This window comes from Sinohyriopsis cumingii, chromosome 7, assembly GCF_028554795.1.
Source record: "Sinohyriopsis cumingii isolate HCF-2022 chromosome 7, ASM2855479v2, whole genome shotgun sequence".
Lineage (NCBI taxonomy): Eukaryota > Metazoa > Mollusca > Bivalvia > Unionida > Unionidae > Sinohyriopsis > Sinohyriopsis cumingii.
The window spans coordinates 117,816,244-118,104,601 of NC_142967.1; the positions used below are offsets into that span (position 1 = coordinate 117,816,244).

The following is a 288,358-nucleotide window of genomic DNA, read 5'->3' on the forward strand; positions in this document are numbered from 1 at the left end:
CATACACACACACACACACATATCTAATATAACTGAGTATTTATTTTATTCCTTAAGTTATTATTATGATTTGATTAGTGACAATGGTTTATAACCTGATCCCTCTCATCAAATGTGTGACATCATTGTTGAAAATAGACACACAAAAGGACAGATGCAAACTGAGGCAAATGCTGATATAGAATGCTCCTTGTGGAAGAAGCTATGACTTTTTAACTCAGGGGTTCAAAACAGCAAGACAATTTAATTTGTTGAATTTTGTGTTTATTGTTTACACACTTTTCTAAGTATAGTGTAACAATAATTACAATACAGCAATATCACTATAAAAATGAAAAATTGTATGACACATTCATGTATTTACTACTTTGATATTTGTACTTGTATCTAACTATTTGTTATGCATTTTCTTAATTTGTCAATAATTATTCATTGAAAATTGCCATATAATAAAAACCAGGAGTTTTACATGATGTTTTTTAAATTATTATTCTAGCCTTGATAGTTGAGATGGGGCACTTAACTTGAAAATCATGTATTTCCTTAACTTGTTTGCACTTACTCGTTTTAGTTGGAACTAATCTGGAATGTGCAGTTATTGAAATGACAGGTTGATTGTGTAATGAAACCTGTCATAGAGTTCATTGTACTATGTGACAGTGCTTGTAGGTGATTTTGAGCAGATTCAGTGCTAACATTTACTTGATTTGTACTGCTAGAGTTTGTAGTGGTCATTTTAACATTTGCTTGCTTAGTACCGCTTGAGTTTGTAGGGGTCATTTGAACATTTACATTTGCATGAGATAGCATTGCTGAAGAGTCTTGAGCAGACAATGCTACATTTGAACATACATTGGAAGAATGTTGCTCATTTGTTGTTTATGTTGAGTGCTGGGCCTTTGTTATCTGTCATTGCATTCAAAGCTGTGGCACGAAGAGAGTGTGAGCAGTATATCTTGCAGATATTGGGCATTTTTGCATATGTCAGGCATAAAACAGCTAAATTGTCTCTTTCCAACACATCTTGTTGTGTACCATATTTGACACAATTTGGGATTTTCAAAAGCATTTTTATCAGTGTGACAAAATAATGATTCAGCTTTTTGATTAATGCGTGTGAGGTAGTATTTTACTGACCTGACTGGGCAGTTTTGACCACCAGTTGCATACATTCTCTTGTCAGAATTTTCCTCCTTAGCACTTAAGTCTCCCTGATGATTTTTTTGTATAGTTTGATGGGTCAGAATGACATATTCAGCCCCTGTTTCATCACACCTGATTTCAAGACTGTTGGGTGTTAATTGACTGTGAAATTCTAATCCACGAGTAACATAGTGGATGGACAGATATAACCAAATCCTGTATCTGAGTGTGATAGGGTTATCTTGCATCAGGTACTTATTGATTGCATACATGTCTGATGGAGGAATAATGGGTTTGTGTTGAGTTGATCTTGATAAACCATTCTTTGTGTTAAACTTTAATTTTCCATTTAACATGTCATTTGCTTTTCTAAACTCAGGGTCTGTAACAATATTGATTTGACGACCACATTCAACCTGCATGTAGCGATTAATGGCAGCACGGACATTTTTTAATGTGTTTTTATGGTATTCCTCAGCTTGGGCTTCAGGGAACATCCTCTTTCTTGTTTCGGTGACCTTGGGGGCTGCTTCGGCATAAAATATGGCTAACATTTGGGCCAAATGTGAAGACTCAGCTGACTTCAGATCAATCTCAATATTCTTCTCTTTGCACCATTCTGAAATTCATGTTTTTCAGCTTGGTAGTATCTAATTTTTTAACATTTAAAATATTTAGATCTTTGGGAAGAATCATTCATGCATATCTTCTCTTCATTTTTTATTATTAGTTACTATTATATAAAAGATTGGTTACATTTTTAGGCTGTCATAAGTATTACTTTAAAGATAAAGTACACCTTATTCACTGCAGAGAAAGTTAAGTCTCATTTTTATAAAAAAAATGGCATGAATGATTTATAATTATTTTTTGTTGTTTCCTTTTGCATAAAAATTAACAAAATAATGCCTTTTCATAACATAATTTAAGAAAATAATAAATAAGAGCAAATTAAGTATCAAGCAACGTTACTTTAAGCTTACATTGATGAACAGTCCAATATACTACTAATTATTATTATTATTATTATTATTATTGTTGTTGTTGTTGTTGTTAATTTATTATGATTATTAAATGAATGAATAAATCTACCTGCGAAAGTGTTGTAGCCCCATTGAGTATTTTTCTTCGTAGACTTTGAGTACCGCTGTTCAGATATGTTTAAGAGATCTTCCTCTTTAAGTGATTTGAAGCGTTTTGGTTTGTGGTCATCCTTGTTATCAAATGGGAACGTGACTGGTGTTGGTTCATTCAAACTAAATGGTAACTCAATTTGTGATTCTTCCACTTCAAAAGGCTCGTCAAATATGGATGGGTCAAAATTTTCAATATCTTCCTGCATATAATCTATCTGATAAGGGAAAGTTAGCGAAAAATCTCCAGATTCTGACATATCAGTTTCAGCGTTGGATAGCTATAAATACCGTATACTGGTGACCTTGACCTAGCGCACTTTCAAACATTTTTATCCATATTTTTAACAAATTTCCCCAAAGAAAGAATGATTTTATTCATAAAAGATGAGAAATATCGGTTGCTTTAGTCTTTAAGATTTAATTCGTTTTGTTTAAATTGTAAGAATGTTCTTTTCCTTTATTGCTTACTTCGTGTCTGCCTTCACTAGCAGTGTTTATATTATGCTGTACACGTGACTCTATTTATAGAAGTGGGTATTCTTAGAAAAGTAGTTCTCCTTACAGTTCATACAGAAATGAACGCAATTCATTTTGATCACGTGGTAAGAATCTGACCAATGGAAATGTTACTTTCCTGTACCAGCTACTGGCATTGCAATTATGTTTAAATCATGACTGTTACTTTCTTCATTTGAACCATCTTTCATGTTTAAATCATAACTGTTACTTTCTTCATTTGAACCATCTTTCATGTTTAAATCATAACTGTTACTTTCTTCATTTCAACCATCTTTCATGTTTAAATCATGACTGTTACTTTCTTCATTTCAACCATCTTTCATGTTTAAATCATAACTGTTACTTTCTTCATTTCAACCATCTTTCATGTTTAAATCATGACTGTTACTTTCTTCATTTGAACCATCTTTCATGTTTAAATCATAACTGTTACTTTCTTCATTTCAACCATCTTTCATGTTTAAATCATAACTGTTACTTTCTTCATTTGAACCATCTTTCATGTTTAAATCATGACTGTTACTTTCTTCATTTGAACCATCTTTCATGTTTAAATCATAACTGTTACTTTCTTCATTTCAACCATCTTTCATGTTTAAATCATAACTGTTACTTTCTTCATTTCAACCATCTTTCATGTTTAAATCATGACTGTTACTTTCTTCATTTCAACCATCTTTCATGTTTAAATCATAACTGTTACTTTCTTCATTTCAACCATCTTTCATGTTTAAATCATGACTGTTACTTTCTTCATTTCAACCATCTTTCATGTTTAAATCATGACTGTTACTTTCTTCATTTGAACCATCTTTCATGTTTAAATCATAACTGTTACTTTCTTCATTTCAACCATCTTTCATGTTTAAGTAAGAGTTTAATGTTGTTTTTTCTGAGTTCATCGTGGTATAAACTGTCAGTTGCCGACTCACACGGCAAATAACGCCCGAAGGGCGTTATGTAAGCTGTGTGAGTCGGCAACTGACAGTTTATACCACGATGAACTCAGAAAAAACGTTAAACTCTTATAATTGAAATTTTAATTATTTGTTATGTTATTTTGTTTGCATCATTAAAAAACAGAAATCTTAATTGAGCATAGTAATACATGTTTGTGGTTTTTCTGTTACGTAGCTATTTATAGCACTTGGGATCTCCAGCTTGATCGCAATAAGGTCATCATAATACCAGTCCTTCAACCAATGGAAGCCAATTTTTTCAATTATTTTTTTTGTTTGTTTGTTAGAATGTTGTTTTTCTTTAATGCTTACTTCATGTCTGCCTTAACTGGCTGGTGTTTATCTTATATTGTACACGTGACTCTATTTATAGAAGTGGAAAAGTAGTTCTCCTTACAGTTCATACAGAAATGAATGCAATTCGTTTTGATCACGTGGTAACATTCTGACCAATGGAAATGTTACTTTCCTGTACCAGCAACTGGCATTACAATTATGTCATAAATGTGTCTTATATTTATTTAATGAATATGAATGAAAATAGAAATTCAAAACTAAAAGAAGCAATTTATCATTTTGCAAAGGAGATTGCGATTATTCGCAAAGATTAAAGATCTCCATTTTGTACTGGACACACGGGAAGGGATTGTGCAGAGTTCATTCATTGCATTCATTCCGTCAATACACAGTTGCTTGCCGTCAATCTTGACTGCATTTGAAATGCAAGTATGTGCATTTGTATGCGATATAAATAGAATATATGTATAGTATGTATGTTGTATCTTTTATATACCACCTGTATAAATTTTTCATTAAAAGGAAACTTGGCAAGCATCGTTTCCATTTAATTAAATTTTTTATATATCTCATGGTATGTCAATGATACAATATACATACTATACATATATATAGACAGAAAGATGTTTTTCTGTCTTCTGGGGGTGGGGGGTGCTGGATGCAGAGGTAGCAGAGAAAGTTATCCTAATGTAATATGATTTGGTAGGTATTATCAGAGAAACATAATTTACTAAAAAATTTGCTTTCTTTTTTATTTTAAGGGCATCAACTTGAGTGGAGGTCAGAAACAGAGGGTCAGTCTGGCAAGAGCTGTGTTCAACAATGCTGAAATCTATCTTTTGGATGATCCTCTCAGTGCTGTGGACTCCCATGTTGGCAAGCACATTTTTGACAAAGTCATTGGTCACAAAGGACTGCTGAGAAACAAGGTAGAAACAGATTGTGATTTAGACTTGCTTTTTTTGTAAACAAATATTGAAACAATTTCAACTTTAAAAAATTTGCATTTATTGAATCAGTTCTAACATCTTAACTCTCAAAGGATCATTTGGTGGTAGAAGCTTGTTCAAGAGAAAGGAAAAACCAGAAGAAAAAAAAGAAACCACCAATCAAATGCATGCGACTTTCAGATACTTGTCAGGGGATCCAATTCAAGACAGCAAGGTGTAAAGTAGGTGTGTTGACTAGTGTTTGTCCTGGTTTAATTTTTTTTGTGAATTGTTGAAAAGCTTGTGTTAAACGTGGTTCATCATCAATTTCTGAAAATTTGATGATGCAAATATTCATCGTATACAGATATTGTGGTTGTTAAAAACTTTGAGTTTTTAAAGAACCAATGAAAAGACATCAACCTATAAAAAGGACGTATATATAAATGTTTAAATACCAGCATAAATGACATTTTCTACAAAACCATGAATAATAATACCTATGACAATAAATAAATTCACTTTATGATGGTTTATAATGATCATACTGATCAACATACATTGGCCAAAGATATGAATGGTGTCTGCAGTTTTATAGATTATATAGCCTATTTGTGGAAGAAGTATTTAGTCTTGCCTATTTTAGTTCTCACATTACTTCATGTCCTGATATGTCCTGGTTGTCAACAATTTCATTTCTGCTCAATATCTTTTGAAGGACCATAAAAATTGAAGTAAAAGTTGGTATAAGACTTTGTACTTTATGTTAAGAAAACTTAGATTAAATTTGATTGTTGACCACTCCTGTGGCTTAAGTGGTTAGAACATCTGCCTCGGATATGGGTGGTCGCCACTTTGAATCCCAGTCAAGTCATACCAAAGACTTATAAAACTAGTACTAGTAGCTGCCTTGCTAGGCGCTCAGCTTTAAAGGTTAGTGTTAGGACTGGTCAGCTTGATGTCATGATAATGTGACTGGGTGGGACATGATGCCACATGTCTGTCTCAGTGCTCAACATCAATATAAACTGCCACATTGCAGACATCATTGTGATATGACTCAGATTGTAAACTTTGTTAACAATCCAAAAACACACACACATACGCAAATTTGACTTTCACTGTTGTTTAGCAGGATTTTATGGAGTTATGGTCCCACTTTGGCAAGATTCTTTGGAGTTATGGTCTCTCTTTGACAAAATGTTAAGAATTTCATTGATTATCATGAAGTTTAATTTGAAACTTTGCATTTTAAAAAAGATATATGCAAAATATTTATCATGCAGAAGGAATATTTCATCTTGAACAGGACATACCAGTGATTTATATATTTCCCCCTGAGATGTCTTTCTACCTGTTGAGGGTACGTGTCAACTCATTATCTCAGAACCAGATAGTAGATAGTCTTATACAGCATACAGGTAGACGGATTATCTTGGGAACATGTAGCCTTTTAGTTTCCTGTCTCCTGCAGCATACAGGTAGAGGGATTATCTTGGGAACATGTAGCCTTTTAGTTTCCTGTCTCCTGCAGCATACAGGTAGAGGGATTATCTTGGGAGCATATAGCCTTTTAGTTTCCTGTCTCCTGCAGCATACAGGTAGAGGGATTATCTTGGGAACATGTAGCCTTTTAGTTTCCTGTCTCCTGCAGCATACAGGTAGAGGGATTATCTTGGGAACATGTAACCTTTTTATTTCTTATCTCCTACAGTATACAGGTAGAGGGATGATCTTGGGCACATGTATACTTTTCGTTTCCTGTCTCCTATAGCATACAAGTAGAGGGATGACCCTGGGCACTTGTAGCCTTTTTATTTCCTATCTCCTACAGTATACAGGTAGAGGGATTATCTTGGGCACATGTATACTTTTCGTTTTCTTTCTCCTACAGCATACAGGTAGAGGGATGACCCTGGGCACTTGTAGCCTTTTCATTTCCTATCTCCTACAGCATACAGGTAGAGGGATGACCCTGGGCACTTGTAGCCTCTTCTTTTCCTATCTCCTCCAGCATACAGGTAGAGGGATGTCCTTGGGTAGTTATAGCTTTATCACTGTTATAAGTATGATTTCATGCTCAGTGCCTGTATCAGATTCTAGCAGATTTTAATTGTTAGTAGTGACACCAGAACATTAATCCCAGCATTCTGGATATTTGATATCAGAGACTGTCAACAGATCCAGTGCTGTTATTTGTCTTCTCATGGCTAACTGAGCCTGGATAAGGCACAAATGTTAATTTAATTAAGATCCCTTATTTCTAACCCTTACTAAAACAAGAGCAGAGTGGTAGAGCAGGCAAGTTTTTTTTATAGTGAGCTTGGTACTGTAAGCAACACTGGTTTTCTAGTTTATGTGAAGATTTTAGATTAATTTTACATAAATTGTAGGACCCTTACTTGGTGTTTGTGTGTCCTTTGAACCCGAATGTAACAACCACTATCTCTATTCCTGAAACTCACTGACCTTATCTTGCTGCCTCATTTTTGAGAGGGAATATCTTAAAATAAACTGATTATTTTTTGCTCTGTGTTCCTTACATTAAGCTGAAATATAACTAAAGCTATTCTAAAAAGATTTATCTACATAATGATGTAAATTTCAGGCAATATTAAAAAAATAAAGCACATACAGGCTGGTAAAAAGAGTTATTGGTTTTCTTGTGATCAGTAATTCATGAATCCATATAGTGTATAATTCCATGAAATTGATTGAGAATTCCCACATAAGAAAATGCAATCTTCATGGTTGATGAAAAATGCTGGAAAAATCAAATTCATTTGCATTGGTTGGCCATGATGACTGTACTGTAAACAGCCTCATGTCGATGTGGGTTCTGTCACTAATAACCCATCAGTCCTTTCATTTATTTGTTCAATTTCTTCTTTCTTTAATCTTCATCACTTCTGTCTTCTTCATCAGATGATACATCAGTATCACTGTTGATCTCATCTGATAAAATCCCTGAAAATTCTCCATCAACCAAATTGTAAATCTTCTTATAGTGGCTGATTCTCCTTGTTTTCCATCACTTTAATCACATGCTATTTAAATACAAAGTTTCTTCCTGTTGTAGTGTCATGTTTCCTCTCTCTCTTTCTCTCTCTCTCTCTCTCTCTCTCTCTCTCTCTCTCTCTCTCTCTCTCTCTCTCTATATATATATATATATATATATATATATATATATATATATATATATATAGTTGGTTAAACTGCATGCACAATTAGCAAATGGTTGGAAATCAGCAAATGGTCTAGGTCATGGAAACACGTAAAGCAGGATACAGGCTGACAGTAATACAACCATTCAAATGCAGTACCCTTACACAAACAATGTAAACTGCATCCCATTGTCATGGCATGCTGAACCCTTACACAAACAATGTAAACTGTATCCCATTGTCATGGCATGCAGGACCCTTACACAAACAATGTAAACTGTATCCCATTGTCATGGCATGCTGAACCCTTACACAAACAATGTAAACTGTATCCCATTGTCATGGCATGCAGGACCCTTACACAAACAATGTAAACTGCATCCCATTGTCATGGCATGCAGGACCCTAGGTGCATGTAAATGTAGGAGTAATGAGTTAACCTGTAGTGTTTCTCAGTGTTTGGGGTAATGAGTTAACCTGTAGTGTTTCTCAATGTTTGGGGTAATGAGTTAACCTGTAGTGTTTCTCTGTGTTTGTGAGGGGAGTGTTGCCTTATTAATTGTATCATCAGGCATGGACTATAGTGGGAAAATTTTGGTATGATTCTTATTCCAGACTCGTGTACTTGTGACTCATGGTGTGCAGTGGCTTCCCATGGTGGATGAGATAATTGTACTGTCAAATGGACAGGTGTGTGAGCGAGGGACTTTTGAGGAACTGTTAAACCATAATGGTGCCTGTACACAGTTCATCCGTTCCTATTATACTGAACAGTCCAAGGGGGAGGAAGAGGATATTGATCCTGAAGGTGACATTGATTAAATAAGTATCAAATGAAAAAGCCAATCATTAAGTAAATTGATCTGTCAGTATATTGATTAATGCTAAATATTGTATGAATTTCTTTTTCTTCTTCTTGAACATGTATGTTTCTCTTTAGGGGAAATAAGCCTTCTACCTTCTGAATCCAGCCTTACAAAAAGACACAAAGTCATATTTTTGGTCTGTATTATGTTGACAAAATAGCTGCAGCCAAGATGACCACCAGACCTAATCAACACAGCCTCTTAGTTGCACTAGATATGCCAGTGAATTTGGATTGTAAGAATATTTCAGTGATCATCTTCTTAACCTGATAGAACAGTTGTGGGTAACGTAACCATAGACAATGTTGCTTTAAGCAGGAGAATGAATTATCGTTCACATGGTGAATTCAGTTTTTCTTCCTTAGAAGGATACCCACAGTATAGGTAGGAAGGTCAGCATTACCTCCTCCTGTTAACTATTTCCCTAATGTTGATGTAATCAGGGAATCAAAGGAGAAAGAAAATTGTATTGTGAATTATGTTTCTCCAATAATATTTTCATGATCTCATTACTTGAAGACCCTCCTAACCACTCCTCAGTGTGAGCATCCTTGCAAGCTCAGCTTAAAAACTGGCAATACTTAGCAGTGGCAAGGGGAGGTAATGGACAAGACTTATTGCCTTTGGCTATTGTTATGACTGTGGTCTTACACTATGTAACAGAAAGAAACAAAGCCAACAAGTTTAGTAAAATCAGCAAATAATTTATTTGCCTTGAATACAAAGTTAAAATTCAAAAGACACGGTATAGTGAATTAAATCCCAAATAATCCTAAATGCTATATCACAAATCCAGAAATATAGAATTTTCCTAATGAATTCCAATAGTCTTGAATATGCTGATATACTAATTGTCTTGAAAGTGCAAACATACCAAGAGTCTTTTATGTGCTGATGTACCAATATTTTTGAATGTGTTGATGTACCAGTATTTTTGAAAGTGTTGATGTACCAATAATTTTGATATATCACAATGATATAATCCAGAATGTCTTTGAATTAGTCCTCAGTAATCTCAAAGTAGTGTTTTAGTCGAAAAAGTCAATGAGCACTTTGTAATTTCAGTGAATAATTGAAAGAAATGATTCCTCTCAAGCTATATCTGAACACAAATAAAAATGATTCCACAGACTGATTTTAAGATAGGAATGAAGACTTATTTTCAAAGCCTCTTTATGTACATTTCAACTTGACCTATGTCACATTAGCATTTGATGAAAAACTATTGGTAAATTCCAAAATATTGTCAACAAGTTCACTTCCAGAACATAACCAAACTGATAAAAAGGTTAGGCCTTGAACTTGGTGTTTAGTAAATGTCTTTAAAATATGACAAAAGTCAGATTGGCAAAAACTCTACCTGAATCATGGACAAAGATCAGGCATGCAATATAAATTAAATATACATAACACCATATGATTTAGACAGAAAATGATGAATTTTCGTTTTTTTAGTGGGGCTGAATTCAGGAGGTATAAGGCTTACATCCCTAACATTAATAAGATTGGGTATGCATTCTTTGAGAAACATAATTTACTATAAAATTTGCTCTTTTCACACTGATCATTTGTATTTTGTGCTATATATAATGTAGTATATTCTGCAGCAGTAAGGAATAATACAACACTTGAGCTTCTTAAGCTTGCAGCCAGTTTACCCCACTGCAACAGAATGTTTCCTTAGATTTTAAGAATGTCAGAACCATATACTTGGCTGAAGATACAAATTAAAATTGGTCTGAAATGGATAAGTCTATTTCAGATATTTATATTACTGTTGATGCAGAAAATGTCTCATGATATATCTTCCATGGTACAATCGACTCAGGTCTATACACATTGAAGGGCATAGATGTTGGCATATAGTGGTCACTTCACCATAGCATGCATTAACATAAAAAAACAAATGATATTAAATAGTGTCACCAAAAAAAAAAAAAAATTAATAACCTATATTTGCATTATTATTTAATGCTACCACTGAATTAGCATCTGACGTGACACTTATAATAAGCTGGCAATGTTCTGATTAGAAATTTACAATAATGTACTGATTAGAAATTTATAATCCACATACAATAGGCTGACAATATAAAGATTATAAATTTACAGTATATTTATAATATTCTAACAATGAACTGATTAGAAATTAATGTGTGTGTGATTTAGATTTTTAATGTAGCTTTAACAGTTTGAGTCATATCACTATGATGTCTGCAGTGGGGCATTATGCCACAGACATGTAGCATCATGTCCCACCTAGTCACATTATCCTGACACTAGGTCGAAATGTCCTAACACTAACCTCTCAATGCTAAGTGTCAAGCTAGACAGTTGCTAGTACCATTTTTATAAGTCTAAGTACACTGGTTAGAAAATAGGTCTGGTAATAGCTGTTCGTTTCATTTCAGAGATGGCAATACACTGACATACACTGGCATTACCTTGACAGTATACGGGTCAGAAAATGGGTCTGGCGATAATTGTTTGTTTCGTTTCAGAGATGGCAATATACTGACATACACTGGCATTACCTTGACAGTATACCGGTTAGAAAATGGGTCTGGTAATAGCTGTTCGTTTCATTTCAGAGATGGCAATACACTGACATACACTGGCATTCCCTTGACAGTATACGGGTCAGAAAATGGGTCTGGTAATAGTTGTTAGCTTCATTTCAGAGATAGGAATACCCAGATAATGCACTCACAATGCACTGATGCACCAGTGACAACACACTGGCAGTAGATTTAATTTTGTAATGTTAATTTTTAAAAATTGTTTTCCAGTGCAGCAGATTCGAAATCGTGTGTTTAAAAGTATGGTGTCTGTCCTATCAGAGTCAGGAATTTCCGTGGAAGATGATGTGCCATCAAGCCTTCCTAGGTAGGCTACCTAATCATTGACATCTTTCATGTCTAACCTTTATTGGACTTGACTTGGGACTTTGGTTTGGATATCTCAAGTGTTTCTGTACTTGACTAGCATCAGGGTGGGTCCAGCTTTGATTTATGCTCACTCTAGTCTAGTCAGCAAGGATATTTGTTTGTTGTGTTTCAAGATTCCTTTGAATGTACTAAGGCAAAAAATAGAAATATATATGTTTCCAGCTGCACTCATTTTAGAATCAGGGTATGTAGGTGGTTTTTTTTGTGTGTTTTTAAAAAAAAGCATTATATGTATAATTATGTGATTTTATGTGTTTGTTTTTACCTTGGAGGAAAAAAGTGCTAGGGTAAGCAGTGAGAAACAGATATGTCAGCCAACCGGAAACACACATATTTTTTTACTAATCCATGCGAAATTGTTGATGTGTTCTGTAATAAATAGCAGATGATATCTCCCAGTTACAATACAAATATTACAATCTTTAATCAAACTATAAATATCACACCCAATTAACAGCTCATTAATGTGGATTTTTTATAATGATGTCAGCACTAACAATCAGTCTATTAAAAGAAATCAAAAGATAAGGCAATTATCTAATATATTTTGATAAAAAATACAAAAGAACTAAAATCCAATATGATCACACATCTGATGAAATCATGTGACACTGTTGTTGATTCATTATCATACACATTTCTGATCTCATGTTAGGACTCACTTTTAGACAGACACTCATGTAACGATCTGCTTCAAACGGTGGTCATATTGGAAAGATAGCACCAAATCTTTCATGATATAGAAGATTCAGTTAATTTTATTTGTTGGTAAGTTTGAAGATTCAGTTAATTTTATTTGTTGGTAAGTTTGAAGATTCAATTAATTTTATTTGTTGGTAAGTTTGAAGATTCAGTTAATTTTATTTGTTGGTAAGTTTGAAGATTCAATGAATTTTTTTGTTGGTAAGTTTGAAGATTCAATTAATTTTATTTGTTGGTAAGTGAAGGTTCAGTTAATTTTATTTGTTGGTAAGTTTGAAGATTCAATGATTTTTTTTGTTGGTAAGTTTGAAGATTCAGTTAATTTTATTTGTTGGTAAGTGAAGATTCAATTAATTTTATTTGTTGGTAAGTTTGAAGATTCAATGAATTTTTTTTGTTGATAAGTTTGAAGATTTAATTAATTTTATTTGTTGGTAAGTTTGAAGATTCAATTAATATTTTTTGTTGGTAAGTTTGTGATCACCTTAAATATTTTTGGCTAAGTAAGCACAAGTATTTCTTTAGACAGACTGGTACCCATTCATATTTGATTGAACTGATAACTGAATTTCATCTCTGTTTAATTACTGACAAACATATTGAGACTTTTCCTTGAAAATGAAACACTAGATTTCTTTAGATTGGGCTTGAAAACAAAAGTTCAGGCAAATGATTATTGTACAACATCCTCTGAAGATTACAATAAATGAAAAAAAGTTCGATGAATCATTTTTGGTATCCGAAAACAAATAGGTCCAATCAGATAAAGAAAATATGGGAAGCTGTGTACACAAATTTGAATTGTACTTGATTGAGTTGACTGTAAATATCAGTGATGTATACACTATTATTCATCTAGCCATTTTTACCTGCAATTCTTATGTTCAGTTGAGATTTTATTTGATAGGAAGAAACAGTTGGATGGACGACCTAAATTAATGAGAACAATCTCCTGTATTGAGGAACATCCTGGTGGTGATGAATTTGATCTTGGAGAGGTCAAGCAGGTTACAGAGGTCACAGATGCCGCAGGGGAGAAACTGATTGAAGCTGAGAAGATGGAACAGGGAGGGGTGAGTCAAGTGATTTCAGTCATCATTATTTTGAAGGAGGAAAAATCCATGAACAGCAAAACCCATAGAGCAGCAGTGGATGGATAATGTGTGGTCCCAGGTTTGATTCTTGGTTTTTTCATATGAAAGGACAAGTGGTCACTTATGCAAGGTCAGTGTTTTCATGAGTTCTCCATTCCCCTCAGCTTTAGAGATCACCTTCAGCTGTTTTCTGGAGAACTGTCACCGCTGATTTAAAAAGTATTCCAGAACTAAACTAACATCTTACTTGAAAGAGAGAAAGTGTTTACACAATGGAAGGGGTTTTTAAATTTAGATTTGTTTCAGAAAAGCAGAGCAAGAGAGTAAAATTTGAAAGGATATGGCAAATTATCATTATTGGAACTTTTTTATTTAGTAGATGCTAACCCCAAATGATGGTTGACTTGGTTGTGAATAATACCTGTACACTTGTCCCTCAACATAGGGTACTTCATTTAAAGAAAGTCCTTTTTATAAGGTGAGTATGATTATGGACCCCATTACATTTTAGTGACTGCTCCACTGGCCTAGTGGTTAGTGTGTCTGCCTCAGATGCAGGAGGTTGCAGGTTTGAGCCCGGTTGAGTCATACCATAGACTTATAAAAATGGTGCTAACAGCTGCTGCGCTTGGCATTTTCGTAAATACTATGTCCAAGGTAAGGCAGTCTTGTCAATAACACAATACAGCATTTTATAATATATATATTTTTAGAGCAGATGTACTAAGTTTAGATGTGAAGTGGAAAATACTGCTTGTCAGAAGTGGTAAAATCAAAAGTAAAAATACAAAATGTTTACAAATGATGAGTGGAATAGATGTACATTTTCTTTTTATTATATATTTTTAAAAGAAAAACTGTTGATTTGAATGGATTTTTGTCTCCCTTCTGTGCCAGTGTTATTAACAACTGCATTATTACATCAGCCTGTGATGAACAAAGAATCAAAATAAGCCATATATGGCTATTCATTGTGACCCATAAACTGAAACTTCACCTGTCTTTACAGAAAAATTTTGAATATTGAATGACCCTTGATCCTAATGAAAAGGATGTAACTTGTATCGTTTCTTATGATTAAACATTTTTTCATCAGAGATAGCTTTCAGTCACAGGCAAATAGATGAAAATGTCTAACTATACCTGTCACACTGGAATAAAAGGCAACTTTGGTTTCTACTGCAATAGCACAGCTACTAATTCCACCATTCAGGAAATGAATTGCTTCAATCCTGTCCTGTAAGGATCAAAGCTCCCTTTTTTTTAAGCTGACATGTTGACAACTTTGTACTTGACTAAAAGTGTGACTGGAGTATGGTAAGTACACAGTATAAACAGTGCCTTGCTCATGAAGCAAAGGAAGTATTGAATTTGCATACTTGGAGTGTTCACTGCTGATATGCTCCAGCAACCACTTAAGGCAGCGTGAAACCACTGTTTGGTTAGGAAACACCTGGATGCTAACTGCTGAAGGCAGGTGGCTATTAAATACAAGCATTTATGTACGAAATTTGCCAGGGGAAAATTAGAATGGCCATTGTTACCATGTGACCTCTTTATTCTGTTGATGTCTTCTTTATTCTAAATGAAACTGGTGCCAGTATGATGCCCAGTATGTCCACCACAGCAGTTGACATGAAAATCTAATTATCAAATTTGGAAATGTTATTATCTAAATACTATGTCCAATCTTGCTGTAACAAAAGAATGTCAAAGATGATTTCAATACTCAGCAGTTAAAAGAAAGAAATGATTTTATCTTGAATTCTTGGAAAAAATTTCTGCCCCTTAGAGTGAAAGTCCCTTCAAGGGACTCACGTTTTGTTTAAAGCAGTCATAGTATTTTAGGCAGGCACAGTTTCCATGTCAGCAGTGTTTGTCTCCATTTTTTCAAGACAGTCATTCATAGTTTGTTTGCAGACCCTCCTTAATGGTCATTGTTACAAAAAGGATTAAATCAAGGTCAGTGGTATTTATACTTTTGTGATGCAGTTATTCATAGCAGTTTGGAAAACACATATTTTGCCTAAAAATTATGATCGCTGGTGATGTTCTGCAGATGGTTGCTCATGACAGTGCATTTATGTTATGCAGTTGATCCATGCATTTAAGTAATGTAGTTGTAGGACTCACAGTACTAATTCAGTTCCCAAAGTAAGCCTATGCAAACACCATGATGTAAAAAATTAAATAACTTTAAAAAAATTTGAGTGCTGATGATCAAACCTATATTTATCAGTATAGATGAAACCTGACTATCAGCTTCTTTGTAGAGGAAAGGATATGAGCAGCAGCATTTTCTGGACCTGGATGTGTTTGAAACATGTGCTTTCAATTCCGTAGCAAAGAGTTAGATGCTAATTTTAGTATTGAGTGTTCCAAACTCAAGACTGTTAAAGGACTGAAATTTCATCATTTAAACAATGTCTCAATTTTTTTTACTTACAACTAGGATAAGCTCTCAAAAGATTCTTTTTCCTAAAACATAACTTACATTATTAACCAATCCTGGTCAGCCAAACCCATATAAACTCTATTTTATGTTTACCCATTTCCAGGCTGGTTCCCATTTTTCTGTATCATTAGTACTGTTTGTCCTGTAAATGACAGGTGCTTGGTCATAGCAGAGTTTGTATGAGCCAGGTTTTACATTGCTATAGCACTGCCTTATTGTAAGACCATTTATTACAATATGGTTCCTGTTATAAGGCAGACATGGTCATGGATTCTATTTCATTACTACTACTGCTGCTACTACTACTACTACTTCTACTAAATATAAATGAAGACTTAGTACAGTGCTTAATATTTAAAAGCTCTTAGTGCTTTATGATATCAGTTTACACATAAGGATGTATATATGTATGGACAAGAATACAAATACCATGAAATTATAAACAAAAGCATGTTGAAAATAATTAAGGGCAAGGATACAATATTAAGCTCAAATCTGTTCTTGCACTCGAGATTTTAGAATACTCTTGAATGAAATCACAGTGTCATTGTCTATGATTTCAAGAGGCAATTACTTCCAGGTAGATGGTCAAATGTACACAGAATTGTTGTAGTACAGTTGTAGTGCAATTATATATATTGTATACTTCATTATAAGGTGTATCACTGCAAACTAGCATACTCTGTGACTACCATGGCAGTTTTGTAATGAGGGACTAGTGTATCATGCACTTCATTATAAGGTAGTTTCACTAGGTGGCAGGATACTGTGTGACTGCCACCCAGTGTTGTAATGAGGGACTAGTGTATCATGCACTTCGTTATAAGGTAGTTCACTAGGTGGCAGGATACTGTGTGACTGCCACCCAGTGTTGTAATGAGGGACTAGTGTATCATGCACTTCGTTATAAGGTAGTTCACTAGGTGACGGGATACTGTGTGACTGCTACCCACAGTGTTGTAATGAGGGAATACTGTATATGTATTCCTTTTCAGCTTAAAGATGCAGCATTTTTTTCTGAAATGGATTGAACTAATTCTTACTTTACTACTCAACCCAAAATATATTTTATCATATATCATTCACATTTATTACATATATAATTCTTGGTGTGCAAATTCATAATGGTACAATTCTTACACATGCAAAGTCATTATAGTTATATGACAACTTTTGTTCTTCAGATTAAAAAGTTATAAATTTCTTTGATTATTAAAATATATATTACACTTGCTCCAATCAACTCATGGCATATAATGTTAAATTATTCTCATGGCATATAATGTTAAATTATTCTTATGACATAATGTTAAATTATTCTCATGGCATATAATGTTAAATTATTTTCATGGCATATAATGTTAAATTATTCTCATGGCATATAATGTTAAATTATTCTCATGGCATATAATGTTAAATTATTCTTATGACATAATGTTAAATTATTCTCATGGCATATAATGTTAAATTATTTTCATGGCATATAATGTTAAATTATTCTTATGACATAATGTTAAATTATTTTTATGGCATATAATATTACTGAACATGTTTTCTGATTCATATATCTCATGAAAACACGTTTATTCTCTATTTGCAGGTGAAAATTGCAGTGTACCTGAAGTACTTCAGAGCCATCGGAGGAATCTCCACCATCTTCATATTTTTTTTCTTCATCCTGTACAATGCAGCTAATGTGGGTTCAAGCGTCTGGCTCAGTGCATGGACTGATGACAAATACCTTAAAGAGAACACTGACATAGCTAATACGTCTGATTATCAGGCGAGGAATAATATGTATCTTGGTGTATATGCAGCCTTTGGACTGACACAAGGTGAAGTCTTTCATAAGATTTTCAAATTTTCTTGTATGCCTAAGTTGCAGAATTACTTTCCATATAAAAACCATGAAAACTAATCATTTTTTTTATATCACTTTTGTCATTTCAGAAGACTGATCTAAGCCATTGTAGAGAATATATACAGTATCTAACTTCCTTCCTTTATTAGTTAATTTAGCTGTAAGGAGGTATTATGAGTTTTGTTTTTCATTCCATCAAAGGATGAGATTTTTTTTTCCATTTCTGGCTGGCCTAGAGGAGTCCACAGGATGTTTATTTAAAAATTTGGAAGCCATGTAACAAAGTTTAAAATAATGTAATAGACTTAGTGTTTTTCAAAAGGTCATAGAGACAGAATGGGTTTAAAAAATAATCCTTTATCATATGAAAGAAATCAAGAATAATATACTTGAATACACAGTCATTATATTTAAGGAAGATAAAATTAAAGATGAAGATGACACTTGGCAAACATTTTAAAACTGGCTGGATAATTGAGATGTCAGTTTGGGAGGTTAGACATTTTAAAACTGGCTGGATAATTGAGATGACAGCTTGGAAGGTTAGACTCTATCGCCCTCTAAAATGAGTAAGTAAAAAATTATCTGAAAATGAAGTCAGATGCAGGATATAGGTGTGTCTGAAAAGAATGAAAAAATTCTGCATGTCTCCAGTACATACATGTGAACCTCCAGACCTTGATGGTTTCCCTCCAATCACTCACTGAAGTCTTCTGCATGCTCAGAATAGTTATTTACAAAATTCCAGAACAGACATTTTAAATTTTTTTAAACACCTTGCTCCAGTGTAGTACATTTTCAGCAATGACTTCCTGCGATCACGTGACTGTGAACTGGTAATCTTGACATTTATGAGAATTAATGACGTGAATGGATCATGGTTGGATTACTAAAGAGTTCAAGCAGCATTAACATTACTTTGATTATTTCAGCAGGGTCAGTTTGGTGTTTAATGTTTGTTGAGATGGATTATTCTTTGTGTTATCAAAAGTAATTTGGAAAGGATTACAGATGTGAATGAATTATAACTTGATTAGTAATTACTAAAGAGTTCAATGTGATAAAACCGGTCTATTTGTTGAGATATCTAAGTGTGCATCTTCCTATGCAAAAATGACAGAATCTAAACATCCGGAACATCACACAAAATTCAGTTATTGATGGAAACTTAAATTTCAGTGGTTAGAATTATGTTCAGATTGACATGAATATGCATTCTGTCTGTAAAATAGATTTTAAAAAGAGCTTCCCAAATTCTACACAGATGGAACCAATCTTGAACATTTCTGGGTTACAGTCAGCAACCCAAATCTGTCCACAGGCAGAAAACTGTGTAAACTTCTTGGTAGACTTGGTAGAGTAGTACTAACCAACATTGCCTCATTCCAATGCAGACACTGAAAGAACATTTCCTATTCTGAGGAAAATTCAGGCTGACTATAGAGGACGCCTGAATGCAATAATGAAACATCATCTCCTAAATGAAGATTGACACAAATTTAATTCAGGCAGTGATCTACTAAGAAAGGATACAGATCTTTGTTTACACATAACAACAGTATGGAAGTAAACAGTTTACTTTGAAAGACTGATACGATGACATGATGTGCATAATTTATTACAGAGGAAAGGAAATTTGTTAAGTAGTTGTCATTTTTGTCCATTGCATACTAAAAATTGGGTCAATTATATCACATCTTCGGTAAATTTTATTCTATTTTTTTCTCTTTTTTTTCCAGCTATTGTCATCCTAATATATGCGGTGCTGTATGCTGTTTGTGTTATCAAGGCTTCCATAATCCTCCATGAGGGCTTATTGTCAAACATCTTCCGTGCACCCATGACGTTTTTTGACACGACCCCGCTTGGTCGTATTGTTAATCGTTTCTCAAAAGACATCGAGACTGTGGATAACAATCTGCCACAGACTCTGAGGATGTGGATGAACACATTTTTCACGTCACTCAGCACTCTCATTGTTATCAGCTACAGCACCCCGATATTTCTGGCAGTCATTGTCCCACTAGGGATACTATACTACCTTATACAGGTGAGCATACCTACCAATTTTATAGACATTGTTGGAGGGGGACCCATTTGTGTGAAGGTGGAATGAGATTCTTTGCGTGCAACCTAAGTTCATGGAAATGTATATTGAACAAAAGTTTTAATTAATGTCATTATAGACCTAATGGCCACTTTTTTTTTCAGAAATTTTTAATTGAAATGAAAAAATAGTGATAGGTATAAATTATTAGTTAAACAAATCTAAATGGACTTTTTCTGGCCTTTACATGATAGCAAAAATGTCACAACAAACCAGTTAATTTAAAATGGTTATCTGCTTGATTTTTTTTATACTGTCTCTTTTAATTTCTGCTACTTTCTTTTATAAATATAGTTTATTTCAGTCATTTCATTTTTCAAAAACAGTGCCAAAATGTATTACAAAAATAATTTATTTCATAATTGAGTTTTTTCAGTCCTTTTTAAAAATGTTTTTAATTTCTTAGGGTCATTGATCCAAATTGCTCATTAAAAAATCTTCCAGTAATCATCCTGCTTTCCTAATTTGCCAACGGTCTATGGTTTATTCTGTTGGATAAATTATGAAATAAAATGTGTTCACTGCTTGTTTATGGGTTGCTTGAGGCATTAATAAACTTCAAATGATGTAAAATATTGGTATATTCCATCAAATGAGACAAGTGTTTAAGATTACCCCACCCCACCCCACCCGTTTCTGTAATTCATGTTTTCTCAAACCTGATCATGTTGGGCAGTTTGGTAGTTTATAGTTCTGTTGTGACTCACTTTGACTTGGCAAGTATGGGTAAGTCAAACAAATTTTACCATAGGATAAATAGAAGATTTTATAAAAGTGCTTGTTTTGCATGAGATTTGTGAAATGAATATTTTTTTATTTTGCAATCTTTTTAGAAATCAAAACATTTAAATTAGTCCTTGATTTTTTTGGGTAAGTTTAACATGAAATGAGAACAGTTAATACATATAAGATTTTTTTCTGACCAAATGTGTTGTATATTAATTATGTTCAATAATAAATCTTGGATAAAAATGTGACACCTGGATTGTGAGGTACATGAAGGATCAGTGATCCTCTGTTTTTACCTGTTATTATGATGGCTGTTTGTAATTTTAAGCATATTAGGATCTATTCTAAAAGTAAAATGTGTGTTTGGGAATTCACCTATTCCATTTGAAGAAAAGTGGAGAATTTTAAGAACAGAGGAGCAATTTTATAGAAAATATAAAGTTAAGGCTTGAAAATATGATGCATAATTTTTGTGCATTCAGTTTATTTTTAGGTGTGATTCATGAGAAATTAGTGTGAATCCTGAAATATTGCATCTTAACATAGACCCGGATAACTTGCATTCTGATATAGACAATGATATCTTGCATTCTAACATAGACCCTGATATCTTGCATTCTGACATAGACCCTGATATCTTGCATTCTAACATAGACCCTGATATCTTGCATTCTGACATAGACCCTGATATCTTGCATTCTAACATAGACCCTGATATATTGCATTCTGACATAGACTCTGATATATTGCATTCTGACATAGACCCTGATATCTTGCATTCTGACACAGACCCTGATATCTTGCATTCTGACATAGACCCTGATATCATGCATTCTGACATAGACCCTGATATCTTGCATTCTAACATTGACCCTGATATCTTGCATTCTAACATAGACCCTGATATCTTGCATTCTAACATAGACCCTGATATATTGCATTCTGACATAGACCCTGATATCTTGCATTCTAACATAAACCCTGATGTATAGAATTTGAAAGAAGATAATAGAAAGAATTGCCAATATATGTGATTATGAAATTATTTTGATGATATCATGCAGGAACTATTGATGCTTGCACATTTGAGAAATTAATTTTAAAGTCGAATTCATATAATAAATACATTAAACCATTTTAAGGATTGACCATTTATTTTTTTGGTTTATTGAAGTATGAACTGAAATATGCAGTACAGACTGTGTGATCCATGAAGCAGACCATGCTTATCTAATAAAGACAAAATAATGAAAATTATTCAAAAAAGTAGGTTAAATTGACCATTCTAAGCATATCTAGCCATATTTACAGCTTAGCATTTGGAATCCATAATTTGCACACAGCCAATCAAAAAACAACAGCCATTTCTCTAACAATAAGGCGCAGGCTTAATGTTGGTGATTAGATCATTATGTAAGCAGCCCCCATACAGTCTAAATACCCTATGTGAAATCCATCGTGGAAAAACTTCATACAGTATAAATACCCCTATGTGAAATCCATGGTGGATAAACCCCATACAGTCTAAATACCCAATGTGAAATCCATGGTGGATAAACCCCATACAGTCTAAATACCCAATGTGAAATCCATGGTGGATAAACCCCATACAGTCTAAATACCCAATGTGAAAACCATGGTGGATAAACCCCATACAGTCTAAATACCCAGTGTGAAATCCATGGTGGAAAAACTTCATACAGTCTAAATACCCAGTGTGAAATCCATGGTAGATAAACCCCATACAGTCTAAATACCCAATGTGAAATCGATGATGGGAAAACTTCATACAGTCTAAATACCCAGTGTGAAATCCATGGTGGAAAAACTTCATACAGTCTAAATACCCAGTGTGAAATCCATGGTGGATAAACCCCATACAGTCTAAATACCCAATGTGAAATCCATGATGGAAAAACTTCATACAGTCTAAATATCCAGTGTGAAATCCATGGTGGATAAACCCCATACAGTCTAAATACCCAATGTGAAATCCATGGTGAATAAACTTCATACAGTCTAAATACCCAGTGTGAAATCCATGGTGGATAAACCCCATACAGTCTAAATACCCTATGTGAAATCCGTGATGGAAAAACTTCATACAGTCTAAATACCCAATGTGAAATCCATGATGGATAAACCCCATACAGTCTAAATACCCAATGTGAAATCCATGGCAGAAAAACCCATACAGTCTAAATACCCAATGTGAAATCCATGGTGGAAATATATGCATACGATTAAAATGTTTGTGTATGTATGTGATTTAGATTTTTAACGAAGCTTTAACAATTTTTCAGTTATATCGCTATGATGTCTGCAATATGGCAGTTTATAGTGATGTCTAGCACTGGAGCATCATGCCGCAGACATGTAGCACGATGTTCCACCCAGTCACATTATCCTGACACCAGGCCAACCAGTCCTAACACTAACCTCTTAATGCTGAGCACCAAGTGAGGCAGCTGTTAGTACCATTTTTGTAAGTCTTTGGTATGACTCGGCTGGGGATCGAACCCACCACCTCCTGCATCTGAGGTGGATGCTCTAACCACTAGGCCACCGGACGATTAAAGTGTAACAATAATTTTGATTTGTTCAATTACTTTCTTCCTTATATCCCAACATTTGGAATTAGTGCTGACTTGTCTTGGCTAGTGTGCCACATCTATTAATGAAAAGAGGTTTTCTTCCATAGCTTTTGCAGTAGTGTCCATAGCTTACAGGAAATGACAAATATGTCTGTTTAATAGGATAATTTGAATGAGTAGAGTCATCATTGTTTATGGACCTTGTCATTCTTGTCAATGCTGGAAGTCAAAACAGCCAGAATGAAATCTGTTGAAAAAGATAGCATAACTCTTTTTTAAGATTAATTTGGGGGTGGGGGTGGGTTTAACAAGCTGCTTGTGATTATTATCAATGAAAGAATTGTTTCTTAAACAAAAAAATGAAGAGAGAGAGAGAGATTGTAAGGCTGCACACTAAAAAAGTGAACATGACTTTTTGAACATCTGGTCTAGAACTCATAGTTCAATTCTCCCAGTTTCTTTTATTTCTTTGCTGTATCAGGGTCTATCCATATGAAATACCTTAGAGAAACACCTTACCATCTCTATAAATCCCAAGACAGTCTTTCAGCTCCCTCTTTTTATGACTGTCAGGGATACTTCTACCTTTTCATGAGTGGGTATACTAAGTCCTAAGTATTAAAATCTACATTATTTATTTAAATTTGAATTACAGCTGAAGAGAATGTTAACTTCTTTCAGTTTTCCTTTCAGGCCCCAATTTCATTCAATTCCTAAAAATATTGGCTTTGATCCAAAGCTTGTCTAATCGTGAGATGAAATTAGCTATTCATTTGTGCCAGAGTAATTTTCTTCTCATGGCCTTCTAATATGTAACATTGTTACAATGTACTTGTCAGTATGCAGCAGGGCTCATGGCTGACTGTCTCTTTCCTTCACTTTATGAAGATTATGTACAATTTTGATTGATCCAATCTTCATCTTTATTCTGTCAGAGTCATATAAAGTAAAATTCTGTTGTTGTTTCATTCACAGTATTACTTACTATGCACTCTTAATTTAGATATGATTACATAGCCTCCATTGTTATTGTAAACCAACCTTACGTCGGTGTAGTTTACAAATATTTTATAAATAATACTTTGAATGTCAGAAGAAGTATTACTAGTGGGTGTGGCTAAATTAATTTATCTTTATTTCATACAGGTATAATCAAAATAAATTTGAAATGGCTTGGCCAATCAGATTGCTGGAAATTGTAATGAAGAATGAACAAGTTAATTGTTGTGTCAGAATGGTTTCAGAGTCCTCATTCCAGAGATTTTACATTCCAACTTCAAGGCATTGTATTGGTGATGTAGAGCTTTACCAAACAAGTCCTCATTTATAGATATTTTACATTCCAACTTCAAGGCATTGTATTGGACATGTAGAGTTCTACCAAACAAGTCCTCATTGATGAAGATTTTACATTCCAACTTCAAGGCATTGTACTGGACATGTAGAGTTCTACCAAACAAGTCCTCATTTGTAGAGATTTTGCATCCCATTTTCAAAGTATTGTATTGGACATGTAGAATTCTAACAAACAAGTCCTCATTGATAAAGATTTTACATTCCAACTTCAAGGTATTGTATTGAACATGTAGAGTTTTACCAAACAACTTATCATTTACAGAGATTTTACATCCCAACTTCAAGACAGTTGAAACGAATTGAATCTACTACTCGGTCTCCAGTGTACACCCACTTTGGAGAGATTTTGGTGGGAACCAGCACAGTTCGGGCATATGGACTGACTGATCGATTTATCACTGAAGCCAAAGAAAAAGTGGACCATAATCAAGTCTTCTACTTTGCTGGAATTGCCTCAAATAGGTCAAATATTACATTAGAATTACTTATAAAAAAACAACACCAATTGCAATGACTTTTATTGCACTAGAATTGCTTAATAAGAAAAGCACAAATTGGATTGACTTTTATTGCACTAGAATTACTTATAAAAACAACACACATTGGAATGGCTTTTATTACACTTAAAGTTCTTAAAAAAACAACACAAAATGGAATGACTTTTATTACATTTGCTTCACGAAAAAACTTATTGTCCTGAATACCCAAAAATTAAATATGAACAGTTATCAGAAATAATTAGGTCTCTAATCCCATTTTTCAGCACATGATAGGCTATACATGGCGGCCAGTATTAATGGTGGAGGAAGAACCCGGGAAAACCCCCAAAAAGAACCACCGACCCATGAGAAGCTACTGGCAAGCTTTCTCACATACCTACATTGGCTGAATCTGAAACTTGAACCCACACAGACAGGTGAGATGGCAATGATCCATAACGGAGAGTCCTTTAGACCACTCAGCCACTTGGGGCCTCTCATACTGTGATAAGAAATGTTTACTTTGTATAACATGCATATAGCTTGCTATCTTGAGTTACAACTAATTATTCTGATTTGTTTAAAATTAAATGTTTGAAAGGAAATGTTATGTTATTGTTTCCTCGTACCAACATAATGCAGTTCAGCAAAGTAAAGTTAGAATATTTATTGTCAATTAAAATGACTTTACATGCAAATTTATATGATTACTGTATACAGTAGTCAAACTTGTTTCTTGTGATTCATTTTGTGGTTTGGTGCATGATCGTATATCTGACTCAAATGTTTTGGGAGAGTCTTGAAATATCTTTTGAATTTAAAACAAATGCATGTTTTGTAAACTAAAATGTTCTTTAATTCCATTTAGCAATGGTTAATAGTGAATCTTAATAAAATATATTTCGTTCTGGAAATACTTTGGAAATGACCTTGAAATTTATCTTTAAAAATGCATGGGAACCATTAGACCAATATGACAGCCAAAATTTCATTTCCAGATCACTCTAATTTGTTAACAAGGTCAGGTCCTTTAACAGCCAACCAGTCAGAAATCAGGTTATCCACATTTTCCTTGGGGAAGACCAATGACTTGAACTCAAATCCCATCAAATTCATCAACAAGATTACTTCTACACCTTCCAAGGCCAAAAGGCCCCAAAAATGTTTACTCAAACAAAATGACCTCACCCCAGAGTACAAACCTACAATGGACAAAATTATCTCTTTAATATATTATCTACTAAAGAACCCTTACAATCTACAGTAAGGAATAAAAGTTGAATCACAAAATATGCATAGCAAAATATTAACTCGGATATTCTATGCCATTTATCTCAAGACCATCTCAGCTTTGAGTTGTCTCAAAATCAATGACATAAGCAAAAGGGTCTCAAAATTTATCATTTGAAAATAAACATATTTTTAAAAATTTTTTATGAAACCAAGTTAATTCTTTCATGAAATAATTCAGTGATCAATATTTTTGCACTCATCAAAACCTTCTTAAATGAACATTTTCATTATGATGAGCTTAAAATTCTTAAGTTTTCAAAGAAAGGATACTGGTGGACTTCTTATTTACATTAGGGAAGGATACTGCTGGGCTTCTCATTTACATTAAGAAAGGATACTGGCGGACTTCTCATTTACATTAAGAAAGGATACTGGTGGACTTCTCATTTACATTAGGAAAGGATACTGGTGGACTTCTCTATTACATTAAGAAAGGATACTGGTGGACTTATCATTTACATTAAGAAAGGATACTGGTGAACTTCTCATTTACATTAGGGATGGCATTTCTTTCAGTGTACCAAATGTCTTGATGTACCACAATAATATAATCCAGAATGTCTTTGAATGAATCCTTGATAGTCCCAAAGTACTGCTTTAGTCCAAAAGTTGATGAGCACTTTGTAATTCCAGTGAATAGTTTGAATAAATAATCTCTAATAAATTATAACTGAACACAACTAAAAGTGATTCCACAGAGTGATGTTAAAATATGAATTAATAATTATTTTTACCACAACCTTAGATAAAACCCCAGACACAATAAAATGACCAAGAAGTGGGTAACAAGTTCAATTCCAGAAAATTCTATGTTTGTAAATAAGGCTTGGCCATGAACTCAGATATAAGTAAAGGACTTATTTATAACTTACAAACATGACAAAACTGGGACACACACACACTCACAAACACACACACACACACACACACACACCCCCTCCTCTATCATCAATGGAGATAGATCAAGCACATAGTATGAATTAAATGTACGCAACATAACAGTGTATACTACCATAGTGCACAGTACTGCTTCAGTGTATATATGTATTCAATATATATATGTATTCAGTGTATATATGTATTTGATGTATATATGTATTCAATGTATATATGTATTCAATGTATATATGTATTCAGTGTATATATGTATTCGATGTATATATGTATTCAGTGTATATATGTATTCAATGTATATAAGTATTCAATGTATATATGTATTTGATGTATATATGTATGCTATGTATATATGTATTCAATGTATATATGTATTCGATGTATATAAGTGTTTGATGTATATAAGTATTCAGTGTATATATGTATTCAATGTATGTATGTATTCAATGTATATATGTATTCGATGTATATATGCATTCGATGTATATATGCATTCAAAATGCAGCATCTGTTGTAGTCTCTGATCACCTGTAATGTGATTTAGTGTTTTTGTTAAATGGGCATAAAGCAAATAGTCTGGGTAGGGGTCCTGAGTTATCAGTAACTACTACCATAGTACTGCTTCATTATATAAATGTAGGGGTCCTGAGTTATTAGTAACTACTACCATAGTACTGCTTCATTATATAAATGTAGGGGTCCTGAGTTATCAGTAACTACTACCATAGTACTGCTTCATTATATAAATGTGTCCAAAGTGTGCCTTGATTGTCTTCAATGCTGTATCTGCCATACTCTTTGATCACCTGTAATGCTGTATTTGCCATACTCTTTGATCACCTGTAATGCTGTATTTGCCATACTCTTTGATCACCTGTAATACTGTATTTGCCATACTCTTTGGTCACCTGTAATGCTGTATCTGCCATACTCTTTGATCAGCTGTAATGCTGTATCTGCCATACTCTTTGATCAGCTGTAGTGCTGTATTTGCCATACTCTCTGATCACCTGTAATGCTGTATCTGCCTTTTTGGTCACCTTTAATTCTGTATTTGCCATACTCTTTGATTACCTGTAATGATGTATTTGCCATACTCTTTGACCACCTGTAATGCTCTATTGCCATACTCTTTGATCACCTGTAATGCTGTATTTACCAACTCTTTGATCACATGTAATGCTGTATCTGCCATACTCTTTTATCACCTGTAATTCTGTATTTGTCATACTCTTTGATCACCTTTAATGTTGTATTTGCCATACTCTTTGATCACCTGTAATGATGTATTTGTCATACTCTTTGATCACCTGTATTGCTCTATTGCGCCATACTCTTTGATCACATATAATGTTGTATTCCTGTATTCTTTGATTACATGTAATGCTCTATTGCCAGACTCTTTGATCACATGTAATGCTGTATTTGCCATACTCTTTGATCACCTGTAATGCTTTATTGCCATACTCTTTGATCACCTGTAATGCTGTATTTGCTATACTCTTTGATCACCTGTAATGCTGTATCTGCCATACTCTTTGATCACCTGTAATGCTCTATTGCCATACTCTTTGATCACCTGTAATGCTGTATTTGCTATACTCTTTGATCACCAGTGATGCTGTATTTGCTATACTCTTTGATTACTTGTAATACTCTATTTCCATACTCTTTGATCACCAGTAATGCTGTATTTGCCATACCATTTGATCACCTGTAATGCTGTATTTGCCATACTCTTTGATCACCTGTAATTCTGTATTTGCCATACTCTTTGATCACATGTAATACTGTATTTGCCATACTATTTGATCACCTGTAATACTCTATTTGCCATACTCTTTGATCACCTGTAATGCTGTATTTGCCATACTCTTTGATCACCTATAATACTGTATTTGCCATACTCTTTGATGGCCTGTTAAGCTGTATTTGCCATACTCTTTTATCACCTTTAATGCTGTATTTTGCTGTACTCTTTTATCACCTTCAGTGCTGTATTTGCTGTACTCTTTGACCACCTGTAATACTCTATTGCCATACTCTTTGATCACCTGTAATACTGTATTTGCCATACTCTTTTATCACCTTTAATGCTGTATTTGCTGTGCTCTTTTATCACCTTCAGTGCTGTATTTGCTGTACTCTTTGATCACCTGTAATACTGTATTTGCTGTACTCTTTTATCACCTTCATTGCTGTATTTGCTGTACTCTTTGACAACCTGTAATACTCTATTGCCATACTCTTTGATCACCTGTAATACTGTATTTTCCATACTCTTTGATGGCCTGTTAAGCTGTATTTGCCATACTCTTTTATCACCTTTAATGCTGTATTTTTCTGTACTCTTTTATCACCTTCAGTGCTGTATTTGCTGTACTCTTTGACCACCTGTAATACTGTATTTGCCATACTCTTTGATCACCTGTAATGCTGTATTTGCCATACTCTTTGATGGCCTCTAATGGCTAAGTTATATTATTTTTTTTTCAGATGGCTAGGCTTAAGACTGGAATTCATAGGTAATCTGATTGTGTTTGCAGCAGCCATTTTTGCTGTTGTAAGTTCCTCTTCAACAGGAGGTATGGTGGGACTGTCCATCTCTTATGCGTTGCAGGTAGGTCTGAAATAATTACATTTTGGCTAAGTTAGCTGTTTGCTTGAGACATGTTTTAAACCCTGAAGTGTGTGCTTCATCATGCATTCAAAATCTTTCTGTTTGATCCAACATGAGAATTGTACATGATCCATATTTTTGGGAAACATTGCATTTCTGGAAGAGGAACTCAGCTACATCAAAACTAGCTACCTAATTTGCACACTTGAATGACCTGAGTATTTTCAGTTGTTCATTTGTTATACACTTAATGTCTTTTGGTTTCTCTTTCACTTACAAAAAAAAAAAATTGGTATATATGTACATCTCAATAAAAGTAGCTCAACCATACCCAAACTAGGTCAGTATTACCTGACTTGCATGCCCGAGTTGCTTTTGTATTTTCTACTGTACATTTGTTACACTTTCAGTATCTTAAATTCTTTTTCACCTATGCTCATGAAAATTGTCATGAATGTAAACCAGCCATGACTGGACAAGGTCACTATAATCTATTGGCACGCTCTAGTGACTTCTGTATTTTCAGCTGATCATTACACACTCAATATCTTGGACCTATTTCATGAACATAGGTATGTACATAAATCTTGAGAAAGTAACTCAACCATAACAATGAGACTATATATTCACACTTCAGTGACTTCTCTTGTTTCAGTTATAAGTTTTTTTTACATCTTAAGTATCTGACTATTTCACCAACACTCAGAATAATTGGTATGTGCTTGTGTCTCAAAGAAAGTAATTTAACCATACTCAGAATAATTGGTATGTGCTTGTGTCTCAAAGAAAGTAATTTAACCATACTCAGAATAATTGGTATGTGCTTGTTCCTCAAAGAAAGTAATTTAACTATACTCAGAATAATTGGTATGTGCTTGTGTCTCAAAGAAAGTAATTTAACCTTGCTCAATAATTGGTATGTGCTTGTGTCTCAAAGAAAGTAATTTAACCATACTCAATAATTGGTATGTGCTTGTGTCTCAAAGAAAGTAATTTAACCACACTCACGCAAATTGGTATGTGCTTGTACCTTAAAGAATGTAATTTAACCACACTCAGAAAAATTGGTATGTGCTTGTACCTCAAAGAAAGTAATTTAACCACACTCAGAAATATTGGTATGTGCTTGTATCTCAAAGAAAGTAATTTAACCACAGTCATGCAAATTGGTATGTGCTTGTACCTCAAAGAATGTAATTTAACCACACTCAGAATAATTGGTATGTGCTTGTACCTCAAAGAAAGTAATTTAACCATACTCAGAAAATTGGTACATGCTTGTATCTCAAAGAAAGTAATTTAACCACACTCATGCAAATTGGTTTGTGCTTGTACCTCAAAGAATGTAATTTAAAGACACTCAGAAAAATTGGTATGTGCTTATATCTCTTAGAAAGCAATTTAACCACACTCAGAAATATTGGTATGTGCTTGTATCAAAATTGGTATGTGCTTGTATCTCAAAGAAAGTAATTTAACCACAGTCATGCAAATTGTTATGTGCTTGTACTTCAAAGAATGTAATTTAACTACACTCAGAAAAATTGGTATGTGCTTGTATCTCAAAGAAAGTAATTTAACCATACCAAAAGTAGGTCAGTGTGAGATAATTTTCATATTTGGGTGATATGGATATTCAACAGTTCATTTGTTACTTATTATCTTTGTTCCTAATTTATCTACAGACTTGGAAATGTGTATTTGGATACTGCTTAATGAGAGTAACTGAACTATACAAACACTAGGTCATTGTAACCATGTATTCATGTTTTTTTAAAAATTAGAAGCTATTTGTTACATCATTTTTGTCTTAGACCATAATTCACCTGCAGTTATGAAAATTGCAAAGTTGATATATTATCAAGGAGATTAATTCTACCTTATAAATTCTAGGTCACTGTGACCTATTTTTCAGGCTTGAGTGACTTTGTGTTTTCACTTATGCATTTGTTACACAAGCAATATCTTGGAGACCTATTTCACCTCCACTCATAAAACATGGCATATGGAGGCATCTCAAGGAGGGTAACTCATCCATATCAAAATTAGATCACTGTGCCAAATTTTCTTGCTTGAATGACTTGCATGTTATCTGTCCATTACGCTCAGTATTTTGGACCTTATTTGACATATTCATTTGAAATATGTATCTCAAGAAGAGTCACTAAACCATACCAAACATTGGTCATGCTGACTTAATTTTCTTGCTTGAGTATACTTATTGCTTTCATTAGTGTGTGTATATATATATATATATATATATATATATATATATATATATATATTTTGTGTGGCTACTCCATATATTCCCTTGTAGGTGTGATGAATTATGATAATGAGTAAACACCTTATTTTTTCTTTTTTTAGGTGACAGGTGCTCTAAATTTCATGGTGCGGATGAGCAGTGACTTGGAGTCAAATGTTGTCTCAGTTGAGAGAGTGAAAGAGTACATGGAAATTGCAACTGAGGTAAGTAAGAATATATTAAAATGAACATAAAGCATAAAATTTTGAATGATATGATTATTAAGACTGATTATCATTTTAAAATTATCGACTGTGTCAACTGTATCAATCAAATTACTTATTTTTAAATGTTATAAGGCCTTTTATTGCTCCTGCAGCTGGTGTAGTTAGTTATGGTTCTACCTGGCAGTGCTTAGTAACTTAATGCATAAAGACTGGTCAGTGCATATTAAATTAGAGACCTATTGTACTACCTTGGCATTAGCATCAGCACATGTACATATACTAGTATAGACCTATTATACTACCTTGGCATTAGTGTCAGCACATGTACATATACTAGTATAGACCTATTATACTACCTTGGCATTAGCATCAGCACATGTACATATACTAGTATAGACCTATTGTACTACCTTGGCATTAGTGTCAGCACATGTACATATACTAGTATAGACCTATTATACTACCTTGGCATTAGTGTCAGCACATGTACATATACTAGTATAGACCTATTGTACTACCTTGACATTAGTGTCAGCACATGTACATATACTAGTATAGACCTATTATACTACCTTGGCATTAGTGTCAGCACATGTACATATACTAGTATAGACCTATTATACAACCTTGGCATTAGCATCAACACATGTACATATACTAGTATAGACCTATTGTACTACCTTGGCATTAGCATCAGCACATGTGTACATATACTAGTATAGACCTATTGTACTACCTTGGCATTAGTGTCAGCACATGTGCATATACTAGTATAGACCTATTATACTACTTTGGCATTAGCATCAGCACATGTACATATACTAGTATAGACCTATTATACTACCTTGGCATTAGCATCAGCACATGTACATATACTAGTATAGACCTATTATACTACCTTGGCATTAGCATCAGCACATGTAGATATACTAGTATAGACCTATTGTATTACCCTGGCATTAGCATCAGCACATGTACATATACTAGTATAGACCTATTGTATTACCTTGGCATTAGCATCAGCACATGTACATATACTAGTATAGACCTATTGTATTACCTTGGCATTAGTGTCAGCACATGTACATATACTAGTATAGACCTATTATACTACCTTGGCATTAGTGTCAGCACATGTACATATACTAGTATAGACCTATTGTACTACCTTGGCATTAGTGTCAGCACATGTACATATACTAGTATAGACCTGTTATACTACCTTGGCATTAGCATCAGCACATGTACATATACTAGTATAGACCTATTGTACTACCTTGGCATTAGTGTCAGCACATGTACATATACTAGTATAGACCTATTATACTACCTTGGCATTAGCATCAGCACATGTACATATACTAGTATAGACCTATTGTACTACCTTGGCATTAGTGTCAGCACATGCACATATACTAGTATAGACCTATTGTACTACCTTGGCATTAGTGTCAGCACATGTACATATACTAGTATAGACCTTTATACAACCTTGGCATTAGTGTCAGCACATGTACATATACTAGTATAGACCTATTGTACTACCTTGTCATTAGCATCAGCACATGTACATATACTAGTATAGACCTATTGTATTACCTTGGCATTAGCATCAGCACATGTACATATACTAGTATAGACCTATTGTACTACCTTGGCATTAGTGTCAGCACATGTACATATACTAGTATAGACCTATTATACTACCTTGGCATTAGCATCAGCACATGTACATATACTAGTATAGACCTATTGTACTACCTTGGCATTAGCATCAGCACATGTACATATACTAGTATAGACCTATTGTACTACCTTGGCATTAGTGTCAGCACATGTACATATACTAGTATAGACCTATTATACTACATTGGCATTAGCATCAACGTGTGTACATAAACTAGTATAGACCTTTATACAACCTTGGCATTAGCATCAGCACATGTACATATACTAGTATAGACCTATTGTACTACCTTGGCATTAGTGTCAGCACATGTACATATACTATTATAGACCTATTATACTACCTTGGCATAGCATCAACGTGTGTACATAAACTAGTATAGACCTTTATGCAACCTTGGCATTAGCATCAGCACATGTACGTATACTAGTATAGACCTATTGTATATACCTTGGCATTATTTGCATCAACACATGCACATATACTAGTATAGACCTATAGTACTACCTTGGCATTAGTATCAGCACATGTACATATACTAGTATAGACCTATTGTACTATCTTGGCATTAGTGTCAGCACATGTACATATACTAGTATAGACGTATTATACTACCTTGGCATTAGCATCAGCACATGCACATATACTAGTATAGACCTATTGTATTACCGTGGCATTAGCATCAGCACATGTACATATACTAGTGTAGACCTATTGTATTACCTTGGCATTAGCATCGACATGTGTACATATACTAGTATAGACCTATTGTACTACCTTGGCATTAGTGTCAGCACATGTACATATACTAGTATAGACCTACTGTACTACCATGGCATTAGCATCAGCACATGCACATATACTAGTATAGACCAATTGTACTACCTTGGCATTAGCATCAACATGTGTACATATACTAGTATAGACCTATTGTACTACTTTGGCATTAGTGTCAGCACATGTACATATACTAGTATAGACGTATTATACTACCTTGGCATTAGCATCAGCACATGCACATATACTAGTATAGACCTATTGTATTACCATGGCATTAGCATCAGCACATGTACATATACTAGTGTAGACCTATTGTATTACCTTGGCATTAGCATCAACATGTGTACATATACTAGTATAGACCTATTGTACTACCTTGGCATTAGTGTCAGCACATGTACATATACTAGTATAGACCTACTGTACTACCATGGCATTAGCATCAGCACATGCACATATACTAGTATAGACCTATTGTACTACCTTGGCATTAGCATCAACATGTGTACATATACAAGTATAGACCTATTGTACTACCTTGGCATTAGTGTCAGCACATGTACATATACTAGTATAGACCTATTGTACTACCTTGGCATTAGCATCAACATGTGTACATATACAAGTATAGACCTATTGTACTACCTTGGCATTAGTGTCAGCACATGTACATATACTAGTATAGACCTATTATACTCCCTTGGCATTAGTGTCAGCACATGTGTACATATACTAGTATAGACCTATTATACTACCTTGGCATTGGCATCAGCACATGTAGATATACTAGTATAGACATATTATACTACCTTGGCATTAGCATCAACATGTGTACATATACTAGTATAGACCTAATGTACTACCTTGGCATTAGTGTCAGCATCTGTTCATATACTAGTATAGACCTATCGTACTACCTGTGGTATTAGCAACAGCATCTGTATATATTAAATTAGAGACCTATCATACTACCTTGGCATTAGCATCAGCATAAATACATATATTAGTATCCTCTTGGCATCTGCCTGTCTTAGGGAGATGACAGTGTAGCTTCCGGTTGGGTGTCCTATCTGCATCTTGGCGAGTGGCTGAAGAGTCCACCCCTAGAGTGACAGTCTCTGTTGCACTTGCTGCAGGTGAACATCGATGCTTGTTGAGGCTGTTTTTGTTTTGTCTTCCTCCTGGCTCTCTTAGCAGCAAGTTTTGTGTTTCTCACTTCCTTGGCTTTCTGAACACTCTGTTTGACAGCTAGGTGCCAGGTGGAGCGGTCATCAGCACAGCTCTCCCAGTCATTGACGTTGATGTTGACCATCTTCATGTCCTTCTTGCAGACATTTTTGTAACGCAGACTGGCCATCCAATCAGTCATGCGCCTTTTGCTAGCTCACCATATAGCAGGTCCTTGGGAATGCTGCCTGGGTCCATTCTCTTGACGTGGCCAAGCCAGCAAAGGCGCCTTTCACTAAGAATGGAGAACATGTTGTTTATGTTGGCACGTTCCAGAACCTCTGTGTACTTTGTCCTGCCACTGGATATGCAGAATGCACTGCAGGCATCTCAGGTGGAAGCTGCTGAGTTTCCTCTTGTGGCTCCCATAGGTGGTCCATGCCTCGCTGCTGTAGAGGAGTGTGCTGAGCATGCAGGCCTGGTAGACGTACAGTTTAATCTTCTCAGTGAGGTTGGGCTTGTTCCAGACACTCTGGTTTAGTCTGGCCATAACTGCTGCTGCCTTGGCAATCCTGCCATTCACCTCAGAATCAATGGAAAGCAAGCTGGAGATGGTGGACCCGAGGTATGTGAAGTTCTCAACAACTTCCAGGTTGTACCCATTGATGGCAATGGTGGGAGGGGAGTCTGCATCCTGAACCATGACTTTTGGATTTTCTTCAGACTGATGGTCACTCCAAACTCCTTTCAGGTGTGGGAGAGGCAGCATATCAGCTGCTGCAGTCCATCTTCCGTGTGTGATGTCAAGGCTGCATTGTCGGTGAAGAGCAATTAACAGATGAAAACCTCCATGACTTTAGTCTTAGCACAGAGAAGGGCATTGTTGAACAGCTCGCCATCAGCCCTGGTATGGATGTACACTCCCTCACTGCAGTCCTGGAAGGCGTACTGGAGGAGCATGGAGAAGAAGATGTCAAAGAGTGTCGGCGCAAGGACACGGCCTTGCTTCACTCTGCTGCTGACTGAGAAGGCCACAGATGTTGCACCATTGAAGCACACTTTGCTGTGCATGTTCTCATGGAATGACATGATGACAGCAAGTAGTCGTGGGGAGCAGCCAATCTTCTGCAGGAGCCTGAAGAGTCCGCTCTGACTGACCAGGTCAAATGCCTTAATCAGGTCTATGAATGCGATGTAGAGGGGCATCTGCTACTCACAACACTTCTCCTGCAGCTGGTATAGTGAGAAGATCATGTCTACAGTTGCCCAGCTGGCTGAGAAGCCACACTGGGTCTCTGGGTAGACGTGGGAGGCTAGGGTCTGCAAGCGCACCAGGGTGACATGGATGAAAGCCTTTCTGATGATGCTGAGGAGGGAGATGCCCTTTGAGTTGTTGCAGTTGCTCTGGTCTCCTTTGTTCTTGTACGAAGTGATGATGTTGGCATCCCGCATGACCTGGGGGATGTGTCCCTGTTCCCAACAGAAGCAAAGGAGTACGTGCAGGGACTGGAACAGTGCTGATTTCCTGCTCTTGAGGACTTAAGGTGGGATGCTGTCACTCACAGGAGCCTTCCCACAAGCAAGGCAATCAATGGCTTTTCCGAGTTCTTCCAGGGTGGGCTGTGTGTCTAGTTCCTCCATGACTGGCAGGTCTGGAATGGCATCCAGGGTGGTCATGTTGATGATGTTTTGGGTTGCATACAGCTTGAGATAGTGGTCAACCCATCACTGCAACTGTTTCCCCATGTCTGTGATGACTTAGCCCATCTTGGACTTGAGGGGGGCAGTCTTGGAGTTGGGGGGGGGTCTGTTGCCTTCTTCATACCCTTGTATATGCCTCTTGCATCCCCGGTGTCAGCAGCTGTCTGTATACTCATGCAGAGGTTCAGCCAGTAGGTGTTGGTGCAGTGGAGGGCGGTCTGTTGGGCATTGTTCCTGGCAGTCCTGAGGGTTTGTAGTGTACTAGGTCTAGGTGCAGCCTTGTATGCCAGGAGGGCTTTCCTCTTTGCCTCAGTCACGGGCTCCATCTCCTCCCAGTTGGCCTCATACCAGTCAGCATTTTTGCACTCCTTCTTCCCATAGGCAGTGATAGCTAAATTGTACACAGCATCATGGAGGTGGGACCACTTGGAGTAGATGGTGTTATCAGGTGTCTCTTTGTTGAGAGTTTCCTGCAGTTTACTGATAAACTGTTGTGTCTTCTCAGGGTTGCTTGCACAGAAGGTGTTGATACCTGGGCGACCCTTCTTCTTGGTGTGGTGCAGCTTCTTGGGTATTATTTACACCTTGCTGGCCATGAGGGAGTGGTCTGTGTCACAGTCAGCACTATGGTAGCTGTGGGTGAGGAGGGCACTGGCCAGTTCCGCATGCCTGGTGATGACAAGGTCTAGCCGGTGCCATTGGTGGGAACATGGATGTCTCCATGACACCTGGTGGATCTCCTTGCGTTTGAAGAAGGTGTTGGTCACACATAGGCTGTGGGAGCAGCACATCTTCAGCAGTTGCTGACCATTCTCGTTGATCTTACCTTCCATGAGAGCTGAAACAGGTGGACCAGGCCTCATGGTCAGCTCCCAGTCTAGCATTTAACCCTGATAATAGATAGAGTCTTCATTGTTGGGGATACTGGATATTGCTTGATCTAGAGCCTCGTAGAACTTGTCCTTCTCCTTGTGGGTGGAGCAGAGGGTTGGGACATACATGCTGAAGATGTTGGCTGGGCCTGAGGATGTTGAGAGCTGGACGGCAAGGATCCTCTCAGTGCCTGATGATGGAGGCTCATTGAAGGCGACTAGCATGTTCTTTATAGCAAAGCTGACACTGTGCTGCCTAGGTTCATATGAGGGCTTCCCTTGCCAAAAGAAGGTGTCGTTGGTTTCCCTGATGGTGCTGCTGTTGGCCAGTTGGGTCTCCTGAAGGCAGGCAATGTTGACGTTTAGTTGGGAGAGTTCTCTGTCAATGATAGCAGTCTTCTGTGTGTTGTTGATCTACTGCAGGTCAGCGGTGAATCAAGGACACATGGTCCTGATGTTCCAGCTTGCTAAACCAAGAGCTGGAGTCTTCTTATCTCTTCTTTGAGTCTTGCCTGGTGCGGAGTTTGTAGCCCACTTGTTGAGATGGTTCTCTAAGCTCCACGTCCCAGTGAAGCTGGCAGGCCATGGCAGGGCAACACCTTACTGACTGGATCTGCCCAGCTTGAGGTGGGCGGTAGTTGTCCAATTAGACATGGTGATCTCTCCCACCATTGGAAGCAACTCCTGGCACCAAGCTCTATGCCAATCAAGCTTTGTCTTAGAACTGGTTAACTGCTGCTTCCCATGTTGTGCCGATGCCTTAAGACAATGCTGGAGTGTCCTCTCCAGTGGAGCTACAAAGCCTGGGCAGGGTGGTATGGAGAATCAGCTGTTGCCCATGCAGCAGATCCCTCCTCTCCACACAGCTGGTGGACCCAAGGGAACAACAAATACTAATACAGCTTGGCACCAACTGCATCACAGGAGTTGCCAGAATGTCAGACCACCTTAGGGACTCTGTCTCCAGATTTTCTGTCAGGGTTTACTCCCTTAGTCTTTCCCGTGAGTGGGTATAGCTGCAAGGCAGCAGCGGTTTGGAATCAGAGTTTTCCTTCTTCTAGATGAGCTACCATCCAAGGTTTATGAGTCCCATCTACCTGAAGCGACTGGTTTTAAGGTGCCAGTGGCCCACCTTCACCCCTTCTTATGTTAGTGGAACATGGTCTGATGAACTTAGAAGCTAAGCCACTCGCGAAGGCCAGGAGCTGGATTTTAGCTGACAGAGGCAATTAGACATGCAAGCTGTATGGGGCATTTCAGGAGGAGTGGGGCACTTGTCTCCCACTCCCACCCCGGCAATGTCAACCTTGGACCACATACTAGTATAGACCTATTGTATTACTGGTGGTATTAGCATCAGCATAAGTACATATACAAGTATAGACTTGTTGTACTACCCAGGGCATTAGTGTCAGCATCTGTACATATAAAAGCATATATGTGTGCAGATTCCATGCATCTCAACTATTCTTTCTTCTTTGATCCTAAAGGCAACAGTTTAGGGTAGGTTTCCTTGTAATATTCTCTGAAGAGAGGCTAAGGGGCTAGATTTGTTCTTATATCTAAATTAGTTGTACATTCTTGGTTAAGTTTTGCAGTTAACTCCAGTTGTTGCAACTTGCATGAATACTGTTATGCATGTGTATAAGTACAGGTATATAGCAATATATAAACAAAAGTACATGTAGCATAAAGATGCAAATACTTACCAGTCAAGCTTTAAATTACAATTGCACCATAAGATTTGACCCCAGTGTTGTGCTTAAGTGTTTACCACTAATTAAGTTTATTGCCAAAATTATTTTGCGATTTGCTCTTCTTTTAATAGATTGCTGCTTCCATTGTTTCTTATTAACAGCTGTACATGTTGCACACCAACCGATCTTGCTTTGTATTTACAGGCATGTGTACAATGTATGCATGGTGTAGCCATGCATTGTAGCATGTGTACAATATATGTTCACTGTTGCCATGCATGCATTGTAGCATGTGTATGATGTACATAGTGTGGTCATGCATACATTGTAGCATGTGTACATTGTAGCCATGCATGCATTGTGACCTGTACAGTGTACATACAGTGTGGCCAAGCATGCATTGTAGTATGTGTACATTGAAGCCAGCATGCACTGTAATGTGTACAATGTACATACAGTGTGGCCAAGGATGCATAGTGGCATGTGTACATTGTAGCCATGCATGCATTGTAGCAGAAACCGTATTACACATGCAGTATAATTTAGCATTAGAAGGATATAGTCATACAAATATTATAGGGGGAACATAATTAAAAATATTTGTTTTAAAAACTGTTCATTCTAATTCCATTTAATAGTACAGCATACTTTTATTTTTTTCTAATAATAACAAAAGTTCGTAACTTTTTGTCAACTAAAGAGAGTATTCAGAGGTTTCAAAGTTCGCCAGAAGAATATGTCGGTGCCCAACTAAGTACCAAGAAAAATATTATTAATAAAACTACGGACGCTAATGCTCATGAAAATAAGTGAATTCACATTATTCTGTAACCTTTATCTTTCAGACTGGGTTTTAGATCAGTTAACAAAGAACCAATAATTTTCTTAACAGGATTTGGAGCAAAATATCACTTTACAATTCATTTTTCAGGCTGACTGGGTTGTGGAGAATCATCGTCCCATACAGGGATGGCCAGAGAAGGGTAGAGTGCAGTTTGATGATTATTCATGTAGATACAGGGAGGGGCTGGACCTGGTCCTTAAGGGGATCACTGTTGACATTGAGGGGGGACAAATGGTAAGCTCATTTAATTGACATTGATCTTGTGCTATATTTTGAGGGTAAATGGAAGCTGGCTTGGAGAATTCTGTTGAGATGGAACCAACATATGTTTTTGTGCCATATTGTGGTTCACAAGCTGGAAGATTGCTGATTTCCATGGCAACTGAGCTTGCATTACATCCCTTAAATTACAGGCACCTGGCATCATGTTAACTTCCTAGTGGATGCTAGTGTCCATTTAGAGGTGTGTCAGGTGCATACATGTGAGAAAATAGATGGGTCTGGTCAGGACAGATCAGGAGATTTCCAAATTTGGATCAGTTTTGACCTCAAAGAAGGAAGGTTTTCATTGGCTTTTAGCATGCAAAATTGGACAAAAATGACAACTATTGAACTAATTTTGATTATTTTAATATTTAACATTGCATATGTTGCCAGTCATACTCTCCTTATATGTAAACTGCTCCGGTGGCCTAGTGGTTAGAGTGTCCGCCTTGGATGCGGGAGGTTGTGGGTTCTATCTCCAGCCGATTCACACCAAAGTCTTACAAAAATGGTACTAACAGCTGCCTCGCTTGGTGCTCAGCATTAAAAGGTTAATGTTAAGACTGGTCGGCCTGCTGTCAGGATAATGTGACTGGGTGGGGCATCATGCTACATGTCTATAACATGATGTCCCAGTGCTAGACATCACCATAAACTGCCACACTGCAGACATGGTAGCGATATTGCTGAAAAATTGTTAAAGCCACGTTAAAAATCCAAGTCACACACAAACACTCCTTAGGATCTGCATTAGAATGTGGCAACTCTACTGAGCCCACCAGGATGTTTAAATTGTTTCCTGCCTTTGAGCATATTTAGATTGCTGACTGCCTGCAAGAACTGCTCAAGATTGGTATTGTCTCTGTCAATTGTTTTAATGTCATTAAGATTCTCCACATGAAACAAATGCATACATTATACATTCACACCTTTCATGAGTTTCAACCAAATTTGCAGACGCCATGTCATTATCATCACTGTCACCACTGTAATAATAACAATGAAATCCAGCAATGACTATCACTTGCTAGTATTATAGATAAAGACAAAGACCTCAATCGTGCATTACGGATTACAGTGGTACTTAGTGACACGCACTTTTGGTTTTCAGTCATGTTTACAGTGTACTAAACAAGTTCAGTGGTGTTTATATCAGATTTTGTGATGCAATCATTCATAGAAGTGTCAAATGCATATTTTGCCAAAATATTGTGATCTCTGCTCATGTTCTGCAGGGAGTTTGTATAATAAATTATTCAAGTTATTATTATTATTATTATTATTATTATTATTATTATGTACAACAACTTTAAGCACCAAAGCAGAACATACTCTCAGGTGAGAATTAAGTGACATTGTTTTATTCTGATGGAGTTTTCTGTAACATTAACATCTTTAGTCCATTTGGAATTACTTCTATTCATAAAGCCCAGGGTTAGGTGGTTCTCATCGAATATCCTAGACACTTTCCTTTGTACAAAATTTTCAGTTTCTGTTTTCTAATATTTTTGTATTCTTCAATTTTTTGGTGGGACATGCCTTTTTATACATACTTTTATGTAAAGAAACGTGATAATTGCCATCATGTCCATGAGACAATACCAGACAAACATCATTGTAAGTTTATTAAACATCTTGTCTTAGTGAGAGGACAATAACTTAGTACTGCATATTGCTAACATATTGACTGAATAAATCTGAGAAGAAAAACAGCAAAATTTGTAAATAAATTTCATTATACAAACACAGGTGGGGATAGTTGGAAGGACAGGTGCTGGGAAGTCATCCCTGACTGTGGCATTATTCCGACTAATAGAGGCAGCAGGCGGAAGTATTACTATTGATGGTCAGAAAATATCAGAGATCGGGCTACATGATCTGAGGTCCAGGCTGACCATTTTACCACAGGTTTGAAGAGAGAGAGAGAGTGCAAATGATAAACTGTAGAGAAATTTAGAGAAGTACTGTATGTGTACAGCAGTAAGAATCACAGAATTAGCTTGCCTTAGTGGGAGTTCAGTATCGTGATTAGTTTAGCATCGGTGTGTGTGTATCTGTACACATGTCCATACAGCTTGCCTTAGTGGGAGTTCAGTATCACGATTAGTTTAGCATCGGTGTGCGTGTATCTGTACACATGTCCATACAGCTTGCCTTAGTGGGAGTTCAGTATCACGATTAGTTTAGCATCGGTGTGCGTGTATCTGTATACATGTCCATACAGCTTGCCTTAGTGGGAGTTCAGTATCGTGATTAGTTTAGCATCGGTGTGCGTGTATCTGTACACATGTCCATACAGCTTGCCTTAGTGGGAGTTCAGTATCGTGATTAGTTTAGCATCAGTGTGCGTGTATCTGTACACATGTCCATACAGCTTGCCTTAGTGGGAGTTCAGTATCGTGATTAGTTTAGCATCAGTGTGCGTGTATCTGTACACATGTCCATACAGCTTGCCTTAGTGGGAGTTCAGTATCGTGATTAGTTTAGCATCGGTGTGCGTGTATCTGTACACATGTCCATACCACTTGCCTTAGTGGGCGTTCAGTATAGTGATTAGTTTAGCATCAGTCTGTGTGTATCTGTACACATGTCCAAACAGATTTTCATATTTACGGTCATTATTTTAGGTCTTTACTTTCTAGTTAACCCTTTACCTCATAGAGCATAGTTACAAAGTGCAGCGTGCTATAAATAGAACACCTGTTACCTATTCAACTCCATATGCATAGGCCTGCCTGTTAATTATTAAGCAGTGTAGTGTATGTTACGTTTAACAGCAATTTTAACCATTTTACATTTTTGGTACACATCTATTATGTGTGGAAAAATTCAGGAGTAAAGTCCGACTGTTATAGCTGTGTAATTATTTTTCACGGAAGAGTTTTTTGTGTTTTAAAATCTTGAGACAGCTCGTTCACTGTCAAGTCAGTGAGACTGCATGACCGACCATAGCTGCCATTTCTCATATTCAAAATTTACAAGTTTTTTGTCAGTGTCTACATCACTAATTCATCTGAATTTGATAATTTATAAAAACTAATTGCTGCCTTTATTAATATCAGAGCCTTTACCTAAGTTATTGAAGCTTTCATAGTTGTGATTCTAATCGTGAAAACTTTGTAAGTACTGAATGAAATCCGCAGCCTCCATTTTGGAGAGTGGAGATTACAAACCAGTTACTTTAAATAGCAGATATCAACCAGAACATAAACAGTGACCACGTGATCTGACGCAATTGTCATTCGCAGAAATGAATTTAGTATTTAATAGGGGGTTTCCCCCGAAGGTGGTGCTACGAAAACCGGCTTAAAATGGCTTTACAGCAGATGTCAAAAGGCGATTCCATGTGAATGAAGTAGAGAGGTCAAAAGGCGCTTCCATGTGAATGGAGTAGGTGTCCAAAGGCGCTTGCATGAGGTAAAGGGTTAAATAAAAGTCAGGTTTGACAGAACTTGAGTGTCTTTTAATTTCTTTCTATCCAATATATGCATCACATTATAATGGCATAAATTAATCAAGAAGGTTATGTTTAGTGTTTTTGCTGCCATGTGTAACTCCAGGTTCAGTTGTAAAAGAAAACCCCTTTTCTTTGAAATGATAATGAAGGTTGGTATAAAGATGGTTGGCACTATTTCCAGATGAAATATGTTTTACTGTAACTGTTAACTACCTATACTGTGTAAATGATTCAATGTATTTTTAAAAATCAGGAACCAGTCCTCTTCTCTGGCAGTCTGAGGATGAATCTTGACCCCTTTGACCAATATTCTGATGACCAGATTTGGAAGGCGTTGGAGCAGGCTCATCTCAAAAACTTTGTGACTGACCTTCCTGATGGACTGCAGTATGACTGTGGGGAGGGAGGGCAAAACCTGAGGTGATTTTCATGCTTGTGCATTTGCATGTGTGTGTGGAGTGGGGGGATGGGAGGGAAGGTAAGTCTTTTGATGGATGACAGTACAATTATGAAGTACCAAATGAAGGTTGAGGAATAGGTAATCATCAGTTTTCTTAGTGCTTAAATGATTGTTTACCAAGTGGAGGTGGAGGGCAAGGTAGTCACAGATTCTCTTTATACATGTGTATTTATGGAGTACTGATTGAAGATTGTTGTGGACTACATCAGTTCTCTTTATGCATGTTTATGGAGTACCAAATGAAGGTTCAGGACTATGTGATAATTCTGCCAGTGCATATGTGGCTTTGGAGTACTGAATGAAGGTTCAGAACTAGGTAATCATCACTTATCACAGTGCATTCATATTAATGGAGTACCAAGTGAAGCTTCAGGACTAGGTAATTATTAGTTCTTTCTGTTTACATGTTTTTGGAGTACTAAATGACGCTGCCACAGCAGCCAACTTGAAAATCTTGTTATTGCTAAACCTCCTGAATGGAAAGTCGTCCACATGGATTTTCACCTGACGACTTCTTATAATATCCTGAATGAAATGATACTGATCTAACATCAAGTCTAGCCACAAGATTATTAATTTTTAAATCATTGTTATTGCTACACCTTCTGAATGGAAAATGATACCATCATCTTTTGCTGTTAGGCATCTGATATTGTCTAGATTGTATTCAGATTTAATTGGATACCTAGTATGTCCACAATGGCCATCTTTAAAATCTTATCACTACTTCTCCTAGATAGAAATTCATATTAATTAGGGGCATTTACCTTAAGAATAGCTATATTTTGTTGGTCCTGAATGAATATGGTACTGATCTGGCCTCAAAAATGATTGCCATAATGAACAAATTCGAAAATCTTGTGACACATTTTCCTGAATGGATGATCATATTAAAATGGGTTTTTACCAGAAGTCTTCTAAAGGTGTCTGGTTGGTTCTAAATTAAAATGTTGCTTATATTACACCCAGTATGGCTGCCTCAGTCCCTAATTTGAAAACTTATCACTCAAGAATATTGGAGATGGCTTCAACACTCAGCAGTTAAAAAGAAGAAATGGTTTCATATTGAATTCCTAGAAATTCTTTTTGGACAGTAGAGTGTTAGTCCTTTAAAAGGACTCTTGTTTTTATTAACACATTTTAAATTTATTGATATTATTCACTTTTTCTTTCTTTTTTTTTCACCAAAGAGGGCCTCATGGGAGTGTAGTTCTTGTAGTAGGTGAGCTACACTCTATAAAAAAAGTTTAGTAGTAGTAGTAATCTTCCAACATAGATACATACTTTCACAAGAAGATAGATGGACAGTGCAGTTTAACTGTTTGTTTTCTAGTGTTGGTCAGAGACAGCTGGTGTGCCTAGCTCGTACACTGCTCCACAAGACTAGTATCTTAGTGCTTGATGAAGCTACAGCAGCCGTTGACATGGAAACCGATGACCTCATCCAGAAAACAATACGTACCGAGTTCAGAGGGTGCACCATCCTTACAATTGCACACAGGCTTAACACCATCATGGACTATGACAAGTATGTACTGTAAAGTGGGATATTATCACTGTACCAAAGTCTCATAATTCTGATCTTAAGTTTTGGATAATTTAATTTTTTGCTGCTTTTGACTGAGCATTATTTTTTCTCAGCTTTAATTTATAATATTTATCATTTTAATAAATTTCTGTGTTTGTTTCATCTTGATGCCTGCTATATTGGTTGCATATTTAATGAAGTTTCTTATCGTTGGATAAATACCCTAGCACCGATAATAGCTAGATTACATGAAACCATTATGGAGTGCTTAGCTCGATTAGTCCATGTCTCTGACATCACTTAGCCAGTGAGTGATGTGAAAGACAATTGCCACATGAAAAATTTATGTACCGTAATGCCACTTCAAACAATGGAGAACACTTGCTGGCATATATTGTGTAAATCCAAGAATCATTGGAAATATGTGGCTTGCAGAAGGTTGAGAGCTTAATTATATATCTTCAAGCTAATTAAATCATTCCTAGGTATTATTGTGCTCATTTTGTCTCTGTTTAGTGATATTGATCCAATACTTTTGTCATTGCCAGTTTAATACTAGCTTTGAAATTTTAGAGAAGAGTGGTATAGGAAAAATGCTTTCCAAAGAGAGTAAACGGGTCAGGTGAGGGGTAATAATTTCTTGTATATAGACAAGTAATTAATGTGACAATCCCACCAATTAAGTCCCTCATTTTCAAGGACCCTTGATTAAGGCTGGCAGTGTTGGTAGGGAACAACATATGGACTTTTCAATAGAGACATTTAGCTTTGCTGTCACCTTTTTAATATAATTCAAATGTTGCCAGCAGAATGAATCAAACATGGTCAGCAAAGTAAATCAGGCTTCATCAGTAGATTGAATCAAGTTATCATGTAGTGAATCAAATGTCAGAAGAGTGAATCAAATGTAAGCACTGTAAATCATGTCATTATGGAGTGAATCAAATGTTGGCAGATTGAATCAAGTCATCATGGAATGAATCAGCAGTGTGAATCAAATACCAGCAGATTGAATCGTATCATGGAGTGAATCAAATGTCAGCAGAGTTAATCAGATGTCAGCATTGTGAATCAAACATCATCATCAGAGTAAATCTAACATATTTGCAGACTGACTCAAACATTGTCAGTTTAGTGAATAAAATGTTGTCAGCAGAGTGAATCAGACAATGTCAACAGAGTGAATCAGACAATGTCAACAGAATGAATCAGTGTCAGCAGAGTGAATCAGTGTCAGCAGAATGAATCAGGCCATGTCAGCGGAGTGAATCAGACAATGTCAGCAGATTGAATCAAATTCAGGACTTTGAGTCAAATCAGTGGCTCAAGCTACCATGAGATATAAAGTTTATAAATAGACTTAAATATAAAAGAACTTGACAAATCCAGATCATAAATAGACATAAAAATAAAAAACTGAAATTTAGACCTTACGTTGATTTAAATTATAAAAAAACTGACAAATTCAGACTATAGACTTCTCAATACAAAATAAATTGTTGAATCCAGACCATAGACTCTTCAGTAAAAAAAGAACCTGTTGAATCCAGACCATAGACCTTTCAATACAATAGAACCTGTTGAATACAGACCATAGACTCTTCAATACAAATGAACCTTTTGAATCCAGACCATAGACTCTTCAGTGAAAAATAAATAACAAATAATAATAATAATAATGAGGACTTTGTAAATTAGAAAACAGAAAGCATGCTGAAAATATTTAAGGCAAGGAAACATTATTATTTAAATCTGTTCTTGCAATAAAAATAGATGAGTTTTAAGAGCGCTCTTGAATGCAATCACTCTGTCTTTGTGTCTGAATTCATTGGGAAATTCGTTCCACATTGCTGGGCCCTGGTATGCAAAAGAACGTTGTCCATATGACTTCATTTTCATAGTGGTAATAATGAGGATACGAGCGTCAGAAGAGGAGCATAAGTATCTTGCTGGTGTGTACACATGGGTGAGGTCGGATAGGTATGTTGGACTGGAGCCCAGCAGTGAAATGTAGCACAGAGAACAAATTTTGTGTTTGATTCTGGATCTAATGGATAGCCAGTATAGGGTACAGAGCAGTGTGCTCTGATTGTAATACTCTAAGGATGGTCCAAGCAGCTGTGTTTTGAATATTTTGAAGTTTCTGGAGTAGATATTGAGATGAACCAAACAGTATTGAGATACAATAGTCCAGTCTTGATAGTACTAAGGAACACACAAGTTTTTTAGTGACATCAACTGAAAGATAATTGTGAATGGAGCTGATGCCTCTCAGCTCAAGATATACAGCCTTGCATATGTTCATGACATGTTGGTGCAATGAGAGAGAACTGTCGAGAGTAACACTTATGTTTCGTACTGTGTGAATTTAACATTGGTGTTGCTGATATTTATTGTTTGAGGTAAAGGATGTGAATGAGAAAGTCTTTGTGTTGTGATCAGAATGGCTTCAGTTGTATCATCATTCATCTGCAGCTTGTTACATGTCATCCATGATTTCACATCAGAAATGCACCTCTCTACACCTTGGAAGGTAGCATCGACTTCAGCTGGGTGGCTAGATTTGTATATTTGGGTGTCATCAGCATACAATTGGTGAGACACTGGATGATGCTTTATGACACTTGAGAGGGGCTGAGTCTATAGAATGAAGAGAACAGACCCCTGTGGAACATCACAAGATAAATCAACTGGGCTCGAGTGTATTTCATTTACAGACACAATTTGTGTCCTGTTGACCAAGTAGGACTTGAACCACAGTAAGGCTGTATCGTAAATGCCAAATACATGCTGGAGGCGGTGAAGTAATATATCGTGGTCTATTGTGTCAAATGTTGCAGACAAGTCAAGGAGGGTGAGGACTTTAATCTTTCCACTATCCAAAGCAGAGATAAGGTCATTAACTAGTTTCAGAAGAGTAGTTTCAGTACTGTGGCAAGGGCAATTTGCAGATTGTACATTGCTAAAAAAGACTGTTTGAACTCAGATGAGATACAAGTTGGGATAGAACAACTTTTTCTAAGATTTCTTACATGAATGGGAGATCAGAAACTGGATGGTAGTTCTTTAAATTGTTATGGTTGAGTGCTGGTTTCTTCAGCAGAGGCTTTACAATGGCAGTTTTGAAAAATAACATCAGTTAGTGAAGGCAATATTGGATCAAAGCACTCAAGCAGTAGTGATGTCGGAATCGGATCAAGTTTACATGACTTTGTTGCACTCTTTATCATGATTGTATGTACTAAATCCATAGAGACAGGTTCAAATGTTGCTAACAGTTGCTGCTGAAATTCTGTATCACAACTGTATGGTGATGATGAGTCAGTTGGAATTGTGTTGTTAAGCTTATCCCTAATGGTTTATTCAAAGGGCAAAACCAATGACCCTAATGACACTATAATGTAAGTAATGGGCAAAAGAACATATTGAATCATGACAATCTTGAGTACAAAATAAATTGTTCCATGAATAGATTTTTCAGTAAAACAAAGCCTGTTACATTCACGCCATAAATGGACTTAAAAAGAACATGTCAAACCCAGACCATAATGGACTTCAATACAAAAGAACCTGTCAAATCCACACCATACATGGACTTAAGTTCAAGAAACCCTGTCTTTTCCAGACAAGACACTTTAATCCTAAAGACCATGTCTAATCCAGACCATAAATAGACCTCATACAGTATAATCTGTGTAGTCCAGACCATTAATAAACTTGAATACAGTGCATTAGTCCAATCCTAAAAATACATATCCTAGTTCTGCCTCACATCTGTTATTAAATAATATTTACTGGTCCACCTATTCTATAATGTAGCAAGCAAACCACAGTAATAACTCAAACGACACTACAATAAATGTAATGGGCAAATCAATGACCCTAAAAACACTATAATACAAAAAAGGGCAAAATAATGACCCTAATGTAACTATAATACATGTAATGGGCAAATCAATGACCCTAATGACACTGTAATACAAGTAAAGGGCAAATCAATGACCCTAATGACACTGTAATACAAGTAAAGGGCAAATCAATGACCCTAATGACACTGTAATACAAGTAAAGGCAAATCAATGACCCTAATGACACTATAATAAATGTAATGGGCAAATCAATGACCCTAATGACACTGTAATACAAGTAAAGGCAAATCAATGACCCTAATGACACTATAATAAATGTAATGGGCAAATCAATGACCCTAATAACACTGTAATACAAAAAAGGGCAAATAAATGACCCTAATGATGCTATAATAAATGTAATGGGCAAGTCAATGACCCTAATGACACTGTAATACAAGTAAAGGGCAAATCAATGACACTGTAATACAAGTAAAGGACACATTAATGACCCTAATGACACTACAATACAAGGGCAAATCAATTACCCTAATGACACTGTAATACAAGTAAAGGGCAAATCAATGACCCTAATGACACTACAGTACAAGTAAAGGCAAATCAATGACCCTAATGACACTGTAATACAAGGAAAGGGCAAATCAGTTGCCCTAATGACACTACAATACAAGTAAAGGGCAAAACCAATGACACTGCAATATGAGCAAAGGGCAAAACCAATTAATTTAATGACACTGTAAAGGGCAAAATCAATTACCCTAATGACACTAATACAAGCAAAGGGCAAAACCAGTGACCCTAATGACTCTGTAATATAATTAAAGGGCAATACTAATGACACTATAATGCAAGTAAAGGGCAAAACCAATTTAATGACACTGTAATACAAGTAATGGGCAAACCAGTGACCCTAATGACACTATATTACAAGTAATAGGCAAAACCAGTGACCCTAATGAAACTATAATACAAGCAAAGGGCCAAACCAATTAAGCTGATGACACTGTAATACAAGTAAAAGGAAAAATTGATGACCCTAATGACTCTGTAATAAAAGTAATGGGCAAAACAATGACCCAAATAAAATGCAAAACCAATGTCCCTAATGACTCTGTAACACAAGTAAAGGGCAAAACAATGACCCTAATGACACTGTAATACAAAGAAAGGGCAAAGCATCTTAGTGCAGGGCTATGTGGGTCACAAGCCTATTTCCACCTCAAGCCCTTTGTTAGCCTTGTCATCAGTGTATTAAATACATGGCATAATCATGGTTCACTATCTGATCTAAGGTGGGTTGTTGCCAGAATTTTTGTATTGCATTTATTTTGTCTTTTTATTTGGCACCAGCCTAAGGAAGACTTGAGCTTTTTATGACCTGGAGGTCATATATATTTCTGATATAGTCTTGGAATATATGCTCATGTCATCAAGTTCTTGAACAAGTTTGATAATGAGCAATACAAACATGTAGTAGTGATGTGAATTTGCATTTGATTGGCTGAGCTTGGTACCACTTTGGAAGTCATAATTCTTATCTGATTATTATCAAACAAGGAATTTACAGGCTTACATATTCAAGATCTTGGATGACTTCAATAATGAGCAAGATCGATGCATGTTAATATGATCTTGTATCTGATTGGCCAAGTTTGTTATTTATCAGGAAATCATGTTTTTGATATGACTTTGATCAAACTTTGATATATAGGTTTCTCTCATGATGATTTCACATGTCTGATAATGTGTATGACCCGTGCATATTAATGATGTGATCTTGCATGTGATTGGCTGAGCTTGTTATCACTCTGAAAGCTATCTGTGATTTAATTTGGATCAGGCTTGGAAAATAGGCTTTTGTCATCAAGATATATAATATGATTTGTTATAATCAAGAGCTATGCATATTAATGAGGTGATCTTGCATGTGATAGGCTGAGCTTGTTATCACTCCAAAGGTTATGTGATTTAATCTGAATCAGACTTGTAGGCTTATGTCATCCAAATATATAACATGATTTATTATGATCAAGAGCTATGCATATTAATGAGATGATCTTGCATATAATTGACTGAGATTTTCACCGTTTGAGAAACTATTTCTGACCTGGTTCTAATCAACATTGGTAAGTAGTATAATATTGTCAAGATGTTGGGAGATTTTTATTTTGAGTGAGGCCTAAACATCAGATTGCAAGTTTTGTTACGGTATTCTTGAGATGTTGGGTAGAATTTTGATCAGAATTGGTAAATAGGTCTAGGGCATCAATATCTTGTTTGATAATGATTTTTATACACATTAATGATGTGAACATACATCTTATTGACTTGTCAAAATTGCATTGATCTTGAATTATCTGCAATGGAGTCAGCAAATCAAAAGTAAGTTTTCATTCAGGTATTCAGGAGATAAATTTTGAATAGATTTGAACACACTAATATATTAATTTATGATATGGCATATAAGAGTGCTGTTATACTGAGGAGCTTTATTGTGAGGGTTCACTGTATTGTTTTCATTACAATAATGTAACCCATATATGACATTTCCCTCACTTAGTGATTCTGTTTTGTATTTTTTTTTTCTACAGGATCATGGTGCTGGACAAGGGGCTGATAAAGGAGTTTGACTTTCCAGGGAATCTACTGAAAAATCCAGACTCAATTTTCTTCAGCATGGCACGTGATGCCAACTTAATCTAGGAGCATGTCAGTCCAATGCAGATGAATAGGAATTGAACAAATCATTATGTTCCTCAATATCACTGTAACAATTTGCTTAGTATTCCTTCTAGGATACAACCAGAGGACCAAACAAACAAATTTGTCAAAAAGTAAGGGATGAGGTTATTATGAAAGATATCATTAGCAAATATTTGCAAAACTTGTTAAATATGGGGTGAGTTTATCGTCAATCATGGACTTATCATGGGATTAATATAGTACAAACTTCAACCTTAATCATGGACTCTTTAATTAGATTAATACAGTACACACTTAACCTTAATCATGGACTTTTTAATTAGATTAATACAGTACACACTTCAACCTTAGTCATGGACTTTTTAATTAGATTAATACAGTACACACTTAACCTTAATCATGGACTTTTTAATTAGATTAATACAGTACACACTTCAACCTTTGGTTTATGCAGAAATATTTGATGCAACAGGGCACAAAATGTAAAGAAATACGATATGAATTTCTGCATGTTGTATAAAGAAATTTATCAAGGTGTCCAAAGTCCTTCCAGGTAGGGTTTTAGCTAAAAGCCACGATACTACAGGAAGTGTTTATGCAATAATCCACTTGTGGCTGACTGTGTTAGTGGTCAATAATTTAATATGTCACTGATAAGCATCTATAAGACTTTAATGTGTAATAGTTGTTGATATGTCAGTTATTAAAATCTACAAACCTGGATAAATGACATTTAATGAGATGGCATTATTTAACTTTGTACAGAGTTTAAATTTTTTTTTAAAGTTTACTATTCTCATGATTTTACTGCAGAATAATCAAAAATGATACTGCAAGAGAAGAACAGATGGTCAAAAATGATACTGCAAGAGAAGAACAGATGGTCAAAAATGATAGAGGAGCAACATAGTATAGTCAAAACTGTCATAGTTGTCACCTCTGGAAAGTGAGAAATGTGGTCTCTGAAGGCAGATGATTGCTTACTATGTTTTTCTTCACTGTCTTGGTCTTTGGGACTTTCCCAAACTGGATATTTATTATAAGTGATCGCTTAGTACAGGTGACCATTGAATTAGGTTTGACGGTATAATGAAATTTCTATGAATTTACATTATTAAATAAAGGGCATTTGTAGATAAATATTTCATCTCATGGGTCCTTTTTTTTAAAAGCATAACTGATTATTTTTGTTTTCCATAACTAATTTCATCATAGTAAATAAACCTTGATGTATAGACAGGTTTTCTGTTGAATACTAGAGAATATAATAAAATATAAATAAAACGTAAACAAATTCTATACATTAAAATTAATACGTGAATTAGTAAATATAATTAATTTATTTGGTACTTGGAATTCTTTTTTGTGTATATTTTTTTATTTATTTACATGAATGGGTATGTTTCTAATGTGGTTTTTACCATGTGAGACTTGCAGAACATTGATATCCCATTTTTAAAAGTAAAAACATTTAATTTAGTTTATGGTTTATTGGTTTTACCATTCAATAAGCAAGCTTTTTTAAAGTCAAAACATCATTTTACATTTTATACCGACATTAATTTGACTTGATTGTGCTCTAGTTACATAATTATAATAGTATGACCAGTAACTAGGCTACAGCTACTGTACCAACCAGGTCACCAAAACATTCAAGACTGAGACTTGAATTTACTCAAAACTTGATGATCATACATCTCCAAACTTGTTAATGATAATTACATTAATATTTTCAACTTCATTCCAGGACATAGAGTGAATTAATGAAAGGATCATTCCGTACAATAAAAGCAATAGTTATTAGTGAAGATAACAATATCACAGGTGTGGATTGTCCAGCACATAAAGTCACTATGGTTAAGATATTCCAGTTAGTCCATGCATGAATAATGTACTTCAACACAGGTGTTCTTCCAGAACAGTGGTCTTTCAAGACAGGTTTTGCTTTAATAATACAAGGGTATAACAATTTTTGTTTTATAATTGTGAATCAAGAGCAATATAGCGTTGCAGTATGGTATCACTGAATGTGGAGAGCAGGTATTACAATGCTCTCATTTTAATGACAAGGTTATTGCAATAGCTCTTGTTAACCTCATTGTATTTACCTTATTTTTTTCTTCTGCATTGTTATTATTATTATTATTATACTTTTCTGTGCAAAGTATTACACTATGTAAATTCAATCATATCACAACAGCATAGAATTGACACATTCATGAGTTTTTTGTTGTTGTGTTAAATATTTTTAGACTTAAAAAAGACTGCCAAGAATATCAGAATCACATGGACATTTGTTTACAAAGAATCTTATAATCACTTGGCTATAAGGTGTAATATTTTAACATATTTTTAAGGTCTGATTTGTAGCTTATTTCTGTTTTTATGTTTTTGTTAGAGAAAACAGGGTACCTTTTACTTTCATGTTAGTCAAATTGTTCAACCACAGTCAAAAGAAATGCAAGCTTTTTTTAAGGGTAAGATTGCATTGCACATAGACAGGGATTCATAGATGGAAAAATATCCCTTTCTGGCACATTTATGAATGTAATGTACATTCTGATTGGTCAAAAAGCAAGGATTTGCACTAGTAAAAAATGACAATATACCACTGAAAACTTTGAAGCAAATTCTTACATCATCACTCACCTGTGATGTAACATGACATAAATATCCATTTTCAGCAGTTTTAGGACACAGTAGTCCTAGGTGTTTTAGAGGGGATGATAGTAATGTTTGAGAACTGGAGATGTTAATGATGGCTTTGCTGATACCTTGTGGGTAAACCTCATATTTGTGACATTAACACCATCAGTAACAACCTCAAAACCACTTAAACAAAACATTTCTAATTGAGAACATTTTTGTATTGTGAAAAAGCAAGATATAATGGTAACTTTTTTTGTCTTGATAGTAACATTACATTAACATTTTTTGCTATAACCTAACTTTCTTTTTTGCAGATATATATTTGCACAGTATATCAGTGTATTTTTACCATTTCCAACTGAATCAAGTGTCTCCATCTTGTTCTTGACAATGAAGAACTTGGTGAGAATGTGTAAAATAAAACTCTGTCTAGTTTGTAAATCACATATTCTACCTCGAAACACTGACCATATAATAATTCATTAATGAGCTTTTTGCCTCTTACCAAAACATGGGCTGGGTCAGATACTTTTACAAAGGGGGTGGAGGATGGAACTAAAACTGCAGAAGGAAATCCTGGAAATCCATTTTTAAAACTTAGTTTTCTCAAAAGTATGTAGCCTTTTGAATTCTTGGAGAGACTGAATGCAAAATTAAAAATTGAAACTTTTTGTTTCTAAAAATTGAAATTGTACCATAATAAATCATAGCAATAAACTAAAAGAAAATGTTCAAGCAGTTATTACATACCACCTAATGAAATCACATCCATTCTGCATGTTGCTGTTCATTGCCAGAACTCCATTTTGTGTGTTGCTGTCCATTGACAGAACTCCTGTTCTGTTTATTTCTGATGTGATCTTAAGAAAAGTATCTTCGAGGAAATTATAACACATCAAGACACATTTTTTATGATTCACCTGTTAAGAAGATTCTGTAGTCATTAACAAATACAAAATGTATGAATTGCAAGGTACACATCTGGCAATTGATACTGGATACTCAATGATACTGTATCATTTTCGATACTTTTCTCTATTTTGATCCCCATTTGGGTACAAATACATACATGAATTTAGTGCAATACAAGCCTGCTTTTGTACACTTGAAAAATTATTGTTTTGTAAATTTATTGTTCTGACCCTTGGTTAATGTAAAAAGCTGTTTTTTTCAACACAAAATGTTTCACCGGGAAAGATTCATGATGAATTTTTGACGCGGGAAACTCTCTCATCTTGTTAGATGCTGTGTATACACATATTGCTCACTCAACTGAAGAGATCATACAGGTGAAAATGCCAGCACATCATGTCCCATAGACATGAAAATGCCAGCACATCATGCCCCATAGACATAAAAATGCCAGCACATCATACCCTATTGACATAAAAATGCCAGTACATCATGCCCCATAGAAATGGAAATGCCAGCACATCATGCCCATGCCCCATAGACATGAAAATGCCAGCACATCATGCCCCATAGATATGAAAATGCCAGTACTTCATGCCATATAGACATGAAAATGCCAGTATGTCATGCCCCATAGACATAAAAATGCCACTACATCATGCCCCATATACATGAAAATGCCAGCACATCATGCCTATGCCCCATATACATGAAAATGCCAGCACATCATGCCCATGCCCCACAGACATGAAAATGCCAGCACATCATGTGCCATAGACATGAAAATGCCAGTACATCATGCCATATAGACATGAAAATGCCAGTACATCATGCCATATAGACATGAAAATGCCAGTACATCATGCCATATAGACATGAAAATGCCAGTACATCATGACAAATAGGCATGAAAATGCCAGTACATCATGCCCCATAGAAATGAAAATGCCAGCACATCATGCCCATGCCCCATAGACATGAAATGCCAGCACATCATGCCCATACACATGAAAATGCCAGTACATCATGTCCACATAGACATGAAAATGCCAGTACATCATGCCCACAACGACATGAAAATGCCTGTACATCATGCCCCATAGACATAAAAATGTTGAGCATAAAAAATTAAACTTGGACTAAAAATCCTAAAATATGAAAAATGGAGCAGATTGTTTAGTAAACAACTTTAAAACACAGCTTGTATGTTAAGATACTTATAATAAGATAATCCCATATTTTTTGTGAAAGACATTGCCCAGAGAAAATTTACTGGAGATCAGAAACAAACAGAGTTCAGATGCCATGGTTTTTAAAAGGTAGTAACCTTTCAGGTTTGCTCAATCTCACCAAGTTCAGAAAGCCAGTGTTATAAAAAAAAATCTTTGATCATGTGTGCCATTTCAGTTATTAAGGCAGCAGTTAGGAACCATTTCATGCGTGCCTTTTTTTCGGTGTTTTGTACTGTATTATTTTTTTTTTTTACTATGGTCTTGGCTTTCATGGCCTTTTTATGCATTTGTAGTTTTAATAAAATAATATCTATTTTTTTACAACTGGATTGATCATTGTTCCGTTTTTATTTTCTCGGAGGAAGTCCATGAAATTCTTATGTAATTCCATTTATATGTTAGTGTCCTGACTGAGAATCCATGAAATGTTTATATAATCCTATTCAAATATTACTGGCCTGACTGAAAGCACATGAAATTCCATTCAAATGTTGTTGGCCTGAGATTCCCTCTCTCAGACCAACAACATTTGAATGGAATTTCATGTGCTCCCTGTCCATTAAATTCTTAAGTAATTCCATTCAAACAGAGGGAGTCTGTGAAATGTTTAATTCCATTCAAATATTACTTGCCTGACTGATGGAGTCCATGAAATGTACAAGTATTCAAATATTACTTGCCCGACTGATGGAGTCCATAAAATGTTTAAGTAAATCATTTTAAATGTTACTGGCATTATTATGAATCAGTAGCTGAAAATTTATGATAATGAAGAGAGAAATCCATACAATGGCAGTCCGAAAATGACTAATTTACTCCAACGATAAAACAGTGAACATTTTCCCTCGAAGACTGATTGAATATATACTATACACAATAAAGGATCTTTTGGGATTTTCCCACTAGCTACCTTTGGTCTACATCAAGATCCATGGATCCACAAGGTAAAAAATAATTTTTTTACAATCCCCTGGAAAGTCACTGATAATTTATTGACCATTAAAATCTTTTGGGACATTTTTCTCCAGCTACTCTACCTTTGTGGTCTAAATTAATATGATGTTGTATCCAAACCTGCTTTAACGTCTCTTTTTGTGGCAAATGGTAATTCGAGTTTTCATTGCTCACATGTACATACCATGGCTGATTGATGGCAAAAAGTTGTGAAATAAGGGAAGCTGGGGAATCAGACAGTCAGCTAAAATATGATGTTACATGTGTGTGTGTTTGATTTGGATTCTTATCATAACTTAAAAAAAATTCAGTCATATCGCTACAATGTCTGCAGTATGGCAGTTTATAGTGATGTCTAGCACTGAGCATCTTTTTATAAGTCTTTGGTGTGACTTGGCCCGTGTTCAAACCTGCGACCTGCATCAGAGGCAGACACTCTAACCACTAGGGCACTGGAGTAGTAGATGTTGCATGTGAATATGTATCTAAACTACAGATGCTGACAATTAAAAGCTAGAACTCTGCTAAATGATCTAAAGTGCTGTCAACTGAAATCACCTGAGATATCATCAAACTTGACTGCATACCAAATTTGGTTGAAATGCAAACCCAATTATGGGAGTTATTCTTTAGAAACAAAAGTGGGCGGCTCCGACAGTCTGGGGAATAGTTTAGCTAGATGATGAAAATGAGTTGACAATCGAAATCAAATAAGTATCAGGAATGATTCTAGTTGGGCCTGACAAGCATGGGGTGGAACTCGGATACATAATGTAGAACTCTGACAATCACACTTGACTATAATCTCATAAAATTCCAGTAGCATACCAACTTAAGATTAAATACAATAATAATTAGTGGCTTTATTGTGTAGGCTAATAATTCCCTCTAAATCATGATACAGAATGCTGAAAAGTGAACTCTGCAATGGTCTTCTCAATACCAAACCTTTAACCAAAAAATTTGGTTCAATATAATTAAGGGAGTTTTTGTGTACAAAATGAATTTTGGTGGGCCAGAAAATCATGGTTAATAACTCTGCTAACAATGACATAGGGCCTAAGGACTCATCTCAATAAAGATCAACACCAGAGTTTGTAGAAATTCAATAATAATTGAAGGAGTTATTGTGCCGAAACAAAAGTGAGCAGAGCTGACAAAATAAAAATTGAACTCAACTTAGGTATCGTAAAAATAAAGCTGCATGATAAATTTGGTTCAAATGCAAAAATAAATAGAGGGGTTATACTAGAGAAACTAAAGTGGGTAGGTCTGACAATCAAGGGATATAACTCTGAAATAATGAGGATACTGACAAGAACTCTTCAATGGTCTCAACAGTATCCACCCCCTTTCCATCGGGTAGAAATCCCAAAATTTATTGTCTGGAATCAAAAGTGAGCGTGTCCTGCAACAATTCTTGTAAACAACACCTTAAAAGGTTGACAATGAAACTTCAACACGGTCTAAACAACACTTCAAAAGGTTGACAATGAAACTTTAACACAGTCTAAACAACACCTTAAAAGGTTGACAATGAAACTTTAACAGTCTAAACAACACCTTAAAAGGTTGACAATGAAACTTTAACACAGTCTATACAACACCTTAAAAGGTTGACAATGAAACTTTAACACAGTCTAAAAAACACCTTAAAAGGTTGACAATGAAACTTAAACACAGTCTAAACAACACCTTAAAAGGTTGACAATGAAACTTTAACACAGTCTAAACAACACTTTAAAAGGTTGACAATGAAACTTTAACACAGTCTAAACAACACCTTAAAAGGTTGACGATGAAACTTTAACACAGTCTAAATAACACCTTAAAAGGTTGACAATGAAATTTTAACACAGTCTCATGAAATCAGTCTGATTACCAAATTCGGATGAAATCCAATAATAAGTAAGGGAGTTTATATACAGAAACAAAAGTGGATGTGTTTAAAAGCTAAGACTACAATGTTGCTAAACAATGACACAGTATACTGCCAATGAATTAAACCAAGGTCTTGTTAACATCTAGCCACATACTAAATTTGGTTGAAATTCCATAATAATTAAGGGAATTATTGTGCGGAAGTGAAAATGGGATGGAGTTGTGGATGATGATCAAGCCCAATTTAATATCATCCATTTTCTCCTCAATTAAGTGTCTTTTATGGAAATGAAAATGAGTGGAATTGATAATTAGGGGCTATAACTTCAACAAAACAAAAAAGGGGATGTCAGTGATCCAGACCACTCAGCCACTTGGTGCACCATCAAAAGTGGAAGACAAGAGATGTATTGTATGGAAATTAAAAGTGAGAGGGTGAGACAATTAATGTCCATATCAGCATAAATGGTGTAGAATACAAACATTCATACTCTGCCAATGTTTAATCTCTACCTAGCTATATACTAAAATTCCAAAAATAATTCAGGGAGTTATTGTGTGGAAGTTAAAGTGGGTAACAATTAAGGGATGATTAAGGGCTATAACGCTGCAAATGATGTAGAATATTAACAATCAAGCTCAGCCAAATGCCTCATGAAATTCAAGCTGCATACCAAACTGGCTGAAATCCAAAAGCAATAGGTGCAAGTCCTCCATGAACTTTGATCAAGATGTGTAGTCGAAAGTTCTACTGTTGAAATAAAAAATCAGTTGGGTATAAGTCAGTAATTATGATAAACATAAAGAATGCTAAGAATTGACAAATCCTGCCATGGCCACATCAGTATCAAACATTATACAATATATGGATGAAATCCAAAAATAATCAATGAATTGTGTGAAAAAGAAAGACAAGTCTGACTTTCAAGGGCAATAACTCTGCTGAAAAATGACTTGAAAAGCTAGCAATTAGACTCTCCAATATTTAATCAATATGAATCTGCATACCAAATATAGTTGCAATCAATTCATAAAGGGAATTGTCCTTTAGAAACAAAGTGGGATTGAAAGGTGTACAGATGGAAATGACCAATTTAAAATGCAGAAAAGGCAGGGGACAAAAAAACACCTGGTGCATTGCGTGAGAGCAGGAAAGAAAATAGTTTGTGGAATACATGACTGTAGTGGACATAAAAATAGCTGGTGCATTACATGACAGTAGATTTGAGTCTATGCTGTTCACACTTAAGTGATGAGACAGATGAATAACATCATAACCTAATATAGTAATGAGACATGGATGGATGACATCATAACCTAATATAGTAATGAGACATGGATGGATGACATCATAACCTAATATAGTAATGAGACATGGATGGATGACATCATAACATAATATAGTAATGAGACATGGATGGATGACATCATAACCTAATATAGTAATGAGACATGGATGGATGACATCATAACATAATATAGTAATGAGACATGGATGGATGACATCATAACCTAATATAGTAATGAGACATGGATGGATGACATCATAACCTAATATAGTAATGATACATGGATGGATGACATCATAACCTAATATAGCAATGAGACAGGGATGGATGACATCATAACCTAATATAGTAATGATACATGGATGGATCACATCATAACCTAATATAGTAATGATACATGGATGGATGACATCATAACCTAATATAGCAATGAGACAGGGATGGATGACATCATAACCTAATATAGTAATGAGACATGGATGGATGACATCATAACCCAATATAGTAACAAGACATGGATGGATCACATCATAACCTAATATAGTAAGGTGGCTCCCTACAGTTTCGTATTTTGCATTGGGTTAGAATTTTAAAGAAAAAGAATTTCCATGGCTTTCCTTACTGGTTATACTTGCTATTTAAAAACGACCTTGTACATCTTAGGTATAATTCAAAGAACCTTTAATTCCCTTTAGTTTGGTGTATCATTGATGGGTGTAATATGGGTTATAGAGTATACAGCTTGGCCTTACTCCAGATGTGCACCTTTCAAAAAAGTGCTAGCTCCACTTGGTCATTTTCACTTCCTGAACTTCAGAGGTAAATTGTATACAAAAAAGAGCTGATAACATTTTTTTTTTTACATTTTATATATTTGGTAATTCATTCATTGCCCTTTCAGAAGCTTGTATTGTCCAGTCTGGCAAAATTCATTTTCCCTATTTTAATAGCTGTTATGGACAGTGTACTTTAGACTAATTCAGGCTGATTATTTACCACAAGGGAGCAGTCATTTTAGTTAGCAGTGTGCTTAGATCATGTACAATTTCCAAAAGTACAATATCCAAAGAAATATCATCCACATTACATTAATGTAACACAGAGGTATGCCAACATTCTCTCCACTGTGCATATTTTAAATGCAAACAACTTCACCTTACATATGTCACTCTCTCAAAAGTACATAATAACTGGTGAGTGCCCCCCAATGAGACAGGGATAGATGGCATCATAACCCAATATATCACTGAGAGGGGGATGGATGACATCATAACCTAAAATAGTAATGACAGGGATGGATGATATCATAACATAATATAGCAATGAGACAGATGGATGACATCATAACTTAATTCAGCAATGAGACAGGGAGGGATGGATGTCATAACCTAATATAGCAATGAGACAGGGATGGATGACATCATAACCTAATATAGCAGTGAGACAGGGATAGATGACATCATAACCTGATATATCAATGAGACAGTAATGGATGACATCATAACCTAAAATAGTAATGAGACAGGGATGGATGACATGATAACATATAATATAGTAATGAGACATGGATGGATGACTTCATAAACTAATATTGCAACAAGACAGGGATGGATGACATCATAACTTAAAATAACAATGAGACTGGGATGGATGACATGATAACATATAATATAGTAATGAGACATGGATGGATGACATCATAACCTAATATAGCAATGAGACAGGGATGGATGACATCATAACCTAATACAGTAATGAGACAGGGATGACATCATAACCTATAGTAATGAGTCATGCATGGATGACATCATAACCTAATATAATATAGTAATGAGACATGGATGGATGACATCATAACCTAATATAGTAAAAAGACATGGATGGATAACATCGTAACTTAATATAGTAATGAGACAGGGATGGATGACATGATAACATATAATATAGTAATGAGACATGGATGGATGACATGATAACCTAATATAGCAATGAGACAGGAATGGACGGCATCATAACCTAATATAGCAACAAGACATGAATGGATGACATCATAACCTAATATAGTAATGAGACAGGGATGGACGACATCATAACCTATAGTAATGAGTCGTGCATGGATGACATTGTAACCTAATATAATATAGTAATGAGACATGGATGGATGACATCATAACCTAATATAGCAAAAAGACATGGATGGATGACATCATAACTTAATATAGTAATGAGACAGGGATGGATGACATGATAACATATAATATAGTAAAGAGACATGGATGGATGACATCATAATCTAATAGAGCAATGACACATGGATGAATGACATCATAACCTAATATAATAATGAGACAGGGATGGATGACTTCATAACCTAATATAGTAATGAATCATGGATGGATAACATCATAATCTAATATAATATAGTAATGAGACAGGGATGGATGATATCATAGCTTAATATAATATAGTAATGAGACATGGATGGATGACATCATAACCTAACATAGCAATGAGACATCATAACCTAATCTACTAATGAGACAGGGATGGATGATATCATAGCTTAATATAATATAGTAATGAGACAGGGATGGATGATATCATAACCTAATATAATATAGTAATGAGACAGGGATGGATGACATCATAACCTAATATGGCAATCAGACAGGGATGGATTACATCATAATCTAATATGGCAATGAGACAGGGATGGATGACATGGTAACCTAATATAGCAACAAGACAAGGATGGGTGACATCATAACCTAATATAGCAACAAGACAGGAATGGATGACATCATAACCTAATATAATAATGAGATAGGGATGGATGACATCATAACCTACTATAGTAATGAATCATGGACTAATATAATAACATATAGTAATGAGACAGGGATGGATGATATCATAACCTAATATAATATAGTAATGAGACATGGATGGATGACATCATAACCTAATATGGCAATGAGACAGGGATGGATTACATCATAATCTAATATAGCAATTAGATATGGGTGGATGACATGACCTAATATAACAATGAGGCAGGGATTTAAAACTTCAAGATAATACTAATTTTAACCCAAATAATTGTAGATGGTGGAAAACTTGAGTTATTGACAGAAATTTAACTGGCAACTGAGAATTTGATGTATGGGAAGAGAGACATTAGGCAAACAACATCAAGTGTCTAAAAACCTGAAGATAATAGTGAATTCATTATATTTTGTGATGTATCAATTATCAAAGATTTTGTGGTTGTTTCAAATCACAAATTCAACAACCCAGCAAACAATTATCCTTGAGCTGTATAAACAACTGGACCCCCTTTCCCACTTGACAAATTTAATGACCTTGCAATGAATGATCCTTTAGCTGCCAAAAAAACTGGACCCCCCTTTCTCACTCAACAAATTCAAAGACCCAGTGACCAACGATCATTTACCTGTGGCAACAATTGAACTCCCTTTTTTCAATCAACAAGTTCAAAGACCCAGCAAACAATGATTCTTTACCAATTTTAACTAGTAAAATATGTTTCTTTGAGAATACTTGTGCAATCATAATACCTTATAAAAACTACTACTACCTCGCAAATGCAGCCCTCCCAGATATTACACTTAGCTAAAGGCAGCTAAAAGTTATCTGCAGACCTATGTGATGGTCAGGCAGAGTGATTTCCCCTTAGGTAGATGACTAGGTGGCAAAGTCTAATAAACTCTCAGTTACTACTTGAGTGAAAAGCACGCTCTCTATGGATGCAACTACGGGAAGCATGGAGGGTGTATGTATATTATGACTGGGTAAGTATTCTTGAAAAAACATTTTACTAGGAAAAATTGGTTTATTAAATACATTACTCAAACATAATACCTTAGGAGAATAAGAGGTGGAGGAAGGTAATCCCCTTACTCTGGTGATACTATTTCCGGTCCCCTCAGGTATGTGAGACAGCTTCTAGGTAACCCAACTGGAGGGGACTCCATCTGAAGCGACACAGTTTCAAATAGGACCCCCCCAATGGAAGTCATGAAGCCACATCTTAAGAAACTGTCAGCTGAACTGGAAGGGAGACCTGTTGAGCTGCGGATATACATCCTACCAGATCAAACTGGACCCTTTGAGATGAAAGATCTCAGAGATAAAAGCTAGATAATGTGGACTCCAATCTCCATCCCACAGCCTGAATGATGTCGGTTAGCAAACAGTTTTGGATGAATGCTAGGCCAGTGGCAACTGTTGTAACCTCATGAGCCAAAATCTGTAAGAAGTTCATTTGAGCTGGGATTGTTCCCTATGTACTGAGCAAAGAACCCACTTAATCCAGGACAAGATACTGTATTGAATATCCTCCTGTCCTGTCTTGAGAGGTAGAAAGAGGCATGATCTCCGTTTACAACATGGCTGTTTTATTAAAGTACCACTTCAAAGCCCAAACTGGGTCTTGTAGGTGGCCTTCAGCTGATGTGTCCAGACAAGGCAGAGGTTTAATGAAGCTGGTTCATGGTGAAAGTAGGTGCCATTATGTGTAAAACTGACCCATGTTGTCAGAACTGCATGTAATTTGGGTCTGCTGATAGAGCATGTATTTTGCTAATTCTGCCAGCAGTCGCTAACACCATGAGGAAGCAGGTTTGGTATGAAAGGTGCACCAAAGATGCCCCTGAAATTGGTTAAAAAGGTGTCTTGTTCAGCCAGGTTAATACCCAAGATAGGTTCCACTTTGGGCACAGAGTTAGAGTTTTGGCCATGTATACTCAAAGAAGGTGAGTAGGTCAGACAAGTCCTTACTTTGTTTGATGTCCTCTCTTCCATGATGACGAAAGGTGTCATTGATCATGGATCAGAAAATTGTTATCATACTTGATGCTTACTTTCTCTCTAGGATGAGCCAGAGGAGGAAGTTAGCTATCTGCAATATAGATGCCTGAAGAGGCAGAACATTTTCTCTAGGATGAGCCAGAGGAGGAAGTTAGCTATCTGCAATATAGATGCCTGAAGAGGCAGAATATTTTCGTCAGAATATGTGTCATTTGCCTTTGTATCCTCTCAGAGTTGAAGGCCTTCCTGCCTGAGTGATTTGCCCCAAAACTGCTTGTGAAAATTATTTAATTCTGAGGGCCTGTTTAATATGATCCAGAGCAGCAGGGGGGGGGGGCGAATCCGACATTTTGTCCAATCGTTATTTTGCTTTATTAATACTTTCTGCACTCAGCGGATCCGGTGTCGTCAGCGCCCGGTAAAAAAAAACGACGTCGTCGTCGGGGGGTCGTCCAATCGTCATTTGGTTTAATTAATACTTTCTGCGCGCCGATCCCAGCGTCGTCAGCGTCCGGTAAAAAAGCGCGACGACCGCGTCGATGTCATTACCCCCCCCCCCCCCCCCCGCTGCTAAGGGGCTATTTACAATGAAAATTAGTTACAATTTAACCGAATATTTGGTCAAGTCCGATACGATATCGTGTCCGAGGATCATGTAAATTTATCGTTACAAATCCATGTGGGGTCGACTGAGCATGACTAAAAAAGTTTCGAAAACCATTAAAGTCCATGTCACCGCCGCACCATGTCTGCCAAATATTTCGTAGCGTGTGTGTATCAACGCCGTTGAATACAGCAAGAATATTACAGTTGTCTCTGATTACTTTTGGAATCTGAGTGTATCGTTGAGTGACATATATCACGTCGGTGTTTTTATGCCTGCCTCTGGAAAATATCCTAGCTGGGTTTTTTTGATTGTCTAACATAACATCATCGTACACGACTAGATTGTTAACGTCGCCATCAATATCATCAATACCTGGTGCATCATTGATATCTGTAATAAACTCAATAACATTTTTTTCAGCGATCGCTGATGCATTCTCGTTAAAATCTTTCAACACCTCGTAGCATCGTTGATCATCCACGCTAGGGGCGATTAAATACAACTTATCCCACTTCATCCATCTCATTATTAAATTGAGTAACAATTGCGTCTTGCCGGATCCAGATGGTCCGATGATAATCATCCGGATCGAGTTTGGTAACGCTGCAACATGCTTAACTGGTTCTCTTGTTTTAGTCGCCGAAAAATCAATTATATTCATATCTCTATACATAAATTATGGATTCATATTGTGTGAAGTGTAGAGTGCGTACTGGCACAAATGATATGACAACCGTTACAACAAGAAATAACAGATCGGCACTTACTGGTAAGTGTGCACGATGCGGTACAAAGAAATTTAGAGTTATTTCTATTAGACCCGGGGATGCTTTAAAAAAAGCGAGGAGGTGATATTGCAGCCAAGTTATCAAAACTCCCCGGAACACCGTGGGCAAAGTATCCAGGAGAAAAGCACCTCCCAGGATATAGCTACTGTGGCCCCGGAACAAGATTAGATATCAGACTCGATGATCAAAATCAGCCCAAACCCGGTGAGTATCCAATAAACGCTATCGATAAGGCGTGTCATGCTCATGATGTTGCTTACTACAAAAGTAGCGATCTGCAATAGCGTCATATCGCGGATGTAAAATTAATTCACGCGTTAAATGCCATTCCTGATAAATCCCTCAAAGAAAAGTTGGCTTCATGGTTGGTAAAATCGGCTATGAAAGGTAAATTAATGATTGGAAGCGGAGCTTCTCGCGCTGGTAATTGAAAACGCTAGCATTTATAATAACAACATGGAATCCATCTATTATTCTCCGAGAGGATACTGGAAGGGGAAGGCCGCAATTGGTAAACTCGCAAGCGCTGCAAAGGTAACAAAGGCCGTTGCGGCTAATTGGTTATCCAAACAGGCTATATGGCAAATCTATCTACCACCACCTAAACAAATCAACTTCTCACACTTTGATGTCAGCGTACCCAATGAAGTTCATCAGGCTGATATACTATTTCTGCCGCATGACAACGGTTACAAATACGCGCTAACCGTAGTTGATGTTGCGAGTCGATACAAACAAGCGGAGCCGTTAAAAACAAAGTCAGCAACTGAAGTAGCCGATGCGTTTGAGCGGATTTACCGAAGGGGTCCTCTGCGCTGGCCAAATCTATTACAAGTTGATCCTGGTAGTGAATTTCGCGGTGCTGTTTTATCAACGCTGAAACATCATAGCGTCGCGATACGACGAGGTCATACTGCGCTACATCGTGATCAGGCAATTGTTGAACGATTCAATCGGACTCTTGCTGAACGGTTATTTGGGTATCAATACGCGAAGGAATTCATCCAAGAAAAACGATCTCGTGAATGGGTCAAAAGGTTGCCAGGCGTAATTGCAGCGTTAAATAACGAGATTACCCGAGCAATCAACATGAAGCCCAGCGACGCGATTAAAAAAAAGTATATACCCGGAAGATCAAAAATAGATAGCGTTTCCAAGCCGATTCTCGGCGATGTCACTGTTAGATATCTGTATGAACCAGGAGAGCTTGAAGGCGGTAAAAAAAGAGCTACTGATCCTATTTGGAGTGTTACCACACATAACATATCAACGATAACACGATCAACTGGTAGACCACCGATCTATAGACTGGATTCAACTGCCCCACAGCGGGGGTTTACACGCGAGCAACTACAAGTGATACCTGACGATACTCAATTGCCCCCGCGTGGTCTTAACTAGCGCCGTTGCGTCTATTGCACTCAAGACAGGTCAACCTTACATTGTTTTTGACATGACCGAGACTGTTATCGATCCTGTCCACGGTAAATTGGCGAGCGTCTTTATCCGAATAACACCAGCGCATTACACAATTGCAACTCGCGCAGTGATTATTCTGTTGTTGTCGTAACGCAATTATTAATTCGGGATCAATATCAAAACTCCGCTGTTTTTTTTTATCCTGTTGGCGGTAACCCGAGAGTTTTCTATCAATGACGCTTGCATCGATGATGTCATCGTTGTCACTGGCTTCGTCAATAACAATTCTTCGAAGCTGATTTATCCTCCGTACTCGGGACACTGCAAGATAGACTAGATTTGACCATTCGATGCGATTATCAACCATCCAAACAATTGTGTCCGTGATGGTCAATCCCTGCGAGGAATGTATTGTCGTTGCGTATCCTAGCGTCCACGGGGATTTACCAGCACGTAGCGCGTCCTCGACGACGCTGATATCAACGAGCACAATATCATTCAGCACAAGAATTTGTTTTTTTGTTCCTGACGCTGTCGGGCCCGGGATTTCAACTTCAATGTTCTGCCGCCGTGTGTCAGCGGGTCTATAACACAACGGCACTGGACGCGTTGGAAACTTTTCCTTATGCAACGCAAACAACTTCCGCTGAAGTGTGTCTCTGACTATCTTTCTACTCGCTACAATCAAATCGTTTGGTCTCCATGTTTCCCAGAATTCATTTAACGGCGTTTCCGGAATCACCTCGCGGATTATTTCACATTGAACTCTATCCGGCTGTAATCTGATTAATTTTTTAACCTCGCGCAGTTGTTCATCAAGTGCTCGGTAATCAGTATCGGTTTCTTCATAATAGTCCACAAAACCCTTTAACCAATCATGTGGACCCTCGCCGACAAATGGTGGTGGTTGGCCATGATCTCCGCACATTATCACCGCTGTATTTGCGTGCAGCAACCACTCAAGAAACATTTGTAAAACATCTAACGAAACAGTACATATCTCATCCCAGATGATAACCTCAGGAATAAATTTTTCACCCATTCGATCAGGAGTCCACTCACCGCCGCTGTATCGAAAAAAGCTGTGATAAGTAACGGCGTCAACATTTCGTTGTTTTATCTCTCGCGCTAGTCTATGGGTCGGTGTAAGCACGATTATACTTGCCCGCGTTCGAAATAATTCAATTGCCCGAGTCGTCTTTCCTGACCCGCCACAGCCGCTTAAATAAACTGTTTTATATCTACAAATTGGATCAGAACACGGTGGTGCATTAGACCATTCTGATAGATTATCACCGCGTAAGTAATTATTTTCAACGGTGACATCTGCTGACGGGGAATAATCGCGTCGTATTTCATTTTTAATTCTCCATATACCACAACTCTCGTCCGGACTAGTAAACTCGGCTATGTTTCCCTTATACTTTACGTCTATATAAAATGAATCAACGGCTACTCTAACCGCGGTGTCGGGAAATCTATTTATCATCGAGAATAAATTGATAGCGGCGTAACCCAGCATAGATGCCCTCAAATGTGGATACGCGGGGCTGTCTCCATCGCTGTAGGTAACAACTGTACCCAACCTTGTTCCATTGGACAAGAAAGCTGTTTTGCAGTTCACGTATCTATTTTTTGCCACTGCGTCCTTGATTACGAAATCATATTTTGCGTCATCTATAATCAGCCGTGAGCAATATCGTTTGTAGTCGCAGTTTTTTCCACCTTGTGTGAACTTACCGATTATTCTTCTACCGAGATCTTTTGCCTCGCGATTTCGTTGGTTGAATATCTTTTTGGACCATTCGATGATATATTCCTCGTCGGCATCAATGTGTTTTCTGGATTCGTCAATTATGCTATCTAGACGCTCTGGTTCTGGTAACCAGACTTCAGTCTGCGCCCGATATGATATAATCGCGTCACTGACAATCAACGATACAAGCATGCTACAATCAATCATATACCGTAGCAGCGCTATTGGCAGCCACTTCTTTTCAGCCATGTGTCTACCGATCCAAATATAACAACAGCTATGAAGTCCTGCCGCGAATTCAAATGATACTATGCGAGCGAATCCGGTTAAATCAAAATCAGGCAGTGGTCCATTAATAGCAACACGAGTCATTTCATGTCTGGGGTGTCCAAATCGTTTAAAGTACTCAGCGGCGGATCCATACCCGAGAAAACTCGCTGGATAACAGGCAACCATATCAACCGAGATCATAGCGTCGCGGTTGTATTCAGTGTTCCATAGTCCACCGTGATAGTATTCCAAACAACTGGATTGTACATCCGGTAGAAATTCCTTGCGCGTTGGTCTCCACGCATTTTTCCTTGCTGCAACATGAGCCGCAACCGATGGAATCGTAAAACAATTTGTTAGCAGTTGTTCATCATGCTCTTCAAATTCCATGGCGGTTTTTTTCATCTTGTTGTGAAACGCTTCAGTGCGATATAATTCACCGTTTGGTCTTACAAACTGATCAAAGGTATCCATGTCGTTTTCAGCGCTGCGAAGTAACCACACTGACACAGGGTCGTTTTTACACAAACAAGCAATAGCATCAAATAGTTTCCTCTCCGCGAGAAAACCATCCTCTCCCAGGAATTCCCCCGGGATATACTTTACTGTTCTATCCCGTGGAAATATTGTGACCGCGGGCGTCCACGCGTGTTCGTTATGATCAATAATTTTGATTGGGGCTCCATTTGATTTATACTTTGATTCATATAATACTTCACCGGTTATCGTTGTAACGGTTATTGGAAATCTCAGCGACGTTTCTAATTTCGCTATGTCGCTGATGGTTGCTCCTCGCTCGCGCACTGTCTCCTCCCATTGGTTTATTTTGCTACGTCGTAAATCGGTCAGTTTATTTCCTCGACACGCATTTGTAAAATGCTCTATTACTCGTTCTGCTACACAATTTATCCCCGTTGACTGTTTCATCGGCGCTAGTTTTCCGATATCAGGTTTCTTATTTAACGGGTATATTCCATAGACAACTGCTGTTTCAGGATACGCTCGTTCATAGTATGGTCTGTCAACTCCGGTTAACAGCCCTGGCTTGGAGTCGCGGCTAACAATGACTGATTTCTTGTCGCTGAGAACCGGTTCAAATTTATCACGTATGATCCAATTACCTGATTCCACCCGGACAATGAATTTTACTCTGAAGAAATACTTTTTACCGTCAAGTTGTGATATTATCGTTGCTGCGCGGTTGTCGTTCATGGTAGCATCAACAACACCATCAATTCGAAATGTTGACCAACTATGAGATGCACCATCACGCTTGAATTCATTGATACAATCGCGTATTTTATTCAACAGGGTTCTATCGTTTATTAACGCTTTTGGTGCGTCCTTGAGGGCTCTATCGAGATTGAACTTAATATTTTTCCAGGGCTTAATTGCTGCTAATCTCTCGAACTCCTCCATATAATTAAAACAAGTATTTAAATGAAAGAATATAGTATAATGAATCACTGCAAATGGTTGATGATTGGGTCGACAACCCCGTGCAATAAATCATGTAGAGGTGAATTCTGCGGGTATCATTTACAAAGCGTTCGTAATGGTTCAAATGGCCCCCTCCCGTGCTTGGTTTGCCACGTTGGGGTGCGTGGTAAATCACAGTTGTGTATCAATTGTGGCGGAAAGCGATACAGAGAGTTAAAACGTTATTACGACAAGCGAATAAAAAACGCCGTCATTGACCCCACCGCTGACTCAGTCAAGGACAAAATCATTAAAACTCCTTAGGACTACATTGCAAGGTTTATAATTAAACCAAATAATGAATTAGACAAGTAGTATTATTATACAAATGAACCAAGAATTTCAGCCGCATCCTGTGCTCGTTAATTACGAGGTATCTCGCGACGGCGTTGTTAGAAATTGTAGACTAAAAAAACCAGTTGGATGGAAAAATAATCAGGGGTATTTGATGTTTGGTGCCGGAAAGAAGAAGTATCTTGTTCACAGGGTGGTATATGAAGCGTTTAACGGACCAATCGAGGACGGTCTCGTTATTGATCACATTGATGGATGCCCTCAAAATAACAGACTGTGTAATTTAAGAGCTGTTACACCGAGTCAAAATTCCAAATTTGGAAAAACAGGGAAACACGCAAAAAAAGCAAAAAGCGTCAAATCGTTTGATACATCAACGCACGAAGAAAAAATATTTCACTCTATGAATGCGGCTGGTAGGTACTTCGATATTTGTAGTAAATCAGTACGATTTGTTGCAGAACGAGTATATCAAACAGCGATCTCAAAAAAGACGGGTCACAGAATTCGATTTTCGTATATAAATAAATTGTCCGATTATAAGGTCACCGTGACGAAGTCGCCATGACGAATTGTCTGTTTCAACTTCATACTAGATAACACACCTCGGGATTGATACGCAGGGTTCATTTTGTAAAATAATTTTTTTTAAATTTAGAAATAAGATGTTTTATAAGAATATGAATATCGAAGACATCAATAATATATTAACCGAGATTTCAAAATTAAAAAATCAAGGAATTGAATTATCTGATAAGCTTGATAACCAAAAAATATTGTCCGATTATGAAATTATTAACGAGCAATCAAAGAAAGGTCGATATACCTTGCCACGTGAGTATTCTTTTATAAAGCGATTACAATATACGATCAATGAAAACCTGTATGGCAATGACGTAAATGCATTTATTGGACTATTTACTGCCGTTGAGACAGTACGAAAAAAACTCGGACAGGCTTTTGAACGGCGTCGAGAAATCTCTAATAAAATTAAAAACATTAGAAGGATTATAGACGAAAACTCCGTGGAGCCCCCAATTTAATGGCATGTAGCGTACGGAAGTGAATTTTTACGTTGTATACATTTTTTTTTCCCACGATAGGTCGTGGTAACGTGCGTCTGACGCTGCCACAGGGAAATTAGAAATTACGGAGCAATTTATAATAAATGGTAGGCGAATCACTTACTACTCGGCTAGCCAGAGAGCGGCTAGCAGCGCTTAAAAAGTTCATACCGTTACGAGACAGGGTCCGAAAACAACTTCAAACGCGGCAACAACTACAAACTGATTTTGCTGTTGGAAGTGAACAACTCTTTGCTCCGATAACGAGTGCAACTGTGCCCGTCCTCGGTGCGCTTGAAAAGATAGCGGCAGAGACCGAGCAAACAAAAGAGTCTCTGAAAACACTTCCTGCGAAAATAGCGGTTGCTACAACACACCAACGGAGGGAGAGGCCGCCACCACTCGCTATAACGGACCCACAAGAACCTTATGTTACAATGGCCGATGAAGAAGAACTAGGCGCCACCGCAAGAAAACCAGAAGAAGAAATACCGGAAGAAATACCGGAAGAAATACAGAAAGAGGGGAATATACCCCGTAATGTACTTAAAAAGAGCACAATAGACACAATCAGAAATCTTGACGATGAAGAATTAGTTAATTTTACTGCCATAAATTTTGATAAGGTCACACGAGATGAGCATATCAATAGCGGCTACGAGAAAAATGTAAATTCGGTGGAAAAATGGACAAGAATAGTGTATTTAGCAAGTAGATATAAGGATATAATACCACGTGGTGATACCGATTACAAAGCATTCCTCGATAAGGTTAAAAGTAGGAAACCAAAAAAAGGAAAAGGATACTCTGTTGGTAAAGACGTTACTTGTCCTGGTAATGTTCTCAGTGATATATCACGGTTAGAAGTACTAATCGGAGGAAAACGAGCCGGAAATAACTCTCCGGAAATAATCAATGAGGCCGCTGATATTTGCAGGCGGTTATTTGCCGGTGGTATCATGGACATAAATGTATATCGAACGCTCATAGACGAACTTGTGGACCACGGTCATTACAGCGATTGACCAATCACTGGTGATCAATCACTAATTGGAAAACACTGGTGTTTTTATAATAAAGATGATTATACACTACAACCATAATAAACCAGTCAGCGTCTACGTGGTAAACTCACGATTGCCTGTATACCGCGCGTGGTACGGAGACGGTCTCGGTAGCACCATTGCGGGGTTATTTACAAGAATGGCTCCAAAAGTGGCGCCGTTAGCCAAACAATTAGGAATGAAGGCTATTGATGTTATTCGTGATAGGGGTATTAGTGCTATTGGAGATGTTGCCGGAAGGGCGTTTTCTGCAGCACGAGATAAACTAATGTCGTTGGTGAGAAAAAGAAAACAGAAACCACCGGTGATGCCATCAACGACAGTGATGCCTGCAAATGTCAGTAAAGTAATAAATAACGCCGTGGAAGAAAAACTAGAGTCGTTGGCGGCTCTGGCAAAGCCATCCACCGATGCAACAACCAACGCGCTCATGAACGCGATAGCGGGAAGTGGCTTAAAGAATTTACGACGAAAACGACGTTGATGAATTGCAATTGAAAACATCAACATGATAAATAATAAAATGTTTGCGCGAACCGCTGGTCCCGCGTTTGATATGGACGCCCCAGTGCGCAGGGATGATTCTGTCCGTGATTATCAATTTTATTCCTATCAACCACCACAAGCCGACCTACGATCGCGAATTGAACTTCAAGTCCAAGATACCAGTAAATACTTTTTGCCGTGTGAAGCGTTTATCGAAATTGAGGGAGAACTTGTAACAAATGTTGCCGATAATGCACCATACGCAAATGACGGTCGTGTTCGAGTTGGCTTCGTCAACAACGGTATCATGGCGTTATTTGAGAGTGCCAGATATCTTATTGACGGGCGAGAAATTGAATCAATAGAACGCGAGGTTGATGTTGCAACGACGATAATCGGGCTAGCGAGATACTCAGATGATTATACAAGATCGGCGGGCCCATCTATGATGTTCGCAAAGGACACCACTAATAACGCTGATCATATTCAGTACATTAACGTGCTGACACCACAAGATACTTCAGTTGCTAATCAAGCTGAAGCAGCCAACCCAGACCGCAGGGCAAGACCAGGCGCTGATTTTACTATTATAAAAAGTACTAAAGATAATTTTAATCTAGGGTTTGCAACACGATTAGGGATGTTGCAAGGACAACGCCGACAGTTTTCATGCGCGATTCCACTCCATCACATATTCGGATTTTGTAGAAATGTCAGAAAAGTTATCTATGGGGCTAAGCATACAATTGCGCTATCGCGAAGGGGCGATGATAACAATGCAATATGGCGTGATGCTGGTGTCGCTGCCGGTAAAGTCGTTTTAACTAAAATAGCATTGTGGATGCCGGTGTTGACTCCATCAGTTACCACGGAAGCACGATTGTTATCATTTATGGAACAGGGGGGAAAATCGTTGTTGAGTTGGCTAGCGGTAACAACTGATGTCAAAGAGGATAATGTCGCTGATACATTTACATGGCACCTGGCATCAAAACAACGTTTCAGCCCCGCGTCATATATTTGTTGCGTTACAGGATATAAGACGATTGAATAATCAAGAACACAGTCATATGATATTTGATCGATTAGGAGTCAGGGAGGTTTCGCTGAGAATAAACGGACAACAGGAACCATCCGAGGATATACAGCTTAATTACGACAACAACCATATTGCTCGCGTGTACCATCGGATGCTGTCATATGTGGGTCGTGATCAAAACGTCGACACCGGTTTGCAAATATCACAACTTGATTTTAAAAACCTGTATCCGATTTATTACTTTTCGCTGGAACATCTTGATTTAACGAGACAGTCCGTCGTTGATATACACTTCCGAGCTCGTATAGCCCCGGGTGGTGTTGATTATAGAGCGGTTGCTGTCATTCTCAGCGATAAATCAATGCTGTTGGAAGGTGTTGGTGGACGAATGAGAATCGTTGATGCACCAGTGGAAAACATGTAATTGAAAACATAAACGCGTTTACAATAAAAATGTCGTATAGTGTTGTCGGTGTAGAGTTGACCGATGGTCAAGTCAAGAAATTACGATCAAAGTCGGCTAAACAATGTGGAACCACAATAACGTTAAAGCCGTCACAGATGGCAGGTGGTAATCATAAGATATCGTTGACGGCGCGTCAAATAAAACATTTCAATGATGCAATGAAGAATAAAAAGGGTGTTCAAATAGATTTTTCGGCCGCAGCGATTAAAAACATGGAAAAGACCGGTGGGATATTTCCGCTGTTAACTGCGATTCCAGCGTTGATTGCCGCGGCGGCCCCAGCAGTGGCGAAGGCGGCGGCGTTAGGAGCCGTTGGTACCGCGGCGGGGATGGCATTGAAGAAGGCAACCGGGAAAGGCTATAAAAAAAAGAAACGAGGACGACCCGTAGCCGGAAAGGGTCTAAGACTACCGGGAACCCCGTATTCATGGTACTCGGGGAAGGGTCTAAGACTACCGGGAACCGTTTAATGACTCCTATGTCTAATTTTGATTTAATAGATGCCGCAAACGCGTTAGCGATAAAAAACTTCAGAGGTGTTTTTATGAGGGATCAATTACCGACAAAACCAAGGAATATTGAAACCGGTATAATTAACCTCGATAAATCCTCCGGAGCGGGAACTCATTGGGTTGCATACGCAATTGATCCGCGTGCGATCGTCTATTTTGATTCATACGGGTTAGCCCCGCCGAACGAGTTCATGCGGTATATCCGGGCGTGTTCAGCCCCGGTTTTTTATTCCACGCTGCCAACACAACAATTAAGTGACCCACCGATATGCGGCCGTGAGGTATTGAACGTACTCGCGGCGATTTCATCATCGCGGAAACCACCTCATGTGGTTGTAAACGAATACACTAGTGGGGTCGTAGAGGCCCGGCGGGTTAATTAACAACACTGTATTTTTTTACAATAATAATGATTGATATCTGGGGACGACCGGTTTCGGCGCTGAAAGAATCCATAACGTCCACCACCGATGACATAAAAAAACTAATTGAGGATGAAATCGCTGATACGTTAAATCTAACCAGTGTTGACCCGGGTGAAATAGTTGTATTTCAAGATCGTCAGGGTAAATTAAAATCCAGTAATGTGTCGCTGGATGACGTTTTAATACGACAACGTAATGCCGCCGAGAACACTATCGCGTTGTATACGGGCGACGGACGACTTAAATCAGGTGAATCCATCTTGACGATAAATGGAAAAATAAATACACTGGGCGACAATTATATATCCATGTCGGATTCGTTAAAAAATTTCTATGATAGATTTAACGCGCAAGCAAATCAGTTCGAGGGGATACAAAAGTCTGTCACCGGTATACAACTCACTACTGCTAGTTTTTTTGGGACCCCGACGGTAACCGAACCAAATCTTGAAAGGATAAAAAGTACTATTTCGGAGTTTACAACGCTGTCGGGCCAATTTTACACGTTACGAAAAAATTTTAACAGGGTTGATGACAACTTTGATTAATTCTTTGGTAAAAAAAATACCAAGCTGGATGAAATTACAACAACTATAAATGATATCACTGCGTATGGACAGGAAATAAGAACAATCAAAACTGATGTTGCAACGAACAAAAAGGAGTGTAGACGTGCATGAACGGGAAATAGAAATAATCGGCGCTAATGTTGCAACGATCATAAATAATGTAGACTCGAATGGACGGAGAATAGAAACAATCAAAACTGATGTTGCAGCGATCATAAATAATGTAGACGCGCATACACAGGACATAGAAATAATCAAAACTGATATTGATGCGAACAAAAAAAATATAGACGCGTATTGGCGGGGAATAGGAATAATCAAAACTGATGTTGCAGCGAACAAAAAGGGTATAGACCTGCATACATATGAAATAGGAACAATCAAACTTGATGTTGCAGCGAACAAAAAAAGTATGACCGAAAATACACAGGAAATAGGAACAATCAAAACTGATATTGAAACGATCAAAAGGGGTTTATACGTGCATACACGGGAAATAGAAACAATCAGAGTTGATGTTACAGATATCAAAGACAGAATACCGGAAATGACAAAAATAAAAATCCCTCACGAGAACACCATCAACACAGTATACACGATTCGGCATGGATCATTCACTTGGACTCCTACACAGAATATAGTAAATATTACCGCAACTGTTAAGGGCATTTATCGATTGACACTGGTTTCAATGATGCAGTTTAATATATTATCGTCGAGTTCATCCGGGTTTAACAATACAATATGAACAATTATAGACAAGGACGCAACTGAACCGTTTACAATTTATGCCGTTGATAGAAATTTAACCAGGGCAAACATTACATGGTATGTGGAATTTGTAGCGGATCTAAGTAATTAAAAACACTAGCTCTTTTAAAATAAAAATGACCACCAAGGTAATTGAATCAGAGGTATCACCGACGTCACATCAATATCGATTCAATACCGTAAAAGAATTCTCCGCGAATTTGAAAACGCTTTCCGAACAATACCGTATAAAAATAAAAAAATACCGCCGAAAAATAACCACCATCGACGCGGTCGTGTACTCGGTGTCAGGTATAGTAGCCGGTACCGGTGTTATTTTATCCACGGTGACCATGATGGCCCCGATCGCTGTTCCAATCGCTATCTCCGCGGCGACAACAATTGCTGGAGTCGCCAACGCAATCACTAGAAAGATATCATCGTGTTCTCAGAAAAAACTCAACGAGTATACAGTAAAACATCAAATAGTATCCGACGCGTACTCGAAATTATCCGGGTTGATCTCGTTGGCGATAGATAATTCGTTTATATCCGATGTTGAATTCTCCACGATGGTCCAGTTGTATGACTCCGCGATGTCAAAAATCGAGGATTTTCAACTGGAAGCTGGAAACCACGTCGCTGAAACCACTTCAATGGGCTTAAAAGATTCTCCTGAAAACAAGCAGGTTGTTAATATTCGGTGTTGAAATTAAACACTAGAAACAGCGAATAATAATAATGTCGCTGAACCCCGAAGGGTTTCAATTACTTCAACGGATCGCGGAGAACACCACTCCGGTACAAACAAGTATGATATCGATAACATCAACGAAGTCAGAATTCAGTGTAAACTTCCCTTCTCCGATTCCAGTGAAGGAAATAGCGCTGGCAAAATTGCGAGTATATCACAGTTGGCCTAATATCCGAGCGGATGCATTTAACGGACAACAACCTAATAACTCGCTGGTTTTTGCATGGACAAATAAACCCAATGGGACCCCAGACTGGAAGGAGGTTACAATACCAACTGGGTCATACCAAGTAGAACAAATCAATAAAGAATTTCAACGCAGGATAAAATCGATCACAGGAAAAGAATCAAAAATCGCTATTACGGTTCATGAACCGACGTTATCGTCGACGATTGAAATAAGCACACCGGGGTATATGGTTGATATTTATAACAGTTCAATAAGAACCATACTAGGTTGGCCTGAGAATCCACCTCATGAAAGTCCGCGGGAATTTCACACGAATGCGCAATCGTATCATGAAATTAATCCCAGTTATCGAGATAAGTTGTCTATTATGAAAAGCACGTTATTACTCAGAAGCGGGTTTATATTTCAAGACAGGAATACCATTGAATGACATTTTATGTATAAGAAAACTCCTGAATTGCTCGTCATTATCAAAGTTAATTTAAATGATATCGATAGTGCTTTTATCGAGATTAATCGTAATTACCGATTGCAACTAGAACAACTACGGAAAACAAAAGCACAAAAACACGTTGAGGTGTTAAATCAACTTATATCAGACATGGAATATATCAATGAACGAATCGTTAAAATAATATCCGATAGCAGCGATGATAATAAACAAGAATTCCTAACCGAGTATAATATCACAGAAGCCGATTTACCCGATTTCAAGTTTCCAGGACACAACGCGCCAGAACTAAGAAAGTCTCTTAATGATTTTTTCGGTCCATCAACTATCCTCAAACACGATAACGGAGATGGTGGTAGGCATATTGCTCCATACAACGTAAATATCGCATCGGTGATAGCAATCAATCTAGTGTGCGATATTATCGAAGGGAGTTACCAGGTAGATACCAAGCAATCAAATCAAGCTCAACAGGGGTATATCCTTTATTCATTTTCACCAACAGCCTCTCCCGGATTCTTAATCGTTGAGAGCCCAATTAATCCGGTCTATATGCGATGCCATAATCGGTTTTTAACGAGAATTAATTTTAGACTTACCGATCAGTCAAATAACCTAATTGATCTACAAGAGGAGGAGTTAGTAATCACTCTGTTTGTAAGATCATTGTAAATAGCCCCTTAGCAGCAGGGGGGTAAATGACATCGACGCGGTCGTCGCTGTGTTTACCGGACGCTGACGACGCTGAGATCGACGCGCAGAAAGTGTATTAAACCAAATGACGATTGGACGACCCACCGACGACGACGTCGTTTTTTTTTACCGGGCGCTGACGACACCGGATCCGCTGAGTGCAGAAAGTATTAATAAAGCAAAATAACGATTGGACAAAATGTCGGATTCGCCCCCCCCCCCCGCTGCTTCCAGATGTGCAGGTTTGTAGTTCTTGGCAGGGATAAAACAAATGCCATCATAGTTGTTTGAATAGATGACGGAAATTCAGAATTTTCTGAAGAGTTTCCAATGCAAGATTGACGTGGTCATTGATCCACACCTTCTATTTGTGTGGTGCAATGAGGATGAGGTGACAGGCTGATTTTCTTGCTTTCTGTATCACTTTTGGAATCAAAAGTGTTGTAGGTTAGGCGTATACGTCCAAGTTGTTCCAATCTAGTGATAGGGTGTTGACTGCTCAAGAGTTTGGGTCCTGGACTGGAGATATAGAGGCTGAGACTTTGGTATTCCACCTTGTCACAAAAAGGTCCACTGATGGTTGGTTCCATTGGTACATATCAGAGTGAAAACCATGGGATGGAGAGACCAATCTGTATTACTTAATTCTTCCAAGACAAAGAACTGGCCAGTACATTTAGGCATCCCTGGATGTGGCAAATGTGCATGTGGATTTGTTGTAAACACCACCACCATAGAAAGTCTCATATCTGATGCAATGGTCTCACTTAAGGTAAGTCACTATGGTAGACAGAATGAGGATTCCCATGCCACCTGGGAAAGGCTTTCACAATGGCCTTCATCTCCAAAAGATTGATATGCAGATGGCTTTCCCAGATAGACCATGTACCACTGGCTTCCTGAAAGGATGATAGTAGGTGGGCTCCCCAGCATTCTCTACTTGCCTTGGTAAAATGGACTGTAATCTTGAGTGATTGTACTTGCAGAATTATACTTGCCATGAGCCAAGTTTGGATGCCAACAATTCTGCAGATTGTGCCTCAAATGTGTGCAGATGGGGAGAGGTTGGTCCAGTGGGCAAACTTTTGGTCTCCATTGGGACAGAAGAATCATTTGCAATGGGCACATAAAAAGAGCACCTTGGACATTGTGGTATGCTGTCATGTTGAGCAAGCTTAGTAGGTGAAGCAATTCCCATATGGATAGAATTTTCCTAGAAAGTAAGGAAGCCAACATGGTTCAGATTTTCAATGCCCGATCCTGAGCGAGATGAAAAAATGTATTGTTCTCCATACCTAGGTGAACTTAATGTTGAGAGGTACTATGTTGGATTTTTTGTTGTTGACGAGAAGTCCAGGCTGGTAAGAAGTGAAACAAGGGTTACCATGTTTACATATAACTTGCGTAATGTTTCTGCTGGATGTTGTTCAGGTAACTTGATACTGTCACTGTGGAAATGGTCCAGACATGAGCCATTACTAGACTTGCAGACTTCTTCAATCTGGCCAATAAAAGGATGGTTAGAGGATAAAGGCTGTGCACTTAGCTAGGCCTTATGGTGGTATTTCAGGAAATAGTGTGCTGAGAGCACCGAGTCGCATTCCCCTGATTGTAAATTTGCAGCTGTGGACACAGCATTGGCCAAAATGTGTTCAGTGGCTCTGTTCAATACCTGGGCCATTCTTAACAATGACTCCCATGCATACCCTGAGGTATTCATTGTTGGAGAAAAGAATCTATGTTCCACATGTCGGAAGATAGCCATAGAGACAAATTTCAACATAAAAGCCACAGTAATGATATTGTGCACTAACTGCTGAGTGTCATCAATGGCCATCCGATCCATATGTGTGGAGTGTGGCTTTGTCATTCCCAAACCGGCAATATCTGGTGGTGTTTTTAAATAAAATGCTGGTGCATGGCCAAGTTAAAACCGCTGAAAAACTGATGATGAAGGCTTTAACTCTCCCAGAATGCAGATGTAATTGGTCCAGGTTGCTGATGTAGTGGAAGGAGGAGGAGGCCAGAACTCTGGGGATCAAAGTTGGAAAACATCCTCAATGGAGGTTCGGGAGGCTGAATCTTCCCATGATATCAGATACTCTAAAACTGATGACATCACTTGAGAACAAACATCTGCTTGGTTGCATGAGGCGAGGCTAAGCTCTCCTGTAATGCACAAGACTTAGCTGGCGATGAGAGTAATGAGGTATGTTGCTCACTAAACTTGTAGAATTCCCTAAATTAGAACCTGTGTCTTCAACACAGTTCCTGAGTAAGGAGTCTCTTATGGCAGAGTGTAGGGAGATTGAGAAGCGACATCTATTGAAGCACGAGGTACTATTGGCATCGTGCCGAATGAGTGTCTTGAAGCAGTATATGGGTTAGACTGATCCCTCTGTGTGAGGGTGTGTGAGTGATTTGGATGTTTAACGTAGCTTTAACAATTTGAGTCACATCGCTAAAATGTCTGCAATGTGGCATTTAATAGAGATGTCTAGCACTGGTGCATCATGCTGCAGACATTTAGCATCATGTCCCACCCAGTCACATCATTCTGACAACAGGTCAACCAGTCCTAACACTAACCTCTTAATGCTAAGCACCAAGCATGGCAGTTGATAGTACCATTAATATTAGTCTTTTGTTGTGACTCGGCCAAAGTTCAAAGCCAAGACCATCCACATCCGAGGCAGACTCTCTAACCTCTTAAGCCACCAGAGTGGTCCCGGTCCCTGCACATGTCTACAAAAGTCAGATTTGATGTACTGGCAGCCAGTCTGTGATTAAACCCATAATATTATGTTTTGGCCCTCTGTGATGCCTAGTACATGGCCTTGACCAGTTGCAACAAAAATAGGCCATCCATGAAGAGATGATATCAACAGGATTGATCATCAGTTTGGGATAGGTTACGGGATGTTTCATCCACATATACCATCCATATGTCTGCTGAGTTAGAGGCAATGTGGCTATTTGGGAATCAAATCGAACCCTGAGGAGCTAAGGTAGGAGTTCCAATAATGCAGAGTCCTATTGTGGTGACATGATGCCAGAGCTGTTTTAGAGTGTGTCAATGCCCAGTGCTTTATGGCTGAAGGGTAAGAGTTGATTTATCACCCTTGTCTACCAGAAATTCTTAGACTGAGGAAAAGTCAGCATGCAGACCGGTGACACCTTTGTCCTTAGCTGTGCATTTCTGCGCTTTGTCCATAGTTCTAACTGTAAGACAAATAGAGCAAACATACAAAACTGTATTAAAATGCAATGTTGGTGCAGAGCTAAACTTAAAAAGTTGACCCAGAAATTGACAACAGTCTAATAAAGCCATGAAGTGTGCAGGTAAAATATGACAATACTACCTGTAGGGAGAAGTAAAAACTTGTGGGCCTGTGTATGTGTTGTTTGTGTACAGAGTGGGTGCAGAGCTATACTAAATTATGTTTACCTAGAAAATAATGATAGCAGACAATCTCAATTACTTGTAGGGAAGGTAAGGGATGCCATGTACAGGTAGAATCATTGAAGCATGACGTTCCAAGGCTATGGATTTTGTGGTAAATGAAACTCACCTGTATGTACCAGAATTGATTGAATCAAACATATATCAGGAGTTTCTTAAGTTCATAAATACACGCACATTTTGCAGCCCGAATCTATCTGGTGAAGCCCAATAGGCTACCCGTGTGAGTGACCAAGTCCTCTTTAAATATGATGGAATGCTTTTGCAGAAAAACATTACTCAAGTGTCACCAACAGAAACATGCATAAGCAAGCTGCAACTGAGCAAACCATGGATAGAAAGCTTACTTGTATTTGTCTGACCAGAGCGCAAGCAATACATAAATGTACACGAGCATCTCCATTACAAAATCCTTCAGATAAAAGAGAACTGTGGCACTTATAGATTCATACAAAGTAGGTGTGACAATATCCATTATGAGGCTATTATATGTTTGTATGTAGGGAAAGGGTGTACAGACTTCTTGTACAAGCTCTTAATGGAATTACATGTTAGGTTTTGTTTTTAGTGCTAGAGGTTTGAGCATACATAAATTGATTATAGCCCAAACTTGTGTGAAGTTCCTTAGGCTCCCTTTGAAGTACCTAGATGACATAAAAGTGTTAGAAATTTGAAAAAACAGAACTTTATCAGCAATGAAAAATTTAAACAATTGGAAATATAGATGGAGTATATTTTCTTAGAAGGTAAAATCTTCTTTTAATGTAACTTGTAATGGTATATCTTCCATGTAGATTTTGGCTTTTGCAGGGACAAGATCATGCTTCCTGGCATGAGAGAAAGTAGTAATTGAGATGTTTTTAGACACTGCCGTCTATTCCTATACCTAAGGGGAAATCACTCTGCCTAACCAACACATAGGTCAGCAGACAACTTTTAGCTCCCTTTAGTTAAAAGTAGTATCTGGGAGGGCTGGATTTGCAAGGCAGTAGTGGTTCTCCCAAGGTATTATGATTGAGTAACATACTTCATGAAGAAAAACAACTGGATCCTCTTTCTCATTACCACTGGAAACAATTGGACCCCTTTTCTTATTACACGTGGAAACATTTGGACCCATTTCTCAATCAACAAATTCAAATACTGATAAACTTACATTTTTGGCACAAACATGAATTAAATTGATAACACATAAAGAAAAAAAATTTGAGTACTGGCTGTATGATGATACTAGTGAAGCAAATTTCTTTCTTTTCTGTGAGGTATAAATCTTTAGACATTTGAAAAATGACACAAATCATAAAAAATGGTTTATTTCTCAAATTTCTATAAGAGGTGTAATTATAAGTATATATTATCTGTCAATATACAATGTTTAATGTAAGAAAATAAAATAAAATCTACAATCTTTATCAACAATATGGTAATACATTTATGGACTCAATACAATATCATAAATGAAGCATGGAGTGAGAAATTTGAGCTGTTTGGCTTTCTGTTACTGCTCATGTAAGCCATAAAAGTGAGGTTACCTTATTTTGAAGGTTTTTATACATAATAATTCTATTAAATAATGAAATGATATCCATGACCATTACACCATATTTACCTGTCTGCCTGCATCCCTGAATGTGGATGATAAAGATCCACTGTTGCATAATACACTTAAAGGTCATGGCCTGTGTATGCTTTGAATTAGAATTCAAATGAACAGTGAAGATCCAGATATGCTGGTAAATATTACAACAATTAATCTCATGAAACTATGAATTTGAGCCTTACATAAGCTTCCACTTTCAGCCAATAAAATTTTAAGAAGTCATTTGCCTCGGGTTAAAAGTTCAAAGATGACACAATTTGCAAGCGTCATCTGGGCTGATGCCTGAAGCTGGGTGAACTCTATAACAGCAAATGTAGGAACTTTAATTTAATGGCTCATTCACTAATCTTATTTTATGCAGCTGTGTCAGGGACTAAATTTTAGCATACATCTACATCTGCAAATTGTGAATGACTTTATTCACAAAAAATTGATTTTAACTCAATTATAAAATTCTTACTGTAAATTCACTTTTTTGTGGGGATCAATTTGCGTGGATTTTGTGATTGCTTTAAATTGTATGAATTTAAAGAGCAAACAAACAATGAGCCATTTCGTCAAAACAGGATAGTTGCTTGAAATGAGTAAATAATGGATATATTTCATCAAGTGCATGAAAATGTTGCACCCATGAGATGATATATATTATTCACTCAAAGTAAGCAAATTTTGTTTTAGTTTTATGTTCAAACATATTGTCAAGGTTTACTGTTTATGTTCTGCTGTGTTTAGTGAATATTCACACAGGAAATATAAACATTAACAATTCTCCTTCCAAATTCCAGTAAAATAGTACATTAAAAACAAGAGAAATGCATATTGTTTGTTTTTGAAACTGGAAGCAGCCATATTTATTGCTTGACTACGCAAGTGTCCAAAAATAACTTCAAATTTCTTGGCCCTAATGTTAGCAGTGTCAATTGATGGGCAGTGAGAAAATATTACATTATTTCTTTCTAGTGAATTATCAAGATTATGTCCAAAAGAAGATCCAGTAATTCATGGCTTAGCATAAAATAACATGCAGTAATTTATGGCCAAGTATTAACTAAAATGGAATCATCATCTTGTATTTTACAACTACAGACAAAATGCCCATTTCAGAACAACCATGAAAAGTGATACCCACAACAATAAATAAATTCAGTGTACTTGCAAAATTGTTTATTTGTGTTGCTCAGTCTTGGTTTTTATTAATATCATTGGCTGAATACATTTATTTTGTGTTTTAAATTAGGCAAACTTTGAAAAATAAACTTTCATATTTCTATATTTGGGAAGGAGTGTATGTGAAAGAAAAACATAGAGTATTTCAAATCAAACATGATGATGATTACTCTTTTACCTTTGGTTGATGCTGGCAATATAAGACATTATATATCATGTAAAAACACAAATACACAACAAAAATGATAAATATTTCATTATACAGAAAATAAATCTAACACATACTAGTAAAATCTATCTTGTGGATAAATATATCTAACTAAAAATCACAGAATTGGTACATACTGATTATTTGTTTTCTCTTTATAATGTACATAAAACAAAGTATAAAGAAATATCAACAAGTCTGTATAAATAAGACTGTTTATAACAAGAAGATACACAAACAATCAAACATGATATGAACTAACTGAACAGCGAATATGTGACAAAACAATTTTTATAAACAAGAGAATAGAAACAAAGATTTAATACTGCTGGCATCAACCTGGCCATTTAGCTAGAACAAGACAAAAAAATCTGACATGTCAAATACTGTAGAAAACAAATGAAAGTCATAGGAAGCTGAATATGTAACTCCTGTGCATTCTTCCCACTCCACATGGTACTGCTGCTTTTATTTAAAGTGTGTTTGCTGGAACTTTGCATTGAACTGAATCTCCTATAATAAAAAAAAAACTTCAAGAAATACTAAACATTTTGTTTTGCATATTTTAGTAGAAAAAGAGATTAATTTAACAATAACAATTTAATATGTTAATTAAATCACTTAACAAACAACAAATATGAAAACCAAACACCTTATAAAATTATAAAGAAAACACCCCAAAACAAATGTGAAGATTGTGACAAGTTCTTCATGCCATACAAGTTTTTCCCTATTGCATCATTATACAAAATAGAATTGTTACTAAATATGCCAGTGTATCACATACATCAACTGTAAGCAGCCAATACATATTTCTGCCAATGCATAGTGGTCAAGCATACATGGGTCTTTCCTGTTTATTCTAATTCATACACAGTGGTAAATATGGCGGTCTCTGTTGTTAACTTCAAGTTATATATGATTGTAGATTTTGGAAGTTATATATGATGACAGATCTGGATCAATGCTGTTTACCTGAAATTATATATGCTGGAAGATCTTGAGTCTCTGCTGTTCACTTCATGTCATATATTGTGGCAGAGTTTGAAAGCCATATATGATGGCAAATCTGAATCTCTACTGTTCACCTTATATATGGTGGCAGGCCTGTGTCTGATGTTCACTTTAACTTATATATGGTGACAGGCCTGGGTCTGATGTTCACTTTAAGTTATATATGGTGACAGGACTGGGTCTGATGTTCACTTTAAGTTATATATGGTGACAGGCCAGGGTCTGATGTTCACTTTAAGTTATATTTGGTGACAGACTTGGGTCTGACATTCACTTTACATATGGTGGCAGACCTGAGTTTGATGTTCACTTTAAGTTATATATGGTGGCAGGCCTGGGTCTGATATTCACCTTAAGTTGTATATGGTGACAGGCCTGGGTCTGACGTTCACCTTAAGTTATATATGGTGGCAGGCCTGGATCTGATGTTCACCTTAAGTTGTATATGGTGGCAGGCCTGGGCCTGACATTCACTTTGTTATATGTGGTGGCAGGCCTGGGTCTGATATTCACCTTAAGTTATATATGGTGGCAGGCCTGGGTCTGATGTTCACCTTAAGTTGTATATGGTGGCAGGCCTGGGTCTGATATTCACCTGAAGTTGTATATGGTGACAGGCCTGGGTCTAATGTTCACCTTAAGTTGTATATGGTTGCAGGCCTGGGTCTGATGTTCACTTTAAGTTAGATATGGTGGCAGGTCTGGGTTTTGATCTTCACTTTACATATGGGGGCAGACCTGGGTCTGATGTTCACCTTAAGTTGTATATGGTGGCAGGCCTGGGTCTGATGTTCACCTTAGGTTGTATATGGTGGCAGACCTGGGTCTGATGTTCACTTTAAGTTACATATGGTGGCAGGCCTGGGTCTGATGTTCACCTTAAGTTGTATATGGTGACAGGCCTGGGTCTAATGTTCACCTTAAGTTATATATGGTGGCAGGCCTGGGTCTGATATTCACCTTAAGTTGTATATGGTGGCAGGCCTGGGTCTGATGTTCACTTTAAGTCGTATATGGTGGCAGGCCTGGGTCTGATGTTCACTTTAAGTTAGATATGGTGGCAGGCCTGGGTCTGATATTCACCTGAAGTTGTATATGGTGACAGGCCTGGGTTTTGATCTTCACTTTACATATGGGGGCAGACCTGGGTCTGTGTTTGATGTTTACCTTAAGTTATATATGGTGGCAGGCCTGGGTCTGATGTTCACTTTTAAGTTAGATATGGTGGCAGGCCTGGGTCTGATGTTCACCTTAAGTTATATATGGTGGCAGGCCTGGGTCTGATGTTCACCTTAAGTTGTATATGGTGGCAGGCCTGGGTCTGATGTTCACTTTAAGTTAGATATGGTGGCAGTTCTGGGTCTGATGTTCACTTTAAGTTAGATAGTGTGGCAGGCCTGGGTCTGATGTTCACCATAAGTTGCATATGGTGGCAGGCCTGAGTCTGCTCTTCACCTTAAGTTGTATATGGTGGCAGGCCTGGGTCTGATGTTCACTTTAAGTTAGATATGGTGATAAGTCTTGGTCTGCAGTTCACTTCAAGTCATACATGATGGCAGATCTGCATATGTGCTTTTAACTTTAAGTTATATATGGTGGCAGGTTTCTGAAGTCCTAAATCAGATCTGGGTCTCTGCTGTTCAACCTAAGTTATATACGGTGGTTGATCAATAATGCTGTACACATGGCAAGTCTGAATATTTGCTGTTCACTTGAAGTCATAAATGGTGGCAGATCTGGGTCTCTGCTGTTTACTTTAAGTTACATATTGTAGGAGATCTGCAAAATCAAACAGCTGACAGATCTGGGTCTCTGCTGTTTACTTTAAGTTATACAATGTAGCAGAGCTGCAAAGTCAAACAGCTGACAGATCTGGGTCTCTGCTGTTTACTTTAAGTTACACATTGTAGGAAATCTGCAATGTCAAACAGCTGACAGATCTGGGTCTCTGCTGTTTACTTTAAGTTATACAATGTAACAGAGCTGCAAAGTCAAACAGCTGACAGATCTGGGTCTCTGCTGTTTATTTTAAGTTACACATTGTAGGAGATCTGCAAAGTCAAACAGCTGATAGATCTGGGTCTCTGCTGTTTACTTTAAGTTACACATTGTAGCAGATCTGCAAAGTCAAACAGATGACAGATCTGGGTCTCTGCTGTACACTCCCAAGTTATGATTGGTAATCTATCGAATATGGTATGTTGTATAGCGTACATTATGATATGCCAGCTAACAAATATGGTATCTGTTGTACATTCCAACGTTATGATAGGCAAAATACTGAATATGATATCAGCTATACACTCCTATGTTGTGATAATCTATTGTCTATTTTAAAAGCTGAGGTATCTATTAGACATTATTACGCATTTTGTTTGACAAGTTAGAAATATTTGAAAAAATATCAATTATATAAAGGATTACTGATGTAACTACTTCATGTAAAATTTATTAAACAAATTACATAATATAATATTGTAGTGCAGTGGTCAGCACGTCAGACTTGTGACTGAAAGTGTACGGGTTGTGAAACCTATCATTGTATCAGCCTGGGTCTGTTACTTTGTATGTTACTGGGCAAGGCTATAGTGAGATCAGCCTGGGTCTATCACCATGGTGTGTCCCTAGGCAAGGCTGCAGTAAGTTCAGCCTGGGTTTATCTCCATGGCATGTCCCTAGGCAAGGCTGCAGTAAGATCATCCTGGGTTTTATCTCCATGGCATGTCCCTAGGCAAGGCTGCAGTAAGATCAGCTTGGGTTTATCTCCATGGTGTGTCCCTAGGCAAGGCTGCAGTAAGATCAGCCTGGGTTTATCTCCATGGTGTGTCCCTAGGCAAGGCTATAGTGAGATCAGCCTGGGTCTATCACTATGGCATGTCCCTAGGCAAGGCTGCAGTAAGATCACCCTGGGGTTATCTCCATGGTGTATCACTAGATTAAGGCTGCAGTAAGATCAGCCTGGGTTTATCTCCATGGTGTGTCCCTAGGCAAGGCTACAATGAGATCAACAAGGGTCTATCACTATAGTGTGTCCCTAGGCACTTTACTCCAAATGCACTTAATAACCTTCATGTGTTGCTGCATAGCAGAAACACCACACTCAACAAAATCACTAACAAAAGTATATGTGAAAACATTTCTTCAATACAAAATTATATGCAGTAATAATGAACAAAATATATGCATATATAAAATGCCTGCAACAACTGGTTGTCTATATTCATTTCACTTTCAAATATATCTACAAAATTTGACATATACCACATCTTATTTATTCATGAAGAAAAAGACCAATACAGTTTTATTAATCAGAACTTAGTTAGACTTTTGCTAATTTGTTTTGATCGGATGGACAGTTACAAAGATTTAAATCCATTGACCATAATTTCTGTAACTGCATACACTTTTTCTGTCTTGGGGGGACTATTAAGTGTACAAAATATTTTAATAAAAATTTTGATCAAGACTATCAGTTGATTCTTATAACAATATGTTGCAAAAATAATGAACAAAGAAAAGTATATACGGGCTGATGGTGTACACTATATTAAAGGGCATAAAACATTACAGATAGTATTCTAGTCAAATTTATTTAAAAATTTTAGTTGATTGATTTCGAGTCTCATCAATTAGGCCTGAATCATCTTAAAAATAAATGGCTGGCTTACACGTATGTATTATAAGCCAGTAAGCATAGAAAATATCCACTGTATTTTAGTGCACAACCCCTCAAAATTTTTAATATAATCTAACAATTTCATTTATTGCCACAGCAGCAAATTTTTTATCATGTTGTGGTTTAGCTCTCTCCATGAATTAGATTTGCATCCTTGGCCATTCCATAGAATACTGATGATTTATTTTTTAGGAGGGTCTCTGGTTTGTCGAACTCCTTGATTAATCCCAGGTCCAGCACCATAATTCTGTAGATGGAAACAGAGAAAATGAAAACAATGAGCACAACAATGTAATGCTACAAGTTAGATCCAACTGCAAACTGCACTGGCAAATCTGGGTCTATGTAGTTTGTTGGGACTAATCAACCATAAAAACATAGTCCCTGATCTGCCATTGCATAATATACTGTCAAACCAGGGTCAATGTTGTGCAGTTGGACATGGCATATATTTGAGTATACTGAGAGTAATTCTATTAATGCAGCCTCCGTTTATTGTTAATTCATGTTATAATTTATTTGGGGGTGGGTACCAATTTGTTTTTGTAAATTTTAGTTTTTGCCACAAGTCAATAGAAGACATTATGCTCTCCTTTCCACTCTACAAAATTGAGAAATGACAAAAATGTCATTTTTTTCTTGCAAAACAATGAAAATTAATATTGATGATAATCTTACATCTGACAGCATCTGACATCAAGTTTAAAGTACTAGAGGCCTACAAGTCACCCGTGGGTTATATACTTATAGTATCTGACATCAAGTTTAAAAAATTGGAGGCCTCCCAGCCACCCCAGCCCTATATACTTGTAGTATCTGTGATCAAATTTAAAGTACTGGAGGCCTCCAAGCCACCCCCAGGTCTATATACCTTTAGTATCTGACATCAAGTTTGATGTATTGCAGGCCTCTCATCCACCCAATAGGTATATTTTATATCAATCCCTTTAACATGCATAAATATTTGTTTTTATCCATACCTTCTACCCATAACTCCCTAAATATTTGTTTTTATCCATACCTTCTACCCATAATTCTTTCAAAATCCATAAAACAACCATACAATTTTGTGGCAGAGGTACAAGCTGATTTTTTTACATATCTTTCTTCTGAAGAAAATGATAAATAACAAATGATAATGAACTCAATGCAGCTGAAAATATTGCTAAATTGTGCACTCAACTACTGACAAATGAGGTATTCAATTTGTAACATTATCACCTATTTATCCTTAATGTTTGAACCATTTCATTGTAAAATCTCTCGAGCTTCCCCCATACATGGAGAAAAAAATCCCTGCAATTATAGAAACTATGGCTTTGAGACCTGATCTTGACATAGAGGCATTGGTGATTACTTTTTATCTTGCAGGTTCCAAGCAAATGATCTGTATCATCATGCTTTACAAAGTAAATAATCATCTATCTAATAAGGCAATTCATGAAAAAGCATTGGGATTAACAGAACCTTTTCTATGGAGAAAATTTAAGCAAGGGACAAGGCCTTTGACAAGCAGGATATGGAAATCTACCACAGGGAAACATGGTCAAGACCAATGATGGACAGGAAAAATGTAAATGTACCCAAAAAGAGATAAGATATAACCCACGGAAAAGGCCTTTGGTTGACAGCATATGGAAATTTACCCCAAAGAGATAAGATTAAGTCAGGGACAAGGCCTTTGATGGACAGGATATGGAAGTGTACCTCTAAGAGACAAGATGTAAGCCAGGGACAAGGCCTTTGATGGACAGGATATGGAAGTGTACCTCTAAGAGACAAGATGTAAGCCAGGGACAAGGCCTTTGATGGACAGGATATGGAAGTGTACCTCTAAGAGACAAGATGTAAGCCAGGGACAAGGCCTTTGATGGACAGGATATGGAAGTGTACCTCTAAAAGGCAAGATGTAAGCCAGGGACAAGGTCTTTGATGGGCATGATATGGGAATGTAGCCCAAAGAGATAAGATGTAAGCAAGGGACAATGCCTTTCATGGGCATGTAGCCCATACAGATAAGATAAGAATATGCAACCTAAGGCACATGTGCCACAATGTGGCATGTCAAGAGGTTTTGTGTGGCATGCAAGGGGCAGCCATAAATATTGATTAAACAGTGTTACTCTCTTACTGGTGGCATGCGCTCATTCATTTTCTAATTAACCCAGAAAAAGTGGGACACTATGTAAAATAGGTTGCCAACCCCTGAGATGAGATGTAAGCCAGTGACAAGGCCTTTGTTGGGCATGATTTGGGAATGTAGCCTAAAGAGACAAGCTGTAAGCCAGTGACAAGACCTTTGATGGGCATGATTTGGGAATGTAGCCTAAAGAGACAAGACCTTTGCTGAGCATGATTTGGGAATGTAGCTTAAAGAGAAAGGGCACTGAGTGGCCGAGTGGTCTAAAGCACTCACCGTTCCGGATCACTGCATCTCACCTCTGTCTGCGTGGGTTCAAGTCCAAGGCTCGGCTAGCGTGGGTACATGGGAAAGCCTGCCAGTAGCTTCTCGTGGGTTGGTGGTTCTTCCCTGGGTTTTTGATCCACCAGTTATAGAGGCCTTGAGTGGCCGAGTGGTCTAAAGCACTCTCCGTTATGGATCACTGCCATCTCACCTCTGTCTGCATGGGTTCGAGTCTCGGATTCAGCCAATGTGGGTATGTGAAAAAGCTTGCCATTAGCTTCTTGTGGGTTGGTGGTTCCTTCCGGGGATTTTCCCAGGTTCTTCCTCCACCATTAATACTGGCCGCCATGTATAGCCTATCGTGTGCTGAAAAATGGCGTTAAACCCTACAACAACCACCAGTTATACTGGCCGCCATGTATAGCCTATCTTGTGCTGAGAAATGGCATTTAACCCTACAACAACAACAACAAAGCTTAAAGAGACAAGACATAAGCCAGTGACAAGGCCTTTGATGGGCATGATTTGGGAATGTAGCCTAAAGAGACAAGATGCAAGCGAGTGACAAGACCTTTGCTGGGCATGATTTGGGAATGTAGCCTAATGAGACAAGATATAAGCCCGTGGCAAGGCCTTTGCTGGGCATGATTTGGGAATGCAGCCTAAAGAGACAAGATGTAACCCAGTGCCAAGGCCTTTGATGATCATGATCTGGGAAAGAGATAAGATGTAAGCCAGTGACATAGCCTTTGATGGGCATGATTTGGGAATGTAGCCTAAAGAGACAAGGTGTAATCCAGTGACAAGGCTTGCCAAGGTTACGGCACAAATATTAATCCATTTAAGTTATATTGCCCCTATTTTGCACAGACAAGTTGGAATTATTTGCTGAACAACATATATATCATTTTTATAAACATTGAAAGGTTTGTGTACATCTAGGGCATAATGTGTTGTGCTGATATCAAGTAATTAACATCATAATTATATCAATTAGGTAATAATGTATGTATCAATTTTGTAAGGTAAATTAAAAATTACATTAAGTGCTGTACTACATGCCCTGTACTACATGCCATGTTATCTTCTCAGATGTGAGGATACAATTATTAAACCAAAGAGGAATTTTGGGATATGAGTGGTGAAGAAATCAGTAACACTCTAAACTCCAATAGTTCTGCAATAGACTTTTTGTAACCTCCCAAACTCTAGGACCCTGTTGTTGCATTTATCATAATTTGAGTTCATGTTAACCATTTAATGTTTCTAAGAAAGGATCTGGAATGATTAATGAAACATTCTTAACAGCTTAATTAACTGGCCTGATATTTCAAATTCAACCAATATAATAAATAAATCTGTCTTCTTATGGTACAAAAGAATCACCTGTGGTTGGTATCCGCTAAAACTTACGCTGAACATGATTTTCTTGGAGCTTACTACTATGTATGTGTGATATTACTTTAAAAAATGGATTGAAAAAAAATTAACTTACACATGCTTCATTAAGCATGGCCATACTGTGAGAGACAATGCACCTCCAAAGTACAGAGCTACCAACATGGACAAATGGTCTTACAGAATATATATCCACATAAGGGGGAAATGGTTTATAATTGTGTCACTGTGTGGTTATTATAATCAGCTTAAACCCAATGAAATTCAACCATACAATAATTTGTTTCAGTGCACACTGTGCATAATACATTGAATAAGGAAAATTTTCTTTGTGAATGGAATATAATACCATCCCATGTTAACAAAAACCTGCATACCTGTCATAGTCCATGATAGTATTCAGCCTGTGGGCAATGGTCAGCACTGTACAGTCTTTGAACTCAGCACGTATTGTCTTCTGAATTAGGTCATCAGTTTCCATGTCAACTGCTGCAGTAGCTTCATCCAGGACAAGAATTTTGGTTTTATGTAAGAGTGTTCTTGCTAGACAAACTAGCTGTCTCTGACCCACACTGAAATCAGACAGCAAAGCTGAATTGGTTTTTTGTTTCTTTATAAAAAGCTGTAAATACAATTGTCAATTATTTTATGAAAGGCCATACCAGTTGTCCTGAAAATGTTTTGAGTAAAGAAAACTTGAGCTCAACCCCCCCACTCCAGTGAGTTTTGGTTTTGTTTCCATCATTTTTAATGGCACCTGTAACACATTACAGCTATCTCCCATTATAATGCGGTAGTTGGGGTCCACAACTGCTGACCACATTATGTACCGAACAGCAGTAGAGCAAAAATGATCAAAGATGTTGAGAATACTTGTGTGTTGTGGGGGGGGGGGGCCGGGGTCACATCTATAACAATACTGTTAGTTAATGTAAATTATGGGTTTATTTTATTTCATGGTATTTATACATATCATTATGTCCAATAATATTTTACAAATTAAATACAAATATACCAAGCTTTAGATTGCTTCCTTTACACCAATATTGTCATACATATAATACATCATAACTATGAGTAGCACTAAAAACAATGATATAAACATTGCGTTTTAATAAATACCAGTTATAATTTTTATCTACAGCTACATCAAGTTTAAAATGATTACAAATGTTGTAATCACACCTGCAAAAGAATTGATTAAATTTAGGTTGCTCTTGAGGCCAGTGCAGCCTGATGTTAAAAGCTTCATTCTTTCTTAATTAGGAGTTCACAATCAAACTTTACCACCTCTACACAAATTTTTTGCAATAAAGGAACATCTGTAACAAGTACACTGAGTAATGTCAAGCCAGTTTCAGTTCAAAATAAATAAGTTACATATGATGATTAGCAACTGAGTTATGTAACATTAAGTGCAGCATGGTTTTAGCAACTGAGTTATGTAACATTAAGTGCAGCATGGTTTTAGCAACTGAGTTTTGTAACATTAAGTGTGGCATGGTTTTAGCAACCGAGTTATGTAACATTAAGTGCAGCATGGTTTTAGCAACTGAATTTTGTAACATTAAGTGCGGCATGGTTTTAGCAACTGAGTTTTGTAACATTAAGTGCGGCATGGTTTTAGCAACTGAGTTTTGTAACATTAAGTGCGGCATTGTTTTAGCAACTGAGTTATGTAACATTAAGTGCAGCATGGTTTTAGCAACTGAGTTTTGTAACATTAAGTGCAGCATGGTTTTAGCAACTGAGTTTTGTAACATTAAGTGCAGCATGGTTTTAGCAACTGAGTTATGTAACATTAAGTGCAGCATGGTTTTAGCAACTGAGTTTTGTAACATTAAGTGCAGCATGGTTTTAGCAACTGAGTTTTGTAACATTAAGTGCGGCATGGTTTTAGCAACTGAGTTACGTAACATTAAGTGCAGTATGGTTTTAGCAACTGAGTTATGTAACATTAAGTGCTGCATGGTTTTAGCAATTTCAGAACAAGGATTAACAGAAAAACTTGCATAGCACTCCATTTAAAATCCAATTAAGTCTGATATGTACACAGTACTCCATTTAAAATCCAATTAAGTCTGATATGTACACATTTGTTTGCAAAAAGTACTCATCCAAATAGAATAAACACTATTAACCCAAGTGATGTGTACTTCCTAATGGAATTATTTAATGATTTTTGGTTGTTTGAGACCAGATCATTCTTGGTTTTCTTGGGGGTGGGTCCATAGATCAACTGTGTTATATACAGAACAGCATAATAGCAAAGTGTGTTATAATGGGAGAGAGCTGTATTAACTTTATTAAACCAAAGAAATGGGAGTAAATGCTTTCCCCAAGGACACACCAAGGCAGCCAATCTAGGCTAGCCTGGGCAGTTAACAAGTCTGTGACCCTTGGATTATGAGTCTACACTCTACCAAATGTGATACCATGGCTTCCCTTGATGGCCCTTGTGAGATAATACCACAGTGAAACTCCTCAACACTGAAACTTAAGTATACCTGAATCCCTTCAAGATCAAAAGGTTTTTAGAATCCTGAATTTCTCCTTCTTCAATGTCACTATTTTTTTCCCCCATCACACCAAAACCCCTCAATTCTGAATACCAAAACCCCTCAACTCTGAATACCGAAACAACTATTAATACCAACTTTAAATTTTATGCTGAAAACAACCCATAAAACTGAAACTCACTTCCAACTTGGAAATGTATTTCAGCTGCTAAATTTAGGACACATGCTGGAAAAGGTTAATTAGCAAGTACTGAAGCAGCCTAATCAGTGAGAATAAAAAGCATACAATATCCCAAGGGCACACAAGGTAAAAACAATACTTGACACTTATGCCAACACAGATTAGGGCTGACAATAAACAAAACTGAAGTTTATACACGATGAAAAAGAAGCAGGTTTCTAAGAGACTTATTTATATCTAAAAGCTTGTAGGTAGGACATTTAAGAAAGATTATGTTTATCTGCTAGGACCTAATTGTGATTGATATCATTCATATGTGTACATGATCAATAGAATATTTTTATAAAATGGTATTCTAAATGTTAGATTCACTCAATTGATACTCAATGGAGAAAAAACTCTTACATACATATTTAGGTAGTCATGACTGTCACTTGCCCTTACATGACAAGATGTCAGAGTGACCAACTAAGCATCTCAGGATTAAACAACCAATACAGGATAAAATTAGCCTGATCAATGTTTATGAATCTGTGTCAAAACTTACAATGAAGAAGCAAGGGGAAACTTGCAGCATAGGAACATCAACAATTTCTGACATTCTAAAGAAAACATAATTTGACAAGAATAAATTTGAAAACAAGTAATGCAAAAAAGTATTGTTTCAAGAATGCCTGCACATTTATGACAGACTTAATCATCTTGTGTAGCAAGGGTTTAGCCAAGCTAGGACCTAAATGTTCCAATATGTCTCTCACATGATTCAGAAAAAATATCTTCCCATCTGCAAAAACCTCAGTAAACCAAAACCTCTTGAAACCGAAAACATTTTTGGGTCACAAGGGCTTTTGGCATTGAGGGTCTCACTGTAATAAAAATAATAATAATGATAATAATAATAATACTGGAGTAAGTAATACTGAGCTTAATACTGAGGAAACAATCTTTAGTTACAGGCCCATCAGCCTTAATACCCTGTACTATATTGTTAATTTACGTTTATTGTTATAAAAACTTAATTGTTACAAGTATACCTGAGGTTTTGTCCCCCTTCCCCACACTCATGGTTCAGCCCTTCTGGTAGCTCAGATACAAAGTTCTTAAGATGTGCATGTTCTAGTGCTGTCCAGATCTGGACATCTGTGTAGCTGTCAAAAGGGTCCAGGTTCATTCTAAGAGTGCCAGAGAACAAGACAGGATCCTGGAATTAACAGGAAAAAAAATGAGATTTGGAGCATGTCTGAAAAACTTTTTCTTTCTCTCTCTCTGTGGTTTTTATCTTCTCTGTTGTGTTAAGCAACATCTTTATTTTTCTGTATCAAGTACAGGTATTAATGAGAATTGCAAGGAGCAGACAGAATCTCAATTGCAAAATGCAATTTTCTTTTATAAACACTTCTCATTTTTTCCTTGTTAATTGCATCAACATTAATACTTATTTTCTTGCAACAGTTGTACCTTTCCCCACAAGACTACTGCAAATAAATAAAGGTCCTTCTGGTGAAACAAAAACAAATATTATTAAAACAAACGATGCAATGATGAATAACAAATGCATCACTAAAGAGACACACATCACGAGTCTCATCATAAAATACCCGTTTGTATCATTACTATGCTGTGTCTTTGTGACTAAGATTTTTAACATAGCTTTCACAGTTTTAGTCATATATCTTTGATGTCTTTAGTATGGCAGCTTATAGTGACGTATAGCACTGGGGCATCATACCGCAGACATGTAGCATGATGTCCCACCCAGTCACATTATCCTGACACCAGGCCGACCAGTCCTAACACTAACCTCTTAATGCTGAGTGCCAAGTGAGGCAGCTCAGTAATATAGCTTAGCACCAATTTTATAAGTCTTTGGTATGACTCAGCTGGGGTTCAAACCCACGAGCTCCCACATCTCAGGTGGATGCTCTAACCGCTTAGGCCACCGAAGCAATCTCTTTACTATGCTCCCGATGTTACTGTTGAGTCTGTGGTGAGAAGAAACTACTGTCAAAGCTTCATTAATTTGCCCAAAATGGCCATATTAGCTAACACTATTCAGAATTATATTCTATCATCTTAATGTACTACTAAAAGTTGCCTAACTGGTATTCATTTATTAATCAAAATGTTTATACATGAAAACAAATTATGACAATCACCGAAAAGAAGAATTTTGAAGAAAGAAAAAAATAACCAGAAAATGAAATAAAACCATTTCCTTTTTTTTACATTAACAATATCATGTATACCTGAGGTAAGATTGTCAGCTTGGATCGGAGGTCATGTAAACCCATGTCAGAAATTCGTTGACCATCAATGTAGATGGCACCACCAGCTGCCTCTATAAGACGGAATAGGGCCACAGTAAAAGAAGACTTACCAGCTCCTGTTCTACCCACAATTCCTATCTGCAAAATTAGATGTAAAACAATAGTTAAAGGTATAATGGAATGAAAACTTAATTTAAATTTATTTGGTAGTACATTTAAAAATAAAAGTTATTATAGCATGTTGCAATATTTCATTACTTTATGGGTGGTAGGAGTGGGTAACTGGGATCTAGAAACTGATTGTTCCTTTCTTACTACAACAACTTCTTCATGCAAGTCCAAGTCCCTTGCTAACTACAAGTTGATAACAATGTACCTTATATATAAGAACTGTCAAGATAATTAGACAGTTTATCAAAATCTAAGACTGAAGATGCTTATAATGAACAGCATCAACTTATACAGTTTTAAACTAAAGAAAATTTGTGCAACTGCAGTTTATCAGAAATATTTCAAGATGTATAACTGAGTGAGGTTGAGGTTGAACAGAAAAACTTCATTAAAATCATGATACCTTACAAATCTCATCTAATGTAAAGAATCTTCACATTCACAAGCCAAAATATGAATCGTATTACCCCATTAATGATACATACAACAATGGGATATTAAGTTGTATTACCCCATTACATATACATACAACAATGGGATATTAAGTCATATTACCCCATTACAGATACATACAACAATGGGATATTAAGTCGTATTACCCCATTACAGATACATAAAACAATGGGATATTAAGTTGTATTACCCCATTACAGATACATACAACAATGCGATAATAAGTCGTATTACCCAATTACAGATACATACAACAATTGGTCATCAGTAGCCACACAAGAAAAGTCAACATCATTGAGCAAAACAAAATTTCAAAATGGTGTTGCATGAATACAAATTATTTTGCAAGCTTGATTTGTATGCTTTAACTATGGAAGCTCTTGACTATAATGTAAAATTGTAAATTTGTAGTATTGTGACATTTCAAATTATCAGGTGATGTAAAAATATGGCATCTCACTTTAAGGAACTGACTTATGGTCATAAAGAGATGAAAAACAGTTAGTCAAGAAATATTTTAATTAAAAAAATATCTGAAATAACTGGAATATCACATTCTCTAATTCAAAAACCTTTGGATAGGTTTCAGAAAAAGGGTCCACAGACAGGTAAAATCAGGAGATGAAAAATCATGAACAAAATAGGTGATCACGTATTTTTGTATCATGTTCACTGCTATTTTTGATAATCGTATTAGGCAATCTTTGCTGGACTTAACTGTAGCTTTCAATGAGTCTGTCAGTGTACATGTTTCTGAAGGTGGTGTCAACAGAAGATTAAAAGCATATAATTTTATGTAAAGAAGCAAATTATGATCCTCAGCTAAATTGTGTATCATTATTTTATGGTTTAAGGAGTGTTATAACAGGACAGCTGAACTTTACATGTGGAGATTAATTTGTAGGGATGAAGCTAACGTTGTTTTGGGTAAAGATGGAATGTTTATGTTTGTAGAAAAGTTGAAGAAGAAGGCCAACCAGAGTGTTTAGGTCTATATAATGCATAATTGCCATTCAAGAATATATTGGCCATGTTTTGTTGAAAATCAGATCCAAGCACAGACAAAAATTGACTCAGATAAGTGAATAAAAATTCTTTATTGAAAATTCCGGACAGATATTTCAAAAGTATCTCCAAATGGAGTATGGACCTTCCAGAATGGTAAATGTCTGATCCATATTCCTTGAAGACCGAAGCAGTGGAAATGATAAAATAATGAATCCTTCCCAGGTAATAACTGACCCTGAACTTTGATATTATGGAGAATACATGGCAAAAAATAAAAATCTAAACTTTAAAAAGACTACATGAAATAAAGTTGAGGACTAATTAAATTCATGTTATTTATTAAACTGGGACTCTCTCGACCAACCTAAAACAGTGGACTGTATGACTTTTACATGCTATAATGAGATGTTAATTACATATTCTAATTACCCATGTCATTATGTTTTTGTTAATAATGATTACATATACCCTTTCATTAAGTTTATGTTCTTGATCCAATTACCCTTGTCATTATGTTTATGTTCCTGTCAATTACCGATTCCATATACCCATGACATTATGTTTATGTTCTTTTCAATTACTGATTCCAAAAACCCTTGTCATTATCTTTATCTTCTTGTCAATTATTGATCCAATTAGCTATGTCATTAAGTTTATGTTCTTGTTAATTATTGATTCCATATACCCATGACATTAAGTTTATGTTCTTTTCAATTACTGATTCCAAAAACCCTTGTCATTATCTTTATGTTCTTGGCAATTATTAATCCAATTAGCTATGTCATTAAGTTTATGTTCTTGTTAATTATTGATTCCATATACCTTTCTCATTATGTTTATGCACTTATTAATTACTGATTCCAATTACCCATGCCATTAGGTTTATGCCCTTATTAATTACTGATTCCAATTACCCATGCCATTAGGTTTATATTTATGCACAACAAAACAATACTGAATTGTACGAGAAATGATTTAATACATACCTTGTAAGAAATACAGGATACATGAGTATATGCATTCATCTCTCTCTCTCTCTCTCTCTCTCTCTCTCTCTCCCACTCTCTCCCTTTCTCTTACACATGCCACTATTCATTATTACCAATATTCTACAACTTCAAATTCATAAATAAAATAACATCAATACATAATTTCAATATTTTAAAAATAGTTGGCTCTCTCTGTAGGGTCTACTCATGGGCTAGAATATGAATGTAAAAGAATGATTCCCAATCAGTGCTAGGCTGATCCCAGCATTACAGTGTATTCTGGGCTGATCCCAGTTCAAGTAGAATTGGTGCTAGGCTGATCCCAGCTCAGTGTAAAAGACTGATTCCAAATCAGTGCTAGGCTGATCCCAGCATTACAGTGTATTCTGGTCTGATCACAGCTCAAGTAAAATTGGTGCTAGCTGATCCCAACTCAAGTAAAATCTGTGCTAGGCTGATCCCATCATTCAAGTGTATTCTGGGCTGATCCCAGCTTAAGTAAACTATGTGCTAGGCTGATCCCAGCATGCTAATGTATTCTGGGCTGATCCCATCATAACTAAATCTATGCTAAGCTGATTCCCAACATAAGAGTGTATTCTGGGTTGATCCCAGATTCATGGTATAGACTTAGGCTGACAAAAGCATGAAGAAAATATTCTTATATTTTTCCTATTTAAAACTGTGAAAGAAATGTATTTAACGGGCATGACCTTTATGTATAGCTTATGAGTATCCGACTGGGGAAAAATGCGGCTGACTGAATATAAAAGATTGATTCCCAATCAGTGCTTGGCTGATTCCAGCATTACAGTGTATTCTGGGCTAAGGGCTTATGCCAGCTCAAACAGAATTGGTGCTAGGCTGATCCCAGCTCAATGTAAAAGACTGATTTGCAATCAGTGCTTGGCTGATCCCAGCACTACAGTGTATTCTGGGCTGAGGGCTGATACCAGCTCAAATAAAACTGGTGCTAGGCTGATTCCAGCTCAATGTAAAAGACTGATTCCCAATCGGTGCTAGGCTGATCCCAGCATTACAGTGTATTCTGGTATGATCCCAGATCCAGTAAAATTGGTGCTAGGCTGATTCCAGCATTCAAGTATATTCTGCGCAGATCCCATCTTCAAGTAAATCTATGCTAGGCTGATCCCAGCATTACAGTGTATTCTGGTCTGATCCCAGATCCAGTAAAATTGGTGCTAGGCTGATCCCAGCTTTCAAGTATATTCTGGGCAGATCCCATCTTCAAGTAAATCTATGCTAGGCTGATGTTAGCATTACATTGTATTCTGGTCCGATCCCAGCTCAAGGATAGTTGGTGCTAGGCTGATCCCAGCTTTAAAGTGTAATCTGGGTTGATCCCCAGCTTCTGTGGACTGTGCTAGGCTGATCCCAGCTCAAATAGTGTATTCTGGGCTGATCTCAGCTCAAGTAGAATTGGTGCTAGGCTGATCCCAGCATTCGAGTATATTCTGGGCTGATCTGGGCTGATCTGATCTTCAAGTAAATCTACGCTAGGCTGATCCCAGCATTACTGTGTATTCCAGGCTGATCCCAGCTCAAGGATAAATGGTGCTAGGCTGATCCCAGCATCAAAGTATAATCTGGGCTAATACAAGCTTCCGTGGACTGTGCTAGACTGATCCCAGCTCAAGTAAAATCTGTGCTAGGCTGATCTCAGCATTCAAGTGTATTCTGGGAAGATCCCACCCAAAGTAGACTATGTGCAAGGCTGATCCCATCTTAACTAAATCTATGCAAGGCTGATCCCCACACATGAATGTGTTCTGGGTTGATCCCACATTCGTAGAATAGAGCTAGGCTGATCCCAGCATGAAGAAAATATTGTTATATTTTTCCTATTTAAAACTGTAAAAGAAATGTATTTAATGGGCATGACCTTTACGTTATTAGTATAGCTTATGAGTATCATGTTGGGGGAAAAAAATATCCTATCCCATAGTTGCCCCATGCACATGAACAACATAAGGGCACAACCCACAATGTAGTCATTAATGGGTGGTGGCTGGGGTGGTGGCAGACCAGCACAGATCCGTAAGAAAAGTTTGATGCGGATACTCAAAATCCATTGTATGTACCTTTGAAAAGCCAGAGAAGTGAACTCTGCATTCAATGTACATTTGAAAAACCCGAGAATTGACTGATTATTATCATCATTTAAATTATAGACATTTTCGCCCATACAGGCATGTACGTCTGGTTAATGTCCATAAGCGGACTATTTAATTGATCCCGGGGGAAGGAATTAGAGCCTCATCCCCCAGGCATTACTGTGCATAAAAGGCACTATTTAATTGAGCCGTCAGGTCTTGGGTCAATATGACTGGCTTCATAGACCCTAGTGACCTGAATGTAAGGCTATACTTGAGTGCGGATAGACCCAGCACACACTTGAGTTAAAGGTAGCAATTCAGTCTGCATTAGCTGCGCTAGGTGTCAACCAAGCAGCATGTGACGCCAGTAGCAACTGGTCTCCATTATGATGTCATATCGGGACACCTAGGTTTTTATTCCCATGTGGAGGGTTAATTAATTGTTCATGAAGAAGAGAGGAAAAAGTGACTCTCCCTTCATGTATATAATATGTGTTATGCATGTTTATTAATTTAACGTCCAGCAGTGGTGAGGAGGAAGGTTCAGTCAGGGAGGAGCCTGCTCACTAGGAAGGCACCTTGGTTTATCCAGGCTATAAATATTTTGACTCCCTTGCCAAAAGGTTAATGAATTGTCGTCTTGATGGATTTTTGGAGATATATTCTGTACCATTTTTTTTTATAGATAGTACTGCACCAGTGACCGCTTAGTGATAGCCTGTAGGGTTATTTAAACTTTATATATTGAGTCTGATTTGGGTGGTGTGGTTCTTGGTTTGGGTTCACCCTTTTGTGTATGATTATTTAAACTTTCCTAGGCTTAATGGTGTGCCGCTTTGTGCAGCTAGGCCTGATGGTCCTTGGGGTTTGGATCACCTTATATATTCTTAAGTTTAGGGTCCTAACTAGTTTCGCTATGTATTTGGTTGTTGCGTTGTGCAGCCAGGCCTGATGGTCCTTGGGGTTTGGACCACCTTATAGGTATTAATGTTGGGGTTATAGTAAGTTTTCCTATCTTGATAGACTTTGCCGCCTTGTGCAGCGGGGCCTGATGGTCTTGGGCTTTTTAGACCACCTTATATATTCTAGTTGTACGAGTCTTACCTAGGTGTACTAATTGTATTTAGTGCCTCGAGGAGAGGCGGTGCCTTAGTGCAGTTGTGTTTGTTGTACTACATATAATCTGCAGTCACCTTGGCAGTAGGAAAAGATGTTAGTGTCCATAATTTCATGTTGTAGGATTGTGGTGCCCAAAAAAATAATTAAATTTTTTTTAAAGAAAGAAAAAAATACAAGAAAAGAAAATATATTTTTTTATAATTTAGATTAAGGGTTATTGCAGTTTATTTGTTTCAATATGTGTGGGTTTAGGGTTGGGCTAAGTACTTGCTAATCTATCTTGATCTTTGATTTATTTTCCTAGTTTTTTGGATGAAGTATTAGCATGTTGTTATTTTATTTTCAGGCTAAGTCTATTTGATTAAGACAGATATCTTTGCTGAATACTTGGGTTGCTAAGACATGTCAAAGACATCTGATCTTATTTATTCACTAATTTTAAGTTTATTAGCCTGTCCACTAGTTGTGATAATTGTTCCTATTTTGTTTTATTTATGTGATGTTATTTTATTTTCAGGCTAAATCTATTTTGATAAGACAGATATCTTTGCTGAATACTAAGGTCACTAAGACATGTCAAAGACATCTGTTCTTATTTATTCCCTAATTTTAAGTTTGATAGCCTGTCTACTAGTTTTGGTAGGTTTGGACTTATTTTGTTTTGATTACTATCCTAGCTTGTTGACAGAGTTATTTATGTGTTGTCATTTTCAGGCTAAATGTGTTTTGATAAGACAGATATCTTTGCCAAATACACGGGTCGCTAAGACATGTCAAAGACATCTGGTCTTGTTGTTCCTTATATTTAGTTTGTTAGCCTGTCCCCTAGTTGTAATTAATTGAGTGGTATCTATTTATTGTTTAGCGGGTCATACACTTTTGTTTAAATCCCCCCTTTTTTCAAAATGTCAGTGAGGAAGTTTATAATATTTTTGTAAGAAATGCCCTTATTTAAGTTTTGTTCCTTGAGGAAATCTGGATAAGAATTGACTGATCATTTGGTACTCAAAATGATCATGCAATGTTTCATAAGATTATCAAATTTGGGTGGTCTCTTTCAAGTCTGCTGCCAATTCCAACCAACAGGAATAGTTCTGTTCATGCCCCCTCCCAAAAAGTCCCATGTAAACAGCAAGTAAGAGGCTAATAACAGTCTCTTGCACAACCAATTCCTCCCTCAATGGTCATTAACAGACAAACCCCATTGGAACACTGGCAATGTATACCTACAATAACTCAAGATCATCAAGCTGTGCACAAACTAAAATTTAATAAATTATCATTTAATTATTGAATTACATATACCCCTTCATTAAGTTTATGTTACTGTCAATTACTGATCCAATTAACCTTGTCATTAAGTTTATGTTCGTGTCAATTATTGATTCCATGTATCCTTGTCATTAAGTTATGTTCTTGTCAGTTATTGATTCCATGTATCCTTGTCATTAAGTTTATGTTCTTGTCAATTATTGATCCAATTACCCTTGTCATTAATTTTATGTTCTTGTCAATTATTGATTCCATGTATCCTTGTCATTAACTTTATGTTCTTGTCAATTATTGATTCCATGTATCCTTGTCATTAAGTTTATGTTCTTGTCAAATATTGATTCCATGTATCCTTGTCATTAAGTTTATGTTCTTGTCAATTATTGATCCAATACCCTTGTCATTAAGTTTATGTTCTTGTTAATTATTGATCCAATTACTCTCATCATTAAGTTTACATTCTTGTCAATTATTGATTCCATGTATCCTTGTCATTAAGTTTATGTTCTTGTCAAATATTGATTCCATGAATCTTTGTCATTAAGTTTAAGTTCTTGTCAAATATTGATTCCATGTATCCTTGTCATTAAGTTTATGTTCTTGTCAATTATTGATTCCATGTATTCTTGTCATTAAGTTTATGTTCTTCTCAAATACTGATTCCATGTATCCTTGTCATTAAGGTTATGTTCTTGTCAATTATTGATCCAATACCCTTGTCATTAAGTTTACATTCTTGTTAATTATTGATCCAATTACTCTCATCATTAAGTTTACATTCTTGTCAATTATTGATTCCATGTATCCTTGTCATTAAGTTTATGTTCTTTTTAAATATTGATTCCATATACCTGAAATTCCATTCAAAGGAACTAGGCAAACATCTGATGGACGACTAAGTCATATCGATTTGTCTCCCTTGCATCATGGAAAGTGTCCATTTAAAACTAGGAACAACTTATAAGAACTTCTTGTTTATGTATCTTCATGTCTGGTATGAAGTTATCATATAGTTTATTTCTATTTTCTGATCATTTTCATGCAGATGATTTAAATAAAATTAATTTCACCAATATAATTAACAAATTCAAAACTGTATACCTACCTTTTCCCCTCCTTTGATATCACAAGTAATCCCTTTAAGAACAAGGTCCAGCCCCTCCCTATACCTTGTGCTGTAATTCTCAAAGTGGACATCCCCTTCTTGTGGCCAATTGTGTGGAGGACGACGGAAGTAGATTATCCAATCTGCCTAAATTTAATAGGAAAAATGTGCAATTCAGTCCATGTTCTGATGCTTAACAATCATTGGGAAAAACTCCTGATGTACCTGATATCATGACTGAGTATGGCAAAAGCAAAGAGCAACCTCAAACAAATTTGGCGAATTTGTAACTTTTAAAACATGTGCATATTAATGTGATGACTGTCAATAATTGAACTGGATTGTTGTCTTCATTCCAAAATATTACCCTGAAGTTGTAACCAGAGGCTATTTAAAAGCTTAGGATTTTACAATAAACTAAGGAATCCTAACTAAAAGGGTTCTAATCATACTATCAAGCCTGGATTGACTTCTTTGATGTGTCCTTCGGCAAGGCACTTCGTATAAAAACTAGATCATCTACTTGCATTGCTGTGCCACAAGACTCCAAACCAAACCAAACCAAAAAGAATTTCAGAAATTCAAGACAATTTCTTCCTTTTAACGGCTCAGTATTGTTACCATCTCTGATATTCTTCACCAAAAACAAAATTTTCAAATCAGATGATGTGGTGGACATACTGTATGTCAGATTGGCTCATTACAAGTCTTTCAGTGAAAAACCCACGTCAATATGACCTTCCATTTAGGTGATGAGATTTCTAAGATGGCCATCATGGCAACCAAATTAAATATACAATTGGCACCATTTTAAGTTTAAACAGACATTATAAGAAGTCACAATATTGTAAAAGCACAATGCTGATATATGTATTTACCTCACTTTTTGTTTCTGTGTATTCCTTGATTCTCTCCACAGATACAGCACTGGTCTCTAGATCACTGTTCGTCCTGACTAAGAAGTTCAATACACCTGTAACCTAAGAATGCAAGTAATATCATCAGTTACAAATTTCTAATTGGAAGCAAAAATCTAAATTCAGCTTCAATGATTGTGGTTCACTTTTGCATATCATCATGGCAAAATACTTTTGCATGACATAATTACAGGAATAATTATTTTATAAGTTGGGAAATCTATCTGACGGACTGCTGGACAAACAGATAAAAGAAACAGTAATGAAACATGCTGATGGTAAAAGTGTAATATCTTACATAATCTCTTTGTAATTAAGCAGGTGGAATGTGAGTTCATGCTGGAATCTAATATTTGGGCAAAATGATCTCTCTCCAGCCAGAAAACGGGAAAGTTGGCACAAATAGAAGTGAATTTGGAAAGTTCAAATCTTCAAAGTAGTCACTTCTGATTTTGCCTATTTTCTTGTCCAATGATTAGAACAGTCACTTTAGACTTTGTTTTTTGTTTTTTTCTTGTCCAATGATGTCAGCAGTCACTTTAGACTTTGGTTTTTGCCTATTTTCTTGTCTAATGATTAAAACAGTCACTTTAGACTTTGTTTTTTGTCTTTTTTCTAGTCCAATGATGTTAGCAGTCACTTTAGACTTTGTTTTTTGCCTATTTTCTTGTCCAATGATTAAAACAGTCACTTCAAACTTTGTTTTTTGCCTATTTTCTTGTCCTATGATGTTAGCAGTCACTTTAGACTTTGTTTTTTGCATATTTTCTTGTCCAATGATATTAGCAGTCACTTTAGACTTTATTTTTTTGCCTTTTTTCTTGTCCAATGATGTTAGCAGTCACTTTAGACTTTGCTTTATGCCTATTTTCTTGTCCAATAACGTTAGCAGTCACTTTAGACTTTGTTTTTTGCCTATTTTCTTGTCCAATGATGTTAGCAGTCACTTTAGGCTTTAATTTTTGTCTTTTTTCTTGTCCAATGATGTTAGCAGTCACTTTAGACTTTGTTCTTTGCCTATTTTCTTGTCAATGATGTTAGCAGTCACTTTAGACTTTGTTTTTTGCCTATTTTCTTGTCCAATGATGTTCGCAGTCACTTCAGACTTTGTTTTTTGCCTATTTTTTTGTCCAATGTTAGCAGTCACTTTAGACTTTGTTTTTTGCCTATTTTCTTGTCCAATGATTAAAACAGTCACTTTAGACTTTGTTTTTTGTCTTTTTTTTTGTCCAATGATAGCAACAGTCACTTTAGACTTTGTTTTTTGTCTTTTTTCTTGTCCAATGATGTTAGCAGTCACTTTAGACTTTGATTTTTTGCCTATTTTCTTGTCCAATGATGTTAGCAGTCACTTTAGACTTTGTTTTTGCCTATTTTCATGTTAATGATGTTAGCAGTCACTTTAGACTTTGTTTTTGTCTATTTTCATGTCAATGATGAAAACAGTCATTTGAGACTTCTATTTTTGTCTATTTTCATGCCCAGTGATTAAAGTGGTCACTTTAGACTCTGGGTTTTGCCTAGCTTCATGTCCAGTGATGAAAATGGTCACCTTAGACTTCTGTTTTTGGATACTGTCATGCTCAGTGATTAAAGTAGTCACCTAAGACTTCTGTTTTGGGATACTGTCATATCCAGTGAATAAAATGGTCACCTTTAGACTTATGCTTTGGATATGTCATATCCAGTGATTAAAGTGGTCACCTTAGACTTCTGTTTTTGGAAACTGTCATGCTCAGTGATTAAAGTGGTCACCTTAGACTTCTGTTTTTTGATATTGTCACATCCAGTGATTAAAGTAGTCACCTAAGACTTCTGTTTTGGGATACTGTCATATCCAGTGAATAAAATGGTCACCTTTAGACTTATGCTTTGGATATGTCATATCCAGCGATTAAAGTGGTCACCTTAGACTTCTGTTTTTGGATATTGTCACATCCAGTGATAAAAGTGGTCACCTTAGACTTCTGTTGTTGGATATTTTCCATGGATTAATGTGGTCACCTTAGACTTCTGTGCTTGGATATTGTCAAAACAAAATACAAAACTTATCTTTTATTGCCCCACTGTCAAACATAGTCATGGCAACCTCATAGCTTACAGTAAATATTGGCTAAAATAATTTTATTAGCAATGGATGCATCCTCTGAGTCATAATTCAATTCTGAAGAATATGCTACAAAAATAACTGTCAATTTGTTTGCCAAGAACCATGTGTGACTTTCTGGCAGTACCTTCATAGACAGCATTAATGTAATTTCTAGCATATAGCATAGTCAAGTTAGCACCAAAATTAAATACTGAGCATACATCTTTTTCTAATTTTCCACCAACCTCTTTGTAGGGAAACATGACACAAAAGTTGATTCTTAATGTGGTTGTTAATGCATTGTATCGAAACAAGAAAGGAGGGGGATGGCATGAAACCAAGGTTAATTTGGGCATGTTTAGGCAAAATGACAGACCTGAGATTATTTTCTAAATTGTTCCCTACCTTGGACCTGGGGATAAGCAACGCAGATGAAAATGCTAATCAATCAAAATTTTAATGAAAAAAAGCATTAGAGGCAGTGATAGTCCCACCATCTGTCCATTACATATCTGCATGAAATCTCTGTGAGGGGTCAAAGGTCAAGTGTACCAAAATTTCAGTTACAATGACATTTCAAATATCTTCACACAAAATTTTAAAATATGGAGCCACAGCAGGAAGATGTGTGATATATTTGATACATTTTACAATAAGACTCCTAAGTCATTGTTGGGGTGGTTTAGTGGGTGTTGCAGTGGTGACTATCAGGGTTGGGGGGTATAAGGCAGCATGATGGCAACTGTACAGTGAAAAGTGTTGAAATTAGCTATGGTGAGCCATTGCAGTTGTTCTAATTTCAAGACTGAATAGTTTTCAATGATTCAAAAGATATGGATGTAGATGATGTGGTAACCTACCTGAAGTGCATAAGAAATCGACAGACCAACAAGTCCTCCTGTAGTGGAATCTGATACTACGGCAAACATGGCCGCTGCTACAATGATAAAGTTCCCTAAAAACTCAAGTCGTAATCCCAGCCATCTGTAAATAAAGTTGATGTAACTGTAACAAGGATCAACATTGCCTAACAAGAAGCACTGTGTATTCAAAATTATAAAAAGACACGACAGTGAAGTCCTACAATGTCAATAACTGGTTTGCCTTCATATAAGGCAAGTAACCTCACTTGTTCCCATCACAACTGCATCATTATATACCAGCAAAAGTGTGTGTGTGTGTGCATTTGTAAAAGGTGCAAAATGGGGACATCAGTGAGAATATACACAAACAGACTGGGGACACACCATGAAATGGAGACTTCCCTGTTTTGTAATAGTGGCTATAATGGACTGCCATGATTTTACTTAATGACAAAAACCATGAAATTTGCATATCTGAGCAAGTCCCCATTTGGTATATTTGTATATAGAGCAAGTCCAAATTTGGTCTGTATTTTTGTACATAGAGCAAGTGCCCATTTGGTCTGTATTTTTGTACATAGAGCAAGTCCCCATTTGGTCTGGATTTTTTGTACAAAGAGCAAGTCCCCATTTGGTCTGTATTTTTGTACATAAAGTAAGTCCACATTTGGTCTGTATTTTTGTACATAGAGCAAGTCCACATTTTGTCTGTATTTTTTTTACATCATACTAAACACAAAAATATACATGTCCCACTCAAATGAAAACTTTGTGTGTAGCACTCAGAAAATAGTGTCCCTGTTTATGCAGTAAAAATTCTTACGGTCTGCTACAGCGTCATCTTGTGCACCTTGCTTCAGAGTCAGTCACTAAAGATTGCATCAAGAAGATCTAACAGGATTGAAGTCAGGCATTAAAACACAGACAAATATTTCTTATATATTTTCTCTTCAACACAGAGATGAAGATCAATGCATGTATTTATTCACCTTTCATAAGACATTTTTGCCATATCAGATCGCAAACACAAGAAAACTGAATGAATCATTTCATGCAGATGTTCTGCAGGGTTTTTACAATGGGTAAGAGATTCTTGCCATTCATCTATGCTTGTTCATTTTATATTTTATTCAACAGTGAGACATCTGCATTTCAATAAGAAATAAGTTGGAAAATATTAACTTAGATTTTAACTCCTATAGATGGGTCTTTTGGTTTTGAAACAAGTGGGAATGCTTGAAATCTAGTAATTTGATAGGTTTTAAAAATGTTATATCAAATATGTTTTGGATCAAATTGTCAACATGTCTGCTTTGATTGTAATTTTCATCAACAACTTGTAACAACAGAGATTTATGTGTTTTTATATTCAGTTAAAGTATCTGCCTCCATTAAGTTTATTAGTACAACTACTACTGCCACAATCATCATCATCATCACCATCATCATCATCATCATCATCACCATCATCATCATCATCATCATCACTACTGATGAGAACCATAACAAGGAACAGTCTAGATGGTAATACAAAATATACTATTTCTTTCCTCCAATTAACTGTGTTAGAGTTCAATCTGAAAAATTAGTCTTGTTGTTGTTGTAGGGTTTAATGCCATTTTTCAGCACATGGTAGACTATACATGGCAGCCAGTATTAATGGTGGAGGAAGAACACGGGAAATCCCCTGAAAGAACCACCAACCCTCGAGAAGCTACTGGCAAGCTTTCTCATATACCCACATTGGCCGAATCTGAGACTCGAACTTATGCAGACAGAGGTGAGATGGCAGTGATCCGTAACGGAGAGCGCTTTAGACCACTCGGCCACTCAGGGCCCCAAAAATTAGTCTTGAGCCAATAGGATATAAAAAAAGTTTTGTAAGAATTTGTACATGGTACCAGTCAAAACCCCTCAAAATTAAACAGTTTTCATACTCATACTTAGTGTTTCTCAATGAAACTTAAAATGTGCAATATTGCTGAAGTATAAATAATTAAAAACAAATCATTAATACAGTATAATTTTTTGTTTGATTCTGCAGTAAATTATCAAATATTTCTCACTTCCTTTCTTCTGTTTAGTCACTACTTTTTCTCATATTCACTACATATTTCCTGATTTTATTCTTTCTGTCTTTATTTTGTTCTGTCTCTTTCTTTCTTTCTTCCTTCTAGATCACTTATTTTCTTTCTTTGTAAAACATCTTGCAACTAAAAGAGTAGGAATTTGAAAATTTTAGCACAATCTAAATACTTGATCATTGGGAATTTAGTCACAAAATTGAATTTTCACAGCACTGATATAAAGTATTTGATCTTCCATGATAATAAGAAATTTATTGTTTATAGATGAATAAAAAAATTATGTTTCTTACCACAAAAGCTAAATCTCACTGACTTCTATTTGAAATACCGCCATGAGCAATATACCGCTATACTGTGGTATGATTAAAAAAATCTGTTGTAATGTACATAAACTAAATTACAAGTATATGAATCATAATCTAGGAGCAGGAAATGCTGTAATTCTACCTGAAGTAGATATCATTTCCGTACTTTGTTTATATAATGGTACTGTTGATAACTATATGTTTATATGATGCCTCAACAGGCAAGAGTTCTCAACAAAGTGCATAATGCATATGTGCACCATGCACCCCCTTTCACATGTAGGACTGAATATTATTTTTCTTTTATTTAATTTTATATTTCACTGAAGTTAACAAGTTTACAATACCTTTCACATCCTACATTGCAAAATGTACTTCTGTGATCCCGATAAAAGAGAAAGAATGAAAAAAAAATTGAACTTAATGCATGCAAGTTAACTGGACTGCAGAGTTTATCCAAACAATTATCATTACATAATTATATCACAACTTTCTGGTCTGTATACCAGTTTAGTCAGTTTGTATGTGAATTCTGTAGTGAACCTATGATAAAATACAGAGATGGAACTTGGGTGTAGGGAGTGGGCTTTGACTAAACCCATTTTCCATGCAAAACATGTTTTCAGTATTAAAAGTAGTGGAATGTGAGTAAAATGAACCACTCAAGTTTTAACCTTGAGTAATGTTAGAAAAAATGCCTTAGATTTGCCCATTAGATATACCGCAGCAAATATAATGACAACAGAACATGAATATTTGAAAAATCTTACATTTCCTTTCTTATCCATCCTCTTTTTCTCCCTGAAATTTTAGACTACAGTAGGTCAATTTAGTCTGGGAGAGGAACATAAGTCATAGTTTATTACCAATTCAACCTCGAAATGTGGAGGTTAATTTGTCAACAAATAAAAGGCATTGCTCTATATACACTCATTTTAAGTCAAAGTTTTTCCTGAAAATTTGATTCATGCAGAGTAAGTTGCATCTTATAAGTATGAGATGCAATAATTGTGATAAATCTAAGAGTAATTTTGAAAACTCTAGATGTTTGCAGTACACAAAAATACTGTAAATTTAAATATTATATTTTCATGTCACTATTCCCATTCAGAAATGCATTATGGTATGCACTGTGTTTACTCATTTCATGACTGTATTAATTACACAATACCTGTATCACATTTGTCATTTTCCTCTAGTTCCAAATTTCTTAAGCTAAGATGGTTTCAACACAGAATCCTTCAAAAAAATTCCTATTTACTAATCCTTTTATTCAAGACTAATTGTCAGCCGCTAATATATGTGTACTTTGTAAAACAAGAACCTGTCAGTTTGTCAGACACTGATCTATCTACAATTTGTAAACAAGACCTGGAACCTTAGACTTACTGAAGTTTGATTTATCAGAACTGTCTGAATAATTTAGCCATGCATAATTTACTCCACCAAAAGAAACAGTATATTCATGTTAGGAATTTTAAATTGTAACAAACTAAAAGACAAATAAATCCTGCTCTGAATGTAAAATATTTGCTGGATAGGAAAGATTTTACAATTACCTTTTTTGTGCAGTTTTAAGAAATATATTAACATTTATCTTTAACAGAGAAGTTCTTTACTTATTGGGAGCAATACAGGAATCTGGTTCAAATTTGATAAATATCAATGTAACCAAGCATTCATTCTTAGGAATATTTTCAGTTTTATGTGACCTTTGTGAAGCAAAGTGTTCATACTCTGGTGGAATTTTTCAGTTATATATGGGACTGTCATGTGGAAGTCATGTGCTATGGACAGAACATCTGGACAGTGATGTGGAAGTCATGTGCTATGAACAGAATGTCTAGATTTAAGTGGAAGTCATTTGCTATGGACAGTATGTCTAGATTTATGTGGAAGTCGTGTGATATGGACAGAATGTCTGGATTGTTTGTGGAAGTCATGTGTTAAGGACAGAATGTTTGAACTGTTATGTGGAAGTCATGCGCCATGGATAATGTCAAGATTTATGTGGAAGTCATGTACTATGGACAGAATGTCTAATTGTTATGGGGAAGTCATATTCTATGGACAGAATGTCTGGGTTGTTATGTGGAAGTCATCTGCTTTGGACAGAATATCTGGACTGTTGTGTGGAGTTGTGTGCTATGGACAGAATGTCTGGAATGTTATGAGAAGCCATGTGCTTTGGACAGAATGTCTAGACTATAATGTGGAAGTCATGTGCATTGAACAGAATGTCTAGACTATAATGTGAAAATTGTGTGCTATGGAAATAAAATGTTCTGCTGGTGCATTTTTAATTAAGCATGAAAAGATGCTATGTTAAGTAAGGATGGATTGGGTATAATGGCACATCAGCACAAACCTGGCTATACAATGCCAATGAAAAGTTCTATAAATCTAAAGGTAGTACAATTATGATAAGTACTGTAGTCCTACTGGTTAGAGTACAGAGTTATATGGAGAAAAAAACATACCTGTTTGAAACAATTCCAGCATAGTAGGAGACTAGGTTGTAGTCCACCTTATCACGGGACAGATCAATGAAGGTCTGTGATAAACCATATGCCCTGATTGTACTGGCACCAGTAACTGTCTCACCAAACTGTGTGTAGATTGGGGAACGAGTTGTGGACTCAATTCTTTTCAGCTGACGGGCAGTTGGGATATAGAATCTCTGTCAAATAAATGAGTCACATTTAAAGAGCACATTTGCATTATTAACTGTCAAAGTCTGAATTTACCTATAATCCATACAAACAGATGTAAATCTATTTTAAAAAAATGAGTACTACAAATGGCACTTTATATGCCAGCCTCATGTATAATAGTTCTTACTATTTACGGTGACCAATGATTTCACATAAATCACATTTTTCTCCTTTCAGTCAAATTCACTTTAACCTCTGCCCTTTTGATACCAATAGGGCTTCTTCCTTACCCTAAATACAAACCAACCAAAAAGTTATCATATGGTCTATGATGTAGAACTATTGTTATGTGGGGTATCTTTTTTTCTTGCCAACCAGTGACCATGACCTTTGACCCAAAAGTCAACAGCCATCTTCCTTATCCCAAGTGCAATCCATCCAAAATGTTTGTTTGACATATGCCATGTAGAACTAATATTATTGTGCAGAAACCAATAGGGTTCTTTATTACACCAAGTGCAAGCCATCCACAAAATATGGTAACCACAGATGACTGAGAACTCTTGCTGCTGTGTGGAAACCATTTTTCTTTGTCACTGACCATGACCTTTGACCTTTTAGCCTGAAACTGATGGGATTCTTTCTTACCCCAACCACAAGCAATCTACAAAATTTAATTGTTGATTGCAGAGAATCACAATTATTACTGGAAAACTTTTCCTTCATTCAGTCCCATTGACCTTGAGCTTTGAGCTTTCTGATCGAAAGCAATAGGTTCTTCCTTACACCAAGTGAAAACCATGTAGAAAATCTGGCAACTGTAGATGGTGGAGAACTGAAGTTATTGCATGTAAACCAAATTGGTAACATATTTATGGATGCACATACAAACATGTACTGACAGGTGGTCAACATCAAAATCTAAACAACATTATTAAAAATGGGTAATTAATATGAAACAGAGTGTGCAAAAGTAGGTCACTGTGACATTTTTGCTCATGGTGAGTAATATCCACCAAAATGAATACACCCATACATTTTCATGACTATATATATAATATTATAGAGAAACAGAATTAAATTCAAAACTTAATTAGCTTTTTCAGTCCTAAATATGGGGGTCAACTTATAATTGAGTATATATGGCATTATTTGGTGGTTCTCTTAAGTGCAGTACTTTTCTTCCTACTTTGGAAAAGAGTTCATGAGAAAATTAGCTATAATTGCTAAGCAAACAGTATTCCATTAAGGAAATAGTAAGTTTCTCATAACTCATATATGTTCCATTCAGCATACTGAATTTCTTTTGGTCCTATAACCTCTCAGCATCTACAGGTTCCATAAGTGTTTCCTGTATATGAACAACTATATAAACATATCAGCTGATTGATTCATTAATGCCCATGAAAGTGGCATGCATGCTTTTTGCTCCTGGTTGATTAATGCATCAATGCCCATGAAAGTGGCATTCATGGTTTTACAACAGTTATCTCCTGGTTGATTAATTCGTCAATGCCCATGAAAGTGGCATGCATGCTTTTACAACAGTTATCTCCTGGTTGATTAATGCATCAATGCCCATGAAAGTGGCAAGCATGCTTTTACAACAGTTATCTCCTGGTTGATTAATGCATCAATGCCCATGAAAGTGGCATGCATGCTTTTACAACAGTTATCTCCTGGTTGATTAATGCATCAATGCCCATGAAAGTGGCATGCATGCTTTTACAACAGTTATCTTCTGGTTGATTAATTCGTCAATGCCCATGAAAGTGGCATGCATGCTTTTACAACAGTTATCTCCTGGTTGATTAATTCATCAACGCCCATGAAAGTGGCATGCATACTTTTACAACAGTTATCTCCTGGTTGATTAATTTGTCAATGCCCATGAAAGTGGCATGCATGCTTCTACAACAGTTATCTCCTGGTTGATTAATTCGTCAATGCCCATGAAAGTGGCATCCATGGTTTTACTTCAATTTTTTTTGTTATGGTTGATTAATGAATCTGCTCTATGATTTCACAAAGTATGACATGATACTGAACAGTTATAAAATAAATAACACTCATATTCATTGATAAAAGCCACCAATGCAGTCAAAATAATACATTAAATGAATGGAGTTAAAACCCTCCAATTAATGTCTGCTTCCTTGATGATTGCCATTTTGAAACAGATACGGTCACATCATGGAAGATGTAGATAGCATTACTGCACCCCAGATTCAGTCTAAACCACATTTAGTGCCACTTCAAGTTATAGTTACAAAATATTTGTATACTTTAATAATCCTGTACAAGATAACTCACAACTGGGGCTTAAAAGGAAATAAACTTGATTATCAATTAAACAGAATCAGGACCTTATAAATGACAGTGCACTGCTGCACATTAACACTGCTTTCCAAAAACAACATGAAGCTTTATGTATCATTTGCTTTCTGTAAGTTTTTAAACTGTATGCATTCATGTAAAAATAACGGTAGATCCTACTACATTAACATTCAAAATATCAGCGTATTGTTGTAATAACTCTTTATCTATTATATGATTATCGCAAAAGTATGACCATACATGATGCACAGCAACAAAAGCAGGTGGAATTTACAGCTTTAATTATATTAATTATCGAATAACACAGTTTTGGGGCCTCAGATATCTCACTTTTGTGCTTCTTGACAGTGTCATAAAGGGGCCTGAGTGTATGTACATGTATAGTATGCATAATGTTACAAAGAGTGTAAGCTTTCCTTGACAGTGTCATAAAGGGGCCTGAGTGTATCTACATGTATAGTATGCATAATGTTACAAAGAGTGTAAGTTTTCCTTTTCCAGGACATCTCCATTGCAAGATTATGTCATAAATACTGATAAAACTAAATTAGTTTTAAATCTGATTTCACTGGAAAGTGACACTTAATTGTTTGATTAGACCTGATCCGCACAGTAGCAACATTATGCAAACGAACATCTATTCTATGCTGCACTACAACGGATTAGAGAAAGCAGTGGCAAGTTTAAGAGACATGTAGCCACTAACCTTTCTGTGATCTGTTTCCATGTGTCAATAAACAACTGTTGACAATAAGCTGGTCTCTGTATAATCAGTGATCTGTATTTACAGAGATAAAGTCATTGATCTGCTGGGATGGCAACTTCAACAGTCATGTTAACTTTAGTCATATATAATAGACCAATGACAGTGACTTATGGATTATTAGAGACATCAGTAATTGACCACTGTTAAGAATACAATATCTTACCTTGCCTGACTAAAAAAGTGGCTAAACTGTGACTGTAAAAACATGTTCTGGTAATGTCCAGTAGTTTTTTACATAAAGGTTTCAGCAGATAGATGCCGAAAATTATTTTGAATTTTGTTCTTCAAATTACAATTTCTATATTTTTTATTTTGGGGTCCACAGCATTACTGCATTATAGCCAGAATTACATTATAACGAAGTGCATTATAACAGGGGAGAGCTGTACTTTTCTTAAAATTGGCTTACTACATTTTCCACAGCACACAAAGAACAAGTTTGAGCAGAATGGTTCAAAGTTGTTTCTGATTGCAGCATTAATTTTTTGCAAACAGCAAACCAATGTTATTCTCATATGATCAATTTTAAGTACATAAGGTTTACACCAAATACCAGCATCAGAGAATATTTTAAAGTTTATTTCACACAGAGGAAACTGCAATAAAGCAGAACAGAAGATTATATTTTAACATCCTTAAATTGTTTCAAATACAGCAACTCTCACTTGTGAAATACCCCCCAAAAATTATGCTATGTGAATTTTTATTTTTATTATTAAAAATATCTTGCCTGAACCAAGTAGTAGAGAATTGCCAGAGGCACAGTCACACTCAGGAAGATGGGAGTTGAATAGCCAATAACAACTACTGTACTCAATGTAGCAAAACTCATGTTCATCCACATGCGCAGATTCCATGGCAAGGAGTTGTCAATGGTTTCAACATCGCGGGAGAACCTGTTGACGATCCGTCCTGTGGGTGTAGTTTCAAAGAATTCCATTGGAGACCGCAGAATGTGGGCTAGCATGCTCTGATGAAGATGGGCTGAAGCTCGGATTGCTCTTATAGCATACAGCAGTGAGTATATTAAGATGATGATTGCTAAAAACACAAATAAATCAAGTAGAAAGGACATTAGCACTCTAATAGTTTAAAAAAGAATATTGCAAACAAAATATTATATGTCCATCTTGTGACCGTTTCCCTACAAATGACCTTAACCTTTGAGCTAGAGACCTAACTAGTGAATAAATCACATTATTATATGCTCATTTTTTCCCCCGTTAACTTTACATTGTCAGAATCGTTCAATATTCCCCGATACTGAACACGTGACAATACACATATAGCATTCACGTGAATAAAGGAACTACTTTCTATTGTAAACAAACAATGACTCAGACACCAACACTTTTGATTTGTAAACAAATCATATACACTCGTGTAAGAGGCTCTTTACGTTGTAGTTGTTTAAATTTGTTTCTGAATGCACTAAAACATGTTTCATGGACTGCAATAAAACCAAGCTGTTTTGGCACATTCCGCATTGATACAATGTTACGGATTTAGGCTAGCTACATTATATAAAAGATGGAAGATTATGTCCTTACAAATAAAATACAAGTGACAAGGCATATACTGTCTTCTTTATCTGGTGATAAGAATGGCAAAATAAAATATACTTACAGTTTTACATCCTGAATTTCCTCAAAATGTTTTTTCTTAATTATGCAAATCCGAATTACATGAGCCATGTCATAGGTTTTCAATCTGGATTACACATTTCGAAATTGTGCTGTAATTTCGATGATAAGTGCAACTGCATTCTCCTTACTGCACTCAAAATGAAATAAGCATCAAATTCCACAGCTTCCTTTTTATAATTGCAATTGAAAGACTTCATATTTTTCCCAAGTTATGATTTCAAACATTCAATGACAGAAACAGAAACACATTTGCAGACGTAAACATGCTTCTCCCGCGCCACTTCAATCCGATGTATTTCATGTATAATTTGCATAGATGAATCCAGTACAAAATCACAAACTTTCGTCGAATCGAAACAAAATACAAAAATATATTCATTCCAGATCAAATGGAAAAGTTGTTGCAATGTGCATTCATTCACAACATGACTGCAAATTTCAATTTTAACTAGACATGCCATTTTCTTTCGAAAGTTATGTCGAGCGCGCGACTAAGTTCAAATTTATCTGGGCGGAGTTATGTGCGCATTAATAATGATGTCATTGTGTAATGACAAATCTGCGCTTGTGTATTTAGTTTGGAATATGGCATTCATTCATTTACATTGTTTCTTGTAGTGTATTTTGTTTATATAATTAAACCTGAGGTAGAATAAAAAAAATGAGCATATAATAAAAAGGTTACTGCATTTGTATGGGAAAATATGAACTCGTTTTTTCGGAAGGATATACTGCACTCACAAGTTCGTGCAGTATTCCATCCAAAAACACATTCATATTTTCCCATACAAATGCAGTAACCTATAATTATTAATATGCATGACACTCAAATGATTATTAAGTTTAAATAAAGAGATAATCTCACATTCCGAGTTAAATAAAAATCAAGCCAGAAATATGTCATCTAGTGAGAAACATTTTTGCCAGACAGATACAAAATCACCTTAGTATGCATGGATCTCACAAATGAATTTATCTGAGGGCTTCATGACATTAGCTCATATTTCAACTTTGATGAAATTCTGACCAGAAACATGGCCTCTACAGTAGCAACCAACAATCACTGACATATGAATGATGGACAGACAGAAGGCCATACCATACAATTGTCAATCTCATTCAAAGTTGATTTAATCATTTGGTCATTTTAATAGAAGCTCATGTAAAGAAAAGATACCATAAGTGGGATATCATGTAATAAAGCCATTTAAACAAGACTATTTTATATCTAGAAAGGGTGTAATGCAACTAGAAATGTGTTCATAGAATACAAATGTCCAACCAGCCTTTTACTTATGGATGATGGATAGACACAAGGCGATACCATATAATTGAGAATCTGATTAGAAGTTAATTGAATTGTTTTGTCATTTTAAAAGATCATTATTTAGAAATAAAGACAATAAAAGATAGGGTGCAGAAAAGCCATTTAAACAAGACATGTGTTCAAGGAACATAAGTATTTCAATGCTCATTTCCATAATTCATTGCCTTAGAATGTGCATAACACAAGGTATCTAATAAAGAACTTAACCAAAATCCCTAATAGTGAAATTTAGGTCACAGTGACCTCCTTTTAATGGTGTTGTAGTACTCACCAAGATGAATTAACATATAAATTTGATCTCCACTGTAGCTAATAATGACAAGAAACTGATGTCAGCGTACACAAAGTCACTGATACATGAAAGTTAGGCCACAATGGACCTAACAGTCATTTCCATCGAGTGGCATTATACTCATTGAGATGAATCCATACAGCATGACATTGATGCCAATAATGTAGGAAAAAATTACCCAGGTGTAAAATTTAAACAAGTCAGTGATGCATGAAGTTTAGGATATAATAACTTACTTTGACAAGATGGTGTTGTACTAAAAAAACACATTTCGACATCAATAGAGGTGCTCCCAGAATTTTATCGTAAGGGGGATTTCCCCTCGTCAGAAATATAAGGCAGGAATAGAACAAAAATGAGGGGGAGGAGGAATCGGCCATAGTTCAATATTAACATCACACTTAAATATCCATCTTTTTCTTTCTGATCCACTCTGGAAGTCTCCTACTGAAATCAAAATCTTAAAAAGATGTTGCCTCTAGTTGTACAAGCATTAATCTGTTCCTTGTTTCTCAGCTTAATCTGTTTCTTATCTGTGTATGGATATTGTTCTGTACTGAGGACCCCCTTTTGCAGCTCACTGGTATTGTCTTTTGAATAAGTCTGCTCCAAAATATGATTTTTCACTTAACATAAGCTCTGTCAAAGTTTAACATCTTAAGTTAGCACTCTACCAACTACTAGATTTACTATTCCATAATTCTCTATTAGGATTTATTTTGATTAAATCAAATAAATACCTTTATTTTTTATTTTGTTTTTAGCTTCTCAGTTATTAGATTTATTGTAACCTTTATGCTAGGGTTATATAGTTTTGTAGCACATGATCCCACAAGGCCAGACTGTGATGAGAAAAGAAGTTAAAAGTGTACTCTATTGTTAAATTGCCTGTATTTCAATTTGGCTTGTCTGTCTGCCTTTCTTACATTTAATTTCGAGTACCACTGGAATCAGGGATTGATCCACATGCCATCTGTTTACATCCATCCAGCATGCAGACTGGATACATATTTAAGGCCACTTTTGGTTCAAAGTCACTCAATCGTATTTTCATTAACACTTTTCCAGCTGCTATAATCTGATGTACTTCCTAACATTATAAAATAAATTGCCTTCATCACCATGATCTGCCAGTATTTGCTGAACTAAATTGTCATCTGTAGATGAACAACACTGGGAATTGGCCCATTTGGGTCTTCTAAATAGCTCATATTATAAATGTGCATTTGTAAAACTTCCTTGATGCAAGCTTCAAAACTTCAACACAATGCTTGTTACGGTGCCCAATGTGCCAATCAAATCTGGTTTAACAAACATTCATGTCAAGTCGTAGAAACCAGATGTGTAAACAGTTACAAAAATGTACATGTTGCAACAAGCACTACAATATTTCTACCATTTCTACAAGCACTTTAGGGGCCCCGAGTGGCCGAGTGGTCTAAATCGCTCACCGTTCCGGATCACTGCCATCTCACCTCTGTCTGCGTGGGTTCGAGTCCAAGGCTCGGCTAGCGTGGGTATGTGGGAAAGCCTGCCAGTAGCTTCTCATGGGTCGGTGGTTTTTCCCTGGGTTTTCCAGGGTTCTTCCTCCACCAGTTATACTGGCCGCCATGTATAGCCTATCTTGTGCTGAAAAATGGCGTTAAACCCTAGAACAACAACAACAAAAACAACAAGCACTTTAAGGGTAAACAGTTGAATACAGCTGTATACTGTGCAGTGTACATTGTCATATCCCCAATTTGAAATTACTTTGCGGGAGTTCTTCCACATCACAGCTTTCCATATTCATGAATTTGTACAAATTTTGTGTGAATCATGCTATTGCGTGCCCTGGGAGCATTTCTGTGTCAATGTACATGGCACTTTGGGTAACAAAGCCTGAGAAACTGACCTTCATGCAAATTATTATCATGGTGTAGTCAGCAGGCAGATGGATCCTTGTACAGACAGATGGACCCACATTTTTTGTGCCAGGGCATGCAACGTATGTTTCAAATTGATATTTTTTGTCCCACTTCGATTTAGTATGAACTTTTATTCCCATGTCTTATAAGGAAGATACTGTGATACAATCTGTCAATCCATCCACACATTTGTCTGTCTGTCCTTAACCATGTATGTTTTTGAATTGCTAGGTGCAAATTCACAAAGTGGACACTGCAAGTTTTTTAGTGAAAAGTCTATGTAGATACAAATATCCGATCAGAAGAAGTAGTGATAACTCAATTTTCAAGATGGTCACCATGGTGGCTATACTGGATGTGTGAGGTGAACTATTTTAATTAAGAATGAACAAGACATTATAAGAAGTCTTTAAAAGAGAAAACCCCATGCCAATAAGACCATCTGTTTTGGACTAGCAGTAATGAGATTTTCAGATGGCTGCCTTATTGACTGTACTGGATGTCAGACCAGTATCACTTGTATTTTTGGACCAAATAGACATCATATTAAGTCTTTCACTGAGGAAGTATATCTAGAAAGGACTGCAAAGTCATGCTATTCACCGAGTGCTGATACTTTGCCTATCCTGTTTGAAATTTTTTTTATCACAGGTATAATGAGTCTTATCAGTTTTCTTTTCTTTCTTAAATTTCTCTGATGTATCAAAGCAATATTCAACTGATTCTGTGATGCAAGTGCTTAGGCACACTTTCACAAATGAATTAAATATTAGTATAATCAAAGATAAAAAAAAGGTATGGTTCTACCCATATTGAATGGTTGGTATCTCTGGTAGGTTTTCCCTTCCACAAACCCATATAACTGATGAATTATTTGATCTCTCATTTCTCACTTACAATCTTTGAAATATGAATATTGTTACAAACATTTTTGCATCACTAGAAATAGCATACAAAGTTTCAGTTTGCAACAAAGAAATGGAAAGAGGGATAACTCTTGAGATGCTGACAAAATATGACTTTGAATACTAAAACAAGGATTACTTGTGAGATGCTGGAAAAATATGACATTTTAAATACAAAAAGCATAAACAATGAAGATGTTCATTATGTCATAAGCACAATGACATCATCTGTGATGTCAGACAATGCACATATATGGGTGGAAAAGTGATCTAAAGCACTCACCTTTATCAATCACTGCTATCTCAACTCTGCCCACATGGGTTTGTGTCTTGTCTTGTCCGACATGATAATGTGAGAAAGCTTGCCAGTAGCTTCCTGTGGGTTGGTGGCTCTTCCCAGGGTTTTTCCAGGTTCTACCTCCACCAGTTATACTGGCTGCCTTGTAAAGCCTATCATATGCTGAAAGATGGTGTTACGGCCAACAACAACATATCCTATATGCCTTTTTGAAGTAGACAAACTGTTTCACACATATATCAGAATGACCGAAGAATAATACTGACCTTGTGCCAATCCAAATGCTCCATATATACCAAGGTACAGATAGTTTTTGTTTTGGTACTCAGTTGAATTTGCCTTGTCAGCATTTTCTTTCAGATATTTGTCATCTGTCCAAAGACTAAGCCAGACGTTGGAGCCAATGCTGGCTGCATTGTAGAGTGCAAACGTGCCAAAAATGAGCAATGTAGAGATTCCACCCACTGCCTTAAAATATGTAAGGTATACACTCCACTTCACCTGTAAATAAAATAGGTCAGGTACACAACACTGTACTTCATCTACAAATAAAATATGTCCAGTACATTCTTTATTAAAAAATTATGTTCAGCACAAACTGCATTTCACCTAGAAATAAAATATGCCAGGTACACAATGTACTGTACTACTGTTATGAGTTTAAAAGAGTGAAAAGCAACAAGCTTTGTAAAATTTAACAAATAATTTCATGCCCTAGAATACAAAGTGAAAATGAAAAAAAGAACTTACAGTCAGTGCTCAAAGACAAATGATTTTAGACACAGGCTCCAGGCTGATGACTTAAAAAAACTCACAAGCCTTTATTAAAATTCCACAAGCCTGGACTCCCATTTCCACATGCCCAAAATTTCCTTTTTTAACACTGTCGCACAATGTTACAATAGCTACAATTCAATTATAAATACGATAGGGTTAAAAGGTATTTGAAAGTAATGCAAGTGTCACTAGTGCTTCACAGAGAATTCTGAATTTTTTTTTTGTTGGGCATTAATGACAGATAATTGCTTCCTATGTCAGCTTTGAAAATGAATTACAGTTGAACACCTTTCTGACAACCAGAATGATCACGATTTGCATTTTATATATGCAGTAAAATCCAACTTAAAAGAAAAACACTGCTGCTGTTCACAAACTTGTCAAAAATATAATTCATATGGCTTAAAAATTCTCATTCAAGGCAGTATTATATATAATAACTTTTGTTCTTGTACACACATCTAGAATCTCTTTGACTTACCTATAATTGGTTGTTTCACTTCCTGATCCTACCTATGCAAATTATCACAATGGGTTCACCAACTGCAGCCTTCAAACACATCTCACTAGCTACTGTCAGCAAATTAAGTAATATGTTGCCATTTAAACTGCCCAAGGGATAGTTTTATATCAGCTCCAATCATGACTGTTTACAATTTATACATGCTACATGTGGCAGGCATATATTGAAAGGTGTTTTTTTTTTTTGTTTGAAGATTACTAAAATTTGTGTTTTCTTGAAACATGATCATGTCAGGGGTTTTATGAGTAAAAAGTCATATTTTTAGCATGGAATGCCATGCTTCAATCTGATTAAAATCAGATCTCAATTTCACATATGACAGTGTTGATCTGATTTAGACTGTGCCATGTTATGGCAGGTGTGTCAACATCTTGCAAGTAAATTTACACATTTCCTCAAGCAAATTAATGTTTTTTTGACAAGCCCAATGGGCATGTCACTTAGAATACAGGCTGTGCCCAATCCAAAATACCAGGGTCCCTGGGTATTGGGCTATCAGATTTTTTGAGCACTGACAGTATTAGAATTCTAGGATTATTTTGGGATTTAATTCACAATACCTTAGGTACAGACACAAGTATAAATAATTTAAAGTTCTGAATAAACTTTAGAAGACATCCAAGTTAAGTCAAATGATGAAATGTTGATATGTCTGTGATGACCTGTATAATGCTGATGTGCCAATAGCCTTTTGTTGAAACACAGTAATAAAATTCCAGGTTTGAATTCACTAAATCCCAGTGAATGTCTCTGTCCAAGAATATTATTTTTTTATGAGCACTCTGTATTTTCAGAGAAACTCATCACTGAATTAAATAATTTGAAGAAATTGATTCTGCTAGATCTTGAGTATGAACAAATAATTGTTCCAGTGACAAGATTATGTATTCCTCTAATTTACCTCGTGTCACAATCAGCATTTTCCATTACAAAAAACAAAAACATTACCTAATGGAAAATAACCTTCTAGAAAGTTCTTAAGTGTTGTTGTTGTTGTGGTGTTTAATGCCATTTTTCAGCACACGATAGGCTATGCATGGCGGCCAGTATTAATGGTGGAGGAAGAACCCAGGAAAACCCTGGAAAGAACCACCGACCCATGAGAAGCTACCGGCAAGCTTTCTCACATACCCACACTGGCTGAATCCGAGACTCGAACTGGCACAGACAGAGGTGAGATGGCAGTGATCCGTAATGGAGAATGCTTTAGACCACTTGGCCACTTGGAGCCCCACAAGTTCTTAATGTTTACAAAATAAAATGTTAGTTATTATTAGAAAGTCTGTTGCTAAAATTATATATAACCTGGACAATGTCAGGAACACCAGGTAAATTGTAGGGGAATCCCAATAACCTAGACCCAGACCCATATAAACATATTTACTTCTATTAATAATGATCCTGATATTAAATGCATACACACTGAGCATATTTTAGCTATGTATTAGTTGTATATAGAATAACATTTTTTAAAAAAAAATCAATAATTCAGGTCTAGTAGAAAATAAACTTGATTTTGAACAAGGTTAAATCCAACATTCAATGTTACATTACAATAGCATATAATGAAATAAATGTATAAAAAAAACTAACAAACAAACAATGCAAATTAAATACACATAACAACAACACCTACAAATAAAATATGTCTGGTACCAACTGTACTGGATCAGATTATTAAGTTAATGTTGTCTTCCAAGGAAAATAATGTACATGTTTTAGGACTCACTGAAACCAAATCAAATGCTAACCACAATGATTATCTATTTCACTGTCAAGGCTACAATAAACCATTACGCAGGAACAGAGAGACAATAGGAGGAGGTCGTGTTATATACATTAGGGAAGATGCAAATGCAGAATTGCAACTTGAATTGGAGTCACATGAAATTGAGAGTATCTGGGTGGAAATTTCTCAAAATAATGCAAAATCATTCCTAGTTGGTTTCATTTATAGGCCACCTTCCTCCAAAGCAATTTGGAAAGATAACTTTTTGAAACAAATGGAAAATGTTCTTGCACAGGAGAAAGAAACATATACTCAGAGATATAAATAAGGACCTTCTCAATATTCAAATAAGGAACAACTGGATGGAATATATTGAACCATCAGGCCTAGACCAGCTGGTAAATGAGCCCACAAGGGTAACAGAAAAATCAAGCACTCTTATTGATCACATTTATACCAACCTACCAGACAATGCAGCTTGTGTTAATATACCAACTGTTGGTCATAGTGACCACTATCCTATTTTTTGACAAGAAAGGTTAAAAACAAGAGAAATAAGAAAAATACGCACAAAATGATCACTTACAGATCGTTCGAAACTTTTAATGAAGAACAATTTCTCAATGACCTATATAAAGTTCCATGGAATATGATCCAAAGTTTGGATGACATAGATGAAGCTCTGAAGGTGTGGACTGACTTATTTATGGATGCAGTCTCTAAGCATGCACAACTGAAAGTACATCGTGTAAAGAATGAGTTCCAATCTAATTTGCTTACTACTGAAATCCTAGATGCTATGAAAACACAAGACCAATTCAAGGCTATGGGAAACCATGCACAATATAAAGTATGGAGAAATAAAATAACAAGTATGATTAAAAAAGCTAAAAAAACTTATTATCAATCATTGCTTGAAAACAAAAAGAGCAACACAAACTCCATTTGGAAAGTCTTCAATGAACTCACTGGCGGAACACACAAAGACTGGAGAATCACTCACTTCTGGTAAACGACACCACAGTCACTGATGAGATTGACATTGCAGATATTTTCAATGATTTTTTCACCAACATTACCAGAAAATTAAAAGAACCCGTGATAGAAAACAAATTTAATAAACTGAAAAGGTTCTGCAGCAACAAAATCTCTAAGGTGGTGTGTTTCTCTATTCCACCAGTATCAACAAACTTTGTTTAAAAATGTCTCAGTAAACTTGATACCAAGAAAGCTACATGACTTGATCAGATTGGTCCATGACTCATTAAATCTTCTGCCTCTGCTAAATTAGATAGCATAACATTCATAACCAATTTAAGTATTGCAACCTCATCTATCCCAAAAATATGGAAAACTGCAAAAATATTTCCTATTCACAAATCTGGTTCTAAGGATGATGCTGATAACTACTGACCAATCTCAATACTACCAAACTTGTCAAAATTGATTGAAAAACATGTCCATGACTCATTCATGTCATATTTAACCAAACACATGCTGTTACACCCTAATCAATCAGCCTTTAGACGGAAACATTCATGTGAGACTGCCTTGATCTCCCTAACTGATAAATGGCTTCAAGCACTTGACCAAGGTAGAATAATAGGATCTGTATTTGTAGATTTAAGGAAAACTTTTGACATGGTGGATCATGAAGTCCTTATGAAGAAACTGAAAATCTACCAACGTGATGAAAGTACAATTACATGGTTTACTTCATACTTAAGTGAGAGAACACAACATGTTTATATAAATAATGTTCTGTCTGAACCTGGAACAATTATATATGGAGTACCACAAGGCTCAATTCTAGGTCCATTACTATTCATTTTATTTATTAATGACCTACCACTTTTACTAAGGGACTCAATAACAACTACAGATCTTTATGCAGATGACACAACATTGTCAGACATCCAAAACACAAATCATGAACTCGAAATTTCTTTACAGAATACCCTAAACAAACTGGACAACTGGTGCAAATGCAATGGTATGGTGGTAAATACTGGTAAAACTAAAATATTACTTATCTCAACATGACAAAAAAGGATAAAACTTGATAGCGATGAACTATGTCTGACATGGAAGGATACAAATTTGCAAATGGTCTGTCATGATAGACTACCAGGTGTTTTGGTTGATAATAACCTATCATGTATTGAACATACCAAAAATATAAGTAAAAACGTCAATTCAAGTTTATGGCTTTTCAGCAGGATAAGACATTTTCCCCCTGACAGGCACATAAAACTATTTTATAACAGTTACATACAACCCTATTTAGCTTCTGTAATAAAGTATGGGGTAATTCAAATGCTACAACATAACAAAGCTGGCACATCTTTACAAAACAGCATTTGGGCTAATATCAATGCCCAATACATAAACAGTCTAAAATAAATTCATGCAAATTACATATACTTCAGCTTCCTTATGATTAGGTAATTTTTATTCGTCAGGTTTATCATGAGATCATTTGCATTGTTATTTGTTATGCTGTAATCAAGTTGGAAGGATTAAATTATTTTAGCTATTTATTTATCTATTCATAGACGCACCAAAACTCTATAAACTTAAGTTCCAAAGTTAGTCCCATATAAAGAAAATAAATTTCTGAATTATTTTCTTATGGTTAACTGCCTCTCTCTTTTGTCCAAGATGTTGGTAATAAATAAACTCTATTTATTACCTATTTTCCTTGTTACATTCAGCCGTGCTTTTATGGTCTTTTACACAGTGCTGAATGCATAACCTCCAATCATGTACTGTTCATTTTCTGGTCTAATAAGTCTTATGATGGAATATTATGCATTTGTCACCCGACATTTTCCATAACAAATGCAGGCATATTTTGTTTAATTTGTACAGTCACTCATGTTAACTATATTAACAAAACATTTCATAACTGTCTGTTTATGCTTTGGTTTTTCATTGGACAACCCTGTAAGTGTCAATACTCAGCACAGCTCAAGTGGCACTTAAAGCCCACTGTTTAGATAGTGGCTACATGTAAATAAAATTTATACATGTACCATGAAAGAATGTCCACTGTTTAAATAATGCCCACATGTAAATAAAATTTATATATGTACCATGAAAGAAGGTCCACTGTTTAAATAATGCCCACATGCGAATAAAATTTATATATGTACCATGAAAGAAGGTCCACTGTTTAAATAATGCCCACATGCGAATAAAATTTATATATGTACCATGAAAGAAGGTCCACTGTTTAAATAATGCCCACATGCAAATAAAATTTATATATGTACCATGAAAGGAGGTCCACTGTTTAAATAATGCCCACATGTAAATAAAATTTATATATGTACCATGAAAGAAGGTCCACTGTTTAAATAATGCCTACATGTAAATAAAATTTATATAAGTACCATGAAAGAAGGTCCACTGTTTAAATAATGCCCACATGTAAATAAAATTTATGTAAGTACCATGAAAGAAGGTCCACTGTTTAAATAATGCCCACATGTAAATAAAATTTATATATGTACCATGAAAGAAGGTCCACTGTTTAAATAGTGGCTACATGTAAATAAAATTTATATATGTACCATGAAAGAAGGTCCACTGTTTAAATAATGCCCACATGTAAATAAAATTTATATAAGTACCATGAAAGAAGGTCCACTGTTTAAATAATGCCCACATGTAAATAAAATTTATATATGTACCATGAAAGAAGGTCCACTGTTTAAATAATGCCTACATGTAAATAAAATTTATATAAGTACCATGAAAGAAGGTCCACTGTTTAAATAATGCCCACATGTAAATAAAATTTATATATGTACCATGAAAGGAGGTCAACTGTTTAAATAATGCCTACATGCAAATAAAATTTATATATGTACCAAGAAAGAAGGTCCACTGTTTAAATAATGCCCACATGTAAATAAAATTTATATATGTACCATGAAAGAAGGTCACTGTTTAAATAATGCCCACATGTAAATAAAATTTATATAAGTACCATGAAAGGAGGTCACTGTTTAAATAATGCCCACATGTAAATAAAATTTATACATGTACCATGAAAGAAGGTCCACTGTTTAGATAGTGGCTACATGTAAATAAAATTTATACATGTACCATGAAAGAAGGTCCACTGTTTAAATAACGCCTACATGTAAATAAAATTTATATATGTACCATGAAAGAAGGTCCACTGTTTAAATAATGCCCACATGTAAATAAAATTTATATAAGTACCAAGAAAGAAGGTCCACTGTTTAAATAATGCCCACATGTAAATAAAATTTATATATGTACCATGAAAGAAGGTCCACTGTTTAAATAATGCCTACATGTAAATAAAATTTATGTAAGTACCATGAAAGAAGGTCCACTGTTTAAATAATGCCCACATGTAAATAAAATTTATATATGTACCATGAAAGAAGGTCCACTGTTTAAATAATGCCCACATGTAAATAAAATTTATATATGTACCATGAAAGAAGGTCCACTGTTTAAATAATGCCTACATGTAAATAAAATTTATATATGTACCATGAAAGAAGGTCCACTGTTTAAATAACGCCCACATGTAAATAAAATTTATGTAAGTACCATGAAAGAAGGTCCACTGTTTAAATAATGCCTACATGTAAATAAAATTTATATATGTACCATGAAAGAAGGTCCACTGTTTAAATAATGCCTACATGTAAATAAAATTTATATATGTACCATGAAAGAAGGTCCACTGTTTAAATAATGCCTACATGTAAATAAAATTTTTATATGTACCATGAAAGAAGGTCCACTGTTTAAATAATGCCTACATGTAAATAAAATTTATATATGTACCATGAAAGAAGGTCCACTGTTTAAATAATGCCTACATGTAAATAAAATTTATGTAAGTACCATGAAAAAAGGTCCACTGTTTAAATAATGCCCACATGTAAATAAAATTAATATAAGTACCAAGAAAGAAGGTCCACTGTTTAAATAATGCCCACATGTAAATAAAATTTATGTAAGTACCATGAAAGAAGGTCCACTGTTTAAATAATGCCTACATGTAAATAAAATTTATATATGTACCATGAAAGAAGGTCCACTGTTTAAATAATGCCTACATGTAAATAAAATTAAATATGTACCTGCAAGAGCTCAAAGTTGCAGCCATTGTCTTTTGGCATTTATCACGTGCTTTATCATGGAAAGGAATTATTAATCAACAGTTAAATTTCTTAAGGAATGAAAGTCTATTAAGATACCAAATGATTCATCCCAAAATATCAAAGCCTACATTGTTGACAGGCATTTAAATGTTCTGTTTATGTGTGCAACTCTTCCTTTCAAGGGTCCCAGAATGCAGATGTATCCAAGATGGTAACCATCATAATTTACAATTATGTCACATCTGGCATCACATTATTTCATCACTTTGTGCAAGTCAGTACAAATGTGACACCAAGCTGTGCCACATATATGGTTTACCTAGTTCATATTAATTTCAACTACTCCTGTGCTAAATCACATCAGGGTAAAATCTTGTGGTTGATACCACTGTCAGTGTCAGTAAATGATGAACAACTCTAAGCACTGAAATTACTGTCTTTATATGATGGATACACTATTTATTTTCTATCTCCATCTAGTCAGCAACCCAAATCAACTTAAATCTTTTAAGCCATCCTGTTTACAAGTTGCCAAAGTGCCTAAAGCATGTATTTAAGCCAAATACATTGAGTATTATTGCAAGGTATGATGTGTGTGTATGTGTGATTTGGATTTTTAACATAGCTTAATAGAATTTCAGTCATATCGCTACGATGTCCACAGTGTGGCAGTTTATAGCGATGTCTAGCACTGGGACATCATGCCAGAGACATGTAACATGATGTCCTACCCAGTCACATTATTCTGACATCAGGCTGACCAGTCCTGACACTAACCTCTTAATGCTGAGTGCCTAGTGAGGCAGCTGTTAGTACCATTTTTATAAGTCTTTGGTATGACTTAACTGGGGTTTCGAACCCACAACCTCCCACATCCAAGGTGGATGCTCTAACCACTAGGCCACTGGAGTGGTCACAAAGTATGATTCAGCTGTAAAAAAAGAAATAGGGAAAATAGATTGCAATTTTGAAGAAATTGTCTTCCTTGCTTGTTCAGCTACATGATTCATGTGAAAAGAACATTGTCTTCATTCATTTTTTTCAAACATTTAGAAGAGAAACATGATATAAATTAGAATGCACTATTTTTCATGTGGTACCAATTTTCATTCCCCATTAAGGCTTAGGGATAATAGGTCCAAAGTGATCTCCTGAATGTTGTAGGAGGCAACTAGTGGAGATAACATTCCAAATGAGGTCTTAGACTATTAAAAAAATTATTGTTCTCCTAGAAAATGATGACTGTGCATATGAATGATTTTACCCACAAGAATATCTGTATGTGCCCTTCTATGATGTGCAAAATTTTCATACAAAACTTACACACTCTATCGAATCATAGCTACTTTCATGCAAAAACATACCCTGCACATTTTATTGCCTGAGCTGGATGAAAAAGATGAGAGGGAGAAAAACCTCTTCATGCAAATGTGTTTGTTCTGGATTCCAGCTCTGAACACTGTGAGTTTGCCTATATAATGGTATATGTACAGTGGTGTAAGAATAACATAGCAACTGGAACAGCCTTGGCTCTTTTCAATGTGTGATAATTAACTTTTTCCAGCATACTACAGAAAATGCCAAGGACATTCCAACTGGTCAAACAGTAAACTTGGTTAGCAATTCAACTGAAGCTGGACCTCTGGACCAAACTTTTGATAAAGAAGGAGGAGGTCAAAACTCTGGTGTTAACAAGTGAAAAATCTCTTTGATCAAGGTTTAGAAGGCATTCTTCTCTTGTCACTGTTAGGTCTAGCTTAAATGATGGTGAGCATCCTTGTTTGTCTCCAGAAGACTGGCAATGCCAATGCCTCCTTGTAGAATCTGAGATGCGGTTGGTGAAGACTGTTTGAAGTTGTAGCTACCAATACTAGCAGACCATAAAGACAGATTTGGTAACTTCTGGATGATCACCAAGCAAGTCCTCCCTCTGAGTGTCATAGGCATGTGAATGAGGGGTTCCATATCAATTGGCACATAATAAACACAAGGAACAATGAATGTCTCAAGGCACTCTACTGGGTATGCAGATCCATTCGAGTGTCTGACTTCTGGTGTTGGTACTAGGCATTATGGACAAAGACATGTTGCAGTCTGTTCCGTATAGTAGAGTACAATCATGGCAGAACAGTACCATTTTATGTAGCGATTCTCCCACAACTGCTATGGGTGAAGTTTCTGTGTAATGAAATGTTTAAAACCGTCTCTCTAGTCAACAATGCATACCAATGCAAAACATCACACCTATGGAAATATACTTGAGAACATTGATGATGTGATTGGTGCCCTAGAGAACAAGAAATTTTTATTATCATGAAGAATTTAATACAGAATAAAAACTGCTAAATTATAGCAAATCTTTTCAAGATATATTACCAGCCATACAACTGGAAATGTGAAACTTGCAAGAAATAAAAATGCTGTGTAGAAAATTGCTTCTTGTGATTTTGGAAAATGTTGTCTCAACATCAATCAATGCTCATACCTGCATTGTGACCCAGCTATAACCCTTCATATTGTTAATTCCATTGCCTCTGCCACTCTTGTCACCAGAAAAATGCTTCGTAATTTAGGCAAAACCAAAGTTACCGAGGCTGTTAACCCTGCTAACCTAAGTTTAAACATATGCTTTTTAAGATTTATTAAACAGTGATTTACATATACCTTTAAAAAAATGCTGAGTAGTCAACTGATTTTTGTTTGTTGTTCTAGGGTTTAATGCCATTTTCAGCACAAGATAGGCTATACATGGCGGCCAGAATAACTGGTGGAGGACGAACCCTGGAAAACCCAGGGAAGAACCACCGACCCACGAGAAGCTACTGGCAGGCTTTCCCACTTACCCACGCTAGCCTAGCTTTGGACTCGAACCCACACAGACAGAGGTGAGATGGCAGTGATCCAGAACGGTAAGCACTTTAGACCATTCGGCCACTCGGGACCCCTAGTAGTCAACTGAAATTTCAAATGTATCATCACTGACTGATCTTTCAGGATGTGGCCATCAGGCTGACCTTAATGTTTCATCAACTGATAAATGATGCTATGTGCCAAAAAATCAATCTGTACCTGTCCTGTCTCAGCCTTCTCCTTCTCAATCAGTGTATTCCCTGGTTTTCCTGGCATCTTCCTAGTTGTCTCAGATTTATCTCCCCCTTGAGGCTGGCCATCTGTAGCAGAAATTGATTTGGCCAGCAGTGGTTTCGTACCAATGCTACTGTCACTTGTCATTTGTTTCTTTCTGGAATTGAAATGCAATATTTACTTGACGCACATCATGAAATTGTTTTGCATTTAATAATAATAATAATAATAATAATAATAATAATATTAATAATAATAATAACAATAATAATAATAATAATAATAATAATAATAATAATAACAATAATAATAATAATAATAATAATAATAATAATAATATTAATAATAATAATAACAATAATAATAATAATAATAATATTAATAAAAATAATAACAATAATAATAATAATAATAATAATATTAATAATAATAATAATAATAACAATAATAATAATAATAATAATAATAATAATATTAACAACAACAGCAACAACAAAAACTGGAATGCTGTATTTGCAAAACACATATCCCAAAGATTACCTATAGGCCCTTATTCCCAGCTTATTCAATCTCCTGGCCAAGTCAGTGAAAAACAAAGATAATTCCTAGGGCCACTGTCATTTACATTATCTGCATTGGCCTAACAATTTGTATAAATTGTTAATGGTAGAGATCTCAGAAGGTCTACATTATGAACCAGTTACTAGATCATATGAGTTAAAGAGGCACAATGGACCAATCTTATTTGCATGCATAATTTTGTCTTTTCATTCCAAGTGTATATATCATTATAGGGTGGGATTGAAATAGTTTCCACATTATGACCCAGGGGCTACATTTCTAAGGGTGGGATAAGAATGAACTAGGGGTGGGATAAGAATGACCCTAGTGTAGGAATGAACTTTAAATAGGTTCCACATTAAGAACCAGGGCCTACTTCCCTGGGGATGGGGTAGGAATGAACAATATGGTGAATAGCAGTTGCACAATTTATTTCTGTACTGAGAAAGTAAATATATAATAATTACAGGGTGGGGATTTAAAAAGTTTCCAAGTTATCAGCCATGGGCTGAGTCCCTGTGGGTGGAGCATGAACGGACTCTATGGTCTTAAGCAGTTGTACAAGTTTTTCGTTTAGTTCCCTGATGGTGTATATATGGTGGGGATTAAAATTAATTTTCAAGTAATGACGCAAGGTCAATGTTATTGGCATGTATACATTTCATTCTAATATGTGGTAGTTTATACAATGTGACTGAGGGACTAGATGTATGGTGGTCAGAGAAAGACTCCAAGGAGGCATGACCCAGGGACTAGTTGCATGGTGGTCATAGAAACACTTCAAGGAGGCATGATTCAGGGACTATATACATGGTGGTCAGAGAAAGACTCCAAGGAGGCATGATTCAGGGACTAGATGCATGGTGGTCATAGAAACACTTCAAGGAGGCATGACTCGGACTAGCTGCATGGTGGTCAAAGAAAGATTCCAAGGAGGCATGACTCAGGGACTAGCTGCATGGTGGTCAAAGAAAGATTCCAAGGAGACATGACCCAGGGACTAGATGCATGGTGGTCAGAGAAACACTTCAAGGAGGCATGATTCATGCACTAGCTGCATGGTGGTCAGAGAAAGACTCCAAGGAGGCATGACTCGGACTAGATGTATGGTGGTCAGAGAAAGACTCCAAGGAGGCATGACTCTGAGACTAAATAAATGATGGTCAGAAAAATACTCCAAGGAGGCATGACCCAGGGACTAGTTGCATGGTGGTCATAGAAAGACTCCAAGGAGGCATGATTCAGGGACTATATACATGGTGGTCAGAGAAAGAACTCCAAGAAGGCATGACTCAGTGACTAAATACATGGTGGTCAGAGAAAGACTCCTAGATGGCATGACTCCTGGACAAGATGCATGGTGGTCAGAGAATGACTCCAAGGAGGCATGACTCAGGGACTAGGTACATGGTGGTCAGAGAAAGATTCCAAGGAGGCATGACTCAGGGACTAGATGCATGGTGGTCAGAGAAAGACTCCAAGGAGGCATGATTCAGGGACTATATACATGGTGGTCAGAGAAAGAACTCCAAGAAGGCATGACTCAGTGACTAAATACATGGTGGTCAGAGAAAGACTCCTAGAAGGCATGACTCCTGGACAAGATGCATGGTGGTCAGAGAAAGACTCCAAGGAGGCATGACTCAGGGACTAGGTACATGGTGGTCAGAGAAAGATTCCAAGGAGGCATGACTCAGGGACTAGATGCATGGTGGTCAGAGAAAGACTCCAAAGAGGCATGACTGAGGGACTAGTTGCATGGTGGTCAGAGAAAGACTCCAAGGAGGCATGGCTCAGGGACTAGGTGCATGGTGGTCAGAGAAAGACTCCAAGGAGGCATGACCCAGGGATTAGATGCATGGTGGTCAGAGAAAGACTCAGAGACATGACAAAAGGATCCTTGTTTTACATGTGATGACACTTACAGACAAACATCAAATATGCCAATCTTAGACAAGTGCAACAAACAACACATGTTCTTGGGGATATTTTAAGTTTGGTAAAATTACAACATGATCCTGCAATGAAAACACATAAATACAATTAGAAAAGAATCAACAAGGTGAACATCTACTACATATAAAATACATGTGGATACAAATTGTACAGGTTGACATACTGTTATCATGTACATATATCACAGTTACTACAAACAATTGCTGGACTGACTGTTCATTTAAGTCTAAAACATGATATGCACACATGGCCATTAACAAATCTGTTAATAGGATTCCTCAAATAGTACACAGAAGCTGTATGCATGGCTAAATGGATGGATCTGTCAATAAGATCCCTGTAGTTGAGGCTGGCTGGGCCATCCAGTACAGCTTTGGATAACAATACCATACTGGATGCTGGATCCAAAAAATAAACTTGCAGGCCTGATGACCTTTCTCAAACATGCAGATGGGGGACTTATCTCCACTTATGCTCCTTAAATGTGGGAACTACCCCCACTGTATATGAAATATCTGTAGAAACAAGATAAAGAAAAGAGGCAAATTTTGCACAGAATTAAGAAACTGCATCTCCATCTCTTGCACCAGTTCATGCATATATTGTTCAAAGGCCAGCATGTCTATCTCCATGGCAAAATATCCTTGTTATAGTGGCAGAAGGATGCATCCCTCTAACTTTGGGGGAGTTTATTCCCAGTAACATCCTCCATAAAGCTCTCAAGGGATTCTGTATTGGGATGGATACTTAAAACATCAATGCTGGTCTTGCATTGAGTTTTCCCTCTTTTCTTTGCCTTTGGTCAACTTTTGAAGCATTGTAGACCAGATGTTCTTACATACATCCTACATGGGGGAAAAGATGTACATGTGTGTCTTCCCTACTCTAAATTTCTTTCATTTATTGCATTTAGTAGATAGGTTCTGCTGAAGCGCTAAAATAATAGAAACAACCAGATCATAATTCCCTAAAATAACAACCGTTATTAACTGAGTGAGTGAACCAAGGCAGTATGCATGAAAACTTGAAATAACAACATGCAACAATGACTGCATGTTGTACCATGTAGTGTAAAACTTATAGATGCAGAGAAAGTGACAAATTTCACAAAATATTTCCAAAATTAAAAGAAGAATAATATATACAATCTGGTTATGATGAATATTACATAAAATAAATCCAAAATCCTCAATGGATGGTTAGAATTCACAAAATATTTTACCGGGATTGATGGGAGGTGTAATGTACCATGTTGTTTCTATGGAAGCAAAGCTTAACAACTAATGACACCTTATTGTTGGCAAAGTCAAGTAATAGAAGTTAATGCCCTTTGTCTACATTGAACAAACAGAATGAATAAGTTTCATTTTGTGGTTGTTGTTATTGTTGTTGTTGTGGGATTTAATGCCATAATTTAACAAAATATAGGCTATACATGGTGGCCAGTATAAATGGTGGAGGAAGAACCCAGGAACACCCTGGAAAGAACCACCAACCCACGAGAAGCTACTGGCAAGCTTTCTCATATACCCACAGTGGTTAAGCCTGATACTGGAACCCATGCAGACAGAGGTAAGATGGCAGTGATCCATAACGGTGAGCATTTTAGACCACTCGGCCACTTGGGGCCCCTCATTTTATGGTAGGGTTGGATTTGGGAGGTAACTGGCTTACATTCCTGATGTTAGTGTTATGAAGGAATGTATTCAAAGGAGGACAAAGTATGTTGAATAAACTACAATCCTGGTGCATGCCATATAGAACACTGATAAATGCCATATGGTGCACTGATAAATGCCATATAGTACACTGATAAATGCCATATAGTACACTGATATATAGCAAATCTTAATGCATGTCATACAGTACTGATAAATAGCAAATCTTAATGCATGCCATATAGTACACTGATAAATAGTAAATCTTAATGCATGCCATATAGTACTGATATATAGCAAATCTTAATGCATGCCATATAGTACTGATAAATAGTAGATCTTAATGCATGCCATATAATACACTGATAAATAGTAAATCTTAATGCATGCCATATAGTACACTGATAACGGCAAATCTTAATGCATGCCATATAGTACACTGATAAATAGCATGTGGGAGTGTTCTAAAGCACCTCAGCACCAATGCGGCTATGTAGTGCCCACTAAAGGTCAAATCTGAAAAAATGAAAAAAAAAATGAATTATACACAACTTTTTGGGAAATTTAAACCTACCAGAAAAAGTAAAATTAAGAACAAAATACAGTATAACTAAAACAAATTTCAAAAGTTCTGTCAGGTACCAGATTAAAGTAATATATTAAAAGTCCTCAAAACAAGACAAATATCTGTAGAACAGCATTCTGTTAAAAAGTCCAAAACATATAAACTATGTTCTCTTAAAAAATCAAATATTTGCTTGGGTGGTATATCCCCATACAGTTTCTTCAAGCAGTTCACATAAAAAACGTCTTTCTCATGAGTGGAGGTCAACATACTCAACAAGAATGTCATCCACAATCAGTGGACAATGGCAAGGTATAGATTCAGGTCAAGGTAAACTCATTAGAAGGCACGCACAAGTCAGACAGGTATGTCTGATTTGTTCTATATAAGGGATGTCACTCTCCAATAGTGGGTTTGATGTTCGTAAGAGTGGAGTTTTCATTCCACATATTTTGCCAAGTATGATGAGTGAATGTGTGATGTGGATTTTTAACTAAGCTTTAACAATTTTTCAGTCATATCACTACGATGTCTGCAGTGTGACAGTTTATAGTGATGTCTAGCACTGGGGCATCATGCTGCAGACATGTAACATGATGTCCCACCCAGTCACATTATCCTGACACCAGGCCGACCAGTCCTATCATTTACCTTTTAACGCTGAATGCCTGATCTGTACAATTTTTTAAAGTCAGTACATAGAATCTTCAAGTGGCAAATGGGTGACTGCAGGGCAACTTTGGCTGTTTTCTCTGTCCTTTCATTACCCTTCACACTGATATGACAAATAATTAAGCATATAAATTCAGATCAATTTTAATTACCTTTTTCTGACCTGGCTTTTTTCATCATCTCCAGAAGTGACCCCAGACCCGTCTGAGTTGACAGAATCTACTTTTTCAAGAATCTGACTCTTAATCTTCTGAACTGGAAAGGATACACAGAAATAGAAACATAGCTTTCATATCTGGAATGGATACACAGTAAAAAAACATAGCTTTCATACCTGGAATGGATACACAGTAAAATAACATAGCTTTCATACCTGGAATGGATACACAGAAATAAAAACATAGCTTTCATACCTGGAATGGATACACAGTAAAAAGAACCATAGCTTTCATTCCTGGAATGGATACACAGAAATAAAAACATAGCTTTCATATCTGGAATGGATACACAGTAAAAAAAACATAGCTTTCATACATGGAATGGATACACAAAAATAAAAACATAACTTATACATGGAATGGATACGCAGAAATAAAAACATAGCTTTCATATCTGGAATGGATACACAGTAAAAAAAACAACATAGCTTTCATACCTGGAATGGATACACACTAATATAACATAGCTTTCATATCTGGAATGGATACACAGAAATAAAAACATAGCTTTCATACCTGGAATGGATACACAGTAAAAAAAACCATAGCTTTCATAACGAGAAAGGATACACTGTAAAAAAACATAGCTTTCATACCTGGAATGGATACACAGTAAAAAACACATAGCTTTCATACCTGGAAAGGATACACAGTAAAAAATACATAGCTTTCATAACAGGAAATGATACACAGTAAAAAAAACACCTTTCATACCTGGAATAAATACAGAGTAAAAAAACACATAGTTTTCATAGCTGGAATGGATACACAGTAAAAAATACATAGCTTTCATAATGGGAAAGGACACACAGTAAAAAAACACCTTTCATACCTGGAATAAATACACAGTAAAAAAAAACAACATAGCTTTCATAACTGGAATGGATACACAGTAAAAAAGACACCTAGCTTTCATACCTGGAATGGATACACAGTAAAAAAAACACATAGCTTTCATAACTAGAATGGATACACAGTAAAAAAAACACATAGCTTTCATAACTGGAATGGATACACAGTAAAAGAACAAACATAGCTTTCATACCTGGAATGGATACACAGTAAAAGAAAAAACACATAGCTTTCATAACTGGAATGGATACAAAGTGAAAAAACACAGCTTTCATAACCAGAATGGATACACAGTAAAAAAACATAGCTATCATAATGGGATTGGATACACATTGTAAAATGTAGCTTTTGTAACTGGAATGGATACACAGTACATAAATGTAGATTTCAGAACCAGAATGGATACAAAGTATGAACCGAAGCTTTCAGAACTGGAATGGATTCACAGTAAAAATGAAGTATTCAGAACTGGAATGGAAACACAGTAAACAAATTTTGGCTATCAGAACTGGAATGGATACAGGTTAAAAAATATAGCTTTCAGAACTGGAATGGATACAGACTAATAAAATGAAGCTTCAGAACTGGAATGGATACACAGTAAAAAAAATGTCGCTTTCAGAAGTGTAATGGATACACGGTAAAAATAATGCATTAGAACTTGAATGGAGTCCTAGTAAAAAGCAGCTTTCAGAACTTGAATGGATACACAGTATAAAATGTAGCTTTTAGAAATTGAATGCATACAGAGTAAAAGAATATAGCTTTTAGAAATGGAATGGATTCACAGTAACAGATTTAGCTTTCAGAACTGGAATGGATTCACAGTAAAATATTTAGCTTTCTGAACTAGAATAGATTCACAGAATAAAAATCTTTTGCAATTGGAATGGATACAAAGTATAAAATGTAGTTATCCAAACTGGAATGGATACAGTTCAAATTAAATACAGCTTTCAGAACTGGAGAGGATATACAGCAAAAAATGAAGCTTTCAGACAGAAAATGACAAAAATCAGAATATGTCTCCAGAAGCATAAATATAAACTTTCATCTGAAGATAGTGTCAATTATAGGACTAATATGAACTATACCTTTGCTTGTAAAGAGTAAAAGCCCCCCACTGCAGACAAGTAAGTCCATTCCAGAACGTTTGAAAATCTGGTAATGATGACAAAAATTATCTACATACCAGAACAAGAGTGCTGTCTATGAAAATGCCTTGAGTTTAATACTCCTCTCTGTAGGTAACTGAATTTTTGGTGCAACAACGACTGTTTTCTTTTAGCCACAGTTACCTTGAGCTCTTATCTTTTGATCCTCATTTCAATAGACTTCTGCGATACCCTAAGTATAATCCATTCTAAAAGTTCGGTTCTAATCTCTGATGTAGAACTTATGTTATTGTACAGTTAATAATTTTCTAATTTTAGTCTTTTTGTAATTCCAGTCACAATGACCTTAGCCAATACACCTTCTGAAAATAAAATCAACAGGCTTCTTCCTTACCCCAAGTGTAAGTCAACCACAAAGCTTTGTCTAGGTTCATGATGTGGAAATAATGATATTGTGCAAAAAATAATCGGTGAAATGATCTTTGACCTTCTGATCCCAAATTCAATAGTGTTCTTCCATATCTCACGCACAAGCCATTCACCAAGTTTGGTAACTGTAGGTGGTGAAAAGTTCAAGGTATCATGCATAAACCCTTTTTCTTGCAGCCACAATGACCTTGATTTTATAGATTTAGGCCCTGACATTGATAGAATGACCTTGTTCTTATAGATTTATGCCCTGACATTAATAGGAATGACCTTGATCTTATAGATTTAGGCCCTGACATTGATAGTCTTCCTCCTTCCCCCAAGTACAAGTCATCCACAAACTACGTTACCTGTAAATGGTTGACAACTCAAGTTATTGTACAGAAATAAAATTGGTGCAAGACAGATGGATGGACAGATGCACATACAGACAAACATCATAACATAATACACTCTGCCGCATATACAAATCTATTAGATATTCTCCATATACTAATAAATATGCATAGAATCTAATAAAACTTATCCACATATGGATGGAAGTATTCTTATCAATGCTTTATTGCATAATAATATTCACAAACTTTGTACTTAAAAATCCAAAAGTTTCAAAAAAACCTAAACAATCCCCAAATCATTCAATGAACATGAAAATCTAATCAGGTCATTTAGAATGGATAGAAACATTCCTAAAAATTAAATCTGCCTATATCAATTGTTTTTTTTAAATACATAATATTAATAACAAAGGCTTCACTTACGGCTGTTCCAGTAAAACATATGTGGAACCCAGGAAAGGCACTTTAAATGTAAGGTACTCACCCATAGATGAAATTTAGAATTTTCTTCTCAATTTAATATGAACTTTGTGAAATCAGGGTACCCAATCATATAATTTCTAAAAACTGCCTTTTCTGGGTACCGTGCATATTTAAATGGAACAGCCCTTAAACAAAGTCCAAAATGTATAAAAATGCCCCCCCCCCTTCAAATAGCACGATAATCTAACCTGGTCATCTACAGTTAGATTATTTTTTGTCAAGTGATCTTTGCGTAATAGTGCTAATATACTTTCCAGAACCCAAATATGGACAGATGGAAAGGGCAAATGGACAAAATCAAGAATAAAGAGTGGACTGAAGTGCCTCAAACTCAGATACCATAATAAAGCCATGTTAATATAGTACCTTATTGGTTTCAGGTTCACTGCCCAGTCATGTATGACTGGATTCATTGGATTTTTAATCTCCTCGACCCATAGACCACCTAACATTAGTGTAAGATCAGTTGTGTGTGCTTAATATTAGAAGTTACAACACATCACACTGAGGAAAAATAAAGCTCAAACTTAATGTACTGGGTTTTGCATAACTGTAGGGAGCAACAGGTGTGGCTAACTCACTCTCAGGGTCTTCATCCTCCTCTTCCTCTTGCCTGAGGTAGGTTTTCAGGAACTGTGCAAAAGCTCCATCATGAGTCAGCAGTTCTTCATATGACCCTACCTCTGTGATCTCTCCATTCACCAGCACAACAATGGTGTCAACCACTGGTAGCCACTGGACTCCATGAGTCACCAGCACACGAGTCTACAAGTAGAGATTAGCTGTTCCTGAATCATCTGATAAATGCTAGTAGACTCTACTAAAAGGCAAGTCTCCAAAAGTAATCTAAAAAAACATCTTGCTCGTCTAATATAGTTAACACAAAATTTTCAAGTGCCATAAAAACTGAAGTTGATTTGAAAAATAACACTAAGATTGGAATTCATCACAATATCACAAGAACTAAGTACAGATAATAATTCCCGCGGGAAAATATCTCAAATGCCTACAAAAGGAAAGGCAAGAAGACACTACTTGTTGATGACAATCTTTGTCCCCAGAATATTTATAGCATACTAGAAACAAGCTTAAGTTCATCAAAGTTAGCAAATTCTAGAAAATGCCAAGAGGTCCATGTGGGCCTAACATAAGTCACCTGACTGACCTTGGCCTAACAGCCACATGCTGGAGCAAATGGTTCAGAAACAATGGTAAGTAGAATGCTTTTTGAAAACTTAAATTAACTTTAGAGTGGGTTTAGTGGAAAAGCCCAAGTAATGGTTCTTGATTTTGTAAGCAAATAGACATCATATTTTAATGAGAATATACACCATTTGCCACTTAAATGATTTTACTATTTTTAGATGTGGTAGAGAATCCAGATCAGCTTGACCAACTCCATCAGAATGTCATCACAGTTGTGAGTTGTTTTGAATGTTATTCATGGATACATGTATATGTATTTATTCATTTATAAAATTGTCATTGAAAATCAAACTGAAACAATGTCATGTTACATTGTTTGCTTGATCCTGTCTTGAAAAGTTTCTCTTTAGATGAATCATTATAAAGCAGGCTAGCACAACAGACAAAAGCATTTAAAAGTGATGATTAGGGCTTCACTGTTAGTATTATACTAGTGTTATATTTTACTTGTATTCATTTTATGACATTATGTTTTGTTTATGATAGTGTTTACAGTTTGTTTGTTTAATGAAAATATCTTTGTCATTTATAGTGTATTAAAATCTGAATACAGTGTGGCCTTAATGGTTCTTGGCTTAATTGACCCATAAAGAATAGTATATGTGAAACAACCTGAGCCAAAACGACATAGTTCTGGGCAGAATGAACCTGTTCCCAGGGTAGCCATATACTGTAGTATCATTAATTTTTGTAGGGTACCAATTTTTTTTGGTTTTGTTTTTGCCCTAAACCATGAATTTAAAAGCCCAATGAAAACATAATAAAGACCCCCACCCCCTCTTTTCAAATGTATTTCATTCCTGGAGATCAACAACGCCAGTTGATAAATCAGTTTCATTTCTGTAATATGTTTAACAATATTAAGTTTACACCTGTTTCTTTTATTTTCACCCTTTTAGAAAGCAATTATGAAGCATTTTATATTGTACCAATGTATATGTGTCTACCTAAATAGTATCTGGTTAGGTAATTTCCACTCATTGCCTCAAATCATTGTGTTGTGTAATCAAATCATTGTGTTGTGAAATAAGTAAGGATATTGAGAAATGATAACTGTTATTACTGAAAATGAAAAAATAAGAAATGAAATTATCAGTCATTATTGAAAATGATAAATAAGAAATAAATTATAAACGAATTTATATTTAATACTTATTCAAATCTATTATTCATTCATGTACAAAATTTAAATCCTGATGTCTCATTTTATCAATGCTAGCTTAATCCCAATAAATACTGACTTCAGAATGCTTTAAGTATTAAATGAGGCATTATTACTAAAGATACATTATATATATATATATATATATATATATATATATATATATATATATATATATATATATACTATACAAATGAAACACCATATATATATATATATATATATATATATATATACTATACTACACAAATGAAACTATATATATATACTATACAAATGAAACACTATAAATAGATATATACACTATACTAAACAAATGAAACTATATATATATATATATATATATATATATATATATATATATATATATACATACACACATACACTATACTAAACAAATGAAACTATATATATATATATATATATATATATATATATATATACTATAAAAATAAAACTATATATATACACTATACTATACAATGAAACACTAATAATGTATACATACAAACACACACACACACACTAATTACTAATGAAACATGAATAAATATATAAACTAATTACTAATGAACACTGTGTATATATCCACATTACTGCAGACTAATAAAGCTTGCATTTCACTTCTTTTCATACAAAACCGCAGTATCAACATTGTACACATAAATGTTTGTCAGGTAAATGACCATGAAATTTTTAAATCCAGTCTTCCCAAAGCCAGAGATAATTAGGTGCAATCAATCTTCCACATATTTTCATTGAGCTGCAATTATCCTCTCAGTACTAGTCACCTTCGCTGATGATATTTTAAGTATGGTCTAATCAGTGAAGTTGGTTCTTACTTGAGGCATGCTCAATTCCATTGTTTTTTTAATTTAGTTACCATCTTTGCACTTTGAATAACTGAAATGCTCGCTAACTGATTTGAATAAGGGGCAACTGGTCATGTGTTTGGTTCACATTGTGAAACTATGACATTATCCAAATTGATCAGGATTTAAGCTGATTTTTATCACTTTTAAGCCAACATGTTTACTACATGATTGTCAGAAAATAACTGAGTGCAAATTTATGGTCAGTATTTTAAGAAAGAGATCCCATACATGTATAATATTAACTGATTAGCTTAGTGTTGTTGGCTGCATTATGCTGAGTCATGTAATTTATCTTCACAGGTGTATGATTTGTGCTCACCCAGACATCAGTATTTCTTTTAACCATTGTTGTCCTCAAAGTATTGTTCAGTGTGCCCTAATTTGAATATCTGTCAAGGCTAATCCATGAAATTCCTACAAACATGCAAACTTTGATTGGCAAACCTATGAAATTAAGTAGCAAAGAAAATGTCTTTTTTTTGTCTTCAAACCCATGAAAACTGAGACCCAAGAAAAAATAAAGGTGCTACAGCATGAATCTGGATTAGCATAAAAAGTACAAAATTCAATGTTTCTAATGTTAACATGCTTTCTGTAAAATCTGGTAAAATTCTATGAATTTCTATTTAAAAATGTCATTTAATATTTTTTTATGTTATTTAAGTGTCCATATTTTAATCTATATCAAAAGTATCTGCAAAATCTATGAAAGCTTTAAAGGTAGCATAGCATGCTCTTCATTAAATTCGGTAAAATGTTTTTCAGTGATTCTTGTTTTGATTAATGGTAACCATTCTGGATGGCAGATAATCACATAAAACATGAACTACTGTTAAAATATGTTAAAAATGTGATTCATTTCTGCTTAGTGGTTCTGTTTAAAGATTATTCTATAGTTAGAAACAAAAGATTACTTTATATTTAGTAATGACAGCCATACTGGATAGCAGAATGATGTCATTTTAGCATGTTTTAAAGGCAGAATGCAGTCTATCAAATTGCTTGATTCCGCAGATAATTTTTTTTATAGACAAAGTTGTTGGAAGGTTATAATAATCATGGTGGACATACTGGACTGTTGATCATCATTATTTTGTTGAACTTGAAATGTTTCCACACCAAGATCTTTTGAAACTGAATTTGATTAAAATGTGTCCAAAGGTTTTCATGAAATTGAAAATAAAAAATGCTGACAGACACATGACACCTGATGCAGGACCATAACAGAAGCTCATCTGATCATATGGCCAGTACAGTTAAAGAAAACTAAATTCCAATCACAGACTGAAATGAAGGTTCATCTGATCATATCGCTAGGTCAGCTAAAGAAAACTAAATTCCTATCACAGACTGAAATGAGGCTGAAAACTATGCTAGACAGAACATATACATGTGTTGTGTACCTTATTTCTTAACAACCCATTCTGCCCAATGACTTGATTGAAAATGTGTTTGCCGACATGTGAGTCAACTGCACTGAGAGGATCGTCCAGCAGATAGATGTCAGCATTGTTGTACACAGCACGGGCCAGGCTAACTCGCTGCTTTTGACCTCCACTCAAGTTGATACCCTAAATAGAAAAAAAAGAATAAGATAATTCAAGGGCTCTGGGTGGTGCTTGGACAGGAGGGTGGTCATAAGTGAACCGTAGGAGTGAGACAAGAGGATTCACTTTCTTCATGGATAAGTGGAAACAGTTTCACATCACAATGACTTTACTCTAATTATTCCTAATAACTTCTGTGGCAAATACAACAGAGAATTGATGGATAATATTTTAATGAACATTAGGATGACTTCAAAATATAAAATTCTTCCAGAGGCCATCAGACTGCAATGGATTCATTCACACAGCAAGGAAACCAGGGATCGTCCTGGGCTTCGCCAATGTCGCAAATTGCAATTTTTTTTCCTTATTGGCGACAAAAATATCCCATCTGGCGATTTTTTTGGCGACAGACTTTTTGGTTATTTAATTTGTACATACAATCATGGATTTTGACTGGATAAATTAAAAGGGAGAATGAAAGGAAGCCACAGACTTGACTAAGCAATGCATTGGAATCAATCTGTTACACAAACGATCCTTTGTTCGTATTGACAACCCCATCTTTAGAGTGCATTGTTACATCATAATCTGCTTATGCTGACATTTGGGCTGAGTACTGTATGCTGTGATACAGTCAATCATGCTACCGAACTATACCTACAACTGACCGACTTCTGAAGACGCGAATAGAACAGATACAATTAATTGAATGGCTAATCGTTCTGTTGTTGTTGTTTTGTTTTTCTTACATATACCAATACAATAGTTTTGCTGAACCTTCATAGAAAACTGATAACCTTTGAAGTACCGACTATTGCGTATAAATACAAAGCAAATGGAAAAAATCTCAATCACAACTATATCTGTCGCCAGTGCAGCATTTTACCCATTGATCTTTTCCTTTTGCCATCAATCCGTGTTATGGCTGCAGAGACTTAAACTCCACAACAAGAAATAGCAAAAAAAAAAAAGTTTTGCATAATTAATAATAATTATTTATTTCTCAAAATACAGGAGTGAAAGAATCCCTAAATTGGGTGTGAATTTATGCTTATATATACGGTCCAATATTGCCAGGTGTTGACTCATGTAAGTTTCATTCGTGGGAATGGAGATCCTAGTTTGCTTGTCGAGAAAATTTATGCAGCATTCAGTGATCATTCTTGGGATTTAGGAAGCAATTCACTTCAAGCTTTGTGAAGCTAGCCATAAGGGGGAGAGGGGGGTGGGGGCTGCTGAGAGACTACTGGTGTCACCTGTCAGCACTGTAGACTGTGAACGTGGATTCAGTAAGATGAACCTCATAAAAACTGACATCAGAAATAAACTCTGCATTTCATCTCTCGAGAATTTAATGAGAATCAGCATGTATAGATATGAAAAATTAGACTTTGAAACTGCATTCAACAAGTTGGCAGCCCTAAAATCGCGACGGATCTTCATATAACACTTTGTAACATTTTGTTAATGCTTATTGTAATTAGAGTATTAACTAACCCATCTTTTGTAATTTTCATTGCCTGTTACATTAATAGACTAAATTAACACTTCAAAAAATGTACACTACTTGTTCTGGCGAAACTTTTTGAAAATTGGCGACAAAATATTGAGGTTGGCGATTTTTTTGGCGACAGCTTTTTAAAAGCCAGGACCATCCCTGGAAACCATCACTGTTATAACCTTCATTAAACTGAGACAATAGTAAGTAAAAAAGACATATTTCAAGAAATTTCTCCATCACTGGGATGACAAAATGTTATCCCACATAGGCTGAGTACAGTGCATGCATCAAGCATCAGATGATCCTGGAACTCCTAAATTTATCTACAGAATTGGATGTTGTCACTTACAATCATCATGTTATGTGGTGTTGTCAGCAGTTATCACACAGTACAGCACAGCAGTTATGACACAAGATCATATGAATATTTTAAAATTTCATGAGAACTGATTGTGTGGAAACTCATTTATTAAATAACCAAAGTTAATGAAAATTTGTTTTGTTATTTGATACTGCTGGGTGTTAATCCACCATATAGCATAATATAGTTATGACACTAATTCAATGAATGTTAATAACATCTCATAACATAAAGGAAGCACAACTGACAGTAACAGCAATAAATTGGTCATGAAAAATGAATGTCATTTTCTCACCAAAACTAAATCTGGGCAAATCCACAAAAGCTATTCATGTGATGAGGCTGTGCTGATATTAATTGGTTCTGCTGAAGCCTCATAGAATATTGAGCATATCGTCCACTTCAGCCAAAATGCTATGGCTTAATGGGTTATATCAACTTTTCCGGCTTTCATCTGAGGAGAAAGATGTCAAACTCTATGGGTTTTCTCTGTACATTTCAATTAGTGCTGGCTGAAGGCTTGAACTTATCACAGTCAAGTCAAAACCCACAACAGATTCTACTTACAAATTATGGTCAGCAATTAGGATTCGATTCAGATCAAAGATAACCTGCAAGTCTGACAGGTCTTTGGCATGGCCCATATCCAATTATCCATGACATGTATCAGAAATCATGTAGTGTTAGACAGTAACAGGAAGTGACCGTATCTTTTGGCAATTGTTTGGATACTTGCAGAAGGGGAAACTTAGTTTCTTTATCACTTTATTAAACTGTCCAAGACAGGCGTCTTGCTGTCCAAAACTGGGCTGTGGTCAAGAATTCTGTTTCTGAATGTGACTAGGCCATCCACCTCTCTTCCTATACTCATCTGCCCATTGTGGCAGACAGTGATGGGGACAAAGAGCTTAAGGAGGGTAAAAAGAGCTTTTGCACTGAAAACTGGAGAAGTTACCTCATCATGCTAAATCAAGGCTGCCAGAAGCCATAACAGTGCTGGACACAGAATCCATTAATAAACTTTGAGGAATGGGAAGTAGACTCCCATGCATGCTCACTGCCCATTGTTCAGCTAAGCAAAAAAGTTGCTAAGGATGCCAAATCAAGCACTGTTGATGCTTGCACCATATTTCACACTAAGATGGATACAAATCAAACATGCAATCTTTGACCTTATAGAACTATGTGTGAGTGTGCTGGGGGCAAGTGGACACAATGTTCTTATCAATGCTTGGAACATCTACAGTTTACATCCAAAAGTTGTATAATGAAAAAGATACTGGTATTAGGATTCTTGGAATTTTCTAAATCCCATATTTTCAGAAAGACAATTGAAAATTTTATTTACTGACCAAAAGTGGAGTTTAAAATAAGGAGTGTTCACCCTCAACATTGATGTCTTCGGCAGCTTTGATCATTTAGGCATGGTGCACAAATGGCAGAAGTAGAACTCTGTAACACGAACAAGATCAGCTAAATATCCTGAACACAGCTTTAAAGCTAAACTCCATCTACTTCATAAACATCAAGGTTTATCCCCATTTTCTTCATACAGCACCACTTCCATGTCTTTCATGTACCATGCATATTAGCATGGAAAAGGCAGTGTCATCCTCACTGGATGTAGCATACTATTTCTCCATTGGATACACTAGCATCAGGTCCACCTGCTGGATTGACAGTGGGTAACAGACAACAGTGTCATCATCACTGGATGTAGCATACTATTTCTCTATTGGATACACTAGCATCAGGTCCACCTGCTGGATTGACAGTGGGTAACAGACAACAGTGTCATCATCACTGGATGTAGCATGCTATTTCTCTATTGGATACACTAGCATCAGGTCCACCTGCTGGATTGAGTGGGTAACAGACAACAGTGTCATCATCACTGGATGTAGCATACTATTTCTCTATTGGATACACTAGCATCAAGTCCACCTGCTGGATTGACAGTGGGTAACAGACAACAGTGTCATCATCACTGGATGTAGCATACTATTTCTCTATTGGATACACTAGCATCAGGTCCACCTGCTGGATTGACAGTGGGTAACAGACAACAGTGTCATCATCACTGGATGTAGCATGCTATTTCTCCATTGGATACACTAGCATCAGGTCCACTTGCTGGATTGACAGTGGGTAACAGACAACAGTGTCATCATCACTGGATGTAGCATGCTATTTCTCCATTGGATACACTAGCATCAGGTCCACTTGCTGGATTGACAGTGGGTAACAGACAAGATATATTTTGCTGGGATTGACAGCTGGAATAGAGACTTGATAGTCAGCTGGATGGTGAAATGGACTAGTTCGACCAGTTCCCGTGCACTTCTATCAATAACAGTAAGTGTAATAGTTGGTAGGTACGTAAATGCCCCAAAAAGGGAAATAACCAGAAAGTTTCAACAAAATTTAACAAGTGAGAAGTTCAACTAGGGTTCAAAATTAAAACATAACAAAATGTTAGTATCAATGATACATGTGTGACTTAGCAGGTCCAAAAATATATCAATGAACATTCACAAATAAGGTTACCAATCCTTTGCTGAAACCTTAAATAATAATACTGACACACATTTTCTTTATCTATGGGTCAAAGCAATTATTATCTCAATTTATATTGAGAGGTGATGTTGTTCAATAGTATCTGTGCCAAAGCAAAGCTCAAACTGGCAAATATCCTGTATATAGGTAGCCAGCTAGTGGAGGTACGATTTTAAGGTGTGTGTGTGTGTGTGATTTGAATTTTTAACGTAGCTTTAACAATTTTTCTGTCATATTGCTACGATGTCTGCAGTGTGCCAGTTTATAGTGATGTCTAGCACTGGGGTATCATGCTGCAGACATGTAGCATGATGTCCACAAAGTCACATTATCCTGACACCAGGCTGACCAGTCCTAACACTAGCTTCTTAATGCTGAGCGCCAAGCAAGGCAGCTGCTAGTACCATTTTTGTAAGTCTTTGGTATGACTCAGTCAGGGATTGAACCCATGACCTCCTGAATCCGAGGCGGATGCTCTTACCACCCGATTTTAAGGAATTTCTTCACTCTGTATGTTACATAGATGGCAAAGATGAAATTCTTGTTTTTCCAGGTAGGCTGGAATGGATTCAAGAGGTAGTGGATCTTATTTCCCAAATAATATTAGTATTCAAAACAAAATTTCAAGACCAAAATCAAGCTAGAGAGTTTCCAGATTTCCAGGCTAGGTAATGGTTTTCTACCATGCAATTGAGTAATCAAGATGATTTTCTAAACTTACTTTTATTATCTCAGTCTGGTTATCTCAATCCAGTCATCTGTCATGGTGCCAACATGCTAGGTACTACTTTTAAGAAGAAAAACCCTTGCTGTCTTCTGCTGTACCTGATAGAACTTCACTCATAAAGTAATGTATGGTCTCTCCAACTATGATAACACACTGTACAAAACATTTTGAGAGAGAGACACACAAACACACATGAAGTCAAGCTATTTGGTAGAGATCCAGACACACAGGCAATACACATCACTGGCTAAAAAATCCAAACTCTCTCAAGAGCTACCACAAAGATAGCAACAACCAGAAAAGTGTCATGTCAAACTGGTTTCTTTAAACTTTGTCAAACACCCCCAATCTATCTCAGCTGAATCAAACATAATAATGTGATAGGAAATGAAAACTCTGGACTTAACAATCAGAGTAGTTCATTCATTAGTCTACATGCTATCCCATAAGATTTCCACGTAATGTATCATTTCACTAGTAACAGCAACATTTGCCATATTTCCAAGACAGAAAATATAAATTTCCAAGAAAGTCATGAGTCAGAAATCTCCTCAGACACTTCATCAGAACTGTACCCGTTATTGTACTGCACAGAAGTGTACCAATGCCAACCATAGAACATTTTCTAAATTAGAGCTGATGAAAGTTATAAGTTAACAGCATAAAAGATATTTATTACTTATTGTTATTCTCATATAACATCCGTCAATTAATTATGATAATAATATCAAATGTTTTTATTTTTCTATTTTCTCATGCATAGAACTTGTGTACTTAGAGTTGACAGGTCGCCTCAATACCCTCATTAACATATATTAATGTGCGGTATTTACAAACAATAGCAGGTTGCTCCAGATGCTCATTATGCAATACTTCCAACACAAAACAATTATAACTTTTTTTTGTAGAGTGGAAAATATAGCTAGATTCTACTTAGATAATTATTCTGATTTTTATAAAAGAGTACAAAACCCAATGATAGAGAGACCTGATTAATACTATATGTGTTGAATCTCATAATTATATTGTCACAATGCAGAGTCATTTTAAATTAATTGTAAAAAAATTGGGTGAGAAAAAAGATATATGTTAGTGTTTGTACCAAGACATGGATATTGCAGTTGCAGAGCCTTGTGGGGAGACAAATAATGTAATAATGTAACCCCATGACTGATTTCCTTGTTTTGGTGCAAAACCCCAACATCATAGAATCTATTAGTCTTCAGGATGGCATTTTAAAGTGATGTTGCCAAGTTGTTACCAGTGTTATAAAATAAATGTCAATGGTATCTCACCTTTTCACCTATTTCAGTCATGTCCCCTGCAGGCAGTATGTCAAGGTCAGGCAACAAAGCACAGGCCTCCAGTACCTCTTGATAATTGTGCTCCTCGTTGGGTTTGAAGAACAGAATGTTGTCCTTCAGTGAAGCATTCTGAATCCATGCTTGTTGGGACACGTATGCAATAGATCCCTTGGAAAGGATGGAAACACATAATATATTGTGAAGACAAATGTAAGAAACAGGAATCTAAGGCAAATGTAAGAAACAGGAATCTAAGGCAAATGTGCAATCTAAGCAAATCGGCATGTCTTAACTATTACATTCATTATTATTAAGAACCTCTTGTCCTCTGATTTCTATCAGCCCTAACAAAGAGGCTCAGTTAAAATTGCTATGACTGACAACAGTGTAAAATATAGCTTACCTTTGTATACACTTTTCCAGACAATTTTTCCATCTCTCCCACGAACGCAGAAATAAGTGAAGACTTCCCTGATCCCACCTGACCTACAACTGCCACCAGCTTACCTTCAGGAATCTCAAGGGTAATGCTGCAAAAAGCAGGAGTACATCAAGGCATAGCTAGCACAATGACTCTTAGTGACAATAAAGCAAGAATATATGAATGATCAGGACCTCGACAGCACAGTCACTGCTAGTGACAATAAAGTAGGAATATATGATCAGGGCCTAGACAGCACAGTCACTGCTAGTGACAATAAAGTAGGAATATATGATCAGGGCCTAGACAGCACTGCTAGTGACAATAAAGCAGGAGTACATAATCAAGGCATAGGTAGCACAATGACTCTTGGTGACAATAAAGTAGGAATATATGATAGGGCCGAGACAGCACAGTCATTGCTAGTGACAATAAAGCAGGAGTACATCGTCAAGGCATAGGTAGCACAATGACTCTTAGTGACAATAAAGTAGGAATATATGATCAGGACCTCGACAGCACAGTCACTGCTAGTGACAATAAAGTAGGAATATATGATCAGGACCTCGACAGCACAGTCACTGCTAGTGACAATAAAGCAGGAATATGTGATCAGGGTCTAGACAGCACAGTCACTGCTAGTGACAATAAAGCAGGAATATGTGATCAGGGCCTAGACAGCACAGTCACTGCTAGTGACAATAAAGCAGGAATATGTGATCAGGGCCTAGACAGCACAGTCACTGCTAGTGACAATAAAGCAGGAATATGTGATCAGGGCCTAGACAGCACAGTCACTGCTAGTAACAGTAAAGTAGGAATATATGATCAGGGCATAGACAGCACAGTCACTGCTAGTAATAATAAAGTAGGAAAACATGATTATTAGTGACAACAAATATATTCTCAATAGGAAATTTAAAAAAATCACACAATGATTTGAGCTAACTGACATTAATAGGAACATGGCCACTATACCTCCACTTTAATTACTAAGAAATAAAGATTGACAATTTGACCACTGACTACTTCTTGCTCACTATTTAACATAATCTCTGTATCTCTTTTTTAAGACTTGTTCTTGCATGAGACCAGTTACTACTGGTGATGCAAAATGTACAAATCTATGTAGTTTATGCTATTTTTTTTTCATGTCCAGAGAGTCAATTTAACTGATGAAGTGGATGTCAATGTGCATGTTTGAAGATAAAAAAAAGTACCCTGAAGAAAAAAAATGCAGTTTTACACATTAATAGATGAAGATACACTTTGGGCACTTAGAAGAATGATATATTTTCAGTATACAGAAATAACAAATGATGTAATATCAATTAGTACTGATCATGGGGCATTGCTCCATTTTAGGTTCATGTGTTTTTAAGTCAAGGATGTAAGTTTTAAAACCTAACCTGTAATGTGGTTGTGGAGTGCTTAAACAACTAGGAAAACAAACTGAGCATAGAAGCTTAGTTGATAACACCTCTATTAACTGTTGGACAAAGAAACTGTGAATTAGATCTAGTTACCTTTGAATTAAGATTAGTTGGCAATATCCATATTGTCTGACAAAGAAACAATCTGAAAACTTGACCTGGTGAAAAATTGAATTTTATTTTGTTACAGCATTTATTTGACAGATTAATTGATAAACAAATCAAAGACAATTTAATATAATGATGTTTGAAAGCTCCTATTACCAGTCACTGGTTACAGACTTTAGGATCTTTCATTCCAAGTTTGATCAAATCAGATGAGACATAAAGGCTTCAGAGTGGTAAAAAGCCCAGCCAATCAAGTGCAAGATCACCTCATTAATATATTTGGATCTTGCTCATCAATGAACCTGTCAGAGGTCATAAAATAAGAAAAGATTCCAACTGTAATCACAATCTAGATGAGAAAAATTGCTTCCAAATGATGACAAGCTCAGCCAATCAGATGCAAGATCACCTAATTAATATGCAGATTTATTTCATACTCCAACTCTTCCAAGATGATGATGATATAAAGTTAAATTATAAACTATTATCAAAATCAAATCAAATCCATGACTTCCAGATTGGCAACAAGCAACTATTAATGAACAGAGATTATGGACAGACCCATAATGGACTTAGTACCATTCCAACAGCTAGCTAAACCTTAAGGCCAGATAATTAACAAATCTGGAACTACAAATGAGTCAAATTCTGAAAAAGTGTCTCATCCAAGTCAAAATCAAATCACTTCTAGTATAACATACTTGTTCAGTTGGTAGAGTGTCGGACTTGTAATCCAAGGGTTGCAGGTTTAAAAATCAACTAAGCCAGCACAGACCTGCTGCTGTGGTGAGCCCTTTGGAAAGGCATTTGGCTCCCATTTTACTGGACAAGATATAGCCCATAATGAATTAAAAAAATAACATTAAAACCAACAAAAACAAACACACAACTTATTTTAACATAATGTATGGATGTAATACTATACTTTAATGTGTCTGGAAAAGGCCAATTTGTCATCTTACTGAAATTAATGGTGACCTAATGTTCTGTGTAAATTAATTTAATAGTCCTCTACCTGAAATCGACTTACTTTTTAAGCTGTGGTTGAAGGTCTTTATCCCACCTGAAAGTTCCATTCTCAACTTTGATGGCACTTTCTGAAAATGGATTAAACTTCATAACTAATGTGTTGAGATACTAATTCAATGCTCCAATGGTAACAACTGCTGTTTTACAGTTGTTAACTTCTGAAATGGGGATAATCATAACAGATATGTTACTGTAACAGTCCACTGTACATTTGTTATTGTGTTACAGAAGTAGTTGGCTGCAAACTAAGGCAACATTATAATTGTTGTGTGACAGTGGTAGTCCATTACTATCATGGGCAACATCAAAATTGTTGTATTATAGTACCGTAGTAGATGACTGCAATCAAGGGCAACATTATATATGTTGTCAGGGCTCGAAATTAATGCTAATCTACTATCCCACAGTTAGTGATTTTGCTGATAGATCACTAAAACCCAGCCATCAACAATCAACTGATCCGGAGCAAAGAAATATTGCCAGTCACTAAAATAACAGTTAAGAATGGTCTTGTGTTGTTTGTATCCAATAAATTGTGTCAGCATTCCCATTTAAGATAAATTAATCTGTTTAATGTGTATTTTAAGTACTTACAAGTATTCTGAATTTAATAAATTACAATTAATTAATTATCACAGTGTCTTAAGGAGAAAAATAATACTCCTTTCAAAAGAAGTCAAGATATGAATGTTATTTCAATTCATAATCTTGCAAAAAGTTGGAGGAAAATGAGATGATAGCTAAAATGGAATATGAACCTTAAAGAGGTAGGTGCTACAAACAACTACAACATGTTCAACAAATGACATGACTTGAAAGTAAATCAATTTTAACATGCTTTTACCTGAAACCTCCAAGTGAGTGACATTGTCAGGGTAAAGGTCATCATGGCTCAGGAACTTCCCTATCCTCTTTATTGACACCTGACACTGAAAACATGTAGGCAACATACTGTTAATTAAATGAATACTTCAGTATCAGACATTTGTGTGGGGAACCAATTTAAATGTTTTCAGCATTGCCCTGAACCATGATTTTAAAGACCCAATGAAAAATCAGCCATATAAGATGACAATCCTTGCCCTTATCTTACTGTGTTTTGTTTCTAGAGATTAATAAACCTACTAGTATTTGACAAATTAATGTCAATACTTTAATGTGGTAATGAAATATGAGCTTTTGTGTTTTTGTAACCTTTTGAAATAAAGAATTATAAATCATTTTCTATTGTTTTCAAAGCACTCGTTATCTTGTAGCTGTAATTCCACTCACTACCTTAACTGACATGTGAGACAAGTAAGGATAGAGAGAAATGAGAAAATGCATAAGCTATCAACACTAGTAATACTTAAAATTAAACAATAATAATAAAAGATACTAGTATATGAAAACTATATTATTCAAACTGAACCATCAACTGAATACAACTGTTGCAGAAAGTTTTTGAATCCTCACATAAGCAAATTTAATTTTATCTATACATTTTTAATCCAAAAGAACAGCAAGCCTGTAAAATACTATTGCTTGAAGCTTTATTATTAAAACACTATGTATAGACATTAATTACTGCCGAGTATTAAAACTCACACTTCACTGATTTTTAGACAAAGCCACTGTATCAACATTGTGTAAATCAAGTCACATGGTACACACAAAAGCCTGTCAGGTAAATAATGCCAAAATTGCAGAATTAAGCAAGTCAAGCTTTCTCAAAGCCACTGATACTTAGATGTGATCTTTCACTCGCTGTTGCATGAGCTACAACTATACGTTTGTGAAAAACTGCTTGATTAATGAGGTTGCAAGTAACATCTTTTTTTCCATAACGGACTCCAAGACTTGGTTAGCATACCTGTTGCAGAAGTGTTATTTTATTTTTTCTATGTACTCTATATTTATTGTCAAATCTTGTGGTTTAAGTTGATCTGTGAATGAGGCGGGCACAAATAAAAGAGTGATTCCACTGTCTTTCAGTTTAGTAAGCATCAACTTCCTTTGATGCTGAGATGAAAACATGTCTGATCTTGAGAGGCATTTTATTTGTGCTCAGAGGCAGAATTGTCTTAATGTTGTTAGATGTGTTGGCTTCCATCTATGTTATACACTCTGTAGGTACTGAACTTGACTGTCAGGCATTTTATTTGTGCTTAGAGGTAGAATTGTCTTAATGATGTTAGACGTGTTGGCTTCCATCTATGTTATACACTCTGTAGGTACTGAACTTGACTGTCAGGCATTTTATTTGTGCTTAGAGGTAGAATTGTCTTAATGATGTTAGATGTGTTGGCTTCCATCTATGTTATACACTCTGTAGGTACTGAACTTGACTGTCAGGCATTGTATTTGTGCTCAGAGGTAGAATTGTCTTAATGTTGTTAGATGTGTTGGCTTCCATCTATGTTATACACTCTGTAGGTACTGAACTTGACTGTCAGGCATTTTATTTGTGCTTAGAGGTAGAATTGTCTTAATGATGTTAGATGTGTTGGCTTCCATCTATGTTATACACTCTGTAAGTACTGAACTTGACTGTCAGGCATTTTATTTGTGCTTAAAGGTAGAACTGTCTTAATGATGTTAGATGTGTTGGCTTCCATCTATGTTATACACTATGTAGGTACTGAACATGACTGTCAGGCATTTTATTTGTGCTCAGAGGTAGAATTGTCTTAATGTTGTTAGATGTGTTGGCTTCCATCTATAAGTCAAATCAAACTGAAAACAACAAAGCTTATTATCTGACATAGCATAATGCATGTGCAGATCAGGGTCTGTTATCTGTTTTACTGAATACTCCTATCAAACTGCACAGACTCAGATCTGCCTGCACATTATGTTACAGTAGATCAGGATCTTTGTTGTGTGCAGTTCGACTTGACTTATAAGCAAGCATAAACAATATATAGTCTTATACATTTACCACCAAATAAACAATATACAGTCTTATACATTTAGCACCAAATAAACAATATACAGTCTATACATTTAGCACCAAATAAACAATATACAGTCTTATACATTTACCACCAAATAAACAATATGCAGTCTTATACATTTACCACTAAATAAACAATATATAGTCTTATACATTTACCACTAAATAAACAATATGCAGTCTTATACATTTACCACCAAATAAACAATATGCAGTCTTATACATTTACCACCAAAAAGGGGCACAAATCTGAAAAATAATGCTTGGGTGTGTATGTTGAGTCCATGATCAAAATATTACTATAAAACGTGACTTGACACTGGGTCAAAAGGTTAGGAGCACATCTGCCATCTTTAAAAATGTCTGTGGAAAGGGGAAGGAAGTAGTAGTATATGTAAGAATTTTACGATGGATTGACAAACCTAAAACTTCAGGTGTCTGCCTTTGCCATATTCATGGCAGCAACATGAACACTGTCTGTCTTATGATTGTTCTGTGAGGTCATTTTTCTTTAACTGATATCTGAAAATTCAGCTTTCATACTGACTAGCTGCTGAGTCTCACCTATATAAGTATTACATGACTATTTGTTAATCATGTGACTAACAGACCTTGTCTAATGTCGGATCTATCTTGTCTTGGTCTAGATGTCTCAGGTCATCACATGACAGGTGATATTCAAACCGATATGGTGTACTTTAATATTATTATAACGTTAAACTCTAATTTAATATGTAAAGCACATATATGATGATGATATGGTACATGGCATAAAATAATTACTTTTACAAAATTCTTGGACAACTAATGGGAAAGAATATAATCAATGAAGGGCCTGACAATGAGATAATGAAACTGCAGACTTTTGGTTATCATCATTTATTTTCTGTTAGGCTCTAGCAATAATGTTATCCATAAACTGAGATGTCCTCAACATGTCTCCATGCCAACCAGAGGATAGGTTCTACTTATCTCACCTGTACAGTGATTGACATTGCTGTCTCTCACTCAAGTAACATAAATCTTGTTGATCTGCAACCCTAGGTCTAACTTTTCCTGTCTTGATCTGGTAGTCTTGTATCAGATGATCATTAAATAGTTTCACAATATCAGAATCTAGCATGATGCACTTCAATAATTTTAGATGCTGAAATCAGCATTTTCAAGTAATTTACAAGCTGAATAAATATTTATTCTGTTTGTTTCAAAAATAAATTGGTAGAAAAATAATTAACGTCAGTGAGAATCTTAGAAAAGATTAATAATGCCACCCACCCCAAACCAGAATTATTTTATCTTGGTATGAACCCCATCATTGATTCTATTTATATTAACTGTGCAATGTACAAAATATCTTTATCTCACCTGCACAATGTACGAAAGCATCTGAGGCAGCAGATTGATGGGGAATCTCAGAATGTTGAAGAGAGACAGTGAGACAAATGCTTTCTGCGCATCTAGGTAATGTGACTCCGAGGAAAGGATATATGTAGTGAATGTTGCCAGGGTAACCTGTAACAAATCAAAGATTCAGTAAAAAACCATATCTTGCTGAGGAACTATGACATCATGCACACTCTCTTAAGGCAAGACTCATACAAACAAGAGGGCAAAGTGGGCCTGAAATCACTCATCTGACTAATACTGACCTAACAGCCCAATGTATGAACATTTAACAAAGTAACTGGTGATAATAGAATGGATTCTGTCAAATATAGTAAAATTCTGTGCAGTATCTTTTGGAAAGGAGAAAGGAGTTTAATGGTTTTTCTACATTAAGTAAAAGGGCCCAAATTTGATGGTAGACTGGCATCAAATCTAAATAATAATCTCAACTGTGAAATTCTGATACAATTGGCTAATTCTGTTGAAAGATTTTTGAAAGGAAACACCTTTAAAGATTTCTTGCTTTAGTAATAGAGGTAATATTTGATGGTAGACTAATATCATTGGTATAAATCTGAAAATCTGGAACCTTTATGTTACCTTTGGTAGAATTCTAGTTAGCAGTTTTGGAGAAGAAATCATTTTTAAAAAATTTAGTCTAAGTTGCAGTGGTTATCATTTAAATAAATCAGAAAAATCTCCATACCAGGACGTGTTTTGCTAAACTTGGCTGAAATTGGTCCAGATGAAGAGACAATAGAAAACACACCCTGATGCAGAGGGTACTGTAAGCTTATTTGGCACATTTGTATCTCTCCAAAACAACCCAAAGTACTATTTATTTTTTGCTTTAAACTTAAATTTAAATGCATTGTAAAAAGTTACACTGAAGATGGTTACAAAATCTGCTGCACAGCCTTAAAATGACATTTGTTATGATATCATGTATTACCTTAGTGTACCATAACACTAGAAAAGTAGGAGAAACTGGAAAATGTAAAGTCATGCAATTTCAGTTTGGTCTTCTCTTTGAATAATTAAAAATAAATTTTTCATCAGAGCAATAACTGTCACAGAAAACTATCAAGTCAAAAAAAGGTAAGGACACATAAAAAAATCACAAGACATTTGTGATGAACCATTAACTGACCATAGAGACTTTTTTGTGATTTGTAATGAGCCATTAACTGACCATAGAGACTTTTGTGATTTGTAATAAGCCATTAACTGACCATAGAGACTTTTTTGTGATTTGTAATAAGCCATTATTGACTACAGAGACTATTTTGTGGTTTGTAATGAGCCATTAACTGACCATAGAGACTTTTGTGATTTGTAATAAGCCATTATTGACTACATGTACAGAGACTGTTTTGTGATTTGTAATAAGCCATTAACTGACCATAGAGATCTTTTTGTAATTTGTAATGAGCCATTAACTGACAATAGAGACTTTTGTGATTTGTGATGAGCCATTAACTGACCACAGAGACTGTTATGGAATTCTGATACAGTATCAAAAAACAATTCACACATAATGTTGCTCTCATAACAGCAATGTATGATATCACTCATCACTGAAAATTCATCAAAAATTGGCTGAGGTTGAAAATCATGGAGTCCTCTTATTAAATACACAAAGAAAAAGGTATGTTTGTTGGTTACTTTTTTCAACATGGCAATTATTTTGAGCATATTGGTCTTCTGTAACAGAAAGCCCATATGACTGATTTATGACTGGTCATAAATCACTAATTTATGTTTACCAAAAGTCTTGAATAATTTAATTTTTCCTCAAAGTATTGTTAATGCACTAATTTTAAAAGCATTTTTCTTTTATTCACTGAATGAAAGAAAGAAGTTGTAAATTATGTTATTTTAATTCTGATCTCTCCCAGTGTTCATAACACTGTAATATACCTAAGGATTGATCACATCATTTTATACGCAATCTCTCCAAGTGTTCATAACACTATAATATACCTAAGGAATGATCACATCATTTCATGCCAAATCTCTCCAAGTGTTCATAACACTATAATATACCTAAGGAATGATCAATCATTTCATGCCAAATCTCTCCAAGTGTTCATAACACTATAATATACCTAAGAAAGAAAGATCACATCATTTTATGCCGAATATCTCCAAGTGTTCATAACACAATAATATACCTAAGTAAGAAAGATCACATCATTTTATGCCCAATCTCTCCAAGTGTTCATACCACTATAATATACCTAAGTAAGAAAGATCACATCATTTCATGCCCAATCTCTCCAAGTGTTCATAACACTATAATATACCTAAGTAAGAAAGATCACATCATTTCATGCCAAATCTCTCCAAGTGTTCATAACACTATAATATACCTAAGGAATGATCACATCATTTCATGCCAAATCTCTCCAAGTGTTCATAACACTATAATATACCTAAGGAATGATCACATCATTTCATGCCAAATCTCTCCAAGTGTTCATAACACTATAATATACCTAAGAAAGAAAGATCACATCATTTTATGCCGAATATCTCCAAATGTTCATAACACTATAATATACCTAAGTAAGAAAGATCACATCATTTCATGCCCAATCTCTCCAAGTGTTCATAACACTATAATATACCTAAGTAAGAAAGATCACATCATTTCATGCCAAATCTCTCCAAGTGTTCATAACACTATAATATACCTAAGGAATGATCACATAATTTCATGCCAAATCTCTCCAAGTGTCCATAACACTATAATATACCTAAGTAAGAAAGATCCCATCATTTTATGCCCAATCTTTCCAAGTGTCCATAACACTATAATATACCTAAGTAAGAATGATCACATCATTTCAAGCCCAATATCTAAAAGTGTTCATAACACTATAATATACCTAAGTAAGAAAGATCACATCATTTTATGCCCAATCTCTCCAAGTGTCCATAACACTATAATATACCTAAGTAAGAAAGATCCCATCATTTTATGCCCAATCTTTCCAAGTGTCCATAACACTATAATATACCTAAGTAAGAATGATCACATCATTTCAAGCCCAATATCTAAAAGTGTTCATAACACTATAATATACCTAAGTAAGAAAGATCACATCATTTTATGCCCAATCTCTCCAAGTGTCCATAACACTATAATATACCTAAGTAAGAAAGATCCCATCATTTTATGCCCAATCTTTCCAAGTGTCCATAACACTATAATATACCTAAGTAAGAATGATCACATCATTTCAAGCCCAATATCTAAAAGTGTTCATAACACTATAATATACCTAAGTAAGAAAGATCACATCATTTTATGCCCAATCTCTCCAAGTGTCCATAACACTATAATATACCTAAGTAAGAAAGATCACATCATTTTATGCCCAATCTCTCCAAGTGTCCATAACACTGTAATATACCTAAGTAAGAAATGAATGGAGGTATGTGATATCACTTGACCTTGCGTCAGTTTCAGGCCACATTTCCATGAAAAAATCTGAAATTATTCTTTATCAAATTTAGATTTTTAGATATCCTTCTTTTTATCTAATTGGGAAAAAGAATAATTTCTGAAATTATCAAAGACTGGATTGCTGTCAAAATATCTTGAATTGTTCCAAAAAGATTAACAATTTTCCTCAAATTTCATAAAATGTGCAAACAGTACAATTTTATACAAGTTGTACAAGCTTTAATGACACATTAATTTCAAACCCACCAAAAATGGAGCAGTTGTCCAGAAAATGGAGGTAATGGCACCCAGATAAGCTGTCTTTTTCAAGTTGGCCAATTCTTGTGCTCGAATTTCCAAGACCTTCTTTTGAAAGGATAGTTCCCAGGCATACAGTTTTAGCACCTGAAAAAGAAGGTAATACAAAATTACAAAACAAACTATAACAAGAGGCCCAAGTAAGCATGAAATCACTCACCTGGACATGAGCCATATGTAACTGCCTAACGATTCTCAATACCATGGCAATCTCCATTATATCTGGTTGCTAGGGCAATCACCATTATATCTGTTTGTTTGGGCAATCTCCATTTTATCTGGCTGTAAGGGCAATAACCATTATATCAGGTTGTTAGGACAATACCCATTATATCTGGTTACCAAGCAATTCCCATTATATCTGGTTGTTAGGGCAATAACCATTATATCAGGTTGCTAGGGCAGTCCCCATTATATCTGGTTGCTAGGGCAATAACCATTATATTGGGTTGCTAGGGCAATCCTCATTATATCTGGCTGTTAGGGCAATCCCCATTATATCTGGTTGCTAGGGCAGTCCCCATTATATCAGGTAGCTAGGGCAATCTCCATTATATCTGGTTGTTAGGGCAATTCCCATTATATCTGATTACCAGGGAATGCCCACTGTATCTGGTTGCTAGGGCAATCTCCATGATATCTAGTTACCAGGCAATCCCCATTATATCTGGTTAAAACAGGTAAAGTATTTCCCTTTCTAACTTTGTGTTTACTGGATTAATTTAAAAGGTTTATCCATATTTTTTTTGCAATAACAGTGTTATTTGATGGCAAAATGATTTGGAGAAAAGTGAAAGTTTTTCATGTCTCATCACTGATAAACTTGGTCTTTAGTGGTCAAGGTTTTCATGTCTCAACACCAATAAACTTGGTCTTTAGTGGTCAAGGTTTTCATGTCTCAACACCAATAAACTTGGTCTTTAGTGGTCAAGGTTTTTGTTAAGAAGCTGCATAAAAATTTATATGTAAGTAAGGGTAGCCACATTTGTAGGTGTGTTGACATTACTCGCAACACCAGGAAAAAGTGGACACTACATTGCTATCTACCTAAAAACAGCAAATTTAAAGACCAAGAAATCTGGATTTACTAAGTATAATGATTTCTGGCATTTAAAGCTTTGTATGTTGATTAACAATGGCAGCCATACTAGATGGTGGATCAGTCTCATTTCTACTAACCTGAAATACCCTCCTGTCATGATGCTTTCCTTGAAATCTGGGGGACTTGTGTTATCTGGTTTTTGAAAGGATGTTAAGGTTTTATACATTAACTAGCAAAATCATACTGAATTGTGGATTGGCATCATTTATAAAATACTGTGAGGCCTACCTGTCATGATGATTTCTGTCAAACTCTGTTAAACAGCTGCTGAAGAAAAGTCAGCTACATTTTTTCTTTTTAGTCATGGTGGACATTTTTGAAGATAGATTGTTGATATTTGTATAAAATTTTAAAGGTCATTATGTTACAATGTTTTCTTTTATATTTTGGTCAAATTCTGGTGGCATTCTTGACAAGAAGTCATTTTGATGGTTTTCTTTTTAGTAATGGGGTGACTATAATTGATGGCGGATTGGCATTAACGGCAAAAAAATTTAAATGCCAGAATGCTGACTGTCAAATTTGCAAGTTTTTTAAAAGAAGTGATACCCATATTTGATGGCAGATTGGCATCATTTGCACAGATATGAATTTTATGCCTAGATGATTTTTGTAAATGCTCAAATTCTGTTCAGCACTTTAAGAGAAAAAGTTGTTTAAAAATGCTAACGTTTCCAGCAGTTTTTGTTGTTGTGGGTTTAATGCCATTTTTCAGCATATGATGCATACATATGGTGACCAGTATAACTGGTGGAAGCAGAATTTGGTCAAAGGTTGTTTTATAGTCAGTGATGTCCAAATTCAAATAAAAATTAGTATCATTTGTATAAAAATAAAATGCCTTGATGCCTGTAAAGTCTGTCAAAGTTAGTTGAAGTGCTTTAAGCAATTTTTAAGAATGTGTAAAAAGTATATATATAAATATATATATATATATATATATATATATATATATATATATATATATATATATATATATATATATATATTTATTATTTGTACATTGACACTGGATATATTTCATTATGTATTACCAAAAACATGGTGTTTTAACAAGTGGCAAAGCCATTAGTTACAATGTAAAATATTTGGTACCAAAAGATGAAATATATATGATATTAACATAGAAAAAGAAATTTCTCTTTTATTTTATACCAAACTTGCTCCAGAACTGAAGTTTGGAAGATTAACTCACTATTCGGCACAACACACTCACCCCCAACCCCCTTTCACCTCACTTTTGTAGCCTGATTATATGTGTGTGATTTGGATTTTTAACGTGGATTTAAAAAATTTTCAGTCATATTGCTATGATATCTGCAGTGTGGCAGTTTATAGTGATGTCTAGCAGTGAGGCATCATGCTGCAGACATGTGGCATCATGTTCCACCCAGTCACATTATCCTGACACTAGGCGGACCAGTCATAACACTAACCTCTTAATGCTGACTGCCTATCAAGACAGCTGTTAGTACCATTTTTTAAGTCTTTGGTTTGACTCAAACCTGCAACCTCCCACATTCATGGCGGATGCTCTAACTACTAGATCAATGAAGCAGTCAGCCAATTAAGTAATACATGAAATGGTGTTGTTTTTTCATTTGTACCTGCCATCCTTCCCTTTTAACTGCTTCTACAACAACTGACTGTATAAACTGCCTCAAGAATAGCTTTAAACAATCTCTAAGCTGGACAGGTTACCATTAATGCATGCTATATGTTAAGAGCACATATTGAGTGATGCTTTTTTATGTTTTTCTCCTTTAAGAATACTGAAAATTGTGTTTTTCAAAACATGATCATCTCAGTGGGGTTTGAGACTAAAAAAATCATATCTTTAATGAGATGTATTGTGTTATGGCAGGTATGCCTGCACTGGTTATTTAACATGTACATTACAAATAGATTTCACTGTCATTACTTCTTTTACAGGTAACACAGATAAATTAATGTGCCTAATTCTAAATGTCAACAGGTGTACTATGTGCCTTCAGGTGTACAATGCACATGTCATTGAAATGACACAGATTAATCTCAAACTACTCATCATCTTGATTCGATGGTAATGGTATGGCCTGCGTATCATACTATTTAGTGTTTACAAACTTCATTTTATCCTTGTTGATGTTTAGTCTTACCTTTATTCCATTAAGTACTTCATTCATTAGTTTTATCCTCGAGTCTTTCAGTCGCATCTGTTGCACCTGCAGTTTCCTCTGTTTCATTGCTAAGACTGCATTTACCGGTATGAGGAGAATTAAAACACCAAGTCCTGCAAATACTGAAGCACCCAAAGAGTAGTACAGGAGTGTGATAGCCAGTGCAATTTGTAAAGGCGAGGACCACACCATCCAAAGATATCCAACAACCATCTGGACTCTCTCACAATCTACAGACATGAGGTTCACAATTTCTCCCACTGTAGAGCTCTTCCTGGCTTCATTATTCATTGTAATGGCCTGCAATATATTGATAGGAAATTTTATTGAAGGTGGTCCAAGAAAACATAATAGCAACTAATAGATTTGTTTAATCATTGTTTGTATGTTCACAATACCCATATTTATCTCTAGCATGCATTCACTTACTATATATATATATATATATATATATATATATATGCACACACACACACACACACACACACACACACACCAACTGAGCTGAAGTTAATACTTATTTATCTGCCATCACCTCCATTAAGACCAAAATGTTGTCAATTAAGTATTCACTCAAAGACACCCTTTTCTTGAGTCTGCATGATATTTATCGAGAAAGTCAAAATGTTTAACATTGAGCCTAATCTAAAAGCACATCAACATTGTGCCTATTGTTAACAACTTTAACACTGAGCCAAATTTAATAACTTTAACACTGTCCTTAATCTAAAATGCTTCATCATTAAGCCTAATCTATCACTGAGTTAAATCTAATAACTTTAACACTGTCCTTAATCTAAAACACTACATCATTAAGCCTAATCTATCACAAAGTTAAATCTAATAACATCAACACTTAAAAGTTTCATTTTCTATAATTCATGTGATGTTTGCTTTGCCATAATAAGCAACTTTTAAAGATTTGAGTCATGTTATGTATATTTGATTTAATTTATATTTGATTTAATTTAATTGTTTCTTAGTTTTATTTTATTTTTTAAAATTCCATTACATGCTATTGTAATGTAACTATATTTACTGGATTTTACATTTTCCAGAAATTAGTTTGACCTAACTGTTTTTTCTTGTAAACACTAATATTAGAAACTTTGTTTCAAATGCTGACCTAGTTCCTGACCTTGATTCAGATACAGTAAGAGATAAAGTAAACAACTTTATAAATTTTGTTAAAATATTCTTTCTTATAGAGTAAAAATCATTGGTTTTAGTCGAGGCCATGCTGGGAGAACATGATGTTGGGCATGTTAAAAGCTTCTACATTGTTCTAGAAATATGATCATGTGACCCTCATACGGGAATCAGTTTTGCATCTTAAATTAGTGTATAACTATTTTCTATAGAGAATTTAGTAAGTTGGGCTATAAACCATTAGCACTTAAAGGTGTTTTGTTGTGACCAGTTCAAGCTGAAATGCTATTTTATCGAATTATTAATTCTTTTCCCTGGGAATATTTAAGTACTTATACAGAATTCTTGGACAAAGACATTTATTGAAATTTTTTTTGGAATTCCAACACCTAAATATTGTTTTCTGTGGTTCATTCCAATGAATCCACAACTAATTAATACCTTTCAAAGATAATGAATCTTTGAGTAATTGGTACCCATTGTAAGATATTGAATTCCCAGTAATCCAGAAATAATTGCTACCCTTTGAAACATGCTGAATTTCCAGGAATCCACAAATAGTTGTTACTCTTTGAAAGATACTGAATTCCAAGTTATCCATGAATAATTGGTTAACCTTCCCCAGTAATCCGCAAATAATTGGTACACTTTAAACACTAATGAATTCCAATTATCTTGCAATCATTGTATTAACATGAAATAGTACAACACATGAATTTAATGTTTCATGTATATAAGACCTTCTTAAAGTGCAAACTAAATTATGACAAATTGATGAAAAATTCTGTTTTTTCTTTCTTCATTAATCATACTGTGATAAAACCTTACCTTTTTATATATAGCAGCAATGAGTGCCGATTTTATTTGCATTCCACATGTCATGCTGATCTGGAAGTTCTGATGAGAAAAAAGTGACTGGGCCATGGCTACCACAAAGAAAGAAGATGCATAGACAAATCCTTTCCATTTATACTCAGAGTTTTTATTCTCTACGTATCCAATCAGGACACTGTCAAAAAAAAAGAGAAAAAGCACATTGTTAAAATGAAGGACTACGTCAAATTTCTTTAAAGTGTTCAAATGAAAGACTGCTCCAAATCCCATTTAAGTGGCACTGAAAATAAAAACACTATCCTAATTACTGTTAATGATTCAACCTTAAATTCAGCATTGCTCAAGACTGTGTACCATGGATCATATTAAGATTTTCATGTAATGGAAGGGAAAATACAGTTATCTTTAGAAATGTTATTGCCATGAAAACAGCCAATTAATTGTTCTGTGCAATGATTTAACTTCTTATGCAATCTACTTATTTCCAGTTGGGTGGAAATATTTGATTCTGTGCCTTGAGCTATGGTCAAAAATGGGTGATAGCAGTCTTGTCATTGACAATTTGAAGTAATTCAAGTAATAATCTTTACAAAATGAAGGAATACAAGCATTAATCTTTACACAATGATGTAATACAAGCATTAATCTTTACACAATGATGTAATGCAAGCATTAATCTTCACACAATGAAGTAATGCAAGCATTAATCTTCACACAATGATGTAATGCAGCATTAATCTTTACACAATGATGTAAAATGCAAGCATTAATCTTTATACAATGAAGTAATGCAAGCATTTATCTTTACACAATGAAGTAATGCAAGCATTAATCTTTACACAATGAAGTAATGCAAACATTAATCTTTATACAATGATTTTTTGTTGTTGTTGTTCTAGGTTTAACACCATTTTTCAGCACAAGATAGGCTATACATGGCGGCCAGTATAACTGGTGGCGGAAGAACCCTGGAAAACCCAGGGAAGAACCACCAACCCACAAGAAGCTACTGGCAGGCCTTCCCATGTACCCATGCTTGCCAAGCCTTGGACTCGAATCCACGCAGATAGAGGTGAGATGGCAGTGATCCGGAACGGTGAGCACTTTAGACCACTCGGCCACTCTGGGATCCCTTCATACAATGAAATAATACAAGCATTAATCTTCACACAATGAAGTAATGCAAGCATTAATCTTTATACAGTGAAGTAATGCAAGCATTAATCTTTATACAGTGAAGTAATGCAAGCATTAATCTTTATACAGTGAAGTAATGCAAGCATTAATCTTTACACAATGAAGTAATGCAAGCATTAATTTTTACACAATGAAGTAATGAAAGTATTAATCTTTACAAATTTTCACATGGTCTAAATGTCAAGCTATGAACTCTAACATTAAATATCCAATATGTGTACCAAATATTGAAGATAAAATTTTATATAGTTGATTCAGTGGAGAATTCATATTGAGCTGCATCAATCTTCATATGAGTTTAGGTGTAGGAAATATCAATCTTCATATGAGTTTAGGTGTAGGAAACTTATTTGTCTGAACATGAACAGGGCAAAAATACATAATGGAGGTCACTGTAATGCATTTTTGCTGGATTTAAATTTGTATAAAACAATTTCTGATTTAATAATCCAATTACCCATTCACTTGACAGAATTTTATTTTGTTTAAAAAGAGAAGAAATAATCTCAATATCTGGCAGTTTTCATATCTCCCTTTATGGGTCAGCAACAATTAGCATGGAACATACAACACGTACAGTTAAAACTGAATTCACTTTTTAATGTTACCCCTCCTATATGACCAATTCAAATATAGCATTTATTTTACTCCAAGTGCAATACTGAGATAATAAGCCCATCAAATTTACTCCTTAAAATTTCAAATGGTCCATTGTTTTATTAATTCTGCATTGCTTTGTATGGGAATATGGTCCACTGGCCCACCACAAGGATCCACTGGTTTTCTGAGCTAGGGAGAAATGTTTGTGAAAACTGTGGAGCATAACCTAAAGAATGTATAAAATTCCAACAGTAGATTTATACAACTTTAAGATCATCTGCAGACATAAAAAAGTTGGATGATTTATTTATGCATTTTTTTGCAATGATGTTCATTGTACATGTCATGAAAAAATAAATCTGTTAATAAATTATGCTCCTCAGAAATACTTACTGAATCACATTAACATTAGGAATATAAACTGCACTACCTCTCAAATTCATTGATCCTGGAAAGATGAAAATGCCATCTTTCCTGTCTATATGCCAAATAAAGGGAAGTAGCTATTACCTATTACCTTCATTATCACCGCAAGTGGCTACCCATCAACTGGATTTTATCAGCTTAAGCTGAGCAATACTTCAATTAGGATTTTCAAATTTTTAGGGAGGTATAAAAGGATTAAATAATAATGTGTGATCAGTGTTCTCTAAGAAACAGTCTACAGAAGAAGAAAAAAAAATTTTCTTCACTGAAAATATACCATTAGCAGAAGAGGTAACAGGAAGGAAATGCATGCCCATCAAACCGCGATGTCTCAGAACATAAATTTATATAGTTCTACACATGCACTAGAGGAACTAATGATGGATAGATGGATAATTACGTGCATTTGTATGCCAATTTTTGATCTGGGATGCAAAAAATCAATGAAGCGGGAGTCCTCCGTACGCATGTAATAGGTGTGCAGCAAAATTCAAAGACTTGCCAGTCCTGCTTCAGTCTTGTGTTGATCAATTAGCTGTGCTAATATTTACAATGACAGAATTCAGTGACTGAAAAACCCCTTGATGTACATATATGTTGCCATTATAAGAGTACATCAAAAAGAACATGATGCAATAGCTGGGCAGCAAGTTCAAAGGCTCTGACAGGCGACCAGGTGGGGAAACGTACTTATATTTACAGTGATTGAATTCAGAGCCAGAAAGATCCAGAGATGTACATGCGGTCATTTATAAAAGTACATCAAATAAACAACTTTAGCTTTTGTTATTGTGTTGATTTCCGAATGTATCAGAATAAGTAGTGCACGTGACCTCAGAATCAAGACATGTTGAGACTTAGACAAAATGCCATTCGTAAATTTGGATAAGTATTTTGGGGTTAATCAGCTAACTTAGAAGATTCTACCGAGATTCACAGAGTGCTAAAGCTGCTAGAATTGATAGTTCGGATAGGACAGTAGCTAAGTGTAAGAAAGTGTGTGATGCCTAGCTTAGTGTTTGGAATAAGTCCTTACTTGGATTGACAAAATTCAGTATCATTCTGATGGATGAACAAGAGCTATTTAAGAGGTATATTGACTGACCATACTTTCTTTTAAAATGCCCCTCGCCTTAGCCCGGTTAGTTCTAGTGTTGTAGCGAAATGTATTCATTAAGACATAAGTAGCTAGGCCTAGTTTTGATATCAGTTACACTGACAAACTCTTGCCCATTCACAATCATATGTTTTGATAGCTGGTTGACCATTAACCCTTTTCCGAGTAACTATCAATTTCCTGCACGATATCCATTGATGATAAAAGAAACAAACATGTGTTTTAAGATTACAATCTGTGATCCGGATATATATTAACTGCCTCTTGTACACTATTTCATCATAAAATTAGTTTGAAACTCTAAGTTAACCAGTAGGTCTAATGGGAAATAATGTTTTCGTAAATCATCGGGCAAATATTTTCAGAAAAAATATACAAATCATTGAAAGCAAAGCCAAGGTATTATTTTATTAAAGATTTAACGTTAAAATGCAAATGATGTAGGTCAGAAACATATGGACAATGCTATATTGTGGATTTCGCGAGATGCTCTTTAAGGTATAAGCTGTTTTCCGACTTGACACGTATTTGCAAAAATACGGGAAAAAAACAGCAAATCAGATGCTATTTAACCATAGCCTAAAATTACTACAAGGACGTAGACAAATAAATAAACCATAAATTTGCAATCCTGTTAGTGGACTGTTGTAATGAAGCTATATTAAAGTGAGTGATTATGAAAACCTCTCCATCTAAAAATAGTTGCACTCACGTTTGTGTTGATTCTGTAGGAAAGAAGGGACTGCAACTTTTGATGGTGGGACTCCTATTTTTACCAAAATGGGAGTCCTGGACTCCGAGTTTTAAAATCCTATTGAGACCTCTGCATCTGTTCAGCTTAAGCTCTTTACATTCTACTGTAGATTGTTTTCTCCTTCAACTTTCAGATTACCAAGCTGGATGGTCAATCACACTTTCGATCCAGAGAATCTTCACTTCTTGCATATTTGGGGCTGGTAACCAACTTTTTTCCTTTCGTCTGGAGCATCGTATTCTGGTAACTGAGGCAGATTATGCTGAGGTGCCTGGGAGACCGAGTTGCCTGGGGGACTGAGGTGCCTGGGGGACTGAGGTGCCTGGGGGGCATCAGCTAAAAGGAGAGATGCACCAGGTAGTCCAGCTTCAGTAAGCTAGCCTTGTTCTCTTTCCAGCTTAAGTTTAACTCGATGATGTGCTTCAATGATCATAAGCTCCAAGCTTCCTGTATGTCTTCTGTGGAGGAAGTGACATGCTCTTGAGTCTAGTCAAGCAGGGTGCCAATAAGCAGCATTCTTTGAAAATCATCCTGTTTTTACCAAGCTGGCTTTATTTGCTTGATTTTTGTCATAGAATCATCCTCTTTTTACCAAGATGGCTTTATTTTGCCTGATTTTTGTCATAGAATCATCACTCTCAAAGACAGAGATGTTGGCTCTCAATTTTGTGAGAATTGGCAGCACAAGTTCAATTGAGGGACATGTTTGTTTGAATGCATTAAATGAAGTCTTCAAAACACTAAAAATCTGCTGTACAAGCCTCCTTTTTCAAACAAGGATCATGTATAGTTGCTTTAACTGCATGTCCTTGTTGAATATATTGCTCCAGAATGCTAAATGTTGAGTTTCATCTGGTTACCCAATCAAGAATTCACTTAGTCCTAGTCAGTGACTTTTGCTTCTCTTCCAAGATATAAGAAACTTGTGTGATTTTTTAAACATTGTTTACAAATGCATAAACCCTGGCTAGTACATCATAAAGGCTTGAAATTGTTGCAGCTTTGCTATTTCTACCAAAGGCTGCTATTGGTACTTAAGTGTATGGGCAGTAATGTGTTGTGTGTATGGGTTGAGTGTATGTGCAGTACCAGGTTGGGTGCATGTGCAGTACTAGGTTGAGTGTATGGGCAGTACCAGGTTGAGTGTATGGGTAGTACTAGGTTGAGTGTATGGGCAGTACTAGGTTGAGTGTATGGGCAGTAATATGCTGAGTGTATGGGCAGTACTAGGTTGAGTGTATGGGTAGTACTAGGTTGAGTATATGGGCAGTACTAGGTTGAGTGTATGGGCAGTACTAGGTTGAGTGTTTGGGCAGTAATATGCTGAGTGTATGGGCAGTACTAGGTTGAGTGTATGGGCAGTAATATGTTGAGTGTATGGGCAGTACTGTGTTGAGTGTATGTGCAGTACCAGGTTGAGTGTATGGGTAGTACAAAGTTGAGCATATGGGCTGTCCTAGGTTGAGTTTATGTGCAGTGCTAGGTTGAGTGTATGGAGAAAGCACTCCAACCATCCTAAAGACATAAGTTTCAAAGCTTTGACAAAATTTGATGCATTCTAAGAGGTTATGACAACAAATTCTGGAAACATTCACTTAGCAGATATGCCCTTTAAGACTGCAGCAGTATTTTCACCAGCAATAGTCCAGCTGCAAGGTCTTAGCCATGGTTAAACTGACCAACATGAGAACTAACTGTTTAGCCAATGTACACTAAATGTAGTTATGTATTTCTACCTGATTGACACCTGACATGACAAAATCAGTACACAAGCTTTATTTAAAACCTTTATTTTGGAAATGGCAAAGAGATACTGGACCCTGCTGATGCTTGTCATAATGCAGAAAGTAAATGTTAGCAAGCAAAAGAGGCCAAAGGTGACTTATAAGTGGGTGGTCAGAGCTCTGCAGACAAAACCTTGTAGATCAAAGCAAAGAAAGCTGAGGCTTTTCTAGGCATTGTTGAATCAGAAAGGATGATGGTACCTGTAAGCATGGATCATTGTGGTGGGTGAACTGGTTGTCAGGGATGCAATGACTGATATTACAAAACAGGATGCATGGGACAGTGAACAAAGGTTTGGAATCTGCTTTCAAGTGTTCACTAAGTGTATAATCTATGATCTTGGATTCATACTGGGTGCCTAGAATGAGGTGTTATGGAGCCTGGACCAGTGATGTAACTGTCTGGTTCCATTCTGCTATACTTCCATTGGTCTGCCACTGAGCTGCATTAAGTGGTTTTGTTGTTGTTGTTGTAGGGTTTAACACCATTTTTCACCACACGATGGGCTATACATGGTGGCCAGTATTAGTGGTGGAAGAACCCAGGAAAACTCTGGAAAGAACCACTGACCCTTGAGAGGCTACTGGTAAGCTTTCTGACATACCCATATTGGCCGAATCTGAGACTAAAACCCACGCAGACAGAGGTGAGATGGCAGTGATCCGTAACGGAGAGCGCTTTAGACCACTTGGCCACTCGGGGGCCCCCATTAAGTGGTTTAATGATTCTTGTGTCAAGTAAGCTAAATGTGCATGGAGTTCATAAACAATGCTTGAAATGTCAGAGTCATGGGCTGGACTCTATCTGTGTCTTAAAGCTGGGATGGAGTATACTGTGACAACTGATTACCACATCAGACTCTGGTGCCGATATACTTGATATAATAGGCATCCACGTACAAGCCAATGCTAGATCTCTTATAGCCAGCTGTCAGGCAACATACATTTTTAAAGCTGTGACTAAGTTTACCAAGAACATCTGCCACTGTACATGGTATGCATGGAAAATGTATCACTGTACAAGATCCTGGAAGTACAATGACATAGGGTGAGACTGTCCCACAGCTGGTGTTTTTCCTCCACGAGGTGTCATCTGCTACCAAAGTCCATTACTCCAGAAATGGAAAGGTCATCATTGCCAGCATCACGGAAAGTATGTGTTGATTGCATACCTACTACTGGGCCAGATGAGTCACTGTACTGTATCAGAACTAGGCCAAAAATTGAAATTTTCATGAAAATCTTAACTGCCATCAACGATATAGGCACAAGCAACAACTAAGGCAGTGGCAGCAAAACTGATGGAGTCTACATCCTTGACACAATATACAAGATAGTGGCAGCAACACTGATGGAGTCAACATCCTTGAGCCAACATACAAGACAGTGGCAGCAAAACTGATGGAGTCTACATCCTTGACACAAGATACAAGACAGAGGCAGCAAGACTGATGGAGCCTACATCCTTGACACATTATACAAGACAGTGTCAGCAACACTGATGTAGTCAACATACTTGACACAATATACAAAATAGTGGCAGCAAGACTGATGGAGTCTACATCCTTGACACAATATACAAGACAGTGGCAGCAAAACTGATGGAGTCAACATCCTTGAGACAATATACAAGACAGTGGCAGTAAAACTGATGGAGTCTACATCCTTGACACAATGTACAAGACAGAGGCAGCAAGACTGATGGAGTCTACATCCTTGAGACAATATACAAGACAGTGGCAGCAAAACTGATGTAGTCAACATCCTTGACACAATATACAAAACAGTGGCAGCAACACATGGAGGCAACATCCTTGAGACAATGTACAAGACAGTGGCAGCAACACTGATGGAGTCAACATCCTTGAGACAATATACAAGATAGAGGCAGCAACACTGATAGAGTCAACATCCTTGAGGCAATGTACAAGACAGAGGCAGCAACACTGATGGAGTCAACATCCTTGACACAATGTACAATACAGAGGCAGCAACAGTGATGTAATCAACATCCTTGACACAATATACAAAACAGTGGCAGCAACACCGATGGAGTCTACATCCTTGAGACAATATACAAGACAGTGGTGACAAAACTGATAAGTCTACATCCATGATTGTCCATTTCTTCACACTCTCATTAGTTTATAGCAAATTGCAAGGATGGTCACCTATACATTCTCGGGCCATCATGAGAACATGACATGGCCCCATACCACTGCTATACCCGTAGAGTGAATGGTCATCATTCAGCTAGAGATGTTAACACCCCATGTACATAATCCTACCCACTGCATTTACACATGTATATACTGGGATCATATCACTGGTATACTCAGGGGAAATCAGCCAACTATAATCTTGAACTTACTGTGATGGGGATGCTAAATGTACAAAAAATGGGAATGGAATTATATATGCCAGATGTTATAAACTGTAATAATAGATGTTTAACAGCATTCACAAACAAGACTGAGTACTGTAGTTGAACTGAAATACTGCTGTGGCAGGCAAACAAAATGTCACTGTCACACTTATTGTATGGCAAAACTTAACAAATCAAGTGTGAAATGTTCGTCTACAATGACAGAGCAAGAAGAAGACAGGAATATAGTTGACACATATATCCCTAGTGTGTGAAATCTCTGTAGAATCACCCAGTTTAGAATTTTCAAGGCCTCGAAGAAGATCAGGCTTTCTAGCATGAGCGGATGTAGTAACTACCAGCAAAGGTCTCGCTAGCATTTTGGTAAGAATAGGAGTCCCACCAGCAAAGTTGCAGTCCCATATCAGAAACTTTTGAACTTTCAGATTAGATGAACTGTTTGTTGCCATTGAGTTTAATTTCCACATTCTTTATAACACTAACATGTACAACCGTGTCAGTTTATTCTGCGCATCTGGTAATTCTGCACAATGATATGTCATTTCTGTAAACATTGGATCATGTGTTGTTTTGGTTGAATATCCAATTTGCATCAAGAAAGAATGATCCTCCTTTAATCAAGGAAAGTGATATTCATAAAGTTTACAAAAATTACCCACATTTCTCTAAACGAGTATAAAAATGTGATTTCTAAAATTTCAATATGAAGACCCAATCCATGACCTTCTTGAACTTTTAACTCAGAAAAGCCTATTTAATATTTATCTTTTAGTTTCATACAAATAAATACATTATTTAAATGATAGAATTGTTTACCCTAGAACAATGCTCTATCTTAATCAAAGTTTCTAATTTTGCAAAAAGTTGTCCCACACCTACTTTATCGTCTACTATCCAATTTGTCAACTTGCATATCTGACAGAATCCTGGGTGTATAGTCTGTTTCTAAATTCTTTAGTACTTATTTCCCATAAACGAGGCATTGTAAACACATTATATCATACAATTCATTGTTGCTTCTCTTGAACATGATAGCTTATTTTTTAAAATAAAATAATGAATTTTTACTAACTGTTTTACGAGATTGGTTTAGTTTGTTTAACAGCTCTTACCATTTAGTGGCATTGTTACACTGAATTCTGTAAAAGCAGCTATAAATATGACCTAGATCATTGGCTGAAATGCTGACAGAAAGAGACCAAAGTAATGTACTTAATTTCCATAGCCTAATGCATAAACATTACATCTTTTCAAAGCCATGTGCAGAATAGGCCACCATATTGCGAGTCATGAAAACATAGGGGTGGTATCAAAGTTTGTCAAAAATTAGTATTATTTTGAACAGAATATTCTAGTGACAATTGCCACTTTTCAACTGGTAGCATTGCAGAATTTATTTTCATCAATTGGTCGAATCTGGTATGCATTGCATCAAAATTGGTGACCTTAGATGCACAGAAAAGCCCGACAGTGGTGTAACTCTTGTGTGCCCTTCTGAGGGTGAGAATGACTTTTGTCAATCCAAGGAATAGTCTAATTCCAAACACTGAGCCAAGCATCACACACTTTCTTACACTTGGCTACTATCCCATCCAAACTATCAGTTCTAGCAACTTTAGCACTCTTCTGATCTCAATAAAGTCTTTGTTAGTTTGCCGTTTAACCCCAAAATACTTATCAAATTTGCAAACGACATTTTGTCCAAGTCTTGATGTGTCTTGATTTCAAGGTTGCATGCACTATTTAATTGGCAAGTCAGAAATGAACACAATAATGGAAGCTAAAGTTCTCATGTACTCTTATAATAACCACATGTACAACGTGGAGTCTTTCTGCCTCTGAAGTCAGTCGGTGTAAATATCAGCACATTTTCCCACCCAAGCTGCTAATCGAAGTCTTCGAACTTGCCACCCAGCTACTGCATCGTGTTCTTTTAATGTACTTTTATAAATACAGCAGGCACACCTAGGGGTCTTTTAACTGCCGAATTCTGTCATTGTAAATATCAGTACAGCTAACATGATCAATTAATCACCACATTCTCCCACTCAGTAGGTGGTTCAAGTAGAACTGGCAAGTCTTTGAATTTGCCTCCAGCTATTTGCATGTGTATGGAGGACTCCTGCATGGGTAATTTTCTGCGTCCCATATAAAAAAATTGCATACAAATTCGCATAATTAAGCGTTTCCGAGACCTCTGACCAGATATACAAATTTGATACCACTCCCTCAATCCAAGAGAAGGCCATTCTTGCTTGACATCCACATTAGCAAGCAGATGACTTACTTTTGTTGCTAAAATAAGCCAGGGGTTACAAGACAGTGGATATATTTCACATATATTATGAATGGGAGAGTTGGATTTACAATGTAGTGGTTGTACTCCTAATATATAAATGGATGTACTCCTAATTTATGTTGATTGGGAGGAATGAATTGACAAATCAGTGGCTGTACTCCTAATTTATTTCGATTGGGAGGTCTGGATTTACAATGCAGAATCTGTACTCCTAATTTATTTCGATTGGGAGGTCTGGATTTACAAGGCAGTCAATGTACTCCTAATTTGATTGGGAGTGCTGGATTTACAAGGCTGTGGATGTACTCCTAATTTATTTTGATGGGGAGGGCTGGATTTACAAGGCAGTGGATGTACTCCTAATTTATTTTGATTGGGAAGGCTGGATTTACAAGGCTGTGGATGTATTCCTAACATATTATAAAGGAGTAAGACATCTGAAAAAGAAAGTTTTCTATAAAAATTTGGTCAAATTTCTTTTGTGTGCATTTTGAGAACTTGTTTAAAGGTTTTCTAATTTAAGTAACTGTGGCTATACTGATGGTGGGTCTGCCTCATTTGTAAAAAATGTAAAGCCCTTTATGATTGGATGTTGTCAGTTAAATTTGGTCAAATTCTGTTGAGCTGTTTCTGAGAAATCTCATTGAAGGATTTTCTAATTTTAGTAATGGCAGCCAGATCTGATTGTGAATTTGGTGTAATTTGTATGAAACTGAAAACAATCTATTCCAGAATGTTTTATTAAATTTGATCAAATTCTGTTCAGCAGTTTTGAGAAGTTATTTAAAGGTGTATCTTTTTTTAGTAATAGTGGCAACGTTTGATGGCAGATTGGCACTATTTTACAAATCACCATAACTGTCATCATGCTTTCAGCTAAATTTGATCAAATTCTATTGAGGAGTTTTTGATAACTTGCATAAAAGTTTTATAATATTAGGAACCATTGCAGCAATGATCATATGCAAACTGGTCAACCAGTTTTTCAGAAAAGTTTCAATATAACAATTGTGAACAGATGTATGAAGCATAATGGATAACACATGATAGACAAAGGACCATGCCATAAGATCACTTGACCTATGGGCTAGTGAGATAAATCTAACAGCAAATAAGACTTTGTTTTTGGGTCAAAAATCTCCTGCAAGTGTTCCACAAAATATGAAAGATTAGGAGCTATCACCCTCTTTCTCACACACACACACTTTCTCTCATAAACAGCTGTGCATGGTATAAATAACAGTATGCATGTTTACTTGAGAAGCAATGGACTGGCAAACTGCAGCACATCGTAGAGCAGTTTACACCCCCAGGACGCTAAAATTGTTAGTCCAAAAACCTTTACAAGGACTTTAAACAGTGAGGGTAGTTTCTTTTCCTGCTGCTTCTGTCTTCGCTCTTTAAATGTGACAGTGTCGGAATCTTGGGAGTAATTTGAGCTCATGCCGCTCAAAAGTGGTGTTCTCTCCGAGTACTTGGAATAGTCTCCATTTACACGGATTGCTGAGTTCATTATTCTGTAAAAAAAAAATTGATCAGATGGTGAGGAAATTATATGAAAAATTCTGTTCAATAATTTTTTAAAAACATGTTTGCACTAAGCGTGCACACAACTAGCATATCTTAAAATATCAGCAATGTGTCCGTTTGAGAGTGATTCCCCCATCCCTTTTTGTTTCAACGATTGGTGCACATGAAAAGAATGATAAACTCTGTTAGAGAGTATGCATGTTATGCATGGACATGCATAAGTTTACAAAGGATACATAAAATATGATGAAAATATCATCAGAGCATGATGATAAAATACATTCATTTAAAAAAGGAAAAATTAATCTTCAAGCATTAAAGCCATGTTAAACAAAGGCCATGTGTGGGAACAACTGCACACAGAAAAATTATTATACAGAAAATAGTATACACAGTTAACACCAAGGAGGGGATTAACTGGAAAAAAACACATTAGATCACGATGACAAAACAATCTGTGCACGACTACTTAAATGTCTGTGAAGTCTGCCAAGATTCAATGTAATTCAATAAATGCTCTTGGACAAGTTGCACACAAGAATTATTATAAATAGCATATGCATTTAACAACTAAAGGGCCTCAACTCTGGAAAATTCCTTTAAGAGTGATAAAACAGTGATATGCACAAGTTATATGAAAAAATGCGGGAGTAGTTAGTCACACAATGGTTTCAGGACATACATAGGTACAATATAGAAGTCTATGTATATAAGGCCATACACTAGCCAGCTTTGCTTGTCTGAACCTTCAAGTCTAGTGGTATGTGTGCCTCACTCTCAGACAAACTGGTTTTGATTCCTGACTGTCACAGATCTTTGTCTCCCCTCATGTTACATCTGGGGGATTATCCAACTCTCAATTGGAAGCCCAGTTAAGAATGCTCTTCAACCACTTTTTGAGGCAAATGTGGTGACATTCGCAGATGAATGTGAAGGTAAAGAGGTTGGAGTGTAGCTGACTTGGTACATAAGGCCACTTACTAACCACCCAAGAGATGGATGCCCATCGAGAGTTTGAGGAAGTAATATTCATCTGGACATGAAATAAAACAATATAACAAACATAAATCTTAAACCTCATTGCAAACTTGTTCAATGTTTCTGCGTCCATCAGCCTCTTTTTGCAGTCTACTGTCCCAGTCTATCTATCACTCTGTCTGTATGTCTCTATTTCTCATAGAAAAACTCTTTTTGCAGTCTAATTTCCCAGTCTACCTATCAATCTGTCTGCCTGTATGTCTCTATTTCTCACAGAAAAACTCTTTTTGCAGTCTAATTTTCCAGTCTACCTATCAATCTGTCTGCCTGTATGTCTCTATTTCTCACAGAAAAACTCTTTTTGCAGTATATTTTCCCAGCCTACCTATCAGTCTGTCTGTCTCTATTTCTCATATAAAAAAAACTCTTTTTGCAGTCTAATTTCCCAGTCTACCTATCAGTCTGTCTGCCTGTATGTCTCTATTTCTCACATAAAAACTCTTTCCTCTTACAATATGCCACCTACTTACACTTTCTGTCTGCACCTAGCAACCTCTTTCTCCCATGCCATGAAGAAAGGTGGATGTATGCGAGTGCTATGATCCCTAGGGTTAAGTTCCCACAAGTCTGTCTCCTCAATCTCTCTACGGAACCCTATTATAGTCAGTCTGAAATGAGATTTGAAGTCAATGTCACAGACAACAAAATCAAAAAATATAAAATTATCTATCACAACTGCAAATAAATCATGCTTAGATCCTTCACCTTTATCAAATTTTAATATTACTTTCAACAAGCATTCCTGTTCACAATAACACTGAACTATTGATCCGTTTATCAAACCGGATTTTCCATGTCCTGAAGTAATAATTCCAGTGACAATCTGCTTAGTAGGTATGTAGTGATAAATCCATCTGATCTATGCAAGATCTAAATCTACAATCAATTATCAAATTACCATTTCCAGATCATCAATAATCCGAAACTGAATATATCTCATTGCAAACAATGAGGTCAATTGTTTTTATTTTGAGCAATTTTTGTGAATAGATCTCTCTACAGATGTTGTACATTTATGTATTATATTTCAAGCATTTGATAAACTTTGTGAATTATAAATTTGGTGACATACCTGAAGATGAACTTAAGTCCTCATATTTGTAAGCAAAAGCATTATTTATGAAGATCTGAGGGAAGCCTTTGATCTTTGTCCACCACATATGAAAATTTGCTGTGAACAAGTCTACATGGTAAACTGATTATTGTTGATCAACTTTCTAACTGAATGATTAGTAAATCTGTCAGTAATTTTCAAAAAATGAGAAATCTGTAAATACACTAGCATAATTTTTGCACAGCAAATTACTTGGACAGCTGTTTCCTCAATCTGCAGCTTGAGAAGAAAATTGTACATACTGTTTTATGAATTAGTGGCGTTGAAACAAGATGGCAGTCAATTACTGAATTTTGGCATGCATAATGCATGCTGATATACAACACACACACACCATTTTCATCTCAGAACGAGGGAAAAGGTTTCATTCTGCGATATAAAACATTACACAAGTATACACCTGGCATACAGATTATCATATATCAAAGAAAATTTGCATATTAAAATGAAACAAAGAAAGATTGAAAATATATAAAATATAGCATATGTCCAAAATACTAATTCAAAATAAATAAATTAATTAGTAAACAGTCTTACTGTCTTAAGATTTTGACCTAAGAAACAAAGGTGGGAGATAATATGTCAAGATGAATTAACCTTGTTACATGTGTTGTAATTAAAGAACTTAGAATGCAGATGTGAACTGTTGTCAAAATGAATTCATATAAGCTTTAGCTATTGATAGTCCATTATCACCACTGCCAGTGTCCTCTCAGATCTTCTTGCTTTAAACTGATATGAGTCATAGTTTGGGCATTTACTGACAGACATAGCAAGGGCATTTACTGAGACATATTATGGGCATTTATTGACAGACACAGCATGGGCATTTATTGTGACATATAATGGGCATTTGCTGTGAGACACAGTATGGGCATTTACTTGTTGTTGTTGTTGTAGGGTTTAACGTCATTTTTCAGCACACGATAGGCTATACATGGTGGCCAGTATTAATGGTGGAGGAAGAAACCGGGAAAACCCTGGAAAGAACCACCGACCCACGAGAAGCTACTGGCAAGCTTTCTCACATACCCAAATTGGCTGAATCTGAGACTTGAACCGGCACAGACAGAGGTGAGATGGCAGTGATCCGTAACGGAGAGCGCTTGAGACCACTCGGTCACTCGGGGCCCCAGGGCATTTACTGTGAGACATAGCATGGGCATTTACTGACAGTTGTAGTATGGGCATTTAATGAGAGAAATTGTATGGGCATTTATTTGACAGACACAGTATGGGCATTTACTGACAGACATAGTATGGGCATTTATATACAGGCACAGTATGGGCACTTACTGAGTAAAAATAAAGTTCCCATTTTGGAATGATATGAAATTAGTATAAACTCGCAGAAGGGCAATCACATTAATTACATGGCAATTTTCTGTAAAATAATGTTTATTTACTATCAACATCATTGCTTTAGTGATATTCATTAGAAGTCATTAACTATTATGTAAAAAGTGTCAATAATTATTAAGGTATATCTTGCTGGCAATAATTCATATATTTTTTGTCAACTTCGTTAACTGCATCAGACTTGATCTGCAGACAGTAGTAGTTAAACAGGGGCATTCTGAATGATGACGAAAAGGCTGAAATTGCATACTTTCCAGGTCTCATCAACATAAAGCTGCTCACCAAATTTGGTTAAAATCCAACCATTCCCAGAAATCAAAATTGTTAATTGGCAGCTAGATACCCAGACTAACAGACTGTGATTATTACAGGGCTCGGGAGATTTCATCCAAATGGGCACATATGAAAATTTTAGAACCAGTCTATAAAGCAGGTGATACAACAACTGGAACTCTGCACCACTGCCTATTAGACTGCATCTCTGCTTTATAGTGATTAAGTTTCCAATTCTGGATATAATTCAAGTCCCAAACTGCTCAGCAGACACATGAGTGTGTTACGAGCTTAACAAAATAGTTCTGAATATTTGGCCCCTTTCCTCTGCTTTGTTGCAAAGACCTGCCAAAATCAATGTAATATATGTGTTGATTGTAATTATAGGTAAATTTCTTCATAAAACTGTGCTGATGGTTGCCTATGACAAACATAAAACTTCACATGCTAAATGGAGCACTTCCATTACTAAATCTTGTTTTACTGGGATGTAGTTTGTGCATATTCTCAAAACTCTTTAGTTTTGGAGGTAAGTCTTGCATCCCATAATGCCTAAATGGAAGTGATAGTTTTGGAAAAGTGGAATGTGTGAACTCCGATTAAACTGACAATTGATAATGATAGGAAAATGTCATTTGTTCCATACATTATCAAAATGACACATTCTGATGATTGCTAGGAGTTTCTGCATGGCTAGTATACTGGTAGAAGACTTTAATACAGTTAGCAATACTGATTGTAAAATATTGTAGACTGCTTTTTAAAACAAGTGTCTATCAATGCGAGTGACACCCCATTGTCTGCAAAGAATAGCTAGGATTTCAAGATAAGTCAATTTTCTTTTAAACTTCTGAGAGCTGAAACCATCTTTGATATTCTTGAGTTATAAGATTTTCATATTAGCTACTGGATGTCATATTGGGATCACTTTCATTCAGGACCAACATCATAAGAAGTCTTCTGGTAAAAAACTCATTTCATTATGTCTTTCTATTCAGAAGATTAGCAAGAACAAGGTTTTCATGCTGGATGCCATGTGGCCATATTAGATGTTATATTGTTTCCATTTTAATTTTGGACCAACTAGACATCACAAGAAGTCTTTCAGTGAAAACCTCATATTTAATGACCACAATACAGAAGCAATAGCGATAACAAAATTTTCAAGATGGCCACTATGATGACCATGCTGGGTAACTGTATGGTTCCAATTTCACTTAGGACCAACCAGACCTCATAAGAAGTCTTCAAACAAAAACCTCATAACAATATGACTTTCCATTCAGGAGGAGTAGTGATAAATATGATTCAAAATGGCTGCTATGGGGGCCATATCAGCCAACAGATCTGCACCATTTTCATTTAGAACCAACTAGAAATTGGAATAAGTCTTTCAGTGAAAGCCCCATATTGACACTACCATCCATTCAGGTGGATAGCAACAACAAGATTTTCAAGACAGCCACTTTTGTAGCCATAATGGTGGTCCAGGTAGCACCATTTTCATTTTTGACCAACTAGACCTTGGGATACATGTGCATGAAAAGTTTCAAGGCAATCATTCAAGTAGTTTAGGAATCTTGATAAAAAACTTGTGCTAACAGAAGGATGGATGACAGAAGGCAGACAACAGACCATCCCATAAGATCTTCTAGTCTACAACCAGCACAGCTAAAATGGCAGCAATTAATGCAGTTGTTTTTTTGTGTGTGCTATACCACAACTCACATAATCTTTGGGCTATCTCAGACACAAATTTAAGGCTTGAAGTAGGAGTACTTTGAGCTAAACTTACGAATTCAACCACCAGAAGAGGATTCGTGACAAGAAAGAAGCTTCAACTTCAGGACATGGAGGCTGCAATATGATGACAGTGATAAAGATCAATGAAAAATACTTTTTTAAAAAACTGATTATGGAAATAGTACAGCTTTATCAGGCACAAACACAAACTCACCATCATGATGTGTTACAATAAGTTAATTTCATTTCAATGTGGAAAACTGGTCAAAATTATTCTATAAATTTCAAATCTTTACCTTTATGCCTGGGCTCAAAACTTGTACTAATCTACTAATGCGATTTTTTAAAATACAAATAATATTTCTATGAAAATACCTACCCAATCATAGCACCAAGGATGCAAAGGGAAATAACTCTTACAGACTAACTACCCTTGTTCCTACTAGCTGGCCACTTGAATCCCAGATGTTACCACTTTAAGCTTGTGCAAAACCATTAATAGGATGCTCACATTTGCAGGAACAAGAATTATTGTGTTATGCATATTTAAGTTTTATTATATACTCCATTTTTTCTCCGTTGACTTTAAAATGTCAGAATCATGGAGTATTTTACGATACTGAACACCTTCATATTAAATGCACGAGCAAGACACATGAATAAATATAGTATAGTTTATCAGGAACTACTCTTTAAACTTAACTATGTACACTCGTGCTTAAAAACTTTATAGGGTATTAGGAACTACTCTGCAAACAAACCATGTACAGTCATGTAGTAGACTTTAGGTTTTCAGTTTATTAGATTTGTTTGTGGATGAACTGAAGCAGCTGTTTTGTCTATTTGAAAGTAGAGATAATAAAATGAACAATGTGGATGAGTTTAATGAGTCACAAATGAAACTTTTGAACAAGCAAATGAATGAACCTGATATTCGCAATGTCTGCAACAAACATTAGAGATGCAGTAATTGAAAATACCATTCTGATCATTTAAATAGTTATTATGGAGAAATGTTCATAACTTTTCCTTAATGGAATAGTCCAGTGCTCTCTTAGGTACGTACAAATAGCATCAAAAATGATACTGATGGCAAAGGCTATCACATATCTATTGGATATGCAACATTTTGTAGGTGACAGTACTAAATTTGTGGGGGAAAAAATGCAACCATACATGAAAAAAATGCAACCATAACATAGCTAGGGGAGCATGCAAATGACCAGGCATAAACATGTCTTCTTTTGCTGGTAATAAGAATGGCAAAAATTATACTTACACTTTTGCATGCTGAATTACCTCAAAATTTGATTTCTTAGTTCCCCAAATCTGAATTATATCTGCTATGCCATGGGTTCTAAAGCTTGATTACATATTTCGAAACTGTACTGTAATTTTGACTACATTCCATGTACAATAACATCCTCCTTACTGCACTCAAAATGAAATAAACATTAAATTTCAAAGCACATTTTTGATAATTGCAACTGAAAGACTTCATATTTTTCCCACATTATTATCTCAAACATTCAATGACAGAACAGAAACACACATGCAGAGCAGTCAAGATGCCTCCCTCACTGCTCAAATCAAATGTACTTTATGTGGAATTGACACAGATAATTCCAGTCCATAATCACGAAATTTAGTAGAATCGACAAAAATACCAAAATCCATTCATTCCAGACCAAATGGAAAAGTTGTTGCAATGCGCATTCATTCACAATATGACTTTAAATTTCAATTTTAAGTAGACCAAAATGACAATTCCATCTGAAAGTGATGTCAAGTCTGCGACTAAGTTCAAACTTATGTGCACATTAATATTGTTGTTGTGTATTGATGAATCTGTGGTTGTGTATTTGGTTTAGAATACAGCATAAATTCAATTACTTTGTTCCTTGTAGTTTAAAATTTTTTAATATAATTAAGCCTTAGGTACAATAGGAATATTAGTATATAATAAAAACATTACTGCATTTGTATGGGAAAATATGAACTTGTTTTGTCAGATGGATACTACACTCCACAAGGTCATGCAGTATCCATCTGAAGAAACTTTTTATATTTTCCCATACAATGTAGTAACTTAAAAATATTGTGTGCCTGGCCATTGTCCATGAGGGTACAGCTTTGGCCTACCTGACTATTGTCTTGGCTGAGGGTTGTGTCTACTTGACTTTTGTCATTTTTTAAAAATATATTTACTTTAATCTATTTTGACTAAAGTCAAGAGAAATTATTATATATAGGATGAGTTAAACAATTATTCATTCCTGTTTTAAGTTCAGTCCATGGAATCATTTACTGTTTTGTTCAGACACAATTTGAGAGGAATCATTTAATTTATTTGCTGGATTTACAAAGTGCTCATTGACTTTTTGAACTAAAACATTATCTTGGTATTACTGTGAATTTATTCAAAGACATTCTGACTTATGTCATTATGACACATCAAGACTTTTACTTTCTAATCAAAGTATTACTAAGTATTAATCAAATGTCAAACACATAACATAAATTACATATACAATGCCACTGAAAATAAATGTTGGATGGTCAAAAATATATTATAAATTGCAATGGATTCTTTGGAGGCACTGTTCACAGTTGCAAGCACAACATTAAGCTGTTAACAGCTGGGAAATGGGTAGTCATCTAGTGGAAATAGGGTAGGAGGTTAATCTTTAACACTTACATCCATTTATATGATATATAGACTGAAGACATTTTATTCTTTTCAGAAATGTCTATTTGGAGGTAAATGAAACCATTTCTTAATGTGAATGTAACCGGGTTGTGTATTTGATGGAGAAAGGTAAATTTTGCAACAGGTCACTAAAACACTAGCTGTCACAAATCTTGGATCAGTGAAAATTTCTACCAGTTTCTATTATGAGTTAACAAGTGGTCTCAAGTCAGATGTGTTTAATAAGACATGGGATGGATTCCCTTTCATGTTTAATTGGTCTGTTGACTGTATTCGTTGAGGACCTGCCATGAGTTCCATACCTGACAATTTATAATGGATGCCTTGGTGGAAATGGCCATGTATTTTTCCATGCAACAAATGGATGACTATCCTGAGTGTCTAACCAGACTGCATCTACACAGCAAACTAGCCTGATACCCTGGCCTAATGCCTTAATTTTAATACAGACTATATAAAATGATTTAGCATAGCAGGCTAGTGCCAACACTTGACCAGTCATAAAAGGTCATATACTCCAACTCTATGAATAATGCAGATATATCCTGATTGATGGATTTTAATTCAGATTGATGTGTTGTGAGGTGACAGATGCAAAGATGCACAACTTCTTGCAGGGTGTGTAGTGACCACCAAAATGTCAGAAATGAAACGACAAGAAAAGGCAGAAGCATAAAAGTAACCACAAGAAGACAGTAAGAAAGTACTGGCAAGCTCTCTCACATACCCACATTACATTAGCCAAATACAAGACTCGAACCCATGCAGACAAAGGTGAGATGGCAGTGATCCGTAGCAGAGAGCATTTTAGACCACTCGGCCACTCATGGCCCCCATTGACAGTGTAAATGACTTGTGGAACAAACAAAAGTGCATGTGCATCCATAGAGTAGTTCCTTCTCATATTCCCATGTGACCAATTATAGCATGAAGAAACCATTGTTGGGACAGAAAACATCTGGCAACTAGCAACAGATACCTGGTGGCAATAATATGCATGACTTTTATACAGTATATCTGCTGAGGGTCAGGGCTCAGAATGGACAGTGTGACCAGGTGACCATTATGCAAAGTTGACAGTTGGGACAGTTTTGATTACAAATAAAAAAAATATAAATGGAACTTGGACACAGTGCCTGAAATGACCTAAATGTAAATCTTAAACAAGATGGATGGACAGACAAGTAAGTGGACAAAAAAGGATAACACCATATGCCTATGTCAGTGTCACACTGTAAAAAAGGGCATGGATATAAACAACATTTACCTTTCCCAGCCCATGATCCTCTTGTCTCATTCTTTTCTCTGCTACACAATGCAGAACGAACTGCAACAATACTACTCCATAGTAAATATAGAACATTGTGAACTTGAACAAGCTTTCATTGTATGTCTGAAAATACACAAAAGACAACATTTTACCAGAAATGATGTGTTGACAGGATGTTTAACTATGACAGTTTCATGCATTTACTAATGTACATATATTTGAAGTACCATTATCAAGAATTTGGATGGATAAAATGTTACCCTAAAACAAAGATATAAAATACTTACAAATTAGAATTGGGCCCATGAAAATTCTAGACTTTTCTGAATCATTTGCAGGAAGAAATCTTTGGAAACAATATCAATGTTTTATTTTACTACGTTAACGACACATATTACACAAACGTCTTGAATATGTTTAACTATCGCACAAAAATATGGAACATAAAAATCTAATGAGCACAGACTTTGCTGGCACACAGTTTTATGGACCATGAAAATCTTATAACTTTGCTAACAATGCTACTTTGCTCAGTATTTGTCATATTCACCTACAAAATCATCCAACAGATACCAAGATTTACTGCCTTATAAAACTCTCTATCAATCAGAAATGCACTGATGTCAAATAATAATAATAATGACAATACGAATACGAATAATAATAATAGTAATATTAATAATAATAATGATTAAGATCATATACTCACTTCCTCAATAATATGGGTATAGAAGGGTATAATCTCAGCAACTGTCAGCAGGAACCAGAAAATCCAAAGAATCCCTGAGGTAATGAAACCCTTCATCCTCTCTAACTGTATGATGAAGGCTGTAAGCAGCTGTAAATGAAAGAGAATGATTATCTATGTCCAAGTGGGAGCCATGGTACATCAGCTGGTAGAGCATCAAACTTATAATCTTAGGGTCGCAGGTTTAATACCATCCTGGCCAGCCTGGGTCTGCTAAGCCAGATTAAGTATTTAAAGTGCCACTAAGAAACAAACAAAACAGACTGCATGCAAAGTACTGTCAAATGTGACCAGTGTAAAATAAAAATGTTGCCAGTATGCAATGTAACAGCAGTCATGTAAACTTGGTATCATCGGCATGACCAAATCTGTAACATTAGTTATGGGTTGGAATTGTTCCCTTGTCATCAGCATAAACCCAATCTGGAACTGTAGTTATGGGTTGACAATGTGTCCTTGGCATCATTGGCACAAGCCCAATGTGGAACATAGTTATGGGTCAACATCGTCTCTTGGCATCATTGGCAAACACACAAATCTGCTCATTTATGATATACTTTAAACCAGGGGTCTCAAACTCAAACCACTCTGAAGGCCCAAGGACCGCACCACTCTCTCATGACACCTTATGATGCCATTCATTTTGCAGGCCACAAGATAAAGCTTGGTGGGCCCCGTGTCTGAGACCCTTCTTTAAACCAACTCCAGCCATTCTGTAATCAAGTAACTAGTCAAACCTGTCAATAGCAGTCACCAATGAGAAAAGGCCAAATTGATGTATGTACATATTAAGTGACCTCTGAATGCAGGTTCACCTTTCAAACTTGATTCTTAAAAAAATACCATGCACAATGTTATTATAATTATTATTACTTGTATTATTTCTAACAATTGACATAATATACTTTTATGAATGTCATGGTCTTTAAGTAACAGAAAAGAGCGAAAAACAACACCTTTTTGTCAAATTCAAAAATAATTCATTTCCCTTGAATATAAAGGTTAAACTTAAAAGGATCTCACAGTATTGTGAATTAAAGCCAATATAGTCCTAAAAGTTCTATCACAAATCCCAAATTATAGAGTACTCCAAATGAATTCCAGTGGTGTTCATAATGAATTCCAATAGCCTGAAATAGTGTTGATATGCTAACAGTCTTGATGTACAGTATCAAAATGATATAATCCAAAATGCCCTTGAATGAATTCACATTAGTTCAAAAATAGGGATTTAGTCCATCAAGCATTAATGAGCACTTGTAAATCTAATTAATAATTTATATAAATCCTCTCAAATATTAACTGAAACATGACTTAAATTGATTCCACTAGGACTGATGTTAAGATATGGAATGAATAATTCTGAAGCAACATTAACATAGAAAGCTATAATACAATAACAGAATGAGGGTCATTTTCCTATCAAATTTGTAAACAACTTGCTTCTAGAACATTCTTAATAAAAAAAACTAGACCTTGAATTCAACAGTTGTAAACATGTTTACCTCCAAGTAATAATGATCTTAGAATATAATCTAAAATCGTAAACAAGAATTAGCTATGTGAAATGTTATTTATATACAAAAAAGTCAGGTAGGCACAACTCCTACCCTCAATTATGGACAAAGGTCAATTACACAATGGGTCGAGTTATTGCCAATCTGTCATTTTTTTTAAAGATATTACTACAATGTGAGATCAAGGCCTAATCTTGTTTACCAGCTTAGAAGTTTATGGAAGTGGAAAAATTGGTGGAATTTTCCAATGGAAATTAGTGATTTCCAGAACAATCTATTGCATTGCAGATCAAGTGGGATTTGTATATAAAGAGATTTGGTAAACAATTATTCATTCATGTTTGATATCAGTCTTTTGGGATTTTTATGATCAGAGTTTATAGTTGTGTTCGGATATAATTTGACAGGAATTAATTCAATTGTTCATTGGAATTACAAAATGTTCATTTACATTGTGGACTAAGACAATACATTGGAATTATTGAGGACCGATTCAAAGACATTCTGGATTATATCAGTTATGTACATCAGGACATACAAGAATATTAGAATTAATTCAGAATATTCTATACTTTTTAGCATGTGACAAGACATATAAGATTATTTGGGATTGAAGTTACAAATACAGTAAGTATTTCTTAAATTTACAATTTGTAACTTAGAAAAATAAATCACTTGTTGAATTTTAATTAAATTGTTGGTTTTCCTTCCTCCTTTCAGTTACTTATTTTAAGACCTAGAGTTGTAACAATATTTGTTTGGTACGGAGGCATCTGGCTAGGGTGCTTGCATATTGTACCTGGAGTCAGTTGTCTCAGAAGAGAATGTGGAAAGTGTCAACTAAATGACTTACAGCTCTTCTTTGTTCAAACACTTATTATGCTTGTGAGCTGAAATACTGGCCCCAACATGTATGCACACATTTTCATCCTCACTTCTGTGCTCTTGCAGAATGTGGCATTACATTCCTTTCTGAATTCTGAACCAAACAAGTACTGCATACCATTAAGCAACTACCACATTAGACCCTTTTCTATTCTTGGATTAAAAGGAGTAATGATTAGATGCCTATTAAAATTCTCAACTCAAATTCTCAGATATTTAATAAAGCTATGTACACAAGGCTGAGCAAATCCCATAGCTCGATGCCCTAGTCATTTTTGAAGTTGCGCAAGTAAACTTTTCCAAGTTGCTAGTCTGGGACAAGTGCTTTTTTAAAAAGTCAGGCTAGTCCTTATTTTTGTGCTTAAATCACTATATCTACCTTTATTTGACCAATCATGCCCTCTGGGCGTACTGAATACTTGATTCTACCCCTCTTCGTGTATACATTTACATCCTGTTACCGCTTGACTGCATATTGGGCTAAGCAACCAAATTATCGGCAAATCAAAACATGTCAAACAAAAGAAAGCCAGTATGATCAATTAGCATGTTGTAAGCGGTTTTGTTGCAATGGGTTTACTCAATCTAGATCATAATGAGTGGCTCACTATGATTTTAATCCAGCGAGTCAGTATAATTAAATTAATGAAAGGTACTTTACCGACATGAGTGTTGGTTTCCTTTATGAACTAATTAAATGACAGTAATGATTCTTTCATTTATAATTGATTACACAGACGATTAACTTCCACATGTGATATTGTGTTTGAAGCGAAACAATTACGCTAATTAATGAGCTGCTTCAGTTCACATTTAAAAGAAAAAATTGATGTTATGATCACTTTAGAAGTAGTTGTCAAGCAAGCTGATAGTTACTCTGTGGATAAAATGAGTTTGCTAAATTATTTTCACAAGGATGGTAATAACAGCGATTCGGAGAAGGTAAATTTGTTTGAAAATGGAGGGATAAAATGTAAGATGGATACTGAGTGTGTGGTAGCTATTTCTCCAAAGAGACATAAGCAACAATCCGTGATGGCAAAAAATGTCAAATATGACACTACTAAGAAACAGAAATTTTCAGCCGCATTTAGTTGATTGTTATCCCTGGTTTGAATATATTGACTCGGAAGGAAAGATGTTTTGCAGTTACTGCAAACAATATCCAAAACTGGCACAGGTAGGAAATTTACCCAGTGTATTTGTCAGTGGAAGTGACAATTTCAGGATTGAACCAATCAAGTCTCATGACATGTCTGGACCCCACAAGGCCTGTGTAGCACAATATATGCATGACACTAGCCAGCATGTGCAGAAAATCAGTGAAGTCAGAGTTGCCGACACTCCACTAGGAAAGGCCCTTTCAAAACTAAATGAGACTGAAATGGAAAAAAATGAGAGCTCTCTTTAACACAGCCTACACCCTAGCCCGCTATGGAAAACCATTTTCTGATATGGAAATTATGTGTGCACTCCAGGAGAAGAACGGTGTTGAACTTGGCATGAATTATAAGAACATTTTCAGGCCAAGGGACTTTGTTCTATCAATCAGTCAAGTCTTGAGAGAAGAAGTTAGGGAAAGACTGAATTCCAGCAAATTCCTTTCCATTCTTGCTGATGGAAGTATTGATGCTAGAAATTGTGCATGTAAGATACCTGGACAATGGAAAACTGAAAACCTCATTTGTCAGCATTGAGGAGTTGAAATCAGCTGATGCCTTGGGAGTAAAGGAAGGCATTGAAATGGGTTTGGAGAAAGTGGGTCTTACTTTGGCCGATCTAAGTTATGTTACTAGCAGGAAACCAACCATTGTATGTGCCGATTTTCAAATCCATCAGCTAAAACATATATACATGTACCTGAAGAAGCCAAATGTATAACAACCACTGTTTTTGAAGAATTAAATTCTTTTAAGAAATAATTATGTTGTATATTATTTCGTTTGTTTTTTTCTATGGATTAAGTACATACGTCTCATCAAATCTTGGCAAGTGATTACCATTTTGGGACCAGTGAAAAGTAAGGTGGGACTAGTGAAGAGTAAGGTGGGACTAGTGAAGAGAAAGGTGGGACTAGTGAATTTTCTGAAACCACTTGTCCTGGACTAGTGGTTAAAAAATAAATTTTCTCAGCCCTGGTACATCTTTTCATTTTTCTCTGGCCACAATGCATGGGATGCAGTCTTTTCCATACTATTATAATAATGTATTTGTTGTTTTACTTAATATAATTACAATCCACTTGTTGGACAGAAATAAGCATTGTTTGAAAACTGAATTTCATTTTCACATTATAAACAGCATGTACCATACCACAATCTCTATCCCCAAACTATTATGCAATGAACACTAATAGAAATTGTTATAACAGATCAAGTTTGATAAACTAAAGAAAATTCAGAGTAAAATTAGTTATCCATTAATTCTTTCTGATTAATAGATTACTTTCTTTTTTCTTTCTTTCTTTTGTTCTGACGTTAGGATTTAAAAAAGTATTTTCTTCTTTCTTTGTTTTCATATTTTTTATATATCTTTTACAACAATATATCATTGGAACTCATATCCCGACATCATGATTTATGTCACTGTGAACTTCATGATATCACAAAGCTGTATCTAACATTTAAGCTTGGGACAGCTCATTTTATTTCCGTCGATAATGCCAGGCCTGTAGGTCAAAGTTGTGGCCCCACTTCAGATTTGGGTATACAATGTTCCGTGCTTGGTGCACATTCACTGCAACCAAATACAGTAGGCTATGACATTAACGGAAACCTCAGTTTCTGTACATTTCAAACAATCAGACTTAAGTTTTGTTGATCTCAATGCACTTTATGTGTGTGATATGGAATTTTAACATAGCTTGAACAATTTTTCAGTCATATCACTACAATAGCATCATGTCCCACCCAGTCACTTTATCCTGACACCAGGCTGACTAGTGCTGAGCACCCAGCGAGGCAGCTGTTAGTACCATTTTTATAAGTCTCTGGTATGACTTGTTCAGGGTTTAAAAATGCAACCTCCCACAATACACTTCTAGTGAGCATAATTATACATTGAAATACGTACAAATGTTGTTGCCTTGATGCTCCCTGCTAGGAAAACAGCTGTGGTTGGATTCTCCCCATGCTCTTTGCTATTGGCATTATATATAACATTTACTACAGCCAGGAAGAACAAAACCAGGGAGCAAGTCTGAAATATTAAAAAAAAATTGACAAGTTGAAATAACTTCATAAGAAAGAACAGGGTGAAGTCGTAGATGTATGATAATGGAAATAAAAGCAGATATCACACAGTTCATGGGAAAGAACAGGGTGAAGTCGTAGTTGTATGATAATGGAAATAAAAGTAGATATCACGCAGTTCATGGGTAAGAACAGGGCGAAGTCGTAGTTGTATGATAATGGAAATAAAAGCAGATATCACGCAGTTCATGGGTAAGAACAGGGCGAAGTCGTAGTTGTATGATAATGGAAATAAAAGCAGATATCACGCAGTTCATGGGTAAGAACAGGGCGAAGTCGTAGTTGTATGATAATGGAAATAAAAGCAGATATCATGCAGTTCATGGGTAAGAACAGGGCGAAGTCGTAGTTGTATGATAATGGAAATAAAAGCAGATGTCACGCAGTTCATGGGTACAACCGCACCAGTGTTTGAGATAAAGACTTTCATGCAATAATTTCAAGTCAATGGCACAAAATGTGGAAGACTATTTAAATTAAACATGTGTTCATGGAACAGCAAGGCCTTGCCAACTCTATTATTGTATGATCCTGCAGCTAAATGTGCATGAGAAATTGACCTACAAGTAAAGCATAGCTTAAACTACTAAAGCATGAAATGTAGGTCACTGCAACCTCTTGGGGGAAGGACCTATGCAGCCAACAATGCATCTGAAACTGACCTACAGGGTTTTCAATGATGTGTATCCATGGGTTTTGATGCTTGAAATTGAAAACTGGACCATTTCTGATGCAGAGAAATTCCAACCTGTTTTTATGATGCATGTTGATTTTGGCCAGAGAATCAGTCCTAATTTCCCCTGATTCGCTTCTGACATAATTTCCTACCAACCATAAGCTGTCCATAAAAAAATTGCTGTTTGCTAGACTACTGTTTACACCTTATTGGCCAATAATGTTGCAACTATACAAAATCCATATGAACTGGGCAGAGATAATGTATCACTGATGTCATGCTTAGATAGGCATAACTGAATCGAAGTTGGATTGTTTTGAAAATATCCTTGATGTTTATGATAGTCAGAGGAATAATGGAATCAGTTATGACTTTATTGGATCCAATATTAAATGTTTGTTTGGATCCCAAATCAGTGTTTGTTTGGTTGCCCATCAACATACATGTGATTCTACTAGCAGCAGGACAAAAATAACACTTTAATATCTGTCTTCCACAAAAAATACCATTTATACCTGAAATCTACCAACCAATTTTGAAAAATAAAAGATTATTATTATTATTATTATTATTATTATTATTATTATAAGACAAAATATTTGGCATTCCCTACATTAAAGAAACAAGTGGGATCCAGTCTACTGGGACTAGAAATCTTATACTGCAGCAATTATTGTGTCTGAGTAATCAGATTACAAAGCCTAACATATGTACACAACTGCTAATTTATTACTTACTGATGAAATCATTAAAGTTTAAGGCCAAATGTGGGATGTTTTATCAGGGTGTTATAATGGGATCAAAGGTGGTAACATCTTCTTTGCTAGCCAAGGTTCCAATACGTTAACTCTATCTACACCTTGGCACATCGCTCAGAATATCTGTGCTTTGTCCTCATGACATCTATTGGCATTTATGAGTTGCCTCCCTTAGTATGTAATACCACCTAACCAACAGCATGTAACAGAGGTGCATTGTACATCGGCCATAAATGGTAAAGGCACTTGACTTCAAATGGATACTTTGCAAGTTTAACATTGAAAGTATGACTATGTACCTGAAAGAAGCCACTAAAGGCGTATTTGAGAAAAAGGGTGAATTTGTACAAACATGGACTGGCACTAGAAAATTGTTTATTTATGAGTCCATTTCAGTTATGTGCTCCACTTGTGTTGATCACGTTGTGCCAGGTATTGATATGATTTGCAACACATAGCCTATGATATGTTACATTATCAATACACATATCAACTTGATAGTCTTTTCATCTTTAGAAGATCTGTAATTGGATTGGTACCATTTAATGTGTTGACATATTAGTTCTATTTGCAGCATGCAGATTACAGACAGATATAAACTGTTCATATGCCAGTCTCATCCTTGACAAGGTAACAAAGGTTAACAAAAACACTCACACAAACAGATTACCCATTAGTTATTAGTGATTTTAAATCAACCTTTTAGATCATTTCTGGCTTGTCCATTTGATCTGATGCAGGACTTATCTTGATGATCACACCCTTTTTTTGCACTGTATGAATGTTTTAAAAATCTTATTACCAAGTTTATGTCTTCACTTAAAATTGGAAGACATTATGGTGTTATCTTCAAAACAGGAGAAATAATGCAATTTCCTTGTACAAGGAAACTCATGTCTTGAACATGTCCAGGTGACTGACAAGCATATTCATTACTTACTGCCAATGCAAAATAACTGCAATAGCTGTAAGTATATGCTTCAGTTAGTGAAAAAGGAAAACTAATGGCAACATCCACTCCCCTTCTGTGTTAATTTTATTTATCCCATTTACATGTTCAGTATCTAATTACATATATCAACAAAAAAGGAGACATTTCAAACTTATTCCCAATGTGCGATTTATGTAATTTACAGGTCATTTTGTCTGTTGCTTTGTATCTACTTGGATTTAGTTTGGATGCCAATACTTCCAGTATGTCATGCAGCGAATAAGTTACATTCAGCTCTGATTGGTGGTTATTGTTTCCTTTGGACTGGAACAAACAAAAACTACCTTTCAGAACTGATATAACATATTTCACTGTGTGACACAATGAGTCCAAGATATGAAGCTATGAAGTAACTTCGCATACAAGTGTTTATTCAATGATAGTAAAGAAACTCAATCATACACTGGGAACAAGTTTGGAATGCTTCCTTTAAGTTGATTTAAGTTAACAATGGCTGATCATGCTGACTAGATGAAATAATTAGTAAGGAATTGACAAGGGTGCATGTGGAAAAGACAGATTTTGAATGTCACATTGTGTAAACTTGTAGAAAGCAAGTGGGTATAGTCAACAGTTTGTTGTTGTTGTAGGGTTTAATGCCATTTTTCAGCACACGATAGGCTATACATGGCGGCCAGTATTAATGGTGGAGGAAGAACCCAGGAAAACCCCTTAAATAACCACCAACCCACGAGAAGCTACTGGCAAGCTTTCTCACATACCCACATTAGCCAAATCCGAGACTCGAACCCACGCTGACAGAGGTGAGATGGCAGTGATCCGTAACGGATTCAACAGTTCGCCTTCTTCCACTAACAAAATTAAATACCTGTGCATGTTATGGCTGTCACAAAAAAAATCAACAGTTTAAAGAATAAAATAGCAAATGAGTAATAATTATTCTTGACTGGTGAAGATTAAAGTAACTTGCATCAAGTAAGTATCATTTTGTATTGAGTCTTCACCATTTGTATCGATGTGTATTGATATGGAAAAAATATCAAATCATTTCATCCCCAGCAACTAGTCAGTGATGTTGTGAAGGAAACTAAAATGCTTTTATTAAAGAAATCTTTGCAATGAACAAGATATACACTTCTCCCTTTTCATTGAATTGCCAAGAAATGTAGATCACAGTAACCTACTTTAAGTAGAATGGTATGGTACTCAACAAGACACATATATGTATAAAACTGTAAGCTTCAATATTTAGGAATAAAACTTCTGGCCAAGCTAACATACAACTTTCTCATCTTGAGCATGTAGTCAGCTTATAATTTTGCCCTTCTGCAAAATTTCAATGTAATTAAATTAGACTGGCATATCCATGTTAAGCCTAAAACAATTAACTTAATTCAAACCAAAAAGGCAATTATCCTACTGAAATTTGCAAATACACAAAATATAAAATTTGAGCAGACGTCTTTTATAGTTGAAACATTTTATGAAAGTGAGACACGTTCAGAAGTAGCCACGTTTGGTATTGTAAATGTAATTTTTAAAATTAAAATTTTTGTGCTTTGAGTACTACTTTCAGATGTGATGAAATGATCCCAGTCACTAATGGAATGAGGACCAAACAGTTTAACCTCTATAGATGGTTATCACATGGACAACCTATTTACAGAATTCGGTGAATCTCCACAACGCATTTTAGAAGGTGATATTTATTAACTGATTAATGATGGAAAGGGAGACGGACAGAAGCAATCACAATATCCCCAAAGCACTTTTTTTAGTGTAAGAAAAGAAATTTAACAGAATACAAGTGTACAAATTTTGAGGAATTTGAGCTTAATTTTGCTTCCTGTTTAAAAGCATTTCCTGCATATACCAAACTTGGGACTCTCAATACTCACCATCTTGGACATATTAAGGCACGAGAAAGCTAAGGGGACTCCATCTGCCTTCACAAGGAGGTAGTAAAGATAGACTGGTAATGTGACCCATAGCCAGCCACAAGGAACCCATACCAAAAGTGTGTTCTGGAAGCAGTCTGTGAATTTGGGGTATGAGTTGTTCAGCAGCAAACTCTCATTCTGAAAGATATAAGTAAACTGGTTCCTCAATACAAGTAACACCAGTATAATGTGGTGACAGGTGACAGGTCACTGAAACTACTCTCCTGGGTTAATAATATTCGTAACATTGACACTTAACATAACTCATTGAATTATAGCACTTAATTTATTATACACCATAAAAATGTCTTATTACATAAATCATACAGATCAAAATGTAGCAATTGCATAAAGTAAACTCATTATTACCTCACCCTGCTGATAACAAGTACTTAAGGATACATCTAGTCCATTGTTGCCCATTTGTGAAAATTATGGATAACATAATAACAAAATCTTCTATTAAATGGATCTATTGTATGAATAAGGTTAACTCCTGTAAAGTCAATATGATACCCTATGAACTCCACTCAGTCACTGTAGTGCCCCATTAAAAAAAAATCACTCTAGATCACATGTATTTTAATAGTTATTATTATGGAATATCAATGATTAAACAGTATTGTCCACATCAAGCTATGAGAAAGCTTTTAATATTTTCATGATTTATCTTCACATCATCACCAATTGTAACTTAAATACTATTACAACAAACAAGCGCACTGCTTACTTGCCAAACCATCTCAGGTGCTTATATACAAATTCAACAGTTTCCTTTAGTCCTATCAGAGTAGCGGTCAGATGGACAGTCCAGTCCTTTTCACATGAAAATTACAGCAACAGGTTAACTGTTGATTAGTCACAATGGCTTCATGTCTGTTTACTAAAGTCTAGCCTTTAATATTCCACTGATTGGCCATGGCTGACTTGAACATTAAAAGGTGGAAAATAAGGACATGATATGGAAGACATGATATAGAAGAAAGGTGCATCCTTTGAAAATTTCACCTGTATTTGATCTGCCAGCTCTGGTCCTAGAATACCATTACCAATAACCAGATTAAACAATAAAGATCACAGTTTCGTATTCTTTTGAAACTTGGAAATTTATTTAAAATAAGCTTTCAAAATATTTTTCATTTACAGAGAAATTCTGAAAGTGGACAAGGTATCAGTCTAAAAACGAGACCAAAATGACCAATTCAACAAAAAATCACCTATTTGAAAAACATGATGGTTTTATTTATTACCAAATGATATGTCATTACAAACTAGGAATGTTGGTATTATGATTATCTCCTTTCCTTGCAAACTGAAGAAATTCACTCATTAGAATGCAGAATATCTATTTTATAAAAAAAATCTTTGAAATATTGGTTTATTTTTATGAATTTGTCATACAGGTAATTTTGTGGTAAAACAATTTTTCTTTCAGTGTTTATGACAAGTATATCTTAAGGTTTCCTGACTCAAAATATCAGTTCATTAGTAAATCTTTAGGTTTCCTGACTCAAAATATGAGTTCAATAAAAAATTAAAGAAAGAACCATACTGATATTGTGGTCACAGAAAGTACCATACAGATGCTGTGGTCACAGAAAATACAATTGTTGTGGTCACAGAAAGTATCATATAGATGTTGTGGTCACAAAAGTACCATACAGATGTTGTGGTCACATAAAGTACAATACAGATGTTGTGGTCACAGAAAATACCATCCAGATGTTGTGGTCACAGAAAGAACCATACAGATGTTGTGGTCACAGAAAGTACCATACAGATGTTGTGGTCAAAGAAACTCCCATATAGATGTTGTGGTCACAGAAAGAACCATACAGATGTTGTGGTCACAGAAAGTACCACACAGATGTTGTGGTCACAGAAAGAAGCATACATATGTTGTGGTCACAGAACGTATTAAATAAATGTTGTGGTCACAGAAAGAACCATACAGATGTTGTGGTCACAGAAAGTACCATATAGATGTTATGGTCACAGAAAGTACCATACAGATGGTGTGGTCACAGAAAGTACCATATAGATGTTGTGGTCACAGAAAGTACCATACATATGTTGTGGTCACAGAAAGAACCATACAGATATCGTGATCACAGAAAGTACCATACAGATGTTGTGGTCACAGAAAGAACCATATAGATGTTGTGGTCGAAGAAAGTACCATACTGATGTTGTGGTCACAGAAAGTACCATACAGATGTCGCGATCACAGAAAGAACCATACCGATGTTGTGGTCAAAGAAAGTACCATACAGATGTCGCGATCACAGTCAGAACCATACAGATGTTGCGGTCACAGAAAGTACCATACAGATGTTGTGGTCACAGAAAGTACCACACAGATGTTGTGGTCACAGAAGGAAGCATACATATGTTGTGGTCACATAGCATATTAAATAAATGTTGTGGTCACAGAAAGAACCATATAGATGTTGTGGTCACAGAAAGAACCATACAGATGTGTGGGCACATAAAGTACCATACAGATGTTGTGGTCACTGAAAGTACCATACAGATGTTGTGGTCACAGAAAGAACCATATAGATGTGGTCACAGAAAGTACCATACAGATACTGTGGTCAAAGAAAGTACCATACAGATACTGTGGTCACAGAAAGTACCATACAGATGCTGTGGTCACAGAAAGTACCATACAGATGTTGTGGTCACAGAAAGAACCATATAGATGTGGTCACAGAAAGAACCATATAGATATTGTGGTCACAGAAAGTACCATACAGATGTTGTGGTCACATAAAGTACCATATAGATGTTGTGGTCACAGAAAGAACCATATAGATGTTGTGGTCACAGAATGTATTAAATAAATGTTGTGGTCACAGAAAGAACCATATAGATGTGGTCATAGAAAGAACCATTCAGATGTTTTGGTCACAGAAAGTACCATACAGATGTTGTGGTCACAGAAAGTACCATACATATGTTGTGGTCACAGAAAGAACCCTATAGATGTTGTGGTCACAGAAACTACCATATAGATGTTGTGGTCACAGAAAGAACCATACAGATGTTGTGGTCACAGAACGTACCATACAATTTTTGTGGTCACAGAAAGTATTAAATAAATGTTGGAGTCACTGTCTTTTCATCATCAGTGGTTCTTTTTCTCCTTTTTCTTTAATTATGTTGTAATGAACACTTCAGCATATAGTAAAATAGCACTGTTTACATTTGAACATGTTAAAAAAATGATATGCACCCTTGATGAATGTGAAAATGATTATTTATGCATTTTCATAGCATAGTCAATTTATTGTTGCAATGTAATAAAAGTATCATGAATAAATGAACACTTTTGATATGCAGAATAGATTATATATTTTCAGTGCATTTTAAACTTTGACGTTCACAGGTGTACTGAATAAAAGGTCCTTTATCAATCAAAAATAATTTTTTTAATTCATTAATTATTTATTTTAGTGTTTAATACATTCACTTATCAGATCTCTCAAAAGAATTTCAGGATGAGGAGTCATGGACTCTTCACTCATGGAACTAAGGAGTCTTTTTCTGAAAGTCCCTGGCATAAACTATGGAGTCCCTCACTTTCAAAAGGATAGAAAGGAAAATAAAAAGCATATTTCAATAATATAAGGATACTTTACCAACACACTAAAAAGAAAATATTTTTCAGTACATAGAATTTATACACATAAATTTATGACTTTTTGAAACACAATTAAATGAAAGAAGGATGAAAAAACATACCACACATATGTGCAAAACAAAAACTGATTAAAAAAAATATGTTAAGTAGTAAATAGCATTAAATACCTTAAGACTTGACCCCAAGGTGGGATATAATGTGGAGTCTTTTGAAAAGATGAATTAATCTTTGCACATGTATGGTACCTAAATATACATGTAGCTTGAGACCGCGTATTTGAATAAATTCACACAAGCTTTAGGTACTGATACTCAAATAATGTGTATAAATTTAGCTTCTGCGCTATAGAGTACTGAAACAAATACCATAATGGCAGAATATCACATGATATGAAAATCACCACATCTTTTCAAACTGTAATGGAAAGGTCTACAGCAATCTGCTAAGCATCAAGCAATGGACCTCTAGTAATCAGTGTTGACAAACTGATTTGGTTATGTGAACCACTGCAGAAACTGTTTATTATTTGAATACTGTATTTATTATTGTATATCATATTATGCTAGTGTTATCTGCCATTTTTACAAATTTTTATCATACTTGTGGCATGACACACAACAAATTTACACATGTGCCATTATGTTCATTAAATAAAATGGTACTATGCATCTACCAAGTCTAGTTTTCTCATTGAAATCTTCAAACTTTTATACTCGAAGAAGCTATGTCATTGGCAGCATTTTCCATTTCAAGTTGTTTGAATCATATTGACCTAAAAATCAGTATTTTAAAATGCCTAAAGTTATGTTTACCTGAATAAATGACCAAGCATTTCCATATCTCCATTGCTTTTGACAGTAATAAAAATTGTAATAAAAACCAAGAAAAAATAATTTAGCAAATTCATTATATTCAAAAAAATTATTCATAGGACAAAATCATGTGATTATCTTATTTACAATTTGATCTTCAGTTTTCACTATGTGGTTTTATATTTTTAAAAAGGGTAGTAAAGTCTGCTGAAATTTAATAGTTTTCATAATTTTAATAAAAAGCACTAGGTATTTCAACTGAACATATGTGACAACTCCCTCCCCAGCTCTTTCTGAATCTGTCACTGTTCATCACCAACTTTACAGAACTATGATACTTTGGTAAAAAATGTCGGTCAACTTAGCTACATTAGCAATAGCACACATTTTTATGCTACCACTCCGGTGGCCTAGTGGTATGTGTGTCTGCCTCAGATGCGGGAGGTTGTGGGTTTGATCCCTGGCCAAGTCATATTAAAGACTTACAAAAATGGTACTAACAGCTGCCTCACTTAGCGCTCAGCATTAACAGGTTAGTGTTAGGACTGGTCGGCCTGGTGTCAGAATAATGTGACTGGGTGGGACATCATGCTACATATCTGCTGCATGATGCCCCAGTGCTAGACATCACTATAAACTGCCACACTGCAGACATCATAGTGATATGACTGAAAAGTTGTTAAAGCTATGTTAAAAATCCAAATCACACACACACACACACACTTTTATGCTAATGAAAGTCTTGTTTTATTGTACTGAATTACTTACAAAAATAGAGTCACCACAGAACTCCCAAAAGCTTTCCACCATGTTGTAATTTTTCAGTCACCTTACAAAAGCTGTACAGCAATAACACAGGAAAAGTAGTTGATCATGTGGGATATTGTAAGAATTTCAAGATTCTATTTTCATGCCGCTAGTGTTATCATGGCAGTCACTGCAGCTGTTCTTCAAATTTTGGCTATGATCTGGCTCGTTGCAGTGACATCAGCAAATTCTGAGGTCAGATACTTCTGTGATCTAGCCTGAAATTTTTATTAAATGAATAAATTAGACAGGTACTGTTCTATGGAATGTGTATTCTTGCCTATGAATGGTATTATTATGACATTTGTGACATAGAGGAGGGTACAATGGGCATCTTCTACATCCCCAAGCCCACAACAGATTTACAGAAATTTGGATCATCTCACCTTGGTTCAATTTCTCAAAGAATAATAAACTTCTCTTGCAAACAATTTTTGAGATGACATTTTTGTACAGCCTGTAAGACTGATTGAATATCTTAAGTCAAAACCCTGAAGATCATACAATGTAAATGTTTCAGTAAAAAAAAAAAAATGAAATTCAAGTAAACCTGTATATGGAATGTAATAGTTATATGGATTTTTATTATCACTGTATTCTGCATATATATTCAATTAAATTCCAAATTATTAAAATATGGTAAATAACTAGAGCACCAAGTGGTTGTAATCTGCATAATGGGACCCCTGGCGGCCAAATGGTCTCTTGCACTCGTCTTTATCACTGACATTTCACCTCTCTCTGCGTGGGTTCGAGTCTCAGGCTCAGTCAAAGTTGGTATGTAAGAAAGCTTGCCCTTAGCTTCCCGTGGGCCTTTGGTTCCTCCCAGGGGTTTTCCCCGGGTTCTTCTTCAACCAAATATACTATCCGTTATATAGTCTATCATTAGACTCATTGTGATAATTACAATTTCAAACATTCATAAATGACGACAATAATACTTACTGATGCACAATCTCGTTACAGGATATAGTTACCGATAATCGGTAGACTTTACAGACGGCAACTTAACAGAAAGGTCAATTACCGGTCAATGTAAATTATGCACTACCAGACCAGATAATAACACAAAGGGTATATCATCCGTTTACCTTAGCGAACTAGTAAAGCTCAATAACCTCTATTTTTTTCTTACCATGCAGATGTGTATTCTACATGTCAACTTTCAGACTTCGAGTCGCACAGAGTTTGGTCCCTTAATACTCAACGAAGCTAGAGGGGTCATATTCGAGAACCAGCCAAGAATGGGGTTGTACTGAATTCTAACCTTGAGTAAAGTAAATGGGGTGCTTGTATAATATGAATCAGGTAACACAATTACTACTGTATGAAATGCATCATCAAATTTGACAAGAAAAACAGAGGAGATCATAAATAAAAATATAGGTTTTCCGATTACGGATATGTTTGTCCACAAAGCCATTTTTTCGTTATAGATCACAATCAATCTTTTTTAGGTTTGGTTGAACTATGAAGAAACGACAGTGAGCAATGAAAATGAATGAAGAAAAACAAACAACGTGATTACAATGGACATAAAAATAGCAGCAGGGAGGGCGAACCATACAAAATTCATAAGGTTCCACAAAAAAAGGATTAACAGCACGAAAACAAACAGCTAACTTTTTTTAGGGCCTGAAAAGAGTATCTCTGAGAGCCCTCTCCGAGTTAGCTGTGTTGATTTTCTTTGGAAACGACCAAGTGTGCAAATATGATTTACCAAATGAACCAATTCGTTGTCGTCGCCCTCCCTGCTGCTCATTTAAAATTTTTTATCAAGACCAACTCAATACTGTGTTCTATGATCGTATAAGTTTATTGTTATAAACCCGTGTGGGGTTATTTTAGCACGACTAAAGAAATTTTTTAATTTATTTATGTCCATATCGCCGCTACACCAGGTCTGATGAATATTTCGTAACGTGTGAGTATCAACTCCGTGAAAGACAGAAAGAATATTACAGTTATCCCTGATCACTTTAGGAATTTGTGTATACCGCTAGGTTACATAAATTACATCTGTGTTTTTGTGTCTACCTCTGGAAAATATCCTTGCTGGATTTGATTGTTTATCCAACATTACATCATCGTAAACAACTAAATTGTTAATTGACCCATCAATAGAATCATTACTTGGCGCTTCATTAATGTCAGTTATAAATTCAACAACATCATCTCCGCTCTCATTTAACGATTTTGCCTTTTCATTAAAATCTTTTATTACATCATAGCATCGTTGATCGTCTACAGATGGAGCTACCAGATATAATTTATCCCACTTCATCCACTTCATTATTAAATTAAGTAATAACTGCGTCTTGCCACTCCCAGATGGACCTATAATAATCATACGAACAGAATTTGGTAGCGCTGCGTGATGCTTAACTGGTTCTCGTTTCCTTGTAGCAGAAAAGTCAGTGATCTCCATTAGAATAATATAAAATAAATATGGATTTATACTGTGTGAAATGCAGGGCGCGCACGCCAACAAGTGATCTAACAACCATTATAACAAAAAATAACAGATCTGTGGTTACGGGCAAGTGTGAACGATGCGGTACAAAAAAAATTTAAATTTATCTCTACTGACAAGTCAGTACAGTCAGGTGAAAAACCAAAACCAAAGCCAAAACCAAAGCCAAAACCAAAGTCAAAGTCAAAGCCAAAGTCAGGTAAAAAAAAAAGCAACACGGAGGTGACATCGCAGCAAAATTAACAAAACTACCTGGAACTCCGTGGGCTAAATACTCAGGAGAAAAACACCTCCCAGGATATAATTACTGTGGCCCTGGAACCAGACTTGATATCAGACTTGATGACCAAGATCAACCAAAACCAGGTGAGTATCCGATAAACGCTATTGATAAGGCGTGTCATGCTCATGATGTAGCTTATAAAAGTAAAAATCTACAAGATAGGCTTCTCGCGGATGTGAAATTAATTCATGCGCTAAATTCCATCACTGATAAATCTTTAAAGGACAGGTTAGCTAGTTGGTTAATAAAATCCACAATGAAAGGTAAATTAGCATTAGGTGCTGGTAATTAATTATAAATGGAGTCGATTTATTATTCCCAAGAGGATACTGGAGGGGTAGCGCAGCAATTAGTAAACTCGCTGAAGCAGCAAAAGTTACGCGCGTTACTGCTAAAAATTGATTATCCAAACAGGCAATGTGGCAAATTTACCAACCACCGCCTAAACAAATTCACTTTGCACATTTTGATGTCAGTGTTCCTAATGAAGTTCATCAGGCTGATATATTATTTCTGCCACATGATACTATTAAAATCCGAAGACGTCAAATAACATATAAAGACGCGCTAACTGTAGTTGATGTTGCAAGTAGATACAAAGATGCAGAACCATTAACGACTTAAACAGCATCTGAGGTTGCTTCTGCTTTTGAACGAATTTATCAACGAGGACCTGGACCACAAGGTGGTCTGCGATGGCCACAGTTGTTACAAGTTGATCCTGGCAAAGAATTTCAGGGTGCAGTATCATCGTTGATGAAGCAACATAATGTCAACATCAGACGAGGACATAATGAAATTCACCGTGATCAGGCAATTGTTGAGCGATTTAATCGAACACTTGCTGAGCGGTTACTTGGATATCAATACGCGAAGGAATTCATTCAGGACAAGAGATCACATGAATGGGTTGCAAGATTACCAGGTGTGATAGCTGCATTAAATAATGAAATTACTCGAACAACCAACACAAGTAGTGAATAGGGCCACCACAGGGACAAGGGGACTTACCATTAAAAACAGGGTTGGGCCACTATGGGGACTATGTAATTTAACATGGGCGATATTGTCATACCACTATAGGGACAATGGAAATTTAACATAGAGTTTGGGCTTGTCTAGGGACAAGGGAAATTGAACAGGGTGGGCCTGTTGCGCCTCAAGGGGAGAAATGGAACAGGGTCGGGACCCTATTTTAATATGGTCCCGACCTGATGGGTCTATAGAAATGGAACAGGGCGGAAAATTGAAACAGGGAGGTCTCTATTTTTTTATTTTTTTTTAAAATAAAAAAAATAAAAAATGGGGGTAGGCAATGAAAGTCAAGATCTTTTCGAGAGATAGGAGTGGCCCTGAAAAGGGCCTTTGGTTTTCTTCTTCTAATTTCTTCTATTTCTCCACCAGCTTCTTATTTTCTGTCCCACACTTTTTCTATTCTTTTCTTTCTTTTCTTCCTCCTTTTTCTTCTTTTTCTCTTCTTTCATGTGATATTCTAGATTTTGCCATTGTGAATTAAATGGTAGCTTGTAAAAGGCTGCAGTGTGTAAATTTAAATAATATGAATATTTGAATATTTGTGTACACTTGTGGGAGTGTAAAGTACAGAAATGCGTCAGATTATTGTGATATTGTTGAGAATAATGAGATTAAGGAAATATATATATTGATGTGACGCAATTTAGTGATTTCTGTATGATAAGTAGGATACCGCTCTTATTGCAACGTTGTTTCTATAAGAACGTGTGTGTTTTTCGATGTGCATGAATGCGTGACTAAAGATGTAGATAACCTTGATCTGATGATTAATTGATTATTGATTTAGTGTGAGCGAGACGGCTAACACAAATACTAACGTCCTTGTGTTTTTCGTAGGAAGCTTTTGGGGATAGAGTAGTGAAGTCCCGAGTCTCAGAGAGACAGGATAGAAATAGGCGGAGAACGCCGGAAAGAGAAGTAGAGAATAGAATTAGGCGGGGAACAAGCCTCGTTGAAGGAAAGAGAGAAAGAAAAGGAGGAGGAGAAATGAACAAAAAGGGGAGGAGAACAGGAAGAATCGAAGAACGCCGGAAGGAGGAAAGCAAGTGGCGTAGTAAACTCAGATGAGTAGCAACCAAGTACAGGGGAAAGCCATCTCACACTAAAATCACGTGATGAAATAGGTTGTCACATGGTCGAGTGGAAGTAGATTGGTTGAGAAATTAATATCGTTTAATTTGTATTAAATGGTTATTCTTTTGGATTTCACCTTTGTGTTCTTAATAATTTAATTGTCGGTATTGCTGACTGGGGGCTCGGAGCTTTACCTCTCTCTATCATTAATTTCACTTCCTTCAAAAACGAGCCAGGGTGGGAATTCCACAGCAATTCAAATAAATATTGGGAGCACCCCACCCCAACGCATAACAGTGAGTCACATAGAATTTCACAACCAACATTTGCTCCATCATGCCCAAATTGTCCAGGACGTCTTGCAATTTTTTCATTTTTTCAAGGTGGTTCGAAGCCATCTTCTTTTTTATTCTTTGTAGAATGGTGCGAACGACGAACGTTGTGGGTTCTTATACGAAAAGTGCGGACGTGAAGGAAAACATCCCCCTAAGACCCGAAACTTATATTACCTAGATCATGACCAAACAACGCGCGGACGTGAAGGAAAACATCCCCTACTTTTCTCATTTCATATTATCTACTATCCACATACGTGAAGCAGCAATAAACAAACCCAAAATCTGCTATCCACACACGCAAAACATTAAAATGAAACCCAAATCTACTATCCACACAAACCAACTTAAGCCGTTACAAAACCCAATAACACTGGACAACAAATTTTTACAAAAGTCATGTTACTGAAATAAAATTAGTCAATTCTTATCAATTTTTATGTGCTGAACACGAATATGACAGTCAAATTGCAAAATTGGCTCTAGTTTTTTTGTAATCTGCAAGAAATTAATGTTTACATAACGAAATGCATTCCAATAGTAAAAGGTCAACTGTAATAGCCTACCTATAAAAAATCAAGTCATTGACTACATCTTAGATTTCTTCGCCTGTCTCTTGTACAGCTGTTCGGGAGCATCTCTGAGGAGTGTCCAGCAGTAGTCAGCCAGCATTGTAGTGGACCATTTTCCCTGGTATCTTTGTTCCATTGTTGCGATATCTTGATGAAAACGTTCGCCGTGTTCATCACTAACAATACCACAGTTGCTAGGAAAGAAATCCAAATGGGAATGAAGGAAGTGAATCTTTAGAGACATATTGCAGCCAAGTTTCTTATACTTCATCAACATGTCTTCTACTAGTTCCTTATAGTTTTCTGCCCTAACATTTCCGAGGAAGTTTGTAGAAACTAGGCGAAAAGCATTCCATGCTTGTTTCGCGTCACCTTCCAGCAAGTTGTTGAACCGGTCATCTTTGAAAAGCTCTCGAATCTGAGGACCCACAAAAACTCCCTCTTTAATCTTTGCTTCGCTGAGTCGAGGGAATTTTTCATGCAGGTATCGGAATGCTGGCAAAGTCCGGTCAATGGCTTTCACGAAGTTCTTCATCAAACCTAGTTTGATGGGAAGGGATGGTAGCAAGATTTTCTGAGCCTCAACCAGAGCTGGGTGTTGGATATTCTTCTCTCCAATGGCTACATTCTGCCTGTGAGTCCATTCCTTCCTCATGTAGTGCATTTCCCTTGCTCGGCTATCCCACTCGCATAAGAAACACATGTATTTTGTATATCCTTGCTGCAGTCCCATTAAAAGGGCAACTACCTTCAAATCACCACAGAGGTGCCAGCTGTACTTGTTATACTCAATGGAATTCAGTAGCTGCCTTAAGTTATCGTATGTCTCTTTCATGTGGACAGCATACGCTACTGGAATAGATGGAAGAATGTTTCCATTGTGCAAAAGCACAGCCTTGAGACTCAGTTTCGAAGAGTCCACAAATAGTCTCCATTCTTGTGGGTCATGAGTGATTTTTAAAGCATTCATGAGGCCCTCAATATCGGAACAGAATATCAGATTACTTTCCTTTCTGAAGAAAGGCTCCAATTGCTGGTGGCGCTTTCGATATGCAGTAATTGTGACATCTTCTTCTAGAAGATTCCATTGTTGGAGTCTTGATCCTAGCAATTATGCCTTGTTCTTTGATAAGTCCAAATCACGAATCAGGTCATTTAGTTCTTCCTGTGTTATTCTGTGTGGGGTTGATGATGCACCACCGTGAAAATCTGGATCACTGCATGCTGATGGACCAGGAGAAGAACAGGTCGACTCACCTTTGTCTTCGTCAGATGAATCAAGAGAATATTCTGCTGGAGGTTCTGGAATAGGAAGTCCCTCACCATGTGGAACTGGTCTCAATGCAGACGGAATGTTTGGGTAGACTATTCTCGACTTCTTTCGCTTCGTTATTCCGCCGGAAAGAGGAGGAACCAAGCAGAAGTAACAGTCATTTAGGTGGTTGCTTGGCTCTCTCCACACCATTGGGACTGCAAACGGCATTGATGACCTTTTGCAATTCAACCACTGTGAAAGCTGTGTTGTACATGTAGCACAGCATATATGCGGAGCCCAAGGCTTATCTTGGTCACCAACCTTGCATCCGAAGTAAAGATGATATGCCTTCTTCACTTGAGAATTGATACTTTTCTTCTGGTTGGCAAATGTCACTTCCCCACAAATATAGCAAAAATTGTCCGCGGTATTAACACACTTTCGAGGCGTTACTGTTCTTTATTGTACGTAAATGGATAAAATAATAAGTTTTATGTAACAGTAGCTTGAACTGTCTCGCACAACGTCTAAAATATTTTAAATGCTGAACCTATCTGATTGGGCTTTATATAGTACACTGCTTACGTCAGCTTCAGCAGCCGCCTGGCATTAGTATAATAGGCCTACACATGTATAGTACACTGCTGACGTCAACTTACTTCAGCAGCCGCATGGCATTAGTATTGCATTGCATCAGAAAATGATGCAATCAACTGTGGATGATGTGAGCATGATGGTATTATGCAATGTTACATCATTATTCCGGATGTTGCTGCAGTCCTACTGGAGAAATTTACACAGTGAAACATAGAAAATGAGGTATATGAATATCTTCAAAACGAGAGCCAATACAAATTTTTCACGGTTATATTCGTGTTCGGCACACCAAAATACTACAGATTAGGGCCTTTTCAAGTCAGTAATGATTTCACTGTTGACCAGTGTAATCTACTATCCACACAAGCGTACGTGAGTGCTTACAAACACAAATACATACATTCACACTAGGAAAAAAGAGTCAGTGTTTATATTCACACTACTCTACATACACACATTGGCAAATGGATTGCTATTTCTTTTCTAAAGGTTTGGGTAGCCCTGAAAAGGGTTGTTTGTTTTGAACTTCAGGGCACCTTGTTAATGGTTGCATCTCCCCGGCCTGGCACCACAAACTCATCTCCTACTCCAATCTCCTTTCACTCTTTTTGCTGGGAGTGCAGAGGCGGAATGAGTGGCTTCAGAATCCCAATCTTCCGTCTCTGGGATTCTGAAATTTCCTTGTTGTGTCTGTGGTACAGCCATTCCTCTCTCCTTTTCCTCCTCTTCTTTTTTTCTTCTCTCTTCCTCTTCTTTGTTTCTTCTCTCCACCTCTTTCATCCTTCCTTCCTCCACTATAGCCTCTGCGGCCAGCTCATTCAGTATGAGCCTGGCATATTCCAGGTGCACATGAAGTTTTAACAGTTTCGGTAGCCTTCTGCTCATTCTCTAGTGTTGACCAATCAACAAGGGTAGCTAGACTGCCGAGAGATTTTCAATTTATAGTAAAAGCGCGGACGTGAAGGAAAACATCCCCTAAGACCCAAAACTTATATTACCTAGATCATGACCAAACAACGCGCGGACCTAAAAGAAACACTCACTCCCTTTTTTATACTACCCATTACTATTCTAAAAATTTTTCATTAAACCAATAATATACTATCCACATACGTAAATCAGCCAAATCAAACCCAAATCTACTATCCCCACACTTCAAAAAAAAAAAAATTATCATAATCTACTATCCACACAAACGTACGTGAGCTCTTACAATCACACACACATTTTTAACAAAGAAAAACAATTCATGTGCTTATACTCGCACTTCTATTTTTTTAACTTATTATAGGCAATCGATTGTTATTTCTTTTCTAGAGATTGGGGTAGTCCTGAAAGGGCTGTTTTTTGTGTGTGAAGTTGAAGCTAGGGCGATCTTTTATATTCTAAGAATGCGACGTCCTCTGACGATAGACTTTCTGACGATAGGTCTGCTTCTTCGGAAAGAGAAGAAGAATTCTTTGGTGTCGATACGACAGTCGACAAAGCCTCTGTCAGGTTCAGGTTGCTGCTGCTGTTGTTGTTGCTGTTGCTGCTCTCTCTGCTGTTTCTGAAGTCTGTACTTCTCTGTCCATTCTTCTTTCTCCCTGTTCATTTCTTCTCTGAAGAGCTCTTCTATTAGGTCCTCAGTGACTTTTAACATTCTCACATTCTCTATCTCTTTTGGCTTCGGTATCAGACTGTGTCTGACCCTATGCAAATTCACGTAGGCTTCGTTTAGCTTAGCTAGTCTGGAGCACATCTTCGTAGGAGGATGAGTCGACAATGGATGGTTAGACTGGAGGCTGCCCCGGCTTTAAAGTCAAAGCGCGGACGTGAAGGAAAACAACCCTCCACGGTTTTCGAGCCGGAACATTCAATGAGTGTCATGAGAGGGATAGTAAGAAGTCAAAGAGCATGAATCAAGATTCCTATAGCCAAACAAACCACAAAGGCATTTTTTTTCAAAACACAACATTTTTTATTCAAAATCTCTTAACACTAACAACCAACTCTAACATTTTTTAACAATATAACATCAAACATATTTTTCAAATCACAAACATTTTTTCAACTAACACATTATTTTGGACAAGGCTGACAACGTTGTGAATGAAATTGTGATTTCCACTGTTGGAAGTCATTAGGCCATTGATGGACACTACGTTTCCTAGCTTGAGACAAAAGATAAGCATAATGGTCACAAAATCATTTAGCTACTTTCACATCGTTTCTAGAAGAAGAACGAGGATCAAAATGAGTCACTAAATGTTCTAAGGAATAGCCCAGGCTGCGATGATGCAGAAAATACACACAATATTGTCCACACACCAAGGAATCTGTGCCTTGTAATTTCACATTATTGAATCCGGTGGTCTGAGCATTTCTTCTCATAAAGTCAATGATATCGTCTTCCAAAGGGGGCAATCCATACGAATCGAAATATTCCACACATCCTTCTTGAGGAAAGTAGACGGCTACCCAGTGGATTCCTGGGAGATGACTCTCGTCCGTGTTGATCACATAAGCTGATGGTCTTGAGGTTTGCGATGAGGGAGTTCATCTTTAGCACAGGCGACAGGATTCCAAGAAGCCGTGTACGAGCTGTGGTTCAAAAGGTAATAAAGTTCCCAGGTATCCATTTATTTGTGTGTTTTTTTCTTCTTCACAGGTAATAATAAGTGATCAATTCGATCCTGACTTTTTGCTTGACAATGTCTGACAAATAACCGTTTCTTCGCTTCGTCTCCCCACTCTGATTCAGGAGAGCTTCGATACGATGGATCTCTTGAGTGGTTAATGGTGGACAAGAATGTTCACGCAAGTCTTTATACCACTGATGCAACACGACTTCGTCCGAGATGAGACTCCAAGCTTCGTCCAGATTTTTTCTTCTTGACTCAGCATCAGGCATTTATCGTGTTGAATTTGACTGGGATGATCGTTTTCACATCCATAGCAATCTTTCTTGATAAATTCCGTAATTTTTTGGACCAAGTGTTTGGCAAAACAGGAGACTAAATGAGCTTATTGTTCTGGCCATTTTGACTTCATCATGATAATTTCTTCTTCCACAGTCTCCTCACATTCCATGTCCAAAGTTTCTCCACTAGGTAAAGAGGGATAACAGTCTTCCATGGTTTCTAATAATCTAGAATGACTTCTCTCAAACTGTTGATTTCTATGGTATTATCAAATTCTGCATACAGGATGACGTTCACCGTTTCATCAGGGTCTCGTTTTGCAAACTGAATTTCCACACGAATTTGGCCGGATTTTATAGGGTGGAAATGTCCCTCGTCGCTGCCTTGGTCTGGAGTGAAATCAAAAGCCCACAAAGCATAGCCTCCTGCATAATCCTCGTACGTAATGCCGTGACTGGTGTTGGTTCCTAACTGGCCGGTAGCTTCGTACAAGGACAAGTACGATCTCAAGTAATTCTTCTTGTCAAAGTCAGGTTTGAAAGGTCGGGTACACAAGGTCTTGCCATCGCGACTGACTTCGATCTTGGACAGCAGCAGGGGGGGCGAATCCGACATTTTGTCCAAACGTCATTTGGCTTAATTAGTACTTTCTGCACTCAGCGGATCCGGTGTCGTCAGCGCCTGGTAAAAAAAAAACGACGTCGTCGTCGAGGGGATCGTCCGGACGTCATTTGGTTTAATTAATACCTTCTGCGCGTCGATCCCCAGCGTCGTCAGCGTCCGGTAAGCACATCGACGACTGCGTCGATGTCATCGCCCCCCCTGCTGCTAAGTGGCTATTTGCAATTTACCCGAATATTTGGTCAAGTCCGATACGATATCGTGTCCGAGGATCATGTAAATTTATCGTTACAAATCCATGTGGGGTCGACTGAGCATGACTAAAAAAGTTTCGAAAAACATTAAAGTCCATGTCACCGCCGCACCATGTCTGCCAAATATTTCGTAGCGTGTGTGTATCAACGCCGTTGAATACAGCAAGAATATTACAGTTGTCTCTGATTACTTTTGGAATCTGAGTGTATCGTTGAGTGACATATATCACGTCGGTGTTTTTATGCCTGCCTCTGGAAAATATCCTAGCTGGGTTTTTTTGATTGTCTAACATAACATCATCGTACACGACTAGATTGTTGACGTCGCCATCAATATCATCGATACCTGGTGCATCATTGATATCTGTAATAAACTCAATAACATTTTTTTTAGCGATCGCTGATGCATTCTCGTTGAAATCTTTCAACACCTCGTAGCATCGTTGATCATCTACGCTAGGGGCGATTAAATACAACTTATCCCACTTCATCCATCTCATTATTAAATTAAGTAACAATTGCGTCTTGCCGGATCCAGATGGTCCGATGATAATCATCCGGATCGAGTTTGGTAACGCTGCAACATGCTTAACTGGTTCTCTTGTTTTAGTCGCTGAAAAGTCAATTATATTCATGTCTCTATACATAAATTATGGATCTATATTGTGTAAAGTGTAGAGTGCGTACTGGCACAAATGATATGACAACTGCTACAACAAAAAATAACAGATCGGCGCTTACTGGCAAGTGTGCACAATGCGGTGCAAAGAAATTTAGATTTATTTCTATTAGACCCGGAGATGTTTTAAAAAAAAGCGAGGAGGTGATATTGCAGCCAAGTTATCAAAACTTCCCGGAACACCGTGGGCAAAGTATCCAGGAGAAAAACACCTCCCAGGATATAGCTACTGTGGCCCCGGAACACGATTAGATATCAGACTCGATGATCAAAATCAGCCGCGACCCGGTGAGTATCCAATAAACGCTATCGACGAAGCATGTCGGATACATGATATAGCTTATCGTACCGGTGATCTGCAACAGCGTCATATCGCGGATGTAAAATTAATTCACGCGTTAAATGCTATTCCCGATAAATCCATCAAAGAAAAATTGGCCTCATGGTTGGTAAAATCGGCTATGAAAGGTAAATTAATGATTGGAAGCGGAGCTTCTCGCGCTGGTAATTGAAAACGCTAGCATTTATAATAACAACATGGAATCCATCTATTATTCTCCGAGAGGATACTGGAAAGGAAAGGCCGCAATTGGTAAACTCGCAAGCGCTGCAAAGGTAACAAAGGCCACTGCGGCTAATTGGTTATCCAAACAAGCTATATGGCAAATTTATCTATCACCGCCTAAACAAATCAACTTTTCGCGCTTTGATGTCAGCGTACCCAATGAAGTTCATCAAGCTGACATATTATTTCTGCCGCATGACAACGGTTACAAATACGCGCTAACCGTAGTTGATGTTGCGAGTCGATACAAACAAGCGGAGCCGTTAAAAACAAAGTCAGCAACTGAAGTAGCCGCTGCGTTTGAAAGAATTTATCAAAGAGGTCCTCTGCGCTGGCCAAATCTATTACAAGTTGATCCTGGTAGTGAATTTCGCGGCGCTGTTTTATCAACGCTGAAACATCATAGCGTCGCGATACGACGAGGTCATACTGCACTACATCGTGATCAGGCAATTGTTGAACGATTCAATCGGACTCTTGCTGAACGGTTATTTGGGTATCAATACGCGAAGGAATTCATCCAAGAAAAACGATCTCGTGAATGGGTTAAAAGGTTACCAGGCGTAATTGGAGCGTTAAATAACGAGATTACCCGAGCAATCAACATGAAGCCCAGCGACGCGATTAAATACGAGTACATACCCGGAAGATCAAAAATAGATAGCGTTTCCAAGCCGATTCTCGGCGATGTCACTGTTAGATATCTATATGAACCAGGAGAGCTTGAAGGCGGTAAAAAAAGAGCTACTGATCCTATTTGGAGTGTTACCACACATAACATATCAACGATAACACGATCAACTGGTAGACCACCGATCTATAGACTGGATTCAACTGCTCCTCAGCGCGGATTTACACGCAAGCAACTACAAGTGATACCTGACGATACTCAATTACCCCCGCGTGGTCTTAACTAGCGCCGTTGCGTCTATTGCACTCAAGACAGGTCAACCTCACATTGTTTTTAACATGACCGAGACTGTTATCGATTCTGTCCACGGTAAATTGGCGAGCGTCTTTATCCAAATAACGCCAGCGCATTGCACAATTACAACTTGCGCAGTGATTATTCTGTTGTTGTCATAACGCAATTATTAATTCGGCATCAATATCAAAACGCCGCTGTTTTTTTTATCCTGTTGGCGGTAACCCGAGAGTTTTCTATCAATGACGCTTGCATCGATGACTCCGTCAGTGACCCCGTCACCGGCTTCGTCACTGGCTTCGTCAATAACAATTCTTCGAAGCTGATTTATCCTTCGTACTCTGGACACTGCAAGATAGACTAGATTTGACCATTCGATGCGATTATCAACCATCCAAACAATTGTGTCCGTGATGGTTAGTCCCTGCGAGGAATGTATTGTTGTTGCGTATCCTAGCGTCCACGGGGATTTATCAGCACGTAGCGCGTCCTCGACGACGCTGATATCAACGAGCACAATATCATTCAGCACGAGAATTTGTTTTTCTGTCCGGCCCGGGATTTCAACTTCAATGTTCTGCCGCCGTGTATCCGCGGGTCTATAACATAACGGCACTGGACGCGTTGGAAACTTTTCCTTATGCAACGTAAACAACTTCCGCTGAAGTGTGTCCCTGACTATCTTTCTACTCGCTACAATCAAATCGTTTGGTCTCCATGTTTCCCAGAATTCATTTAACGGCGTTTCCGGAATCACCTCGCGGATTATTTCACACTGAATTCTATCCGGCTGTAATCTGATTAATTTTTTAACCCCGCGCAGTTGTTCATCAAGTGCCCGGTAATCAGTATCGGTTTCTTCATAATAGTCCACAAAACCCCTTAACCAATCATGTGGACCCTCGCCGACAAATGGTGGTGGTTGGCCATGGTCGCCACACATGATCACCGCTGTATTCGCGAGCAGCAACCAATCAAGAAACATTCGTAAAGTATCTAACGAAACAGTACATATCTCATCCCAAATGATAACCCCATGAATAAATGTTTCACCCATTCGATCAGGAGTCCACTCACCGCCGCTGTATCGAAAAAAGCTGTGATAAGTAACGGCGTCAACATTTCGTTGTTTTATCTCTCGCGCTAGTCTATGGGTCGGTGTAAGCACGATTATACTTGCCCGCGTTCGAAATAATTCAATTGCCCGAGTCGTCTTTCCTGACCCGCCACAGCCGCTTAAATAAACTGTTTTGTGTCTACAAATTGGATCAGAACACGGTGGTGCATTAGACCATTCTGATAATTTATCACCGCGTAAGTAATTGTTTTCAACGGTGACATCTGCTGACGGGGAATAATCGCGTCGTATTTCATTTTTAATTCTCCATGTACCCCAACTCTCGTCCGGACTAGTAAACTCGGCTACGTTTTCCTTATACGCTACGTCAACATAAAACGAATCAACGGCTACTCTAACCGCGGTGTCGGGGAATCTATTTATCATCGAGAATAAATTGATAGCGGCGTAACCCAGCATAGACGCCCTCAAATGCGGGTATGCCGGGCTGTCTCCGTCGCTGTAGGTAACAACTGTACCCAACTTTGTTCCATTGGACAAGAAAGCTGTTTCGCAGTTAATGTATCTATTTTTCGCCACTGCGTCCTTGATTACGAAATCATATTCTGCGTCATCTATAATCAGCCGTGAGCAATATCGTTTGTATTCGTGGTTTTTTCCACCTTGTGTGAATTTACCGATTATTCTTCTACCGAGATCTTTTGCCTCGCGGTTTCGTTGGTTGAATATCCTCCTGGACCATTCGATGATATATTCCTCGTCGGCATCGATGTGTTTTTTGGACTCGTCAATTATGCTATCTAGACGCTCCGGTTCTGGTAACCAGACTTCAGTCTGCGCTCGGTATGATATAATCGCGTCACTGACAATCAACGATACAAGCATGCTACAATCAATCATATACCGTAGCAGCGCTATTGGCAGCCACTTCTTTTCAGACATGTGTCTACCGATCCAAATATAACAACAGCGATGAAGTCCTGCCGCGAACTCAAATGATACTACGCGAGCGAATCCGGTTAAATCAAAATCAGGCAGTGGTCCATTAATAGCAACACGAGTCATTTCATGTCTGGGGTGTCCAAATCGTCTAAAGTACTTAGCGGCGGATCCATACCCGAGAAAACTCGCTGGATAACAGGCAACCATATCAACGGAAATCATAGCGTCGCGGTTGTATTCAGTGTTCCATAATCCACCGTGATAATACTCCAAACAACTGGATTGTACATCCGGCAGAAATTCCTTGCGCGTTGGTCTCCACGCATTTTTCCTTGCTGCAACATGAGCTACAACCGATGGAATCGTAAAACAATTTGTTAGCAGTTGTTCATCATGCTCCTCAAATTCCATGGCGGTTTTTTTCATCTTGTTGTGAAACGCTTCAGTGCGATATAATTCACCGTTTGGTCTTACAAACTGATCAAAGGTATCCATGTCGTTTTCAGCGCTGCGAAGTAACCACACTGATACAGGGTCGTTTTTACACAAGTAGGCAATAGCATCAAATAGTTTCCTCTCCGCGAGAAAACCATCCCGGGAGAATTCTTCTCCTAAAAATTCTTCGGGTATATACTTTACTGTTCTATCCCGTGGAAATATTGTGATCGCGGGCGTCCATGCGTGTTCGTTATGATCAATAATTTTGATTGGGGCCCCATTTGATTTGTACTTTGATTCGTATAATACTTCACCGGTTATCGTTGTAACGGTTATTGGAAATCTCAACGACGTTTCTAATCTCGCTATGTCGCTGATGGTTGCTCCACGCTCGCGCACTGTCTCCTCCCACCGGTTGATTTTGCTACGTCGTAAATCAGTCAACTTGTTTCCTCGACACGCATTTGTAAAATGCTCTGTTACTCGTTCTGCTACACAATTTATCCCCGTTGACTGTTTCATCGGCGCTAGTTTTCCGATATCAGGTTTCTTATTTAACGGGTATATTCCATAAACAACTGCTGTTTCAGGATACGCTCGTTCATAGTATGGTCTGTCAATTCCGGTTAACAACCCCGGCTTGGAGTCGCGGCTAACAATGACTGTTTTCTTATCGCTGAGAACTGGTTCAAATTTATCACGTATGATCCAATCACCTGATTCCACCCGGACAATGAATTTTACTCTGAAGAAATACCTTTTACCGTCAAGTTGTGATATTATCGTTGCTGCGCGGTTGTCGTTCATGGTAGCATCAACAACACCATCAATTCGAAATGTTGACCAACTATGAGATGCACCATCACGCTTGAATTCATTGATACAATCGCGTATTTTACTCAACAGGGTTCTATCGTTTATTAACGCTTTTCGTGCGTCCTTGAGGACTCTATCGAGATTGAACTTAATATTTTTCCAGGGCTTAATTGCTGCTAATCTCTCGAACTCATCCATATAATTAAAACAAGTATTTAAATGAAAGAATATAGTATAATGAATCACTGCAAATGGTTGATGATTGGGTCGACAACCCCGTGCAATAAATCATGTAGAGGTGAATTCTGCGGGTATCATTTACAAAGCGTTCGTAATGGTTCTCTTGGTCCCCTCCCGTGCTTGGTTTGCCACGTCGGTGTAAGAGGAAAATCGCAGTTGTGTATCAATTGTGGCGGAAAGCGATACAGGGAACTAAAACGCTATTATGACAAGCGAATTAAAAACGCCGTCATTGACCCCACCGCCGACTTCGTCATCAAAACCCCCCAAGACTACGTTGAAAGATTTATAATTAAACCAAAAAATAAATTAGACAAATAGTATTATTATACAAATGGACCAAGAATTTCAGCCGCATCCTGTGCTCGTCAATTACGAGGCATCTCGCGACGGCATTGTTAGAAACCGCAAACTGAAGAAGCCGGTTGGTACCGTAAGTAATCAGGGGTATCTGGTGTTTGGTGCCGGAAAGAAGAAGTACCATGTTCTTAGGGCGGTATTTGAGGTATTCAACGGATTAATCGAAAATGGACTTGTGATTGATCATATTAATAATAATAAGACTGATAATTCTCTTATAAACTTGCAAGCTGTCTCGCAGAGTCAAAATACCAAAAAAGGCCAAACCGGTAAATACCCAAAGAAAGCAAAACCCGTAAAGTCATTTGATACAACAACTCACGAGGAAAAAATATTTCAGTCGATGAATGAAGCCAGTAGATACTTTGACATTTGTATCGCCTCAATACGAAAAGTAGCAGAACGAGTATATCAAACAGCAATCTCAAAAAAGACCGGGCATAGAATTCGATTTTCATATGTAGATACAAAGTCACCGGCGCCTATGGCGCTGACGAAGTCGCCATGACAATAAATTGTCCATTCCGGAAGAAAACGAATTATTAAACACCTTCGGAATTGATACGCGGGGGTTTCATTTTTTTTATTTAAAAACAAGATGTTTTATAGGAATAATGAATATCGAAGACATCAATAATATATTAGCCGAGATTTCAAAATTAAAAAATCAAGGAATTGAATTATCTGATGGTCTCGACAGTGAAAAAATATTATCCGATTATGAAATTATTAACGAGCAATCAAAACGGGGGCGTTTTACCCTGGCCCGCGAGTACTTTTTTGTAAAACGATTACAACATACGATTAATGAAAACTTGTACCACAATGACGCAAATGCATTCATTGGACTATTTACTGCCGTTGAAATAATACGAAAAAAACTCGGACGTGTTTATGAACGACGCCGGGAGATTTCTAGCAAGATCAAAAACATTAGAAGGATTATAGACGAAAACTCCGGCGAGAAATTAGAAATTGCTTCGCAATTGCAATAATGGTAGGCGAATCACTTACTACTCGGCTAGCCAGAGAGCGGCTAGCGGCGCTTAAAAAGTTCATACCGTTACGAGACAGGGTCCGAGAGCAACTTCAAACGCGGCAGCAACTACAAACCGATTTTACTGTTGGAAGCGAACAACTCTTTGCCCCGGTAACTAAAGCGACCAAAGATGTTACGGCGGCAACTGTACCCGTCCTCGATGCGCTTGAAAAGATAGCGGCTCAGACCGAACAAACAAAAAGGTCTTTAGAAACACTAGCGGCTGCTACAACACGGAGGCCACCGCCACTCGCTATAACCGAACCACAAGAACCTTATGTTACAATGGCCGACGAAGAAGAACTAGGTGCTACCGCAAGAGAACCAGAAGAAGAAATACCGGAAGAAACACCGGAAGAAGAAATACCAGAAGAAGAAAAAGAGAGGAATATACCCCGTAATGTACTTAAGAAGAGCACAATAGATCAAATTAGAGACCTCAGGGACAGGAGGGAAGAATTAATTGATTTTACTGCCTCCAATTTTGCTAAGAGCATACGAGATAAGGAGCATATCAATAGCGGTTACAAGAAAAGTATAAAGTCGTTAAAGGATTGGACAAGAATAGTGTATTTAGCGAGTAAACACGAGAATGCATTACTACGTGGTGATGGCCCCGATTACGACGCATTCCACAATAAAGTAAAAAGTAGAATACCAAAAAAAGGAAAAGGATACTCTGTTGGTAAAGAATCCTACGGCGTTACCTGTCCTAACAGTGTTCTCAGTGATATATCACGGCTAGAGGTACTAATCGGAGGAAAACGAGCCGGAAATAACTCTCCGGAAATAATCAATGAGGCCGCTGATATTTGCAAGCGGTTATTTACGGGTGGTATCATGGACGTTAGTACGTATCGAACGCTCATAGACGAACTCGTGGATGATTAAAAAAATTATAAAATTATAAAATTATAAAATTATTATCGTTTTTGACTATTTTTGGCCATTTTTTGCCATTTTTTGACTGTTTTTAACCGTTTTTTGGCCATTTTTGGCCATTTTTGACCGTTTTTCGAGGGCAAAAACCCCAGGAAATCATTTAGAGAAAATCGATGTTTTTGCTGAAAAATCTAAAAAAAACGACTATAGGCAACAAAAAACGACCAAAAATGACTAGAAATCAGGAAAAAACCGGAAAAAAACCGGTTTTTTATCGAGGGCAAAAACCCCAGGAAATTTTGATAAAATTTATTCCGGTTTTCCACACGGCGGTGGGAAAGGGGAAAGGGGTGATCACAATCACTGGTGATCACAATCACTAATTGAAAAACCGGTGTTTTTATAATAAAGATGATCATACACTACAACCACGATAAACCAGTACTCGTCTACGTGGTAAACTCGCGATTGCCTGTTTACCGCGCGTACTATGGAGATGGTCTCGGTAGCACCATTGCGGGGTTATTTACAAGAATGGCTCCAAAAGTAGCGCCGTTAGCCAAACAATTAGGAATGAAGGCTATTGATGTTATTCGTGATAAGGGTATTAGTGCTATTGGAGATGTTGCCGGAAAGGCGCTTTCTGCAGCAAAGGACAAACTAATGTCGTTGGTGAAATCCAAGAGATTTTCAAGAAAAAAACAGAAACCACCGGTGATGCCATCAACGACGGTGATGCCTGCAAATGTCAGTAAAGTAATAAATAACGCCGTGGAAGAAAAACTAGAGTCGTTGGCGGCTCAGTCATCCACCAACGCGCCCATGAACACAATAGCGGGGGAGTGGTCTTAAACAGAATTCAAAGAAAATCGCAATTGAAAACATCAACATGATAAATAATAAAATGTTTGCGCGAACCGCTGATCCCGCGTTTGATATGGATGCCCCAGTGCGCAGGGATGATTCTGTCCGTGATTATCAATATTATTCTTATTATGCAGCGCAACCCGACCTACGATCGCGAATTGAACTTCAAGTCCAAGATACCAGTAGATACTTTCTGCCATGTGAAGCGTTTATCGAAATTGAGGGAGAACTCGTGACAAATGCCGCCGATAATGCACCATACGCAGATAACGATCGTGTTCGAGTTGGCTTCGTTAACAACGGTATCATGGCGTTATTTGAGAGCGCCAGATATCTTATTGACGGGCGAGAAATTGAATCAATAGAACGCGAGGTTGATGTTGCAACGACGATAATTGGGTTAGCGAGATACTCGGACGATTATACGAGATCGACGGGCCCATCTATGATGTTTGCGAAGGACACCACCGATAACGCTGATCATCTTCAATACGTTAACGTGCTGGTGGAAAGAGATACCGCAGTTGACCCACAGGCTGAAGCAAATAACCCAGACCGCAGAGCAAGACCAGACGCTAATTTCACTGTTATAAAAAGTCTTAACGATAATTACAATATGGGATTCGCAGCACGAGTAACAATGTTGCAAAGACCACGCCGACAGTTTTCATGCGCGATTCCACTCCATCACATATTTGGATTCTGCAGAAATGTCAGGAGGGTTATCTATGGGGCTAAGCATACAATCGCGCTGACGCGAAGGGGCGATGATAACAATGCAATATGGCATGCTGCTGGCGTTGCTGCCGGTAAAGTCATTTTAACTAAAATGGCATTGTGGATGCCGGTGCTGACTCCATCAGTTACCACGGAAGCACGATTGTTAGCATTTATGGAACAGGGAGGAAAATCGTTGTTGAGTTGGCTAGCGGTAACAACTGATGCTAAAGAGGATAACGTCGCCGATACGTTTACATGGCACCTGGCATCAAAACAGGGTGTTTCAGCCCCTCGTCATATTTTTATAGCGCTACAGAATAGGGAACGATTGGGCAGTCAAGAACGCAGCCATATGATATTTGATAAATTAGGAGTCAGGGATGTTTCGCTGAGAATAAACGGACAACAGGAACCATCCGAGGATATACAGCTTAATTACGGCGACAACCATGTCGCACGTGTGTATCATCGATTGCTGTCATACATGGGTCGTGATCAAAACGTCGACACCGGTTTGCAAATATCACAACTTGATTTTAAAAAGCTGTATCCGATTTATTATTTTTCGTTGGAACATCTTGATTTAACGAGACAATCCGTCGTTGATATACACTTCCGAGCTCGTATAGACCCGGCTGGTGTTAATTATAGAGCGGTTGCTGTCATTCTCAGCGATAAATCAATGCTGCTAGAAGGCGTTGGTGGACGAATGAGAATCGTTGATGCACCAGTGGAAAACATGTAATTGAAAGCACAAACACGTTTACAATAAAATGTCGTATAGTGTCGTCAGTGTAGAGTTGACTGATGGTCAAGTCAAGAAATTACGATCAAAGTCGGCTAAACAGTGCGGGACCACAATAACGCTGAAGCCGTCACAGATGGCGGGTGGTAATCATAAGATATCGTTGACGGCGCGTCAAATAAAACATTTCAATGATGCGATGAAGAATAAAAAGGGTGTTCAGGTAGATTTCTCGGCCGCAGCAATTAAAAACATGGAAAAGACCGGTGGGATATTTCCGCTGTTAGCTGCGATTCCAGCGTTGATTGCCGCGGCTGCACCAGCAGTGGCTAAGGCGGCGGCGTTGGGGGCCGTTGGTACCGCGGCGGGAATGGCATTAAAGAAGGCAACCGGGAAAGGCTACAAAAAAAAACGATCCGTGGCCGGAAAGGGTCTAAGACTACCGGGAACCCCGTATTCATGGTACTCGGGAAAGGGTCTAAGACTACCGGGAACCGTTTATTGACTCCCATGTCTAATTTTGATTTAATAGACGCCGCAAACGCGCTAGCGATAAAAAACTTCAGAGGTGTTTTTATGAGGGATCAATTACCGGCGGCACCAAGGAATATTGAAACAGGCATAATTAACCTCGATGGGTCCTCCGGAGCGGGAACTCATTGGGTTGCATACGCGATTGATCCGCGTGCAATCGTCTATTTTGATTCATACGGGTTAGCCCCGCCAAACGAGTTCATGCGGTATATCCGGGCGTGTTCAGCCCGGGCGTTTTATTCCACGTTGCCAACACAGCGATTAAGTGACCCACCGATATTTGGCCGTGAGGCATTGAACGTACTCGCGGCGATTTCATCATCGCGAAAACCACCTCATGTAGTTGTAAACGAATACACTAGTGGGGTCGTAGAGGCCCGGCGGGTTAATTAGAAACGCCGTTTTTTTTTACAATAACGATGATTGATATTTGGGGACGACCGGTTTCGGCGCTGAAGGAATCCACGGAAACGCTCGCCACCGATGACATAAAAAAACTAATCGAGGATGAAATCGCCGATACGTTGAATTTAACCAGTGTTGACCCAGGTGAAATAGTCGTATTTCAAGACCGCCAGGGTAAATTGAAATCCAGTAATGTGTCCCTGGATGATGTTTTAACACGACAGCGTGATGCCGCCGAGGATACTATCGCGTTGTATACCGGCGACGGACGACTCAAACCGGGCGAACATATATCGGCGGTAACATTAGTCAAAGACGGTTTTATAAGGTTGGATAGATCGGTGACCGAACTCGACGCGCAGGTGAAAAAATCTGCCACCGAGGTGAAAAAATCTATCACCGATATACAGCTCGCTACCGCTAGTTTTTTCGGGACCCCGACGGTAACCGAACCGAATATTACAACAATAAGGAATACTATTTTGGATTTTGCAACGCTGTCGGGCCAATTTTACACGTTGCGAAAAAATGTTAACAGGATCGATGACAACTTTGATAAATTCTTTGGTAAAAAAAATACCAAGCTGGATGAGATTACAACAACTATAAATGATATCACTGCGTATGGACAGGAAATAAAAACAATCAAAACTGATGTTGCAACAAACAAAAGGAGTGTAGACGCGCATGAACGGGAAATAGAAATAATCGGCGCTAATGTTGCAACGATCATAAATAATGTAGACTCGCATGGACGGAAAATAGAAACAATCAAAACTGATATTGTAGCGAACAAAAGGAATATAGACGCGCATACACAGGACATAATGACAATCAGAGCTGATATTGAAGCGAACAAAAAGGGTGTAGACGTGTATAGAGGGGAAATAGGAACGATCAAAACTGATGTTGCAACGAGCAAAAGAAATATAGACGTGTATGGACAGGAAATAAAAACAATCAAAACTGATGTTGCATCGAACAAAAGGAATATAGACGCGCATACAGGGAAAATAGAAACAATCGAACTTGATGTTGCAGCGAACAAAAGAAATATAGACGCGCATACAGGGGAAATAGAAACGATCAAAACTGATATTGTAGCGAATAAAAAAGGTATAGACGTGCATGAACAGAGAATAGGAACGATCAAAACTGATATTGTGGCGAACAAGAATAATATAGACGCGCATGAATGGAGAATAGAAACAGTCAAAACTGATGTTGCAGCGAACAAAAAAGATGTGGACGCGCATACACGGGAAATAGATACACTCATTACTAAGGTTGCAGCGAACAAAAAAAATGTGGACGCGCATATACAGGAAATAGATATACTCATTACTAGGGTTGCAGCGAACAAGAATAATATAGACGCGAATTTGCGGAGAATAGAAATAATCGGAACTGATGTTGAAGCGATTAAAGACGGACTACCGAGAGTAGCAGAGCAATTCGAAAAAATAAAAATTCCTCATGAGAACATCATCAACACAGTATACACAATTCGGCATGGATCATTCGATTGGACTCCTACACAGAATACAGTAAATACTACCGCAACTGTTAAGGGCATTTATCGATTGACACTGGTTTCAATGATGCAGTTTAATATATTATCGTCGAGTTCATCCGGGTTTAACAATACAATATCAACAATTATAGACAAGAACGCAACTGAACAGTTTACAATTTATGCCGTTGATGGAAATTTAGCCCGGGCAAACATCACATGGTATGTGGAATTTGTAGCGAATCTAAGTAATTAAAAACACTAGCTCTTTTAGAATAAAATGACCACCAGGGTAATTGAATCAGAGGTATCACCGACGTCACATCAATATCGATTCGATACCGCAAAAGAATTCTCCGCGAACTTAAAAACGCTTTCCGAACAATACCGTGCAAAAATAAAAAAATACCGTCGTAAAATAACCGCCATCGACGCGGTCGTGTACTCGGTGTCGGGTATAGTAGCTGGCACCGGTGTTATTTTATCCACGGTGACCACGATAGCCCCGATCGCTGTTCCAATCGCTGTCTCCGCGATGACAACAGTTGCTGGAGTCGCCAACGCAATCACTAGAAAGATATCATCGTGTTTTCAGAAAAAACTCAACGAGTATACAGTAAAACATCAAATAGTATCCGACGCATACTCGAAATTATCCGGGTTGATCTCATTATCGATTGATAATTTGTTCGTATCCGATGTTGAATTCTCCACGATGGTCCAGTTGTATAGCTCCGCGATGTCAAAAATCGAGGATTTTTAACTGGAAGCCGGAACCACCTGGTTGCTGAAATTAGACACTAAAGACAACGAATAATAATAATGTCGCTGAACCCCGAAGGGTTTCAGTTGCTTCAACGGATCGCGGAGAACACCACTCCGGTACAAACAAATATGATATCGATAACGTCAACGAAACCCGAATTCAGTGTGAACTTCCCGTCGCCGGTTCCAGTGAAGGAAATAGCGCTGGCAAAATTGCGAATATATCACAGTTGGCCTAATATTCGAGCGAACGCATTTAACGGACAACAACCTAATAACTCGCTGGTTTTTGCACGGACAAATAAACCCGATGGGACCCCAAACTGGGAGGAGGTTACAATACCAACTGGGTCATACCAAATAGAGCAAATCAATAAAGAATTTCAACGCAGGATAAAATCGATCACAGGAAAAGAATCAAAAATCGCTATTACGGTTCATGAACCGACGTTATCGTCGACGATTGAAATAAGCACACCGGGGTATATGGTTGATATTTATAACAGTTCAATAAGAACCATACTAGGATGGCCTAAGAATCCACCCGCGGACGCCCCCCCATCAACTATCCTCAGATACGATAACGGAGATGGTGGTAGGCATATTGCTCCATACAACGTAAATATTGCATCGGTGATAGCAATCAATCTAGTATGTGATGTTATCGAAGGGAGTTACCAGGTGGATACCAAGCAATCAAATCAGGCTCAACAGGGATATATCCTTTATTCATTTTCACCAACAGCCCCTCCGGGATTTTTAATCGTTGAGAGTCCGATTAATCCGGTCTATATGCGATGCCATGATCGGTTTTTAACGAGAATTAATTTTAGAATTACCGATCAGTCAAATAACCTAATTGATCTGCAAGAGGAGGAGTTAGTGATCACTCTGTTTGTAAGATCATAGCAGCAGGGGGGGCGATGACATCGACGCAGTCGTCGATGTGCTTACCGGACGCTGACGACGCTGGGGATCGACGCGCAGAAGGTATTAATTAAACCAAATGACGTCCGGACGATCCCCTCGACGACGACGTCGTTTTTTTTTTACCAGGCGCTGACGACACCGGATCCGCTGAGTGCAGAAAGTACTAATTAAGCCAAATGACGTTTGGACAAAATGTCGGATTCGCCCCCCCTGCTGCTTGGACACGCCAAAGTGTTGAAAGTAGAAAGGATTTTTATCGATAGCTCCATTGAAGGCTGTATTCTCGACGATACCAACGATTAAACGTTTGGGTAGCTGTCCTTGGAACAGATGATCTTCGATCATGGATAGTTGCCCCTTGGGAATGGTGAAGGTTTTCATTTCCACGCGTCGTATCGGATACTTGGCGGTCGTTCTGCTCAACGTGTGACTGATGTCGTTTCCCACTTTAGGTAACACTTCCACACGGCGTACGTAGAGTCTAGCTTCTTGGACTTTGGTTTTGTAATCGTCAATATCAGCCATTAAATGGAAAGCGGTACTGCTCCGATTCAGTCTCAGGCGAACATCCACCCCGTTCAGCAAATATTTCTCTTGCAATCATATGTCCAAATGCAAACGATCCATCAGTTCTAAACTCTTTCCATCCTTGATTTTGTTTCTTCGTTCTACAAATCCCTCATTGTATTCTTTCTTTTTATCAGTTGTATCAGTTTCCAATATTTCAAACTGACCCGCATCGTCAGCTTCCCATACCACCCAGGCATTGAGATGAGTGTTCTTGGCGTCTGTTCCGTACGTCAAGAGATTTTCCAGATAGGCACGATAAGGGTAAGTATCCGTCCTGCTACTGACTAGTTTGTTATTGAAGTACGAGTCCACTCCGCTAAACAAGGAATGCATGAAATTGTTGACGGGAGCTACTGCTTCAGTGTCTATATCACCTCCTGTCTTATCTAGAACTTTGACTTTCAGGTACAAGTAACTGCTATTCAGATCGATGTAATCTTCGGGCTGTCCTTTGATTTCAAACTCGATGGGAGCAGAATCCGTTTAAGAGGAGACGGGGTGAAATTCCACCCATTGGGATTTTTGCATGGTCATCATGGTGGGTGGCATGGCAAACAGATCCAGTTCCGACTTGGAACAAGCACAAGACTCTCGGTGCATCATTTTTTTTCTCTTTCTCAATAATCGAAAACGTCTAAGTCTCTAACGGTTCTTCTTTTCTTTGTCTTTCTAGCTTTAGACGTGTGAAGTCTGGTGAAAGGGTGTTTTCTTCGTCGTCTCTTTCTGCCTTGTCCTTGCTGAATGCCTGACTCGGTAGCGTGCAGGGCATTTATAGGTGTTTCTCGTCGGTTCAAAAGGTCTTTACCCGTTTTCAGCAAGACATTTTTGCCTGCCCTCATGAAGGCTTCTTTGGGATTTTGTTTGTCGATGATGACATTTTGGAGAAATTCTTTGCCTTGCGTCAGTGCCGCATCTTTCAAGGCGTGCAATCCGCGTGTCACCATCGGTTTCAAAACTGGGGCCACCGAACGAAAGGCCGATTTTAGCATATCTCCTAAACCGTGTCCTCGCTGTCGAGCAACCCCTCGGTACACTGGATACATGACTTACGAATCGTGAGAGAACCGTTTTCTTAAATGGAGTTTCACCGTGACTTTTCCTTTGGTGAATGAAATATTTTGTCCCAGATCTCCTTTTATAGCAATGTTGACCGTGTCCAAATACGACTTACTGACAGGCAAATAGTGAGGATTTACAAATTCGCGGTGTACGTGATAGGTTTTTCCACCTTCCTGGTCATTGGTTGTGGCACTATCCACTTTGAAAGGAATGACACGCAGTAACGGTACGGAGGTGTGTCCCACCACATTGTACTCAACCACATCGGAGTACACAAAGATCAAATTCAGTCCTTGGTTCAGTTCTACAGGGAATCGAAAAAACTTGTAAAATTCCGTATTGCTGTTGATCTTCGGTTTAAAATTTGGAGCCATTTTTGTGTCTCCACCTAAAATATCAAACAAGTCACGATTAACACTGATGGACAACATTTGGGTATCCTGAAATTTCATCAGTAAGCGACGAGCCACTTTATGGTACTCCATGGTGACACTTTTTTTTGATTCTATTCAGGGCTTTGCCAAAGGCTGAATCGAACCTGTAAGCAATGGTATCCACCAAATGTTGCCACTAAAATAAAACCCTGACGGAGTTTTCAAGGTGTATATACTGAAGGGTGAATTGTTGGATGGTCTTTTGTCCCCTGAAAACCCGATTTCATTCATGGCTTGTTGCAATTGTTCGTTCATGATTTCGACCTCAAAAGTGTTTTGCTTTTCAGTGATGTTTTGGATTTGTGTAGGGTGAATCATTTCCACTAAAGCCACTTCCCAATGGGCTTCGTGATCTAATTGGATGGCCTGAGACAATTTGGCCGTGTAACAGCACAACGTGTTGTTGGGAAACACCTCCATGAAACTGTCACTGGGTAAGGTTAAGTAAGATTGGTTTTGGTGACTCATACTTCCAGAATTCTGTGACTGTCCGAGGGGTTACTGGAAGTCAGAGGAGTGTCTCCGCGCAAAATAGGGTTGTTGTTGTTGGCGTGGTGACTGACACTAGCACTGGACACAAGGTTTCCGTTGTTCCCTTTGGAAGAGAATTTCAGGGAAGGATTGGGAAGCAGGTAACCGATGCAACTGCTCAATAAAATGGTCCACAATTGTTTGTCTCCTTGTTGCAAACTCAAATTGACGATGGCTGCCCCGATGACACAATACACCACGAAGATTTGGCAGAAAAAGACGATTTGCGTTTTAGGCACACGTTCTCCACTCCACACCCACAAGGGTTGTTTTTGTAAATCTTGCAGAGAAGAACTGGATGAAGGAGTGGTAGCAGTAGTAGCTGAGTCTGTGTGAAAGGGCATGATGGTCACTTCTTTTTATAGTCGATGACTTGCGAAGCGTCGATCCAAGAATCAAAACTGGGTGGATATCCTTTCCAACGTACTTTGACTTCTTTGACAAGTCGTTTGCCCACTTTACAGGTTCTGCGTTCGAGAATGCTTTCGATGTCGTACACATCGTCTTCTTTTTTCGTGACACGTTGTAACTCGGGGAAGTAAAGAGTTCCTTTGAGTACTTCTCCGTTCATGTCTTCCAATTTATAGACGGCAGGATGACGTCCATGCACTCATCCAGTGACACGAAACGATTCGGTCGTCCAGTTAATTTAAGTAACCTTTGTCGAAAGTGCGTTTGGTTTTGCCAATGCGTACCCAATCTCCTACGTCCAACACTCCGCTTTTCTTGGGGACAGCCGTCGTCGGGGACGTACCAAACAGGCGATCAGACACCAGCACTTCGTTCGCGGGAGTCACCTCTTGCGGGGCACGTCCAATGCTTCGATGGTAAGATTGGTTGTACGCTTGCATCAGGTGCGGTAAGACGTCGATGTACTTCAGAGTGTGGTGATGTGTAAAATATTTCCACATGCGTTCTTTCAAAGTGCGTTGAAAACGTTCCACGACGCTGGTTTTGGTTTCGGGATTCTCGGTGGTAAAAAAATGAATGTCACGTTTCTTTAATTCTTTTTGGAAAGCTTGGTTCAGAAATTCGGTACCTTTGTCCGTTTGCCATTGAAGAGGGTGACAACCGCTTTGTTTCAACACTCGTTGCAGGGCTCGCACTAACTCGCTGCTCGATTTGGAAGTCAAGGGTACGAGCCAGGCAAGTTTGGAAAAGACGTCGATGACACAAAACAAATATTTGTAGCCGCGATTGTAGCTGGCCAAATGAGAGACATCGGCTAAATCGGTTTGCCATTGATGATCAATGTCTTCCAGTCGGGTACGACTTCTGGAAAACTTTCATCGAATGGGTTTGTGTAAAGTGTAGGTGGCTTGTTCTTGTAACCATCGTTGCACTTGAGGTAAACGGAGACTTTTCAGTCGCGTTTTGGCAGCACGATACAATTTTTGAACTCCTGCGCAACCTGCAGGATGGGAGGGATCGTAGGAAATGCTGGTTAACACTTTTTCCATTTTTTTGTTTGTTTGTCAATAAGACACCCACTCTTGGAGGATGCTACTCCTTTTCTCTTGGAGTATTTTGTTGGATTGCAATGCTTTGCGTGTGGGACCGGCAAAAGGTGTCGAGGAGGATGTCTGAACAGGGGATATCGGTTCTTGTTTCACTTCTGTCTTCACCTTCTTTTTCTCTTGTGATGAAGAAGGGGTGGTCATCATATTTTTAATCCATGCAATTCTGGAGGTAGGTGGTGTTGTTAACTTGCGTACTTTTTCTGGAGGAGTTTGAAACGCTTCTTCTTCACCTTTTTCTGTCTTGGTCACTGGTAGTGATGGTGCTGGACTTTTCATCAAGGTCTTACAATCTTTCAGAGTGGGAAATCTGTTTCGTCTGAGGCTTTCTGGTGAAAGAGTTGCAGTCGTTGCAAGAGTTGACCGTACTTTTGCGATTTTTCTGTTCGGACAAATCTTGGCGATTCATCAAGGACTGCAATTCGTGTTGTAACTGGGATATCTCGCTCAAATTGGGATTGGGAGTAAATGCGGGGTGCGTTGTTCTTGCCAACGATGGTATTCCATCCATCGTTTGTAATGCACTAAAGCTAGTTTTCGTCCTTCCATGGGATGTCATGGGTCGATTCTGAGATCTTGGGACTTCCGAGGGCCTTTTTATCTTGCTCCCACCAGTCCTCCCAACATGGTTCCCAAGACTCCTTTCAGCAATGGGCCTAGCAAGTGGGGTAAAATTCCTATACGTTGGACCAACATCTTCTTTTGACGAATGGGAATTTTCTTTTGAACCATTTGGCGAAGAACGTGACGATGTTTGCCTAAGCATTGTTTCTGGTGTGTGGACTAAAGGATCGTGCCTTTCAACACGTTCAAACAACATTCGCACACGGTATCGATGACCTCTTTGGAAGCTGATTGAATGAGTTTTTTCTCGTAGGGGTGGAGAAGCTTTGGACAGGACAGATAACATGTCCCCATGTTTGACTAAACGAGGAGACAGTCCTTTCCTTTTCTTTCCTTGGGTTTTAGAAGAGGGATGTTTTCTGGAGGGTGACATCTTTGAGTCTTCAGCACCAAAAACACTGATACCCCTACTTAGTCACAGGCTTTTTTTTATGCTGGAACGCGTCGCCACTGATTGTCTTTACGTCGAATCAACTTGAGGACAGGCATGACACGTCGTGCAGGGGTACGCAACGGACTAAATCGAACCAGTTCTTGCTTGGACAAATCCAGTAAACTTTGTAACATGCCCGATCTCTCTTGGACTTCGATTTTGGGAGAAGGTACTTTGTGACCAGCGGCCACTGCCACTAAATTGGAGGGTCCTGCCACTGGAGAAGTTCTTGAGGTCATCACCGGAGAAGTTCTTGGGGTCATCAACGGAAAAGTTCTTGGTGTGATCAACGTCTCCAAGTACTTTTCAGTTCTTGGTGTCATCAACGGAGAAGTGAATGAACCTGAGTCTACCGTAGACGCTGTTACCACCGGTGCAGGTCGTGGTTTGCGAGTGTAAGGTTGCGTCCTGGCCGAAGTGCCTCTCTTGCGGATAGTTTTCTGTGGGCTTTTATTTTTCTGGGGACTTTGTCTCTGTTTCTTTTTCTGGGGGCTTTTCTTTTTCCGGGATGGTGACTGATAAGAGGAGGGTCCCGCCACTGGAGAAGTTCTTGGAGACACGGGTCTCCTTGGGGTCCTGGTCCTGACACCGTGGCTCTTTTTCTTCTTCTTGGAGCTTCGTTTGGCTTCTTTTGTCTTGGGGAGAAGTTTGGGAGGATTAGGATCTCATCTTAAGAGAGAGCGAATGTTTACCCCTCCTAGAGTACCGCTCCCTCCAGGTTTCAAAATGATTTGTTTTTTGGTTTGAGTGTCGATGCGCGGACCGGCCAGTTGGGTCAAAGCGACTTTGTTTCGATCAAAAAAGCGTTTGGTTTGATGAGGAATCTGAATGATCCCTTGCAGTAATTGACGTGTTATCACCATGAACCATCGTAAGACTTCTTTGAGACTAGCTTCTAAGACACGAGCTCGTATTTGTGGATTTTTTTCGCGACTGATGCCATACAAGGCACGAATCAATTTGACTGGAAGATGTGACTGAAGGGACGTCATGTTCAAAACTGTGTGAGACAGACGAAAAGTGTCTGAGGATTTTATAGATTTTTAGGAGTGAAATTAAGTCGAGGACGGAGACGTGTACAGGACAGGCCCTCCGTCCTGGCACCAGTGGTGAAACAATTGGGTACGAAATCGCAAATCATCGGGGGTCGTAGGTTTCAAATCGACGAGTAAATAGGCGTATGGAGTTTGAGTGGGATCGTCGTACGCCTGAGTCAGCCAAGGAGTTCCTAACTGTTTGGCTAAGATTTGCACTTGCGATTTATCTCGAGGGCTTTTAAACAAGAACACGTAATGCGCATTGAGACTGATGGTGCGATGGGCTTTACTTTGTTGAAACAAATTTTGGGTGATGTAAACGACACTGGCATTACGCTGATGCCCTTTGCGCGTAAACCACAGTTTAATTTCTTCTTCGTCTTCTCCTAACATGTCGTCGAAAATGACCAAATGGGTTTGACGGGAGTCAGAGACGATGCCGTCGTCTTCTTTAGGAATGCCTTCCACAAACACGATGGAATCGCCTTGACTTTCTCACAAGAGGCTGTACGCCGATTGCCACTTTTTGTAACACCACACGATGCGTTGAGGTGGTCGATCGATCAAATGATGTTTATGTTCGATCAAGCGTTTGACGAATTCGGTTTTGCTTGAACCGCTAGGTCCAGCAATGAGCATGTCAAAGGGATTGCGAAGATACAAAGCCTCCCAACTGGCACGATGGCACTTTGACAGTGGAGGAAGAGGGAGCAGAGACAGCAGAGGTAGCCATAGTGTTAGGAATGTCACTTGTTACACGAAAACAAACAAGACAAGAGTTTATATACTTTTTTCAGGACACGTTTATTGAATGTTTTAAACATGAACACGAAAGACAAAAAATACATAAAAGGCAAAGGCTTAAGTACAACGATAAAAGGCACATGAAAACCATTAAAGTGGAATAAAAAGAAGTGTCTGTACAACATATTTTGGTTAATGTTCTGACCAGTTCTATAGGGGGTAAGGTCACACAAGTGTCCTTCCGAAATGGTCTTTCAGGCATGTCCACGACAGTCCTGTCCTGGGTGACGGGTTCTTCTTCTGGTACTGTCACTAACACAGGTTGAAAGTGACTTTTTTCCTTGAACAACTCTCGTGCATACTGGACCACTTCTTGGGTCCAAGCCTCAAATCCCCATTTTTTTCCAGTCACAGACATCTGTCCAATGGGGGTGTAAGTCACAAGCTACACACACATCGTCATACATGTCTTCGGTAGGTAAAAGTTGACGAATCTTTTTTTCCTGTTGAGGTCGAGAAGTATCCAGACGAAAACGCGAGGCTTTGAACAAAAGGAGTCTTTCGTGACCATTTAAGGCCATTATTTGGGTGGTAAGTACTGTTCATAAAGAGCCCACAAGGAATCGGCTGGTAAACGAAATCCCAGAAAACAAGCCACTAAGACAAACACTATGCGTCGTCCCAAATTGAATAGATACAGTTCTTGTAATAAGTGATGGTAATGATCCACAGTTTGAATATGGTCATTGAGTTCCTTCCATGGAATCTGTTCAATCACTTGTGACATAAGCCGTGGCATGGATTCCTGATTTTATAGTCTCTTTATTTCGGAAGCAATAAAGGTAGTTTCTAACTAGAGATCTTCGTTCTCCAGTTGGGAATCTAAATCTTGCATACTGTAACCTACACTTCAGAGTTCGTTTAGAAGTTTCCTCTTCCACTAAGCAGATTCCACGTAAAATTTTGTTGGTAATCCTTTAACTCGTCTTCCTCAATGCGTTCCTCTAGGTGAATCTCGAAGTATCCAAAATTATGAACATTTCGTTCATTCACTAACTCAAAGTGTTGAACAAGGTCTGACCACTGAAACAATTTCTGACGAATCAGTCCTCTTATACCATTCAGGTACCAGTGGTCAAAGATCTGGTGATGTAACGGATGCAATTGTTCTTTACGTTTGACTTGTATTTTGACCAGCTCTCGGTAAATGCGTTCTCTCAACTCCACAGGCAAAGCACGAATGTTCTCTTGTAAAGTATCCATGAATAGGTCATACTAAATTCTCTTTCTGACACAAGAAATGTACCGTTTACACAGACATGGTTTTACTTCAGTGTCGAATTTAAATCGTTTAATCACTAATTTACACATTGCAATTCGTTCAGAAGTTTCCTCTTTCACTAAGTTGAAATTGTGTAAAAGATGTTGGTAATTCATTAACTCTTCCTCTGGAATTGGATGCAGTAAGTTTACAATGTAGTAGATAGAATCATCAATAGCAAACCAATCCTTTTTAAAACCAGGGGTCCGTTGATCAATGTCTGTCCAATGGAACACTTTCAACTGAATCAGTCCTTGTATAGCATTCAGGTACCAGTGGTTCAAACACCGGTGACGTGACGGATGAAACTGTTCTTTACGTTTCTCTTGTATTTTGACCAGCTCTCGGTAAATGCGTTCTCTCAACTCCACAGGCAAAGCACGAATGTTCTCTAGCAAAGTATCCATGAATAGGTCAATCCGTACAATTCACAATCTTCTCCTAGAGCAAAAGTAATCCACATAGTGAGTAATTTCTGACCACTGCCATTCAGGGTAACGTAAAAGAATCTCATTGAATTCTTTTGATGTAAACTGCCTAGAGTGATATAATAGGATGAATGCACTCTTGACCCGGAGAAATCTAACACTTTGGTTAATTTTTTTCACTTTCTTCTTGTGAATTTCTCGGCACAAAAGTTCTACAGTCACCCATTGAGATTTCACTCTGGCAAGTCCCTGCTGATCTTCCTTGTAAATCATCTCTTGCAGTTCTTTAGGTAATGATTCAATATCGTTTTTGAAATGAAGTTTAAATACTGGTCTCGGTGATGTCCAACATTTGACTCCTAGCCAGTCTGGTTTCTTCTTCTTCAACGACATGGTAAGTTACTTCAATGTCTCGGTCCCACTAAGGGTAAGTAATGACAATTCGGTGACCAACGGGCATGTTCTAGGTAGGCCGAATCTTGTGGTTCCCAGTGGTGAAGTGACACACCGCAACTGAAGCACTTGACTTTATCCCCTTCGCCCAAGTAGAAAAATCCGGCTCTGGCTAATTCTTCGGGGGTCGGTCCTCCCAGACACTTTGGCCATTTTCCTTTGAACGATTGAAGACGATTTTCAAAGTAGCAGTATTCCGACAAACGCACAGGGAACGAATATTCGTCTTTCACAGGTTCTTTCGATGAGGGTTGGGTGACATGGACAGGAGTTTGCTCAGGGCTGGATGACATCCGTAGGGAGGTAGACGTGAAGGTGGACATCCACTTTAAAACGAAACCCAGTAAAGTGTCCAAGAGGACGACCGGCATCGCTTTCGCATCCCTCAGGTTTGACACGCACAGCATCACTTTCCAAAAATAGGGGTAGTGAGAACAAAGTTCCCATGATGTTTTACGGCATCGCTAAGGTCACAGGGTACAACATCGTTCCCATCGTAAGGCTCACAATCGCATTCCACTTCAGAAGCCCCAAACTTGAATTGTGCCTTTCTGAACTTATTTTGTGTTTCTCTGAAAGTATTCATCTTGTTCGCTTGGTCTTGGTAGTCACAATGAACTATCGATCTTAACTAGGGTTCCTTTTTATATACAGACCAATACCGACCTGTCCATACAGTAAGGTGAAATGATTGGGAAGTCGCACTCGCTTCTGGTACACGACCTGATAGACTTTTTCCAAGGGTCGACTGACGATGTGGTGAGTGGGTAAAAGTACAATCTTGTTGGGTTGATAGGTGGTCACGTTAAAGTGTTCATCTTCTCTAGACTGCAAAGCTTCTTTCAATACGCCAAAGTTCACCACCCGACTGGTACGATAATTCAGAGTCAATCCTTTCACTTTACACTTCGTGTGCACTTCTCCTTGTTTGTTCCGGTATTCGTAGCCGTAATATTTTGGACTACCACTGACGAAACTTAGAATCTTGTCGTCGGGATGCTTGTCTGTCCAGGCTCCTAAACGGTCTCCTTCGATGTCAGGGTGCTGTTGACTCGGGTGATGGATGTAAATGCAACTGTCCGTGTCAAAGTACAGGACGCGTTCCCCTAACAGTTCTTAAGCTTCGTACAGTTTTAAGCGAGCATGAGCTGTCACGTAAGCCGCAATGATGACATTTCCAAAGGGGTCGTCTTGTACAAAGTCCAGATCTTCTTCGTAATTGACCAAGATCAAATTCACGCGAAAGACTTCCACGTGTTTCATGAATTTGGTTTTGTCGTGAATCATCTGGAAATAGCGGGAAGGTTCTGTCAAATATTCCGTCTTGGGTAAACACCGTCGTTTTGCCATTTTACCCCACAAGCAATTTAACATCATTTTGGCAAACGATCGCCTGCCTTCGTTTTTATCGATGTGATCTAAAGTAATGAATTCTTGTGCCCAGTATTTCTCTTTGAATTTCTTTTGGTCTTCGGGAGTGTGACACCAGGACGGATAGCCACTGGCTTCTTGCTTCAGTTTCAAAAAGGCATCCACGTAGTCTACGAAAATGGCTTTCTGCGTGGGGTCACCCTTGTGGTATTGTTGTGTCGTGGGAAAGTGGCAAATTTCGTACACTTCTAACAGTTGGTATCCCATGTCCAGAGCTTTGAACAATTCTACGCTGACCCACGTCCCCGTCAAGGCCCGTTCTTCTTGGGTGAGCTGACAAGGTTGATCTTGGTTACACGTTTCGGCACAAGTACGGCACAAAGGAAACATCAGTTTGTCTTGGCAATGGTGAGGTAAGACGGGATGGTGTAGGTTCGTGGGAGGCAAAACTTTGCACTTGATCAATCCTTCGTATTGTCGAATGTTTTTCAGGTCGATGTGTTCGGTGAACAATTGTGGGTGCCCTTCAGGAAAGCGACAATATTTGCACACGTAGGGATACAGCGAACACACGTCCAAGTATTTGATTTCTTCTCCTTTCTCTTCGTCGGCTTGGTACAGCAAACAGGTGGTATTGGTCCTTCCTCCGTACAAACTATCCCTCGGGTTCAGGGGTCCATGAACTGGAAACTTTCCACGAGGCGTTTAAACTCGGGATCAGTTTTCAAACGGTGATCGTATTCGTGTTCCCACATTTCCACCACTTGGTATCCTTGCTGTTCTAACTTCAAACGTCGCTGACAAGTGTCCTGGTACAAGTCTTCCATGGTTCGTTGTAAAAACTGATTTTTAGTACCACGGTCAGGGTAACGGACGGGACATCCGTGAAATAAGCAACCGTTAAACTCGTACACGATGTTGGGGTTTTCTAAGTCCCAGCCATCGACCGAATGCGTTCCGATGGTCTTTTCGCCTCCTCCGTTGCGGGCATGCTGAATCCACTTGTCTTCCTTGTCGCACAAGTAATGTAACCAGCGTAGGGCTTTGACCGAGTAATGACGTTTGACATAGTTGGTCGTTTGAGGACTGATGACAGCCACGGTGTTTTCAGGCATGAATCGTTGCCAGTACACTAAGGAACACGCTTTGGCAATGATGCAGGCTTCTTTCAAAGGATCGACCCCTCCTTGTTCCATGAACAGTTCTCGAAATTTTCCACAGCATAGCCGTAAAATGTCCACGTCGGAACGACAATACTTTAGCATTTCTTCCTAAAAGTTGAAAGAGTCGGAGGCGTGAGCCTGGTACCAAGCGTCGAAAGCTTCTCGTTGTTCGGTACGCATGTTGTGAGAGTCGTAATAGTGAGTCTCAGGCAAATGGGGTAGAACGGCATGTTGATTGGCTTCCGTATTGAAAAAGTGTGGAAAGTACCCTTTAGCCATTTCTGTCATTCCAAACGTTTTAGGCATTCGACTCAAAGGCATGGCCAAGTAACTCATCGAATCTTTAAACTGCACTTGTCCCACTTGCATGAAAATGATTTTGGCTCCATTCAAAGTGACTTTAGGACGTTCGTTGCCATGTTCCGTATAGTATCTGAGAAGAAACTGTCCATCGTATCCGGAGAAATTGTGAGCCATCACCGTGGCATGACGATGACAATCTCCGTAACGTTCGATGTCCTCTTGGCTCCAAGTCTTGTCGATGGGGTCTAAGACCCATCGGGAGAAATCGGCTAGCGTGTTCGGTCCCAGAAAGATTTTTTCACGTCCTCCAGGAATCTTGCTGCAGTGAGGGCAAGAACTCAAGATAGGTTCTTGAATGCACTTTTTGCACGTTCGATGAGCCACGCAGAAACTAGGAATGTGAATGCCAGTCTCTTGCATGCATTCGAAATCGAAAAAGATGAAATTGCCTTTCTTCTTGTGACCGTCCTATTTCTCTGGTTGGGGTTGGTATTTTTGCACGTATCATTCGTGTTCCAAGTCCACGATGTGGTTACAAATGTGACATTTTTTCTTTGCTCGACTTACGTGTGCCTTTTCAGTATTGGTATATATGCCTTGTCCACACGTAGGGCACAATCACAGCAGTTGACAAGCACATTTCTGCTGTGAACCTTGCGTCTTCAAATGTTGTTGGTAACAGGCATGGCTGACAAACGTGCGCAAACAGGTTGAACAATGCACTCGTTCTTGTCCTTCGCTCAGACAGGGTGGAGAGGCCAAACATCCTGAGCATTTGGATCCACAATGCTTGTGTTGTTCTCGACTGTTATAGCCATAGTCACATTTCTCACAGTAATATCTGTATCCCAGAATCCAGTGATGCTGGTAATGGTATCGAAATGTTCATCGTGATGATAAAGGTGAATGTATTCTCCGTCCTTAAAGTCTTTCCCTCGAAACAACAGAGGTCCGCGCATTTCTTGAGGGTGCACTTTCAAGGTGTAGCCTGGAGCTAGGACATCTTGCAATGTTTGCATCTCAGGAATGCCACAGGGTGTGTCCTTGGACAGACCGGCTTGTTGTAACAGGAATTCTGCTTCACTTCGTTGTTTGGCTCGGTTCGATTTTCGAATGTTCTCCCAGATCCTTTTCCATTCTACCGTGTCGTTTTTGTCGACATAGGTTCGTCTCACCACAATGGCACGGGCTAAACACATCTGGTCTTGAGGGTTGTTAATTCGGACGAGACTCTTTTTGGTGGTGCGAAGGTCGTTCACCATTAAGACCTTTTTGCGGCCAGTCCCTTGAGGAAGAGAGACGTGGGTCATGTCCAGTGTGGCTTTTCCATCGGTGATGTCAAACTGGTCGTTGGATTGTTGCACGTGTTGAATCTTGTCCATGACTTTGGATGCGGTCAATTCTGCAGGGCTGCTAAACTCGATCCAAACAGGGGATTTCAAGCCGTCGTGTTATATGGAAAGTCTCAAGCGATCGTCTTCTTTGGGTTGACATTGTCGCTTGAGTGTGGTGAGTAAAGAATCCCACATCTCAGTGATGAACCCTTCTGCTTTCTCTAAGGGTACTTCGGACTTGAAATCTTTAAACTTTTCTGTGTATTTGTAAGCCGTCGTTCTAAATTTTCTAGAGGGAAGCTTTTCCGTCTCTCGAATGTCATAGTACTTTTCAGGATTGACTAAGGGTGGTGAACTTTGTTTAGAGGGTTTGGATTCTGGTTCACTCATGTCCTCTTCAAAATCACTGGCATGAATTTGTGCCAAGACTTCAGCCCTGGTACGAGGCGATAGATCACGTTTCTGCCTCTTACTTTCTTCTTCTTTCTTCTCAAATAAATTGGATCGTTTCATCTTGACAGCAAAACGTCAAATGACTAAAGTTTAAACACCATGGACTTATTTATAGTCATAGCAGACCAGCGTATATAAAGGGTATGTGTCTTGTCCTTTCACTATTCATTTCACTCTCAAACCGAGCACAACGATGGAAGAGACTAGATAGATCGAACGTTTCATCAGAACTTTGCGAGGGGTCATCCGAAAATTCTCTTCAGACCAGCCGAGGGACTACTCTCCTTCCTTTTGAGATAAAAGTCAAGATACTGGCTATACCTGTCAGAAGAAAGGGCATTGGTCTTCAGAGTGTCCAGACCGTCAAAAAAAGGGGGATAGAAAAGACAAAAGTCAAGATACCTGTTATTATTGTCAAGAAAAAGGACATTGGTCTCCAAATTGCCCCAAGAAGAAACAAGAGGTGTCAGAAGAAGAGAGGGATTGTTCAGAGGAAGAGGAAGAAGAGGAAGAAGAAGAGGAAGAAAGCAGACAGGTGAAGAAAAAGAAACAGGAGAAGAAAAGAAGAAGGGAAGAAAGTGAGGAGGAAGAGGAGGAAAAAACTGTGACTGTGAAGAAATTCAAAAAAAAAAAAGAGAGAGTGAACAATGAGACAGAAGAAGTTTATGAACTTTTTAAAGTGCTTTGTTGTGAATTGTGAATTGAATTGTAAATATTTATAAGGGAATAAATTAGGTATAAAAAGGTAAGTGTCTTTGGGTTTTGATTTTAAAATAAGAACCTACACTCACGCACACTCATACACAGACACGTACTATAGGGGTAAAATGGTTCTTTTAGTTACTGGCAATTGAAAGTCTATCTCTTTTCGATAGACGTGGGTGGCCCTGAAAAGGGCCTTTTTTGGTGTAGGGGTGAGTTTAAGCTATCAACTTTAACTGCCTTAAGCCTTTGCCACGGCCAAGGCCTACTTCTGGACTGCGTACTGTTGATGATGATGATGATTTGGTTGAAATTACTAAGGGTGGTACGGTAGGCTTAGTCACAGGGTTGTAGTGTTTAGCTCGGGAAGGTCGTATTCTCTTCGGTCGTAATAAAGAAGTCTGATACATTTGTTCCAGACTTCTTAACTCCGCTAAAATGTCTAACAGTACCGTGACCGTTTCATTTTCACACCCTTGTTTCTTTGCTGCTTCTACTTGTTGTTGTTTTTTTCTCACCTCTTCTTCTTGCTGCTGTTGCTGTAGCAGAAAAGCTTGTTCCGCTTCCTTTTGCCGTTGTATAACTTTCTCCAATTCTTCTTTCTGTCTCTGTCTAAAATTTTCCACGTGCGGTAATGAAGGAGAAGGTGACGAAGGTTCCGGAACAAATTCTTGCGAGGAAATAAAATCCACAAAATCCCAATTCACCTCTTCTGAAAGTAAGTCCGGGTTCCCTTGGGTAGTCTCCAGGGCCGGTGCACCCCAATTTATCGTTTTCTGAGTTTACGTCATGTTGAAAAACTGTCGCATGAATTGACTGCGCACAAGCGCTATCGAATCTATATAGACCATGTGACGTCACAGACTGCTCTCTTCGGATTGGATGTAGGCTGACTGAATTTTGTAACGCGTGTTCGGATTGGTCAACGAACTCAATCCGTTTCAATCCTTCCTCTCCCTATAAATAAGTGCAGTTCACTGCATTCCTTCACCTGTTCTCGGCACCCCAAGATGTGGACCGACGTACAATCTTCCACCCTTGTGTCTTCGATGATGTTCCGGACGGACATACCAATGTATGTCCGATCCAACTGGACAGTTGTCCATAGGACAGATACCAGCCTATGGATACGTAGGATCTATCTGGAGAGGCAAGGATGCCTCAAAAGAGTGTTAATCTATGTTCCTACAGTTAGGCGCAGCTTAAGAAAAAGAAGATGTCACAGATGTTAAGGGTATATGAACAGAAACCCAAAGGCCCTTTTCTGGGCCACTCCTATCTCTCGAAAAGATCTTGACTTTCATTGCCTACCCCCATTTTTTTATTTTTTTTTTTTGTTTTAAAAAAAATAAAAATATAGAGACCTCCCTGTTTCAATTTTCCCTCTGTTCCATTTCCATAGACCCATCAGGTCGGGACCATATTAAAATAGGGTCCCGACCCTGTTCCATTTCCCCCTTGAGGCTCAACAGGCCCACCCTGTTCAATTTCCCTTGTCCCTATACAATCCCAAACTCTATGTTAAATTTCCATTGTCCCTATAATGGTATGACAATATCGCCCATGTTAAATTTACATAGTCCCCATAGTGGCCCAACCCTGTTTTTAATGGTAAGTCCCCTTGTCCCTACGGTGGCCCTATTCACTACTAACACGAAACCTATTAACGCAATTACCAAAAAACATATACCACAAGCAATACTGGGCGATGTCACTGTGAGATATTTATATGAACCAGGTGAACTTGAAAAGGGTAAAAAAAGAGCGACTGATCCTATCTGGAGTATTACCACACACAATATATTTGGTATAACTAGATCTACTGGTAGACCAGCAATCTACAGGCTGGATTCGACTGCTCCTGAACGTGGATTCACACGTGAACAATTACAAGTAATTCCCGAAGACACACAATTACCGCCTAGATCACTTAACTAGCACCCCGACGCCGATTACACTCAAGACAGGTCAGCATCACATTTTCTCGTGTATGACCAAGACGATTATCCTTTCTATCTACGGTGAATTGTCTTGGATTATTACTCGAATACTGCCACAACATTATACAATTACAGCTCTCACAATGATTATTCTGCTGTTGCTTCAGTGTCATGATAAATTCAACATCAAGGTCAAATTCTCGATTATTTTTTTGTCACTCTGTTTGTAACCAGCTAATTTTTTTCTTATTATATCACTGTTGTTTTCATTATTAATTTCATCAGCCATTGACTCATTCAAGACAATCCTTCGCAGTTGAGATATTCTTCTGACTCTTGACACAGCCGAGTAAGATAAGTTTGACCACTCGATACGATCATCAATGATCCAAACAACTGTATCAGAGATAGTCAGTCCTTCAGATAAATGAATCGTCATTGCGTATCCTAGCGTCCACGGGGACTTATCAGCATCTTGGCTGACCGTGATCGCCGCACATTATCACAGCTGTATTTTTTGTTAACAACCAATCGATAAATGTTTTTAATGTTTCTAACGGTACCGTACATATTTCGTCCCAAACGATAATCCTCGGAATATATTTCTCTCCCATTCGATCAGGGGTCCATGTGTCGCCCTTGTATCTGAAAAAGCTGTGATAAGTGCATGAGTTAACCCCTTGTTGTTTCATCTCTCGCGCGAGTCTATGTGTAAGTGTTAACACAATCATATCTGAATTCCGAAATAATTCAATCACTAGAGTCGTCTTACCAGACCCTCCCGGCCCATTGAGATAAACAGTCTTGTGTCTGGACACTGGATCGTACACAGATGGTGCACTGGACATTTCTGTTAATTCTGATTTATAATAACTATCTTTAATCTCAACGTCTGCGGACTCACAATAATCATATACCATTTCTTCTTTTATTCTCCACGAACCCAATCATGCATCATCAGTTGTAAAACGAGTTACCGAATTCAGGTGTATCTTGGTGATGTAAAACGAATCCGTTTCAACTCTAACTGCAGTGTCGGGGAATCTATTTATCATCGATAGCAAGTTGATGGAAACATAAGCTAGCATTGAAGATCTTAAATGAGTATACTGAGGAGATTCTCCATCAGTATAACTTACAATTGTACCCAGCCGAGTTCCGTCAGATAAATAAGCTTTTTCTCGACTTACAAATATACCTCTCGCAGTTGCATCAGCGACCACAAATTTATACTCGCCGGGATCCATGATCAGTCTTGCATAATGTCGTTTATGATCATATGCACCTCCCTGAGTAAATTTACCAATTATTCTTGTACCAAGATCTTTCGCGTTTCTTTTCTCTTCGAGGTTGGCGATTAATGTATCGTAATCATCACTTTCGCAATCAACCAGTTCAGGTGTTGGTAACCAAACTTCAGTCTGTGCCCGATATGATATAATTGCCTCACTGACCGTCAACGATATTAGTATTTTACAGTCAAGCATATATCGTAAAAACACTATTGGTGCTCAGCGCTTTTCACTAAAGTGTCGACCAAACCAAACATAACAAATAACATGAAGAGCCTTGACGAATTCAAATGACACTACACGAGCGAATCCTGTCAGGTCAAAATCGGGTAATGGTCCATTAAGGGCCACTCGCGTCATCGAGTTTGTGGGGTGTCCAAATCTTTTAAAGTATCCGGAGCATTCTATCATCCCGAGAAAGCTTCCTGGATAACACGCAACCATATCAACTGATATCATTTCCTTGTAATTATACTTGGTATTCCACAATCCGCCGTGTCCGTACTCACAACAACTTAATTGTACATCTTCGAGAAACTCACATCGGGTTGGCTTCCAGGAATTTTTTTCTCTGGCAGTATGGGCTGCAACTGATGGAACAGTAAAACAATTAGTTAGTAATCGGTCAGGATCTTTTGAATATTTCTGAGCAAGTTTTCTCATTGCTTCATGTTGAGATTCTTTACGGAATATTTCACCGTTAACGCGTACAAACTGATCATATATTTCATTATCTGAACTCGAAAATAACCACACTGACACAGGATCGTTTTCACCTATCTGTTTAATAAAATCAAACATGTTTCTCTCAGAGTTCCTTCCTTCGGAATTTTCCGAGGATGGGTAAAATCTTACAATTCGATTTCGTGGAAATATTGTGACTGCACTGGTCCAAGCGTGAGCGTTATGATCAATGATATTTATTGGAGCACCTTGCGATTTATATTTCGATTCGTATAATACTTCCCCTGTTATCGTTGCTACGGTTATGGGGAATCTTAATGTTTTTTCTAACTCGGCAACATCGTTTATTGTAGCTCCTGTATCCTTGACCCGTTCAGCCCATTTGTTTATTTTTTCACGTCGTAAAGCCGTTCGACCGTTTCCGAACATCGCATTTGTAAAATGTTCTGTTACTCGTTCAGCTACACAATTCAGCTTTGAAAATTTCATTGGGGCAAGATCATTAATTTTAGTTTTTTTTATCGGATAAATTCCATAAATGACCGTGGTCACAGGATACGCTCGAGCGTAATATGGTTTATCAATCCCAGTTAACATTCCTGGTTTGGAATCTTTACTTAACAGAGCGGCTCTTCCATTAGCAAGGACAGGGTCACGTTTGTCATGGATAATCCACCTGTCATCATCCGATGGCATAATAAACTTTACTCTGAAAAAAATTTTTGTTCACTTTGATCATCAAAAGGGTAATCGATAATTGTTTTCGCTCATTGTAGCGTCCTTGACATCGCCGTCGTGTATAATTTTAAATGTAGACCACACGTGAGATGCTCCATGATTACGAAATTCTTCTTTGGCATCTCTGATAATATCAAACAGAGCTATCATGCTTACCTCCGCGAATCATGGGTTAGTCTGTCAAGATCAAATCTTGAAGCTTTCCGGGGCTTGAATGCAGATAATCTCTCAAACTCTTCCATCTTATATTTAAGACAAGCATTTAAATAGGAAATATATATATATATATATATATATATATATATATATATATATATATATATATATATATATATATATATATATATATATATATATATATATATATATATATATATATATATATATATATATAATGTCTCAAACCAATCAGTCCAGGTGGCTTAAAGTAGGGTCTGTAACTTTTTGTAACAATTCCTGCAGGAAAGAATTCTGCGGGGAACATTCCCAAGTGTTCGGAAAGGGAGTTTGGGAACAATACCTTGTCTGCGATGTGGTTTTGGGGTCAGGGGTAAAACACAGTTATGTACAAGTAGCGGGGGGGGGGGGGGAAAGATATCGTGAACTTAAGCGATATTATGATAAAAAAATAACGATGTGCTGAAATGTGAGCGTGATTATATAACTAAGTTTCAGGCAAATTATAAATTAGACAAATAACATTATTACATAAAATGAATCAAGCATTTGTCCCACACCCCATCATCAAGGATTACGAAGCGAATCGTGATGGAATAGTTAGGCACTGTAGGCTGAAAACCCCAGTTGGTTTTGTTACTAATGCTGGTTATCTAATGTTTGGTGCTGGGAAGAAAAAATATCACTGTCATCGTTTCGTATTTGAGGTTTATCACGGAGAGATCAAAGACGGTTTTGTGATCGATCATATAGATAATAATAAACTGATTAATAAATTGTCTAATCTGCAAACTGTCACACAAAGGAAGAATTCTGCGCGAGGAGGTACTGGTAAATTTGTAAAAATTCCTAGAGCTGTCAGATCTCTCAACATAAGTACCGGTGAAGAGAGAAAATTTCAGTCAATGTGCGCGGCTGGCAAGAACTTCGATATTCAGTCGCGTTCGGTCCAACGTGTTGCGGATGAAATAATCAAATCAACGTTTTAATAAAAGTTTAATAGGTGGAACATATTTTCTTATGTAGATGCAGATAACGGAGATAACTCTACAGCGACTGTGTAAAAGTCAATGATGCAATTATCCCCCTTGAATCATCAAGGTGACTTCGTCAAGGTAATTGCACAACACACTACCTTGCAGGTAATATTATGCAGCGAGCAGAACTGTATACAGTTTTTTTTTTTTTACAGCCAATTATAACCGTCTTATTGTATACACACTGCGCCGCAGTCTATTTCCGCGTATGATAAAATCAACAATTGTCAGTATAGGTAAGTGTTATTTTCACAGTAATGTTTAGAATCTAGTTCAGAATTTAAATTCAGGAGTAATGTTTAGAATCTAGTTCAGAATTTAAATTCAGCATAATATTTAGAATCTAGTTCAGAAATTCAGCTGCAGACTGTCAACAGTTACCTATATAATAATTTTTAAAACCTCTGTCATTAGATAAGACCATGGTACAATGCTAAATCGGCTGACTATCGTTTTGAAACACTACATGAGGCTGAATGGAAGGTCGGTATATTTTGCCTGCTCAGTATAAATTTATAAAGAAAATTGAGACAGAGTTATATAAATCACCAGCTGCAATAGAAGAAGCACAAATAAATGAATTTGTCCCTCTCTGCCGTGCAATTGAAAAAATTAGATCAGCATTATCTTAATAATACGAAGCCAGGAAAGTAATTCATACTCGTGCAAGACAGTTGAAAAAAAATTATGTCAGATCGTGAGTTAAACCCCTTGATTACTGGGAAATGAAGTCAAGTACGTGAAAATGAAATTGAAAGTAGAATGTCAGTCTGGTTGTACTGACAGTAAAAAAAATGATTTTTTACCTACATCAATCTGATTTTTTTTTACCTACATCAATCTGACCTTCATCAATCTGATGAGTTATTTAGTCTTAAGACAAAATCCTTAAGATTTCACAAGTAAATTAATATTAACTATTTCATTTCTTAAATCCAGAAGGTGGCCAGATTGGTCTATTAGTTTGAAATTTATTCTTGATAACAGCGGATTATGACACCTTAAATAAACCTGATTGATCGGCTCTTGCACAATCAGATATCCAGGTGGTTCTTTCGGGGTGAATGAATAAAGAACAAATCCTTGCTGGGCTTAATTTGATACTGTAGTGTCTGTACTGTAGCTGCCATCAATGACATCACACACAAGATTGACAGCGACCACAGGGGTTATATTTACGATTCCGGGGATACATGTCTTCCTGTCCCTTCTGGGTCATTGTTGTGCTGGAGAATAGTTGCCGGTGGCAGTGTTTTTCTCCATTCTGCGAGTATATCAGGGAAGAACTCATCAATGATTTTGGTGGTGGATTTTTTTTATCTAGTCTGCGTTATACCCCAGAAATTTAAAATTCGGTAAATCAGCTTCTGTCAGCGAGCATGCTTCCAAAAATCGTTGTTTATAACGATTTATGTCTCTCTCGGAAAAATTAATTATTATCCCAATTACTCGCCGGTTAAGATATTCCATGTCGGATACAAGCTGATTTAATATTTCTACGTGTTTAATAATTTCACTGCATGAGCTAAATATATCAAAAAGATGTTCTTGGAAACTTTACCGTAGTTGTTGTAGTTGTGTTTTGTGTTCTTTATTAATGATTTTAAAATATTCAATGATTTGACTTAAATCAATCGTATAATCTACTTTTCCTGTGAGAACTTTATTAAAAATAAAAAGCCATTCTATCTTGTCCTTGTCAAAGAATATAAACCCCTCACCAAACGTTGATCTTTTTATATCAAGTAGATGTTTTTTGTACGATGGTTCAACTTCGTGGTATGACTGATTGTCAGTGACATAATCAGACTTTTTCGGTTCAGGTGGTATCGGTGGTGCTTCAGGTGGTATTACAGGCCATCCTAACACTGTTCTGATCGAACTCTGATATATATCCACAGCGTAGTCGGGTGTGCTTATTTCGATCGCAGAAGACAGCGTTGGTTCATGAACAGTTATTTCTATCTTGGATTCTTTTCCTGTGATATTTTTTATTCGACGTTGTATTTCCTCATTTATTTCTTCGATTTGATAAGACCCGGTTGGTATCCCAATAACGTTCCAGTCGGGTGTACCATCTGGTCGGTTTTTATGTGCAAACACAAACGAATTATTCGCTGGTAATCCACCAAATGATTTTGATCTTATATTGGGCCAACTGTGATATACTCGTAAATGTGCTAGTGCGATTTCATTCACGGGGATTTCAGTTGGAAAATTAATACTAAATTCAGGATTAGACGAGCTTACCGTTATCATTGAAGTTTTTTGGGGCTTGTATTTTCGGCTATGTCGAGCAGAGCTCGATGAAGTAATTCTGTCATTATTTATCTTTGTTGTTTTTAAATGGCGGGTGTAGTCTTCGTATATCTTAACCATTAGTGCGAATTCGGAATGTGATATTGTTTCGTTGTTGAGGCTTGATGACATCAGCGACGATAATTTTGAGTATGCTGCTGTTGCTGTGTTTAGTTGTGTGACATAATCGTGCAATTTTGTGCTCGTGCATGAGGATATTTTTTTTCGCGATTATATTAAAAACACCTGCAATTGCCGCTGATGAAGAGATGCATATTGTTACTGCTATTGCAGTTGTTACTGGAGTTGGCGCTGATAATACTACTCCGGTGGATGCAACTAACGCGGATGACTACTCGTCGTTTATATTTTTTTATTTTTAGGTTGTATTTGTCGGTGATGGTTTTTAACTCTGATTGCCATTCGCGTACTTGATCGTATTTATATTGTTGCGCATCTAATGTTGTCGTTGACGCTGTTGTCCTTAACTCTGTTAACGGGGTAATTTATTATTTTACGCAGTAACCAATTGAGGTGTTTCAGCTACAAATTCCAAACACCACCAGTAAGATGTTGCGTTTAATGACTTATCGGCTGCTTCCAGTATAAATTCCTCTTCGGTTCCTTTATTTAATATGATAGCTACAAGCCCGGAAAATCTGTCGGTGGAATGTTGCCAGGGATATGTTGTGAAAATCTGAAATTTTGCAGCACTAAACACAGAAAACCTGTACACGCCAGTGGCTGTTGCGATGTATTTGATAGTATTATTTTGTTTAGACCATGTTGCAAATCCAGATGATACCGTGTATACTATGTTGGTAAAATGCCCAGAAGTAACTCCAGGTGGGATTTTAATCAAACTGGTTTTGTTAATGATCTCAGGAATCCCACTTACGATATCTTGCTATGTTTGTTTGATCGTGTCAATGTTGTTTTTGATATCAGAAAGATTTATGTCAACGGCGAGTGGATCACCAAAGAAATCTTCTGCGGTTTCATTAATTTTTTGAAAGTTTCTACGAAGTCTTGAAAACGCGTTTACGTGAACGTCATACTCGGCCCGCAGCGTGGATAATTTATTGTCTACATTGTCGACGTATAATTTGTTTGCAACATCTTCGTCGGATGTTGGATCTCTTAACACTGTTATCTTGTTTCCGTTCATGCTGAGTTCACCTGTCGTTGTGTCACCGGTATTTTTTAAGCGATTCGCTACAACTTTTTTCATCTCATCTCCGAGACTTGCAACTCATACACTTGAGTCTCTGATTTTTCCGCTGTCAGTGAACACAGGAATGTTGTCCGGGACAGCTCCAAGAACCCTACGAACTATGTCATTCCATTTGATATAACTGGTTTTTAATTTTCCGTATCGGTACTGAAAAATAACAACCTCCTCTGGGTCTATCCCGGATAACGTTAAAAGATTGTCAATTTTGATAAATCTACATCGCCGCGTTTTTTTAATCTTTGCTTCGATGAGAGATCTTCCGTAAATATCTACCATTATTCTTTAAGGATTATTTAAATCGACCCGCGGTATACTCATGCACGACCTTGTGAGGCGGTTTGGTTGATTGTGATATCACGTCGAGCACATTAATTACTTCACGACCAATATTGGTGGATCGGTTAGTGTTTGTGTTGGTAGCGTTGAATACCAGACTGGAATGGGAATGCTTCGTGCGTACTTGAGGAATTCAACTGGCGGTGCTGACCCATACGAATCTAAATAGATAATTCCACGTGGATCGATTGCGTAGGCAACCCAGTGAGTTCCTGGACCATCGCTGTTATCGAGATTAATAATTCCAGTTCCAGTTTCTGGATTATTCGGTTGTTGTGGTAATTGATCTCGCATAAAAAACACCTCTGAAATTTTTTATTTTAAGTTGTTTAGCAGCATCGAGCAAATCAAAATTTGACATCGGTGCGTGCAATACTTCGTATTGTGTTAAAACCGTTTGGGGTACCATGAGGGTGGAGTTCCTGGAAGTCTTAGTCCCGCTCCGTATTGTTCCACTGGCAATTTTAGACGACCCGGTTGAGGCATATCGGACTTTTTTTGACGCCTTTATGGTTTTTGTGTCTGTGATGATCTTTTTTTTTAAGTTCTCCTTGTATACAATTCCCTTTCCAGTTGCTTTCTTTAATGCCATTCCAGCAGCTGTTCCAACAGCTCCTAACGCGTCTGCTTTTGCGACAGCTGGGACAGCAGGAGCTATCAGTGCTGGTATTGGTGCGAGAAGAGGAAATATACCACCGGTTTTAATCATATCTTTGATGGCTTTTGGTGCAAAATCAAGTTGCGTTCGTTTTTTGCTTGCTTTGCTTTATTGAAATGTTTTAGTTGGGTTTTAGTCAACGATAACTTGTTCGGGCCGCCATTAGCAATTTGATCATTTTTTAGTGTTATCGTTGCCCCACATGCGCTCGCATTTTTTGATTGTAATTTCTTTACCTGACCAGAAGTCAGAGTGACATTAACGTGACTATATGACATTTTATAATTAACGCGATTGATCTAATTGTCTACATATTTTCTACTGGTGCATCAACGACTCTCATTCGGCCACCAACACCCTCAAGTAACATTATATTTGTCACTGAGTATAACAGCAATTGCTCTGTAATTATCAACTGAATTTAAGATAGCTCTGAAATGTACATCAAGGACAGATTGCTTAACTAAATCAAGATGTTCCAACGAAAAGTAATAAATCGGGTACAGCGTTCTAAAATCCAATTGTGATATTTGTAAACCAGTATCAATATTTTGATCGCGTCACATAGATGTCATCAAGCGATGATATGCACATGCGATTTGATTATTTCCAAAATTTAACGTTATATCCTCGGATGGTTCTTGATGCCCGTTTATTCTTAAAGATACTTCAGTGACGTTAAGATCATCAAATATCATTGGACTTCTTTCTTGATTGTTTAATCGGTTAGCCAGTTGAAAAGCAACAAAAACATGTCTCGGTGCAGAAACACCTTGCTGTGACGATACATGCCAGGTGAATAAACCGTTGACAGGATTTTGATTACTGACGGTAGTTGTTGTTAACCACGACAATAATGATTTACCGCCTTGATCCATAAAAGAAAGTAGACGCTGTTCCTCAGTGATTGATGGTGACATTAACGGCATCCATAACGCGAGCTTAAATAATATTACTTTACCCTCAGGAGAGCCGGCTTCTCGCCAGATAGCATCATTATCCTCTTTTCGATAAAGAACAATTGTGTGTTTGGCTCCAAAAATGACCTTTCTGACATTTCTACAAAATCCAAAGATGTGGGATAGTGGAATTTTGCAGGAAAATCTCCTACGATTCCCCCCCCCCCAACACTGATCTACATGTAGCTAAACCTAAATTGTACTCTGGATTTGGCCCTGTTACTGCAGGTGTCATATTATCACCAGCTGCGTTTCTCACATCACCCGTTACCATAGATCTGTGATCAGGATGGTTAGAATTATCCTTAGCAAATATTCATAGTCGGACCAGCTGATCTAGTATAATCATCTGAACATCTTGCTAGGCCTATAATCGTTGTAGCAACGTCAACATTCTCCTGGATTGTCTCAATTTTCTTTCCATCAGTCATATAGGCGGCACTTTTGAATAACGTCATGATGCCATTATTAACAAATCCAACTCTGACATTACCGTATTCGGTATTTGCGACGACGTTTGTTACAAGTTCACCTGTGACTTCAATAAATGATTCAGCGGGTAAGAAATACCTACTTGTATCCTGAATTCGTAATTCAATTCGTCCACGTTGATTTGGCGATATTGCTTCATAAGAATAATACTGATAATCACGCACGGTCTCATCCTTGAGTACTGGTGCATCCATGTCAAATGCTGGGTCAGATACACGTTTAAACATTTTATTGTAATTTGTTATCTTCTAAAACGAGGACCGCTTCCTGATATAAAACTTGTATTTTGTTCAGCCTCTTGAATTATCAACTCTGCTAGTTTTTTCTTTGCGGCTTGATTTATTACTTTGCTGACATCTGCAGGCATCACTTCGGTGCTTGGTAATTTGCCCGGTTGTGGTTTTGGCCTGCGTATTAATCGTGCTAGTCTGTCCTTGATTGCCAAGAACGCTTTACTAGCAATGTTACCAATAGCGCCAGGAGCTTTATCACGAACAACGTCAATAGCTTTCATTGATAATTGTTTTGCGCTTGATACTGCTTTAGGAGCTATCCTTCTGAATAAACCGTGAACAACATCACCGAGTCCGTCTCCGTAAGTTGCTTTATAGTTTGGTAATCGCGAGTTTACCACATAGACTGGTATGGGTCCACGATGAGAATTATGTACGATCATTTTATATAATTATTCATTTATCTAACAACTAGTCACTGTGGTAGACATCAACAAGCTCATTAATAAGTTCTCGGTAGATACCAGTATCCATGATACCGCCTTGAAATAATCGTCGACAGATATCTGCTGCTTCATTAATTATTTCTGGTGAGTTAATTCCAGCTCGTTTTCCTCCTATGAGAACTTCTAGCCGTGAAACGTCATTGATGATATTGTTAGGACAGTCAATAAAACCACTTCCTGAAAACCCATCACCGGATTTTTCACCCGGGTCGGGCGATGCTTCTCGTCTCCGTGACCGAGGTTTTTTTGCTGACGGTGTTGAAACACCTTTTAGTTGATTAACTTGACGAACAAAATCATCATAGTCTTGCTTATATCTTTTACTGATTTGTGAAATATCTTTAGACTTACGAAATACTTTTGCGTTCCATTCGTGTTCTGGAGTATTAAGAAATTGTGGCTTCAGTAACTGACTTTTTAGTTGATATCCCGCCGCCTCAACCTTAACAGGATCCTTCATTATTTCCATGTAACCTTCCTGAGTAAAATATCTAGTTTTTAATTCCGGTTTAGGTAGTTTATCGACAATACTCTTAACATCACCGATTTCGGCGCGTGTTTTATTGGCAGCCTCTACAGCTTCAGCAATTTGGGTCAGTAGGGTTTTGATAACATCTTGCGATGCCACTGTAGCCTCAGCAGTTTTTTTTGATAATTGAAGAATACCCTCCTTGTCAGCCTCGATATCCCCTACGATACCCGTCACAATTTTACTAGTATCTTTTGTAACGGGTTTAAATAACTGTTCTGCATCTTCTGCAAATTCAACCTGCGCTTCTTGTCTTGCTCGAAGTTTTTCTTTGACAGAAACCCTCACAGGAAGAAATTTTTTAATTGCTTCTAACCGCTCTAGAGCTAATCTAGAAGTATACGCTTCTCCAATATTGGCCATTATTTGATATAGCAATTTTTTAATTGAGCAGCAGGGAGGGCGACGACAACGAATTGGTTCATTTGGTAAATCATATTCGCACACTTGGTCGTTTCCAAAGAAAATCAACACAGCTAACTCGGAGAGGGCTCTCAGAGATACTCTTTTCAGGCCCTAAAAAAAGTTAGCTGTTTGTTTTCGTGTTGTTTTTTTTGTGGAGACTTTATTTCGGCTTCTGGAACCTTATACATTTTGTATGGATCGCCCTTCCTGCTGCTAAAATGAAAAATAATAAGTTAGCGTGTCTTCAAAAAACTTTAAAGTTCTGACTTTTTTTTTATAGAACACTTGTGATGTACATTTGATTTGCATTTGTTAGGTTTTTTCTCCATGATTAAAAGTTATAACTGTATTTCGTATTTGACCTCATCCAAAATTAAGCTCACTGTGTTCCTGATTTAATAAACACTGATGATTTCTTTTACACAAATAATACATAGCTAATATTTTCTCAATGAGTATGTGTTAAATATTAGGATCATTATCTTCGCCTGAGTCAATGACATTATGTTTACCATGTTCTTTATTATAATATCAGTAACAGAATCTTCTAGAATGGAATTTTCCATTAAGTAATTTTTACAAATTTTCATTTCTTTCTTTATTTATTTATAGAAAATGCTAATTGTGACCTAGGTCACGTAGGTGACTTTATAATCTTGTTTATATAGAAATTATTCATTTGTGTTTTAAGCTCTTGAAGCAGGGTAAGTTTTATTGCTGTGTTCATTATCTGAGTTGGGCTAGAAATATTTATTCAAATTATTATTTTCTGGAATTACAAAGTTTTCAATAATATTCTTAGACAGATACATTAATCTGGAATTATAATGAATTCAAAGAAGGATGTTTTTCATTATATTATTGTGATTCATCAAAATATTCTTGGCACATCATCACACTGCAGGCCATTGTTACAGTAGTACATTCAGGACTACAGGCACATCAACACCATCAGCATTGGATATTATTTTGAATACCACCGGGATTTATTTAGAACTTTATACATTAGGACTGGTGATACAACTTTATAGACTAATTAGATTTAATTCGCATTACTGTAATTTCTTTTTAAATTTTCACTTATATTCTAGGGAAAAAAATTGTTTTTTGAATTAATACACTATACAACACAGACTAACTTCGTCTTTTTAATTGTTTTGCTGCATCTATAAATGTATGTTACATTATCTCTATTATCATTTCTTCTAGAACGGATTACAAAAAACTAATATCTCTAACTCGGTAAGATTCGGGTCTCATAGATCGCTAGTAATCGGCCTAACTTGGCAAGATAAATAGTAATAGCTTTGTCTTAGAAGGGAGTGTGGTGTAACGGCTTTTGTTTGAGGAACATACCAACTGGAATTTCAATCCCATGCTAGAATAAACTTCGCCTGTATATAATGCCCTCAAGCACATTTTTAACTACGTCATAACAACATTACAATGAATAGATAACTTGGCGTCATCGACAACTATACTTCTCACACCATCCAATTTGTTTGTATCCCCCCTCCCGGATTGTAAAAACAGAAAGCGTCAAGGGTATCAACAGCATGAAAAATATTTTAGAAATGCACAAAACTCAGTAATTTCTTTCATTGATTTATATATTCTAATTTGGTTGTTGATAGAAGGTCCCAAATGCTGTCAACTTGTTGTCGTTTCGAATCAAATGGGAGTTTCTTTAGCGACACAGTCGGCATATTTGCTTGGGCCAGTCTATGATTTAAAAACAACCGATGTGATGTAGTGGACCGTCTTTGAAAATTTCAATAATTCCGTAAAATCTGGATTTACATCTCTTTAAACATGTGTATAGAAGAGTTCCTCCAATTTATTTGTTCAATTTGTTTATTAATTATTAAAACCAGACATTATAACATTGGATGTAAACGACACAGTTGTACTGAAATAAGCTATTGTAGATTCCTGAAATGGACAGCGAGGAGTCTGTTTGTTTACATCAGGAGCTTCCGTTTGCGTTGAAACGTCAATAATTTTACAGTGATGGTGACCCCTTGGCGACAATCAGGTTGAAATTATAAATCTATAAATGAAATGAATAAGTTTTGTACATTTTTTAAACATATATCTTTGATGCTTTTCGTTTGTAAAATGGGGGGTGGGGTGGGGTGTTACAACCAAGCCGGAGGGTATGTGTATGCTTTTTGTATATACCTCAACGTTTGTTTGCTACACATACCCTTTGAAAAACAAAACGAAAAGCATAAATAAGATCAAAGATGCACTGAACTTAATCAATTCATTTATTGATTTATAATTTCAAATCTGATTATGCCCAGGGTTGCCTTACCACCTTATCGTCTGTGTGTTTCATTCCAAACGGACGTTTTCAATGTAAAAGACGACCTTGATCGCCGGTCATTTCCAGTTCCTGGACAAGTCCAATGTCAGCGAAGGGGTGGATATACACATACACATGTATGTACATAGAAGATATGTGTGTGTGTGTGTGTGTGTGTGTGTGTGTGTGTGTGTGTGTGTGATTTGGATTTATAACGTAGCTTTAACAATTTTTCAGTCATATCGCTACGATGTCTGCAGTGTGACAGTTTATAGTGATGTCTAGCACTGGGGCATCATGCCGCAGACATTTAGCATGATGTCCCACCCAGTCACATTATCCTGACACCAGGCCGACCAGTCCTAACACTAACCTCTTAATGCTGAGCGCCAAGCGAGGCAGCTGTTAGTACCATTTTTTTGTAAGTCTTTGATATGACTCGACCGGGGATCGAACCCACGACCTCCCGCATCCGAGGCGGACGCTCTAACCACTAGGTACATAGAAGATAAATACATCATCTGCTTCTGACATTTACAATGACGAATCAAACAAAGGAAAAGACTGACAACTAAAAATTTGCTTTTCATGTGGAATTAACAAGCGGTGTAATTTATGCGGTCATGTATGCGAAGGGATATAACTCTAAGCTCTCAACAGCATGATAATTTACTGGATTATCCGGCAGTTACCGAATAGCATGACTACGTCATTCTGTTGTCTGAGGGAAATGATATCACGGTACCGATTGTTTTTCAATAGACCATGATGCTGATGTTTGGGGAAATAAATATATTTTCTATCCTACTTTAGCGTGCATGTCACACACGTTTCTAGAGAGCAGTTTCTAGAGAGCAGGTACTCCATTGCATATAAGAGAAATAACTCTGCTGGAACTGCATTTAAGAGAGATAACTCTGTTGGAACTAGACAAGGGTAAGAGTTATCTGGTCACAGTCATGTGTACCATACTTTCAAAAAATCATAGAAAATACAAAATATGATCTTGATAGGAAGTTACATAATCTCACATGTTACCAAGAGGCTCAACTTTTGTTTAAGCCTAACAGAAAGTGAAACTCTTGCATAATGCACCAAGTACAGCTAGTGTTGTTGTTTATTTCTGAATGTAATGTTCCTACACCTTAAGCTCCACCCACCTGGACTTGCGCAATTGGTACCGTTATACCAAAAAAAAAGTCGCCAATAGTGTACGTAATATGGCCCCATGTTAGTGTGAAAAGTCCGTTAAGCATGAGAGGCGCAGAAGACGCCATTGTCATGGCCAGTCTGGTTGATGTAGGGTTTAACGCCATTTTTCAGCACACGATAGACTATATATGGCGGCCAGTATTAATGGTGGAGGAAGAACCCGGGAAATCCCCGGAAAGAACCACCGACCCTCGAGAAGCTACTGGCAAGCTTTCTCACATACCCACATTGGCCGAATCCGAGACTCGAACCTATGCAGACAGAGGTGAGATGGCAGTGATCCGTAACGGAGAGCGCTTTAGACCACTCGGCCACTCGGGGCCCCTGGCCAGTCTGGTCAAGTCAGGTTAGATAATATAAATTAGTGAATGAATTGACTAAGTTCTGCACACTTCTTATCACACTAAAGATTTCCCTTATTGAAATCGGTATGGGGTACAAACAAACAGGGAGGTATAGTCAGGCTTTAGACAAGCACAAGTTGTAGACAATTGAAGAAGTGGAATGATTCGTCTTCTTTTTCTTTTCTTTCTTTTCTTTTACGAATCAGCCATGGTCCAAATCAGCAAGCATTCAAGTAGGCTGACCTCTGTACTTCATCCTGGCCGGGAATCAGTCTACTTTAAAAAAGTCCACGTTTTTCGACTTGCATCGGAAATAGCGACGATGTTCAGAATGGAAACATAACATTCGGTTATCGAGAAAGAAACCTTGGCTGTAAGTTTTCCTCAGAACCACTTTCATTCCAATGGAACAATATGGTAGTCTGGTTCCCTGACCGCTCTCCACTCCGTTATTGTTTATTACTCTCATAACTAAGAGTAATGGAGTGGATTGCTGTCAGGGAAGGAGACAAAATTACAAAAGGAACATTTTCGGCATTTGCTGTAGCAGCATGTATGGTACACTCCAGTGGAGTCAGATCACTAATTATTACTATATATTACCTACATGCATTTTCACAGCTGAACTCAGACCAACATTCCATTGACACTAGGATTCCTAGGGGTGGCAGTGTCATTATAGTACATTAACACGTACTACAACATGTCAAGTGTTATCCTACGTTTTGTTTAAATCAATGTGGACGAAAGCCTGCTGGGGTCATGATTCTATTTCCAGGACAATGCAAACATAGTTCTTGACCATATTTCTGAATTTACATGTGCGTTCACCATATTGCTTTCACAGTCACAATAAAAGGCAGCTCAAAATGAAATGACTCCTTCCCCATCATTCCATGGTAAAAAAAAATCAGTCCTGTCATGACCATTTAACAGTGAAAGTGATAGCCAAACAACACGTCTAAATTTAGACAGAACTGCTTGGCTCCACGCCCAATAGGAAACAGATTTTTATGGTCTGACCCCATATCAAATTGATGTGTATTCGTGTAACTATTTCCGAGGTTATTTAACCATCAGATGGAAATGACAGGAATGTTCCGATTGGGAAAATACTATTGAAGGAGCCAGACTAAGGATGACAGCACATCATGGGAAAGGGTACGTTGATCAGTACTTTCAATCAGATGGAAGATACTGGCTATTTTCAGTCTCACCAGCATCCAAACTTAAATGTTCCGATGTTTTTCTTCTGGAAGTATTAAAAATAGCTCGTTGCTGCCAGAATATAAAAGAGGGGTTGATAGTAACGTTGGTTCAATGTAAAAGCTTTGAGTTATACAAGGAATTAAAGCGGATACCATAATAAAAAGAATCTTAGAGACTTGCTTTCCACAAAAATTAATCCTTAGCTTTAATTTGTATTTATATTGCAGACTTATTCTCATTTTCAGCAGTCTATCTTCAGATGAAAATTCACCAAAACCTATCCAGTGAGACGTCAAACTGATCACTTCTCTTGAAGCATTATGGGTTTTTGGACTGTAATCAAGATTTACTTAACAACCGAAATGAAGATCATTGCAAGGTGCAAAACTAGACACCTCCGAAACTGACGATTCAACAACGGAAATGCTCCAATATGGATGGGCAATGTTACTGTGGGGTTTGGTAGGGTTGGGGAGGGGTGCTCCCAATATATTATTTAAATTACTATGGAAGTCCCACCCAGGCTCGATGTTGTAGGAAGTGAAATTAGTGATAGAGAGAGGTAAAGCTCCGAGCCCCCAGCCAGCAATGCCGACAGTTAAATTATTGAGAACACAAAGGTGAAATTCAAAAGAATAACAATTGTATACTATTCAATATTCAAATGATAATTTCCCAATCACTCTTCTCCCTCTCGACCAAGTGATAGTCTATTGCATCTTGTGATTTATAGTGTGAGATCGCTTTTCCACCTGTCCTTGTTTTCTACTCATCTGTATCTCTCCTATCCCGCCAATTCCTTCTCTCCTTCCGACTTCCCTCCTAACACCTTTTCCTTGACTGCTCCTTCTCCAATTTCTCCTCCTCAACTCCTTTTCCTCCTCCTCCTTGACTCTGCTCTCCGACTAGCCTTCGATTCACAATCGACTTCTCCACTAGTCTCTATTCCGTCTCTCTCTCCTAGAGACTCGCGACTAACCACACCGGAAGTCTGTCCCCTAAAACTTCCTTTACGAAGCTTTGTCTTTCCTTAGAATATCCTAAGTTTTCCCGCCAATTCATAAGTGACTTCCCGGAGTTATTGCTACAACTTCTCAGCACGATGTTTCACAATGACTGGGGGTTTCTAGTCTACCGTACTCAGTTAAATTAAAGTTGAAATGGTGACCACACCCTCTCCCAATTTCTATTGGATATCGATTCTACCCTGTTCTATTCAACTTAGCAGACAATGCTCCGGCCGTCTGTCAACGGGGTGAGATTTACGACGCCCATAAGGGTCCTTTGTTCTTGAACAAAGCTTTCAACGTCCACATGTTATTTTTGACACCCAACAAGCTGGGCTCTCGTAATAATTCCGAACAGGACCACTATAGCCGCGGGGTCTAACATATATACATGGCTTCTAACCAATCCCTTTGTTCTTGACTTACGTAATCGCGGCCATGCCACGTGATAGTTACGTTTTACAAAATATGTGAACACAATTGTGTGTGTGTGTTTTATATACTAAGAGTTTTGCTTATCTTAATTAAGGCATATATTAAATTGACCGTAACAAACCAGTACAATAAACAAAGTATAACTGCCTAGTGTTTGTAACTATTTTGGTGCTCTTACGATACATGTGTATCTGATAAACTAGTCGGCGTGGGAATAATATCGAAAATTGGAGGGTACATGGTCGGATAATTGATGGTGCAGAGTGACGAACACCGGAAGTGTGAGGCAGTTGTCGCCGAATGTCACATTGGCTTTTATCCCGTGTTATAATCAAAATACTAACAAATCATAGTGGCCGTTTTCCATAACCCGTATTGAATGGGTGTTATGAATTCTACCATTTTACTCAGACTCTATGACTTGTACGAAATGAAAGACAGACAAAATTCCTCATGTATTCTTTGGCTGCTTATATCAATCATTGAAACTTAATTTTTTTCTACTAGAATTAAAGAAGCTGACAGTGCAGGACCCCTATAACTTTAAATCACATCGAAAAATTTCCAAAGATTCAATCTGCAGTATTGCCATTTTACCTCTTAGTCAGACTGCAGGGTGTTTTTGAACAAAATACAAATTACAAGACCAGTCAGACTGGAGTACAGAAAAAAATGTCATCTGCTAGGATTCTGCAGATTTATGAAAGCTATATAGCGTACAGGAGTTATTGAGCAAGCCCGGCATGTGATGTCGTAAAGCACTGAAATATCGGGTTGTGTTTAGGTGGTTTTCTGACCTTGAACATGTCTCCGATTGACTAGTGGTTGGTCATTTTGGTGATTTATTTGTGGGGGTGTGACACATTGTTTCGACCAAAGTGTTACCGGGCCTTCCACACGCATATGAAAACGTGGCAAGATGGTGGATATATGAGGAACACGGGCACAATGAAAACCTCTCAAAAGACATTTGTCTATTAAATAATAAAGTTTTCAAATCATATTCTTTTCTTTCTTGATGAAAGGAAAAAGTGTTTAAAAATAAATGTATTTGTGAAACTGTTTTTTGCTGTATGCAGGAGCCGTGAAATTGCTTTCTTCGTAAGCAGAAGCATATTTTAGATCATGCAATTTCCATCAGAACATATTTGTTTCATTAGACCGTTAACGCCACAGGTAATTGGGAACGTCTTTTGTCTTTTCACTTGAGTTCTCTTAAAGGGCATCACCTGCACATTTTGGCCATTTAACATGCCGTCAAGCCCGTGGATCGTATTAGGCTATAATAACTTCGTTGGCTTGTCTACACTAATAGCAATGTAAACAATAGCTGAACGCTATTAAAACTGAATGATTTTTTTTAACAGTTTCATTAAAATTTGCAGGAAAAATGTTAACAATTGAAAAGTGTAGCTATTTCATTGATTGTTTGTTATGGTGTTGCGAATATCTATATTTTTTGTAACTCTTGGTACAAGACTGTACCTATATTATCTGTAATTTTTGTTCATGACTGTAAATTGTAGTGACTATCCATAAAGAAGATACTACATACATAATTTTATACACGGGTATAGACTCTGTTTTAGGATATTACAGTGCCTGTAGATTGCATACGATCTATAAATAGATGCTGTAAAGGTTCTAATAATAAAACCTGTTAACAAGTTTGGGCAATTTCTCATTGGCTAATGTGGTTTGGTAGGTTCTTAGAAGAATTCAGTTTTTTTCATTGGATGGGTTGGGTCACGTGAATAGGTATTTTGAAATATTAGATAGAGTAGTAAGATATGTCATGTGTGGTATATTGCGACATATAGTAGTAGTAGACTCTTAAAGGTGTATATAAATAGAGAACTGATCAATCAAATATATTCATGTTTTGATTCATTACTATTTCGGATTCTTGTTTCATGTGTTAAAATCAGCCTGCAGATAAGTTTAATCTTGTGTTTAGACAATTTGAGAGGAAGTGTTTATTAGGATTATTCATTCAAACTACAAAGTTCTCATTAGACTAGAACATTATTATGGGACTCTTATGCATTATTCAGAGGAGTCCTGGACAATGACATTATGGGACTCTTATGCATTATTCAGAGGAGTCCTGGACAATGACATTATGATACGTACATTAGAGGATCTGAAATTCATTCGGAAAACTCGATTCTTTTGGACATGACAGAGCTTGTAGGAATATTTTTTTTTCATTCAGTTCATAATACTGTAAGTTACTCTTAAAGTTTCATTTTATAACTTTGATAATTAAGTTATTTGTTATGTTGTACGAAACTTGTTGGTTTTGCTTCTTTCTGTTACTTAGTTTATGATCACAGGTTAAAATGTCGTCGTATGTTTTTTTCTTCAGCAGTTATGCTTTTATTCTCATGACTTGCGAGACAACATAAGTTCACCATTTCGCTCCACAATAGATTACAGTGTCTGGTGACCTTGATGATGGTTCCATAGTAGAAACGTTGGAGCGAATTAGAGATATATTCAGAGTAACCGGCGAAGAGATGCTGGAATTCAGAATACAGACGCTTAAAAGCTGGTCGTCAGAAGATACAATCAAAGAGATTTAAGACAATGGGAGTCAACACGAGAGCGAGGAAAGATAAGCGGAAACGTTCCTACCAACTTGCCAAGGATGCATCGAAAGCTGCAAAAGTAAATGACACAAGGACCTCTACTACATCGCACAGTAATTACCAGGAAGGAAACCAACAGAAGTAAACCTGTGATCAGAAAGGATGGGAGTATCCTACGAAAACCAGGAAAACGGCTCGACAGATAGAAGGAACATTTCAGCAGCTAGCTCAGAAGTATACCTATGTTATGATTTACATTGTTTGCAAGATTTTTTATTCATAATATGATATAGATAATTGTATTTTGGACTTGACCTTGTCCAAAGTCAAGTTCATTTGCTACTTGAAGTGAGTCATTGATTTTGGGTTTGTAAGCAACATGTTTATCTCAATCTGAGTCCACAAAATTGGAAACTGCCCATGAAATGCCGAGTCTACCTGTTGTTTACCACATTTTCTATTTTAATGTTAGTAAATAAAAGTTCTAATTATAACTGTGATTTGAACGTGTAAACATTTTGGAATCTTTTTTAAAAAAAAATGCTAATTGTGACCTGAGATCATGTAAATGACTAAATAATCTTATTTTTCTAGACATTATTAATTTGCGCTGTAAGATCTGAACTGAGTATTATTATTGTGTCCAGTATTTCTTTGGGCTGGAGTTTGTTTATCCAAATTATTTGATTCAAGTGATTCTTATTGTACATGAATAGCATTTTTGGTAATAGAGACTTGAACTTGTGACAAATTTAAATAAGAATACATTCTTGGATTATATTTTTGTGATTCAAAATAAGACTGTTGGCACATCACTAAGACACAAGCCATCAAAGGTATATCAGCACATCCTGCTTTGGATTTCTTTTGAATACCACTAGAGTTTATTCAGAACTTTAAACATTAAAACTTGTGTTTGTAATTCTCGGATTATTTGGGATTTAATTCGCAATACCGTAAGTTATTATTTTGTTTTTCATTTTCGCTGTGCATTCTAGGGAAATAAATTATTTGTTGAAATGTACAAAACTTGTTGGTTTTTACTCTTTTCTTTTACTTTGTTTAAATCCATAGAATCGTAACAACTTTTGTAAAACCCACCTATCATTGAAGGAGGAAAGGATCTTTACATCAACAAAGGGCCAGTTACGAGTCGATACAAACCAAGATGCGTCTATTCTCTTCGAGGGACAAGCCATTGCAAATGTCGGTAAGTTACCATACCTTCTCAGCATTGTGAATAGGGCAGGAGGAACAGAAGAAGACGTCCAGTCCAGTATTGCTAAGGCCTGCCGTGTCTATATCACTCTCAGACCAGTCTAGAGGAATGATAATATCCACCTATAAAAAAAGCCTAGACTGTATAACTCCATTGTCAAATCAGTGCTGCTCTATCTAGCAGAGACCTGGAGACCCAGGGTAAGACCATCCACATGTCTTGGAGGGTGGCAAAACAGATAGCACAATACCGTGACAAATGAGGAGCTTCATCTTATTGAGAATTTTTTTTACGTCTCATTAAAAGTGTATGTCTCTGGTTCAGTTTGAGAGTTTGATCTTTTCCCCTTTAATTTCGTGTGGAATAACGTGCTTTTCTGAAACTTTTCCATCGCTTTTTATCCTTGCTGTAGAAGATCGTTAAAATCTTTGGTTGGTCGTTCTTTACAGAGTTATATTTTTGCACAATCACGCATGCATTTATTATAAATTATCAACTTAATTGTACCTTAGATAGGTTAATTTCTTCCTTTATTACGTGATCAGAATTCCACTATATGAATCAATCGGTCAGAAGCAGGTATTTGCTCCTTGGTAAATATAACCCATGAACAGCTATCACTCATCGAAATAGTCCTCAAGATGGATCACGATCGTGTTTTTATCACAGAATAAACACTTTCTGCTGAAAGTCTAGTTGAAGAGAATGCTTGTACATGTAGTAACGATGTTGTTAGTGCTATAAAATTGCCATCATAGTTAGTGCTAAAATCTTTCTTCCACAATTAATCGGTCTTTAAATGAACTTGTTACGGGGTTCATTCACATATATTGCACAAAAGATATTTATTCGTTGAGAAACAAGGTTGCAAATCAAACGTGCCTCAGAGTTAATTGATTTTAAATGATTGATTCAATTGTTTAAATCAGACATTATTCACAAAGTTGTATACATTTTGTGGGTATCTGCATTTTTATTTTGGCTTTATCTGCAGACTAATACATTGTTGCACAGACAGAAACAACATTTTCCTTATAATATTTGTTCAAACGTATATTACTAATTTCTGTATGCTTTTATTGTTCAGCAAAGAAGTGTCTCGTGGCTTATGCAAATTGTCGCAAATTGTGTCAATAAACCATGTTTGGCAGATCTTCAATAGTCACTGACATTATATATTAATGCTGGGTAGACAGTGTTTTCAGGATTAATTTCTCCGATTTTCTTGGCGGTATCAAAATATCATTCAAATTTGTTCTCAGAGAATAAATTGTGAAATTCGTTAAAATATATTGGTTATTATACCAGTAATATCTCCCAGTGATGTAGTCATAAGAATCACTACCGCGTCGGTGGCCTAGTGGTTAGAGCGTCCGTCTCGGAAACGGGAGGTTGTGGGTTCGATCCCCGGCTGAGTCATAAAAAAGACTTACAAAAATGGTACTAGCAACTGCCTTGCTTGGCGCTCAGCATTAAGAGGTTAGTGTTAGGACTGGTCGGCCTGAGGTCAGGATAATGTGACTGGGTGGGACATCATGATACATGTCTGCTGCATGATGCCTCAGTCCTGGACATCACTATAAGCTGACACAATGCATACATCGTAGCGATATGACTGAAAAATTGTTAAAGCTACAATAATATCCTACACACACATAAGAGTCACGTATATCCCACCCAGAAACCAATCCACAAAGCAACACGGGATTCACAAGATGGGAGGGTAAAAATAAGGTTGACCACCCAGAGGTGACCCTAGAATAGCTGCCAGCAATCGGCGCCCGATCCACCTCTAACCCTTCCCGTCAAATATGGATCCCCATTTGACTTGGCACCCTAGGCAACCTATTAGTTTACCTATAATGGACAGTCCGGCCATGTGACCAGCTGGCCATATTTGTCGGAAATGGAGGAGACGCTCCTAGATGTAATTGCTAAATGAAGTGCAGATAATACAGATTATCACCACCTAGCAGTGGGTTCATTTAGAATGAAGCTCGTGAGCTACTGAGACAGGTACGAAACTAACAAAAGCGCCAAATAACAGACCAGTCAATGCTCTGTGGTCCCATGTAGGTGGAGAGGCATAAGAAAAATATGTAGTCATAAAAAGGGAATTAAATTTACCTATTTATACTGGTGCAATTGATTCTAAAATAATCATATCGTCGCGAACAAAAATCTTGGTTACCACATTCTGACACTTCGGAGGCTTTCACAAGTGATATGTTTTTACCTCAAATTCCGTGAAGGAGAATAATAGTCTTTCAGATCTCAGAAATCCAATGGTATTCTAAACCCTGTACCATATAAAATAACACGCATGTCTTCGTTGCCGGTTTTTCGTGCATAACTTCTTAATTTATTGATTATTGTCCTCTGTTCAATCCAGTTTGTCATAATCAAAGCAGATAGTCGTAATCTTTAAGCATCATAAATAAGTCGTTCACATTCAACTTGAAAACTCCAAAGATGGATTCATAATATAGTCATCAAATAAAAACAATGTTAACTCAAACGTTTCACGTGCTGACTGTCAAAAGTTGCTTTAACGCTGACAACTGAATAAGCTGCAAAAATGCACGTGCGGTCATAAATCAGACCTATCGTCTTCCAAATACACTTTTTATTGATAATAAATCCAGTAGTTACGGTTGCGTTCTGAGAGAAATGAAGTTCAACTTGTCACTTCCTGAGAGAACTGAAATAGCAATTGTGAGGAAAGAGTGAAAACAAATGGGGCAATGGGCGTTCACATGATTTATTGGGAAGGTTATCTGATTATAACTACCAACTGTGTGACGTAAAAACAGATAAAAACATATATCTTGATTACGAATAAATGAAGTATTTCCCTTTGTTTCTTACTTTTCTGCTGGTCCTATTGCTGCAAGAATGTGGATGCTTATCAAGAAAGAACGCAAAGTCTCCAATAGGGGACGAAATGCACGATCTACAAGAAGTAATAGTAAATGCTCTAGAAAAACTGCGATCACGGTTGCATCAGGATCAGCATGCGAAATATTCTACGTTGGATGAGGTAAGTTGTGTCATTTCCAACTGTTCGAGAGAATGTGAGGATGGTGAGGAAAGGGGAAGCTTGAAAACATTGGACAATATCATTTCCAAGAAAATTCAAGTCCTTCTAAAAGGATTGAGAGAGGAAAAAGCTATTCGAATAGAGCTGAGGGAAATTTGTCAGCGCTTTGGGCAAGAAATATGATCAACGTTTGACGGAACTAACAAGCGGGCTGAATGATCTGCAGAAATATAATGAAATCAGACTTGAAGAAAGGGTCAACTCTATCGATCAGAAGTGTTCAAGAAATTTACAAAGTTTAACCTCCTGGATGGATGTATTAAAAAAAATACCGGAGAAACACATAGATGGTAAGTTGACTATACATTCCTACCTTAATAAAAAAAACCCCCACCAATTCTCAGTCATTTAGATTGTTGAATAGCTTAGGTACGTACGTCATCAAAGGGTATTTGTTGATAAGAAGTGCGAATTGTCACATTCTTAAATAGTGTGTTTGGTTACTATCCAGCCGCATATTGGCTTGTGTGTGAACACATAATGGTGATACATATCACCCAGATGATGTAGGCTCATTAAATGTGCGTACTGATTATTTATCTGGCTTACAACTATGCTGGTCATGTGATATAAACCTATTGTACTGCCAAGTTCCATGTGCTCTGAAGACCTATAAAATACGTGCTATTGTGGATATATTTTTACCATCACTTGAGACCGAAATGTTTCGTCATGACTAGCTCAAGCAGCGATCTCATTAATAGATTGGATGACTCAGTATTGTATGTGCAGATCTCATAATATCTCGACATGACATGACCAATCTATGTCGTTTAGTCCGTGTTTGACTTGTCGAAGCTGCTAATGTACGAGTTTGCTTTGACATGACCAAACCGTTTTACCAGGATCTGGTTAAGCTGATGTACACCGACACTTACTCGATGCTGACGCACATCACAACCAACGACGTGTACGTGGACATGATACAGCCATGTTTGGTAAATTAATTTAATAGCAGCGATTATCCGAAAGAAGATTCACTGTTTAGTAACATCAATAAAATGGTTGTTGGTAAAGACGAATGCTTGGGTAAACCAGTCGAAAGAGTATGTGGGAATGCGACCTAGGAATATAGTAGGAATATGTACTAGTTTGCAAGTCCACCTCTTTTCGGACGTCTTCCTCTCGGATTCAGGTAACGTAACGACAGTGGCGTACTAAGGGTAAATGGAGCCTGGGGCGACGAAGAATGCCCATAGGGGTTTTGGTGTCTCAAGACCTCTGAAGACCGAGACAGTCGCCCCGTCCACACCGCCCCTCCCCCACCTTTGTATGCTACTTCATAACGAGCTCTCTCACTGGTTAATTGATATCGTTTTCGGTCGGCACAGGCTGTAGTCCGTTAGAGGACACTTGATCAAAAGACAGTTTCAGTCAGTTACAGTTGTCGTCGATGTTGTTGCAGTTAGCTCAGTTCAATTGATGCTGTTATATGTACAGTCATGAATCTCAATGTAAGTATTCAACTCGGGGGAACTACTCACCACGGGAAATGTAGGTCGTAGTGATTTACTTCTCACATTCTAGTTTATGTTTAAGTTTATAATGTTTGCATCGAGGTCATTTTCGCTGAAACTTTTGTATGTTCATCTGTAAGATCAATGGGTCTATTTATCTTTGAATGTACTCACCTTGGCAAAGGGGGTTACAGTAACCTAGTTTTCTAGCACAATTTTTGCTATTATACCATAGCCAAGTAGGCAAGACAAAAATCAAATGAATTCTTGTATATTAATGAAACAACCTGGAAGTGCTACCATTGCACATTAACCGACAGGATTTCCATCATCCTCCGTGGAGGGGGCAATGAAGGTGAGCGCCATGTTTTTGAAAAAACCCATTGTCACGTTTATACAGCCGGCGACAATAGGCTGACCCCGGGATGTGGCACATGATTTCGCTGTCAAAGGTCTTCATAGAATGTATGTCGATATACAGACAGTTACATATGAATTATAAGAAAGTAAGTTTCAAAATGTTAAAGCGATAGATTTGATGAAGTGATCAATGTGCAATCTTAAACCTTATAGTGCATGACTTTTTCAGCATGGTATCAGAATATTTGCATAGGATATAAAATCCATAATCCATTATTAGATCTTAGATTACTAATGCTCTAAAGGTACGGGCCAAGCTTTTGCATCTCTACCTGAATAAGTAAGACCCTAAAATGCCTGCCGTGGATGTAGTTGACACAGTACTACCCACAGGTGCTATCGTCAACGTTTGGAAGTTGTAACGAGTTATACACCGCTCCTTAGAGATATCGCACGATCTCATCAGGAGGAGGTACACCAAACGAATCGAAATACTCCACATCATCCGAATGAGCATTGTTGACGATGGCGACCCAGTACGTGCCCTGTCCATCTCAATAATTTTTCAGGTTAATGACGCAGCTCTTGTCGGATGTGACTTGTGCAGAAAGTTGATCTTTAGAAAAGACCCCTTTGAAATGGGGGAACGCTGGATACTAAGAGATGTTCGCGATCGAAGTGGCTTAAGACCCTTCTCACGCCCTTGCTCCTCGTGGTTCCTGGGAGCTGGAGTCCTTTTCTGAGGCCAAGCAATCCAGGCAGTAAAGTTTCGGCGATTGCCGCTAACAGAGGTCCAGTAAGTCCTCCATGGTTTGAATACTGAGAGGCAGATAAGTTCAGAAAGATACCTTTCTGTGCTGACTTATGTTTAGTGACAAAAGTCGCTTCACGATGGATGAGCATGATTCGATCGGATCCAATGAGTGCCAACTCTTTCAGTCGGATGGATGCAGGTCTTTTATGTGTGGCTTCCACAGCAATACTTATTTACTGCTGTGGGGACAGCGTGACTTCTACTGGAACGTACGATATGACGTTATATGAAATGCTATTATTTTTTCCATGGTTTGCGACGACCGCTGGATAAGGTCTTTATCAGTCTTCTTTCATAAACTATGTTTCCTCTACCCATTACTGCCTTTTGAGTAGCTTCAGTAATGGCTTGCGTGGCTGCAGCCAGTCCTAACGGTGCAAGGACAGAAGCAAATAATTTGGGAGCCAAGGTCTTGACGAAGTGAATGATGGTGGTATCAAAGGAGCCACCCTCGTATCGTTGAGATGACTTTTCCTGGGCATGGTTGTCTATACAAGGATATTCATTTTTCCATTGAGCATGTCCAGCGTCATAAATCGGTCTGAGGTGACCAGCGCGTAACAGAGGCAATACGGTCCTGGAGCAACAGTCCATCGGATTTCGATGTCGGCTCGAGAGTCCTCGAGACGTTCGGAAATTTTGGAGACATCGAAGTGGAAGATGGGATATAAAATAGCGAAATCATCAACGACAGCAAAATTGTTGTCCGAACCTGATGAAGAAATTGTACGCAAACTAGTAACGAAAACAAGGCCCAATTCGCTTGCATGTAGTCAATCTTAAATTCCGTTCACAGAGTAAATATAGGTATTTGTATGTGACATAAATCAAATATATGTACAATATTTACACTGTATCAAAGCCTCGTTTCCTTTCAATGAAAAATGTATACATATATAATTTGCATTAAGTGTTAGCTATATATGTTTTAACTTGTATTTATTGCATTATATGCTATTGATAATGTAAGATTGATTGCTGGAGTTGACCTTGTCAACAATTTAGTTCACTTTCTACTTGACCTGAATCATTAATTTTTTGAATTCTGTAAACAACTAATAATAGTTAAACTATTCTCTAGCACTACAAATGCCATCACAGGCACACCAGCACTTTCAATACTGGATTTAATTTGGATTTCCACTAAAGTTTATTCAGACCTATAATCACGAGGACTTGTGTCTATAGTACTAAGATCATTTGCGATTTGATTTGCAATCTCGTAAGTTCTTTTTTTACATTTTCATTTTATATTCTAGGGAAACAAATTATTTGTTAAATTGACACATTTAATGAAATAAGAAGCTTATTATTGTTGAGGGCCTTTGTATTTCATAAAACTTACAAAGTGGAAGACGGTTGCACGAAACGTGCAAGAAGAACTTTGGGCATGATCCACACAATATGAAGTTTTGTATATAACCTATATACTTGAAAATCGGACATATTCTGCATTGATTTATGGCGTTTTATATATCACAAAACCACAACAAACTCACATTTGAAACGAACTTACACTGTATGCTAGGCTGAAGGAGCTGGAATGTTGCATCAAAAGGGTGAAAGGAAATTACACAGTATGCTAGGTTCAAGGAGCTGGAATGTTGCATCAAAAGGGTGAAACGAAATTACACAGTATGCTAGGTTCAAGGAACTGGAATGTTGCATCAAAAGGAGCAGCAGAGGGGGCGAACAGACCTTTGTCTGAAAAGCGTCGAAACGTCGAAAATAAACCTTCCTACGAACGATCGAAAAATAAAAAGGTCGAAAAGCGTCGACGTATTACTCTGTCGTTGGTGATTTTTTCTGCAAATTACGCCTTAATTGAGGTCATCGCCACCTCTGCTGCTATTAATCTATCCAAATATTTTATCAAGTCCAATACGATATCTTGTTCTAGGATCGTGCAAATTTATTGTTATAAACCCGTGCGGAGTAGTTTGCGCTCGTGAAAAGAAGTTTCTGAAATTAATTATATCCATGTCACCGCTGCACCAGGTTTGATGAATATTTCGCAACGTGTGTGTGTCTACGCCATTAAACAAAACCAAAATATTACAGTTATCTCTGATCACTTTTGGTATTTGTGTGCATCGTTGAGTAACATAAATAACATCGGTATTTTTATGTCTACCACGGGAAAAAAATCCTAGCTGGATTTGACTGTTTATCTAGCATCACATCATCATACACAACTAAATTATTAATAAATCCGTCTAAAACATCAACGGACGGTGCTTCATCAATATCTGTTATAAACTCTATAACATCATTATCTTCGTCCAGTAATCTTGCATTTTCGTTAAAATCTTTAAGTACTTCATAACATCGTTGATCATCAGCGGATGGTGCTACCAAATACAACTTATCCCATTTCAACCATCTCATTATCAGATTAAGTAATAACTGCGTCTCACCCGATCCAGATGGTCATATGATAATCATTCTGATGGAATTCGGTAGCGCACGATGGTGTTTTACTGGCTCTCGCTGCCGAATTGCTGAGAAATCAATTATATCCATACATATTAAAACATGAATTTATATTGTTTACGCTGTAAAATTAAAACTCCAACCACTGATTTAGCTACGGTTATAACAAAAAATAAAAAAATAGCGTATGGTTGAAAATGTTCTGTGTGCGGTAGAAATAAATTTTCGTTTTTACCTAATAAGCGCGGTGGTGATATTGCTAATTTGATGTCAAAGTTTCCAGGTACTCCGTGGGCTAAATACAGCGGAGAAAAACACCTACCAGGATATAATTATTGCGGTCCTGGTACTCGACTCGATATCAGGCTTGATAATCAGGATCAACCAAAACCAGGCGAGGAACCAATAAACGCTATTGATCGAGCTTGTCATGCACATGATGTTGCGTATAAAAGCAATGATCTACAACGTAGGCATATTGCAGATGTGAAATTAATTCATGCGTTAAATGCTATTAAAAATAAAAATATCAAAGAAAAATTAGCTAATTGGTTAGTAAGATCCGCGATGAAGGGTAAATTAGCACTAGGGGCTGGTAATATATAAATGGAATCGATTTATTATTCACCAATTGGATACTGGAAGGGTAAAGCAGCAATTAGTATACTCGCTGATGCAGCAGCGGTTAAACATTCTACTGCTAAAAAGTGGATATCCAAACAGGCAATATGGCAAATTTATCTACCGCGTCCTAAGCAAATTAGATTTGCACATTTTAGTGTCAGTGTTCCTAATGAAGTTCATCAAGCTGATATTCTGTTTTTACCATATGATACTGTACGTAGAAAAACGCACAAATACGCGCTAACTGTTGATGTTGCAAGTAGATATAAAGATACAGAACAGTTAAGACTAAAACCGCTGCTGAAGTAGCCGATGCGTTTAAACGAATTTATCAACGAGGACCATTACGATGGCCACAGCTGCTACAGGTTGATCCTGGCAAGGAATTTCTTGGTCCAGTATCATCGTTGATGAAACAACATAATACCAAAATACGACAACAAGGGCATGCTGCAATTCGTCGTGATCAGGCAATTGTTGAGCGATTTAATCGAACACTTGCTGAGCGGTTATTTGGATATCAATACGCGAAGGAATTTATTCAGGATACGAGATCTCGTGAATGGGTTGCAAGATTACCAAATGTGATAGCAGCGTTAAATAATGAGATTACTCGAACGACCAACATGAAACCTATTAATGCAATTGCAAGCGCGCACATACCTACACAACGACGTGATCTTTCAGCACAGCCAGTGTTAGGTAATATCACTGTAAGGTATTTATATGAGCCCGGTGAACTCGAAGGTGGTAAAAAAAGAGTGACTGATCCTATTTGGAGTGTTACCACACATAAGATATCCACCGTAACTAGATCCTCAGGTAGACCCGCAATCTACAGACAAGATTCGGCTGCTCCTCAATGTAGATTTGTACGTGAAAAATTACAAGTAATTCCTAAGGACACACAATTACCACCCAAATCACTTAACTAGCGCCACGATGTCGATTACATTCAAGACAGGTCAACATGATATTTTCTCGTGTATGACCAAGATTGTTATTTTTTCTTTCTATGGTAAATTGTCTTGGATCATTTTTCAGATACCGCCATAGCATTATACAATTACAACTTGCACAATGATTATTCTGTTGTTGTTTCAGCGCATTAATAAAATCAACATCAAGATCAATTTCTCG

General features: G+C 37.1%; 2 protein-coding genes across 3 annotated transcripts in view; one reads left to right on the forward strand and one right to left on the reverse strand.

Moving 5' to 3' along the window:
* LOC149796005 (ATP-binding cassette sub-family C member 1-like) overlaps window positions 1-58,768 on the forward strand; it is a 155,144-nt gene extending 96,376 nt beyond the window's left edge. For both annotated transcript variants that reach the window (XM_089965927.1, XM_089965926.1), the window contains 14 exons: window positions 4,816-4,983; window positions 8,763-8,955; window positions 11,803-11,899; window positions 13,571-13,736; window positions 17,813-18,047; window positions 19,813-20,123; window positions 25,122-25,321; window positions 30,022-30,145; window positions 32,513-32,614; window positions 41,453-41,599; window positions 43,379-43,537; window positions 45,340-45,506; window positions 46,880-47,074; window positions 53,535-58,768. In XM_089965927.1, coding sequence (XP_089822053.1) covers window positions 4,816-4,983; window positions 8,763-8,955; window positions 11,803-11,899; window positions 13,571-13,736; window positions 17,813-18,047; window positions 19,813-20,123; window positions 25,122-25,321; window positions 30,022-30,145; window positions 32,513-32,614; window positions 41,453-41,599; window positions 43,379-43,537; window positions 45,340-45,506; window positions 46,880-47,074; window positions 53,535-53,646 — 2,376 coding nt within the window. In that variant the 3' untranslated portion in view covers window positions 53,647-58,768. The remainder of the gene's footprint in view (window positions 1-4,815; window positions 4,984-8,762; window positions 8,956-11,802; window positions 11,900-13,570; window positions 13,737-17,812; window positions 18,048-19,812; window positions 20,124-25,121; window positions 25,322-30,021; window positions 30,146-32,512; window positions 32,615-41,452; window positions 41,600-43,378; window positions 43,538-45,339; window positions 45,507-46,879; window positions 47,075-53,534) is intronic.
* Window positions 58,769-87,229: 28,461 nt separating this feature from the next.
* On the reverse strand, window positions 87,230-215,457 carry LOC149796006 (ATP-binding cassette sub-family C member 1-like). Its single transcript, XM_089965928.1, has 31 exons — window positions 215,401-215,457; window positions 214,227-214,483; window positions 208,959-209,138; window positions 204,496-204,621; window positions 198,983-199,111; window positions 198,271-198,396; window positions 194,346-194,407; window positions 190,275-190,412; window positions 188,493-188,753; window positions 176,668-176,848; window positions 174,670-174,990; window positions 171,379-171,516; window positions 167,640-167,786; window positions 164,184-164,268; window positions 163,341-163,407; window positions 160,752-160,878; window positions 160,340-160,516; window positions 153,753-153,920; window positions 149,688-149,871; window positions 145,824-145,926; window positions 140,245-140,416; window positions 129,260-129,494; window positions 123,349-123,659; window positions 119,342-119,541; window positions 114,467-114,590; window positions 111,479-111,580; window positions 110,601-110,747; window positions 102,346-102,504; window positions 101,134-101,300; window positions 97,777-97,971; window positions 87,230-93,844 (listed from the first exon to the last, which is right to left on the reverse strand). Exons 2-31 carry the CDS (start codon window positions 214,266-214,268, stop codon window positions 93,721-93,723), a joined length of 4,698 nt encoding a protein of 1,565 aa, XP_089822054.1. The 5' UTR covers window positions 214,269-214,483; window positions 215,401-215,457; the 3' UTR covers window positions 87,230-93,720.
* Between the last annotated feature and the right edge of the window lie 72,901 nt (window positions 215,458-288,358).

Bases quoted from the DNA above. Each gene is read 5' to 3' on its own strand.
- LOC149796006 (XM_089965928.1), bottom strand. From the start codon at position 214,268: ATGGTGGAAAGCTTTTGGGAGTTCTGTGGTGACTCTATTTTT. The intron at 204,622-208,958 runs GTGAGTATTGAG...TTAATATTTCAG, and splicing joins GCCTTAATATGTCCAAGATG to ACTTGCTCCCTGGTTTTGTT. The intron at 101,301-102,345 runs GTATACATGATA...TGTTAATTCCAG, and splicing joins AGCTGACAATCTTACCTCAG to GATCCTGTCTTGTTCTCTGG.